Source organism: Orcinus orca, chromosome 2, assembly GCF_937001465.1.
Source record: "Orcinus orca chromosome 2, mOrcOrc1.1, whole genome shotgun sequence".
Lineage (NCBI taxonomy): Eukaryota > Metazoa > Chordata > Mammalia > Artiodactyla > Delphinidae > Orcinus > Orcinus orca.
In genome coordinates, this window is record NC_064560.1 from 96,547,499 (window position 1) to 96,835,856 (window position 288,358).

The 288,358-nt window shown below is 37.8% G+C and overlaps 2 protein-coding genes and 1 pseudogene across 5 annotated transcripts; 1 reads left to right on the plus strand and 2 right to left on the minus strand.

The window, feature by feature from the left end:
• Positions 1-12,216: 12,216 nt before the first annotated feature.
• Positions 12,217-19,029, minus strand: LOC101282483 (C2 calcium-dependent domain-containing protein 4A). Its single transcript, XM_049705300.1, has 2 exons — positions 16,844-19,029; positions 12,217-13,432 (listed from the first exon to the last, which is right to left on the minus strand). Exon 2 carries the CDS (start codon positions 13,383-13,385, stop codon positions 12,291-12,293), a length of 1,095 nt encoding a protein of 364 aa, XP_049561257.1. The 5' UTR covers positions 13,386-13,432; positions 16,844-19,029; the 3' UTR covers positions 12,217-12,290.
• Positions 19,030-20,826: 1,797 nt separating this feature from the next.
• Positions 20,827-197,409, plus strand: VPS13C (vacuolar protein sorting 13 homolog C). 4 transcript variants are annotated; one of them, XM_004274700.4, is made up of 83 exons: positions 20,839-21,338; positions 37,578-37,621; positions 40,096-40,138; positions 43,435-43,530; positions 44,937-45,038; positions 58,180-58,289; positions 60,596-60,655; positions 63,095-63,154; positions 64,512-64,592; positions 65,538-65,595; positions 68,232-68,359; positions 69,766-69,872; positions 70,446-70,617; positions 71,777-71,839; positions 75,530-75,659; positions 76,228-76,322; positions 86,910-87,052; positions 87,894-88,086; positions 89,293-89,407; positions 89,988-90,124; positions 91,322-91,445; positions 92,791-92,908; positions 95,568-95,697; positions 96,507-96,594; positions 97,252-97,391; positions 101,212-101,365; positions 103,011-103,090; positions 104,689-104,748; positions 107,363-107,525; positions 108,290-108,406; positions 109,279-109,382; positions 109,578-109,745; positions 110,250-110,554; positions 112,311-112,458; positions 113,518-113,626; positions 120,327-120,463; positions 122,161-122,317; positions 123,269-123,348; positions 123,844-123,903; positions 124,602-124,758; positions 126,546-126,662; positions 128,127-128,230; positions 128,607-128,774; positions 129,989-130,293; positions 131,258-131,405; positions 133,791-133,941; positions 136,200-136,312; positions 140,670-140,839; positions 142,195-142,442; positions 143,794-144,023; positions 145,520-145,612; positions 148,217-148,582; positions 148,964-149,050; positions 150,355-150,510; positions 150,712-150,976; positions 151,832-151,992; positions 152,997-153,118; positions 153,842-154,136; positions 155,408-155,797; positions 157,312-157,416; positions 158,192-158,356; positions 159,879-160,007; positions 160,295-160,428; positions 162,141-162,267; positions 165,568-165,803; positions 171,813-171,954; positions 172,988-173,128; positions 173,923-174,004; positions 174,116-174,185; positions 174,798-174,909; positions 175,028-175,141; positions 177,100-177,239; positions 178,859-178,940; positions 179,911-180,024; positions 180,817-180,892; positions 181,296-181,459; positions 182,679-182,724; positions 184,329-184,452; positions 185,283-185,397; positions 190,206-190,294; positions 193,659-193,782; positions 195,131-195,214; positions 195,526-197,409. In XM_004274700.4, the coding sequence occupies exons 1-83, from the start codon at positions 21,239-21,241 to the stop codon at positions 195,625-195,627; spliced, it is 11,142 nt and encodes a 3,713-aa protein (XP_004274748.2). In that variant the 5' UTR covers positions 20,839-21,238; the 3' UTR covers positions 195,628-197,409. The 4 variants fall into 4 exon arrangements, 3 of the variants coding, with proteins under 3 accessions (XP_049561256.1, XP_049561255.1, XP_004274748.2); XM_049705298.1 differs by lacking the exons at positions 190,206-190,294; positions 193,659-193,782; positions 195,131-195,214; positions 195,526-197,409 and adding an exon at positions 186,128-186,265 and having other exon boundaries at positions 20,832-21,338; XR_007475254.1 differs by lacking the exons at positions 185,283-185,397; positions 190,206-190,294; positions 193,659-193,782; positions 195,131-195,214; positions 195,526-197,409 and having other exon boundaries at positions 20,827-21,338; positions 182,652-182,724; positions 184,329-184,396.
• Positions 115,352-118,529, minus strand: LOC101282236 (intraflagellar transport protein 88 homolog; annotated as a pseudogene).
• Positions 197,410-288,358: the final 90,949 nt, after the last annotated feature.

Sequence of the window (288,358 nt, forward strand, 5' to 3'; positions counted from 1 at the left end):
CCCTTCTCTTCTCCTTTATGGTATCTTATGGGAAAAACAGTTGGCTAATCAGCCAGACAGACACTTTCCAGGCTTTGTCCTGTGTCCAACTTTAAAGAAAAAGAAAATCCACAAAGGAATTGTTAATGCTTATCTCAGTGAGATTTTGACGTTTTGGAGTGAATAATTTGACCCAGAGGGACAACATTATGCTGCTGGTGGCACAGCATTATAATGGTAGTAGGGTTGGCCTAAGCTACCTCAGCCTCTGTATTATCACCTTCATCTGAGACAGGGCTTCCCTGACCCCAATCTATCACATCACTCTGTTGCGTCATTTCATGTTACTTCCCGTACCTTGTTTAGCTATTTTTAAAAACTCATTCACTGTTCATTCTCAATCCCATGGGAGCTGGGATCTCTCTTCTTTGCTCCTTTCTGTATTCCAGTGCCTGGAAGAAGGGTTGGCATGAGTTACATTCATGTAACCAATCTTTTAGAAGCTTGTACCTCTTATTCATCTCTGGGTCATCTCAACATCCCTTTTTGCAGACACAATCCTTCCCACCCCGTGGAAGCAATCCGCTGTATTTTCTTACCTTTGTTTGAAATATCCAAAGCGGCTTTGTTTTGAATGGACCTCGTCAACAAGTGATGAGACCACCACTCAGTATCTGAAATAAAGAACAAAGCTGAGGGCTTCCCTGGTGGCACAGTGGTTAAGAATCTGCCTGCCAATGCAGGAGACAGGTTCGAGCCCTGGTCCGGGAAGATCCCACATGCCGTGGAGCAACTAAGCCCGTGCGCCACAACTACTGAGCCTGCGCTCTAGAGCCTGTGAGCCACAACAAGAGAAGCCGCCGCAATGAGAAGCCTGCGTGCCGCAACGAAGAGTGGCCCCCCACTCGCCACAACTAGAGAAAGCCCACATGCAGCAACAAAGATCCAACACTGCTATAAATAAATAAACAAACCAAAGCTGAGATTATTGCTTACTATAGTAAGGGAGGGATACGCTGGTCAGGCACATTCATTTTGAGCTGAGAAGTCTGCTGATATCTTTTAGGGGTTTGGGGAAGCACGGAGCTCAGGAATTGGAGGAATTTTAGAGCCAAAACTGATGACGTTCTCCGCAGCAGCTTGGTTACTCAGCTGAGACTGTTGTTGATTGGCTGTCGCTCAGAGGTAGGCTTAGGTGAGTCCATCTCTCATTGGCTGGCTTCCAGAAGTGAAGGTTGTCACTGATTGGTTGGCTTGTAGAAGCATGTTCAGTGAGGCATGTTGCTTCCAAAAAAGAAGTTTTTGCGACTTCTCATTACCGTAGTTACATACCAGTCTTTTCCTAAGTTAAGGGGGACTTTTTTTTTTTAATGCTCAACCCTAATCCGTACACCTCCCTTAGCCTAGTTCTAAACTGTGGGTAAGGTAGGTTTGTTTCCCACTATACCCCTTATTAACTTTGTGACATTTCTTGAAAAGTCACTTAACTTTACTAAATGTCAGACTCCTCATTTGCAAGATGGCTAATGATACCTACTTCTAGGATTATTGTGAAGATTAAATGTTACAATGGTTGTGAAAACTCTGTAAATTATCAAGCATCCTGAAAATATGAAACACACTTGAAATCTTCTCAAAATTTGATAATATATGCCAAGGTGATGTGTAAATTCTAAAGTGCTATAATCATAAATATATGATCTTTTTTAATATTTATGTTAGTATTATCTTTCCCTGTTCAGGACCCAATTCAAGTGTTCTTTCCTCCAAGAAAATATCCATAACTACCCAAGTCTGAATTGATAAACTGATCTTTGTTGTCTCTGAATTTTGACCTTTATCATCTGTGCCACACAAATTAGCCCTCATAATTATTCCACCTCGATTTATTCAATTTATTTAATTTCTGGTTGCTGGTCTTACTTCTGCAAACAGATTTTAAGTTACTTAGGGCAAGAATCTTACCTTCATTAACATCAAAGAATATCAGAGTTGGAGAGCTCATGAGCCCAGGGTCAATAAGTAGTAGCACATGTATCCGTACTTCAGTATGAACCTATACAGACATAGCTAATCAGTGAACCTATACAGACATAGCTAATCAATCACAGAGCTCTCTCCCCCTAAGCCCAGATGTTGTCTTAGCATTCTTTTCACTATAGCACTCCAGGCCACCACTATAAGTTCAGTGGAGCTTACACCTGAGATAAAATCTACTTGCTATTCTGGATCTACTCCAAGCCTCTCACTTTCCAAATGAGGAAATTAGGGCCCAAAGAGGGAGTGACTTACTCATGGTGTGCAGAGCCAGAACTAGAACCAGTGTCTCCTATTTCTTGTCATATTCTTTCTTCAGCATCACTAAGCATGCTGTGTTGTTAATATCCCCAAGGGTGCCCGACACAGTTGCTGGGTTCATACTGGGTGCTCAGCAAACACTATGACCATCTTTCTTAGGGCTGAGTTTACTCAGGTATTTGGAAAGCAGAGTATTTCACAATGCTATTGACATTGTAATTTAATATCATTGGGTCTGCCTGGGGTGGCAGCTTAATTCATGACTGTGAATTATCTGACATTTCAGTTCAAATTTGTAGTTTTCAAACTCTTTTCCTTCTGTAATGAGATCCACAGAGGATATCCCAAACCTATTAAAGTATATGCCCCTCTCACCACTTGCCATAGTCTATACCAGTCATACACATGGAAAGAGTCTGTAGTTGTACAAAACCTTCCTGGTTAAATATGGCAGGTTAGATATAAAAAAAAATACATCAATCACATTCATAATGAAAATTAGATTTAAAAAGCGTAAGTCTAAAAACATATTTGCATGAAATCAGTTTACTCTCCTCCAAGTTATTTAAGATGGATGCATCTGAGCAAATTGTTCTTCTCGGTTCTTTCTCCAGGCACTTAGAAGGGCTCTTAACAAAACAGTAATTAAAGAGAGTAGGGTTTTTAAAATCCCAACAGAAATAACATTTTTGTGCTTTGGAGGCTCTTGCTGCAAACTAGACCCTGATACAGGAAAAAGGAGACTGGAGAGGAAGGGGACCCTTGCTCAGAAGCAGCCCAGGCCAGCAAATCCTTTGAGAAAGAGTCTTTAATATCAATAATTAATATGTAACAATAGTGTTACTTACCATAGCAACCAAGCCATACTCATTCCTTTTCACTTGCTATTTCATCTCTGGAAACACTGTGCCTTCTACAAACATGTTCAGTTCTTTAGTTACAAACCTATTAAATTTCGGGTTTTTTCTCTCCCTTCCTCACAGTACTTCTCTTCCCCATTTCACTTTGTAAAAGAAAATATTAACAAACTGGAAAAGGCAGTTTATTAAGGTGTATTAGGAGATATAACCTTGTTCATAGCCTTTGATCCTGAAATCACATCACTTAGAATTTATTCAAGAAAAAAAATCAAAAGAAGAAAAAAATTGGGAAGTGTGAATAGTGTTCAACAATAGGGACATAGTGATATTTATTATTATATATCTACTTCAAGGGCTATGATACCAAAGGCCAATGGCAACATGAACAACTCAAATTATAATCATAAATAAAAAATAGAAAAAAATGCTATGTGTGTATACACTATTCTTGAAGTTGTATAAGTACAGGTATACTTATGAACAAAGACTGGAAAGTAGTGAATAAAGACAAAAATAATTTACATCAGAGTGGCAGGGGAATGTTTGTGTTTTGATGGTGATCATTTTTCAAAGTGTTCTTTAATAATACAAAAAATTGAGAGTTCACCAGTGTAGTTAGTATTATGGCAGATGAAGGAAGAAGGGGCTCTAATTTGGCAGTCAGGATATGTCACTAACTGGCAATATGACCCTGCAAAATCCTTTCACTGTTTGATCTCACTTTTGTCATCTATAAAATGAAGACACTGGGGCTTCCCTGGTGGCGCAGTGGTTGGGGGTCCGCCTGCCGATGCAGGGGACACGGGTTCGTGCCCCGGTCCGGGAAGATCCCATATGCCGCGTGAGCGGCTGGGCCCGTGAGCCATGGCCGCTGAGCCTGCGCATCCGGAGCCTGTGCTCCACAACGGGAGAGGCCACAGCAGCGAGAGCCCCGCGTACCAGAAAAAAAAATAAAGAAAATGAAGACACTGAGCAACTTTTTTCTTAGTTGATCTAAATTCTATTATCTTCATGGACTTACCTTCTTCTTTATTTAAATTGAAATTTGAAAGGTTTTACTACTATGTATAAAATAGATAACTAATAAGGACCTACTGTATAGCACAGGGACTCTACTCAATACTCTGTAATGACCTATATGGGAAAAGAATCTTACAAAAAAGTGGATATATGCATATGTATAAATGATTCACTTCGCTGTACAGCTGAGAGTAACATAACATTGTAAATCAACTATACTCCAATAAAATTTTTTTTAATTTAAAAATAAAGTGTTTTAAAATGTTTAAGGATGGTAGATACATGTCAAATTTTACGGCCTTGGTCCAAAAAAGAAACTTTCAAGCCTCACTCAAGCTTAGAGAACTGGGTTACCTAAAATAAAAAGTAATATATCTGTCTTGGCTCAAAACCAGTCATTTTTTCTTAAGCAAAAAGCTGTGACTTATCCATTTTTCAGAAAAGCTCATACTTAGAACCTACTGCTGAATACATAGTTAATCATGCAGTAAAATACCTTTAAAAGATGGAAAAATAGTGTTGTCCAAGGGTGATGTGATATTATGAGTGAATAAATCATGACTGCTAACATAGGATGAGCTGTTCTCTTCTAACTGTTGCAAGGCACAGTGATATCTATACTTTACTTTTATGTGCCAGCAAGTCGGCAAGTCAAAGTTCTCCACAGGTGGGACAGGATCACCAAAGATGATCCCAGGGGCTGCTGGGGATCTAAGAAGCCGTGTTTCCACAACACAGTTTATTAATTCTTATCTTGATCCAAAACTTCGTTCCTTTTCTAAGGCTGCTCTTCTCCCTTTTCTCTTTAAACCTAAATCCAGCCCACCTTGAGCAAAGGCTGTGTGGTCATATGTATCCCAGCCGTTCCAAATCCATGTCTTCCCCTTTACCAGCCATATGACCATGCATCATCTCTGAGCATCAAAATCTACTTTTAAACTCTTTCCTCACTCGGCAGTGGCACAAAGATGTCTAATACTGAATGTGTGTCTAGTATAATGTCTGGAACATCAATATTAAATAAATGGCAGAGCCTTTCTCATTTCCCAATACCCTTTTTAAAGAATCCTTGTCTGCTTGCTTTGACACTTTGTATTGTTCCTGAAATGACTCATATGTGTATAACTTATCTCCTAAATCCCTTAGATGTAGGGTCCCACCTATAGGATAAGCACCTATTGAACATGCTAAAAGCTTGGCGGGTAAGTCCAGAAACATCATCCATTATGAAGAAGCCAAAAATAGAACTAGGATTTATTGAGTGATTCTACATACCAGGCCCTGTGTGGAAGACACTGAATTCATTACCTCCTTTAATCCTTACACAAATCCCATGTGGTAGGTAATATTACTACCTCTTTACTTAGGAAGAAGTGACATTTAGAAAGGCTAATTGACATGACTGAGAGACACGGATAGAAAACAGCAGCTGAGATCTGGAACCTACATTCCTCTGATTTTGAATATAAACTCCTCTTTGAAAAAATGAATTTGCTATCAGCAACCAACACTTGGAGAGTTGCTGCAGAATATCCAGGCCCAGATTTGAATGTGGAGTGGCACCTTGGAATAATGAGTGTCAGAAACCGGCTCTGCAGCAGTATTCTAGCTCTGATGTCACCAGATAGCTCCTATTTCTGCTCCCCAAGCTTCAGGGTGATACAGATAGGAAAGAAGAGATTGTCAATTCTTCGACAAAGGTGATTTCTATTAACCTACCTAGAAGAAAAGCAAGAGTGTCTCTAATCCCCATCTCGATTCAGACTTTTCTCTAGTGGTATAATTGTTATTTCCTTCAACTGACTCTCACAAAATTTGATCCTGATCTATGATAGATCTCTTTTATCCAAATTGATTTTAAATGACTAAATTAATCGCTTTGGGAAAGAAACTCAATGAAACTTGAAAACTATTGAATTGGCACTGAATATTTTTAAAATTCTGATGTTCTAGGATTTTTTTAATGAACCCAGATATTTTATAGATATCTTATACCGAGATAATAATGGTTACATTACTTTGAAATTCTGCCCTAAATGGGGATTTTGCCTAATTGTTATTGCTACTTTTTAATTATTAAAGTAAAACTGTCATCAATATTCTCGAGAGGACTGAGGTACATGGTTGTAGTAACACATAGGTAACAGAATTGAAACTTTGTAAAAGGTAAAAAAAGAAAAAAAAATAGAAACTTTGAGTATATGTTTCCTTCAAAAGGTCCTCCTATGTGCAAGTTTTGGCAAGGTGTAGGGCAAACAGAACTCTCACATGTTGGTGGTGGGAAAGTTAAATGATATGACCATTTTGTCAGTTTCTTAAAAAGTTATCACATGATGATTCACCCATCTACTCTAGGTATTTACCCAAGAGAAATGGAAGCATATGCTCACACAAAGTCTTGTACATGAATAGTCACAGCAGCTTTATTCAGAATAGTAAAAGACTGGAAACCATCTAAATCTCCATCTGTAGGAGAATGGATGCTGATTCTGGAAGTCTAGCTTCCTAAATGGGGTCAGATTTTCTTTTTTTTAAATGTATTTTATTGAAGCATAGTTGGTTTACAAAGTTGTGTTAATTTCTGCTGTACAGTAAAGTGATTTAGTTATATATATATATATATATATATAAATGAAGAAAGCAGATGGTTCCCTGGGGACCAGAGAGGGGACGTGAAGGGGACAGGAGAGAGGGATTACAAAGGAACATGAAGAAACTATTAGGAATCATGACTGTGTTCATTATCTTGATTGAGGTATTGGTTTCATGGGTGCATGTGTATGTCAAAATTCATGAAATTGTATACTCGAAATAAGTGCAATTTATTGTATGTCAGCTGTACATCAGTGAATTCGGTAAAGTAGCAGGATACAAAATTAATGCACAGAAATCTCTGGCATTGCTATACACTAAGGATGAAAAATCTGAAAGTGAAATTAAGAAAACACTCCCATTTACCATTGCAACAAAAAGAATAAAATATCTAGGAATAAACCTACCTAAGGAGACAAAAGACCTGTATGCAGAAAATTATAAGACACTGACGAAAGAAATTAAAGATGATACAAATAGATGGAGAGATATACCATGTTCTTGGATTGGAAGAATCAACATTGTGAAAATGACTCTACTACCCAAAGCAATCTACAGATTCAATGTACTTCAAATTTTTTTTTTTTTTTTTTGTGGTACGCGGGCCTCTCACTGTTGTGGCCTCTCCCATTGCAGAGCACAGGCTCTGGACGCGCAGGCTCAGCGGCCATGGCTCACGGGCCCTGGCTCACGGGCCCAGCCGCTCCGCGGCATGTGGGATCTTCCCGGACCGGGGCACAAACCTGTGTACCCTGCATCGGCAGGCGGACTCTCAACCACTGCGCCACCACCACGGAAGCCCCAAAAAAGTTTTTTTAAAATAGCTTACATGAGGAAAGATGGTGAGGTGAAAAAAGCAGTGAGCATGGAGTTTTGAGAGGTCTGTAATTAAATTCATGATTTACTTGCATGATCTCAGGCAACTTATTTAATTCTTCTGAATAGAAGTGTCCTTCTCTGTAAAATCGACACTGTCTCTGTCAGTTAAGATTGTGTTCATATATATCTGAAAACTTAGCAATGGCTGAAACAAGTAAAGGATGTATTTGTCTCATGGACATGAACTTTGGGTGTAGGCTGTCCAGCGCTGGCATGGAGGATCAGTGATGTTACTGGTGAACCAAGATCATTTTACTGTCCTTAGTGCTGGCTGCCATTCCTCAGGCAACTTGTGTATCCCAGCAGGGAGAGGGAGGAAGGGGAAGAGGCACCATCAAGTGACTTCTCCCCATCTTTCATTGGCCATAGATGAGTCGCATGGCTATCCTTAGCTGGAAAAGGGGCCTGGGGAAGGCAAGTATTTGTTCTCTAGCCTCTATAGCACAGAAAAGAAAGCAATAAGGGGTTGGATTGTGCGTTGAAGGAGCCAACCTACAGCATCTACCCCAGGTACAATAAGAGTAACTAGCCCACACTGTCGTTGAGAAGATTTAAGCATATACAGAATTAAAAATTTGCTTGAAAACTACAACATTGCAAACAAAACAAAACAAAACAAAAAACATGTTGCTATTTGCTTCCTAATGTCCTGAAGGCCTAATCTGACCAGAGTTTGTAATCCTCTCAAATTAATGCCAGAGCCATCATGGCACCATAATAAAATTCTTAGCTATGGGATGCACGGTAGTGAAAACTGGGTTTGTAAACCCCATGGGCTGTCTCAGGTCAATTCCATCTGTTGAACTAGTAAACTTGGAGGCAGAAAATCTTCTACATAGCAGGGCTGAACCCCACAGGAAGTATTTCTCACTAGTGATAACATACTAGCAGAATTCCTAGGAAAACCGTTGTCAGGTTCCCCTGGGAGGTCAGAAGTCCCCAGATCAGCACACTGGATTAAAATATGATAGCAGTATGTACATGACCATAGAAAAGAGGCTCAGTGTTGGGTCCTCATACAGGTCTTTCTTAACCATCCAATCTAAGGTGCCCCTTCACCCTAGTCACACTCTTTCCCATTAGCACATTTAATTTTCTGAAGCACTACTAAAATTATTTGTTTGTTGTCTATCTGCTCCCCTGTCTTTGAAAACTTAATTCCATATGAGCAAGGACCTTTTGTGTCTTATTTACAGCTATAAATCTAGAACCTTGAATATGATAGGTGTTCTAAATTAACCTTTTGGATACCTTTCTATCCACTTATATATTTTTATTGCTTTAATGTTATAGAGATCACATAGTACCCACGTTTTGCTCTGTCTTTCAAATATCTTTGACCAAAAGAGTATTTTTACCTAGGTCTTGGGGATGGATATGGGGAAAATGTTTAGAATTGTTGAGTGTGGGTAAAAGAAAATTAGATTCTAAAGAAACAATCTTCTAGGCAGATTTCAGTCATATTAACGCTAGTATTTTAGGTATAGAATGAATTATCTTTGTAAGACTAAGTGACAAAAATGATTTGATTTTAAATTTGTACTTAACACTATTTAAACTGACATATTTCCCGTTGTTGTATAGGGTTTTTCTTTGAATATGTTCAGATATTTAAACCTCAAAGAGACAAGATTGGGCTGTGTCATTTGTGGAAAAGATATGGGTACCTAAAGCCCAATGGGAAACATGAGAACTCTTAAAGCAGTTTTCTGCAACCAACATGCTGTTTGCCACACACTCCCAGCTTCATTATTACTGGGAAAAGTTGTTTTTTTTTTTAAATCTAAAGTATTTTGGCACCTTCTTTGCTCAGATAGCTATATTTAGTTATTTTTAGAAGCAGTTTAGTTAGTTTACAAGTATTTTTATATTTAGTTATATTTAGAAGTAGTTATTACTACTTCTTCCTGTAATCTGATATTAGCACACATCTTCAAGGTCCTTGGGTCCTGGCATTAGATTGGTTGAGATGGTCTAATAGGAAGAAGATAGACCCACTGACAAAACACATGAGGGATCCACTAGAGGGCAGCAAAATGCAAATCAAATTTAAATTTGCCCCCAGAAAGGCTGCTACTGTATTATCACAAAAATTTGTACTGCAAGTAAGATTTCTTAAATGCAAAAAATTCAGATTAGATCAGTGATGTAAAATAATTGATGCACAAGTATTTCTCCTTTCTTGGAAGTAGTGGTCCAAGAGCAAAATGAAAATAGAATTGGTTTCAGTCCCAGCTCTTTCACTAACTGCATGATACGGGGCAATCTACAGTTTGCCTCTCTGGTCCCCTTCTATGATATGTGGATTTGTACAAAATGATTCTTAGCATTCTTTTCAACTCTGAAGTTCCATGGTTTTATGATTAATGATTCTATTTAAGTCATTTAAAATCTTGTAGATTAGGCTATTGCATTAGTCAATCAACCATAACTTGACATTAGTGGAGATTCTGTTTGGAAATACCCACTGTTATTTCATGGAAAACTTAGGTCCCTGATATGCATTGATTTTCCTTCTTAGTAAAATGCCACTTCTGCCCCCAAACTTTAAGAGCTCTCATGTTTAAGAGCTTTAGGAGTTCTCATGTTTCCCATTACTTGTATATAATCTAGTGACAATAGTGGTTGCAGTGTTTTCTGCAATAAATTTTATGGTTTAAGCTATCAATACAATCTGTTTTTATTAAAACAAACAAACAAACAAAAAACCCCACAATGATCTTGTGCATACCCAGGTTGTTCTCACTCTCCATTTATTTTCCTTTTAAAGCACTACACATGTGAACTCAGTATTAGTTACTCTACCAAACTTCTAAAATCATTAAGAAGGTTATATGTATGTATGTGTGTGTGTGTATATATATATATATATATATGTATATTTTTAAAAATCGTTGGCTTGAAGACCAAGGAAACTGTGACTGAGCGTAGATAAAAGAGCATCTTAAAGATCTGAACTACTGTGATGTCATCATTCATTTGGTCAACCATTTTGAGCTTCTGGATGTGATTGATTTTGACAGTCAGTTAATTCAGTTACTCTTCGCATTTGTTCAATGAATGTCATTATAAATATCTACCACAATAACCCACTTTCAGTTTATGCTTGAGCTGTTATTAAAACTGAAACTCTTTTCTAAGTAGCATTTTTCACGAGCACCAATGGATAAAACTGTCAGCAGTTTAGTGAAAGCAGAAACCATTTCTGAACCCAGACTGATGAAGTAGTCATATTTAACAGTGCACCACATATTTAAATATTTTCAACCCTCATTTAGGACACATTTCCCTCCTATATGCCTAAGAAAGGAAGAAATATGCCTGGCTGGCAATGAATTTGAGGGATGAAGGAAAATCATCCTTTAAAACATAGTAAACCTATTATTACTATCAGAAGCCAGAGGAGGTAGAACAATGTTACAGGTACTCTTGACTCTGCCCTGGTACATTAGCTCATCTGGTGCCGATAAGGCTGGTACCCGTTTTTCTAGGACTCTGAAGTCTTTAGCTTCTGCCTCAGTCAGTCGTAGACCCAGCTTATCTCAATGCCTGAAGTCAGTAGCTTGAGATGATAAATCACTCATTTTAATCTATTTGCTTTTCTATTAGAGGGTGAGAAATGTTTAGAGACCTCAACCCCAGAGTCAGCAATTTCAGATATAAGTTGCAGTTTCACGACTCTAGTAAGATGAGCCTTTCCGACATTGCAGTGTTACTAATACAGAGTAAAGAGTAAAATACTGATCACCTAGGTGCAAATCCTGCATCTGCCTTTATTCTGTGCCTCCATATCCTCATCTGTTAAATGGGGATAGCTGTACCAATTTTGTGGGTTGTTTTAAGAAATAAGTTGATAATGGGCTTCCCTGGTGGTGCAGTGGTTGAGAGTCCGCTTGCCGATGCAGGGGACAGAGGTTCGTGCCCCAGTCCGGGAAGATCCCACATGCTGCGGAGCGGCTGGGCCTGTGAGCCATGGCCACTGAGCCTGCGCATCCGGAGCCTGTGCTCCGCAATGGGAGAGGCCACAACAGTGAGAGGCCCGCGTACTGCAAAAAAAAAAAAAAAAGAAATAAGTTGACACTGGTAAAACTATTATAATAATTATTTAAGCTTATAAATATTAAAATGGTTTCACTTCTTCCTGTGCTCTTCCAACAAGATGTAGCGAAGAGTATCAGATTGGAGCTCCTACTCATAATTCACTGTTGACCTTGAACAAGTCACTTCCTCTCGGCCTCATTTTTCTTATTCAGGATCTAAAACAATGTTTCAAAAGTAATACATGTTCTAAGATTGTCTCAATGGATGTTGTGGAATGAACAAACTTCAAAATGAGGATATTGGAGCAAATAGATCACCAAGAAACCCTCTAATTTTAATACTTCATGTGATTCATTATCTCTCAAGAGTACCGTGGGGAACACCTGCAATGCCATTGGCTATCAACATTGGGAAACACCACTGCAAAACAGCATACCGTTTACTTAAAAAGAATATTGACAGTATGTACACAAAATATAACACCCTTTACAGTGGTAATTAATACAGTATTATCTCTGCCAACACTAGACTGAAACAAAGGCCAGAGTAGAATAATAAAAACACGTTTATTTTGTACAAATCGGCTGTGTCCGAGGGACAGAGCTGGGGCAGGGCGCGCCCTCACAGGAGCTGGACGGGGCCCAGCAGCAGCTCGCCCTGGCCCAGCAGGCGACCCCGCTCCAGCCCGCGGCCCCGGTTCTCGGCCTTGACGCGCACGGCCAGGCGGCGCACCTCGTCTTCCGAGAGCCCGTCCAAGCACAAGTCCTGCTCCAAGACCGCCCGGCGTCTCCGCCGGAACACGGCGCCCCGCAGCCGGCGCGTCTGGCCCGGCGGCTGCAGGACGAAGCTGACGTGGCAGCCGACGGGGGCGCGGGGCTCGGCGGCCCCACCGGCCGGGCCCTCGGCGTGGAGCAGCCGGACGCGGAGGCGCCCGCTGTCCCGACTGTACTCGGCGCCGTCCAGAGTCACGGTGCCCTCGGCCTCCAGGCGCTCGGGCCGCGGGTCGGGGGGCGGCGGAGGGGACGTGGCGGGGGCCTGAGCCGGGGACAGGGAGCCGGCGCCGCGCTCGTCGTCGTCGTCGTCCCCGTCCCCGCTGGCGACGGAGCGGGCACTGGCCAGGCCGCTGCTCCTCTGCGCGCAGCGCAGCAGCCCCTCGGGAGCGCGCAGGAGGCGGCTGCCGCGGGGTCGGAGAGTGAGCGTGTCCAGGTGCGGGCGGGAGCCGCCGAGGGCCGCCGGGGGCACAGCAGGGACTCTTCCCGGGGGCACGAGGGGGGCGTCTCCGACGCCGCCTCCGAAGGTGCGCGCCCGGGGGCGGAGCGCGGGCAGGAGCGGGGCGGCCCCCGGGCCCCGGAGGAAGAGCGACTCCCTGCGGCGGGTGTGCGGGCTCTCGAGCAGCGCGCAGAAGCCATAGGCTGTACGTGCCCGGGGCAGGTGAGGCAGCGAGAGCGCAGCCTGCGATCGTGGGTCCCAGTCCGTGCGCCCCGCGCCGTCGCCTGTCCCTGCTTTTTCGCCCCTGTTGTCTTGGATTGCAGCCAGGGTCGGGCAGGGCGCGAGTCGCGGGGGGATGCAGAACTCGGGGATGCGGTCCGGGGTGAGCACGTTTGCGCACCGGGAGGGCCTGAGAGCAGTGGCTCGGCCGGCCTGATCCTGGAAAAGCCGGTTTCTGCCCCGCAGGAGGTGCTCGGGTCCCAAGCGGAGCCGCTCCAGGCACCACATCAGGCAGCAGGTGCCGGTTGCAGGAACCTCTGCTGGAGCTGGTCAGCCTGCAATGCACAAGCACACACGGATCGTCATAGTGAGCCCTGCTGGGCGCAGCAATGCCCGTCTCTTCTACTCATTGGGTGCTTCCTCCTGCCTCCCCCAGACCAGGCAAATTGCCCCTCACGCTGCTGTTGCAAATCTTTCAGTGTTTCCCCGACGGTAAAACAATCGTTCTTCTCTCTTCTGTAGTAGTGTACACTTTGGGTTTGTTGCCTTAATCTAGACCTGTCCTCGCTGGCCTCAGGAGGAGATTCTCAAAATGTTTGCCTCGTGCTGTCCTCGGTGCCAAGTGGCACTATGCTTGTGCAATAGTTTCCTGAATCCTTGGATTATTGCACTCAAATCCTCAGAGAGAATTAAAATAATTATTATCCTTTCCAGGATATTCGGCTTGCTCCCCGCTTAAAGTGCAAAGAGCCTCAAACGAGTCCCTGAGGGAGTTAAGCAAGGCTATAGGTCTCTATAATAATGTACCTGGGGTCCAGCGTCATATAGGTCTCCGCACCGATCCGCCTGTGGCACCAACCTCTACAGGCATACAGCCTCTGGGAAGATCAAAGCTCGTGTGGCGGAGTTCTGTACAGCTTAAAGGCAGTCGGCTTGAGCCTTTATACCTGGGGCCTGGGACGCCCGCCAGTGGGCTGGCCGGATTGGCACTGATAGGTAACCTGACGACAGGCCTTCCAACTTTCCCTCTGCCACGTGGCTGGATCCGCTTTCTCTCCTGCTTCAGGTAGGGATGTTTCTGTTTACTCACGTGCAAAAAGTCTTTACTATACGGCAGAGTCATTGTGAGGATCGATGGACATAATGAGTGTGAATCACAGAAGCACTCTACACCCACCACTAAGAGGAGATAGAAGTCGAATCTGTCTTATTCTTACTTAATATCCTCCCCCAAATCCAGCCCTTAGTTTGCCCAGCTTTCGAAGTTCCTTACCTACCTTCTGGTTTTCTGTTCTGATTTTAAATCGTTTTTGTTTGTTGATTACAAACCACTCTGGATACAGGGAACCTTATGGGCTGCTGTAAATATTCTGTATCTTGATCTGGGTGGGGTTACTGGGGTGTATCCATATGTAAAAAAAATGATCTAGCATACACTTAAGATTAGATATAAGATTGTGTCTTATACCTCAATTTAAAAAATAACAACCCACTTCTTAAACCTTGTGCGCTGATGTTTTAATTGGGAAAATATACTCCTGCATACAACTGGGCTGTTGGAACCATCCTTTGACGGCACGTTTGTAGGCTGTGCCCACCTGAGACATCCTTTTCCTCTCTTTTGAAAACTGACCTGTGTTCACTTTGTAAGAGACCTGCTTCCAACTAGCTTAGGTTGAAAGAGATCTGAGGCATTTTGTTCAGCGTTTGGGTGTACACTATTTCTGCCTAAGATACCGCCTTGCAAATTAATTGCTTATCCAAATGATGTTCAGTAAATTAAACTGAACTCATGCAAAGGTGATTTTAGGATGGAGCATGTGCATTTTGTTTCCAGGATATATACGTACACAGCCACTGTACTTGATGATTTACATATAGTCTCTGGAATAGTCACATAAACCCTGCAAATTATGATTATTCCTAGTAAGGTATCCAAGTTCACATAATGATGGGAAATGGAAGAAAAATACATACTGATGGGCATAAATGAGTTGTTTTGGGGATTAAACAACTCTAATAAGGTAAAATACTTAGCGCTGTGCTTGGAACATGGTAAGTGCTAAATACATATAAACTGTGATTATTATTATCATTAATAAAAATAGAAGGGAGGGACTTCTCTGGTGGTGCAGTGGTTAAAACTCTGCACTCCCAATGCAGAGGACACGGGTTCGTGCCCTGGTCCAAGAAGATCCCACATGCTGCGGAGCAACTAAGCCCGTGCACCACAACTACTGAGCCTGCGCTCTAGACCCCGCAAGCCACAACTACTGAGCCCACGTGCTTCAACTACTGAAGCCTGCGCACCTAGAGCCCGTGCTCCGCAACAAGAGAAGCCACCGCAATGAGACGCGCACCGCAACGAAGAGAAGCCCCCGCTCCACACAACTAAAGAAAGCCCACGTGCAGCAACGAAGACCCAACACAGCCTAAATAAATAAATAAATAAAATAAATAGGAAAAAGAAAAGGAAAGAAAAGAAAATTAAGTCCGAAATCAGTGGTTTTGACTCTAGAATGGCCGCTCACTATGTGACCATGAGCAAGTTACTTAACCTTTCCAAGCCACAGTATCAAATGTAAAATTAGGAGGTGGGGACTTTGGGAGGTAATGAGATTAATGACCTTATAAAAGAGACCCAGGAGAGCTCCCTTGCCCCTTCTGATAATAATAGTATCTATCTATCTATAAAATAAGATAATGCAGGTGAAAACTTTAGCATAGAGCCTGATATACACAATGTCAGATATTTATTGTTACTACAGAAGAGAGCAAATGTTCGTTAGTCCATTTATTCATTCAAAGCAATATTTACTGAATGCCTCCTGGGTTTCAGCCACTGTGCTAGGCAGGTAGGTCCAGGCTGTACAAGATCATATCAACTATGTACATCTGTCAGAGGAGAAATGAAATGATGAGGATGACATATTTGAACTCCATCTGGCTGAGGCAGAAATGAGAAGAGACTATTGCACACTATTTATATATTTAGTCTGGGGGCAGGGTTGATGTGTCCCTGGGTTTGCCATGCCCTTGACTAGCTACTTGTTTGTCTTTATATGAGCTCCACTCCTGGCCAAAATTCTTGGTCCATTGCCAAATCTGTTGCAGAATGATTACCAAATTATATACTTGAGGGTCACGTGAATGTGTTTTGACTCATCTTTTCTCAGGAGACAAGATGCTGTTAGCTCAGCAAATGAGAGCCCAGAAACCCCTAGGTTAAAATGGTGAGGCTCACAATCTGAGAAGTTGTCTGAGAAGTTGTTAAGCAGAGCTGTGTCGTGAAGGGAGAGATGATTTAGGGGTAAAGAAACATAAACTTTGGAGTTGATCTATCCTAGGTTCAAATGTTATGCAACTTTTTAACTATGGAACTGTGAGCAAGTTAATTAATTTCTTTGAGCTGAAGTTGTATAATGGGGGTTATAATACCTACCACACAAGATTGTTGTGAGGGTTAAAAATGCATGAAATGCCTGGCATACAGTAAGTGTGGCTATCACTTAGCTGTTATTATTATACAGGTCTGCGTGGCTAGGAATTAGGTGATTCACACATGGATTCCCTTAAAAACATTTCTCTTTCTGGCCAAGCCAAGCAGCATTGCTTTGTTTTTATTAATCATTCACCTTCTTTAATAACACTTTGGAAGCATTTTCTATATAAGGTTTCTTGAAACAGCAGAGACATGCCCTCGCATGGCTGGTCCCCTGTGACATTAAGCCTTATGTTTTACTTACCTTGGAAGCGTGGGCCATGCAGTACTTGGGCGGATGGTGTAACAGGATGAGGCCCTGAGCCTGGAACACCCAAATCTACTCAGAGGGAGACTGTTATCATAGCTTCATCACAGCTATGGGAACATTCACTGATGGAGCTGAAAAAATTCTGCAAAGTAAGCATAAATAGATCACACACCATCGAGGTCAGAGGTGCTCTTGGAGTAGAAGGATATGGAACCACTTAAAGGAGAACTGCAAAATAATATATAGGAGGTTGGGTGTCAAGGAAAGCAAGAAGAAGAGAGTTTATAACCCAATAAAATACCGGTGTTCTGACTCATCCATCTCATTCAACAGAATTGGAGGGTGGAGTAATGGAAAGTAAACAGATAACGGAGTTGGGACACCTGGAGTTTAGCACTGATAGTCACTAACTTCTTGTGGGACCCTGGCAAGTCACTTAATTCTCTCTCGCAGTCAGTGTCCCCTCCATCAAAGAAGAAGGTTGGATTAACCAAATGATATTTGATTGCCTCTGTCTCTGACATTCTGCAATCCACTCCTGTGCTTTCTCCCAGTTAAACTTCCTAACTTTTCTGAAAACCCATGCTGTCATGCTTATTCTCTAGCTTTCCCCTCCATTTCCTTTTCCCCCCAAATCCCTTTTGCTTTTCTCAGCAAACTCCAGGGCTGGGGAATGGGGTGTGGGTATGAGGTAGTAGTGTGACATTGGAATTTCTTATTTTTCAATTTTTAAGCAAGAGTGTTAATTTTTAAAAAGTGTCCCTAATTTTGACTTTTGTTTTTAACAGGAAGAATATTTTGCTCATTTGTTTTTATTGCTCAGTCCCTCCTTGCAGTTTAGCTTTGCAAACCTTCTCATTGTTCTGAAGCAAGAGCCATAATTACTAGAATGTTCATTTCCTTTAGTTAACCTTTGTATCCAAATTCCTTTTGGTATCTGTGCGTTAGAGTGCTAATGGTGTTTCTTTTTAATTTTATTTTATTTTAGGCTGCGTTGGGTCTTTGTTGCTGAGCACAGGCTTTCTCTAGTTGTGGCGAGGGCGACTACTCTTCATTGTGGTGCGCAGGCTTCTCAATGCGGTGGCGTCTTGTTGCGGAGTACGGGCTCTAGGCGCGCAGGCTTCGGTAGTTGTGGCTCGTGGGCGCTAGAGTGCAGGCTCAGTAGTTGTGGCACACGGGCTTAGTTGCTCCGCAGCATGTGCGATCTTCCTGGATGAGGGCTCGAACCTCTGTCCCCTGCATTGGCAGGCGAATTCTTAACCACTGAGCCACCAGGGAAGCCCTAATGGTGTTTCTTAACATTGGTTATGGTTTGTTTTGGATTAGGAGTTTTTCAAGAAGTATGGGATATTTGGGGCATTACTCTGTGTACATAATAACCAATCCCTCAAAACATACTTAAAAAGTAAAATATTAAAACTTAAAAGCTTTTTATCTTCTATGGTAATAGCATTATTTGTACTGACAATTTTGAGCTGAATTTTTCCACCATGAGAGTTTCCATTCTGTCATCAACCTTTCAGAGCAAGAAATCACCTAGTGGTGATTTAACTCTACTTATTAAAAGAGAAAAAGTGTCAGGGCTCAGGGAACTGAAGGAAAGAAACACTTGCTGTGTAGTTTTATGTAAATCATTTAATTTTATGTAAATCACTGACTTTAATTTTCCTATAAATGAAGACAATACGACGACCTGCATTACTTGTCTCACAGATCTTTCATGAGGCTTATTTGAAAATGCATGCCTTGGCATAATAATGGCATGATAGCTCATGAGGTATAACTGGAGAAGTATTAATAAGATGGAATAATGCTTATAAAGGCAGGCACATGCATTATTCTTTCAAAAGTGTAAAGTACCATAGAAGTACAAGAGATTAGGGCTTCCCTGGTGGCGCAGTGGTTGAGAGTCCACCTGCCGATGCAGAGGACACGGGTTCGTGCCCCGGTCCGCGAAGATCCCACATGCCGTGGAGCAGCTGGGCCCGTGAGCCACGGCGGCTGAGCCTGCGCATCCGGAGCCTGTGCTCCGCAATGGGAGAGGCCACGACAGTGAGAGGCCCGCGTACTGCAAAAAAAAAAAAAAGAAGTACAAGAAATTATTACACAAGGATCAGTACTGCCCACTTTTCCCCAGCAGATTACTCCTCTGTGCCATTTGCTTGACTATACTCTTCTGCCCGTGGCATCTTTCATATCATCTTGCTGTGTTATTCATACATCTTTGCATTGTTTACTTTTTATCTTTTTCTGGTACATGCCTATCCCAACAAGAATATATATATATATATATATATTTACAAATACACATATATACACATATACATATATATATATATTTCTGCATTCTCCTCAGTACATAGTTGGTGTGCATGTACAAGGAGAGAGGGGTTGTTGTGGGTAGATTAGAAACAAGTTTGGTACAGGTTGAAGAGGGCTTTCTGAACACTGGAAAGTTATTGGGTCTTTTTGAGCAGGGGACTAACCTGAGCTCACCTGTGCTTTGGGAAATTAGCTGTGGTGACAATGTGAAGATGGATGGAGAAGGGAAAAACTGGAGGCCAGGAGGCCAGTTAGAGGGTGATTGCATGGTTCGGATGAGATATAAAGAGAATTTAGGAAATATGGCCAAAGCAGAGTAGCCAGGTTTGGCTGTTAATTGTTTGTGGATGGTGGAGGGAAGTATGACGTGCTTCAAAATACATCCTAGGTATTTTGTCAGGGTGACTAAGCTCGGAAAAACAAACGGTTAAGGTTTTATATTCTGTGTGCTGGAGCGAAGGATGCAAGTGGTTACTGATAGCACCAGTACTGGTTAGTATTGGTTTTTTCTTTTACATCCATTTTACATAATACCAATTGTAGACATTTTGACTTTTTTTCTTCTCCAATGGATTTTGTATTTAAGGAATGATTTTTCTTTTTGAGCCTCTTCGTCCATTCAGGCTGCTATTACAAAATACCATAGAGTGGGTGGTTTAAAAACAATAATTTATTTTTCACAGTTCTGGAGGCTAGGAAGTCCAAGATCAAGGTGTCAGTTGATTCAGTGTCTGGTGAGGGCCCACTTCCTGGTTCATAGATATCTGTCTCCTTGCTGTATCTTCACACGGCCGAAGGGGTGAGGGTGCTCTCTGGGGTCTCTTTTATAAGGGTACGAATCCCATCCATGAGGGCTCTGCTTAATTACGTAATGATCTCCCAAAGGCCTCACCTCCTAATACCATGACAACAGGGGTTAGAATTTCAACATATGAATTTTGGGGGTACACAATGTCCATAGAAGGTTGTTTAAGAGCAATTCACACATAGTTTTTCAGACATTATGTGTAGCAAAGCATTTAATAAACTTGTGACTCCAAATGATCTTATTATTTCTTAGGTTCACGTCTGTTTACAGTATCTCAACAGTTTTTTGAAACAAATTTTAGAAAAAGAAGTCCTGTTCTCTAAAGAGGATTGGCTTGTCAATGAGCGGCTAAACTTTACTAACGTGAAAGTCCTTGCATTATAAAAGCCCCACTTTCAAAGCTTTGCCACACCAGAAACAGTTCAATGATTGCATGAAAGAGATAAATACACCTACACCTAAAGGAAAAAAAGGAAGTACTACGTCGTTTTGTTATTTCCCTATGGAGGTATGTAACTAAGAAGTGGCTTATGAGTTAACTAAGAGCCACTTAGCAACAGAAGGGAGTAAAAGAACGAGTTAACGAAATGCACATTCAGTTCCCATTCTGCCATCTTATGATGCGGCTCTGTTCCTCCTCCTCCCACTTGTGAATTATTAGTGTGTTTTCAGGAAGCAAAAGTAAGCGGAGAGATGGTGCTAGGCGGAGCTGATATGTAGCAGGAGGAGGGTGCAGCGTCTCCTTTTTTGCCCTCCTGAAGGGGTGGTTACTTAGGAGGCGCTCAGGGTGCACTGGAGGCCTGGGAAGCGCCGGGCACCCATAGGGTCGGCTCCGAGGCCGCAGAGCTGCTTCCCGCGGGAACGATTCAGCCCTGCGGACCCGAGGTCAACAGAAGGCGACAGCAGGGAAGCACAGCGGCCACAGAGATGTCTCCGTGCTCAGCAACTCCGGCTTCACCTTTTCTTTCTCTAACATCCCTTTCCTCTGGGGCAGGCCCCAAACCGGCTCCGCCGCCCACCCTCGGTTGCCTGGGAAGCGGCTACCACGAGGCCACGAGTCGGCAGCGAGTGCACGCACCTCCCGCTCCCGGCAGCAGCGGCGGCGGCGGTGCGCCTGCGCACAGGCCGAGTCACGCGCTGTGCGGCGAGCCGCGGGGGCGGGTCGGCGCCCGGGGGGGGCTGTCATTCGCTGCGCAGGTCGCCGCCCTCAGCTGCGCCGGGCGGTTCCGGGTTCTCCCTCTCCCGCGCCTCAGACCACCATGGTGCTGGAGTCGGTGGTCGCGGACTTGCTGAACCGCTTCCTGGGGGACTATGTGGAGAACCTGAACAAGTCCCAGCTGAAGCTGGGGATCTGGGGCGGTAAGCGAGAGGGCGTGGCCGCGGGCTGTCTGGGGTTGCCGGCGCTGGCCGAGGGGCCCACTCCGCGGGCTGCTCCTTTCCTGGCTCCAGCCCGGGCCGTACTCCCTTCGCCGCCCGCGACTCCGCCTCCGGGGAGGGCGCTGGGCTGGGCCCCCTCCCTGGGCCGCAGGTGCGGGGCGTGGGGAGGTCTGCGCTGGCCTCCGCCGCCACGGGGTGTCCGCCCGGGCTGCCAGGATTCCCAGGTTTCGCGACCCTGAGGTCGAAGCCCTTGCCCCGTCCCACCTGCTCACCCTGGGCGGCCTCTCCCTGCCCTCAGCCTGGCCCCTCTGGCCCCGAAGCATAAAGAACCCCTCCCTGCATCCCGCGTGGAGCGAGGATGGCTGCGTGGCCTCACACGTTCAAAGTGGCACCAAGAAGAAGAAAAAAGAAATTGTGTTTTGCAGTGATCTTTTTGGCAGTTGATAGCGAGCGGGAGCTGGCTTCTCTTTAAGATTGCAGGGTTTGGGAAAGGATCGGCAGGCAGGGGAGGATCATTACGAAAGGCTTGTCGGTAGGGATTCAAACTCATAATACTTCTGAGCTTCTGAGAAAGTGACAGCTTCCCTTAATATTGCTTATTCTCTCAATAGGAAGAGGAATTTCAATTTTGTTTTGGAGCGATAGAGAGAAATTCAGGCCACGACCAGCATCATCATTAGGTGCTGCTTGGTTGCACGCCGAAGAATTTACACCAATGCTTCTACCCTAGGGGTTGTGTATAGAAGTAGATTGTAGTGTGCTTCTCCATTCTTCAAGAAGATTAATTATTTGCGCCATTTACATGTTAAGCTTTGGGGACATTGGGGATACCTTTGCACTCTGCAGAAGACTTTTGGGCATTTTGTCAGCTTTGGAGGGAAATCTAAAGAACTACTCAAGTGGATGGAACTGCTTTTAATTCAGGCAACAAGTAGTCCTAGCCCCATCTGACCTATACAGTAGCCACTATAGGAGCACTTGCAGCGTAGTTAGTGCAAATTGAGGTGTGCTAGAAGTATAAAGTACACACCGAATTTTGAAAATACTTAGTAGAAGAAAGAGTGTAATATCTCAACAATTTTTATGTTGATTACATGGTGAAATAATAATATTTGAATACATTGGGTTAAATAAAATATATCATTAAAATTCATTCCCCCATTTCTTTTTACTTTTTAAAAAAATCTGGCTCCTAAAATTTATAATTACATATATGGACCATACATATATATAGAGAGAGAGAGAGAGAGGGAGAGAGAGAGAGAGCAATTGTGCTGCCCTAAATTACGGAGGAGCCTGCTTTTAGTAGTTTACTGATCTTTTTATTGGTTCTGTGTGGTTTGCCCAGCAATAACATACTTTATTTACATGCCCTCCCCTCACACTTAGTGCAAGAGAAAGAGAAGTAAAGGAGACATTTAAGGAATTAAAATGGCCAGTGCCTTCTGCAGGGATCAAGTGTTTCTTCAGGCTACTGTCTAATAATACAAATTATTTCTTGTAGTTTGTAAACACTATTTGAAATCTGAAAAGGCTCTGGGCTAGCATTTAGGAAAAACCTGGGTTTGAGGTTGGTGTGTTCGACAATCCATTTACCTCACTGGTCCTTAATTTCTTCATCTTAATTTCACCTTTAATAGAAAAAAAATACCAGAAAATATAATATTCCTATGTAATCACTAAGAATTGCTTACCCAAGTTAAAACGTTTTGCCCTATTTATCTCAGATTTTTAAAAATTAAATAAAGTTTATGGATACATTCGAAGATTCCTTCCCTCCCATATCTTATTTTCCTTTTTCTTTTTCTTTAAGACTTAGGGGTTGGACTAGGTAACACCTAAGGGTCCTTCCAGTGCCAATACTCTGTGATTCTAATTGTAAACATACTGTGAAATTGTGAAGTATACTGCCTGAGGATTTTGAATTTTTTCATGTTAGAAATTAAAATGCCATAATAATAATTTTACATCATTCTTCCCCTCTTTTTTGGTGAAGTGTAGGAAAGGAAACTTTCTTTTCTTACTATTTATTTTGTTTTTTTACAATAAGGTATTCTGCCCATGGCCAACATCAACTTTATAACAGGCCAGAGCAAATAAACCCATTTCTTTTCGGAAATGCCTCCAGTGGAAGTCCAATCAGGTTTATTAGCCCATAGCTGTGCGTCTGTAAAGTTTTGCTGCCTTTTATTTTTGTGATAGTCATAAAGGAAGGAATAAGTCATGAGCTTTTACAGTTATTGCTCAAATATTTTCTTTGTAACCCTAATTCCCTCATTAAAATAGAAAGGCAAAATGTGAGTTGACTATTTCTTTTTTTTTTTTTTTTTTTTTGGCGGTACGCGGGCCTCTCACCGTTGTGGCCTCTCCCGCCGCGGAGCACAGGCTCCGGACACGCAGGCTCAGCGGCCGTGGCTCACGGGCCCAGCCGCTCCGCGGCATGTGGGATCTTCCCGGACCACAGCATGAACCCGTGTCCCCCGCATCGGCAGGCGGACTCTCAACCACTGTGCCACCAGAGAAGCCCCGAGTTGACTATTTCTGTGTTTTGAAGAAATTTATCTTAAACTTTTTATAGTAAACAAGTGGGATTATTAAGTTATTTAAGAAAACAGCTGATATTTGTGACATCTATGACGGTGACAAGTTTTATAAAGAATTTAAAATTTTATATGACCTTACTTGAAAACTATTTGCTTTAGCAGATAAGGTTTATGAGTCATAGAGTTTGGCTTTTTCAGGTTTTTTTTCTTGTTAAATTTTCATATCTTGAGGAGGGGAATAATTCAACCTGCAAAAATTTCACACAGCTGATCTTACTATTCTTTCCAAACAAGGGATAAATGGATACTTTTTTGCCTAGCCTATGACAGTGGTTTTCAAGCAGGAATGAGTTTGCCCCTAAGAGGATATTTGGTTATGTCTGAGACACTTTTGATTGTCACGTAGTGGGGAGAGGTGTGCTTGTGGTATCTGGTGGGCGAACTCCTGAATGCTGTTACATTCTACAGTGCACAGGACAGCTCCCCACAGCAAGGAATTACCAGCCCAAAATGTTTGTTGAGAAACCCTAGTCGAAGGGGAATATTGAGATTGTATTCTGCATTTATAGGAGACCTTCTGGTGCTGAACAGGTTGTAGTAGGAAGTAAAAAAGGACTTAGAGGAATTATATGCTTCATGAAATTTATAACTTAAGAGAGAAACAGAAGTCTTAAGAAGTGACTTGGTATCATGTCAGTAAAAATGCATAGTCTTTGCTTGGATGATATCAGGAAGTAGTTTTAGAAGTCAAAATGTTGTGTTGACATAATTTGAAAAACGTGCTGTGCACATATTCATATATATGTATATAGGCATTCACAATGAAATCCACAATAAACAAAAAATTACAGAGTGAGAAGGATGGGGCAAATTATTGGAATGTCTAGAATCAGGAAGTATACTGTCGATATTGCCTTAAATTGGAGAAGAAAAATAAAGAAAACTTTATCATTTTTCTTGTTTTTATTCCTTTAAAGATTTTTTTTAATGCCAAGAAATTCCTATGTATTTTTATTTATTTATTTATTTTATTTGCGGTACGCGGGCCTCTCACTGTTGTGGCCTGTCCCATTGCAGAGCAAAGGCTGTGGACTCGCAGGCTCAGCGGCCATGGCTCACGGGCCCAGCCGCTCCGCGGCATGTGGGATATTCCCGGACCGGGGCACGAACCTGTGTCCCCTGCATTGGCAGGCGGACTCTCAACCTCTGTGCCACCAGGGAAGCCCTCCTATGTATTTTTAAAAGTGATTTAAGCATAATGATTTTTTAAAAATTCTTGCTGTTGTAGAAAAATGAAAAATTATTTACTAGCTGTGGGACATGGGAGAAAAATTTTAATTCTTTAAGCCTCAGTTTCCTTATCCCCCTTTTAAAATGGGGAAATAACATTCTGTGTTTGTAAAATAAGTCATGTGAAAATTCTTTGTAATTATAATTGTTAAATGGTTAATACTGACAGGAATAGTGACGATACACAAACCTAGCCAAGTGATGGAAACCAGCCTGCTTGTTTTATTTTACAGGCATACCTTGGAGATATTGTGGGTTTGGTTCCAGACCACTGCAATAAAGTGAATATCAAAATAAAGCAAGTCACATGAATTTTCTGGTTTCCTAGTGCATATTAAAGTTGTTTATACTGTACTATAGTCTCTTTAGTGTACAAGAGCATTATGTCTAAAAATATGTACATACCTAATTAAAAAATACTTTATTGCTAAAAAATGCTAACCATCATCTGAGGCTTTGGTAAGTCGTGATCTTTTTGCAATAGGAACATCAAAGATCACTGATCACCATAACAAATATAATAATAATGAAAAAGTTTGAAATATTGCAAGAATTACCAAAATGTGACACAGAGACATGAAGTGAGCAAATGCTGTTGGAAAAATGGCACCAATAGACTTGCTTGACAGGGTTGCCACAAACCTTTAATTTGTAAAAAACAGTACGTGTGAAGCTCAGTGAAGTGCAGTAAAATGAGGTATGCCTGTATTTTCCTAAGTATATTTCTTCCAGGGTTTTCACATTCTGCAGTGTGATAATTTTGTGTAGAGTTAACACCACGTGTCTAAACACCACATATCTAAAAATATCTTATTTTCCAAAATTTGTTCTTTAAAGAAAAAAAAACTATTTGCATACGAGTTTACACTTACAGTACTTATACTATCTGCCAGTTATTTTGTCAGTCAGATTTTCAGAGGTTCAGAAAAATGCCTGGTGGGCATGTTGCTGCCTATGCAGGTCAGAAGGTTTATCTAGATTTTTGTTCCCCACAGACTGGTACCAGGAGATAAATTGCACAGCTCTTAGCTATTTTTGAAGTGTCCAGGATTTAATTGTTTTAAGAGTAACATATATTTGAAAAGGTATGTTGAAACACCAGATCTTTTGCAATTCAGTTTAAGTAGGATTGTTGCAATGTAGAACCTTTGTCAGTTTGATTTTTCAAAGTCATTTACTGTGAAAAGTCATCAGAAGATGTCCGTTCAGAATTCTGCTGCTCTCACTTCCATTTGACAGGTAGAATACACATAGAGGCTGTGATGTGTTGGGTGCAAGAGTTGCCTATGGTGACCTGCTGCCCACCAGTAGGATTAGGAGCCAGGTGGAGTGCCTTCAGAGTTTGTAGCTCTGCAAACCAGGCTGAGCCCATGCTTATCACCCTATTGTCCTACACTCCACCCCTGACACTTCTCCATCAGCTGCCAGATGTTGTTGGAGCAGCAGGATAAGGAAGGAGGAAACCTGGGATCTAATTATGTATCCAGTACTGCCTGGTTCATTGGCTTTTGGCAGTCACTGACCAGTGACCACTAGCTTCTTATCTGTAAATGAGAAGGTGAGGCAAGGTCATTTCTTCTCGCTTTGAACTTCTGTGACTTGAATAAGGCCAGAGCAGCGTGAGCTCCTTCATTAGGTTGTAGTGCCACTTGCTCTGCATTCATGGTGAGAAATGGTAGTCAGATCATGTTTCTTTCCTTTCTGTTCTTCACTTGGTACCAGTGAGCAGAGAGCCACAGTCATGAAATACGACAAGAAAAATAAAGTTTCAGCCTCATGCTGATTATTTGCGAATCCAAATATATATATATAGTCTTAACAGGTAGTCAAAGGGCAGCTTGAGAATGCAAGAAAAAACAGGCCTCTTTGCTTCTTTTTACCTTGATCCATAAAACATAGCAGTATCTAAGTGTTTCTAAAGCTGTTGAGGAATTTTTTTTTATTCCTTTCCTCCCAGCCAACACTTGGTGTAGTGAAAGCCACATTTCTTATTAGCTTGTCCTATAGTATGTAAAATGAACAACAAAAAGTTCAATATTATAATGTACTTAGGCTTAGTTATCATTATTTAAAACAACACTTTAAAATTTTATTGAAAACAACTTTCCACATACTTGAATAGTATCATAAATGAAAACTTCACCTCTTTTCTACAAATAGAGCTGGAAGGTGGTACTTGGGTAACCATTCTGCTAGGAGGCTCTGCCATACTACTTATTCTTATGAAAGCCCTGAAATGTACTCGAAAAGGAGAAAGTTCAGTGGTGACATGGCAGCTTTCCACCTTTCTTTGCCAAAACTTCCTGTTTCAATAGGGAAATGGAAGAGTGAGAGTCAGTTGTTTCTTCTCCTTCCCTTAGCTTCCCCTCCCAAGATAAAGTTACTGTGAACTACTATTAAAATGAGTCTGGATGGGTTAATTTGGGTTAAATATTGAGTGATCCAAAAGGTTTGTTCGTTTTTTTCTGTAAGATGGCTCTAGTAGCACTTAGTTCTTTCACTTCATTCGAAAACATTTTGTTAGATTGTATGTGACAGCTCTCACATCAGCATGCATTTAAAAAAAGAGTTTTCAAAATTGGTGAATTTTTGTGGAGCTGTTTTAATATTGAAGATGGAAGAAAAAAAGCAGCATTTTCGGCATATTATGCTTTATTATTTCAAGAAAGGTAAAAATGAAACTGAAATGCACAAGAAGTTGTGCAGTGTATGGAGAAGGTGCTGTGACTGATCGAACGTGTCAAAAGTGGTGTGTGAAGTTTTGTTCTGGAGATTTCTCCCTGGACGATGCTCCATAGTCTGGTAGACCAGTTGAAGTTGACAGCGATCAAATCGAAACAATAATTGAGAACGTCCAACGTTATACTGCACAGGAGATAGCCAACATACTCAGAATATCCAGATCAAGCGTTGAAAATCATTTACACCAGCTTGGTTATGTGAATCACTTTGATATTTGGGTTCCACCTAAGTTAAATGAAAAAAACCTTCTTGACCATATTTCTGCGTGCGATTCTCTTCTGAAACATAATGAAAACGTTCCGTTTTTAAAACAAATTGTGACGGGCGATGAAAAGTGGATACTGTATAGTAATATGGAACTGAAGAGATCGTGGGGCAAGCGAAATGAACCACCACCAACCACACCAGAGGCCGGTCTTTGTCCAAAGAAGGTGATGTTGTGTAATGGTGGGATTGGAAGAAGTCCTCTATTATGAGCTCCTTCTGGAAAACCAAACGGTTAATTTCAACAAGTACTGCTCCCAATTAGACCAACTGAAAGCAGCACTCGACAAAAAGCGTCCAGAATTAGTTAACAGAAAAAGCATAATCTTCCATCAGGATAACCATTTACTACATTGACACAGTAGTCTTAGGCCAGTCACTTAAGCTCTCCAAGCCCCAGTTTCTTTCCGTGTCCTGCCTCCTTCACCAGGAGGCTGTGAGGATCAAGTAATGTAGTAGCTCTGAAAGTGTTTTCTAAAATAGAAAGGTTTATGTTCTTATTGTATTCATTCCTATTTCAGTACAATATGCATTCTAATTAATTGAGTCAAGACTTATTGAGTACCTACTATGAGGAGAATCAATAAGGAGTTTATGATCAGGTTGGGGATTTAAATAGTTAAGTGTTAAGTGCCATAAGACAGGTGTAGTGAAACTTCTGTGAAAGTTCAGATAGGTTATTTCTGACTGGAGGTATTTAACATCAGCACTATATTTCTTGCATTTATTTTGTAGGTCATTTTGTGTTTTAAAAGCCATTCTTCGACTGAGGTGGGCTTGTTCCAAATTATGCCAGTACCATTTGATTCTTATTCATAAATATACTAACCTTGTTATTTTCTGTAATTTAGCAACCATTTCTTTTTCTTTTGAACTTTTCTGAGATGGCTCCAACTCTGCTTGCCTTGGTTTTATTTGCTAATTTAATGGATTTACTTTCATTCCCCTCTTCTGGTTCATTTGTAAAGATTATTAGATAAATTTTGATCCAGGATTTACTTTTGTAAGATACTTCTTAAAATATCCTGCAAGATTAGCTTTGAAACTGTATATGTGACTCTAGTCAGATATGCTCATCCAAAATGTTTCTGTTTATTTATGAGTATCATACAGGGTTAAAAATTAGAAATTTTGTCTTCTGAAGCCAGACTACACTTATTGCTTGCTGTCATCCTTTAGGGTTGCCAATCCATCATAGAAGGAAATCATTTCACAGAATTTCTCTACTTGTCTCTCACCTTGGTTTCTTTAGAAATTCATGGGATTAGGGACACTTGATTGTGGGATTGGCGTTAGTGCCTTCCTTGCTGGCAGAGCTAAGTCTGTCCATCTCCAATTATTAGTCATTCTCCCCTCGCCTTTTTTGTTTTGGTTATTGTTAAAAGATTAGACACATATTTACCCTTCCTATGGCCTCTGTGTGTTCTTAGCCCAGGGTGATCTGATTATAGTTATTCAAGTTATTTGCATGTGTATAGAATTATGTTATCTTGAATAGAAATGGAAAGCTAAATCTTAACTTTTTCCTTAGTATTGAGTTAAATATAAGATGGTTGATATTTAGGAGGGAGTCTGCTTTCTGTATCTGCAGAAAAGCATGCATTTTAGTGGAAGAGTACTTCTTAGCACAGTGCCTTACTTAGATAAGGCATGCATCTACTGGTTGAATGAATGAATGCACTTTTACCCTGGTGCAGAAATACACTGCTGTTCCTCCCCTTTTCTTTGTGTTAGGACTAGTGGCTCCCCCTTCAGTGCAAATAATTCATAGACTGTATCATTCTTATTTCATTGTTATATTTACTTTTTGCTAGGTAACATTCACATTTTTCAGAGAGGAAGTATGCATTTGTTTGCTGGACTCTAAGTAGTAGAAATAGATCTTTTTTATGTGTCTGTAGAGAAGGTAAATAGTAAATATAGAAAGAATTTATATAAAATATATTGAGGTCATATTGACATTAGAATTTACCTTGTTTTGTTCCCCATTTCATATTACAATTTGTGTAATAGTTTTTAACATGAAAGTAATACATGTTTATTGTAAAAACTAGAAAATACTGAAGAACATTAATAAAAAATCCTTAATTCTACCTCCTAGCAATAATCGCCATTACCGTTTTTTATCTGCCTTTCTAAATATACTTGTTTAGCTCTGTTAGCCATATTGGTAGTTTTCAGTATTTCACATGTTAAATACCATCTATTACTTCATTAAAGAGTGAGAATGTCACTGCAGTAGAAAGTGTGCTTTTTATGAGGGCGCTTATTATGTTAGTGCCTTAATCATTATTAGAAAATGCCTCATATCTACTGCAGGTTACTTGTGAGCACTCCTGGTGACCCTTGACCCACTAGTTGAAAATTAGTGGGTAAGAAAATCAAAATTCATGAGCAAGTTTACAAGTCTCCATATGGTCTTAGATCGTGTTAAATTGGTTTGGATTCCTTCAAATATGCACTAGCTTCTGTGCAGATCAATTCTTTTGGCCTGAGTAGAATTCCCACTTGTAATTTTTTGTAATTCGCCATCTGACAGAATTAAACCCAGGAATATTTTTCCACTTTATATAATTTTTATACATATAATGCGTTTTAAGGATTTTTTCCCAATTCTCAAACATGTCCGTTTTCCATGACTACTGTATTATCCCTATATTTGATCAGTGATGACATCTTGTCGGTTCTGCCTCCAGAGTAACTTGTTGTTGGTGTTGTTGTATTGGTTTTTATTTTTACTTCTTTTTTTAAAAAATTTATTTATTTTTTTTATACCACAGGGTCTTATTAGTTATCTATTTTATACATACTAGTGTATATATGTCAATCCCAATCTCCCAGTTCCTCCCACCACCACCACCACCTTGGGGTCTGTACGTTTGTTCTCTACATCTGTGTCTCTATTTCTGCCTTATAAACCGGTTCATCTGTACCATTTTTCTAGATTCCACATATATGTGTTAGTATACGATATTTGTTTTTCTCTTTCTGACTTACTTCACTCTGTTTGACAGTCTCTAGATCCATCCACGTCTCAACAAATGACCCAGTTTCGTTCCTTTTAATGGCTCAGTAATATTCCTTTGTATATATGTACCACATTTTCTTTATCCATTCATCTGTCGATGGGCATTTAGGTTGCTTCCATGTCCTGGCTATTGTAAATAGTGCTGCAATGAACGTTGGGGTGCATGTATCCTTTCGAATTATGGTTTTCCCTGGTATATGCCCAGGAGGGGGATTGCTGGACCATATGGTAGCTCTGTTTTTAGTTTTTAAAGGAACCTCCATACTGTTCTCCGTAGTGGCTGTATCAATTTACATTCCCACCAACGGGATAAAAGGGTTCCCTTTTTTCCACTACCTCTCCAGCATTTGTTGTTTGTAGACTTTTTGATGATGGCCATTCTGACCGTGTGAGGTGATACCTCATTGTAGTTTTGATTTGCATTTCTCTAATAATTGGTGATGTTGAGCAGCTTTTCATATGCCTCTTGGCCATCTGTATGTCTTCTTTGGAGAAATGTCTGTTTAGGTCTTCTGCCCATTTTTTGATTGGGTTGTTTGTTTTTTTAATATTGAACTGCATGAGCTGTGTATATATTTTGGAGATTAATCCATTGTCGATTCATTTGCAAATATTTTTTCCCATTCTGAGGGTTGCTTTTTCTGTTGTTTATAGTTTCCTTTGCTGTGAAAAAGCTTTTAAGTTTCATTAGGTCCCATTTGTTTATTTTTATTTCCATTACTCTAGGGGGTGGATCAAAAAAGATCTTGCTGTGATTTATGTCAAAGAGTGTTCTTCCTATGTTTTCCTCTAAGGGTTTTATAGTGTCTGGTCTTACATTTGGGTCTGTAATCCATTTTGAGTTTATTTTTGTATATGGTTTTAGGGAGTGTTCCAATTTCATTCAATCACATGTAGCTGTCCAGTTTTCCCAGCACCACTTATTGAAGAGACTGTCTTTTCTCCATTGTATATCCTTGCTGCCTTTATCATAGATTAGTTGACCATAGGTGTGTGGGATTATCTCTGGGCTTTCTATCCTGTTCCATGGATCTATATTTCTGTTTTTGTGCCAGTACCATATTGTCTTGATTACTGTAGCTTTGTAGTATAGTCTGAAGTCAGGGAGTCTGAGTCCTCCAGCTCTGTTTTTTACCCTACAGATTGCTTTGGCTATTCAGGCTCTTTTGTGTCTCCATACAAATTTAAGATTTTTTATTCTAGTTCTATAGAAAATGCCATTGGTAATTTGATAGGGATTGCATTAAATCTGTAGATTGCTTTGGGTCGTATAGTCATTTTCACAATATTGATTCTTCCAATCCAAGAACATGGTATATCTCTCCATCTGTTTGTGTCATCTTTGATTTCTTTCATCAGTGTCTTAGTTTTCTGAGTATAGGTCTTTTACCTCCTTAGGTAGGTTTATTCCTAGGTATTTTATTCTTTTTGTTGCAGTGGTGAATAGGATTGTTTCCTTAATTTTTCTTTCTGATATTTTGTTGTTAGTGTATAGGCATGCAAGAGATTTCTATGCATTAATTTTTTATCCAGCAACTTTACCAAATTCATTGATTAGCTCTAGTAGTTTTCTGGTGGCATCTTTAGGATTATCCATGTATAGTATCATGTCATCTGCAAACAGTGACGGTTTTACTTCTTCTTTTCTGATTTGGATTCCTTTTATTTCTTTTTCTTCTCTGATTGCCGTGGCTAGGACTGCCAAAACTATGCTGAATAATAGTGGCGAGAGTGGACATCCTTGTCTTGTTCCTGATCTTAGAGGAAATGCTTTCAGTTTTTCACAATTGAGAATGATGTTTGCTGTGGGCTTGTCATATATGGCCTTTATTATGTTGAGGTAGGTTCTCTCTGTGCCCACTTTCTGGAGAGTTTTTATCATAAATGGGTGTTGAATTTTGTCAGAAGCTTTTTCTGCATCTATTGAGATGATCATATGGTTTTTCTCCTTCAGTTTGTTAATATGGTGTATCACATTGATTGATTTGCATATATTGAAGAATCCTTGCATCCCTGGGATAAATCCCACTTGATCATGGTCTATGATCCTTTTTTTTTGCGGTACGTGGGCCTCTCACTGTTGTGGCCTCTCCCGTTGCAGATCACAGGCTCCGGACACTCAGGCTCAGTGGCCATGGCTCACGGGCCCAGCTGCTCCACGGCATGTGGGATCTTCCCGGACTGGGGCACGAACCCGTGTCCCCTGCATCGGCAGGCGGACTCTCAACCACTGCGCCACCAGGGAAGCCCTATGATCCTTTTAATCTGTTGTTGGATTCTGTTTGCCAGTATTTTGTTGAGAATTTTTGTATCTGTATTCATCAGTGATATTGGTTTGTAGTTTTCTTTTTTTGTAGTATCTTTGTCTGGTTTTGGTATCAGGGTGATGGTGACCTCGTAGAATGAGTTTGGGAGTGTTCCTTCCTCTGCAATTTTTTGGAAGAGTTTGAGAAGGATGGGTGTTACTCCTCTCTAAATGTTTGATAGAATTCACCTGTGAAGCCATCTGGTCCTGGACTTTTGTTTGTTGGAAGATTTTTAATCACAGTTTCAATTTCCTTACTTGTGATTGGTCTGTTCATATTTTCTGTTTCTTCCTGGTTCAGTCTTGGAAGGTTATACCTTCCTAAGAATTTGTCCATTTCTTCCAGGTTGTCCATTTTATTGGCACAGAGTTGCTTGTAGTAGTCTCTTATGACATTGTATTTCTGCAGTGTTCTTTGTAACTTTTTCATTTCTAATTTTATTGATTTGATCCTCTCCCTCTTTTTCTTGATGAGTCTGGTAAAAGGTTTATCAATTTTGTTTATCTACTCACAGAACCAGCTTTTCGTTTTATTGATCTTTGTTATTGTTTTCTTTGTTTCTATTTCATTTATTTCTGCTCTGATCTTTATGATTTCTTTCCTTCTGCTAATTTTGGGTTTTTATTATTCTTCTTTCTCTAGTTCCTTTAGGTGTAAGATTAGATTGTTTGAGATTTTTGTTGTTTCTTGAGGTAGGATTTTATTACTATAAACTTCCCTCTTAGAATTTCTTTTGCTGCATTCCATATGTTTTGGATCGTCGTGTTTTCATTGTAATTTGTCTCTAGGTGTTTTTTGATTTCCTCTTTGATTTCTTCAGTGATCTCATGGTTACTTAGTAATGTATTGTTTAGCGTCCATGTGTTTGTGTTCTTCACGTTTTTTTCTGCTGTACTTGACTTTTAATCTCATAGTGTTGTGGTTGGAAAAGATGTTTGATGTGATTTCAATTTTCTTAAATTTACTGAGGCTTGATTTGTGACCCAAGATGTGATCTATCCAGGAGAATGTTCTGTGTGCATTTGAGAAGTAAGTGTAATCTGCTGTTTTTGGATGGAATGTCCTATAAATACCAGTTAAGTCTATCTGGTCTGTTGTGTCATTTAAGGATCGTGTGTCCTGATTACTTTTCTGTCTGGGTGATCTGTCCATTGACGTAAGTGAGGTGTTAAAGTCCCCCACTATTATTGTGTTACTATCGACTTCCTCTTTTATAGCTGTTAGCAGTTGCCTTATGTATTGAGGTGCTCCTATGTTGGGTGCATATATATTTATAACTGTTATATCTTCTTTTTGGATTGATCCCTTGATCATTATGTAGTGTCCTTCCTTGTCTCTTGTAACATTCTTTATTTTAAAGTCTATTTTATCTGATATGAGTATTGGTACTCCAGCTTTCTTTTGATTTACATTGGCATGGAAAATCTTTTTCCATCCCCTCACTTTCAGTCTGTATGTGTCTGTAGGTCTGAAATGGGTCTCTTGTAGACAGCATATATATGGGTCTTGTTTTTGTATCCATTCAGCCAGCTTGTGTCTTTTGGTAGGAGCATTTAACCTATTCACATTTAAGGTAATTATTGATACGTATGTTCCTGTTGTCATTTTCTTAATTGTTTTGGGTTTGTTTTTGTAGGTCCTTTTCTTCTCTTGGGTTTCCCACTTAGAGAAGTTCCATTAGCATTTGTTGTAGAGCCGCTTTGGTGGTGCTGAATTCTCTTAGCTTTTGCTTGTTTGTAAAGCTTTTGATTTCTCTGTCGAATCTGAATGAGATCCTTGCCAGGTAGAGTAATCTTGGTCGTAGGTTCTTCTCTTTCAACACTTTAAATATATAGTACCATTCCATTCTGGCTTGTAGAGTTTCTGCTGAGAAGTTAGCTGTTAACCTTATGGGAGTTCCCTTGTAAGTTATTTGTCATTTTTCCCTTGTTGCTTTTAATAATTTTTCTTTGTCTTTAATTTTTGTTAGTTTGATTAATATGTGTGTCAGCATGTTTCTCCTTGGGTTTATCCTGCCTGGGAGTCTCTGTGCTTCCTGGACTTGGGTTGCTTTTTCGTTTCCTATGTTAGGGAAGTTTTCGACTATAATCTTTTCAAATATTTTCTCACGTCCTTTCTCTCTTCTCCATCTGGGACCCCTATAATGTGAATGTTGCTGCGTTTAATGTTGTCCCAGAGGTCTCTTAGGCTGTCATCATTTCTTTTCATTCTTTTTCTTTATTCTCTTCTGTGGCAGTGAATTCCACCATTCTGTCTTCTAGGTCACTTATCTGTTCTTCTGCCTCAGTTATTCTGCTGTTGATTCCTTCTAGTGTGTTTTTCATTTCAGTTATTGTATTGTTTATCTCTGTTTGTTCTTTAATTCTTCTAAGTGTTTGTTCTTTAATTCTTCTAGGTCTTTGTTAAACATTTCTTGCATCTTCTCGATCTTTGCCTCCATTCTTTTTCTGAGATTCTGGATCATCTTCACTATCATTAATCTTAAATCTTTTCCTGGAAGGTTGCCTATCTCCATTTCATTTAGTTGTTTTTCTGGTTTTTTTTTCTTGTTCCTTCATCTGGTACACAGTCCTCTGTCTTTTCATTTTGTCTGTCTTTCTGTGAATGTGGTTTTCGTTCCACAGGCTGCAGGATTGTAGTTCTTTTTGGTTCTGCTGTCTGCCCTGTGGTGGATGTGGCTATCTCCAACATAACTTTTTTTTTTTTTTTTTTTTGGCGGTACGCGGGCCTCTCACTTCTGTGGCCTCTCCCACCGCGGAGCACAGGCTCCGGACGCGCAGGCCCAGCGGCCATGGCCCACGGGCCCAGCTGCTCCGCGGCACGTGGGATCCTCCCGGACCGGGGTACGAACCCGCGTCCCGTGCATCGGCAGGTGGACCCCCAACCACTGCGCCACCGGGGAAGTCCCAACATAACTTTTTAATCTATCTCTTTGACTCTGAAGTTACTGCCTACTTCAGGTTTTAATTTTTCTGCAGTATATTGTAGACGCTTTCTTCCTATTATCATGCTGTAGTATTTTCTTCACGTTTGTGAGGCTTCTTACCTCTAACTTTCCTTTTTAAGTTTTTAAGTTTATCTTAGGAATTTACAATATGCTTATACAAAGGAAATGAACTTTATTATATGGCAATAACAGCTGTGATTATTTTTGTATCTAGTCTTGTAGTTGTTATCTGTGCATAGGAAGCATAATATTTTTTAAAAAATAAATGTGTCATGAGTGATTAAGAAAATGCATAACTGCATAATTTATACTTGTATTTAGTGTTGAAACTTCAGTTTTAGTAATCTTTAGAGAATTTAAGTGAAATGAAAACCTTTTTCTTTTGCTTAAGTTTTTATGTAAGTAAGAATACTTACATATTGTTTATCAACATATAAGTGCAGTGTTTAAAATTTGAGTCATGTAATCGTGTCATTGTGGCTTTAGTTTTTTATAACTTAATATCTGAATAGACTTTTAAAAAATTGGACTAATAAAAGAATATTAGAACCATAAACAATAATTACTGGGAAAGTAGGATGTTTGAAGTTTTAAAAGATTAACACTGTGGTCTTGTAGAAAATATTCACTGACACCATGATTAAGGAAAGAATCCTGGGTTGCAGGATAATTGATCTGTTATAATAGTCACCTCTTTACTTCCTTCTTTTGAGATTTTGGCTTAATCATTAAAAATGATGGATACTTTCTTTGGTTCTAAAGTTCTTTAGTCTGAAAATCTTCAACTTCTTTCTTTTTTTTTTAACATCTTTATTAGAGTATAATTGCTTTACAATGGTGTGTTTCAACTTCTTTCTCATTAAATGTTAGCCTGATTAACTGGTTTGTAATTTGTTTTGCATTGGGCTAACCTAAAATATTTACAACTAATACTTCTTATCTATAAGTAGCAACTCTTTTGTGCCAGTAGCTTCTTAAGTTCTTGAAGTTTGCTTTGCTCACTTAGCATTTAGCATAGTGTCATAGTGTTTGGTTTTGCATTAAGACAGGGTATACTATTTGGTGTATTAACTTCATATTTTTGTCTTTTATTTTTTAAAGGTAATGTGGCTTTAGATGATCTACAAATAAAAGAAAATGCTCTGGTAAGTTGTTTTTTGTTGTTTTTTTTTTAACTATGTTGAGTACTCAGTTAATTCAGTAAGCTCTTAGAAACCCTGGTTACTAGGTATCTGGTACCAGGTGCCAGATGAAGTGATTGAGTCGCTCAGAGAAGGATTACTTTTTTAACTGTTTGCTCTAGGAAAATGTGAGATTAAAGATTTAGGAAAAAAATTTTTTACTGATGATAGAAATAGTATCTCTTGGAAAATAATAATGTTTTTCCCTTTTATATATTTGACTGTATAGCTTTGTAGTAGACATTTGTCTTAATGAAATAGTTTTCTTCAGAATTATCTTTAAATGTTTTACAGGTAAATAAGGGCTTTATTTTAACAATGTATCTAATAAATAATTGTATTTTTTTGAAATATATTGGCAGTCCAGCCTTATAATACTGTGGTAATGTTAAGAGGTAAAATAGATTTTTTTGGAATCTAGCTCTAGACAGTAATTTGGGTCATTTACTATTGAGCTAAAAACAAAACTCTCCCCATCTTCCAAGACCCCTACCCCCCTTTGTCTTTAGCCTCTTGGACTTAATTTGAGTTTATGAAATGTCTTAAGAATGAGTTTATTCTTTAATCAATAGGTCAGATTTATAATTAACGTACATTATGTTTTATAATCCTAGCTTTGACCTCTGGTTGAATTTCTACATGATGAACTGTGTAATTAAGGAGAGCCTTATACACAAAGTTCTCCCATAACTGGTCTCATGGAAGCCAATTTTGGATGTTGAAAATCTAGGAGTAGAACTCAAGAAGTAACAGTTTATTTTGTTACTGGCATAGTGGAAAGGTCATGGACCTTGTACTTTGGCCGACGTGGGTTTGAGTGGTAGCTCTGGCTTTGACCAGCTGTGTGACTTTTGGGAAGTTTCTCAATTTCTTTGAGCATCAGTTTAATCATCTTTAGAACGAAGTTAATAATACAAAACAGTATAATATTTGTGTACCTTTGTGGCTTGAATAAAATAAAAAGTAGAGCCTGGCAAGTAGTGGACTCTCAAAATATTTAAATTTTCTTTCCCTCGCTTTATATAGGATGCTATAATTTTAAAAATTTTATCCAAAATTTTAGAACTTAAGATTCCATTGCTAGAGATTGGAATAAGGCTATTTTTACTCTACTTACGAAAATATTTTAGAAGATAATAAGTCTAAATAGAATTGTGGTTGCAGGGTATAGGTATCTAATATACTTAGATGATAGATGGCACTCTGTTAGCCTAATTTGAATTTTGGTTATGATTAAATCAATAAATTATTTTGTAATTTATATTCTCCATTAATTCAAACTAGCCTCCTTTCCCTAGTTAATCCAGGTTGGTGAGGTTTTACTTTGATATGGGTTCTTTACATTTATTTTGTGTGAAAAATTATTTCAGGAGGATTAAAATGTGTGTGAGACCACACTCATAGAAGTGTATAGTTTTCCATTGGTATCCTGTATGATATGAAGACCCTTGAATTTATTTGTCCCCTTCCCCTGCCCAACCCCTGGAGGGTAGAGCTGCTCTCTCATTACCAGTGAGGATTTTTTGTTTGGGTCTAAAACAAGGTTTATTGTCAAAATCTGTTAGTGTTTTGTTCAGTTTCTGTTCACTTAGAATAGTTGAGTAATCAGATGAGTGGGTAAATTGATTCTTTAGTTAATTATTTATTTATTTATTTTTTAGTTAAATTTTAATTGATTGGTTAATTCTTACCTAAAGTATGTATTTAAGTTGCCAGATTTCCATAGTATTGGCATGTAAGGTACACCTAACAGAAAGGCTATTCTGACTGGTTGAATTTTAAATTATTTTAAAGACTCAAGCGAACATTGTGAATATCAGTTATTGTTTAGTACTCTGTGAATAAAAAAGTTATTTGAACTTTCTAGTGATTTGGAATCTAGATAAGTGAAAGTTCATCGTTATTGACTGGTACCTGTTAGTAACTTATCTAAAGTAAATGCTAATATGGTAGATAATATGTTGGGAATCTGCCTTTTAAGATTTGTTTATTCATTTACTGAATATTTTACTTGAAGAAGATTGTTTTCAACTTATTTAAGTGAAAAGAATCTTCCTTTTCCTTCCTTTTAGTATTTCACATAAGCAGTGTCCACCTGTTACTTTAAAAATTCATGGAATTTCCATCTGGCTTGGTTTGGTTTATTAAAACAACTAACCAGTTTACACAATTACTTTCTTTAACTACAAACTCTTTTTCTGTTGTTCTTATTTATAATTTTGCTTCTCTTATGAATTCTTTCTTTAAAGTCAAGTGTAAGTTAATAAAAACTTTTTTTTTCAGCTGAGAAACATATCCTTTATGAGTTACTCAAATATAGAAAATTTATTTTGTTTTTCCTTAGAGATGATTGTGTATTTAAATTATGATAGAAAGGTGATTTGGGTGGGAGCTTAATAATTTAAGATGTTCTTTAATCTTTTTTCTTTCTTCTGAAGAGTGAATTGGATGTTCCTTTTAAAGTCAGGGCTGGCCAAATTGGTAAGTACTTCACTCTTCATTTGAAGTTTTCTTCGTCCTTTTAGTTTTTTATTGTTCCTGTTATTTAATCTCAAACATCATTTTTAGCTTGAAAAAAATGTGAGAGGTTTTTGGTTTATGTTGATTAGAGCTTTCTGAGTTCTGAGCCTAATGTATACTATACCTAGTATATACATCAAAGTTTTTGACAAAAGTTTAGAAAATTACACTCTAAAGTGGAAGGACATTTGAACTGCAATGATGTTTTTCAGGCTTGGTTCCACCACACAAAAATATCTTCATTTTCAAAATTGAAATGCAAATTTTGTGTGATTTTTCTTCATATGTCAAAGTAGTCTAATTTGCAAACTCTAGTAAAGAGAATTTAAGTGTAGCTTATTTCCCTCATATTTTGTTCAGCCATTTCACTTGATACATTGTGCAGCAGTGTGGCATAGAGGATATGTTTTGTTAAGCAGAAAGTCTTCCTTTGCAGCTAAACTTTTACACTAAGATCAGCCATAACTAAGCATACATCTTTGTTCGAGAAATTTTTTAATAGGAAGTTTAATATATCAAGTCCTTTCAACTAGTCCATACTACTTGGTTTTTACTTTTTTAAAAAATATAAATTACCACCCTACATGACTTACCCTTACTTTAGAATTTTCACGTATGCCACCATCCGTCCTTCTATCCCCATCACCCTGCTACTTCACCACATCACTTTCCTTCTTCATTCATTATTTTGTATTCAAGGGAGGCTTTGTCTTTTACTGTTCTAGTATATCTTAGTAATTACTTGAATACTTCTGTGAATCTACATTATATATATGTGTTGGTTTTATAAAAATTTTTAAATTTTCTTTTTTTTTTTCCTTGAAAAAATTTCCCTTAGATCGAAAGTATCCCTAGGGCTCGCATTAGATTTTTTGTTCGTCTGTTACACAGAGCCTTGTGCTTTGTGAGGCAGTGATGTTTAGCAATGTTCTAGAAGTATTGTTGTAGCCCTACATGCTTAATCGAAATCCTTGAGTGAAGTTATAGCCATTCATTCATTCTTTTCCTTTTGAGATACATTGCTGTGGGAGAAGCAAGGCTAAATATATCTTTGTCCTTAAAGAAGTTATAGAGATCTAAAATTAGTACAAAATATTGCAGTGTCATTTCCAGGGTATTGGATGAGTTATATTTGACTAAAGAACTTATATGTTATTCATTATACTATTACAACTAGACATATTTTGGAAGAGGTTTTCTAATGGTTTAGAATTTTTTCTGTTTGCTTTTAAAGTATTATAAGAATTTAATGGCTTCCTTCAAGGTTGCTCACTGGATTATGAGAGACCCTTTACATGTAAGGATGCAAAGCATATTTTCTTTCTACTTATCCCTGTTTTTGGGTTTATGGGGCATTTATATTAGTTATTAATTTACTGTTAGGTTAAAATATTACACCTAACCTGTAGAGTTAGTGTGGCTAAGTGGGCTCAAGGATGTTTTGGTTTTCTAAGAGCTAGACATATTTGTGGGTACTCCTTTTACTTAAAAATTTAAAAAATTTTGTGATCTATAAAAGGAAGGCAGTAACATAATTTCAGTGGAATACAGAATAATTAAGGATGGGAGGATAACGAGTTAGGGTAAAAGGAGAGAAGAAAAGGTGTAGAGAACAGGTAATCTCTTTTTGGTATATTAAAGGGGCATTTCCCACTTTTTCAGTCTCATGCTCACCAAGAAGGCAATCAAATCAGTTTTTAGGAGTTGGTGAGATAACTACAAATAAAACACTATCCATTATAAATATATGTGGTACTCAGTATAAAATCAACAGACTTAGAAATGACTACCTCTAGGCATTACCTCTAGGTCCTCTGAAGTGGGAACCATTTAAGAAACTCATCAGTTTTATAAGCTGGAGAAAAATAAAAATTTAGATGGAGAAATAATTCGAGATTTTAACCTTGGTATGAGATTCCCAGCTAAAACTGGCTTGCATCCATAGCCATTCAGGTGAATCAAGATATCCTCCCTTTGTACTGCATTATTTTATTTCCTCTTCAGCTTCTTATCCTGTTTGACAATTTTTTGAGCTTTCAGCATCTTTATTTAAAAGTGCCAATGATTCTGGTGGTATAAGTAGCTTAGTCATTCACATATTAGCATGAGTTAGTTGAATCAGATTCTTTGTCCTAAGAGTCTGATTGGCAGCACTGAGAGAACTATAGCTCTCAGTATAATGACTGTAGGGTCATTGTTTTTTAAATTGTGATGAGAGAAGGTATTTAATTTTGGAACATGGAAAACTGTGGGGTAGAAAATGTTTGGATAGAATTGTTCTAATACAGTTGAGGGCAGATTGGGACATTGGCTACCTGGAGACCTGGAAAGAGGGCATACTGAAGATTGGGAAGAGAGTAAAGAAATAAATGTGGAAAGATACCAAAGACAGATTTTGCCCATTTCAGAATTTAGCTGAGAATATGCCCTTTTTGTCTTCTCTCCTGCTTTGCGTAGCTTTTTTCCATAAAACTCCAAACTTGGCTTAGTGACAGTTAGGGCCATAGTTCATCTATTATTATGGGTGAGAAAGTTTCTGTAGGTAAATTTCTGCAGAACCTGATATTAATCCCATTGTTTCTAACAGAGAAGATGCGTTCTGCCTTTCATGAGATTTATAAGTAGATATTTGGAATGTAACTGGTCTGAACTCCTGTAACTCATAATACTAGTAACCATAAAACAGTATACCTTGTCTTTAGGGTTGGCCTCTTCCAGTTGTAGCAATTTGGCATACTGTCAAAGTTCTATTCCTTTGGTACTCTTCTCTGTGTTGCCGCTTCAATTCCTGAGATCTTGAACTGATTTTTTTTTTTTTTATCCTAATGCTGTAGAGATGAAGTTGTAGGTATGGCTAGAACAGCATGTACAATATTCAGACCATCATTTCTGGTTCCATTGATGACTTGGGTGCACTTAAGCATATAATTTAACCTGTCTGGGACTGAGTTTCCTTTTTTTTTCCAAAACTTAAGTAATAGTTGCCTCATTTTTCTTACTGTTTGGGAATATTAAATGAATTAATAGTTATCAAAAAGTTTGAAAAATATAAAGCACAATGTGAATAGTCACCTTAATGGTAATATAATATGGAAAAGATGTTTTAAACTGTGTTGGGTTTTTTTTTCTTTTTTTTTCTGAGTGATGTACATACTGTATGTGTGAAGGGTTTTGTGTACTTTTTCTCTTAATGAAAAGTGAGAAATGTATATCTTCTTGAGCATCCAAATAAGAAGGTTGAAATTATGTTCCTTTAGATAAATTAACTTTGAAGATTCCTTGGAAGAACCTTTATGGAGAAGCTGTTGTTGCGACCCTAGAGGGATTATACCTGCTTGTTGTCCCTGGGGCAAGTATGTTATTTTAGGTTTATAAGCATTGTAGTAAACATCATAGTAAAATTATATAGCATCATAGTAAAATTAAATTGTTACCTACGTTAAGTATTTTAATATGTTTAGTAAAAAAGAAGATAATAGAAATAAACTAATCATATTCATATATGTACACATATACGATACATACATTTTACAGATACACATATATTGCCACATTTTATATAAAATATTTTTATGCTATTGTTGGAAAGAATAATTTCAACCATTTTTGAAATTTATTCTATTGTCAACGAATAATTATTCTACAACTAAGGCTTCCTATTAAGTTGAGATACATTAGACTTTTACTTTCGGGAATAAAAGTAAATAAGTTTTTAAAAATGTGTTAATCTACAGACTGGAAAATTTTTTTTCCCATTTTGTTGCTTCTGATTTTGAGTGAATGTTCTTTCAAAAACGTGTGAAAAGTAGATAATTTTTTTCATTATAAACTATAGTATTTTAATTTTTAAAGTACTGATTTTTTTAAAGTGATATCTTTCATTATTAATGTTTTTCCAGTTTGAGTACAATATAATGTTAAGAAAAGTTTGGGTATTTTAGGGGAAAATTACTTATATTTTCTTAACCATAAAAGAAACAATTTTTATTTTTACCTTTTGTTTTCCAGTCTTTACTGTGTACATGCTTGATTTGATGTAGCATTTATCATATATACAACATGGATCTGGCTTTTTTGGTTAATATATATATTTTTGATATGTTTCACAGTTTTCATGGTGATAGTGACAATTTTGAAAGGCTATATGATATTCCATTATGGTCTGCCAACTGTTTTTTGCTATTATAGTGAACATTATAAACTCCTCCTTCTTATAGATATCTTACTCATTTTGTGTTACTTCCTTAGGATACATGATCAGTAATGAGATTACTAGATTAAAAGGATATATATGTTTTATGATTTTTGATACATGTTCTTGAATTACTTTCTGAAAGTCTTTTTATCAATCTTACATTGATACCAGCGGGTATTGAATATTACGTGTTTTTTGTAGTTACTCAAAATTTTACCGCTCAGATATAATAACTGGAAATTTTTTGGTATACATTCAGCTTTCTCTTTGTTCCTCCCTTTCACCTTTCTACTCACCCTTTTCCCCGAATATCCTTTTTCCTATCTTCTTTCTCCCTTTAATTCCTTTCCTTCTGTCCTTTTCCTTTTGATGTAAGCTTTGTAAATAAATAAGAATCATTTATGTTTAAGCTTTTTGTAAAACCAATCTAAAGAATATAAATGTTTTTTGACTTACAAAAAATTACTTATTACACACACAATACAATATTATGATGAGCCTGAACTTTTCTTATTTATTTATTAATTGCCTTTCTTGATGTGTGAATTAACTATACATTTTTAGGTATTAAATATGATGCTGAAAAGGAAGAAAAATCCTTGCAAGATATTAAACAGAAAGAGTTATCCCGAATTGAAGAAGCCCTTCAAAAAGCAGCGGAGAAAGGTACAATAAGTTTATGTTTTAGATAAATGTACATATACCTATATTTTAGATATATTTAATGCTCTGTAAAGAGGGTTCTTTCATAGGCCTTCATAAGTTGTAGTTCCAAAGAAAGAATCTTCTTTTAAAATCATCTCTAACAATATTGATTGTAAAGATTTTAATGACACACACTTGGGAATCACTGCCTTTGTGATTATTTTATCTCACTGCCAGTTAAATTTTCTTACTTTTCTTACCAGTCATTTCTACTGTGCTACTTAATGGAGACTTCCCAAATTCTTTGAGTTCTTGCAAGCCTGTTTGTTTTTCCCAAAGGTTAATGGTTTCTTTGTCTGCATTTTCACACGTGTTGTTGAAAGATAATAAGGTTTGGTATATTAATATAGTGAAATAATGTTTAGAGGAAATGGTGCTGTAATTCTTTTCCTAGCTATCTGTTTATATTATACATGATAGTTTTAAAAACTTGATTTTTCAGATTTCAGCATTTTAACATCTTGTCTCAAGTTTCAATGTTTTGTTTTTATCTAAAAATAAATCTGGTGAGTATTTTAATTTGCTTTATGGAGCAACAATAAGGATAGGATGAAAAAGAGTAGTCTGTAGGATGGTGAGTTGAAGGAGTTTTCCAAGCCTTTCCAAGTTTGGTTTTCTCTTTCAAGTCAAATCATACCCCAATTGCAGATTGGGGTGTGAGAGTTATAGCATTTTACATCATTTTTGTGTCATTCGGTAGCATGTTTATATATTTCTGTGATGAAAGAAGATGGTACTAAAAATGTTAAGGCATTTCTCTTTGGTCTCTCTTAAAAAATATGGCAAATGTTGAGTTAGAAATGACAAAAATTATGTTTAGATATTATAATAAGTTATCTTTCCTAGCTTAAGCTGCTGATATTTATTTAAATCAATAAGATATCTCTCTTAAAAATAGCTTGCTGATTAAAATTCTTTATTAATGATTCTAATTCTTTTTGCCACAAGTGTTTTTCTCTTACTCAGAATTACTGATTCTTTTACAAAAAAGTACTAAATACTTAAAATACAGAGGCTTTCTTAATGGTAGAATTTTTTAAAAGCCTAAACATGTTTTTTCCTTTCGCTTTTCATATTTAACCATATTTTATGTTTCTGCTGAAACTTAAGGATCTATAGTTCCATGAAAACAGTTTTCTTCATTTCTAGTACTTTTATGTACCAGATAAAGCAAGGTGGTAGTGGTTTTGTTTTATGACAGTTCAGTGTGAGTATTTCTTTTTATTCAATTTTGGTTAATTAGAAGTAGTTTTATAAAAATGAGGAAAAAGGCTTGGAGAGCACTAAAATTTTATTTATTTCTTTCTTGAATCAATTCAGATTAAATCTGTTTTCTTAACACAAATATATATAATTATATGTAGTCATCAATAGGTGTATTTATATGTGCTTGGATATATTGCTATAAGATGTAGTTATACACTTATAATAATTTATAATATGTATAATTAAGTTATATTTTCCCTCTTGAGAAACAAACCCCAAACTCATTATTTTTTTTATTTGGAATGGAAATAGCTGTGATTGCTTAAAAAATATTTTAGTGTTTCCAGTGAACTATAAGAAAAAGCATGGTATATACTCTCTCCTGTTTTAGTAGTTGACAATCAGCAAAATGATAACCTGCTATACATTTTGTATTAAGTGCCTATGAAATTTTGACTCCTGGGTTTTCAATACTTAGGGAAACTTATATGTTTGTGTCTGGCAGAGAGGCTATTAAGGATGATCTGATAAATATATAGGGGATGAACATCTGTAGTATTAAGCTTGTGTAAATGGGGCTGTTAGGCTTATATAATATATAATCATTACATTGTAGCTTGTTGGATGATAAAATTTAGGTTTTTTTGGGTAGAACTAAAATTCAGAAAGTGAAACTCAGTTTTAACATTATTACATTAGATTTGTCAGAAAAATGTTTTTCTGAGTATAAAAGATGAATTCAGGAATTGGGAAATATGTTGATAGAGGTTTTTTCCTTTAATTGTCAAGAAATACATTTAATTATCTTGACTGCATATAAGTATTTTTTCTAGTTTGTGTGAATATGGATCCTACGTTCATGTAATGTTATTTGTACAAATGATAAGACAACCCTGGCCTTTAGGTGCTTTCTATTTCACCATTATTAATTAATAGTTTTGACTTGATTACCATACTTTATTTTTCATACTTATTATTTTTCCACTTATTTCTTGATTTTAAAAGCACTGTCGTGTATGTATAGAGACTAGGAGGTAAGGAGAGGAAGTGATTCAATTATAAGCACCAGATGATAAAAATGAAAATAGAGTCCTCAGGCTGATCTGCTTTAAAAAATTATTTTTACTTAATTTCTTTCATTTGTTAAAATAAAGTACTGCCCACTATTATGTGGGAAAAAAAGAAAATTGAAATATAAATTCATTTCTAGAGAGCTTGCTTAACTGTAAAAATAAACTTTCTTGATATTTTTCTTCTTTTATTTCATTGTAGTGAGCTTATTTTCCTGGAAAGGCTATTGTAAAGTAAAGGGAAATATTAAATTCCTAGTGAGGCCAAAAGATTTTTAAATACTATATAGATTCTGTATTTTAAAATGTTAATTTTATCAAAAACTCTAAAATTTTAGAGTTAACATTAACTCTAAAATCAAATAATTTTTCCAAAAAGACTTATGATGAAAAATGTCAGTTTCGTATTCCACCATTCTCTACCCTCTAGATCCACTCCTTAGAGGGAACCATCTATTTTAGAAATACTAACTTTCTTTGTTGTCTAATGTATTAATGTAAGGCACTATTTTGGATTTCCTGTTACAGTAGTTAAGGAGTTCACCTCTCCTACAATTTTTTCACCCTAAATTCCCCTTTCTGTCTTCTCACAATATGGTTATATCATAATTTTTGTCCAATTACGAGTCAAAATTTACATTACTATGACAATATAATTATTATTCACTGCATAGGTCAAATAATGTATTGTGATTATATTTCCTTTGCTATGTAGCCTTTTGTTTTTCTTGAATTTGTAAATGCTTCTTGCCTGGTCTTCTTTGTAAATTTATCTTCAATTCTTTTGTGTACTACATGAAATCTATTTATCATATGACTATCAGTGTTATTTTCCAATTGGCCAAACCCATTTGTTGGTCCTCTCCCTGTCCCCCTGTCCCTCTTGGAGATCTTTCTCTGAACTGGTTGTTTTTTTAGTTCTGCTGCATAATTGTCATCCTGGAACTGGTCTTCACTGCTCTTCTGTTTTAATTCATTGGGTCCCTTGCCTTTTGTTCTTTTTTAGTTTGTTCCTTTGTTTTGCTAGAACATTTCTAATAACTTTTAAGAAAGGATACACTGGATATAATTTTAAAAATCCTTTCAAGTCTGAAAGATTTGTAATTTACTTCCATACTTGTTTGATTTGGCTGGGGATAGAATGCTGGGTTTAAAATTAGAATTTTGAAGGCAAAATCTTCTAACTTCCAGGTACTTTTGAGAAGTCTGATGCTATTCTGTTCAACAGATTGTTGGAAACACAAAAATTAGAAAATTCCTGGAGCCTACTGTTGAAAGACTTCATGTATAGTGATAAATAGGAGAGAGTGTTGAGTCTTATCAAAGAGCTATAGCTAAGAGTGTTACGGGAGTTCATAATGGGCATATTACGTTCAGCCAGAGATCAGGGTGGACACTGAAGGTATATATTTCAGCTGAGTCTAAAGGATGAGTATGCAGAAAGGAGAGAGGGCATTCTAGGTAAAGGGGATAGTGATGGTAAAGGGGACAGTGAAAAGAAAAAATGTAGAGCATGTATGGGGAGCAGCTAAGAATTTGGAAGTTTGATAGCACAGCCGGACGTGAGTTGGAAAGCTAAGTTTAGGTCAGTTTTAAGAGATTTGAATGCCATGATGGTGATGACAATAATTATTGAGAATTTACTATTTGCGGGTCACTCTTCAAAATGCTTTATGTCAGCTTACTCATTTAATAGTCAAAATTCTATGATATAAAGGCTTTTATTGTTCCCATTATATAGTTGAGAAAGCTGGAAGTTAAATAACTTGTTCTAGGTTATGCTGCTGGAAAATGACAGAGCTAGAATTTGAACTCAGTCTGGTTCTTGACTCTGGTTTATAATGGACTTTAATTGGTAGTCAGTGAGAAAGTAAGTTTTACTTTTTTAAAAGAAATCCGGAGAGTGATGTGATCACAGCTGTGTTTTAGGAAGGTAAGCTTGTAGTGGTGTTTAGGCTGGATTTGAGGAGGGAAATGGAAGATGGTGCTACCTAGCCATCACTGACAAGAATGGATAGAAGGGATTCAGACAATGTGTCTGAAAGGGAACATACACTAAAGTAAGATGAATTCATTTCAGCTGACTCTAAAATTAGCGTAAATATCACAGCAATATTTCATTCTGAAAATGGGCAAAATGGTGGGGAAAAAGGGAACCAAAACAGATTTTTGCTTTCTTTGAAAATTTGGCAAATCAATGAGACATTAGCCATAATTGATATTTGTCTGTTTTGCTTAATTTGAAATTATTATTTTAATTATTAAGAATTTTTGTTTTAATGTTATGAAAACAAAGTTTATATGTTGAAAGAATGAAAATGGTGTCACTGAAAATATTTCCTTAGAAGTAAGTTGTTTTGGTGTCACTGGATTTTACTTGTTCTGTTACATGATTTCTAATTCTTTGAACTAAGTTTAGACATATTTTATGTGTAAAATTAAAGGTGTCTTTTAAACGCTTTGCATTTTGGTTATCGCTGCCATGCGGATGCAGGCGCACATTCAGGGGAGTTCATATATGGCTTGGAAAACTTTGTTTACAAGGACATCAAGCCTGGTGGGTATGCATGGTTAATTATATTCAGCTACATACAAAATTATATTCTTATCCATGCTTGTGCTTTTAATGGAGTTCATATGACGTGTCATCCTTTTAGAAAATATGGAAATGTAATTCATGTTTTTCCCCTTTACCATCATTTCCTTTTCTCTACCTTCAGCATTTTATTCATTCACCAAATACTTAATGTCTTCTAGTAGCAAGCACTATGCTGGATGCTGAATATTCATGAGGTGAAACAGACACAATCCACTGCCCTTATGAAGCTTACAGTTTGATCTATAGATAACTTTCAAATCTGGACTGCCTTTTTGACTTTAGTTCTGTAGAATAGTAGTTTCTCAATTAAGCAATTCCTCTCCTATAGCAGTGGTTTTCAGACTTTTAAAAAGCAATAAATTGGAACCTTTTATTTTTTGAGTGAGACTTTATTTAGAACCTTGATAAGAGATGTTTCTGTGACTTTCTTCTCATGTCCTCCCTGATTTGCTTCACCTCTGTAGTAGCTTTGGAGGCACCTTGTAGACTACTGTCCTGGACAGCCTCACAAAAGGCAAATTTGAAGGCTCACTGCTTTAAGATTTACAGTAGGATTCTTTTGTATCCTAGGAAGTTTACCAAGCGCATTAAAATAATAATTTCTAATATTTTACACAGTAATTTGATTTATTTAACTGTATTCCCTATAACTTTTCAGGAATTTGTTATATTAGCTCAGTCACACTTAAAATTTCTTTTGATTAAATGGCAAGTGGGGTCTCTATCTCAAAATGTAAACAATAATAAGCACTATGATATAATTACTTTTTTTTTTTTTTTTTGCGGTACGCGGGCCTCTCACTGTTGTGGCCTCTCCCGTTGTGGAGCACAGGCTCCGGACGCGCAGGCTCAGCGGCCGTGGCTCACGGGCTTAGCCGCTCCACGGCATGTGGGATCTTCCCGGACTGGGGCATGAACCCGTGTCCCCTGCATCGGCAGGCGGACTCTCAACCATTGCGCCACCAGGGAAGCCCTGATATAATTACTTTTGCTGTTAGAAACTTCTTTAATGTTTAGGTTCATTATGACAAATGGAAGAATAAGTTGCATGCAGATTTCACAGCATTGAATGAAATTACCCTGAAAGGAGTTTCTCTTTGTACAAATTTGCCCCTTGAGTAAGTGTGGCTGACTATGTTAATTTGTCTTTGAGTCACTTTGTTTAATATAAAAGATAGCATGGGGATACTCATGGGTCACTGTCCAGTTTTGTAGGTTGTAATTGAACCAGCTTTCTGTAGTCTGCCAGGGGCAGTGTTTTCTGATCCTACTAGGAGCAACCTGCCTCCAGGATACAAATGAATTCCACTGGCCCATTCAAACTTGTAACAAAATCATTGGGCAGCATTGCTAAAAACAAAACAAAACAGACAGAGGTCACTATAAAGTAAAACCTCATTGATTCAGAGTTTCCTTTTATTCCAAAAAGGTATATTAGCCTGGATAAAAAAACTAGGCCTAGAATTTGATGATTCTGAAATGAGAATAAGTTTGTTGATGATACCTTTAGTTGTCCAGGACTTTGTGTGTACTTTATAATCCTTTCGTTGTTTTCAGTTTGAGTGTATATTCCTTCCTCGTTAAACAAACAAACAAACAAACAACCCAAAACTTCTAGAGCAGTGGTTTTCAAAAAGTCAAAACTATTTTCATAATAATGCTAAGACATTATTTGATGTTTCACTATGTTGACATTGGTGCTGATGGTGCAAAAGTAATGTTGTGTAAAATTGCTGGCTGCCTTAGCATGAATCGAGGCAGTGGCACTGAACTATACTATTAGGAGCCATTGTATTGTTCCTTACCAATCACTCACAGTAAAAAACAAAATAAAATGGAAAAAGCACCAATTTTACTTAAGAATATCATTGATGAAATAGAAAAATTTTAATTTTAATAAATTACAGCTCTTGAGCATATGTGTCTTTGAAGTTTCGTGACAAAAGAGGAAGCATACACAAGGTACTTCTGCAGACTGAAGCAAGATAATTGTCTCAAGGAAAAATACTTGTGCAGTTGTTTGGGTTGTCAGTGAAACCAGTTGCTTTTTTCATGGAAAGCCATTTTATTTGGAAGAACGGCTGACAGACTATTATTACTCAGATTTGGGTGTTTGGTAGACATTTCAACAATACAACTTTAAGAAAAAACAACTGACAGTGTTTGTTGCCAGCAAAAAGATTTGAGTTTCTGAACAAAAATTAGAATTTTGGGGAATTTGTATTTGCCACTTTGAGCTTGATGGCTTCCCATACTTAAAAGACTTTTCTGATGAGAGTTGTGGTCGTGTTAACAATGTGATTTTTGATATTAAATAATAAAGTGACTCAGTGTTTGTAAGATCTGCATAATTCAGTGAAGCAATATTTCCATATTATCAGTGGGTGGTAAAAAATTATGAATGTATAAAAGAGCAAGGTAGACTGATTTTAATTCAGACGAAAGATACACTGACAGAGTTTCAGTTTCCAAGGTGCAACTTTAAGAAGCTATCACTAGTTGAGTTTGGTGTAGTATCCATAATTGCATGAAAAGACCGTGAAGATGTTCCTTCCTTTTCGTATTACATATCTGTAGTTAGGTCAGATTTTCTTCACATACTTCAATCTAAACAACATATACCAAAAGAGCAAAGGCAGAAGCAGATATTTGAATCCAGCAGTCTTCTACTAAGCCAGACATTAAATTCATTTGTAAGATTGTAAAACCATGCCACCCTTCTCACTACAACTTTTTGTTTGGAAAATATAGTTATTTTTCATAAATACATGTTAACTGTACTATCACATAATGGGTTTTTTAATGAGTTAATTTTAAAAAGATTTTCAGTGTTGATTTCCAATATGGTAAATACCAATAGCTGTAACCCACACTAATGAAAAGCTATTTAAGGTTCTTAAATTGTAAGTGTGTTAAAGGAACCCTGAGACCAAAACATTTGAGAACGGCTTTAGACAGTGACTGGGGATCATGAATTTATTGTCCATCTGATTAAACAGAAACTCTCTCTTAAGAAATATGTAGTACTCAGATTAGATTTTGCAACTATTTGAAGATGTTTAAACGTGGTGCATCTAACACTGAGATCAAAGACAGAACAAGGTGCTAGAACAAATGTGAAACCAGAAAGATAATAGGAGGTCAGGTGAGGAGAGTGAGTTATGGTAGATTCTAAACCCAGGCAGCTGAACTCCTGTCTCCAAAAGCTTTCTACTTAAGTGGGATGGTTTTCAGGGCTACTCTGGCTTTCTTAGCTGTTTCTTTTCAAATGGTATTTCGTTGAGAACTTAGTCTTTTTCTGAATGTTTAATTTATAAATGAAAAAGGCTTAGGGAACATCACTGTGACAAGAACTACTGGTAATAGCAAAGTCCAGATTTTGTTATACGTTTATTAAATATTTTCTTCTTGAAACTTAGGGTTTTATTCTTAAAACCCAGGATTTGATTCTTAGTTTTTTGTAGTGACAGGACCATTTGCTTTAAAATATCAAGGAAGAACGAATTTAAAATTTTAAGCTAAATATCATGTATATTCTCTCAAATATATGTAACATTAACTGAGCTTATATTTTTATTATAATGTTCAGATGTGGATTTTTTTGATTCATTTGAACAGATACGTATCATGTGCTTTGTGCCTGGATGTTAGGATAATTCCTGTCCTAATGAAGACTCCTGCCTGGTAGCAAGACAGTTGTGCAAACACTTCAAATACAGTGTAATCACTGCTTAATGGAAGTCTATATAAGGTGCAGGGGTAGATGGCCTTGGAGATGCTTGGAAGAGTCAAAGAAGGCTTCACACAGGCTGTAGTGCTGGACCTGAGATTTGGAAGCCTCCTAGGAATTTGCCTGGTAAAGAACTTCAGGGAGAGGAAACCAAGTTCAGGGAATGAAACATGTGAGAGGCATTAGGCATTAGAAAGTTACGGTTTGTTTTGGAAAGTGTAAGTAGTATTCCTGAAGTATCCAGTGCAAGGATGAGTGGCAGAAGATAGAACAGGACAGGGTGATAGGGGTCGGATCATGAAAGGACCTTTGTGTCATGCAAACACTTTCTCATTTTATCTGGCAGGCTGCAGAGAGCCTTTAAAAGAATTTTGAGCAGGGAATTAACAGGCCTGAATAGTATTTTAGAAGATGCAAGTCTGGTGGCGGTATAGAAGGATGTTAGGTTGGCGGTAACAGTGGAGACTGGAGGCAGGGGAGACCATACAGAGGCTGCCCCAAGAGCGTGGACTGGAGTTGATGTGTAATTCGCAGTTGAATGTAACGATTTGTAAGTTGGGTAAGATAGGTTTGGGTTAATGCCATGAAGTGAGGCAGTGCCAAATAAAAGTGGATGAGGTGTTAAAGGAATTATTAAGCTAATTTCAGTGTACAAGTCCATGTACTTTTTTTGCCCTTTTTGTATTCTTTATGTCCTCAAGTTATTAAAGTATTCTGCTTGTGAGGTGTATCATCCAGAGGAAGTCATCTGTCGGCAGCCTACCCATTCATTTCATTTGTGTTCCTGTGTTCCTACCACACACTTATCAAAACCTTTCTCTGAAAGTCTTTTTATCCTGTCATTATTACATTTCCAATATTTTGGTAATGCTGAAATTAAACTTCATACTGTAAGCAGTCATAAATATTATAAAGGGCATTCTGTATGGCTATTTTACCCAATTTTTGTATAATTGCACCTGCCAAGTTATTTTCTAGATTAAAGAAGGTTATTCTAGACTAAAGAAGGTTTGTGAATTTCTGCTTGTATTGAAATAACAGATCAGTTTAGAATAAAGTAAGGTGAGTTGTACCAAAATTTGCTGTCAGGAAGAAGTCTCTTGTTTTCTTTTCTGTCCTCTCATCTGCTAACTTGAATTTTATCCTTTTCTCACTAAAATGCTTCCACTGAGAAGGACGTAAACGTAAAAAGCACAAAAAACATTTTAAGAAACCTTTTAAAGGTCTTGATCGCTCAAAAGGTAGGTAAAAGTAGTTTTTATGCCACGTGTTATTTATACACATTGCCACTTAATTTCTGTCTTCAAAGGTCAAATGAATGTTAGATTACAATGTAACTTCAAAAATAAGTTTTAATTTGGAAATGCATATTAAAATCTAAAATCTAAAATAAAAGAAGGACACTGGAATAGGTTGTAATTTCCATTGAGTAATGCCTTAGCTATCGTTTGGTCATTGATTATGAACTATGTGAGAATTTCAACTTTTTTTTTTTGAATCTTATTTATTTTTTATACAGCAGGTTCTTATTAGTTATCTGTTTTATACAGATTAGTGTATATATGTCAATCCCAATCTCCCAATTTATCACACCACCACCAACCCCCGCCACTTCCCCGCCTTGGTGTCCATACGTTTGTTCTCTACACGTGTGTCTCTATTTCTGCCCCGCAGACCGGTTTATCTGTACCATTTTTCTAGGTTCCACATATATGCATTAATATACGATATTTGTTTTTCTCTTTCTGACTTACTTCACTCTGTATGACAATCTCTAGATCCATCCATGTCTCTGTAAATGACCCACTTTTGTTCCTTTTTATGGATGAGTAATATTCCCTCATATATATGTACCACATCTTCTTTATCCATTCGTCTGTCGATGGGCATTTAGGTTGCTTCCATGACCTGGCTATTGTAAATAGTACTGCAGTGAACATTGGGGTGCATGTGTCTTTTTGAATTATGGTTTTCTCTGGGTATATGCCCAGTAGTGGGATTGCTGGGTCATATGGTAATTCTATTTTTAGTTTTTTAAGGAACCTCCATACTGTTGTTCTCCATAGTGGCTGTATCAATTTACATTCCTACCAGCAGTGCAAGAGGGTTCCCTTTTCTCCACACCCTCTCCAGCATTTGTTGTTTGTAGATTTTCTGATGTTGCCTGTTGTAACTGGTGTGAGGTGATACCTCACTGTAGTTTTGATTTGCATTTCTATAATAATTAGTGATGTTGAGCAGCTTTTCTTGTGCTTCTTGGCCATCTGTATGTCTTCTTTGGGGAAATGTCTATTTAGGTCTTCTGTCCATTTTTTGATTGGTTTTCTGACCATTTTTTGTTTTGTTTTGTTTTGTTTTGTTTTGTTTTTGCGGTACGCACGCCTCTCACTGTTGTGGCCTCTCCCGTTGCGGAGCACAGGCTCCTGACGCGCAGGCTCAGCGGCCATGGGTCACAGGCCTAGCCGCTCCGCGACATGTGGGATCTTCTCAAACCGGGGCACGAACCCGTGAACCCTGCATCGGCAGGCGGACTGTCAACCACTGTGCCACCAGGGAAGGCCTTCTGACCATTTTTTGATTTGGTTTGTTTTTTTAATATTGAGCTGCTTGAGCAGTTTATATATTTTGGAGATTAATCGTTTGTCCGTTGATTTGTTTGCAAACATTTTCTCCCATTCTGAGTTTGTCTTTTCGTCTTGTTTGTAGTTTGCTTTGCTTTGCAAAAGCTTTTAAGTTTCACTAGGTCCCATTTGTTTATTTTTGTTTTTATTTCCATTACTGTAGGAGGTGGATCAAAAAAGATCTTGCTGTGATTTATGTCAAAGAGTGTTCTTCCTATGTTTTCCTCTAAGGGTTTTATAGTGTCCGGTCTTACATTTAGGTCTGTAATCCATTTTGAGTTTATTTTTGTGTGTGGTGTTACGGAGTGTTCTAATTTCATTCTATTACCTGTAGCTGTCCAGTTTTCCCAGCACCACTTATTGAAGAGACTGTCTTTTCTCCATTGTATATCCTTGCCTCCTTTGTCATAGATTAGTTGACCATAGGTGTGTGGGATTATCTCTGGGCTTTCTCTCCTGTTCCATGGATCTATATTTCTGTTTTTGTGCCAGTACCATATTGTCTTGATTACTGTAGCTTTGTAGTATAGTCTGAAGTCAGGGAGTCTCAGTCCTCCAGCTCCATTTTTTTTCCTCAAGATTGCTATCTGGGAGAATGTTCCTTGTGCACTTGAGAAGAAAGTGTAATCTGCTGTTTTTGGATGGAATGTCCTATAAATATTAATTAATCCTCTCTGGTCAATTGTGTCATTTAAAGCTTGTGTTTCCTGGTTAATTTTCTGTCTGGATGATCTGTCCGTTGGTGTAAGTGAGGTGTTAAAGTCCCCCACTATTACTATGTTACTGTTGATTTCCTCTTTTATAGCTGTTAGCAGTTGCCTTATGTATTGAAGTGCTCCTATTTTGGGTGCATATATATTTATATATAGAGCTGGTGTGGTGGTGGTGATTTCTCTTAGCTTTTGCTTGTCTGTAAAGCTTTTGATTTCTCTGTCGAATCTGAATGAGATCCTTTCTGGGTAGAGTAATCTGGGTGGTAGGTTCTTCCCTTTCATCACTTTAAATGTATCATGCCACTCCCTTCTGGCTTGTAGAGTTTCTGCTGAGAAATCAGCTGTTAACCGTATGAGAGTTCCCTTGTATGTTATTTGTCGTTTTTCCCTTGTGGCTTTCAATAATTTTTCTTTGATTTTTGTCAGTTTTATTACTATGTGTGTCAGCTTGTTTCTCCTTGGGTTTATCCTGCCTGGACTCTCTGTGCTTCCGGGACTTGGGTAGCTATTTCGTTTCCTATGTTAGGGAAGTTTTTGACTATAATGTCTTAAAGTATTTTCTCAAGTCTTTTCTGTCTCTCTTCTTCTGGGACCCCTATAATGTGAATGTTGTTGTGTTTAATGTTGTCCCAGAGATCTCTTAGGCTGTCTTGATTTCTTTTCATTCTTTTTTCTTTATTCTCTTCTGTGGCAGTGAATTCCACCATTGTCTTCCGGGTCACTTATCCATTCTTCTGCCTCAGTTATTCTGCTGTTGATTCCTTCTAGTGTATTTTTCATTTCAGTTATTATATTGTTCATCTCTGATTGTTTGTTCTTTAACTCTTCTAGGTGTCTGTTCTTTAATTCTTCTAGGTCTTTGTTAAACATTTCTTGCATCTTCTCGATCTTTGCCTCTATTCTTTTTCTGAGGTCGTGGATCATCTTCACTATTATTATTCTGAATTCTTGTCCTGGAAGGTTGCCTATCTCCACTTCATTTCTTGGGTTTTATCTTGTTCCTTCATGTGGTACAAAGTCTTTTGCCTTTTCATTTTGTCTATCTTTCTGTGAATGTGGTTTTCCTTCCACAGGCTGGAGAATTGTAGTTCTTCTTGCTTCTGCTCTCTGCCCTCTGTTGGAGAATTTCAAGTCTTGAACTTGTATTTTCCTGTTTTTTATAGATAAACCAAAAGAAGCCAAAAAGGATACATTGTTGGAAAAATTGGCAACTCAAGTAATTAAAAATGTACAAGTAAAAATCACAGACATTCACATTAAATATGAAGATGATGTAAGTAACTTAGTTTACTTGGTTTAAGTTAGTAATTAAGTGTGTATTTTATGACACTAATTCTTGATTTGCCCATAAATAGCAATTTTGAATCCAAGATAGATTTTTTTTCCTGATTAGTACACTACCATATCTCCTTCCTTGTGTTAGGCTTTTTTCATCCGGCATTAATGTGTGTACATATATCATAAAACTTCCATATGTTCCTTTCTAAAGCTAATTTAAGAGATTTTTGGATTTTTCTCTATCATTTATTTTGAATTTTGTTTAAAGACTTAGACTAATATAACTTTAAGGAACTAATTTTTTTTATTAATAACAAAAAATTAGTTTCCAGAGGTGATGAAGTAATCATTTATAATGGTAGTTGGTAGAGAGGGGACTAAAATTTGGGTCAGTTGGCTGCTAGTCTCATTCACTTTACTTTCCACCATGTTGGATTTTAACAACCCACAGCTACTCACACACATGTGTAGCAATATTTAGAAACCACACTTCACTTATAAGCAACAGTTTAACATTAGTTGATTAAGAACTATTTTACTGATTAATTTTAGTTAAAATGTAACAAATATTTTGAACTTAATAGGCACTGCTTTGTCTTAAAGTTCGAAACATACATGAGAAGCCTTGAATTTTTTTCATTTACCTAACAAATTGGAAATGCTTTTTCATCTTTTCCAAAAATGAGTTTGCTTTCTTTTTTGTTTTTAGTTTGCTTTAAGTTTGGATTGAATTAAAGTCATACTGCCATGTATAGAATTTATTTTACTTTCCTGATAAGTTCCTTTTGTAACTTAATATTCAGTAAGACACACCTGTGGTTTTTCAAGATACACCATCTCTATCTTACACTGACTTTTATGTTTTGGTTTTTTTGTAGTCATTACACTGAATTTTGCTAACAAATAATGTCTAAAAACCAAAATAATAAATCTCCTTGTTTAAAACAAACTTAGGAAAATAAAATTGACTCACCCCATCTTGGAAGTAAAAGAATTATTCTTAAAGCTAATGGCATGTTGGTGAATGATAATCTCAGTTTAAACTTAAACTAAGCTTTTTTATTGAGCAAATACAATTCAAAAGGTACATTATTTCTTTCTCTTTAATGAAGAAATACAGAGATGCATAGGAGTGGGACAAGTAGTATCAATTACATTTAAATTGGTGTCAGCGACAAAATATATTAAAATAACCTAAAGGAAAAAAATTAAAAGCACAAAGGGATCTTCCTTCTATTGCCTCTTTCAATGTGATTACCTTAATTATTGTGTCTAGAAGGATAGTGAAAAATATAGAAATGGGGGGAGAAAAAGTATGATTATCATAAAGATGTTCTTTGTATGATAGCAGTAATTTATGGGTAGTGCATTAGCAGCTGAGGAGTTGTGTTTTATTAAAGTTCCTTCTGAAATAACTGCAAGTTATTTTGAGCTTGATATCCATAGGTATAAAAAGATGAATATGGGAATGAGGGGAAATACATTTTGCCACAAATCATAATATATCTAATATTAAAAACAAAGCTCACAAAGCTCTTTGTGCTTTGCAGCTATACCAGAGCATGCATTTAGGTGACTAAACTCAAGTCTGTGGTGGATGATTTAGAACATGATTTTTCTCCTCTCTCTAGTTTCCTTATTTTCTTTCATGACCAAAAAACACTGACTTTTGGACATCTTTGAGATGTCGAAAACAATGACATCGTACACACCATGGCACAGTTTAAGCACTGTGTATAAATATAATTTAGGTATTGAAGATGAGAAATAGAAGTTTAACATTGGCATATTTTGAGTTAAGGGATTGAGGAAATTAAACGTTAAGAATCTTGAAGCATCTTCTAACAAACCATTTTTAAAGTGTCCGGGAAATTAAAGGCTTAAATAGACAGTTCACATTTCTAAATGTGAAAATCTTAAATGTTTTAAAAATAATTTAGTGGCATGGTTTTACCTGCAACTCCTTGTTTTATTTATCTATGGAGAACATCTTTAACGGTATATACATAAAGAGACTGTCTCTTTTAAACTATGTAGACAAGAGTCTGTTTAGTCCCAGTGAGTGAATCTTCTCACTTCTAGTAAGAAAATAGTTCCACTAGGAAAGTATCATGTTAGTGTCATGCCTACAAAATATGGAAAATCCCAGCCATGTTACTGTCTTCCTTCCCTTTCTTTTACACAAATCCGTTTGGTTGCGTTACTTTTAAACTCATTGTCCTATGTTGCCTATTGTAGAGTGGAGAATGGATTTACCCTCACTATCAGTATATTTTAATGTCACCTTTTTGTCTTTGATAGGTAACAGATCCAAAGCGGCCTCTTTCATTTGGTGTCACACTGGGAGAACTTAGTCTATTGGTAAAGTTACCTTATTTAAAATTTCTGTGGAACCTGTGAAATATCATTCTCAAGTCACGGGGTGAATTTCCTAAAATCAGCTATTACTACAAATAGCTGTTTTATTTTTACGTGTAATCTTTCTACAGCTTTTCTAGGAATTTACAACTTTTAGTGATACTTTTATTATAGTCTCTATTTTGATTTACCTTTGAATTTAACAGATTTCAAAATATCAAGAACAAGTGTTTTGAAAGTATTAAAAGCTGTATCTTAAATCTTTAGTAAATTAGGGGAAGATAGATTTCTATAGAGTCATGTTATTGTCCATAGTATAATTTCCAAATAGTTTATACATTGTATCTGTTTATTATATTGAAATGTACATAAGCTAATTTATTTTGATTAAGTATTTTATAATGCAGTTTGGTTTTCCTCTTAAAGGTCTTTAAGGATATAGAGTGTGTATATCCAGGTTGGACATTTTTTTACTATTATGGACAACTAAGTGGTAGGAAACATGTTTTAAAGTTAAGGACAGTGAGCAGTAGATCATACTGGGTACATTTTTGCCTTTTGATTAGTTATATGAAGAGGGCCTTAGTAGGGAAAGAAGACGAAGAAAAAAAGAAAGAGAAGTAGACTATTAAACAGAAAAAGGACATTGTTACATGGAGGCCTTAAGAAGATACATGCATGCAGAGAAGTAGAGGTATACATCAGTTGAAGATCAAAGCAGAAAAATGAAAGAAAAGGTACTGGAGAAACAAAGGAAAGGGAGTCAAGGAAGCTAGTGTTTAATACACTGTTTATCCTCTGCTTGTTTCCAAAATGAATTTGAAGTAGCTTTCAATAAAAAAGAAATAATACTATAACACTTCTAAAGAAGCCAGAATCTGTGTTCTGAAAGGCAGAGAGAGAATTGTTCCAGAAAAATGAGACCAGCAATATTAGTCATAAGTGAACTCACTGTTTAATGTTGAGATTCTAGAAGACCAAATGAAAAATACAAAATAGTCACACAGTTCCCATTGACTGATAACAGGCATTCTAAGGATGGTGTGTAGTTTCCTTAGTGTGTGCTGTTGTTTGATCCTCTGTATCTTTGCTCAGATTGTTCATATGGTTTTCTTTGCCTGCGTTATTCTTTTCCCTTAATCTGCCTGGTGATTCTATTCAGGCTTTAATAGTTCCTTCCGATACTACCGTCTTTCTCATTCTTTTTTTTTACTTCACTTTTAGAAGTTACCATTCCTTCTTTTATGTTCCCCATTATATTTTATCAAAGCACCTGTGACACATTACTGAACTGGTTATCATGTTGGTTTCCTTCTATCCAGCCTTCATTCATTGATACAATAGTACCTATATTTTAGTGTTTTTGTGATGATTAAATTAGATCGTTTGTGTAAAGCATTTGGTACATTGTCTGGCTCAGTTTCTGCTTCAACTACTACATTGACTGTTATAACAACAATAATAGCAAACTTAACTCTTTCTGTATCTATACCATTCCTTCTTTCCATCTTTCCACTTACAAACTAACTTTTATATCTAAGATAATCTTCCCACCTCTGATCTGGATCCCGTCATCCCCCATGTCCTTAGGAGACTTTTTCCCCCTTTTCTCTCACCCCCTCCTACCTTTTGCCTTTTCTTCCTTATTTCTGTCAATTTCCTTCTCTTTCCTAAATCTTCAACCCTTCTTCTTCCCTCTTCTCCCTTCCCTACCTCCTTCTTCTAAGCATTTAAATACATTCAAGCGTCTCTTTTATATTAAAATTAAAAAGCCTCTCCTTAACCTTCTCCCACTGCACCCAGGCCCCATCTAACTATTGCCTTCTCCTTCTCTTCTTTCTAAGTTTGTGAGAAAATTCTCTACCTTTGCTATCTTTATTTCCCCACCTCCTAATGACTCCCTACCCACTATACTCTTATTCTACTGCTCCACTGAAACTGCTCTTAACAAGTTCATTGGTAATGCCCTGGCCGCTTAAGTAAGTTTATTTTAGTTTATCTCACAGCAGCTTTTGGCATTGCTGACCATACTGACTTTGTAGAAACATGGTCATGCTGTGATTTCCATATTCTCCTGGTTTTCTTCCTACTTCGCAATAATTATTTATTTATTTAATTTTTACAAGAATGTGGACCTTCTTCAATAGTTTATAGGCTGGCTCTCTGTTTTTATTCATACCCAATTCCTTCCACACACAGACACAGAGTAGCTCAGTAATTATTTTCTGAATGAATGAACTCAGTTAAATTAGAACCTCCTCAATTCCATTTTCACTGTTCCTTTGATTTTGTAATACAAATATGTAAAGAAACAGGTAACTAACATTAGCAATCATTAGCTAAATGTCTTTTTATTCCCAATTTATTTTGTTACGGTTATTAGAGCACTGTTTTGTTGATACATATACTTCATTTGAAAGTTACTCTTTTTTTTTCTTTTAGACTGCAAATGAATACTGGACTCCATGCATATTAAATGAAGCAGAAAAAATTATATACAAGGTATTAGACTAGACTTTTTAATCCATTTATTTTCCTAAGTACAAACACTTAATGTATTTTCTTCAAGAAACCTTGATGGAGCAGAATATGCCATTGGAATATGAGTTAAAAGGTTTGGGTCCAGTTTTGGCTCTGCTACTTACTATGTGACCTTCTGTAATCACTTAACCTATTCTGAGGTTTAGATTCTTCACCTAGAATATAAAGAAACCGGATAAAATTAATGTTTCCCAAATTGTATTCATGGAGTATAATATACCATTGGAATGTGGGTTAAAAGTTTTGGGTCCAGTTTTGGCTCTGCTACTTACTATGTGACAACCTTCTGTAATAACTTACCTATTCTGAGGTTTAGATTCTTCACCTAGAATATAAAGAAACTGAATAAAATTAATGTTTCCCACTTTGTACTTCATGGAGCATTAGGTAATTAAGATATTATCAGATTTGTTGAAAAAGTATTCTCTGGTCAAGTAAGATTACTGACTAAAGTAGAAAGCTGTACATAGTTAAACAGGTACATTTTATTTTGTTTTAAACTCCAGGACTTCACAGTACTTTAAATATGCTAATAAACATTGTGAATCTTTAAGAAGGATATTTAGTATGTAGCTTTCCCCACCTTTGTTCATCATAGAATCCTTTCCCCTCACCCCTCCCTTGAAACAGCCATTTGTAACCACTGGAGGAATCATGTCTGTCTTTTTTTTTTTTTTTTTTTATAAATTTATTTATTTTTGGCTGCATTGGGTCTTTGTTGCTGCACGTGGGCTTTCTCTAGTTGCAGCAAGCGGGGGCTACTCTTCCTTGGGGTGCACGGGCTTCTTATTGCAGTGGCGTCTCTCATTGCAGAGCACAGGCTGTAGGCGCGCAGGCTTCAGTAGATGTGGCACACAGGCTCTAGAGCGCAGGCTCAGCAGTTGTGGCGCACAGGCTTAGTTGCTCCACGACATGTGGGATCTTCCTGGAGCAGGGCTTGAACCCATGTCCCCTGCATTGGCAGGCAGATTCTTAACCACTGCGCCACCAGGGAAGTCCTGAATTATGTATTTCTTATTCAGTGAAATATTTACAGTCTGTTAAATACTAAATTCTCAATAAATATTTGATCACTGAATGAATGAATCCCCTTGGGAATAGTGTTTCTGGAAGCACAATTTAGCAAATTCTAGATTAATAATAAAGTCTCTGTATAACATACATATATTTTCCTCCATTTTTGCAATATCTCCTTTCCTTTAAAAGTTCAAAATGGCAACTGGAGAATTTTGGGGTAGTGAACATGAGAATAATCTCTTAATATTGATTCATAATTTCAGTGTGTTAGTTACCTGACCTTTTCCATTTTCTTCTATAGCTTATACGGCTTGATAGTCTCAGTGCCTACTGGAATGTTAACTGCGTCATGTCTTACCCGGAGTCAAGGGAACACATCTTGGTAATTTCAGTTCGTACCTTGAAGAGCTAACCACACTCCGTAGATTTGTTTTACATAGCGGTCTTTAATGAGGACAGGATATCAGTCTTTTGTTTAAGTTGTATGTAACTAAGTCAGAAGTGTGCAACACAGTTTTTGGAATCACTCTATCTTTAAAAAAAAGCACTTTTGATTTTGAAGATCTTTGTGAAATCATTCTCTTGACAGTGAGATGAGAACCTATACTATCACGTTAAAACTGTGTTTATGGTTTTTCACACTCTCATTTTGATGGTATTCTGGTTGCGCTGTGGAGTTTCATATGAGAATGATTACTTGAAGAGTATTGTAAAGAAAGGTGATACCTTTCAGATCTAAAAAATGTGTTCTTAGCAAATGTTTTAAGCATTTGTGATGATGCATTCTTGAATAGTGAACGATTGCTTCAAAACTAAGCGTGCTAAGCCAGTCTTAGTCATGTTTATTTACTTAGAGAAAGGAAGAACAGTTGAATTTTCTGAATTGAATTAATTCCAAGATTCTATCTTTTATTTCTCAGAAAGATATTGTAACATTAGGTTAATTTGCCTTTGTCTAGAAAGTGTTTGAGATCCTAATTCATGGATGTGTGTGTGTGTGTGTGTATGTATATATATTTATGTGTATATATGTATGTACACATATACGCATTTTAAGTCAAAGGGGAACACAGTCTTAAAATCTTGTTTCCAGATATTTAGAATTTATAAAAATTATCTACTAAAGTAATATTCTAAAGAAATATATCTGTAAATAGTGCTCAGTGTGTTTTTCTTATAGACTAATAATTGTGAAGATGGGAATAAAGATATTGATTTAGGACCAAATTTGTGTGTGTGTGTGTTTGTGTGTGTTTGTGTTTGTGTGTGTGTCTGAATATGTATGCATTTTCTTTTTCATTCTCATATAATTCAAATTTTTATTTAGGGTCAGCTGAAAAGTGAAATTCTTACAAGTAACAATATACCCCCAAACCATCAATACAGTAAGTAATGGTAAAAGTTTATTTCATGTTATAAGAAGCATGGGATTAAATACTTTATTTTAAACTACTTTTTCTGATAAAGTTATTTTGACAAAGAGAAAGTATTAATTTTTTATGTTAGTTTTATGATACAGCATATTTGGTATATAATTTAGTATTTAGAAATAGATTATAACACACCACTGAAGAGTGCGAAGGGCACTGTGGCTGTAGTTCACTTCCAACAGTTAACCCCCTTGACCTCCATGTTTTCTTCCTACCTTGTTATTGTCTACTTTGTTTTAGGAATTAGGTTTTCTTTTCTTTGTTTAATAACGAAATCTCTGAGATCTTGATATTCAGGATCTGAGCATGTCACTATTGCAGTATTAAGACAGACTGACTACTCCAGAGATTTTTTTTTTTTAATGAAGTATAGTTGATTTACAATATTATGTTAGTTTCAGGTGTACAGCCTAGCGATTCTGTATTTTTACAGATTATACTTCATTATGGATTATTATAAGATAGTGGGTATAATTCCCTGTGCTATACAGTAAATCCTTATTGCTTATCTATTTTATGTATAGCAGTTTGTATCTGTTAATCCCATAACCCTAATTTGTCCCTTCTCCTTCCCTCTCCTCTTTGGTAATCACAAGTTTGTTTTCTACATCTGTGAGTTGTTTCTCTTTTGCATATACATTCATTTGTATTATTTTTTAGATTACACATATAAGTGATATCATATATTTGTCTTTCTCTGTTTTATTTTACTAAGCATAATATTCTCTAGGTTCATCCACATTGCTGTAAATGGCAGTATTTGATTCTTTTTTATGGCTGAGTAATATTCCATTGTATATATGTACCGCATCTTAATCCATTCGTCTGTTGATGGGCACTTGGGTTGCTTCCATGTCTTGGCTATTGTAAATAGTGCTGCTGTTAACATTGGGGTGCATGTATCTTTTCAAATTAGTGTTTTTATTTTTTCAGGATATATACCCAGAAGTGGAATTGCTGGGTCATATGGTAGTTCTATTTTTGTTTTTTTTGAGGAACCTTCATATTGTTTTCCATGGTGGCTGCACCAATTTACATTTCCCACCGACAGTGCACAAGGGTTCCCCTTTCTTCACATCCTCTCCAGCATTTGCTATTTGCAGACTTTTTGATGGTATCCATTCTGACAGGTGTGAGGGGGCACCTCATTGTTGTTTTGATTCATATTTCTCCAGAGATCTTTTTTCAGTAAGCTTTTCTATCTCTTGGCAGCCTCACCTTTACTTATTTTTAAATAGATCTCTAACAAAGCTGCCTCTGTATTTATCCCATTCATTTTCTCCATTTCAGTTTTGTTCTAAAGATGCTATTCTTTTGTTTTTATTTAGTGTACCACTTGATGTTTGTTCTCAGCTTTCATGCCAGTGTTCTTCTATACTCCATACTACTCTCATTCACTGTTGTTTTCTTCTTATTCTTTTATAGCTAATTGCCTTTATATGAGAGCTGGCTGGCACTTCCTCTTTATGTCCACAAACCTCTCTATTAAACGATGACAGAGTTTTTGGATACTGTTAGTTTGTGAGAGCATTTAGTTTCACTCATGAAAGAACTTGTTCAGAAAAATCTACAACTTTTTTCTGAGACATGTTTCATTTATAAATAACCTCTAAATAAGTTAAAATTTTTATACAGTCTTATGCAAATTGTAACTACTGTAAGATACCACAATTTATATAATTTTAATACTATTTGCAATTAAAATTTATTACATTACTTTGCTCTGTCATCTTCCCTAATATGCTTTTTCATACTACTTCTCAACTTCAAAAATATTGCCTTTAGTTGAGTCTAAGATTATGTATGTAATGATCATTTTGAAAATTATAAAGTAGTAGGCAATTTTTTTTCTGGGTAATATGAATTTCATTCATGATTCTGTTCCTAAATTCTGACTATGATTAAATAATATGGAAAGTAATCAAATTTTGTTTCCTACATTGTATTAGTATTTTTTGGGGGGGGGGCCATGTCAGGCAATACTTTGTAATTATTTTTTAAATTTTTATTGGAATGTAGTTGATTTACAATGTTGTGTTAGTTTTAGGTGTACAGCAAAGTGAATCAGCTATACATATACAGATATCCACTCTTTTTTAGATTCTTTTCCCATATAGGCCATTACAGAGTATTGAGTAGAGTTCCCTGTGCTATACAGTAGGTTCTTATTAGTGATCTGTTTTATATATAGTAGTGTGTATATGTCAATCCCAATCTCCCAATTTATCCCTCCCCCTGTATTATTATTTTTAATGAATACTAAAATCATTAAATGTCTTGTAGCAAGGAAGGGAAACATAATTTTACACAGACTGTGAATAACCAAGATTAGATTGTCTATATTTTGTACATTTCTTACTTAGAAGCATAAAGCGCCAGTTTCCTCTTTGGAGATTCCACTTTTACATTGAGTTTGACAGTTTGTATTATGCAGATAAGTAGATGCTTACATAGTTTTTGGTAGTGATTTTTTTTACATATTTTTGGTCATTTTTCTTTACTTTCAAAGTAACAGTGTTCTCATAATTATTTACAGTTGCTCATATGTAAGGGCATGTAAACATATCTTACGTCTTCCCATGTTATATAAGTTTTCCAGCCAATATCAGCCTCTGCAAAACTCTACATGAATCCTTATGCAGAAACAGAGCTCAAAACACCTAAACTTGATTGGAACATAGAAGTACAAAATATTGCCATTGAATTGACCAAACCTCAGGTAAGATTCATTTGGGTATTTATAGCTTTGATTAACCTTGAATTTCAGTGGCTTTTGTCCTCTGTGATTATTCCTTCTCCAGTGCTCTGGTGGTTCTTTTGGTTTGTTATGTTGAGATTTGATATATCTCCTAAAAATAGATTATATGTGTATTTTTAAAAGAAAATAAATACCATATATAAGAAATAGTTTTCCTTCATTTTATCTGATTTTTCCCTTCTTGGTGGAGAATCTTACCAAATTATAGTGAATGACATGATTCGCATTTAATTCCCAGTTCTTGATGGAGGGTTTTAATAGTTTTTTTCTTCCTCAGATTTTAATAGCAGACACTCTTACATTAAATATTGTTCACTTAATTTTTAGAATAGCTATGTTGGCAAGCTTCTTTTCCTTCACTTGTTTCTCAAGTTTGGTTATGTGCCTAAGGAGTTTGGATAAGACATCTGGAGAACTGGAAGTGAAAGGAGGATGGGAGATTTAGCTAACTGAGCTTTTAGCCCAGTGCAGTCCAGTACAAATATAATGCAAGTCATATGGGTAATTTTAAATTTTCTAGTAGCTGCATTAGCAAAATAAAGAAAAGAGGAAAACAATTACTAAAATGAATAACATTTTATTTAACATACCCAAAATATCATTTCAACATGTAATCAAAATTAAAAATTGTTACAATATTTTATATTTTAATTTTTTTCTTAAGTCTTCAAAATCTGGGGTTTATTTTATACTTACAAATACATTTAAATTCAGACTATCTGCATGTTAAGTACTGAATAGCCGTGTGGTAACTCTTAGGTAGAGTTGCGTTAAGAAAAAATGGAGAAGAAGCTGGACTTCCCTTCTTTATTTTGCCTATAGTTGTGTGTGTGTGTTTCCCTCCATTTGAGCTGTTTACCAGATACACACAGAGTTGTTGTATTGGTGGTTAAGATGGGTGGTTAAATAGCTTTATCTTGCTTTAGTTATGCAATAATTTTCTGGAGCAATTTGAAATTCAGCTTATAGATAACAACTGCTTGAAATGATGGTCCAGAGAAAAATATGTAGTTTTAGGAATCGGCATGTTTCATGTTAGTAGTTACAGATACCATATTTCATTGGTTCTAAGATTTACATTTATTTCACACTTTAATATATTTGAAAATAGGATGTATATTATTATTGGTGGTATGATAGTTTAATTGGCAGTACTGTTTTTTTTTTGTAGTAGAACTTAAAATTATCTTACAACTTATAATCATTGTTGTCTTAAATCTGATGAAATATATTATTGAATTACTAGACAACTATGATATTCATTGTTCAGAGAGTTTGAAGTCTCACTATACTGAAAATATAACAGAATTTGGTGTTTATTCATGTGTGTGATGTAACAAACGTTAACTTGGTTTTTGTTTTAATAGTACTTAAGTATGATTGACCTTTTGGAATCAGTGGATTATATGGTTAGAAATGCTCCTTACAGGAAATATAAGCCTTATTTACCACTTCATACCAATGGTCGACAATGGTAAGTTAGAATTTTTAAAAAAATATTTTATGAGAACCATGTAATCATATAGTTAGGGACTCTCAGAGCTAAGAGACCTTTAAAGCCATGTAATGAAGCCACTTAATTTTTTAGAGACATGAGAGGGATATCTTTTATATTATGTCCTTGTTACTCTTTTTTTTAAATAAACACGTTCTCTTGTACTCCTGCTCCTAGATTATTCCCAAATTCTTAACTCAGTATTCAAGACTTTCAACTTTTTTTTGATCTTATTGCCCTTCAGTAATGGATATGAACTCCAGTGTGGCAACCATATTGGGATACTGTTAATTTCACACAACATGTCATTTTGTGTCTTTATGATTTTGCTTTGGCATATCCTCTTCCTGGAGTGGTTTGTTCCATTCATAATCTATTTAAGTCAGAGAATTGAAGTACTGGGGAATAGAAATGTTATCGCTGAGCTTTTATAGGAATACAGTTAATAAGAACAAAAAGAGTAACAGTGTAGCTCTAAAACGTCAAAGCTATTTTCCTCCTGTTTCTTAAACCTTCGTATTCAAATGTGCATTAACAAAATTTGATTTGCAGGTGGAAATATGCAATTGATTCTGTTCTTGAAGTTCACATAAGAAGGTATACACGGATGTGGTCATGGAGTAACATAAAAAAACACAGGCAATTGCTCAAGAGTTATAAAAGTGCCTACAAAAATAAGCTAACCCAGACTAAAGTCCCAGAAGAAATACAGAAACAAATTCAGGTATATCTTGTATATATTGGTGAGAGCTATTATTTGTTAAATCATCCTTTAATGTTAATTTAATTTAACTTAAATTTAAATATAATTTTAGAAACAACAGAACTGAGCTCTTTTTGAGAGAATTGTATGGAAAATGCAGAGTATTTTTTCCCCTGTTATTTCCTTTGAAAAAAAGCTTCCTAATATCAGGGTACTTGTAAACTATTTGGAGAAATGTGTTTGGTTTTTATAATAATGTTTAGAAAATCAATATCAGAGCTGTTCACATATGTGTTTAATATTAGCTAGATGTGTATTGTTAGTTTTGTTAGTGGCTTTTTTTTTAAGAGTTCAAAGTATTATTTGTAAAAAATAGTTCTTATCCTCAAGATAGGAGTCTTATTTACCCCCTTCTGAAATATAGAAAAACACATAATTTGCTTAATATCATCTGATCTTGATTATATCACTGTTTTTGCTACAAATTCATAACATAAAGAGTTAATCAAATTGTTATTCTGAAATATATAACAATCACTAATATTATATATTAGAAAAAGCATCAAGTTTCTCAGTATCTTAGATCTGGTATACTCATGTATAAAATGGAAACAGTATCTGTCTTACAGAGTTGTGAGAATTGCATGAAATAACACATAGAGCATGTGACACACAGGTCACCCACTACATGTTAGATTCCTCTTACATAAATTCCCCAAGTTGGTTTCTGCTTTAGTGTACTTGATTTGAAGAATTTTACATTCTTAAATTTTGTGTTTTATTAAGGTGCCTTTGGTACGATGATTGTGAAATAACACAGAAAAGGGGGAGTCAGAAGTAACAACCATAAGGCTAATACCTAAAACAGGTCCCCGTCCTAAATATTTTTGTTTCCACTTGCATGTATGGCTATCTCTGTATTATAGTGGTCTCATTAAAATTCTTATTTTCATATTGTATTTAACAAGCATTTACTTTCTTGGAAAATTGTTTCTCACATTGCAAAAACGTAAAAATGTAAAAGCCAAGTGTACATTCAAATTTATATATATTAAACTTTCAATAGATCACAAATGCTGTTTGTTCACGGACTAGAATAATCCTAGAAATCATAGAAGAAAAAAATGTTTTTAATCTAATGACCATTTTCTTTGTTTACAAGTGTCTCTTTGTTTTTTAGGATTTGGAGAGGCCACTAGATGTTTTTAACATAATTTTAGCAAGGCAACAAGCACAAGTTGAGGTAATCTTTTTTTCTTTTTTTTTTCTTCATGATAATTTTTTTTTTTTTAAACTGGAGTATATTTGCTTTACAGTATTGGGTTAGTTTCTCCTGTACGACAAAATGAATCAGCTATATGTGTACATACATCCCCTCCCTCTTGGACCTCCCTCCTATCCCCCCATCCCACCCATCTAGGTCACCACAGAGCACTGAGCCGAGCTCCCTGTGCTATACAGCAGGTTCCCACTATCTATGTATTTCACCCATGGTAGTGTATATATGTCAATCATTTTTATTAGCTGATTTTATGTTTTAAACATGTTAATACTACTCCTTTAAACCTGGGATCAAGAAATTTAAGTTTCATAGGAAGTTGTTTAGATTTACTCACGTGAGAATAAAGGTTGAGTTTTCATGTCTTAATTTAGTCTCAGGAGAAAATTAATTGGAATATTGGAGGAGAAAACCCTACTAATATGAAGGGGCAAATTTTCTAATTTTATAACTAAAAATTTGCTAACCCCCCAAAAGAAAGTAAGTAAAAGTCATCCATAATCCTACTAACACAGAATGCTGGTGTTAACATTTTGATATGTAGGCTTCTAGTTTTTCTCTCATGCATATGTACCTAGTTATTTATGCTTTTGTATCCCCCATTTCTTTCCCTTTATTTTCTCTTCCCTCCCTTCCTTCCTCCTTTCTTTAACACATTTTCTTTTTTTCCCTCCTTCCCTCCTTCTCTCCCTCTTCTCTTCCTTTCTTTTTTTTCTAAAATTGGACTCAGTCTGTTTGTAATGTTTTGTAATTGCTGACTTATCACACTTGGTACCTTGTCCTCATTGTTCCATGTCATTTCTATTATTCTGTAACGTGACTTTTTTGGTAAATGAAAAAATAAATTATAAGTGCAATAAACTCATTGTAGAAAAGTTAGAAAATAAAGATCCACAAAAAAAGAAAATAGAAATACCCTTTATCTCACACACTAAAGATAACTACTGTTAATAACTTTTTGTGTATTCTTCCAGTCTTTTTTATAGTCATAGATCTTTATACACATACTCATTTTTTTAAATGGGATTAAAGCATATGCACTTGTTCATTCATATACTTAGTAAGTGCTCATTGAGTGCCTGTTGTACTAGCATAATAGTTAAGAGTGTAGACTTGGGAGTCAGATGGTCTGGATTCTAATCCCAGCTTTGCTATCCGCTACTTGTTTGACCTTGGGTTGACTATTTAACCTGCCAGTGCCTCAGTTTCCTCATTTGTAAAACGATATTAATTCACAGTACCTACATCATAGGGTTATTGTGTGGAGTACCTGATAAACCATATAAACCACTTAGACTGTTATGTGCCTGGCACAATGCTATGCACATAATTATGTACATCTCATCACCCTTGCCGTATTTTATTGGTTAGAAACGAGTCACAGGTCATGCCCACACTCAAGGGAAGGGGACTGTCCAAGGGTAAGAACACCAGGAGGGAGAAGTTTTAGGGCAGGTGGGGGATGAGTACAACATGTGAAAAAAAAAAGTGAGGAAACTCACTATTGAAAAGGTCACTTCTCCAAGTGTTGACTTCCCTCCACCATCTGCCTACTTTGCTAACTTTTCAGAGTCTGTGGTAGATACTTTTTATGTTTTGTCCAGAATTTGTTGTTGTAATAAGCAATGAAGGATGTGTTGTAGAGGGCTTAGGTAGGCCATCATGGAACTGAAAGTTCATCATTGGATTTAGCCTTAAAGAAATCATTTAAAGAGCAAGTTTTATAGAATAGTATGGGTAGAAATTTGATAGGAATGAGAGGGAGTGGAAGATGAGGAATTGGAGAGACTAAGTACAGACAGTCATGATACTTCACTGTAAGTGGAAAGCAAGATAAAGGGAGTGGCAACTTGTGGCGATTGTGGAGTCAAGAAAAGGTTTTGTAAGTTGCTTTTCTTTCTTTAAAAAAAAAGTTAGTGTTCTGTTTTATATAGTATTCCATAGAATTGTTTATCCAACATAATTTTAAATAACTGACTAGTATTCAATTCTGTTCGTATACCAGAATTTGCTTACTATTTCCCACTGGTTATATTTGATTATAAATGACACTACAATGAGGAGCCTTGTCTTTACATTTTCTCAAACGTCTCTTATTTTCTTAAGGACAAATTCCCCAAGGTGGGGCAGAGAGTGTGAATATTTTAAAAGGTATTTGCTGCTACTGTGGATTTGTTCCTATGAATTAGAGAAACATTTTGCCAGAAGAAACAGATAATTCTAATCCTCCCTAAATTAAGTTGCTTCAGTTTAATTGGGTGTTCTTAATACTACTTATCAGTTGCTTCAACATTGAGGGAAGAAGATAAATTATTGGATGCTGTGGCTAAAGAAGGATGGGATATAGATGAAGAGAAGGCAATTAGATTCATCCAAGATTGATGTTTTTTCATTATAGTGGAAAATCTGCAGGGCCAGAGAGTTTAAAATGTAGGTAGAGGATTGGATGAAGTTATTTACCTTGGCCTCTTAGCTGGACAGGGAAGGGAAGTGAAGGCAACAGAGGTGGTATTTAGGAAAAAGTGAAAGGGTTTTGCATACCTCTTCATATTAAATTTTATACACATTTAAAAATTTATGGTCTCATAGATATATTTTACTGTGAAAAATAAAAATGCATACTAATCTTCTATGCTAGGAGAATAAAGAAGTTAAATATTATTTCATATAAAATATAAACTAATCAGCTATATATTTTTTTACCCATTACATTTCTGACTGCTGAAAATAGATTAAGCTTGACAAAAGTTAGAGCTGAGATATAACTGGGACCATCAATGATTTTGTGGCCAGATATAGACCTATTCCCCTATTATTTGTTTAATGTCTACTTGTTAAAGATAACTTACTTAGTTTAAACTGAGTTGTTAATCAAACTTATTCTCTTTACTATAGAATTCAGCTCTTTAACTTGTCTTTTGGATTATTTCACTTTTTGGTACACACAGAAGCTTGCAGTATGTTACCAATTTACTACCAATTTAAAATATTTTAAAGTTAAAGTGGGAAAATTATTTACTTATTCAGGAAATGAGAAGATAGAGTCTAAATTATTTAAGCCCTATATTGTTTTCATCCTTTTGTTTTCCACTTTTGAGTTATTTGTCTGTGTTTTACTGAAAAGTGGGTAAAGACAAGAAGCAGCAGATAATCAAGCCAGGATTTGTTGAGAAACAGGATGAAATGAGATTTGAGGACTTTCTAATTTTATTTATATTCTGTCCCCCAAACATGTTCATAGTTAGCAAGTCAACAGTGTATGTGAATTATGAAATAGGATTCTTAAATTTTATTTTTGAGTGTGGAAGTGTCTTCCTTTCAGGGAACTTTTCATTTTAAAAATCTCCTGTCATAGTAGCTCCTTACCTTGTAAATTTGGAAGACACATTGCTCAGAAGAATTTTACTTGAAACCTTAACTTACTCACAAAATGCAACTTCGTCAGAAAGCTATCAGTAGGTGTGACAAGTATATAAATTAATAGACTGTATTAACCAAATAATGTTGAGAATCGTTTCAGAAGGAACTAGCTTTATTGACTGCTTTTAACTTAATTTAGTGTTAAAAAAATTAACCATTGTTCTTACCTGGCTACACCTGAAAGTGAAGAGGGCATTTATTCTTTAATTAAATTTTTTAATTTTTATTTTTTAGGTGATTCGATCTGGGCAAAAATTAAGGAAAAAGTCTACTGACAGAGGCGAGAAACGTGGAGGCTGGTTTAGTGGGTTTTGGGGTAAGAAGGAATCTAAGAAAAAAGATGAAGAATCTTTGATTCCTGAAAGTAAGTTCCAAGTCAGATAGTTTTTTGTACACTGATAAGGAAAAAATATATAAATTATGTTTTAACCAGTCAGTGGAATTTTATTTCATAATATTTTTGAAATAAAAGTAGCTTAGTATAGTAAACATATAAACAAATACATCAGGATGGAACATTCCCATGTTTATTTAACTAAAATAAAACTTCGAATTTTTGAGAAAAGTTATTTGTGTGAAATTTTAAAACTTGAAATTCAGAAATCTCACAGGTAGCATTCCTTATTGTTACTTTTTTACATGGATATTTAATTAGATGTTTCACTTAATTTTTAAAATACTTAGGGAATTATAAAATTGTTATGTGACATCTGAATTCCCTTAATGGTGTCTCTTTGCATTTTCTTCACCTAAATAAGCAAATACATGATGTTTAACAAGTCAAAATAGTATATTAGAGGAAATTACTTTGCTGCTTTTGCTTTAGCATTTGTGTCTATTGATTTTAGGCCACTCGTTAGTTTGGTTTGATTTTTTTTATTGTATCTGTAAGACTGAAGCAATTGATTTCTTAAAATATTATCTTTTTGTAGCTATTGATGACCTTATGACACCAGAGGAAAAAGATAAGCTCTTCACGGCTATTGGTTATAGTGAGAGCACCCACAACCTAACTTTACCCAAGCAGGTAATTGTTTAGGTGGTAATTATTTAGGTGGTTTCGTTTTTCTGTGTTATCTTTAATTGGGTTAAACAAGTTATTGATTTTTAAAGTAACTAATAAAAATACGTTACAGTTTGTTTCTGCTTTACTTTTTGTTAAATGTTTCAGTCAGACCTTACCAATTAAAACTGTCTCCAACTTTAGATTTAGTTGCTTTAATGAATGTGAGAATAACCTGATAAAAAGTACTTATTATAGAGGTAAATTGTCTTTTAAAAATTTTATCGTAAAAAATCTGTGTGTGTGAAATGTAACTCATGTATAAAAGAGTCATCAAAACCAAAATGTATTGCTCATTTGATGTGTCATAAAGAACAGCTGTGTAATTACTATCGGTTAAATTATAGACTGTGCAATAGATAGGGCATTACTGTGAGATCTATCTCTGTTCTTTCACTGTGTGTATTTTGCTCACTTTCATTGTTGTGTAGGTATTTTCATTTGAAAATACCACAACTTATTTATTCATACTTTTGTTTATGGGCATTTGGGTTGTTTTTGTTTTTTGGTTGTTATACTGCTGTTAACTTCTTGTAAATATCTTTTAGTGGGCATATGAGATTTTCTGCTCAGTATATCCTTAGGAGTAGAATTGGTGTATCATAGGATATGAGTATGTTTAACTTTAATAGATTCTGCTAAATACTTTTCCAATGTGAAAAACATTTCCATCATTGGTATATGAGGATTCTTATTGTTCCACATCTTTACCAACTCTTACCATCATCAGTCTTTTAAATTTATCCATTCTAAATGGTTAGTATGTAGTATTTCATTGTGGTTTTAATTTGTGTTTTCTGGATGACTGAAGAGGTTTTTCACTTTCTTGTACTGTTGTAGGCCTGATAGATATCCTCTTTTGTGAAGTAGCTTTTGAGTCTCTTGTTCATTATTGGGTTGTCTTTTTCTTATTGGTTTGTAGGAGTCTTTTATGTATTTGTTAAATTACATTACATCCCTAGAAATTAGTCATTTTATAACTGGAAGTTTGTACCTTTGACTACCTTCACCAATTTCCCCCATACCCTGCTCCCTGTTCCTGGAAACCACCAGTCTATTCTCTGGTCTTTTTAGATTCCACATATAAGTGAGACCGTACAGTATTTTGTCTTTCTCTGTTCGACTTACTTTACTTAGCGTAATGTCCTCAAGCTACATCCATGTTGTTGCAGGATTTCCTTCCTTTTTATGGTTAAATAATATTCCATTGTGTATATCCACACCACATTTTCTTTATTTTTTCATCAGTCAGTGGACACCTAGGTTGTTATAATGTCTTGGCTGTTGTGAATAATGCTTCAGTGAAAATGGGAGTGCATATATCTCTTTGAGGTATTGATTTCATTTCCTTCAGATAAATATCCAGAAGTGGAATTGCTGGATCATAAGGTACTTCTCTATTTAGTTTTTTGAGGAGCCTCCTCACTGGTTCTTATAGTGACTATACCAATTTACATTCCCACCCACAGTGCACAAGCATGGGAATATAAATTGGTACAGCATAATAGCCATTCTAACAGGTGTGAGGTGATATCTCATTGTGGTTTGTTATTTTTTTTTTCTAAAGAACATTGGCAAATGTTCTCCATATGAAGTTATTAATGTTTTTTAGTTGAAGTATAGTTGATTTACAATATTATATTAGTTTCAGGTTTACATCATGGTGATTCAGTTTTTTTATAGATTATGCTCCATTTAAAGTTCTTACAAAATAATGACTATATTTCCCTGTGATGTACAATATATCCTTGTTGCTTATTATTTTCTATATAATAGTTTGTACCTTTTAATTTCCAAACACCTTTTGTGCCCATCCCCCTTTCCCTTGCCCATCTGGTATAACCACTAGTTTGTTCTCTATATCTGTTGATGGACATTTAGGTTGCTTCCATATCCTAGCTGTTGTATGTATTGCTGCTGTGAACATTGGGGTGCATGTATCTTTTTGAATTAGTGTTCTCGTTTTCTTCAGATACACACCCAGGAGTGGAATTGCTGGATCATATGACAATTCTACTTTCAGTTTTCTGAGGAATGGCTATACTGTTTTCCATAGTGGCTGCACCAATTTACACTACCACCAATAGTGTAGGAGGGTTCCCTTTTCTCCACACCCTCTTCAACATTTGTTTGTTATTTGTGGACTTTTTGATAATAACCATTTTGACAGGCGTGAGGTGATATTTCAGTTTTGACTTGCATTTCTCTGATGATTAGCCATGTTGAAATTTTTTTCATGTGTCTTTTGGCCATCTCTATCTTCAGTGAAAAAAATGTTTACTCAGGTGTTCTTCCCATTTTTTTAATCAGGTTAGTTGTCTTTTGATATTGAGTTGTATAAGTTGTTTATATATTTTGGATATTAACCCCTTATTGGTAATATCACCTGAAAATATTTTCCCTTATATGGTAGGTTGCCTTTCCATGTTGTCAGTGGTTTCCTTTGCTCTGCAAAAGCTTTTAAGTTTAATAGGGCCTGTTTATTTATTTTTGCTTCTGTTTCTTTTGCCTTAGGAGACAGATCAAAAAAATATTGCTGCGATTTGTGTCAGAGAATATTCTGCCTGTGAATATTCTTCTGTGAGTTTTATGGTTTCAGATGCTTACATTTAGGTCTTCGGTCCATTTTGAGTTTATTTTTGTATGTGGGGTGAGGAAATGTTCTAATTTCATTCTTTTACATGTACTGCCCAGTTTTCCCAGCATCACTTATTGAAGAGATTGTCTTTTCTCTGTTGTTTATTCTTCCCTCTTTTGTCATAGATTAATTGACCGTAAGTGTGTGGGTTTATTTCTGGGCTCTCTATTGTGTTCTGTTGATCTCTGTATCTCTTTTTATGCAGGTACCATACCATTTTGATTACTGTAGCTTTGTAGTATACTCTGAAATCAGGTAGCGTGATACCTCTAGCTTTGTTCTTTTTTCTCAAAATTACTTTGGTAATTTGGAGTCATTTATGGTTCCATATAAATTTTAGAATTATTTGTTCTAGATCTGTGAAAAATATCATGGGTACTTTGATAGGGATGACATTAAATCGGTAGATTGCTTTGGGTAGTATGGCCATTTTAACAATATTAATTCTTCCAAGTTAAGAGCATGGGTTATCTTTTCATTTCTTTGTACCATCTTCAATTTCCATTATCGGCATTATATAATTTTCAGAGTATAGGTCTTTCACCTTCTTGGTTAAGTTTATTCCTAAGCTATTTTATTCTTTTTGATGTGATTTTAAATGCGATTGTTACCTTGCATTCTGTTCCTGATGATTCATTACTAGTGTATAAAAAAGCAATAGATTTCTGTTTATTAATCGTCTATCCTGCAACTTTACTGAATTCATTTATTAGTTCTAAGAGTTTTTAGGCAGAGGCTTTAGGCTTTTCTATACGTAGTGTAATGTCATCTGAAAACAGTGATAGTTTTACTTCTTCCCTTCCAATTTAGATACCTTTTATTTCTTTTTCTCGTCTGATGGCTGTGGTTAGGACTTCCAATGGTATGTTAAATAGAAGTGGTGAGAGTGGGCATTCCTGTCTTGTTCCTGATTTTAGAGGAAAAGCTTTTAGCTTTTTGGCATTGAGTATGATGTTAGCTGTGGGTTTGTCATAAATGCTCTTTATTATGTTAAGATATGTTCCGACTGTACCAACTGTGATGAGACTTTTGTCATGAATGGATGTTGAATTTTGTCAAATGCTTTTTCTGCATCTATTGAGATGATTATGTGATTCTTATCCTTCCTTTTGTTAATGTGGTGTATCATATTGATTGATTTGCGAATATTGAACCATCCTTACATCCTTGGAATAAATCCTACTTGATCATGGTGTATGACCCTTTTTATATATTGTTGAATTCAGTTTGCTAATATATTGTTGAGGACTTTTGCAACAATATTCATCAGAGATATTGGCCTGTAGTTTTCTTTTTTTGTAGTGTCTTGGTCTGGTTTTGGTATCAGGGTATTGGTGGCCTCAGAGAATGAATTTGGGAGTGTTCTTTCCTCTTCAGTTTTTTGGAATAGTTTGAGAAGGATAGGTGATAACTCTTCTTTATATGTTTAATAGAATTTCGCTATGAAGCTGTTTTGTTCTGTACTTTTGTTTGCTGGGAGATTTCTGATTACTAACTCAATTTTACTACTAATGGTCAGTCTGTTCAGATTGTCTGTTTCTTCTTGATTCAGTCTTGGAAGGTTGTATGTTTCTAGAAATTTGTCCATTTCTTCTAGAAAAGTTGTCCAATTTGTTGGCATATAACTGTTCATAGTATTCTCTTATGATTTTTTGCAGTTCTATGGTAATGGTTGTTATTTCTCCTCTTGCATTTCTTGTTTTGTTTGTGTGGGTTCTCTCTTTTCACCTTGGTGAGCCTAGTTATTGGTCTCTATTTTATTTATTTCCTCTCTGATCTTTATTGTGTTCTTCCTTCTGCTGACTTTGGTCTTTGTGTCTTCTTTTTCTTATTACTTTAGATGGTAAGTTTTGTAATTTGAGATTTTTCTTATTTCTTAAGGTAGGCCTGTATTGATATGAACCTCTCTCAGAACTGCTTTCACTGCATGCCATAGATTTTGGAGAGTTGTGTTTCCGTTTTCGTTTGTCTGGAGATATTTTATGATTTCCTCTTTGATTTCTTCATTGACTTTTTGGTTTTTTAATAGCATATTGTTTAGTCTCCATGTGTTCATGCTTGTCCCCCTTTGCTTCCTGTAGTTGATTTCTAGTTTCATACCACTGTGCTTGGAAGAATTGCTTGATATGATTTCTGTCCTCTTAAATTTGTTGAGACTTGTTTTGTGGGCTAGCATATGATATATCATGGAGAACATTCCATGTGCATTTGAAAACAATGTGTATTTTTCTGTTTTTGGATGGAATGTCCTATAGATATCTGTTAAGTCCATCTGGTCTGTTGTGTCATTTAAGACCACTGTTTCCTCATTGATTTTCTGTCTAGATGATCTGTCCATTTATGTAAGTGGAGTGTTAAAGTCCCCTACTATTATTTGTATTATTGTCAGTTTCTCCCTTTATGTCTGTTAATATTTGCTTTATGTATCTCGGTGCTCCTGTATTTGGTGTATATATGTTAATGAGTGTTATATTCTATTTTTGTATTGATCTCTTTTTCATTATATAATGCCTTTCTTTGTCTTTTTTAAATAGACTTTGTTTCAAAGTCTGTTTTTTCTGAAATGAGTATTGCTCCCCTCGATATCTTGTCATTTCCATTTGCGTGAAATATCTTTTACCATCCCCTCACTTTCAGTCTGTGTGTGTCTTTAGCTCTGAAGTGAGTTTCTTGTAAGCAGCATAAAGATGGGTCTTGTTCTCTTATCCAACCCACCATCCTTTGTCTTTGATTGGAGCATTTAGTCTGTTAACATTTAAAGTAATTATTGATAGGTGTGTACTTATTGCCTTTTTGTTACTTGTTTTCCAGTGTTTTTGTAGTTCTTCCCTGTTCTTCTTTTAGTTTCTTCCCTTTTGGTTTGATGATTTTCTTTAGTGCTGTGCTTGTGTTCTTACTCTGTATTTTTTGTATATCTATTGTAGGTTTTTGATTTTTGGTTACCGCAAGGTTCATGTTTGTTGACCTATAACTATATTTACTTGTTCTAAATAGGAAGTCATTTAAGCTCAAGCACATTCTAAGTGATACACATTTTTTTCTCCCCTCCTTCACATTTTGTGTTTTGATGTCGTATTTTACATCTTCATGTTTATCCCTTTACTGATTGTTGTAGTTATAGTTGATTTCATAATTTTTTTCTTTTCATCTCCATGATAGCTTAATTGATTGATCCTCAGCCTTTACTATGTATTTGCCTTTACTAGTGGACTTCCCTTACTACCTGATTCTATGTGGGTCTTTCTTAAAGCCTTAGTTTTGCAGGAGTCTTTTTGCCAGTCTGCAGTTAGTTTTCAATGAGAATTGTTCACATGTAGACATTTTTTTTTTTTTTTTTTGGCTGTACGTGGACCTCTCACCGTTGTGGCCTCTCCATTGCAGAGCACAGGCTCCGGACACGCAGGCTCAGCAGCCATGGCTCACGGGCCGAGCCGCTCCGCGGCATGTGGAATCTTACTGGACTGGGGAACGAACTTGGGTCCCCTGCATCGGCAGGCGGACTCTCAGCCACTGCGCCACCAGGGAAGCCCTGTAGACATATTTTGATATGTTCATGTTGGGTAATTGAGTTCATTTCACATCCTCCTACTCTGCCATCTTGATCTTCTCCCTTATTGCGGTTTTGAATTGCATTTCCCTGATGATTAGTGATGTTGAGCATCTTTTTATATACCTGTTGGCCATTTGAATATCCTCTTTGGAAAAATGTCTATTCAGGTCCTTCACCCATTTTTAATTGGATTATTATTTTTTTTGCTATTGAGTTGTATGAGTTCCTTTTATATTTTTCTTATTAACTCCTTATCAGATATGTGGTTTGCAAATATTTTCTCCCATTCTGTATGTTGCCTTTTCATTTTGTTGCTTCTTATTCTTTGCAGAAGCATTTTAGTTTGATGTTGTCCTGCTTATTTATTTTTGCTTTTCTTGCTTCTGCTTTCAGTGTCACATCCATAAAATCACTGCCAAGACTGCTGTCAAGGAGGTTTTTCATTTCCTTCTAGGAGTTATGGCTTCAGGTCTTACATTTAAGTTGTTAACCCATTTCTAGTTAATTTTTGTGAGTGGTGTAAGATAGGGGACCAGGGACTTCCCTGGTGGTGCAGTGGTTAAGAATCCACCTGCCAATGCAGGGGACACAGATTCGATCCCTGGTCCGGGAAGATCCCACATGCTGCGGAGCAACTAAACCCGTGCGCCAGTGCTATTGATCCTATGCTCTAGAGCCTGTGAGCCACAACTACTGAGCCCACGTGCCACAACTACTGAAGCCTGCGTGCCTAGAGTCCATGCTCTGCAACAGAGAGAAACCATCGCAATAAGAAACCTGCGCACTGCAAGGAAGAGTAGCCCCCACTTGCCACAACAAGTGAAAGCCTGTGTGCAGCAATGAAAACCCAACACAGCCATAAATAAATGAATTTAAAAAAATAGTTAGGGGACCAGTTTCATTCTTTTGCACGTGAATATCCAGTTTTTCTCGCACCATTTAACGAAGAGACTGTCTTTTCTCCATTGGGTATTCTTGGGTTTTTTTTCAAGTATTAGTTAACCATATGTGCATGGATTTATGTGTGTGCTCTCGATTATGTTCTGTTGGTCTGTGTGTCTGTTTTAATGCCAGGACTATATTGTTTTGATTTCTATAGCTTTGTAATATAGTTTGAAATTAGGAAGTGTTATGCCTAGTCTAGCTTTGTGGGTTTTTTTTTTCCTTTCAAGATTGCTTTTGCTATTCAGGGTCTTTTGTGGTTCCATGCAAAATGCCATTGGAGTTTGTAGGGATTGCATTGAATCTATAGATTACTTTGGGTAGTATGTACATTGTTAAAAGCATTAATTTTTCCAATCAATAAACAGAGCATAGCTTTTCTGTTTATGTTTTCTTCAGTTTCTTTCATGAGTGTCTTATAGTTTGAAGTGTAGAGATCTTTCACCTCCTTTGTTAAATTTATTCCTAATTATTGTTTTTTTGCTGTTGTAAATGGGATTGCTTAAAACTTTTCTTCAAATTAGCGTATAGAAACACAAATGATTTTTGTATGCTAATTTTGTATCCTGCAACTTTACTGAATTTTTTCATTAGTTCTAACTTTTTTTGGTGGAGCCTTTAGGATTTTCTCTACGTAAGACATATCATGTGCATAGAGAGGCAATTTTCCTTCTTCCTTTCCAATTTGGATGCATTTTGTTTCTTTTTTTTGCTTTATTTCTCTGGCTAGGACTTCAAATGCTATGTTTAATGGTAGTGGTGAGAGTGGGCACCCTTGTCTTGTTCGTGATCTTGGGGAAGAACATTTTACCTTTCAACATTGAGTATGGTGTTAGCTGTGGGCTTGTCATATATGGCCTTTATTATGTTGAGGTACATTCCTTCTATACCCAATTTATTGAGAGTTTTTATGGTGAATGGATGTAGAATTTTGTCAAATGCTTTTTCTGAATCTATTGAGATAGTCATGTGATTTTTATCTTTTTATTCATGTGATATATTACATTAATTTCTTTTCGTATGTTGAACGATCCTTACATCCCAGAGATAAATCCTAGTTGATGATGGTATATGATCTTTTTACTGTGCTGCTGAATTTGGTTTGATAGTATTTTGTTGAGAGTTTTTGTATCTGTGTTTATAAGTGATATTGGCCTGCAGTTTTTTTTTCTCATAGTGTCCTTTTCTGGCTTTGATATCAGGATAATACTGGACTTGTAAAATGAGTTTGGGAGTATTCCTACTCTTCTGTTTTTTTGAGGAGTTTGAGAGGATTGGTGTAGATTCTTTAAATGATAGAATTCACCAGTGAAAACATTTGGTCCTGGGCTTTTTTTCTTGGGATATTTTTAATTACTCATTCAATCTCCTTCATTATTGGTTTATTCAGATTTTCTGTTCATGATTCATTCTTGGTAGATTATGTTTCTCAGAATTTATCAATTTCTTCTAGGTTTTCCAATTTGTTGGTGGATAGCTGTCCATAGTAATCACTCTTATGGTCTTTGGTATTTTTGTGGTATCAGTTGTAATGTTTCTTCTTTTATTTATATGTGTTGTCTCTTTTTCTTTGTTAGTCTATCTAAAGGTTTGTCAGTTTTGCTTTTTGTTTCAAAGAACTGTTGGTTTTGTTACTCTCCATTGTGTTTCTGTTTTTCTGCTGTATTCTCTTTTTCATTTATTTCTGCTGTAATGTTTATTTCCTTTATTCTTCTAACTTTGGGCCTAGTTTGTTCTTTCATAGTTCTTTGAGGTGTAAATTTAGGTTGTTTACTTGAGATCTTTCTTTTTTCTTGATGTAGGCGTTCATCACTATAAACTTTCCTCTTAAAAATGTTTTTCCCGTATCCAGTAAGTTTGGTATGTTGTGTTCCCCCCTTTTTTTTTTTTTTTTTTTTTGCAATACGCGGGCCTCTCACTGTTGTGGCCTCTCCTGTTGTGGAGCACAGGCTCCGGACAGGCAGGCTCTGTGGCCATGGCTCACGGGCCCAGCTGCTCCACGGCATGTGGGATCTTCCCAGATCGGGGCACGAACCCGTGTCCCCTGCATCGGCAGGTGGACTCTCAACCACTGTGCCACCAGGGAAGCCCTGTTCCCATTTTTGTTTGTCTCATGATACTGTTTTCCCTTTTGATTTCTTCCTTGATCCAGGAGTGTGTTCAGGAGTATATTGTTTAATTTACGTGTATTTGTGAATTTTGTACTTTTATTATTATTACTGATTTCTAGTTTCATTTCATTGTGATTGGAAAGACACTTGATATAATGTGTATCTTCTTGAATATTTTGAGACTTTTTTGTGGTCTAATGTATGATCTATCCTAGAAAATATTCCATTTATTCCAGAAGAGTATTTATTCTGCTACTGTTTGGTGGAATTTCTCTCTATGTCTCTTAGGTCCATTTAGCATGTAGTGTTACTCAAATCCATTGTTTCCTTATTGATTCTGTCTGGATGATATCTCTTTTGTTGAGAATGGAGTCCCCAACTAATGTTTTATTGCTGTCTATTTCTTTTGGTTCTGTTAGTATTTGATATATGTTTAGGTGCTCCAGTGGGTACATAGCATATTTACAGTTGTTACCTCTTCTTGATGGATTGACCCCTTTATCATTATATAATGACCTTCTTTGTCTCTTCTGACTATTTTTAACTTAAAGTCTATTTTTTTTTTCTGATGTAAATATAGCTACTCTGTCTTTTTTGGTTAATGTTTGCTTGAAATATTTTTCCATCCCTTCACTCTCAGTCTGTGTGTGGCCTTAAAGCTATAGTGAGTCTCTTGTAGGTAGCAGATCATTGTATCTTTTTTTTAAAAAAAATCCATTCTTTCAGTCTCTGTCTTTTGATTGGAGAATTTAATTCATTTACATTTAAAGTAACTACTGAGATATAAGGGTTTACTATTTACATTTTGTTAATTGTTTTCTGACTCTTTCATAGATTCTTTGTTCCTTACTTCCTCTCTTCTGGTGTGGTTTGATGAGAGTCATCTCTTTAGTTATCTGTCCTACCTGTATTCTTGACCTATCAATTTTGGGGGCAGAATATTTTTTTCTCAGTGTCTTACTAACTCTCCAAAGTCATCAAGCAGATATTCTTTTTATTTTGTTCAGTTTTTGAGCTAGAGGATTGGTTTGAATTAATTTGCTTTAGTGAAAGCTGCTGAATTGAATCTTTAGGCCACAAAATATTTTATCACATTTCATTTTTATTACCTTTAAAACTAAGAGAAATTAATTTTGAATCTTTTGTAAATGTCCTATTTGAGCAAGCAATTTTGTATTGAGTTTTCTAATGTTCTTTTTTTACAATGAACATACGTTTTTTTAGATCATTTTATAATTTAGCAGATTTAAATATGAAGAAATGAAAGAATTACTTAAAATTTAACCATTTTCATTCATTCTTTCATTTAGTATGTTGCTTATATTGTGGCACTGAAGTTAGTAAGCACCTCTGTTACAATAAGAGAAAACAGAAATATTCCAGAAATACTGAAAATTCAGATAATTGGCCTTGGCACCCAAGTATCTCAGCGACCAGGAGCACAAGCACTTAAGTAAGTTTCAAAAACTTATTATTTTAATTTTTATTTCTATGTTTGACTTCAGGCCAAAAAAAATATAGTGTTACTTAGCATAAAAAAACCTGATTAATAGTAGTTTGTCTCTAATTTCTTTTCCTTTTGTGTGTGAAGATAGTCATTTTATATTACAGAACTATATGAGGAGCTCATCATTTGTTCTCCCCTTCCTTTTTTCCTTCACAAATATTTCTTGTATACTGTTTAATTCATAGATTTGTTACTATGAAGGCTATGCATAGAAACAGTAACTTTCTGTTTTCAAGGTGTTTATGCTGTAGTTGATAAGAGAGGAAATAAAAAATTAATTTAAGATCTGTATAATATTTGAGAGCTCATAAGTAAGAAGGTACTGTAATGTGAAATACCTTAGGGTTAATGCTACACAAGCTCAGTTGTAGAAGGGAATAACTTGGACTTGGAGATCTGGGGCTTAGGCTAACTGAATGGAAGGGACCAACAGATGCAGGGATGAGGGAGCAGAGTGTGCAGGGTGGCATGAAATAGGGAGATGAATTCCATGAGCATGTATTCCATATAGCATGTATTCGTGCGGCAGTTTGGCAGTGTTCTGAAGTTGGCCAAAGTGGATTTTTCATGAGGAAAAGGAAAATAAAAAAATAAACCAAATCAGAGAAAAAAGCCCCAGACTGTGTGGGTAATTAAATTCTAGGCTACGGAGTTTGGACTTCAACTCTGGGTGATGGGCATGGTCCTGGCTCTCAAAGGAGTTTTTTAAAAGGGAAATTTGTATTTTAACCTATTATATTAGAAGGATCTTATTTGTAATACTTCTTTTTTCTGCACTGGATTGTAGGGTGGAAGCAAAATTAGAACACTGGTATATAACAGGTCTGAGACAGCAAGATATTGTACCATCACTTGTGGCTTCAATTGGTGATACTGCATCATCCTTGCTTAAAATTGAATTTGAAACCAATCCAGAGAATAGTACTGCTGACCAGACTTTGGTTGTTCAGTCTCAGCCTGTGGAGGTCATCTACGATGCTGTGAGTACAAGGAGAAAGTGAATCCTTATTAAACACGTCTTATGCTTCTGACATATGGTTTTCTTCTTTTTTCCTTTTCATATTTAACCTTAATTTACTTAGTAGTTCAGTTTACTGACACTTTTTTCTTGATTAAAGAGCAGTACATGTTTAGCAGTTAATTTTGATTTTTCATATGCTACAGATTTTGTTGTACTGTATGCTTATGTTAAATTTTTTAAAAAAGTAATATACCCTTAAAGAAGTCTGTGTTTATTATACTGGCTAACTACTCACAAATAACTACACACCAGTTTCCTACCCCAGTTTCTTTTTGCTTATTTTCCCTTTCTCTTCAATGTTTGGAACCAATTTAAAAAGCTTTAGCAGCAAATGAAAGAATTTTAGATACTGTTCACGTGAGAAAAAATCATTGCCATTTCTTTGCTGTTGAAAATGCTGGCTCCAGTTCTGTATCTGTAGCTCCATCTTTATTCAGACTCTCTTAACTCATCTTGAGCATCACTCGTTCCATCACTTGTAGGTTGGCCCCACTCTGTCATTGAGATCCCTGACTTATTTTTACTGTACAGTTTAGAAGTAAATTCACAGTGTGGGTGGGTGGGAGGCAGAACTTACTGTATTCTGTGATTTTTTTTTTAAATTAAAAAAAATTTAAATTGTGGTAAAATACATAGAACATAATTTCCCATCTTAGCCATTTTTTAAGTGTATAGTTCAGTAGGGTTAAGTACATTCACACCATTTTACATCCAATGCCCAGAACTCATTCTTTCTTGCAAAATGTCTGAATTTAAGTTCAAGTTTTGGGTGTAAGTAAGGACTGAACAGCTTTCTTATTTTCTTTCTAAACGTCAAAGTGCAGGAGAATCCAGTTGCACTATAGAGAGGTGGAGTTTCACCTTCTAATCTGGAGGCTAAGTCTAGAAGTAATGCCCCATTGCTACATCAATGTGATACCGTAGAACATACTTAGGGTCACCTTAACGATATGCACACATTTGTTGCCTTTCCAATAAGGTGAAGTGAGCTATACCATTTTTCAGGTTCCCTTTCACTCCAGAGGGAGATGTAGTAGGGTAGATTGTCTTTGGAGGTACCACCTCAGTTCAGAGCCAGAGTTGATTAGAATTAAACTGAAACTTTAAATTTTGTAATATAGAAAGTACTCTGTATAACTTGTTTATATTTTAAATGATTTTACAGAAAACCATCAATGCAGTGGTTGAATTCTTTCAGTCAAATAGGGGATTAGATCTTGAGCAAATAACATCAGCTACATTGATGAAGCTGGAAGAAATTAAAGAGAGAACAGCTACAGGTAAAGAATTTGCATAAATGTCATCTAAACTCTCAAAGTTTTTTGCTGTTCTAATGTAAATACTATGTTTAAAATAGTGTAGGTAGTTTTTTTGTCAAATATAACTGCCAGACGGGGTGAGAAAGAGAATAATATGGGGCACAGGTGATTCTGTCTGCTGTTACCTTCAGGAACCTGTGCTGCAGAGTGAACTTGAGCTGGAAAACATCCCTGTCTCAGTTCTTAAGCGACTGTTCACCGTACTGTGTGTGAATCGAGTTTTAAAGATACATACTTTTGTGCATTATGGCCTCTAATCTTAAGCCACCTACTGTATATGGTTACTTAACTAAAGAAATAATGAATTTTTCTATCTCTGGCTAAAATACTAGCTGTGTTGGGTTTATTATATTATGCAATATGATTGTTTCTCATTGACCATATGCAATTTCACCTTACATGCTGAATGGAGAATCTAATCTGTGAAAAGAACTTCTCCAACATACTTTTCAAGTGATCTTCTTATTCTCGTTGTTAATAATATGATTACATATTTCAAATTGACTGCATAATCTTTCATCATTTCTTTTTCTTCTTTTAGGACTTACACATATTATTGAAACCCGAAAAGTTCTTGATTTAAGGATAAATCTGAAGCCCTCGTATCTAATAGTTCCACAGACAGGTTTCCACCATGAAAAGTCAGATCTTCTCATCTTAGATTTTGGTACATTTCAGGTAGGTGTATATGCATTTCTGTCTGCTCATTTTTGCTCAGTTTAGCAGCTAGCTGTCTGACAGTATGCTGTTTTTCCCTCAGAGTTCACTTAAACTAAACCTAGACTTATTTCTTGTTAGCATTTTGTCAAGCCTAGCTTAGATTGTGTAGTTTGTATGTATCTTACCGCTATTAAAAAAACAACAGCTAACATTTTCTGAAATGGTGGATGATTTGACATTGAGGACTGGCTTACTGCTGTCTTTTCCTAATTAGAGAGAAGCACTCCTAGTTTTCAAGCACTCCTAGGTTTCCAGAATCTAATTACATAGTTTTCTTTGTTAATTTATATGTCTTGAGAATAGAAAATTATACAGATATGAATATATGTTTGTTAAATCACTGACATCAACTAAGAGTTGATGAATACGAGAGCATGAGAACTGTAAGGGTTTGGTGTTGAACCTCCTAGAAATCCAATCTTCTGAGAAAAACTGAAGATTTCAAAAAATGTAGTCCTGAATTGATCCTTGTTTCCTTTAGGAAGAGGGAAAAGCAAATCGAGATTGGAGCTGAATTCTAATGGCCTAATTATTCTAGTTATATAGTGGGGAGAGGAAGGAATAAAACCTTCTGTTTCATGGTGAAGAGTTTAGGATAGCTGGTAGGGAAGCTTGAGCCACAAGTGGTGACAACTCCTGAGAGCCAGGAAGAGTCGCATGTCTAGACGGGTTATTTGAGATAGACAGCTGTGTAACTCATCTTGTCATTAATTTGAATGTGCTGAGGGGCTTCCCTGGTGGCGCAGTGGTTGAGAGTCCGCCTGCCGATGCAGGGGGCGCGGGTTCGTGCCCCGGTCCGGGAGTATCCCGCGTGCCACAGAGCGGCTGGGCCCGTGAGCCATGGCCGCTGGGCCTGCGCGTCCGGAGCCTGTGCTCCACAGCGGGAGAGGCCACAACAGTGAGAGGCCCATGTACCGCAGAAAATAAAATAAAATAAATGTGCTGCGCACCTGTTACCCAAATGTAATAGAGATGTATGCTGAAATGGTATATTCCTAATAAAATATTTGCTAATAATTATTAGAAAATTAAGCAAAATATGAATTCATTAAGGGCAATGTTTTAATTTTATGTAGGCTTTAAGAAAACACAACTAAAGTATGTTGATATAAAGATTTTTCTGTTAAAAAAATTGAAGGTTTTTCTCCATTTCAGCTTAACAGTAAAGATCAGGGTTTGCAGAAGACTAGTAATTCATCTCTGGAAGAAATAATGGATAAGGCATATGACAAGTTTGATGTGGAAATAAAAAGTGTGCAACTACTCTTTGCAAGAGCAGGTAAACTGTTGCTCAGTTTTCAGAATCTTGAAATTATGTTGAGTAGCATTGGTAAATAGATACGCATGTTTACGTGTATATCAACCCTGATAACATTTTGAACACATATACTGTTGGTCACTTAAGGGAACCAAATAGGAGCCCATCAGTGAAAATCTTTGTCACAATTACAGAGATGTGGCTGTTCATCTTAGGGTACTTAGTACCATTTGAATCTAAGTCCAGTCATTGCCTGTTTTTTTTTAAAGTGACATAAAACTGCCCAGAATATGGAATAGAAGTTGCAGTTGGCTTATGTTCCTCTGTCCCAGTGTGTTTGGGATGTCTCAATGTTGTTTTCCCTTGCTGCCTTTATTTTTAAATATTTTACTATTAGCCTAGTCTTTATTTGAGTGGTAGTATGTTTTTTACTTTTGTAGATACCTGAGAAGTATGGATATAGTCTTTAAACCTGAAAAGTAGTGAATTTAATTATTTTCCAAAAGCTTTGGTGGTTTCTACTGCTTAAATGAAGATTGTTGGTTCTCTGTATTTCTTTAGTTTCTAGAAGCAATAATAAGTATTTGCAAAGTATCCTTGAGTATATCACTCTGTGGTAGGTCACTGAAGGAAAGGACATAGTTTCTGTGTGCAGAGTGTATACTATAGTGGGAGTAATGAGATTTATTAAAACGTAAATATATAATGCTCTACTTAGTTTTATAGATTGAGCCTATTAATTCCTTGAAGAGAAGTACCTATACAGACCATTAAAGCTGCCTTTTCTTTTGTATGTACTTAATAATAATTGTTTGAATTATAAGCAATAAAAGATGTTCATTCATTGCCATCAGTTAAGATCTGTGTAGAGTTCTTTCAGTTATTGGAAGTCTGTCTTTGGAACCTTCTTATTTGGAAGATTTTGTCATAAAATCTTGCTTGATAAAACTCATTTTTGCTTTAGAATTATTGCACTTAGGACCCCCAGAAACCTCTATTTTTCTTGTCTTTCTTTCCCTGTTTTTTCCTTTTTTCATGGCAACTCCCCAACCTTGATCTCTAATTCTGGAATCAAGGCAGTAAATTCTTAGGTTTTTTCCCCTGTTTGCTTTAAAATGTAAGATGTTATTAGAAAACATTCTTCAAATAAATGTTTAAAATTATTTTTATATCATAGTCTTTGACTTTTGTCAATCTGTGTTAAAAAATATAGGTCATTTAGCTTGTATGTTGAAAGAAGTAAAAGTCATCATTGAATATATTTGTTAATTATTTTCTAATAGGTTACTTTTCCATAGAAAACCTGATAATCTAAAACTAATTAATAAATAAAAACTAGTCATTTAATTAAAAAAATTTTTTTAAGATGAAAACTGGAAAAAGTGTCGATTTCAGCATCCATCAACTATGCATATATTGCAACCCATGGATATTCACGTTGAGTTGGCCAAGGCAATGGTGGAAAAAGACATTAGAATGGCTAGGTAATGTATGAGTTTCCTTTATATTATAAAATCAACAAGGTGAAATATATCTGCATCAGTTACTGAATTTTAAGAAAGCAAAGCTAGATTTCTGAAGGACAGAAAAAAATAATGATTATCTTACAGCAGAAATACATTTTTAAGGAAATGTTTATTTGAATTATGTATCACCTCTCTTATTTCAGAAGTACTTGGGCTTTTACATTTTGTGAAAGTTGGTCATCCCTGTTTTTGAATGGATCGAATTCAAGGTTCAATATTGAAATATAAAATCTTCAAAAATTATAGGCTCTTTTGATTATGGAACCATATAAAATCTTGAGAATAATCTAAGGGAATGGAAAGTAGAAACTGAATTTTGAATTTAAGTAGATAATTATGAAATTATCTGCTGCCTTCTTAAAAACAGCTTTGTTGAAGTATTACTGACGTTTAATACACTATGTTTGTTTAAAGTGTACATTTTGATAAGTTTTGACGTAAGTATTTATCTATGAAACCATCACCATCGTCAAGATAATGAACACATCCATCATCCTCAAAAGTCCTTGTGTCCCATTGTATTTTCTCCCTCATATCCTTACCTGCTAACTCCTCTCCCCTCAATCCCCAGGCAACACTGATCTTTCTGACACTAAAGGTTTGTTAGAGTTTTCTAGAATTTTATATAAATAAAATCATAGAGTTGTAATTCTTTTTTTTTTGACTTACTTCATTCAGTATAATTGATTAGAGATTTATTCGTATGTGTATCTTTAGTTCATTGATACTCTTTATCAGTTGGAGGTTAAACCAACTGTGCATTACTAGATAAAGCTCTTTTAGTAGTAATGTATTATTCTTTTAAAACGTTGGACTTGGCTTGCTAAAATTTTGTTATGAAGTTTTAAAACCTTACATTTCTGTTTATGAGGGATATTGATCTGCGCTTTTATTTTCTTGTTTTGGCATCAATGTATCAGGCTTCATAGAGGGAAGTTGTGTAGAATTGGTATTTTTTCCTTCTTATATGTTTGGTAGAATTCACCCGTGAAGCCACCTGGGCCTGGAGTTTTCTTTTTTGGGGGAGGGTTTTTAACTACTAATTAAGTTTCTTTAACTTAAATTCAATTTCTTTAATAGATATACGGCTGTTCAGATTATCTGTTTTTTTGAGTGATCTTTGATAGCTTGCATTGCAATGAAAAAGTTTGTCTTTCATGTCTTAGTTGTTGAGTTTATTGTTTTAAAATTGTTTATAATATTTCCATCTTACATTTTTAATACCTGGAGAATTTGTAGTGTTGCTGTTTCTCTCACTCTTGATATTAGTAACTTGTACCTTTTCTCTTTTTTTTCTGATCAGTCTGGTTAGAGGTTTATCAATTTTGTTGATCTTCTGAAAGAATCAGCTTTTGGTTTCAAATATTTTCTCTACTGTATTTGTTTTTTATTTCATTGATTTCCACTCTCACATACAGTATTGCTTTTTTGTTTTGCTTACTTTGGGTTTCATTTGTTTTACTCTCATAGTTTCTTAAGATGGAAGCTGAGACCATTCAATTGAGACCTTTCTTCTTTTCTAATACAGGCATTTAGTGCTTCAAATTTTCCTTGAAATGCTGCTTAACTGTACCCTACACATTTTGAAACTCTTCAGTCAGTAAACTGGGTATTTGTACAACTTTAGTCATTTGTTTCCCATCTTTCAACTTTCCTTTGTTGACTGATGTCCAGTGTCTTTGAAACAGTTGTTTCACATATTTTGTCCATTTTTTTAGTTATTTTAGTAGGGAGGGTTTATCTAGTCCCTCTATTTGGGATGATATTAGTTTTATGCAATGTTTCAGAAATAATAAAGAAGCATCTCACATTTTTACAGTGCTTTTCAATTTACAGAGTACTTTCACAGAAAGTTCAATCCTTTGAGGTAGGAACAGCTAACTGGCCTCTCTTGAACATTAGTGGTTGCATTATACAGAAAAATCATTCTTCGTTTAGTAGTTAGGCATCTGTCAGCTTGAGCTGTTCAAGCTTAGTTAGGAAGTCAAAGATAAACAACCTGAAAGAGCTTTATGAGCAGCAGATAGCTGCCACAAAGTTATTAGGACAAGCAAACCCAGGCAGTTAGGTGTAATAGGGAAGCAGAAGAGAAGCACGTGCTGAAAAGTAAGCACCTGATGAAAGCACAACAGTGATTCAGCAGTAAGTAAAACAGATAGCCTTCTCATGGAGCTTATATTTTAACCAGAGGAGACATAAACAAGTATACATATGCTATGTCAGGTGCTGATAAATGCTATGAAAGGAAATAATGGGAGGTGAAGGGATAGAGAATGATGGGGTAGATACTCTTTGATGTTCAGAATGAGAAATTTTTGATACCAGGAAATGTTATGTACAGTGTTTTAGGTTTTAAAACATAGATAATTTGTATTTGAAAATGTCTTCCTAAAAATTAGTTAACTTAAGGTTTGGCTGCTTAAGAAGGATACAAAACTTGGCTTACATAGAGCTTCCCATTCCCTGGCAATGTTGAGGCATTAATATAATTAGATTAAAACATATCCAAAGTAACTTTGACCCCAGAATGTAGTCTCTTCTCCATTCCCTTCCCCACCTCCATAGTATAGAGAAGCTGGACCTTGATACCTTATAGTTGAATTAATTATGTTTTTAGATTTAAAGTATCTGGAGGGCTTCCTCTGATGCACGTGAGAATTTCTGATCAGAAGATGAAAGACATGCTACATTTGATTAACAGTATACCCTTGCCACAGAAATCATCTGCACAGTCTCCAGAGAGACAGGTAAATGGAGATAATAAAAATGCTAAATATCTTTATATTTGTATATATGGTGATTTTTTTCCATCTTTTTGTGAGCTGTTTTGTTTTTCAGTATTGTTTAGGGCCAGTTTCCTTTATTTGATACATTTTTGAGGTTTAATGTGGTTGATTCTGTACAGAACTGCATATGGCATTGAATAAATAAAGACTGTAGCCTATTTTCATTTTGGAGTGGTGGTAGAAAGTCTGTTATAGGGAATAACGGAAAGAAAGATACATAAATGAAAGGAAAAATGTTTTTCAAATTTAGGAAATGTGTTTTAAATAAAGCTAAATATAGAAATCTTCTTTAAAATGTTGCAAAATAAAATGATCATTATAAAATTTTCTTATATGTTAGACTGAAAAGTTCTAGATCACTTTACTTGGAATTGATCTTTACAACATAAATGTTGGACTTCCATTTACTTTGAAATGAAATTTGAGAGCCAACTAATGTCGATACCATTTTCGAGGGACCTGTCAAAAAGACGTATAATTAATATTGTAATAGACAGCAACTGAATGCCACACAATGATAGGTAGACTTATCTACTAGAGTTATACATGGTTCTGCCCTTGTAAATGCAGGTGGTGGTCTTAATAATAAGTAAACTCCAGCCAGCCATTAGTTGATTGCATAACGTTCTTTGTTGGAAGATTTGTGTGCTGTGTATGTGTCTTTCCATCTCTCTCTATTCTCTTATTACTTTTTCAGTATTTCTCTCATTTATGTACATTTAATCCTGCTAAATTAGTATGTTTAGAAAACTTTTTGTATTATTTTCTAGGTATCCTCAATTCCTGTAACAACAGCTAGTACAAAAGGCCTACTTGGTACGCCACTGTTGCTAGATGGAGTGGAATCAGGGGAGGAAGGTAAAATGTTCTTTATTAAACCAAACCTAGAGATAAACTTTTCAGAAAATAAAGGAATTGTGAAAGTGTTATAGTAGTTTACTGGCTTTATTTCCAGTTGTGCTACTAACCAACAGTGAGACTTCGAGTCATTTATTTTTATTTAAGGCCAAGTTTCTTTGTTTGAATAAAAGTATTTTTGTGATTGACAGTGTTTAAGATTCTAAATAAGCTGCTTTTTTTTGCCCTGATCTCTACTTGATTCTTTTCTCTATCTCTGGTCTAACTGATCTTTTTTCATTTTGAACTAGAATGTAAACTTTATGAGGACAAGGATAATGTCTGTCTTGGTCACCCTGGTGTCCTTAGTGGCTGGTACAGATGGATATGTGATAGATGATACCCAGTAAATATTTTATTGAAAATTGAATAAATAAACTAAAGTGAAAAACAATCAGAAGTGTTGAAGAAGAAAATAGAAGGGCTGTTTGATTTTATATATGATTATCCCATGCCAGGTTGAGTCACTCTGTGGGACTTAGAAAGAAGCTATATTCTGATTCTGAATATGAAGGTTATGTCTAATAAATGAATTTTACTTTTGAGAGATTTCAGTTTTGAGTGTTTTATGCAGTTTTCGATGGACATTCTCTCAAGTCAATTGTCTTCTTCCTTTAGAGTCTGATGATGAGTATTTTGATGCTGAGGATGGAGACACACAGACTGGTAAAAGTATGAAAGGGTCAGACATAAAAAAGGTTGCTGAGGCCCCAAATGAGGAGCTCATTAATCTTCTACTGAAGTTTGAAGTTAAAGAAGTATGTATATTTGTTTTGTCCATAAACAAATATATTCTTGTTACTGCTGTCCTTATAAACTGTCTAATGCTAGACCCAAACATTAAGTATATTTAAAATGTGGTACTCTATCTTCCCTACTGCCACCGCCCCCCACACACACATATACTTCTAAGAAAATGAAATGTTATTTTGTAAAAACTGATACAAGTATGATCTGTGGTACATCTGATCTATTCTGGAAAAGCTCGAGACTCTTAGTTAGGATTTTCTTTTCTGTAGAAAATTTCTGTGACATGTTTACTTTAATATTTTTCAACTTTTAAGCCAAATAATATAGTTTATTGTCATGTTTATAATTTAGAAAAATGTAAACAACCTAAATTTGCAACACGGCTTTTACAGCCATTGAAAGTCTGGTAGTAATAAAAGAAAACATCGACATCGAGAGATGGTCAACGCATATCTTTATTTGGGGAAAAAAAAAGCGATTACAATTCCAAGGATATTATGATTCCATTTAGAAAATAAACACACACATACACACACACTTTTTTTTAAAATAAATGACAGTGTTCATCTCTGTGTGGTGGGATTATAGTTTTTCATTCCTGCCTGTTTGCTTTTATATATATTAAAAAATTTTTAAATGAATATGCATTGCTTTGAAATAAAACACAAAAGGTATAAAAAGGAGGTATTTCTTACTGACTGCTTTATATCTAAGTATTATTGGTATTTGTTTAAAGAAAGATATGTTCTCCATGTTTAGACTTCTTTGACTTCTGTCTTTCTCTCATACTCCCATCTAACATATCAGAAAACCCCTTGACTTTACCTTCAAAATGTATTCAAATGATTGCTCTTCCCTTCCACAGCTATTGCACTGTCCATGTCACCATCATATCTTGATTGGACTATTGCAGTAGCCTCTTGTCTCTCTGCTTCCATCATGTACTCTGTTCTGTAGCTAGAGTGATACTATTTTTAATCTTTTCTTAAAAAAATATTTATCTTTTTGACTGCATTGGGTCTTAGTTGTGTTATGCCGGATCTTTTGTTGTGACACGCAGGCTTCTCTCTAGTGGTGTGCAGGTTTTCTCTTTCTAGTTGAGGCATGTGGTCTTAGTTGCCCCATGCCATGTGGGATTTCAGTTCCCCGACCAGGGATCGAGCTGTGTGCCTTGCATTGGAAGGTGGACTCTTCACCACTGGACCACCAGGGAAGTCCCTAGAGTGATTGTTTTAGAGGCAAAGTCAGTTCATGCCATTGCTTTGCTCATAACCCTACACAGGCTTCCCATCTCACTCACAGTAAAGGACTAAATTCTTCCCATGGCCTACAAGTCACACCATGTGACTTCTTTGGCTTCATCTGCTGTTCTCTTCTTCCTTGCTCATTTTGCTTCAGCCATATTTCATTTATTCCTTCCATAAATGTTTATCAAGTGTTGTCATGTACCAGGCATTGTTTTAGATACTAGAGCTACAGCAGTAAGCAGAGTTCTTCCACATGGAGCTTACACTTGCCTTTTGTACTTTCTTGTATACCAAAGCATATTCTTTGTGCTTGCTGTTTCCTTTGCCTGGAAAACTTTTCTTGCATGACTTGCTTCTTTACTTCCTTTAGAAATGCCATCTTATTGGAAAGGCCTGACCACACAACACAAAATAGCAACCTTTGCTTTTCCCCATCCTCCCTAGAATGTAAGCTTCTTGAAGACAAGGACTTTGTCTGTCCTGGTCATTTTGATGTTCTTAGTGGCTGGCACACCCTCATACATGGAAGATGATGCTCAATAAATATTTTATTGAATGAATGAACTAAAGTCATAAACAATCAAAATCATCTAAGGAAAAATAGTGCTGTTTGAAATATTTTTCCCAATTTGACCTTTTTTTGCCATTCCGAAGTTTTAAATATTTCTGTGGTGAAATCTAATTTTTTCTTTATATTCTAGTTTTAGTGTGTGTTTAGAAAATTATCCTTCATTACAAAAATATTTACCCATGATTTTATTTATTATTTTATGATTTTAATGCTTTCATTTAAATCATTGATTTATTTGAAATTTATTTTTGTATATCAATTCAGTACTGAATATCTTACTGTGCTGTTTTATTGTTTCTGTTTTTCAGTTGACGCTCCTGATTTTTCTTAGGTATATGATTATATCACTGCTAATAATATTAGTTTTTGCTTTTTTTTTTAGCATTTATATTTTTCCAGTTATTGTGGCTGGCTTATAGGTTTCCCCAAAATCTGATAGTTCAAAACAACTATTTTTATCAAAACAGCTATTTTATCTTGCTAATAGTTTTGTGGGTTAGGAATTCTGGAAGGGCCCAGCTTAGTCATTTTTGCATGTAGTCTTTCACATGCCTTCAGTCACATTTGACTAGAGTAGCAGTGACCTGAGCTCTCAGTGGGCCTCGTGGCTCACTCAGGAGGCTGGCAGTTGATGCTGGATGTTGGCTGGGACCTCGGCTGGGACTTTTGACCACAGTACCAACTCATGGCCTCCTGACCATGGCAGCTTCAGGGTAGTTGAACTTTTTACATGGCAACTAGCTTCCCCCAGAATGAGAAATCCCAGGTGGAAGTTTCATGGCCTTTTTTTGCGGTATGCGGGCCTCTCACTGCTATGGCCTGTCCCATTGCGGGGCACAGGCTCCGGACGTGCAGGCCCAACGGCCATGGCTCACAGGCCCAGCCGCTCCACGGCATGCGGGATCCTCCCAGACCAGGCCAGGAACCCGTATCCCCTGCCTAGGCAGGCGGACTCTCAACCACTGCGCCACCAGGGAAGCCCTGTACTCTGTTGATTGAAGCAGTCACAACCCTGCCCAAATTCTGTGGGGGTGGGGCAAAGACCTCCATCTCTTGACGGAGATCAAAGAACTTGGATGTTTTAAAAATGGCAACATATATGTTTTATTTTTCATTGTTTAAATATACTGGCTATCATTTCTACAATAAATTTGAATAGTAGTGTAATAGTAAATGTCGTCATACTTTTTGACATTAATGGAGATGATTCTTATATCACCAGACATGACTTTTAGTTTTGAGATAAAGATTTTAAAAAATCATATTCAGGGGCTTACCTGGTGGCACAGTGGTTGAGAGTTCGCCTGACGATGCAGGGGACACGGGTTCGTGCCCTGGTCTGGGAGGATCCTGCATGCCGTGGAGCAGCTGGGCCCGTGAGCCATGGCCGCTGGGCCTGTGTGTCGGGAGTCTGTGCCCCGCAACGGGAGAGGCCACCACGGTGAGAGGCCCACGTACCGCAAAAAAAAAAAAAAAAAAAAAAATCATATTCAGGAAGAATTCATACATGCCTATTTTTACTAAATTAAAAAGGTAAATCAATAAGGATATAAAATTTCATCATGATTTTTAGATAGATGTAGTTATATTCTTAATAATAGAATTTAAGATGATAACTTCCGGGCTTCCCTGGTGGCGCAGTGGTTGAGAGTCCGCCTGCCGATGCAGGGTACGCGGGTTCGTACCCCGGTCCGGGAAGATCCCACATGCCGCGGAGCGGCTGGGCCCGTGGGCCATGGCCGCTGAGGCTGTGCGTCCGGAGCCTATGCTCCGCAGCGGGAGAGGCCACAACAGTGAGAGCCCCGCATATCACAAAAAAAAAAAAAAAAAAAAAAAAAAAACCCAAAAAGATGATAACTTTCAATCATGGTAAATAACTTGATGGTAATAGAAGAGTATGAGCAAAATTTCTACTATGGTCATGACTGTATATATGAAGAAGGATTTTGTATTTTTAAGTATGATTCAAAGTACTTATCTGCCTTTCATTGGCTGTCCTGATTGTTTTAGGTGATTTTGGAATTTACCAAACAACAGAAGGAAGAGGATACAATTCTAGTGTTTAATGTTACTCAGTTAGGAACAGAGTCTACAATGAGAACATTTGATTTAACTGCGATAACTTACTTAAAGAAAATCAGCTTGGATTACTATGAAATTCAAGGTAATAGCCATAAAATTAGAAATAATAGACAGTAACAGATTTAGTATTACTTTTGAGTATCTGAAACACATTCATTTATATAGTAATAATTATAATAAATAATAGCAGTGTTCTAAGCATTTTATAAATAATAACTCATTTAATCCTTGTAACAATGCTATAAGATAGGCAATGCTATTATCTCCAACTTACTACACAAGAGGAAACAAAGTCATAAATTGGTTACATAATTTACCCAGGGTCACACTGCTAGTTAGTTAGTGGCTGAACCATGATTAAAACCCTAGAAATCTGCCCCTAGCGTCTGTATTCTTAACTACTATGATCTACTCAGAGAGTCCATATAAATCCCCTTTATATAGGGAGTATTATTGCCATTTTACAAACAAAGGAAGGTTAAATAAAGAGAGATTAAGTGAGTTACTCAAGATCATGCATCTTACTAATAGCAAAACCTAGAATTTATCTCTGGTCTTATAATATTGAAGTTCTTATTCTTTTGATTCAGTAGTGTTCATATATCAGAAGCAGCATCAGGTTATGAAAATGGTGGGACGTAAAATTAATTCTTTCAGAAGCTTTTATGGTTTATGCATTTCAGTGTACATCTTGTATACTCATTGGATGAGGAATGAAGGAATGGATGAATCTACAGTAATTAAGGTTACCTAATATTTGCCAAGTATTTTAATCAAATATAAAGACCTATTTTTTTGTTATTTTTTAAACAGTTCTAACTAAAATTAACCTCAGCTTAGAAGAAAAATGTTTTATGTATTAGTAAGCTCCTATAAGCACTGTGGAGAGATGGAGTTTACATTATTGTCTTAAGGGGAAAAATACAAATAGTAAATTTTCTAGGCTATTTTTTCCTTTAGAGAAGGTTATTTCAGTGGAAAATTCTGAGATATCTCAGAAACAGGAGTTATAAAACTGCAAATAATAAAAGATGGATAAAAGAGTGGATAAATCACTTATCCCTCCATGGCTTCTGGAGGTAGTTCCTTGGGACATGTACATGAGGATATAGAGGACATCTGGTGGTACCTGTTGTTTTTAAATTTAAAGAAATTTAACAATTCCCCTCCCTTTAAAAAACTATTTCCTCTTCTGTGTAAGCCTTCTCTTAGTCTAAACAAAGGAAAATTATTTAAATTTCTTTAATATGAATGAAATTTTAGAGCTCAACAGAATACTACATGTTTTTCTAGTTCAACCTCATTGTTATGTAGTTGAGAAAGCTGAAGTTAAATAGCTTTTGGTAAAGGTAGAGATGAATTAGAATTCATATTTCCTGATTCTTAACACCCGTAGTCTTCTACTGCCTTACGAATGCACGTATGGTCTTAAAAATATCTAGAGAAGTTTTGATTACTTTTGAACACAGATGTACGATCAGAGAAAATAAATACAGTATGCATGTTTTTAAGTAAGTTGGATGTCAGAGGTAAGGTAAGGATTTGGATTGGCTTATTTCTTTACCAGTGATGACCTTAATATTTAATAACCATGAAAATATGTGCAGGTAGTTTTTTAAAGCTTAATTAATAAAATTTTTTAAGAAGAAAAGGACATGTTGGAAATTCCAAATGTAAAAAAGAGCAATTTATTTGAAACACTTTTTTTTTCTTTTTCTTTAATCTAGGGTCCAAAAAGAAGCCCCTTCACTTGATTAGCTCTTCTGACAAACCTGGATTAGATCTCTTAAAAGCGGAGTACATTAAGGTAAGGGTCACAGAATGTTTATATATTTATTATATACTCTAAACTATCCTCTGGAAGGAAAAAGATGACAGTAGATTATTAAAGGCTCTTGTGTATCATAGGTTTGAATCCTAGGGATATCTACTGTTTCTCTTTTCATTCGCACACCTCTTTCTCTTTCACTCAAGTAAGGACTAGGATTTTACAAAGTCACACTTCTTGTCCACAAAGATGGAAGCCTGGGGTAAAGTAGGTCCTACTACTGTCTTCTGGGGCACATTCACCTACCTACATTCATTGTATGTGTAGGTGATATTTGGCTAAGTATCCTACATCAAAAGGGATAAAGTCAAATTGAATTTGGTTCAGAAGAGAATTGCCTGGATCCGGAAGGACTCAAAAATATGTTATATGAAGAATGTTGAAGAATGTTATATGAACTGATGGTATTCAGCTTCATTCAAGATTAGTTGATTTATTTAATTATTCAATAACTGTTGAACGTCTTTTGTGTCAGGTTGTGTTAGGATACAGAGATGAAAAACATTCTTTGTTCTCAAGGAATTTGTAGACCAGTAGGGAGATAGGTAAACAACAATTAAAATATAATGTGTTTCATGGATGCCAAGGGGGGAAAGTGGCAGGGGGTGGGTGGTGTGATGAATTGGGAGATTATGATTGGAATGTATACACTGATGTGTATAAAATGGATAACTAATAAGAACCTGCTGTATAAAAAAATAAAATAAAATTCAAAAAATATATAATGTGTTTATTCTTTAATAAAGAAGAACACAAAACATTATGGGAGCAGGGAGGCAGGGATATTGATCTAGCCAGAAGGCTTCTCACAGGAGGTAAAACTTTGAATTTACTGTGTATGTTCCCAAGGGACATAACTTGAACCAATTGGTTATTATGATAGGAGATAGATTTTTAAAAATATGTATTTATTTATCGATTGATTATTTATTTTATTTTTTTTGGCTGCACCGGGTCTTAGTTGTGGCACGGAGGATCTTCATTTCGGCATGTGGGATCTTTAGTTGCGGCATGCATGTGGGATCTAGTTCCCCGACCAGGCATTGAACCCGGGCCCCCTGCATTGGGAGCACGGAGTCTTACCCACTGGACCACCAGGGAAGTCCCAGGAGACAGATTTTTGATTCAGTGTGAAGACCTCATTAAATCAAACTTCTCTAAAGTTTGGATTTCTAAGAAAATGAGGTTTTTTTCACTGGAGATATCCTAAAATAGACTTGCTGAAGACTTTCTAAAGGTATTTAAACATTAGGTGATAGATGGGCTAGACTACCTTTAAACCTTCTAACCCTCAGAGTTTATCATTCTGATCCCTAGCTGCAGTTTCCCAAAAGTGAATGATGCCATGCTCTCCTCTGTTTGAAGAGGAGGACAAGTTTTTACTCTTATGATAAATAAATAGATTTGGATGTAACTTTATAATAATGATAATAAAATTAAATATATAATGTATTTTAAAATATTTATAACTAAATATAAATAAATTAAGTACAGATTATAAGTAAATGATTCATTTACTTTGGTCTTAATTCCTTCTTTAGAACTTTTTCTTTCTTTCTTTTTTTTGTTTTTTTTAGGCTGATAAGAATGGACCCAGTTTTCAAACTAGTTTTGAAAAAACTGAACAAACACTTAAGGTAAGAAATTCTGTTAAAAGAATAGATCCTGTTTGAAAATAACCTCCTCTGTAAGTCTTCAGTATCCTTTGAGGAACCATTAAAAGTTATAAATTAGCCTCATAAATGTCTACCATGCTCTGTGTTTATGATTCAGGATAATAATACTGTTATTTAACTCATTGTATCACATCCTAATTATTTCTAAAGGAGGGAATGCTGTAGATGAGGGAACTTTGATTTACAAAGAACCAACAGGATTCTGAACAAACCAAACTAGATACTGTCTTTTAATGCAGGGCTCAGAAAGTGTGTGAAATATAAGGAGAGATGTTGAGTACTTCTGGAGCTATACTAAGGTACTCAAGTAGAGGAAGAAGAGGGAAAATGTAATTTTAGGATACAGTAAAAAGAAAATGAGAGAAATGAGTTTCAGATTATACTTTTTTTTTTTTTTTTTTTTTTTTTCGCTCTACGCGGGCCTCTCACTGTTGTGGCCTCCCCCGTTGTGGAGCACAGGCTCCGGATGCGCAGGCTCAGCGGCCATGGCTCACGGGCCCAGCCGCTCCGCGGCATGTGGGATCTTCCCGGACCGGGGCACGAACCCGTGTCCCCTGCATCGGCAGGCGGACTCTCAACCACTGCGCCACCAGGGAAGCCCCAGATTATACTTTTGAGAGATGGGAAAATCTGTTGAATATTGAATCTTCCTTTTAATAATTTTTGTATCCACTTAGTGTCTTGAAGCAATGAAAAGAAGTCCTTTTGTATAAAAAGTGATTATTAAAAAATTTCAGTTCACTATTAGAAAATCATATATTCTTTAAAGCAATTTGTGTTGCTATTTTAGGTTTCTGGAGTTACTGTTTTTAAAAATATATTTTCTCCTATAAGCTATATATTCTTTATTTTTAAATGATAGGACCATAATTGTGGTTTTAGAAGATTATTTAGTGACTGAGAACTCACTCTTAATTGCATATTTTATATTTAAATCTCATGAATGTCACATTTGAAATCTTTGTTTTTTTAACATCTTTATTAGAGTATAATTGCTTTACAGTGTTGTGTTAGTTTCTGCTGTATAACAGAGGGAATCAGCTGTATGCATACGTATATCCCCATATCCCCATACCTTATGGGGATTCCCTTGTATGTTATTTGTTGCTTTTCCCTTGCTGCTTTTAATATTTTTTCTTTGTATTTAATTTTTGATAGTTGGATTAGTATGTGTCTCAGTGTGTTTCTTTGGGTTTATCCTGTATGGTACTCAATGTGCTTCCTGGACTTGATTGACTAATTCCTCTCCCACGTTAAGGAAGTTTTCGACTATAATCTCTTCAAATATTTTCTTAGACCCTTTCTTTTTCTCCTCTTCTTCTGGGACCCCTATAATTAGAATGTTGGTGCATTTAATGTTGTCCCAGAGGTCTCTGAGACTGTCCTCAGTTCTTTTCATTCTTTTTTCTTTATTCTGCTCCCTGGCAGTTATTTCCACTATTTTATCTTCCAGCTCACTTATCTGTTCTTCTGCCTCAGTTATTCTGTTCTTGATTCCTTCTAGAGTATTTTTAATTTCAGTAATTGTGTTGTTCATCATTGTTTGTTTGCTCTTTAGTTCTTCTAGATCCTTGTTAAATGTTTCTTGTATTTCTCCATTCTGTTTCCGAGATTTTGGATCATCTTTACTATCGTTATTACTCTGAATTTTTTCTCAGGTTAAGTTGCCTATTTCGTCTTCATTTATTTGGTCTTGTCGGTTTTTACCTTGCTCCTTCGTCTGTAACATATTTTTTTGTCGTTTCTTTTTTTTTTTTTTGATGTGTGGTGCTCTGTTCCTGTCTTACTGGTTGTTTGGCCTGAGACGTCCAGCACTGGAGTTTGCAGGCAGTTGGGTAGAGCTGGGTCTCGGTGCTGAGACGAGGACCTCTGGGAGGCCTCCCTCTGATTGATATTCCCTGGGGTCTGAGGTTCTCTGTTAGTCCAGCAGTTTGGACTCGGTGCTCCCACCACAGGAGCTCAGGCCTGACCTCCAGCCTGGGAACCAAGGTCCCACAAGCTTTTTCTTTTTCCTTTGTGCTTAGTGTAGATGCACTTGCTCATAGGGTGCTGCATGCAGAGGCCTCACGCCCAGCCCTTCACACCAGAGTTCCTAGTGCGAACCGGCTTCTGCTGACACTGTAGCTTCAATGGCCATGTGCAGAGCCATTTGCAGAGCCTGAAATCATTTCTTAACATGGTGGTAATACATGGTGATTCTGGAGTTTCATGTTCTAACTTATATGTTTTATATAATCATAATAATTGTCATTGAAGATTCAAAAAAGTGATATATATATTCAATCTTGGAATGGCCATGACAGGCAGATTGTAGGCTCTATGGTAATTAGGATTGGGAAATGGAGTAATTAGGTTACCTTGATACTCAAATGAACCCCCAAAATGTGTAAGTATAATTTACTCTCCATATATTGCCTGTTTAAGGACTGTGAGTTGTGAGTCTTCCTCTCTTCTCTCTTCCTTTTAAGTGGTGTACAGCAGTGATGCAAGCCTAGTTAGGAGCCTTTTGTATACATCATGCAGACTACTGGTATAATTGGCCTGGGAACTAATTTTCTTTTTAAAATATTTCTAGGTGGCTTTTTCATCTTTAAACCTGTTGCTGCATACACAAGCTCTTCTCTCTTCTCTTAATTACCTGACAACCATAATTCCATCAGATGGCCAAAACATGGGTGATACCAAGGAAGTACAAGTTTCTACTGAAAAGCAACAAAAAAATTCAGCTCTGCAGAAAAGTATGAAAAACACTGTTTTGTTTCTTGTTAGTAAGAGTTTTAGAATTGTAGAGCTAAATGGGGAATCTTATGAGAGGCCATCTGGTTAGTCATGTACATGCCATTTTGCCTACCTTTGTTCTTTCCTTCAAACTGAGTCATACATGGGTGCCTGATATGTAAGATAAATGTAGTTAATACTGTTGTTTAAAAAAAAATGTTTTTGTTCTTATTCTGGTGGTGATGGGGGATGCCTTTATATGAGTATTAGGGGAAGAAGACCTGTACTTGTTCTGAGCTCTTCCTCCTCTCAGAGGCTCCTGAAAGGACTCCATAGAGGGTTAGTCTTCCCTAACATTTTACAGATAAGGAAATCAAGACCCAGAGACATGAGGGCCAGGGTTCAGGGATAGCATCGAATTGGATAAGAGCCCAGCTTTTGGATCAGAAAGAACTCAGTTCAAATCCTGACTCTGCTACTTAAACTATGGGACCATAGGCATGTTATTTAATATTCAGTAACTTCCTTGAGTTTCAGTGTTGTTATCTTTATGTATTTTAAGTTTTTTCTTTTACAGTATCAAAGTAGTACATCTCACTATTAAAAATGCAAACTATATATAAAGAATATATAAAGCAAAAAAAAGTATTTGAAATACTTAAGAATTTGAGAATTTTAAAATTATTTTAAGCAGAACCATGGTTCACTTAATATAGGGAAGAAACCTTAATAGAGTGTATATTACCAGAATCCACTGTGATAGAATTGCTTTGTTTATATGCAGTGATTGTATCCTCTAAGGAGAGTGACATTATTCACTTCAGGCTGTTTGCCAAGTTGAATGCTTTCTGTGTTATTGTTTGTGATGAGAAGAACAATATTGCTGAAATCAAGATTCAAGGTAAAAGTTCTCATGATATTAAAAATTGTTCAAAAGATAAGCTTTTTTGTTTTTTGCAATGCTAAAGTATATATAAAATGGAAGGCTCTGAGCTGTGAAAACTGGATTATTTTATTTTATGACATAATTGGATTGCATGTTTTCTTAACTCTTTGAGAGTTGAACCACACATACTGGTGTTTTGGACCCTTTTGAGAGTTGTCTCAGAGGTGAAAGGAATACTAATGTCAATGTAGGGATGCTGTTGATGAGCTAAGTGTCAACCCAGAATTCGGTTTAAGGTCTGTGAATACACTTTATCTTGGTACAAATGCAAAGCAACCTTATCATGAAGAACAAATCCTGTGAGCCCATTATGTTCTTTTAGGCAAAATCTGCTAAAATGAATGTAGTTTTTTTCTCTGACTCTGTCTTTACCAGCTCATTGTGATCTGGTAAAGGTAAAGAATATGTTTAAGACAATTCTTGAAGAACTTAAAACCCAGAAAACTAGGGTTTTTCTTTGTTCTTTCTAAACTGGCAGTGCATCTACTAGTCTGAATTTGATTCATGAAACTCTTATAGTCTCCATGTAAATGACTGGATATAAGGTGTAAAGAATTTACTAAAATCCTAAGATAATCTATTTGCACTAGATGTAGTTTTTTCACAGGGTTGAAAATTCAAATAATTATTTTTTAATGAGTTTATAGGTTTCATTGTTCATAAAACTAAAAATATCTAATATTGCACTTATTTATCAATTGTGAGTTCAAACATTGCTAAATTTATAAAGAATATCACCTACAGAATAAAGTTATGCAATGGAAGAAAAATCTTCAGATCTTATTATGGTATCTATAGAAATTATAATAATATAATTTCTTTTCCAGGACTTGATTCTTTCCTTTCTCTTCAGTCAAGAAAACAGTCACTATTTGCCAGATTGGAAAATATTATTGTCACAGATGTTGATCCTAAGACAGTTCATAAAAAAGTAGGTGATAGTAAATCATTAATATTTTTTGATGATTGAATGTGAGATTTTATTTTAAAATATTTTTTTTTAAAATACTAATAAAATATATTTTGATAGAAAAATGTTTCTATAATGATTATAAACCCTTTTAAATTGGGATTTTATTTTGTCATTGTCGATTGGATGGAGTGCATTCAAATCTCTGCTTTTCAGGCTGTGTCAATAATGGGAAATGAAGTCTTTCATTTTAACTTGGATTTGTATCCAGATGCTACTGAGGGGGATTCCTATACTGACATGTCCAAAGTGGATAGTGTGGTGTCACTGAACGTTGGCTGTATTCAGATTGTCTATCTCCATAAATTCCTCATGTCACTTCTGGTAAAATCACTATTTATATATAGATTTTTTGGCTTAGAAATACTTAAAATAAGTCTGATAATTATGATTATTGCAAATCTTAAAACTTTGAATGTCAGGTTGTGCTTTGATTTGATTATTGATGGTATTTATGGATTAATGTAGAGGTCAAAACCTTTCTTTAACAGTTGAAATCTGAATCATATAATGATTTTTGTCTAGCATTGTCTAGAACTGGAATTATTTTTGCTGGAATATAATGAATCCAAATTCTCAAGTGCAAAAACTATTAAAACTGTTTTTTTCTCTGTTCCTCAGCCATATAAGTCTAATTATAATTAGCCCTTGTCAGGTAGCTCATAAATATGGATGGATAATCAGTAATTCTTTCCTAACTAGAAAGATAGGACTAAACTGAAAGTTATTTATTTGAAAAAAATTAGCACATAAATAAAAAGAAGATGGTGTTAGAAATGATGTGCTTGTCCTCCTGTTTGAATTACTCCTTTTATTTTGTGTCCCCAGAACTTCCTGAACAATTTCCAGACAGCCAAAGAGGCTCTGAGTGCTGCCACTGCTCAGGCTGCAGAAAAGGCTGCCACAAGTGTGAAAGATTTTGCCCAGAGGAGCTTTCGTGTTTCTATCAATATTGATTTGAAAGCACCAGTTATAGTCATCCCACAGTCTTCCATTTCCACCAATGCAGTAGTGGTAGATCTTGGGTTAATCAGAGTTCACAATCAGTTCAGTCTGATATCTGGTGAAGACTACTCAGACCCTCCAGTAATTGATAGAATGGATGTGCAGCTAACAAAGCTTAAGCTTTCTAGGTATGCTCTTTCAATAATTATGTATTGATATTTAAGTATTATTTAACATTGTCTATGAAATTTTATGACTATTGAAATCCATGCTCAACATACTTCTGTTGCACAGAACTGTCTTTTAATCAGCTTTTTATTTTGAAAAATCTCAAGCCTACAGACAAATTGCAAAAATAGTACCTATAATTTTTCAAATAGATTCACCAATTATTTACATTTGCTTTAACTCTGTATATACATATTATCATTTAAAATATTTAAAAATTTAAAATTTTATTTTTATTCAGGTATGAATGACATATTAGTTTCAGGTATACAACATAATGATTTGATAGTCGTATGTATTGCTAAATGGTCACCATAGTAAGTCTAGTTAACATCCATCACCACACATATTTACAGAAAATTTTTTTCTTGTTATGAGAACTTTTAAGATATATGCTCTTAGCAACTTTCAAATATACAGTACAGTCTTATTAACTATAGTCACCATCCCATATGTTACATCCCCAATATTTATTTTATAATTGGAAATTAAAACATTTTTTGCTAAACCATTTGAGAATAGATATCTTAACGCTTTGCCCCAGAGTGCTTTAGCATGTGTCTCCTAAGAACAAGGACATTAATCCTCTTACATAATAACCACAATTATCAAATTCTGGAATTTAACATTGATATAATCTATTATCTAATATGCATTCAATATTCAGATTTTACCAGTTATTCCAAGAATTTTCCCCTCAATCCAGGATAACATGTGGCATTTAATTGTATTCTATATTAGTGAGGGGGATTTCTGTACTGATAGACATTTATTCTGGGATAGTTCTTCAGCCTTTCTTTGTTTTTCATGATGATGACAGTTTTTAAGAGTTCAGTCTAGTTGTTTCATAGAATGACTCTCAATTTAGTTTTGTCTGAGTGATTTCTCATGATTTAATCGAGCTTATACATTTTTGGCAGGAATGCTGTGTAAGTAATGATGTATCTCTAGGGCTCACACCAGAGGACATTTGAAAGTGTGTATGTTCATTTTGAAATCATTTTCTACCCCGTCCAAGGAGATTTAATTATCTTAAATACAAAAGGAATGATTATAAGACAAGTCCAGAAAAGAATCCTGGTTGAAGAGCTTTATAAACTTAGAAATAGCTTACTTTTCATCTTGCCATTTTTTTCTCTAATCTCTGTACCAGCACACATACCAGTCCTTGAACAACTGTATTGATGATTTCCCCCATAGCTTCAAAAATATCAGTTTCTTTTAAAAATTTACTCAGGTTGTCATCTATCTTCTGTTTAAAGAAAAAAGTTTTCTTAAAGGCTAATTGTATGTCATATACAGTTGACCCTTGAACAGCACGGGTTTGAACTGCATGGTTCTGCTTACGCGCAGGTGTTTTTTTGTAGTGGTAAATAACACAATATTATACAACCTGTGGTTGTTTAGAACTGTGGTTATGGAGGAACGACATATACAGAGGAACCGAAATATGAAGGGCAAACTGTAAGTTACATGATTGCATGGAGGGGTTGTCATCCTAGTCCCCCGTGTTGTTCAAGGGACAGCTGTGTTTTAATCTGTCCATGCTAGTATATTGTAGATTAAATTAATTATAGACCAAGTTTAGAAAACACTAAAACAGCGTTGTTTCAAATCAATGTTTAGAGCAGCAACTTTGGGCTTTGTGTTTTTTTTAATGATATGTTGCATTTACCCCTATGTTTATGCATATATATCAATTATATTTTTCATTAGGACAGTGATCCAGCCAGGCATCTCCCATCCTGATATTCAGCTGTTGCATCCAATTAATTTGGAGTTTTATGTTAATCGGAATCTAGCTGCATCTTGGTACCACAAGGTGCCTGTTGTGGAAATTAAAGGTCATCTTGAGTCAATGAATGTGAGTATATGAGTGAAAAAAACTTTTTTTTAAAATTATTTTTAAAATTTATTTATTTTTGGCTGCACTGGGTCTTCATTGCTGCGTGCGGGCTTTCTCTAGTTGCGGCGCGTGGGCTTCTCATTGTGGTGGCTTCTCTTGTAGTGGAGCACAGGCTCTAGGCACGCGGGCTTCGGTAGTTGTGGCTCACAGGCTCTAGAGTGCAGGCTCAGTAGTTGTGGCTCACAGGCTTAGTTGCTCCGCGGCATGTGGGATCTTCCCGGACCAGGGCTCGAACCCGTGTCCCCTGCATTGGCACGCGGATTCTTAACCGCTGCGCCACCAGGGAAGTCCCAGAAAAAAACTTTCTTATTGAAAGTTCAGACTCTGAAGACTTTCTCATTATAAATCTGAATGAAATGTGGAATTTTTACTGATTGTTGTAAGGAAAATTTCAGTGTGATACTGTCCAACAGGATCTTTATTAATTTTAGTAGAATTTAATCTTCAGTTAAATGTTACTTAGCTTTTAAATTTGTTATGTGTACACGTTAGCAGTGATCTGTTTGTAAGTTATTTATTAGTGTATTATAATTATAGCTCATTCTATATATTATATACATACTCTTTTATTTTAGGGATATCTGAATACCCCTCAGATAATTATAGCATTGAGTGAAATGCCAATTTTTCATATTGAAGGTGGCGTTTTTATTACGTTGAAATTGTTATTGTTTAAAAAGTAGAATTTATGTGTGTTCTGAAAGTCACTTATTAAAAAAAGTGATCTGATTTCTTTAATAATTATTAACTTTCACTAAGGGTCATATTGGTTAAGTAGATGAAACTAATATTGACTTGTAAATCACATTGTTTTTCTCCAAACACTGTCTTATATTTGAAAATGAAATTTTTAACATAAGTAGTGGAATACTTGAGTGTACAGTGATTATATAATTTTTTAGTCAATGTTAAGAGTATCCTGTCCTTAGTGTTTTGTTACTAAGGATTTGTTTTCCATATTAAAATTGTTTCATTTTAAAATGAAATATCTTTATCTTGGAACATCATATTTCACAGGTTAATCTAAATCAAGAAGATCTTAATCTTTTATTTCGAATACTAGCAGAAAATCTTGGTGAGGCTACTGAAGACTTGAATAAAGTGAAACCAAGAGTGCAAGACACAGGTAAGAGGTTGACAGTAGGTGGTGTAATAAATGTCTCTTTACAATTTTGTAGGGGAGACAAACAATAAAAATGAAGTAAACAAACATATATTTACAAATTGCGATTTGTATTACCAAGAAAACAAATAAGATGCTATTGAATAAAACCATAGTTTGCTTTTAAGTTGAGTAAAGTCAGTTATTTCTAAGTTGCATGAGTTAGGCGGAGGCCATAAAGAAGAGTTTCAGATCAATGGTGAATTCTGGAAAAATTTTTGAACTTGCATGTATAGAGAAAAAAACATTTTAAGTTGGCACTAGGCTATGTAGCATACTTGATCTGACTTTTATTTTTTATTTTTTTTATTTTTTGCGGTACACGGGCCTGTCACTGCCGTGGCCTCTCCCGTCGCGGAGTACAGGCTCCGACGCACAGGCCCAGTGGCCACGGCTCACGGGCCCAGCCGCCCCGCAGCACGTGGGATCCTCCCGGACCGGGGCACGAACCTGCGCCCCCTGCATCAGCAGGCGGACTCCCAACCACTGCGCCACCAGGGAAGCCCTGACTTTTATTTTTTAATTTTTTTAAAAATTAAAAAAAAAAAATTGTTTTGGCCGTGCTGTGTGGCATGCAGGATCTTAGTTCCTTGACCAGGGATCGAACCCATGCCCCCTGCAGTGGAAGTGCAGACTCCTAACCACTGGACTACCAGGGAAGTCCCTTGATCTGATTTTTAGCTGTATAAAGTGAAGTGGTTGATAAATTACCAGTGAACAAAGATACTGAAAAAATTGTACAGCAATAAAAATGCAAATAGTATTTAAATTATTAGATACAGTGGCCCTTAAAGGCAAAGTAACTACCAGACTTATTTTTTAAGCTGTTTTATATGTACACATATACATACACAGTGTCTTGGTGTTCATTCCATATCTATATATATGCTGTGTATAGATATAACTCATTCTTTCTAATGGCTGCTTGGTATTAAATTCTGTTGAAGTATCATAATTTAGTTAGCAAATCCCTATCAATGGACATTTCAGGTGGTTTTCAGTCTTTCACTCTTACTATGTTGCATTAAATATCCTTGTACATACACTTTTTTACAAGTGCATGTTTATCTGTAGGGGAAATACCAGGACTGCTGGGTTAAAGGGTATTTAGTTTTTGTTAAATTAAAATAATAATTGAATTCAATCAATACCTTTAATAAAATTAATTTTATTAACATTTTGACAGATTTGCCAGTTGACCCCCATAGAACTTATACTCATTTTGTACTCCCATCAGGTGGTTTTTCTGTGCTTTTTCTAACAGTGTATTACCAGATTTAAAAATTTTTGCCAGTTTGCTGCTGAGTGAAAAATGGTATCTCACTGTATTTTTTCAATTTAAAAAAACTTTTTTTACCTGAAACTAATGTAATATTTATTACATGTCAATCGTGTCTCAGAAAAAGCCCAAAATACTAGGGGGGAAAAACCTTTTTTACAGTATGTTAATACATGTAGTAAAGTGTGCAAATCTTCAGTGTACAATTCAGTGGATTTTTATATATGGCTACACCAGTGTAATCACCATGATTAAGATATAGAACATTTCCAGCACTGCACCCTAGAGCTCTCCCTATGCCTTTACCTATCAATACCAAACACCCACCCTGACCCTGAATCCACCCAGAATTAAGTACCATTCTGATTTGTAATATCATGCATTAGTTTTGCCTCTTTTTGAATTTCATATAAATGGAATCAGAGAATTTACTTCATTTTTGGCTTCTTTCTTTTTTTTTAATTTTCACATGTTTTTATTCCATTAAAAGCGAAACAAAATCTAAATCCATACTCATAGAACAGAATACACTTATTTAAAGTTTTGACAGTGTGCAAAATTAAAGTTTGGATAATTAATCCAAACTTTAACATGAGTATTCTCTTGTAAGGTGATTTTTTTCCTTTAATAAATAATATATTAAAATATATATTATTCTGGAAGCAAATCATCTCCTAACTGTTCATCAGCAGAATCATCCTTGTTGACTCTCTTTTTGGCTGCGGTTTTGGGTCTTTCTGTTTGCGGGCCAAGCGGATCCACATAGGAGGCATCTAGCTCCTTGTTACTGCTGCTCTCATTATGAGGCTCGTCTGTCCCAGGCAGGGCTCAGAGCTGGGCGTTGAGCCGCTTGCCTCTGCTACCGGAGCCACAGTTCTGGCCACTGTCACTGCCAGCGCTCTTGTCTCTCCTGCCATGGGGACCCCCGCTGCCATCCCTGCCAGACTTGATGCGCTGTTCCCTGATTTCTTTCATTTTTTCCAATCTCTTGAGTATTGTTGCATATTCTTGAACTTCTTTTAATCGAGTATCTGTGCAGAGATGTACCAAGAAACATAGACATTCAACATTTTCTGGAAAATTTCTGTGAATATCTTTGTAAGTATCTAATGCTTTTTGGTAGTTACCACTTCTTCTAAAACAACTAGCTACCATCAGCTGCCATTTCACCTGTGTAGGCTGTATAAGAGAAGCTCTTTCAAAGTACTGAATGGCTTTTTCACAAAACTGGGTTTCAGTGTAATAGGCTGCGAACCACCTGTTGACTTCAGTGTTGGACGGGAAATACCTATATGACTCATAGTAATATTGGGATGCTTGGGATTTATCCCCCTCAGTGTCATATAATCCTCCCAGTTTAGACAAAGCTCTGGAGTCAGTTGGAACAACACTGATCAGCTGCATTAACCATTCCATAGCTTGATTGGGATCTTCCATTAATTCGTATACACTTGCTATCTGGTAAAGGCCTTGGGTGCTGTCTCTTAGGATTGCGTGAAGTTTCAGGAGGCAGTCCAAAGCTTCATCAAGCTGGTTTAGCTTCTTATAGGTAAGGCCAATATTATAAAGTGCTTTAGTACAAGAAGAATCATTTCTTAGAGCCTCATTTTAGAATTCAGCTGCCTTCTCATAATCACCGTTTGCAAAAACTGTATTCCCTTTATGAGTAAGAGCTGACGGATTATATCTGTCAGAGTTCACAGCTAAATCTGCATAGCTACCGGCTTCTGCAAATTCATTTTCCAAATAATACAGGAATGAGAGGTTGGGTGCAGCTGCACTCTTCACTCTACTGTCCTTTTTTTCAAACATTTTAAAGGTCTCTACAGCTTGATTAAAATGCTTTTGTCTCAGGTATGTAATTGCGTTATTTCCAGATCATTTGCCAGCTCTACATACTGAGAAGCTTTCACAACTTCAACACACCAATCATAACCTACAGCAAAAGATGTTTCAATTACAGGAGCAATGAGTTTTGCAACTGTCATGATGTATTTTTCTGCCATGTCTTTCCTTTCACATTCCATTTGCCTTAGATGATCATTTTTTATAGATTCAATCACTAAATTAGTATGTGGGTCATCACTTGGTGAAATGTATTTATCATCATCATCAGTTTCTAATGGAACAGCAATCAAGTTTTGGAATGCCTTCTTTTTTTCTCGATCTCCAACAGCAAGGTAACTAAGAATTAGGTTGAAGCCTGCCTTCAGATTTGGTGCCATACTCATTATGTGCTCAAATAAATTAATGGCATCTGAATACTGCCCAGGTTTTTGTGTGTGTGGTTTTTTTTGCGGTACACGAGCCTCTCACTGCCGTGGCCTCTCCCGCTGCAGAGCACAGGCTCCGGATGCGCAGGCTCAGCGGCCATGGCCCATAGGCCCAGCCGCTCTGTGGCACGTGGGATCCTCCCGGACTGGGACACGAACCCGTGTCCCCTGCATCGGCAGGTGGACTCTCAACCACTGCGCCACCAGGGAAGCCCTGCCCAGTTTTAATAAATGTTAACTCCAATGTTCTGCATAATTTTAATCCTCATTTCTTTATGGACACTTGGAATTTGATCTAAGGCTATTTGGTAGAATTTAATGGCTTTGGAATAATTTCTTTGCTTTAAATAAATATTTCCCATATTCACTTTCAACCGTCCTGCATTGCTAAACATCTTATTTTTCACTATAACTTGATAGGTGTTTGGTGCTTCAGCATACATTTCATTAGCTGAATATTGACTGGCCAAGTTGAAAAGAACTGATTAAGTTAAATCCAAATTGATGTTTTCTGGACTTGTAACTTGTTCTCCTTGTTTCACCAGGACTCTCTCTTTTCTTCCTGCATCTTTTGCCTTTTCTAAGGCCAATTTTAAGTCTCCACGACAGTTAGCAATACAGCTTTCTTCTACTGACTCATTTACTTTCTTCTCCACTTGTCTCATCTTTTCTTCTCGGCTGTCTTCGTTCCTGGCCTCCAGGGGCGGTGCAGGGCCCCACGACTGACCGAGGGGGTCGAACGCAGAGCCTCTCAAAGCTGCTTTGGTAAAACTAGCTGCCCTCACTGCTGTCATGGGTCTAGTAACTCCATCCTGAAGAGCCCCTGCATTGGTCTTCCCACTGCTGATGCCAGGGATGTCTTGGACCCATACCCAGTAGCTACAGGTCTAGCAACCGCTGTGCTTGGTATTTTAGCAGTTACGGGAGGTCTTCTGCCATGACTAGTTCTCACAGCTTGCTGAAAAGCTGTGTCATTCTCCAGTTCCTCGGTATCATAGGTTGGATTGTAGTCATTATAGCCAGACTAAAGATCATCTTCATCTGTCTCTGGGGCGAGGTATCCATTTTGCATCATTTGTACCTCTGTGAGAGCGGGCCCGAGCTCGTGCCTCCGCAGAGCCTTGCCGGGGATTTCGGAGCTTCGCGTGACGAACTCAGGGTCCGGGGCTTGAGGGCCGCGCGCGGCTTCCGGCGGGCTGGGGGTGTGGGCACGGGCCGGGGGCAGAGCCCCTGCGCCCCGTCCCCACGGCCCCCTCGGAGGGCGGTAGGCACCCACGCCGCCCCGAGCCCTCTCCCCCATCGCGGCGAGGGGAGCAGCGTGACCACGAGCGCGGCGGGGCCGGCGCGGCCTTTCTGGGGCTCAGCAGAGAGCTGTGCGGCTGCAGCGCTGCCACGCGCGGATCCCTTGGCTTCTTTCAACGTTTTGTGGGATTCATCCATGTTGATGTCTATAGCGCTAGTTTGTTCTTTTTATTCCTGTTTCCAGTATTTGACTGTCATGAGTAAAATTGCTATGAATGTCATTGTAGTCTTTCGGCACACTTATATACTGTTTTCTTTTGGACATATAGCTAGGAGTAGAATTACCGGGTCATATGTTAGCTTACATTTCGCTTCAGTAACTTACGCCAGGCTATACTGAACAGTTTTCCAAGTGGTTGAACCAGTTTACTTTCCTACTAGCAATGTATGAGAGTTCCAGTTGTTTCACATTCTCACCAGTACTTGCTATCCTCAGTCTTGTAAAATTTAGCCATCCTGGTGGTTATATAGTAGTATCTCTGTTTTTTATTTGTTCCCTGGTAACTAATGAAGTTAAAAACCTTTTCAAATGCCATTTGGATGTCCTCTTTTATGACATGATCATTCAAGTCTGTTGACCATTATTTTTACTGAGGTATGGTCTTTTTTCTAATTGGTGTATAGGAGTTGTTTATTCATTCTGGCTAGGAGCCCTTTGCTGGTTATATGTATACATGTTAGTGTATGTGTAGAAATATCTTCTCCCTATCTGTGCTTTACCTTTTCACTCTCTTAATAGGTTTTCTTTTAATAGAATTAGTTAATTTTAATGAATTCTAATACACAATTTTAAAAAATGATCAGTTCTTTTTATTTCCTATTTAAGAAATCTTTGCCTGTTCCAGGAATTGTTTTCTAGAAGCAAAATATTTGGTAGAATTATTTTCGCTCAATCACATTATGTTTGGAACAGTGCTGAAATAAGGTGATAGTTAAGAAACCTTGCCCTATGCATTGCTTTCTCAAAGGTAATAATTACCAGCAGTGGTTTTCCATATGGAAAACACTAGACAAGGTACTGAATCTGTCTGGACCACAATTTGCTCATATGTGAAATAAGGACAATGTAAAGGTTTTACCTTAAAGTGTTGTTATAAGAGTTAAATGAGATAGTCTGTGAACGTCTGTTAGCACAACATCCAACACAGAGATTAAGTACTTTGCAAGTGATAGCTATTATTAGTGTTGTGTATTACAGTTTAGAAAGCAATTTTACTGCATTTCAGGATGCGTGAATTTCAGGACAACAGGGTCATATTCATATGGTTTTACTTATGATTCTTGGTATGGCGTAAGAGGCTTTAACTCCCCCTCCCCCCGCTTCTTTCATATCAAGCCTTAGCTCTTATTATCCTCCTTATGATGTAACCATATCAAACTCCATTCTGTTTGCAAAACCTATCCTGATATGTTATCTCTGTGTGGTTTTCTACTACCTCTTATTTTATTCTTCTCTGTGTGAGGAGCTCCTTCAGTTCTACTTGAATTATAACTCTCCTATTAAGACTTTCTTGACCTTCTCATGACAGTGTCATGCTTAGTTCTGTGCTTTCTACGTACTTTATCTAGAGACTATTAACATTTGTCCATTTAATGTGACTAGGTGGGGCCTTCTTATTTTGTTTGTATTTTAAGTATATATGTTTCTTCTACTAAGCCATGAGCTTTCTAAGGGCTAGAGCTGTGTATGACTGATTTGTGGATTTTCAATGCCTGAACCAAGTCCAGAGTACTTGTATAAGTCCTTGTTGAGTATTCATGTAAGAAATGTGTGAATAGAAGTGAATGAATTTCTTTTAAACATCTTCAGGTGAAACTAAAGAGCCACTTGAAATCTCTACATTAAAACAAGATATGCATGTTTCACAAGATAGTTTAACAGCTGGAGTGGAAGAAATTAGATCTGTAGACATCATTAATATGCTGCTGAAATTTGAAATCAAAGAGGTATGTAATTTTCATCTGTTTTTATAAAATGAGGTGGATAAATAATGGATATTTGGAATTACCTCTAATAAAGTAAACTTGTAGATTATTGATATGGATAGAAAAAGCTTACAAAGGCTGTTTGTAATTTGTATGTAGAAATGTTTAAAAATTTGAGAGTTTGCTAAAGATGAGTTATATTTGGGGGATATAATATTTACAGAGAAAATGGTAATATGCCCTGTAACAGGCTTTTCAAATGATTTTAGGACAGTTGGAATGTGGCCTGCTTTGGATTTTATATAGGGAAGGCAGGAAAGGAAAAAATGACAGAGAAATTCTTTGCAAATTTTAGAAACCATTAATAGAATAAAACACAATATGCCTACATTTAAAAAATGTTATATTACCATTACCTGCTTTCCATCTGCAGATTCTTAAGGTAAGGTTAAATGAATTTTCCTCTTCTGTGTTCACACACATAACAGATATTCATTGCATGTACTAAGTGCTAAGGATACAGAAGTAAAAGACATAAACTCTGAACTCAAACAAGAAAACAATTAAAATTTTTGTTAAGTACTTCCATTAAAAATGTGCCCAGGGAGCTTGTGACAGTGATGGTAGGAAGAGGGCATCTAAGCAGTCTGAAAGAGTCAGGGAAGATAACCTGGAAGAAGTGAGATTTAGTTGAATTTTTAAAGAAGAAGAAGGTACAGTCTGAGGAAAGGAGTTTAGGAAAGGGGCTGGGACAGGGTAGAAAGAGGGACAGGCACACACGTGTGTATGTGGGAAAGCATCGCGGATACAGGGACTTAGAAGAACTTTCTCCAAAATCCCTTCATTGTTAAATAGCTACGCAGAGGTTATGTTCTATCTTTGAGTCAAAAATAATAAACTTTTAAACAAATGAGTGCTACTTTTTTGATCTGAAATACATGTTTTGAAACTAACTTCCTTCATGCTAAACCTCTGCTGTTTTTCTGGTTAATGTTACAGTTATTGAAGATTTTTAGGCTTTGATAATTGAAACATTGATAAATGAATAATTCTATTTGCAAATGGGTTTCATTAACATATGTACATATAAAACCTGTAAGTCCTTTTTAATATTATTTGTAATACATATAATTACAGTTCCCTTCCCTTAGGGCAGTGATTAGGGTGGGGGGAAGCAATTTGCATCCTCCCCTCAAGCTGATAATTAGCATTGTCTGAAGACATTTTTGGTTGTCACTATCCAGAGAGAGAGTGGGCTACTGGCAACCAGTGGGTAGAGGCCAGTGATGCCACTAAACAGCCTACAGCGCATGGGACTACTCCCCACTGGAAAGAATTATCCAGCCCCAGATGTCAGTGGTGCCAAGGTTGAGAAACCTTGCCTTAGGAGTAGTTTAAAAATTGACTGTTTATGTCAGACTTTCAGATCTAGTCTGACACCATCCATCAGACTAGGACTTCCGGGAATTAGGCAGAACAACTTTTTTTTTTCATAACTATCTTGAAATCCATTAAAATACAGTGACAGTGCTTTAAAAGTCTGAACAAGTAAGTGGGCCTTCCAAAGTAAATAACCCTAGGTAATTTCCAGGCACAAATAGAAGTGAACATCTTTACGCTGTGTGAATATTTTGATAATATCATTCCGGATGATTATTAAATTAACTTCAGTGTATATTAGTGAAATAGTTTGTGGTAATAATGGTACCTTTTTCTAGGTCGTGATTACTTTGATGGAAAAAGCAGAAAAGAAAGGAAGGCCTTTATGTGAACTAAATGTCCTGCAGCTTGGACTGGAAGCTAGAGTTAAAGCCTACGACCTGACTGCTGAAGCTTATCTAAAAAAAATTAGTATGCAATGCTTTGAGTTCACTGGTAAGTGTGAAGTATAGTCTCTGTAAATTGTGCATGTAATAGGCAGATGGTCACTACCTTTTTATCAACATGAAGCATATTTATTAGTGTCACCATAATTATTTAGTTTAAATTTATTACATTAATATGAAGTAATTTGATAGTTAAAATTCATTATGTAGTTATTTATCATAAAGTAAGTCTATATCTAAATATTTAGCAGAAAGTAGAATATATCTAAAAGAAAAATGAGGCATATGTCTTCAGTACATAACACTTCAGTACTTATGAAAAGCAACATAACATTATAACTGTGCTCTGAGAACAATACCCAGGTATAGAGCCCAGGGACCCTTTTTGAAAGGTGAGTTAATTTACTAGGAAGTAACTTTTTTTCTTTGGTTTTTTATTTATTTTAAAATTACATAAGTTTTTTATTTGTGTTTAATGACATTAATATATACTTGTGAAAAATAAAAATTAAACAACCCAGAAATATATAGAGGAAAAATTTAACATCACCTTGTAGTCTCTTCAGCCTTTCAGATTCACTTTCTAAATTGCACCAAGCCAACTTTTAAAGTTGGTATGGGTGTTTAAAGTTATAGGAACTCTATGGGGTAACTTTAAGTAAAGCAAACTTGTATTGAGAATAATCACTAGTTTAAGTATTTTATAGCTTTGTCCTTTATTATGATTTGTTCAAATAAGTAATACCAGTAGTACCAAATGTTATAGCGTTTATAATTGGCCAGTGCTGTTTTTTGTGTGTTTTTTGGAGTTTCTTTAATTTTTTTTTCAAAGCCAGCTTTATTGAGATACGATTTATATACAGTAAATTCACCCTTTTTAGCGTACAACTCTGAGTTTTGACAAACGTATATTTGTGTAACTGGCTGGTCTATTTTTAAATACATTTGAAATGTCTAAACGACTTAATAATGAATCTACCCTCTCTTTTTTCTCTTTTAGACTCTAAAGGAGAACCTCTTCACATTATTAACTCTTCTAATGTAACAGATGAACCCCTTCTGAAAATGTTATTGAAAAAGGTAGTTTCATTTCTAGGATTCTTTAATATTTGCATATATGAAATTATGTCATCCCCCTGTATATAATATCTTGGTTTTCTCCCCTAAAATTTTTCATCCTAAAACTGGTTAATTATAGTGATTTATGCAAGCATCTGACAATCCTGGATAATTTCAGTAAACTTCTGAGTTAATCCTATGTTTTTGAATAAGTAGATGTATACAAAGTTCCATTGTAATTTGAAGCAAAATCTATTATAATCTAGATACACTGACAGTTTCCCCTACCTTTAGCATTTCCTCCCAGGTAGGATAAGGAGTTCGGGTTTTTGCTTCTGTAGAATATAAGAAATGCTTATGTGGTCATGTTTTTGGCATGTTCTTCTTTGCCTTTAAGAAATATGTTTATAGTGTTTTCATAGCATACTTTGAAAAGTAAAGAATATATATATATTTTTTCAGTGTGTGAATTTTTAGTGTTTGCAACCCAGTGGCTTTATCCTCCATTATTTGTAGGCGGACAGTGATGGACCAGAATTTAAAACCATCCATGATAGTACCAAACAAAGACTTCAGGTAAATCTTTTCTAATTCACTATAAGGTTAGATTATAGTAATGATTAAATCTAGCTTCAAAGCCATCTTCAGTTGTGAGATTGTGAGCCCTAAAATTAGAATAAGCGTGGTAATAATAATAGGTTTAATTTTGTAGATAAAAGAAATGGATGGAGAGTTGAAATAAAGTTATTACAAAAGTTGATTTGATTTCCTAAAAGACTCCTCGTTTCCCAGATATAAATTAATGATTCCTTGTTGTACACAAATGAAATATTTTTTAAGGAAATTTTGTTCACTATGGTTATTTGGCGTAGTGTTGATGGAAGCATTAAACATTTGAATGAATTGGCTTTAGGATTAGGAAAAAATTAAGGGTAAGGCTAAAAGTATGGCTCAGTACAGACATTGGTCACCATCCATTTGAGCATGCATAGTCTGTCTTGGGACCATCTGTAAGGGGACCGACCAACCTAAGGCTGATAATACTTCTTGTATCTTTACTTAAAGCCTATCAAGTTCCTTTGAGGTTAGAATTGTTGTTAGGTGTGGGAGTGGGCAGTGTTGGTTTATTGTCTGGTTAACAAAGTAATAGTGAGTTCTTTCTCAAAAAAGAAGTCCTTAGTTGAACTATTCTTGTGCTACTTGTATATGTTGAGGTTTGACATAAAAATGTTTCCATATCTGAAATCTGCCTCTCTAATTGTTCATTATCTTAGGTTTCATTTTCATCCTTAAACTTAGTTCTTCATTTGGAAGCTTTACTGTCCTTCATGGATTTTTTATCATCTGCTTTTCCATCCTCTGAACCTTCTAAGAAGGAATCGGAGCTGAAGCCACTTATGGGGGAGTCCAGAAGTATCATTGCCAAAACTGGTATTAACTTTTGAGTCATGGTTTAATACTTTCTGTCTGAACTTTAATAATCATATAATAACATGTATTTTCAAGCTAAGATAACTGTTTATCACCTTAATGTTTTAGCTGCTTTGACAGATGAGGTTGGTTTCAAAAGAAAGCAGATTTTATCCCTATGGTATAATAGAGTAATTTAGTGAGAGATTTTAAATAAGTGTTTAATATTTATCACGTATTTATATTTGATTTCACTGCCTAGCTTTTATGTAAAATAAAGTTGTATATACTTTGCATTGATGTCTCCGTAACCTTCACTCCAGTGAAAGTGAGGAAGGAAGTAATTAAAATATGAACACAATCATGCATAGTAACAAAGGCCCATTTCAGTCACTCAGTTAAAACTACCTGGTGCTCAACAGTTTTCAGCTTTGCAAAACACAAAAGGAACAATCTCATGGAAGAGACAGACTCACTTTGGTTTCTAACCAAAACTGTATTTAAGTCACATAGAGATATGGGCACGTGCCACAATTTGTGCCGTGAAATATTAGACGTGGTATAGCGTGAGTGAACATGTGCCTGTTTTTAAGCCAAATATCATTTTAATTATTTTTCTTTCATGTCATATGATGTGAGTATCTAACATTTGGTAATTTAATTTTCAGACCATTACCTAGTTGTATTATATCTATATTACTGGCATCTTTAAAGTGAAAACTGTTAGTAATATTAGATCTGATACAAGGATGAGATTTTTTTTTTTTAACCAGGGAGCAGAGCAGTATTTTTGCATTAAACTAGAGTAAAAGAGTTTTACCTTCTTCATCTTTAATGTACTTGTTACATTAATATCCACGGAAATACTTACATAACATATACATACATACACACGCACATGCACACAGTTGAATAAATGAAAAAGCAATGTTTAAGCTCACAATAAACTACAAAAAATAGTAATCCAAAGAAACAATCTTCTAGTTATGCCAAATAGCTATTTTTTATGGTTTGATTTTGCTACTTTAAATCTTAAAGGGAAAAAAAAAAACCCTTTTATCATCTCGGTGATTAAGGACTGATGTCCCCATACTTTTACAGTTTTATAGGAAAAAGTGTTTCCTCCAGTCAAGACAAATCTCTAGGAAATTATATCTTAAATTTATCAATCAGGACCTAGACTAAAATAGATTAAGAGAATCCATTTGATTGTGATTTTTATACACGTGCACAGACACAAATACACATTATAAAATAATTTTTTGTTTTTCCTTAACTTTAGCCCTTTATGTTCATCTCTTATAGAACTTTTTTTAGGATTCTTCATGGAGAAACATAATATAATCTAGGGAAGTTGTCTCTATAGTTAATAACATGTATGTGTCATAGTTAATAATACATATTTTACTGTGATCACTATTTCAATTTTTCATGAAATATTTTTCTTTGATCTAATATATGATATGAAAAGGAGTTCCAAATCAAAATTTAGCTCTAATGGAATCTTAGAATTCTAATATAGGGGGTTTCCTTTTTGCCCACAAGAAAAATTATAGTAAAGTTTCCATCTAGCAAAATTATACTTATAAGGTGCTAGTAAACGTTGCCTTTATTTTTAATTTGGATGGAAATATGCTACTTGCTGTCTGATTGACATTTAAAAATAATATTAATTATATGTAATCTTAATGGAGACCTTTTTGGTTCTTCATAGTTCATAATGTACTTTTATTTTAGTGATTTTGGGATTATTTTATGTTATATCATCTTTGCACTTTGCTAATCACTAGGATTCTATTACTTTTCAGTATCCAGCAACACTTCTCAAGATGATGTGTTTGATTTAAAGGTCATAGCTGAATTAAATGCATTTAATGTCTTTGTCTGTGATCAGAAGTATAATATTGCAGATATTAGAATACATGGTAAGTAACTTTTTCCTGGTGTAGGTATTTCTGTTTCTTTACATAGACCTTCAGGAAGAATGAGCTTGTTGCACGGTAGATTTCTCATGAGTCGTCTTTTGGTTTACTTATATTGAAGATTCTTGCAAACTTCTCAAAGATGTGCTTTGAAGTGTTAGAAGTAAATTTGGTATGATTCATGACTGATGTGAGACATTCCTTATGTTTAAAAAATTTTTCAGAATAAGTCTAAGGCTTAATCTCATGTTCTGTTTGCATTTTCAGAATAATATAACTTTAAACTGAGAAATGAATATTATAACATCTCACTGAGTAAAGAAAATGTCATTATCCTGTTTCCCTTGTCTTTTGTGCTTATATAGCATCAGGAAGAGAAGTTTCTAAAAGAAATTTTGTAAGCTTTACTCATCATCAGCCTCATATAAAGATGAGTTCATATTATACCATGGGTTCTGGAGCCAGCCTGCCAAGGTTCAAATTTTGGCTCTAACACTTACTGGCTGACCTTGAGCAAATTAATTAATGTTTCCGTGCCTGAGTTCCCTCTTCTGTAAAATGGAGATAGTTATAGTAATTATTCATGGGATTGTTATGAGGGTTAAGTTTACAAATTTACATGTATTAAGAAAAGTGCCTGGTATGTACATAATAAGCAGTTAACAAGGGGTTAGAAAATCAGTTCCATTCAACAAATGTTACTGAGTATCTGTTTGTGCATAGCATGGTAATGATTTAGGTTCATTCTTGGGGCTTAGCTGTAGGCATTCTCTCATTCACTCTGAGGAGTGGTTTTAGAAATCATTCCTTTAGAAATTATGAGAATGACAAATATTTTTTTGGAGAGAAATGTTGAAAGATTGTGTTTTAGGTACAGTTTACTGTAGAAAGAATAGTATTTATTCATCAAATTATATTTAATTATAATTCCAATTCTTTAGTTTTCAGAGTAATAGTTTCATTATATAATGTTTGTAAAATAACTGTTTAACAAATGTTAGGTGTCACCATAAATGACCGATTCTGATCTTACTAATAATGCACAGGATACTTGTGTTTGGAGATCTGTGATTAATTTTCTTTGACATTTGATTTGTTTTGTTTTAAAATTTCCACAAAGTTTATGTATGAGATGCTTCTAGAACTTAAAGATATTATAATCTTTCTTAGGTATCTCATACATAGAAGTAGTTACCTTTGGGACTTCCCTGGTGGTCCAGTGGTTAAGACTTTGCACTTCCAGTGCAAGGGGCATGGGTTGTATCCCTAGTTGGGGAACTAAGATCCCACATTCCCACATGCCACTTGGTGTGGCCCAAAAAAAAAAAAAAAAAAAAAGTTATTATCTTTAATATGTCTAATAGTGAGTAATTTTTATCTGTTCTCTATCTTGGTAGTATATTATTGAATTAAAAACCACTAAATTAGTTCACTTGGATTAGGTGAAAAGTGTTGTGTTTCCCACAGGAATGGATGCCTCTATTTCTGTGAGGCCAAAGCAGACCGACATGTTTGCCAGACTTAAGGATATCATAGTTATGAATGTTGATTCGACTTCCATTCACAAAAAGGTAATTAAAAGATACGTTTCTATATTGAAATTTATTTTTGTTTTTTGGGGCTTGAGTTGCCTTTAATCATTTGTTCAGGCATTTTGTTAGGGAGTAAGCATGAATATGGTCATCATCTGCTTTCACAGTATATATAGACTAGGTGATTTGTAAGTTATTTCTAACCAATTAAGTGATTGATATCTCCATTGATAAAACTTTTTTTATAGATATAGGAAAAAGTTATTGTCAAGTTAAATGTTTTTAACTAATTTGTTGAAGGTTGAATTTAAGTGATGCTTCTTTATATATCAAGGATTCTGTAATAAGGAAACTTATTTATAATACAGTGATACAGCTCTTTTGATATAATAACCAGTTAATTTAATACTTTTAGGCTGTCTCTATTTTGGGAGATGAAGTCTTTAGGTTCCAAATGACTCTTTATCCAGACGCCACAGAAGGAAAGGCCTATGCTGATATGTCTAAAGTAGATGGCAAACTTACTCTCAAAGTGGGTTGTATTCAAATTGTTTATGTTCATAAATTCTTCATGTCTCTTCTGGTAAGTTTATTTTTAAAATATATTTATTTCTCATTGACACCTAAGTATCTTTGCCTATACATCTGAACCTAGGTAGTCAAAATCTTTACTAATGGGGCTGTGTGATAAAGTCCCAATTGCTGAATAGAATATTACAATTAAGGAAATCCTTTACATCATGGATAACTAAATGAATTTTTATTATCATTGTTTTGAACCTGTGAATGATCATTCTTTAACATTTCCATAGTTATATATTTTGAAAGTACTTTCTGATGTTTTAATTAGGCTTTTCAGTGTTATTTGTTTTATGAGAGACCCTTAAAAGGTACTTAGCGAAAAGAATCTTTTAAGGAGGTCATCAGGCATTTGAAGGACTAATACTGGAGCTTACAGCTTTTGATTATAATTATGATCAAGGCCATAAAATTCTTTTAATTATTTATTTCCATGTAAGTGTCATGGGCTGAAGAGTTTAATTTGCCTATGCCTCTTAGCAGGGCTGTTAATCAAAGCTTTTAAGTTATGGATTTCTACCTAAACCATCATGTTTTATTTTTCTGGAAAGTAATTTATTTGGAGGGGTGTTAGTTTAATAAACTAAATAAACCATTTACATTATTAATGGAAGAATATTGCTTCCAGTTCTTTTCTCCATTGGGAAAAATCTTTCTGCTTTTAGTTGAAATTGAGGTGAAAGATCTCACTCTAAATAAAGAATTTTTGACTCTTATTAATGATTGCAAGATTGTAAACACTTCAGCACCTTTGCTCATGTTAGAGTACACTTAAGAAAATAACCTTTAGAAATAAGCGGGCAAAACCTTAGTTTCTAAAACTAAGGACTAAAACTAATAGACTTTATTCCTATGACCTAGAGGTACAGAATTAAAGCAACTTTGGGAGATGTAAAGAGTTCTCCTTCGTCTTTTTATTTAAATTTGAATTAAGATGACAACATTCATGAGTAAAAGGGATATTTTAAAAAGTATTGTTACCAAAATTTGTCAAAAAACAAATAATTCTGAAATACATAAAGTGAAAGTTAAAGGATTCTTTCTTCTACTTGTTAATTATCACAGAGTGTATCTTTCTAGACTTTACTCCATGTACACAGTCATAAATAACGTTTCTTTTATATCACCTCTTTTATTCAGTTTTTCTTTCTTAAAGTTTTTCCTTTTAAAAATAAATCCTGTTTTGGGGGAACTCTAAATATCAGTATTTTCCAACAGAACTTCCTCAACAATTTTCAAACTGCCAAAGAAGCTTTGAGCACAGCTACAGTCCAGGCTGCAGAAAGAGCTGCTTCCAGCATGAAAGACTTGGCTGAAAAGAGCTTCCGCCTTTTGATGGATATCAATTTGAAAGCACCAGTTATTATCATTCCTCAGTCTTCAGTATCGCCTAATGCTGTTATAGCAGATCTGGGTTTAATCAAAGTTGAAAACCAATTTAGTGTAGTTTCTGTGGAACAGTATTCTCTTCCCCCAGTCATTGATAAAATGAACATCCAACTCACTCAGCTGAAGCTGTCCAGGTATAAATATATAATCCAACGGCAAATTACTTACTAGAAATAGAATTTTCATAAAATCTTTGCCAGGGGTAAAACACTCTAGTGATTTATGGTTCTTATTCCTTATTTCTTCTAATTATGAAACTTGACTGTTGGTTTTTGGTTAGTGGTTTATAATGGTGGATCTCATAGAATCTACATTTTGTCTTACTAAATTTATAACTTATTTTTTCACTTTATAAAAATTTCCTATTATAAAATTATAGTTTACTCAATAATACTTAATTTAGATTTATTTTTATTTATTTTCTCTGCACATAGCTATTTTCATTTCTGTACAGAGACAAAGACTTCTTAAAATGTAATAAAATTTAAGATTTATTTCTCATTTCCAAACCTTGTCACATTTAGGAATTCTCAGTAAGATATCTAATGGATTATCAAATCCAAATGGGAAAGTGTTCCCTCTGTTGAATGCCAAGAGTAACTTATTTGGTGGTTCAAATGTTTGTTGGCAGGCAGGCTAGATATGACTGTTATAATATGCTTGTTTAACTTCTAGGTTTGGTGAGTTTTTGCCTTTGAGTTTGGAGAAGTATTAATAACATAAACCTAAGGGCTAAGTAGAGTATCACTTTCTTTGTCCTCCAGTTTTAGGAGGATGTAACATTTGTTTGTATGACGTTGGACTAGTTGCTATTAAATATCCTTGTGAAAGATAGTAAATAGTGCAATAGTCATACTTCATGAAATTTGTCTCTTTGAAATCAACATTACGTAGGGTTTGTTTTACATAGCTCTGCATATAAACTTGAATTATTCTGATGCAGATTGATTTGTGAAAAGAAACATGTTCTAAAAGAACTCTGATAGCAGCCTTTAGTGTTTCGAAAAATGCTCCGTGGAAACTGTTGCACAGTATGATAGTCTTCATTTTAAAATGTAGATTTTAGAAATGTAAAATAAATTCTTATTTATCTTTCAGAACAATTTTGCAGGCTGGCTTACCACAGCATGACATTGAAATTTTAAAACCAGTCAACATGCTTTTATCCATACAGCGAAATTTAGCAGCATCATGGTATGTGAAAATTCCAGGGATGGAGATAAAAGGAAAACTAAAACCTATGCAGGTAAGTATATGTATAAAATACATGAAAATTGCTAGATAGGCTTTTATCATTGATCACAGTGTAGTTCAAGTGGACATCAGAAGTGATAATACATTTAAAGGGAATGCTTTGTTAACTGGAAATGAAGTTATCCTAGTTTCCCACACTTTTCTTTATTTCACATTAATTGGATGTTTGGTAAAACCAAGCAAGAAGTCTGAGGTTAAAAGCTATGGAGTCTACAGAAAATATTACTAATATTATTAGTAATTTTAGAAAATTCTATTAAAGTTTTAAGGCAGTTAAATTATAAGACATGGTAAAGTGATATTTAGATACCACATTCAAAGCACCTTAGTAGTATTTTTAATGTATAGAAGCACTCTTTTATAGAAAAGTGGACATTTTCAATAGGTGAATATGTTTATTTGGTAAGCATATAAACAGCAATACTTTTTTTAACATCTTTATTGGAGTATAATTGCTTTACAATGCTGTATTAGTTTCTGCTTTATAACAAAGTGAATCAGCTATACATATACATACATCCCCCTATCTCCTCCCTCTTGTGTCTCCCTCCTACCTTCCCTATCCCCCCCAAGGTGGTCACAAAGCACCAAGTAAACAGCAATATTTTTAATACTGTAGTTAGAAGGTCATATGTAGGCTCACAGGAAGAGATGATACTGGTCGAAGATGGTCATGGAAGTGTAGGAATCTTACGGTTCTAGTGTGCCTGTGGGTGAAACTGTTGAAGCCAAACAGTAGGGGATAGGGAAAGGGAGGGAGTGGCTAAACAGAATGTGTGAAAGACAAATAAAAATTTAGTAGTTTAGTGGTTTTTGATGTCTGTGATTATTTCAGAGTTAGTTCTAAGCTTAAACAAGAAGGGTCAAAGGAGCAGAGTCCTACTAGGGAAGATGTTAAAATTGAAGTTTGTTGTAGGAATGAAAGATCCCTATCTGTAGTATGAGTAGATATGATATATGAAGAAGAACATCTGTTCAGGATATTGATAGAGACTTTTCTATTCTGGAATATGAGACTGTTCTCTTAAATTCTCCCTTGCTAAGATTAGCTCTCAGAGCTAATATTTGATCCTTTTCAAATATTAGGAGGTGGTGAAGTTAGCTGTTCTTCAGGCAGCTGTGATATCTTGGTTGGTGTCACAGGTGGGAATGAATATACAAAGAAGTCCTAGGGAGTTAAAGTGACATCTGTTATCTAAGGACTAGGGCTTGGAGCAAATAAGAAATCCCTGGTCATTGTCTCTTGCTAAAATATCTCCCCAGTTTCATTTAGGCTGGGAATCAGGCAATTTCCTTGGTGATAGGGACCTAATTTGGGGGACATAGGGTACTCTGATGTTCAGAAGAAAAGGTGCTATGAATGTGTCTGTGTGAATTTGTGTTTAGGTACTTGAAAAAGGCCTTTTGGACCACTCTATGTGTAGGGGAAGTGTACAAGAGATGGAAGGATTAAAAGGTTTAATGGATCTTAGCAGCCAGTAGCATCTTTGTTTGTTCTAGCAGCTTCATGTTGTTATGCAGCCACCCATGAGGTAGATGATATTATTCCTATTTTAAAGATTAAGAAACTTGAGTTAGGGACTTCCCTGGTGGCACAGTGGTTAAGAGTCTGCCTGCCAATACAGGGGACACGGGTTCAAGCCCTGGTCCGGGAAGATCCCACATGCCGCGGAGCAACTAAGCCCGTGTGCCACAACTACTGAGCCTGCACTCTAGAGCCTGTGAGCTGCAACCACTGAAGCCTGTGCGCCTGGAGCTGGTGCTCTGCAACAAGAGAAGCCACCGCAATGAGAAGCCCACGCACCGCGATGAAGAGTAGCCTCCGCTCACCCCAACTAGGGAAGGCCCGTGTGCAGCAAAGAAGACCCAATGCAGCCAAAAATAAATAAATCTAAAAAAAAAAGCTGCATTGCAGGAGAGCATCTTTTTTCTTCTTGGTAGAGACTGGAAACTGAACAGCATTCTTCCGGTATTGAGTTTGGAGGAGAGTAAATAATGTGGAGGAAAAATCCAGTAGTGGATGTAAAGAGAGAGAAGCAGAATGGAGATGAGGAACTAGGGAGAGGGGAGAGGGACACAGGTCCAGGAACAGGACAAGATAGATAGTAGCAGTTAAGGCAGGAAGAAGGGAGTACCGGAAGTAGGGGCTTGGATATGAGTGGAGGCAGATGCGTGTTTACACACAGGAGTAATGTCTAATACTGTACAAGATGAAATACTTTTATCCTGGTATTCATGGCCACAACTTGCTTTTTTTTTTTTTTTTTTAGTTAGATGTACAATTAGTTAATTTGAGGGACCATAAATTAAGACATAGATATTATATTTTGCATTTTTTATTACTTTGTATTAACAACAGCCTGTTGTTGCTTTCTAGGTTGCTCTCAGTAAAGATGACTTAACAGTTTTAATGAAAATTTTGGTAGAGAATCTTGGAGAAGCTTCTTCACAGCCAAGCCCTACACAGTCTACCCAGGAGGCTATAAGAGTAAGAAAAGACGTTTCCAGTAGACCTGACCACCTCAAAGGTATAAATTGATGGAGATTTTTGCTTTGATTATAGAGAAAAATCAGTATTAATGCCATATTTAGTGTTGTTTTTAGTTGTCCAGCATAATGTGGTGTGAATGATCCAGCATTGTATTATTTACTGTGGAAAATCAGCTGGGGCTGCCTTGAAGCTCCCAGGGGAAGGAGATAGGCTCATTGCTCTAAATGGAGGGCCCACCTCTTATCGCCTGCATGGTACATATTTGCCCTGTATTTGTGAAAGGTGAATTTGTCCAATTCAAGGGACACTGAGGGGGTGTACTTTGAGAAAAAGCAAAGTAGGCATGTAGCATAGTAAGGTCCCAAATTAATTGAGAGAAAAGGACCTTGGTGTCATACTCAGATGACTCGTCCATAAAAAAGGAAGGTATTCTTGTTTAGTAACAGCATTACTTATCTGGCTTCACTGGGGAGTGTGATAGTCAGATACATAAGGGAGTTTCCCAGATTATTAAAATTGAATCTTTCAAAAGCTCTGAACCTTTCAAATTCAGCCATTTTTAAAAGATAATTTTTCTAAAATATAAGGTTTCCTTTTGCTTTCTTGAACAATTATATAGAATAATTTTATAATTGCACTCTTTTCATCATTTAAAATCGTTATGTGAATATCATATGTTTTATTTTAGACTGTGAATAGGTTAATATTTCCATGGCTAAAAAGAGATGAAGTGTTCCTTTTCCATATAATAAATGGCCCCAGACTGCTGTGCTTTTATAATGCTCAGGTCATCAGCTGTTACTTATGACAACAGTCGGTAAAACCGCCAGTTAATAACACTGTACCAGCACTGCTTCACCTATAGTTAGGTCTGGTGTGTTTTGAAATCACAAAACAAATGACTAGAGCAGTGTGAAAAATAAGGTTTTTCGTTCAGGATAGTTATGAGTACTACATGAGTTTAGTGAGGTCAGCATCTTCTCCCAGGTTACGTTCATGCCACTGTATAGACAAATGCTAGATAAGTAGGCTGTAGCTCCCGTTAGACAGGAACTATGTACACATGAATAAACTGTAGCAGGCAAGCTTTATGTGATTAAGGATCTCGTTATGTTCAGCTGTGGTCAATTCGTGTCTCTGGTTCAGGCTATACAGTTAATGTGGTACTTGGGAAAACTTGTGAGTTCAGATGGAAAAGCTACAAAGATGATGAAGATTGGAATGTAAATTATTTTCAGGAAAGGTAAAGGAAAAAACCCTAGAGCTTTCCAACTTGGAGAAGCCTTTATCTGGTTAAAGTTTTGCGGTGTTTGCTTTTCCAGTAACTTGTACAGTAAGAATAGACTTTCCTATAAGTGACCAAAAGAATAGAATCAATCTCCAAAAGAGATTGCAGAATCACTTTGTAAGAGTGATTGAAAGCAATATGTATTGTTCTTTGTCTAAAAAGTTTCTGCCTAAAGATGAGGGGAGAGACTGAATTATTTGTCGAAGTCTCTTTCACCTCAGAATTCTGAAGGCTCTCTGTCCCAAATTATATTTGAGCTCTCCTCGACTCTGCTTTTGAATTACATTCTGTTCTTCTTGTAAAGGTAATGGATTGGGTGATATAGGTAATTAAAGATAGTGAGAGTGAACTACACTAGCAGAAGATCTTTTACTGACTGGCTGTCTGTTGTAGGACAAAGTATTTTACTTTTCTCTACCTCCAATTTCATAATCTCTTGAGAATGGCTTGTAACCAGTTATGTGAAATGCTTTGATAATTATAAACTATAATGAAGTAGTCTTGCTCTGGATGGGCTTTTTAAAAAAAGTTGTCTCGATACTCTTTGCAAGGCCCTCTCTCTTTATTTTAATTTTTTTATTTATATATATATTTTTTGCGGTACGCGGGCCTCTCACTGCTGTGGCCTCTCCCGTTGCGGAGCACAGGCTCCGGACGCGCAGGCTCAGCGGCCATGGCTCACGGGCCCAGCCGCTCCGCGGCATGTGGGATCTTCCCGGACCGGGGCACGAACCCGTGTCCCCTGCATCGGCAGGCAGACTCTCAACCACTGCACCACCAGGGAAGCCCCTCTCTTTTTATTTTTAATGTAGATAGTCTGGCTCTATCACTTTGCCTTGTATTAAATATATATGGAATACATGCCATTTTTGTTAATTGTCTCATAATGATTTAAAGAATCCTTGAAAATATGATATAAATTTAGAATCTTAGCTTTTAAAATATGTATAAAATCATATACATACTTAAAAGCTTTTTAATTTTCATATTTATGTTTGAACCCTCAGAACAAGAAGATGGGACAGACTCAAAGCTTTCTTTGGACCAGAATGTCACTCTCCAGTTTGACTTTCACTTTGAATCTCTTTCTATTATACTTTATAACAGTGATCCCCACCAGGTATGTAGTTAATGTCTGCATCTAGGAATATGTCTTTAGCTCTTGATATTCAATTTTAGAATGTTGTCATTTTTTTCTTTCTTTTTTTTTTTTTGTGGTATGCGGGCCTCTCACTGTTGTGGCCTCTCCCGTTGCGAAGCACAGGCTCTGGACGCACAGGCTCAGTGGCCGTGGCTCACGGTCCCAGCCGCTTCGCGGCACGTGGGATCTTCCCAGACCGGGGCACGAACCCGCGTCCCCTGCATCGGCAGGCGGACTCTCAACCACTGCGCCACCAGGGAAGCCCGCATTTTTTTATGTGACTTTTCTTCTCAAAATTTATGTCTATTAAATTCTATTTGGCTTAGAGAATATGTATTTGATCTTGCTCTCTGCTTTCATTTTGTAGTGTTTTATTTTTTTAAATATTTATTTTATTTGTTTATTTTTATTTTTGGCTGTGTCGGGTCTTCGTTGTGGCATGCAGGATCTTTTTGTTGCAGCACACGGGCTCTTGCAGCGCGTAGGCTTCTCTCTAGTTGTGGTATGGGGGTTTTCTCTTCTCTAGTTGTGGCGCACAGGCTCCAGGGAACGTGGGCTCTGTAGTTGTGGCACACGGGGTCCAGAGCGCATGGGCTCTGTAGTTTGCGGCATGCGGGCTCGCTCTTTTTTTTTTTTTTTGCGGTACACGGGCCTCTCACTTTTGTGGCTTCTCCCATTGTGGAGCACAGGCTCCGGACGTGCAGGCTCAGCGGCCATGGCTCACGGGCCCAGCCACTCCGCAGCATGTGGCATCTTCCCGGACCGGGGCACGAACCCATATCCCCTGCATCGGCAGGCGGACTCTCAACCACTGCGCCACCAGGGAAGCCCTGCATGCGGGCTCTTTCGTTGAGGCGTGTGGGCTCAGTAGTTGAGGCGCGTGGGCTTAGGTGCCCCGTGGCATGTGGGATCTTAGTTCCCCGACCAGGGATCGAACCTGCCTCCCCTGCATTGGAAGGCAGATTCTTTACCACTGGACCACCAGGGAAGTCCCAGTGTTTTTAATCTTACTAGGCCAAGGAAAAGTTCTTACTTTTTTCCAAGTAATCAGCACTAAAACACAACCTATCTCTAGGAGAAGAATTTTATATATGAGTAATTAATTATATGTACAGTTTTATTACATAGCTAGATATATATGCATATTTAACTAAGGAAAATAATTTAGTAGTGGCTTTGGAACCTTAGAGGATTATTTTTAAATTCGTGATTATCCATGATATATAAGCATTAATTATATTTCTCTTGAATAAATTTTATATGTAGTAGATACATATTAAGGATACTGATGAGTGAATTGAGGAACCAGGGTCTAGTGCCATTATGATTTGAACCACATAATGTGTAATTGATATTTTAGAAAGCTATTTTTTTTATTATATAGGTAGTATCTTCTAATAAATGTTTTTGATTATATCAATTAATATCTCATAATACTCATACATATGGTACCCATAATATGCACTGATTGTAAGTATTATATCTGTTGTTTATGTCCATTTATATGTTTTCTTATGTTTCATATTTTCTAAACATTATACAATATTCATACATTGTTATTGTTGGGCCTTGGGCTAGTGTCTGTCATTTGTGCAATGGACTGCCTTAATTTCATTTTTTTTTCCAAATTTTATTGAAGTATAGATGATTTACAGTATTGTGTTAATTTCTGCTGTGTATCAAAGTGATTCAGTTATACATATATATATTCTTTTTTATATTCTTTTCCATTATAGTATATCACAGGATATTGAATATAGTTCCTTGTGCTATACAGTAGGACCTTGTTGTTTATCCATCCTGTATATAATAGTTTGCATCTGCTAATCCCAAACTCCCAATCCTTCCCTCCCCCTTGACAACCAGAAGTGTGTTCTCTTTATCTATGAGTCTGTTTGTGTTTCATAGATATGTTCATTTGTGTCATACTTTAGATTCCACATATAAGTGATATCGTATGGTATTTGTCTTTCTCTTCCTGACTTACTTTGCTTAATATGATAATCTGCAGGTCTATCCATGTTGCTGCAAATGGCATTATTTCCTTCTTTTTATGGCTGAGGAGTATTCCATTGTATACATGTACTACATCTTCTTTATCCATTCATCTGTTGATGGACATTGAGGTTGTTTCCTTGTCTTGGCTATTGTGAATAGTGTTGCTGTGAACATAGGGGTGCATGTATCTTTTCGAATTATATTTTTGTCTGAATATATGCCCAGGAGTGGGATTGCTGGATCATATGGCAACTCTATTTTTAGTTTTTTGAGGAACATCTATACTGTTTTCCATAGTGGCTGCGCCAATTTCTATTCCCACTAACAGTGTAGGAGGGTTCCCTTTTCTCCACACCCCCTCCAGCATTTGTTATTTGTAGACATTTTAACGTTGGCCATTCTGGCTGGTGTGAGTTGACTGCCTTAATTTCTAATGTTTAATGTTAAGAAAAAGATCAGAAAATGACGTAATGGAAAATGAACAGTTAAATGGATTCTTCATTTCAGTTAAGGTACTATCGTTCTACTGGTTTCTCAGCCTTAGAATCTTTGTGTCTTCTTTTACTTCCTTCTTTGTAGACCTTCTTTATTCATTTAGATAGAGTACTGTCATTTTTTTCTTTGAGTGAACATTTGTTCTTTCCTGGCAGTTTTCACTGCTGCTTTATTTGAAACTTCTTAGCTTCCACAGTACTGCAGTGGCTTCCTTGTTCGTTGCTCCTTTTCCTTTCATGCATCCTAGACATTGGCACAAGTCAGTTTCCTCAATTAATCTTATGTAGCCGTTTACAACTTCCCATTCTACTTAGAAAGCATTCAGTGTTATGTTATGTGAATTTTAACTTATTAGAAAAATTCATTGGCTCCAAATTGTCTACATCAGTAACCATATCACAAACACTATTATATTGTGATCAGTAGACGTGTCACTGGTCATTTCTATTAATAGTTACAGATCACAAGTTTGTGAACTATTTACATTTTTATAAATTAAAGGCATTCCAAGTTTTCCAATAATAATTTCATTCTGACCCACTTACATGCATTGTACTCTTTTGAGTGAGAGAAGATAGGGAGTTATAACCAGTGTGCCAAGAATTGTGCATCACCAGTACCCTTTTATCAATGCCATGGTCTGTAGTGAGCAATTATGACTGAACTGATCATCTTCCCCGAATTTTTGGTTTTTTTTTTTGGTTGGTTATAAAGATTGAGGTCCTTTTTCCTTAAAGTTTAAATATTTGGCTTAGGATCTGGGACCACGATTAGACCTCCACATTTCTTTCCAGACATCATTCCCTACCTTTCTTTTATTGGAATATTTAAGCCTAAGATGCCAGTGTGTACCTTGTGCCCTCAGAGCATCTTGAATTGTTTGCTCATGTTTTTTCCCCATCTAGAATGTCTTCTACCCTTCATAGCCTATCTCATTCCACTCAGTCTTTCAAGCTCAGTTAGTTCTCAACCTTCTTCATGAATTTTTCCCAGCCCACAATGATCTCTTTGACCCTATGAGCTTTTGCTGTTTATATTCTTTACCTAATCACTTAATATCCTTTGTGGAATATGGGAAGATATAAGTATGAATAAATAAGTGACGATATATCATTTTTTAATTATTTACAACTTACAGCATCTCCTTGGGATGTTCCTTGTAATGTATTTCTATTGTATTTTTTCAATTAGAGTATAAGCTCACTGAGATCACCTACCATGCCTTATCCTTTCTCATAAAGCCTTTAGTTCCTCTCACAGAGTGTTTTACAGAAGAGCTCATTAAATATTGGGTTGGCCAAAAAGTTCATTTGGTTTTAAGTAAAAATAAAAGACCTTTTTCATTTTCACCAAGAAGTTTATTGAGCAATGTATTCATTAACCAAACGAACATTTTGGCCAACCCAATATTTGTAAGTTAGCATAATTGACAGTTTCCTGGGTTCTTTTTTTATTTGCATTGAATTGTAAATTAGAAATTTTTATGTATTAACCCTTGTTGAAGATCAGCACACACACTTATATATTTATTTGTATATGCACATACAGTCACAAACATGCATATTATTCTTTGTTCCAGTTTTAACATCCATACTTTAAAAATTTGTGGTATGGATTTGCTTTTTTTTTTTCTTACATCTTTATTGGAGTATAATTGCTTTACAATGGTGTGTTAGTTTCTGCTTTATAACAAAGTGAATCAGTTATACATATACATATGTTCCCATATCTCTTCCCTCTTGCGTTGGATTTGCTTTTAACCTCTGAGTTAAGAAATATGTTTAAAAGTAATTACATAACACCTGAAGATAATTGATTCTTTTGCTTGAAAAATATACCACAGGAATCCAAACTTTCATTTCATAATGACAGTTTCCGGCTTGGTGAACTCAGACTACATCTTATGGCCTCTTCAGGGAAGATGTTTAAGGATGGCTCAATGAATGTCAATATTAAACTTAAGACATGCACCCTTGATGATCTCAGAGAAGGAATTGAGAGAGCAACATCAAGGTTTGTCATCTCTGAATTTGCCGCACATTATATAAGGTTGACATTGCACTTGGCATTGCTACCAGGCATTGATTGCTCAGCTTAGGATTGTCAGAAGGGGTCTTTTGATCATCTTTTTTAGGATTCTGTTCCTTGGGATTATCAAAAGACGTCTTTGGTCATATTTCAGTTTGAAGTGCATCAAGAAGTAGTGCTAATTTCAGGCTCAGTTGCTTTAAAGTTTGGATGAAAGGAAGTTTAATAATAGAGTATTGTCTTAAATGTGGGAACTAAGAAACTGTAAGAATTTTAATAGTTAAATCCACATGGGGTGGTTGATTGGTGATATATTTTTCTAAATTGTTCACAGTAGGCAGAATCTTTTTTTCAAAAAAGCCTTAAAGTTATGGATCTTTCTTTTGTTTTATTTTGTCTATATATTTTAAAACAGTTTCGTGAAATTTCTTTAAAAGTTTTAGTAGATCAACTATACTTAAAAAAAGACCCTACGGGATTAAAAAAAAAAATGGAATCCCTAATTTTCACATTATCAACTCATTTTTGAAAGATTAATTTATATCACCCTACTATAAAGTGAGGAACATGCAACTTCAATAGCCTAATTATATTTTTATTCCTTTCCCAAATAATGAGATGCATAATATTTTTGTCCTTGTTTTTTGGAGAAAAACTATTCTGCTACTTGAAGTTGGACCCGTTGAATATGTATTGAATACTTCTGAGCCCTTTGTTTTTCTAACAGATGAATAAATGAGGAAAGAGTGCTATCATGCAACCAGCTTTTCTGATTTGCAAATTTCATGTCTTGGGGTAGCATCTAGGCAAGGGTGATAAAGGCCATCCTTCTGTTTCATAGCCTGCTCTTTGCAGTGCACATGAGGATGTGTGGGAATTATTATATCATTGCAGACGCTTGATGAACACTGCCTGATTTGAATTACATTGAATAATTTGGGAGTCAGTTGTATAGGATGATCTTTGGAGACAAATTCTTTCAGGGAGGTTTTATTTTGTAAAATAATATAAAGAGGTTGTCTTTTAAATTTTGTGGGACCACATTAATGTGTTTTGTTAATTGCCAAACTTCCTTTCAGCAGTCATTGTTTTTCTAGTATTGCATTATAATTATAAAATATTCTATAATTACTTATTATCATGAACCTTGCTGTGGAGATTAGGAGACCGTGTCTTGGTTGCTGATTAGCTAATTAGACTCGAGTTAACACTGATCTGTTTTCTATTCACAGATTGGAAACTGAAAGGTGAAAGAAAAATTACTAAAATGTATAGGAAATTTTTAATCTTTTTAATTCTTTTAGCAGAAATAAAATAATGAATGTATATATTTTTTTCAGAATGATTGATAAGAAGAATGGCCAAGATAACAACAGTTCTATGATTGACATAAGTTACACACAAGACAAGAATGGAAGTCATATTGATGCTGTTCTTGACAAGCTGTATGTTTGTGCCAGCGTGGAATTTCTGATGACTGTGGCAGATTTCTTTATCAAAGCTGTACCTCAGAGTCCAGAAAATATGGCTAAAGAATCACAGATTCCACTGCGACAGACTGCCTTAGCAAAAATCAAGATGGAGAAAGGTTAGCAGAATTTATCTGTCACCTTGTATATTTTACCAAAATTACAAACTGGAAAAAAGAGAAATGGAGAACTTAAGAATGTAAAATTACTCTTTCAAATTTAAATGTATTCAGCAGAAAAACCTTAGTAAGCATAGTTGTTTTTTTTTTTTGCGGTATGCGGGCCTCTCACTGTTGTGGCCTCTCCCGTTGGCGGGTGCGCAGGCTCAGCGGCCATGGCTCATGGGCCCAGCCGCTCCGCGGCATGTGGGATCTTCCCAGACTGGGGCATGAACCCATGTCCCCTGCATCGGCAGGCGGACTCTCAACCACTGCGCCACCAGGGAAGCCCAAGTATAGATTTTTTTAAGAGAGAGGTGGAGTAAAAATATGTATCGGATCAGGCACCAGGAAACCTCTGCTCTGGTTCCAACTCTGCCATTAACATTTCTTTACCCATCCAGAAATACAGCCTGTTTTATAAAAAGGGAATCTTTTATTCAAAGAAAATATTTGGAAGAATTAAATCATATTGAAGAGCAATTAAACAGCTGAAAGCAGAGGGTGGGAGTATTGGAGGACCCAACATGACACCGCTGGACATCACCTTAGATTCCTTAAAGTTAGCAGAGGGTTTGCACAGGTCTGGTCTCCGTGTATGCTGGTGCCACTCCCTGACCCATAAACTGTTTATTCCAGCATTGCCAAGTAGATCAGTGATTTTCTCTGTTAAATTGTGATTGTCTAAGGTCAGGCATTTTTCTCTCTAATGTGCAACTCAGGAAGATTGGAAAACTGCTGTTTACTGGCAAGGTCAGAATATTATTTTTCCATTTACCTTTCTTAAACAGTAATCATGTGATATCTCTGTATTCATATATGCATGTCATGTAGTTATATTATAGATTGTATGACACTAACTGTAGACTTAAGGGTGAAATCAAGGCAGACAAGTAATAATGGCCTGTGTACTTATCAGGGTCTCCTGTCCTCTTCCTGATACTCCCCTCGCCTGTTTTCCCTTCCTTGCTCCTGCAGCATAACATAGGACACTCAGACGTGTACACACATGCATCGCATATATGCGTTAATTCTGACAAAAAGAACTTCAAAACAAGATGATTTTTGCTAGGTCAAAGTGAGAATGATCTTCTTAACAACAGGGATCAAGATTGCATTATCCCACGTAATCAGCATTTGTTAATAATCATTTATCATTTGTCTTTACCGATCAGTTATTAATATTGTTACTTTCACCATATCTATAATAGCAGGATATTACAAGCAACTTAGCAACTTACAGATAACATGTACCCGAGTGACAAGATTTACTTTACTAGAACTTTTATGGTTCCTATTTTTGTTTCTTTAGATGACTCTGTAAGACCAAATATGACTTTAAACGCCAAGATCACAGATCCAGAAGTGGTGTTTGTTGCCAACCTGACAAAGGCTGATGCTCCCGCTCTGACAGCCTCATTCCGGTGTAACCTCTGTCTATCGACATCCAAACTCGAACAGATAATGAAAGCTTCTGTGAGAGATCTTAAAGTGCTTGCTTGCCCTTTTCTCAGAGAAAAGAGAGGAGAAAACATTACCACAGTAAGAATTACCTTATATTCTAAACTTGGATTGAAGGATGGCAGATGTGGTTGATTCATAGAATCCCAGAATGTGAGAGCTCTGTAGGACTTCAGAGAGTATTTACTCCAGCTTGAGATTTTACAAATAAGGATGTTGAATTCCAAAGATGTTAAATGATTTAGCCATGTCTGTAGTGACAGAACTGTAGACTGTCTCCAGACTCATTTTCATTATACTGTCTTTTGCTGAACAGTGTTTGAATTTTAGTATAAATCAACATTCCTTTTCAGCTGTTGCTTTTGTTCACCACAGTATATCCAATGAGTGAGTGGATGAATGAACCAAAAAATTCATTAGTCATGTGCCCAAAAGAGATTATGTTTTGCTTTATTACAAATTAACTTCAGTTGTGCTTTCACATTATAGTTGAAAAATATGGTTTTAGTTAGTTAAATTTATTACTGTACCAAATGTTTTTTAATGTTAAATTGATAATTTTATGTTAAAGAGCATCATTATATAATGTGACTCATTTGCAGTGTTATTTTAAATTTAAAAAAATTCATGGACAGAGTGACTTGAATAAAGAAGTGCAGTGCTAAGCTTAATCTATACTGTATCATGAAACATTCTTTTTAGCAGGATCATCTTCTATTTTTTTTTTGGTTGCACCGGGTCTTAGTTGTGGCATGCATGTGGGATCTAGTTCCCTGACCGGGGGCCCCCTGCGTTGGGAGTGCAGAGTCCTATCCACTGCGCCACAGGGGAAGTCCCAGGATCATCTTCTTTTGACATGTCACAGAAAGCTTATATTAATCATTCTATTTAAAGCTCATCCTACTTTTTTAAAAATGAAAGTTATGCATACTAGTTCCCCCATTCAGTTCAGGTGCATTTTATTTGTTTCTTTAATGATATTTAATAACATAGCCTTCATGGTTTTAATAAATTGTCGAGTTTGAAGATTTGAAATCTATTCTAATAAGGACCTTACAGGAAATTCAAGACTGACCTGTTGTTAATCATCTGGAAGCTGTTCATTTACCTACCTTACTATAGTCTTTTTTTAAAAGGAGTTAACAGAACTATTTGTTTAGAATAACATTTTTAAGTGATTTAGTGACCATAAAAATTATAATGAAATACTATTTCCATTTCCTCATTTACCTCTTTGCAAATGTAAGACCTTACCATAGTCCTTAGCTCATTTTTGTAGATATCTTAAAAGTGTATTTTACATAGGGCATCATCTAAAAGACATTTTAGCAAAAGGAAACATTTTAAACTTCTAATAGTAAATGTGCATTACTACTTAAGAATTGGCATAAAGGAATTCATCAGAACCACTTAAAGTCCTTTCCAGTGGCCATAGACTTGTTATAGTTTGGAGGAGCCCTCACAAGAGATTCTCAGCTAATTTAATTTGCCTTTTTGCTTTTAGTTGTAGACTATAGTTAAAGATCTCAAATTAAGTAAGACATGTTCATAAGTAAATTTCATTTATTTGTTTCTAGATCTTACAGCCCTGTTCTCTATTTATGAAAAAATGTACATGGGCTTCAGGAAAAGAAGATATAAATATTGAAGTTGAAGAATTTATAATTAAGGTTAGTGCCTATCATATTATTTGGGTGAAGATCAATCCTTTTTTTTAATTAATTAATTAATTTATTTTTGGCTGCGTTGGGTCTTCGTTGCTGCACATGGGCTTTCTCTAGTTGCAGCGAGTGGGGGCTACTCTTCGTTGAGGTGCGCGGGCTTCTCATTGCAGTGGCTTCTCTTGTTGCAGAGCATGGGCTCTAGGCGTGTGGGCTTCAGTAGTTGTGGCACACGGGCTCAGTAGTGGCTCAGGGGCTCTAGAGCACCGGCTCAGCAGTTGTGGCACATGGGCTTAGTTGCTCTGCAGCATGTGGGATCTTCCTGGACCAGGGCTCGAACCCGTGTCCCTTGCATTGGCAGGCGGGTTCTTAATCACTGTGCCACCAGGGAAGTCCCACAATCAATTCTTATTTTTCTTATCTTTTGATGACTCTCACATCTAGAGCATTATGCTAGTCACATATTTAGTAATCAATAAAAACCTCTAATATTAAAATACACTTTTCTTTAATGCAAATGTTTGTTTCTGTTTTCTTTGAAAGAGTGCAGGTGAGTCTTGAGCAACGCGGGGATTAGCAGTGCTTTAACTTTATAGTCAGACCTCGGTATAGGCGGTTCCTCAGAATCTGCATTCCTCCATGTCTGAGGTTCTACATCTGCGGATTCAACAGCTGTGGCTTGTGTAGTACCATAGTGTTTACTACTGAAAAAAAATCCACATATAAGTGAACCCCCGCAGTTCAAATCCATGTTGCTCAGGGTGAACTGCACTTTTAAATGATCAGCATAGTTTTTATCTAGTATATTTGTGTGTGTGTTGGAGATTGGGTTTCGGTGGGGAGAGCAGAGATGAAGTGGGAAGAGAAGGAAAGGAAGGATGGAAAAATGAGGTTGCTCTTATTTTATTTGCAATGTTATTTTTAAGCTTTTATTTGAGGTGTAGTTTGGTTGAATTTAATAATTATGTGATTAAATGTTTTATTTCTCTTATAAAATATTTATAATGACAGATGTATGCCAGAAATAAATCATTAGAATTTTTTTTGTCTCTTACATTGGTAGTATTGAAAAAGCAATCTGCTCTCTAAAGTACTTTTCTCTCAATATTTTAAATTACTGGTTTGTCTTAGATGGTGTTCTACAGACTTAAAATGCAAAATGGGGAGAAAACTTGGATTTGCATGCATTTTGTCTGCGACACTGGGTTAAGGTGCTGAGGGATTGTTTTTCCATGTCTTTCTTTGTATATCACTCTACTTATTTATTGAGCACACGTTTTTTGAGGCTTTACTGTTTATGAAGAATGTCCTGTACAAGGCACTGAGGGTACCTGGTCCCTACATTCAAAAAACTTAGTGATATATGTGAGAGAAAGAAGTAAATGAGTGATTACTTTCAGCTTTCAGTGCTAGAGGCATGCATGAGGGGCTCTTGGGGGTGCAGGCAGGAGCCTCCAGCTCAGACTAGGACATCGGGGGAAGCTGTCTGGAAGTGGGGCTACTTGAACTGAGCTTTGAACATCTGAGGGCAGTTAGATGGAGAGAGAGGGAAAGGGTTACCTAGACAGAACCAACAATATGCATAAAGGCAAAGGCTTGAAAAATTCTTTAAGGACTTGGAGGGGTGATCCCATGTGGATGGGGAGAATGGTGTGGTGGAGCCATAGGACTGAGAACAGTAATTATAGGTGACATTAATAAGGCAACGAAGAAAAGGATTCATTTGACAGATAAGTTTGGGAAGTACTGCATACTCGCTCCTTCTTTTGGTGATGTAATCATATCTCCTTAGCATATTAAACAAGTAAGGGTCGTGAGAAGTGAACAGTAGAGGAATCCACTTAATTTCTTTAACCCAGTATTGCTGAAACTTTGGGAAACCATGGGTAGCTTAACTGATTAGGCATCAGGTCACAAAGAAGTTCATGTCCTACGCTAAAGAGAGTTTTAATCTTACCCTGAAAGTTATGGGGAATTGTTGAAGATTTTAAACATAGGAATGACATGCTCAGATTTGGGTTTTAGAAAAATCATGTGGTGGGTGGCCTGAGATGGTGCTGACAGGACATGGAAGACATCATCGTTGCTAAGAACTAAGGCACAGTGATTGGAATGAAGAGATGAGCAAAGATACTCTCCAAAGATAATAGGAGGTGGAATTTTCAGATCTTAGGGTGAAAGGGGGTCCATGGTGATTCTCAAGTTTCCTATGTCGGTAAGACAAATGAAAACCATGTGTGTATATCTTGATGAGGATCACATACTTTGGTTTAGTTAATGCAGCTGGTTGAAAAATGAAAAATTCAGTTACACTTCTACATTTTTCTGTTCGCATAACACTGTTTCACTCTGAATTAACTGATTTAACTGTAGGTTTCGATAATTGACATGCACATTAGTCACTTAATTCCAGAATAACCTGGGCAGAAATCACTGTTTTGAGGTTAGTTGACTTGGCACATGATTTTGTGTGTTCTCTTTTGTTTTCCACAGTTATTAATTTAATATATATAAAATTTTAATTAGTTACTTTAAATTTTGTGTGTTATATATTAATTCTTCTCATCTGGGAAATAATTTATTCTAATTCTTCTTCTCCTTTCTTTTTTAAAGATTTCACCCATAATTCTTAATACTGTGATGACAATAATGGCTGCTCTGTCTCCAAAGACAAAAGAAGATGGATCCAAAGATATATCTAAGGAAACGGAACATCTTTGGGGTGTCAAATCTATTAGTGATTTTAACTCTTGGTTTCTTGGTGTTGACATGGCCACAGAAATAACAGAAAATTTCAGAGACATTGAAACTCCACTGATAGAGGAAAATTGTGCTGTTGTTGTCCAGTCAGTTCAAGTTACCTTAGAATGTGGTCTTGGGCATCGAACTGTACCTCTATTACTGGCGGAGTCTAAGTTTTCAGGAAGCATTAAAAATTGGACTTCCCTAATGGCTGCTTCTGCTGACATGACACTAGAGGTATGACCACATGAATTATTACCCACCTTCAGAGGCAACTTCCTTAAAAGTACAATGGAGGAATTAAACAGTGAGCTTTTTTGTGTGCATGACCATAGCAAGTATATATATGAATAGATACTACATTCTAACATTTAATTTATTCATGTATAGTATTATTTATTTGGTCATTACTTTTTAAGGGTTCTTTTGCTAAATAATTGGTTTATGGAGCAAAGTAAGAGTAAAATAAAATGCACCCTCTTTATAAATATCCTTTGTGTCCTTAGGTATGTTGTTAAAATGGTTACTGGCATATAACGTTACTTAATATTTTTTCCTACTGGTTATAGAAATATGTAGTTAATGTTTAAAGACTCTCATAATTCTGTGCCTTTCCAGGTTCATTATTACAATGAGACCCATGCTGTATGGGAGCCACTGATTGAGAGAGTGGAGGGGAAGAGACCATGGAATTTAAGGCTTGCTGTAAGGAAATCATAATAAAATAATATCATTGTGTATATTCATTTATATATATATATTTTAGTTCAGAGATTCTCAAGATGTAGTCCAGGATCCTTGAGGCCCTTTTAGAGGATCATGGGATCAAAATTCTTTTCATAATAATATTCAGACATAATATATCATTTTCATTCTCATTCTCTCATGGGCATACAGTGGAATTTTCCAGAGACTATGCAATTTTGCAGCAGATTGAATACAAAATTAGAAATGAGTCCACCTGTCTTCTCTTAAGGCTTGCACTAAAGAGATTTGTAAATACTCGTCTTCTCACTATGTATTTTTAATGGTTATTTTTCATTAAAATATTATTTATGTTAACGTGTAACTGTTGGTTTTAAGTGAATATTTTAAATTTTCTCAGTTTTAGTTTCTCATAGAGTACATACTGATAGATAATAAACCACATAAGTGAAGCTCTTTGGGATCCTCAGTCATTTTAAGAGACCAAAAAATCCAAGAACTGCTATTCTGGTTCATGAATTCTTTGTGTCATCTCTTCATGGTACTTCCTGAGAACACTGCAGAGTCCTACATACTGAAACACATCTTCCTAGATTAACAGGAACACAAGTTTTATGCCCTTCACAAATTATCACAGCACACTTCTCTGGGGCAACTTGACTCAGGTGTGAGGCATTGAAATTGACTTAGCAGATTCTTATTTTAAAGATGAGCTGTCACTTAACCTGTGTCCTCGTTTCCTCTCAGTAAAGTAGAAGTAATATTTCTGACCTACCTCTCTTTGGAGTAGGCAGGCTAACAAAGAATGTTTTACAAGACTTTTGAAATGCCTTTAGAATGAAAACTATGATGGAATCTGATGGCTGGTTGAAAGCTTATCATATTACTTATTTATAGGTGTTACTGGTAAAAAGTAGAAGGAATTCCAGATGTTACTTCCAATAAGGATCAGTTTAGACTTCAGGGTCCTCTTAGAGTGCTCATCAAAGTAAAATGACCAATTAGGTGACACTGGGTAAATAGCTTTCTCTGGTGAATGCACAAAAGACAAATATTGTAACTCACTTGGAGTCCTTCCATGGCACAATTCTAAACATTTCCCTATGCGTGGACTACACACTGAAAGAAAGAATGCTGATTTGTGCTAAGTCAGGGTGAAGCACTGAATATTTTTGAAAATGAGACTTTTGAGGAGCCTTAATACAAAGTGACAAGGTTAGGAGAATTTAACCTTGACTCTATCGAGAGTATTTTAATTTTATTATTCATTGGCTAATAAATTTGCTATGTATTTATCCTCGTAGGTAAAGAAGAATCCAGTCCAGGATAAAAGTTTGATGCCAGGAGATTATTTTATTCTACTTCCTGAGCCAGAAACAGAAGTTGATATTTCTTCAGGAGATACAATGAATATAACAATATCCAAAAGCTGTCTTAATGTTTTCAACAATTTAGCAAAAGTATGTTTGGTTCTTGCTTGGACTGTTTCATAGTTTGGTTCTTGCCTGGACTATTTCAAATGGAATTTTAAATTGAAACGTATGCATTATTTTTGTTTGTCATCAACATTCGTTTCTAAAAAATGTGTAGTTGAAATTTAGTTTTTGAAAAAAAATTTGAATTTTGCAAAAATTTTATTGTGCTGTTGTGTTCCTTTTCAGGGTTTTTCAGAGGGCACTGCTTCTACTTTTGACTACTCTTTAAAAGACAGGGCACCTTTTACAGTAACAAATTCTGTAGGTGTTCCCATTAAGGTGCAGCCCAATCATAATCTCAGAGTGATGGGCTCCCTTGAGAAAAGTGATGTGTGTGATATTGATGCCGGTCAGAAATTGGAATTGGAATATGCCAGCATGGAACTTTCATGTCAAGGGAAGCTATCTACACTGAGCCGTCAGGAGAGCTCCCTCTTCTCTCTGACCTTTGGTATGCTATATTTATGCTATTTTTAAGGGTATCTTTGGAATTACTGGTGTCAGCTTATTTTTGATAAAATATGGAAAAATACTTGCTGTAGATAACCTTGAGAGACAACATTTTTAAAGGCTTGAAACAAATACTTGATAAACTTTTGTTTTCTTCCTCTAAACTTGAGAAAATTAAACTTGATTAATTTAAGAATCACCTTAGAAAACTAGATTATTTCTTTTTTTTTTTTTTTTCTGTACGTGGGCCTCTCACTGTTGTGGCCTCTCCGGTTGCGGAGCACAGGCTCCGGATGCACAGGCTCAGCGGCCATGGCTCATGGGCCCAGCCGCTCCACGGCATGTGGGATCTTCCTGGACCGGGGCAGGAACCCGTGTCCCCTGCATCGGCAGGTGGACTCTCAACCACTGCGCCACCAGGGAAGCCGTAGATTATTTCTATGTGCTTAAATAGTACAGTATGTAGTATGCTTCAAAAGGACTGGAGTTCAGTGAGGAGAGAAAATAACTATATTCAGAAGTCTTAAAATGTTGACAGTAGTTATCACCATTTCAAAAAAAAAAAGCGATTTTTATTGTTACATGGTTGAGAAAATAAGGAACAAGTTGGATTTTTTTTGTTTTAATACATTTAAAACCCCAAGAGAAGTTGTTTGGGGTCAAAAAAAATTTTATAATAACTAGTTTCCTTTCTTTGTTAGCTCCTGTGTCTTAGAAAAGAATTTTGTGTAGTCTGCATTTCTAGTCATGAGGAAAAATACTCTTGTCATTATTTTGAGGTGCTGCTCCTGATCTGTCTTATAAAAATTTAGGTAAATTAGTATTTGGAATGTTTCTCACTTATGCTCTGACTTAGCACCTCATGGATATACAGAAGTTACAAAAGTCCCTGTTGCCAGACCTGGACGGCGATTGTATAATGTATGGAATCCCAATGCCAGTCATTTTGACTCACTTGTGGTACAAATTGATGCAACTGAAGGGAACAAAGTAATTACCCTTCGTTCTCCTCTGCAGGTAATGCATTAAAGTGAATTGTGTTCCTTTAAGTATATCAAGAAATATTAAATCATTTGGCTGAATATAGAAATATAATAAAACTTCATTAGGTCAGTACTGATTGTTCAGAAATAAATAATAGTTTGAACTGGGTATTTCCTGTCCAACTTACTTTTGTAATATTCTTCATTTTAAATGTCTCATGAAATGCTGTTGTTAATTTAAAGCCCATTTTTGTTGTCTCCTGGGTTACTTATGATTTTAATGAAACTTTTTGTCTATTCCTTTAAAGATTCAGAACTGAGGAATATTGCAGTAATAGCTGGTTGTCAAATAGGATAACATTCCATTCTCTTTGTATTGTATTTTTCAAGTATGTATGAAGGAATATTGAAATGGTCTCCCCAGAAAAAAATTTTAGCATATTAATCTGTATAAATATTTTTTTCCACCTTTAAGGCTTTATCGATTTTTCTTTTTCTCTGCATTATTACAGATTTCAGCATATGGTCAGCAGAAGAATATTTCTTCCTACCTATAACATCAGATAAAAATGAAAGGATTTCCAATTTTGGTCATTGTCTCTCCGTTTACTATTAGCTCCAACCTATATTACACTGTAGTTAAGGAAGGATTGTACTGTATTTATTTACCTTATGTTTCCTTTACTATCCTTTTCTGTTGAGTTGTATGGTGCATTGAGAAAAGGTTGTAATGAGGAAAATATTATGACTGAAATCCTCAAAGTTAATACGTATTTGAAAGATAATAATACACACTAAAAAATTCAGTCTGTAATATATGAACATGTGAATATCCTAATAATTTTTGACTTCTGTTTAACCATCAAGTTTCATATATATAGCTCCTTAAATATCTTAAAACTTTTTAATTACTATAAAAATATGTTCCAATATTGGGCTTGAAATTTTTTAGATCCAAAAGTGATTGTGTGTGGCTCACATTTTTCTTTTGAACGTCTACATCTTTTTAAACAACTTGTATGTTTTTTTGTCCAACAGATTAAAAACCATTTCTCTATTGCTTTCATCATCTATAAATATGTTAAGAATGTGAAGTTATTGGAGCGCATTGGAGTAGCCAGACCTGAAGAGGAGTTCCATGTTCCTTTAGATTCATATAGGTAGATACTTCCTTGAATATGTTGGTATAAAAGGTTCATAATATATATTTTTAATTCTGTGAATTAGGATCTTTATTCTAGAAAAGAGTAAAATATCTATATTCTACGTAATAATAATTCTTATTATCTAAAGATCTGTAAAAGCCAGTTTTGAGACATATAGAGAAATACATTTATATTGTTGAATTTACCAGATGAAATTTCCTGTTGTATACTTGATGTTTTAGAATTTTCTGAGGCTTTTTTTTTTTTTTTTTTTTTTTGCTGTACGTGGGCCTCTCACTGCTGTGACCTCTCCTGCTGCAGAGCACAGGCTCTGGACGCGCAGGCCCAGTGGCCATGGCTCACGGGCCCAGCTGCTCCGAGGCATGTGGGATCCTCCCAGACCAGGGCATGAACCCGTGGCAGGCGGACTCTCAACCACTGTGCCACCAGAGAAGCCCTCTGAGACTTATTTTTATTAGATTGCCTTTGTATTTGAAATGACTTTTTTTTTTTTAAGTTGTCATTTTTTACAGAGTATTTTTTCCCAGAAGGTGCCTCCATGAGTCAGCTGTGTGACTTTGGGCAAGTTTCTTAAACTTTCTTAGCCTTGTTTTTCTCATCTGTAAAAATAGGAATAATAGTACTTATCTTGTAGAGTTATCAAGAAGAATTAATGAGATTCTTTTTCTTACGTTCTCAATAAAAACGTTTTTCCCACTCTGTTTTCTTCTTCTGTAGATGTCAGTTGTTCATTCAGCCAGCTGGTATTTTAGAGAATCAGTACAAAGAATCCACCACATATATTTCCTGGAAGGAAGAACTTCATCGGAGCAGGGAAGTCAGATGCATGCTGCAGTGTCCGTCAACAGAAGTCAACTTCTTACCTCTTATAGTCAATACAATTGCTGTGCCTGATGAATTAACCTATATATGTACACACAGGGAAGACTGGGATCCAGCTTACATCATTCATCTTTACCCTACTGTCACTTTGCGGAATTTTCTCCCATATTCTCTAAGATATTTACTTGAGGTATGCCTCTTGCATTTTGTTTGACTTTTATTATTACATGGAATGAATTCTAGTTTGTTTTTTTTTAATGGTATTTTTAGTTGAGGTCAGTGTTTTACATTCATCTACTTGTAATGCTTTAATAATAGCAAAAACTGGTATAACATCTACTTTGTGCCAGCCACTATGTCATGTATTTTACATGTATTAACATATTTAGTCCTTACAATAACTTCCTGAAGAAGGTACTGTTATTAGACCCATTTTACAGATGAGGAAACTGAGTCACAGACGGGTTAAGTGACAGGTCCAGGATCCCACAGCTAATGAATAGTAGAGCTGGAATTTGAACCTAGGGAATTTGGTTCCTTGTTCTCCACCACTGAACTCTGCTGCATCTGCTCTAAATTAATAATTATAATAGTCTCTTTATTATCTGAGTATAATTCTCTTAGCTAAAGTATGGGAAAATGCCAGTGAGAAAATACTTCATCTTAATTTATTATGAAGTTAATTTTAAAGTTTTTTGTTTTAAAGTGATGATTATTTGGTTCAAGTTTCTGTTGGACTGAAAAATAATTACTGTCTTAAAAAATATTGGGGAACATTTTCTAGTAATGAAGTATGATAAATATTTTTAAATTTGTACATGCCACAACGTATCAAAATACAAAAATCTGGAAAGTATTTGGAACCTAAATTTATTTTCTTTTTCTGACAATGAGCCATCCCTGAGTTGCGGAGAATAAAATTAATTAGATGAACTAAGTAGTGTTTAGACAAGAGATGTTTTCAGTAAGGAAGCCAAATTTATTATGTTGCTGTTACTCATTTTTAAAGTAGTTCCACCTTAGATAGCTTGTCAGCATAGCTTGATATCACTTTTCTTATTCTATTTGTATGAGAACCATTAGGTGTAGTATGTGAATAAAGGATGAAGCTGAAGTCCAGGCAATTAAGTGGCTCATTTAATGACATAGCTGTTAATGGAAAACAGCCAGTGTTCTGGAATCCAGCCTTTGATTCTTGGCACAGGTCTTTTTCTCAAAATTTATAACCATTGGCCTGCTGATGACCAAAAGACAGTTTCTGACTTTGGCTATGATATAGTGTTTTATTTTTAATCATTAGTAATTGTTGGATATTCATAATATGTAAAGATGGTACCTTGAAGACTTGTCAGTTAATGTGAATCTGGTAGGTTACTTAGTATTTGTATAAAATATGGACGTTATTGCAGAGGTTTTTAAAAAATTGGTAAGCAAATTTAGTTTTTGTTTGTTTGTTTTTAGGGAACAGCAGAAACTCATGAGCTAGCAGAAGGCAGTGCTGCCAATGTTCTACATTCGAGAATCAGTGGAGAAATAATGGAATTAGTTCTGGTGAAATATCAGGGCAAAAACTGGAACGGACATTTCCGTATATGTGATACACTTCCCGAATTCTTTCTTGTGTATTTTTCTTCTGACTCCACAGAAGCGATGACAGTTGACCTGTCAATACATGTCAAGCGAATTGGCAGCCAGATGGAGCTATCCATCTTTAGTCCCTATTGGCTAATCAATAAGACTTCTCGAGTTCTCCAGTATCGTTCAGAAGAAATTCATGTGAAACATCCAGCTGATTTTAGGGATATTATTTTATTCTCTTTCAAGAAGAAGAACATTTTTAGTAAAAATAAGGTGTGTTTTTGTTGATAAAACAAATTACCTGTTTATTGTTTATCTAATGCCATGCTTACCTCTTTGCTCAGTGTCACAGGTATGAATTAGGTCCAAGAGGACTTTTAAGGAATACACGGTTAAGTGGCATATTAGGGACTAACGACAATAGTGTCCCAAGGCTGAGTTACCTTTTTCTCTGGTGCCCCTAGAATTACTTCTGTTTTTGACATAGTGTCAAGTAGAAACCTTGATTTTATGTAGGTTACCAGTGATGCAATGGCATTTCAAAAGATAGAACAGTTGAATTTGGTTTATTTTAACTGAACCCTCCTATGTGTGAAGCACTAAAGCAGGCCTTCGTGAGAGAAACCTAATGCGTAAGGCCTGATCCTTTATGCTCTGGTCCCTTCTTTCCTTTTCAGAGTCACATCTTGGTATAGTTTACCTATGCCTTTGTATGGCTGCAGTCTCTGCCTAGAATGCCTCTTGCCCTGTGCTTTGCCTGTCTGCCTCATGTTTTCTGGTTATCCGCTGTTCATCCTTTGGCAGTCTGCTCCAGGCTGACATGTGTGAAGGATTTTCTGACCATCTAAAGTGGGGCTAGATATTCCATCCATGTTCTCTTAGAGAAGTGCTTCTCAGATCTCAGTGTGCGTTAGAATCACCTGGAGGGCTTTGAAAACAATTTGCTGGGTCAGACCCCCATAGTTTGATTCAGTAGGTCTGAGTAGGGTCTGAGAATTTGCACTTTCCACAGATTGCCAGGTGTTGCTGATGGTGCTGGTCCAGGGACCACACTTTGAGAACCCCTGTCTTAGAGTTTTGATTAATACTTGATATTGTACCTGTTTATGTGTCTGACCTCTGGTTGTACTCAGGTATTTTATAATCTATTGGATAGGTGGAGGTTAATACAGGAGCAGAATTAGATCTCTTCTGTACAACTTTATCTGAATCCCATAGCCAGGAGTAAACTTTTTACCCTCTCACCCTGATCGCATATTATCCCTTTTATATAGTTGTTATCACATTGAGTCTCGCATCATAATTATTAGTATGTATTTCCTATCTCTTTGTTTAGTTGGAAACTCATTGAAGACAGGAATTGTGTCTTCCATTCTGCTTATCACAACACTTTTCCTTTATTGTTTGCTGAATAATGTTAAAAGCATAAATTCTCTGTGTGCTAAAACTTTAAGAATTCGTTAGCTCTGTATCAAAAGTCTGACACTGGAAAATATCATTTTACATTATAATTCCTTTTCAAATAACAGAAGGTCGCATTGGTATACATCTTTAAATTCACTGTACTCATTGCATAGGTGAATGGGAAGGTCAGAGCTCTGCTTTTAAATATTACATTGTCCCCTAGAGTTTCTGTGGTTCTGTTACCCATTTGCAGCATGCCTTTGGTTATATTTTTCTGTCTCATGTTACTAAATAGATTTCTAGTGGTCTAGCAGCATTCCATCAAATAAAATTAATATAGTGTTTTAGATTTCTTATATGATTGTTTGTGTTCTCTGGTGTAGGTACAGTTAAAAATTTCAACTAGTTCATGGTCCAGTGGTTTTTCATTGGATACAGTGGGAAATTATGGATGTGTGAAGTGTCCTGCCAACAATATGGAATACCTGGTAAGATTTTGCTTGCTTATTTACTTTTGATATCATTCACATTTTCATCAGTAAATGAGCTGGATCCTAAGGGGTACAGAAATGTGAATTCAGAGTATTACGTGGAGGACTGTTATATCTCTCTACTAATTTCTAGGGCCACTAGTATCAAAGCAAAACCTAAATTTGTCAAAGTTTAAGGCAGTGAGTTGAATCCATACAAGTAAGCAACTTGGTAAATATTCAGAATATACTAGAATCTGCATTCCATACCACTCCCTGCCAAATGTTTCTTAAATCTTAAGTTTGACTGCGAAAATTTGAATAATCTGATACAAGTTGACTTGTTTTATTACCACTTTGAAATTTTTATTTTATTTTATTGATAGCAGAGTTACTAAAGCAGCAAAAATTGAGCCTGTACACTAATTTTAAAACAATTTATTTTGGAATGTTAAAAAGTAAAGGATTTTTTAAAATTAAGTTTGTTATTATAAGTCATCGTTAGTTAAATTCCTGAGTGATATTTCTTCAATTTGTTTCTGATGGAGCCAAACTAAGGAACCAAAATTTTTCTTCTTAGTGAGAAGATAATCAGTCATGGAATATGGCTCTTAGCAGTTACTTTAGTTAAGAAATCTTATTTTAAAATATTTTAAGAAGCCTGTATGTGAATAGGGTGTGTGTGTGTGTGTGTGTGTGTGTGTGTGTGTGTGTGTGTGTGTGTGTGTGTGTGTGTGTGTATTTCAAGCTATGTAAAGTACTGGGAAATGATAAGCTTGTTTGCTTTTTACAGGTTGGTGTTAGCATCAAAATGAGCAGTTTTAATCTTACACGAATAGTTACTTTGACTCCCTTTTATACTATTGTGAACAAGTCATCACTAGAACTAGAAGTTGGTGAAATTGCACCTGATGGCTCAATGCCAACTAATAAATGGAACTATATTGCTTCTTCAGAGGTAATATTTTCCTTTAATACAACTGGCTCCTAAAATGTACAAATAAATATAGACATATAAATAAGAATTATGTATATCTCTTTGTCATACTCACTTTGCTACCATATTTGTGGGTTAAAATATGACAGCCAGCTTTGAAAGACTTTTATTTCATACTATAAGCATATGTTAAAAAAGAAGAAAAAAATTGTGGATAATATTTACCACTAGCTCAGTCTAGACTGTTAACACTCATTCTCTAGTTCTTCCTATATGTATAAACATGGGTATGTACTGTAAAATGTACATAAAGTACTATGTATTGTGTCAATAGCAAGGTAACGTCTTTGTATTCAAGAAGCATCTAATCTTGTTGGAGGGCTTAAGACTCATATAAATTAATACATGGAGAAGAAGATAGTGTATGGTAAGTTATAGGTGGTTATAGGATCTCTGAATAGATGAGCTGGAAGTTTCCTTGAAAAATTCCAAAAATTCAACCACCTTGCTTTACAGAGAAAGAAATTGAATCTTACTTTTTTAGGTCAGTAAAGTTATTGGAGGTTGAGATCATTATGGTCTAGATCAAAAGGAAAAGTTTCATAGAAGAGCTGGCATTTGAACTAAACTTTTGCAGACTCAATAAGATGAAACGTGAAGAGAATAAGGAAAGAGTGGGGAGAGGACAGATGCAAAGACAAGTGTTAGTTGCTTGAATTTGCCCGAGTTTTCAACCAAGCCACCTGACTTAAGGATAGGACTGTTCTTCTGTACATCTCAAAAGAATTCTAAAATTATTAAAAAAATATTTAGCAAAAGGTTAAGAGAAGGATTCCAATTACACTACAAACACAGACCTCTAAGAGGCATGGCCTTTCCAAGGCACTTGGAATGATCTCCATAGACTTGGTAGCAAATAAATGCTCCTTATCTTTTTATCTTTGATGTGAGTTTGATAGCAGTAGTATTTTTTTTTAGAAATAGAATTTACCCAGTATTCTATAACAGAGGGAACTTTCTTTTTAGGAACTAAGATCTCAGTTTTACAGATAAGGAAACAGGCTCAAAAAGGTGCATGATTTGATTAAGATCAGACAGCCTGGAGGATAGTGTCAGGACTTCCAGCAAGGTCCTCTGCCTTCAGTTGTCTTCTGGTTTATCTAGGATAAGATACTCTGTGAAAGAATTCATGGTGATTAAGGAATTAAAATGGGTTATACATAAAAGCAAATGTTATTAAGATTATAATTTTTAAATATTCAAGATACTTGAGATGTTCTTAATAGCACTTCAGTTTCTCACATTGTAATTATTCTGTAAGTATGAAAAGACTAATATAACTATTCTTCTGATGGAGTTTCTTTGGCTTCATAAATAATCATTATATTGTCAGTAATCTTAATATTAGATGGAGAGGGGCTATTTTAAGAAAGTTAGTAATAATTGGATCATGATCTGAATTAGAATTGGAAACTTTATTAGCCACTGTTTTATTTATACTGTAGTATTGTTTTAAGACTGATATTAACTTTTATATTTTCAGTACCTTCCATTTTGGCCTGAAAAATTTTCAGGCAAACTTTGTGTGAGAGTGGTGGGCTATGAAGGATCCTCCAAGCCATTCTTTTATAACCAACAGGATAATGGCACTTTATTGAGCTTAGAAGATCTGGTAAGTTTTCCTGTTTTAAAATAAAATGTCTTTGATTTTTAAAGTTTGCTTTAAAACATTTTATTAAGACATGCTATAAAATATACTGATAATTAATTGAAGGTATACTAAAATATCAATATATAATGCTGTACATATATTTGTAAGAGATCAGAGCCAGTGTGCTTTTCAGTAAGAACTTAGGAAAACCAACTTTGTAATATCTATATAAGTGATTGAAATTCTAAATGTACCATGTGCAGTTTAAACCAATACCTCAAACATACTCTTTTTTTTTTCTACAATAGAATGGGGGTATCTTGGTGGATGTAGATACCGCTCCACATTCAACTGTCATAAGCTTTTCTGATTACCACGAGGGATCCGCACCTGCCCTAATAGTAAACCACACACCATGGAACATCCTCACATATAAACAGAGGTATGAAAAAAAAGGGTTCTTGGAAAATCTGATTTGCTTTTACTGGTCCATAGTCCCTTCTAGGAAATACTTGGAGCTAGGTGTGTTTCACATTCTACATGTTTTCAGATTTTAGAAAGGTAATAGGGATACATGATGTTTATTGCTAATACCCATAGCAGGTTTTGAGACAGTACTCTATAACCAAACACATTAGTATTCCTGTAGCAAAAGTTGTGAACCTTCACAGTAAGTGGGAAAAATGAAACCGTTAACAGTTTCACATCAGTTCAGATCAAGTTTTGCTGCCACATGACGTTTGACACCAAACTTAGAGAAAAATATTTGGAGTTTTGGAGCTTTTTAAACTTCAGAATTGCACATAAGGAATTGTGAACCTGTTTAAGTATTATCATTCTTTTGTAGTCTGGTGATGCTCAGTGAACCTCTCCCTGTAAATTTGTATCTAGTTTTTTGGTAGGAATAGTAGAAGATTAAATAAGAGGGCAGAAGATTAAAGAAAGATTAAAGTAGAAGATTAAGTAGTGGTGTTGAATGTATTATAGTACAGGCTGATAGGAATTTTGTTGTTCTTGTCTGTGCTATCATTTGGCTTGGGTAATGCCAGTAAATAATGATATAACAGATAGCTTTAAATCCTTAAAATATGTAATATATATTTGCAAAGAATTATTATTATAAATCTTCAAGGCATTATTTTATATGTATATATAAAATATAAAATAGTAATATACATTATATATGTATATATATAAAATAATGCCTTGCAGATTTAACGTATTCATAACTCTCATGGCTTGAATCTGCTGAGAGATTTAAAAGCATACATTGGGATTAAACCCTAATTGGGTTACTTTTTATTTTAGTTCTCTGGAAAGTCTTTTGTATTATCCAGACCAATACTTCTAAACTTAAGTATCAATATTAAGATCCCTTAGAAATCTTGTTAAAATGTAGGTTCTGATTTAGTAGGTTTTAAGTGGGGCCCAGAATTTTGCACTTTCCAGCAAGCCTCCAGGTAATATTAATGCTGCTGGTCCACAGACCGCGCTTTGAGTAGCAGTGGTACATGGACCCAATTTTTTTTCCTCTGAGCTTATTTCTTATGCGTTGCATTTGATTAAAATCTTAAATTTGAGCACCAAGTAAAGTTCTTCTGCTACTCAAAAATTTACTATTGGGACTTCCCTTGTGGTCCAGTGGTTAAGACTCTGTGCTCCCAATGCAGGGGTCCCGGGTTTGATCCCTGGTCAGGGAACTAGATCCCACATGCCGCAACTAAAGATTCCAGATGCCGCAACTAAAGATTCCACATGCCCTAATGAAGATCCTACACACGGCAGTGAAGATCCTGCATGCTACAACTAAGACCAGCACAGCCAAATAAATTTTCTTTTTAATTAAAAAAATTTTTTTTACTATTTACAGCCTTTTCTATAGATGAACTCTGATGAATTTCATTAGTGTGATCTTGCCTAAATCAGTTCAGAGTATACTGCAACTTCAGAAAGGGCAGTATTCTGTTCCCTCAAGCTTCAAAATCGTTAGTTAATTGGACATTTTAGGGTACTTATTTTTAGGCAGAGTTGTGTTTTATTAACAAAGGCAATTTTATAAGATGCTTGTGCCAGTCCTTTCCTCAATAAACCACGGGTCTAGGTTTCTCAAGGCCCCAGGATGTTTTAATCTTCCCTCTGTTGCTTGCATTTCAGTGGGTCACAGGAAGAAATGGTATTGCTGCCAAGACAAGTTCGACTCTTTGCCTGGGCAGATCCCACTGGTACCAGAAAACTTATATGGAGTTATGCAGCAAATGCTGGGGAACATGATCTGTTAAAGGTACCATTTGATGTGAATGAGTGCTGTATGAAGTACCTGATAACAAAAGAAGTAGACAAGTTAGCTTCACGCAGTCATCTTTGTCTTTACTGAACTAAAAATGAATTGAAAGTATTTTCAAAATAAGTTACTTTTTGGCTTTAGATTGCAAAGAGTTCATACCAATATTTTGTCCTAGATCAGTCCAATACTTTATTTACAGTTTTTAAACATAGGCCTGTTTCAGCTTGCCTAAGACCAGGAAAGTACTTTTTTATTTACTTTTTTTTAAAGAAAGGAATTTTGAGCCTAAGTGAAAAACAACTTTATCTTGAACATGTGCGTACCACTGTTAGCTGTGAGAATTTTTAGGCATGTTTTCCCTATCAAAGCCGTATGTTTTGTTAATTAAAGGAGTCTGACAGTATGCAAATTATCCCATATATGATATTTATTGAAACAATATTTAGGTAGCTAAATTAATTAAATATGTTATTTCCTAGACTCTTAGACTTTGGGAAGGGCTTAAGAATTCATCTGCCAGCCTCCCTCTAATATAGCCATTGCTCTTCCATGAGCACCTAGTTTCTGTAGGAATGTGTTCTATCCTGAAAATTCATACAGTGTCATATTCCATTGTCTGATAATGCCAGTTGTTAGAAAAGCTTTCTTGGTTATTTAAAATATTAATTGGCCAACAGTGACTGAATTATCCTCTCCTATATTCCCTCTGAAATACCCATAAAAGAGATAGACTTACCCACCTTTGAAAAATCAGACTGATAGTTATGAGATTCTTGGAGTGATTTTTGCCATGACAATTTGATGGAGCTCTATTGCCTGCTTATTATGCTTTACTTTCTACAATAGAAAAACCTTCAAGGTTTATAAGTGGTAGAGAGGAGCTTAAATTCCCTGTTACTCTTAGGTCTCTGGCTCAGAGACATGGTAGCTCAACCAGGGGTCCCTGTACTATGCTGGTGTTATTTTCCTTCTCCTCACGTTTCATGCTCCTCAGCAACCACAACTCCCAGAAAGTGGTATACAGGCCCTGGAGAGCAAGTGGTAATGCCATCCTGAAGGAGGATATCCAGGTCTGTAAATTAAGGCAAAATCGTGAAGAATCCTGGTAATAGTGTATTCACGGGATTGTGGTTTTAAATGTCTCTATTCTGTTTGGTGTTAGAGAGCCAGGAAGTAAGAAAAGTAGATAAGTGTGCCTCAGTCAGCAGGTAATCTGCCAGATTATGAAACTTGAGCTAGAAGCAAGGCAGTTACCCATTTCCTTGTCCCCTGGGTTGATCTGAGAGGGGAATTCTGCTCAGGCCCAGGTGGGAATTCAGAGAAAATCCTTACAGTATTGGAAAGCACTTTCCTCATTAAGTGTGAATAAACAGATTAAAAAAAACATGGAGTTTATGAAAAAAATAGTTCAGGAGAAAAATGTAACATTATCCTAAAGAGTCAGAGGCTGATTATACTTCTGAAAATTTTTTTACTACAGGAGAACCAGAGAAAAATTTCAGAATGTATGCCTGAGATCCCCAAAGTTATAAAGATATGACAACTATGAAAAAGGAGAAAGATGGTGAAATAAAAGACAAAGACAACAAAATAAAGTGAAAGGGGAGCAGGGAAACAGTATATTCTGAACATACTGTATTAACACCATTTTAATCCTAAATTTTAGGAGATATAGATCAAAGATGATGGGGTTTTTTTTAAAGATACCAATTAGTAGAACCAAAATCAGTGATAAAAGAATTCTAAAACAATTAATTGAGAAAATGAAAATAAAGAAAAATTTGCCCTTATAGTAAAAGAAGGAAACCTAAGGAAGTATATAGAAAGTGGTAAATACCTTTTATTGAGTGTATATCGTGTGTTATAATGCTTGTCATATAGTATCATTAATTCTTATGATTGGAACTTAGAACTGCTGGTTAGAATTCAAAACCAGGTCTGTCTGACTTCACAGTTCATGGACTTTCCCCACTAAACCATGCTTCCCATCAGTTATGCCAGTAAATGAAAATGGTTTAAATTCTCCTATTAAAAGACCACATTCAGATTAAGTTAAAAATTAGTTTCTAACCAAATGCTACTTACATGAGATCTGTTTTAACTGAACTAATACAAAAAGTTGAAAGCAGAAGACATGGTAAAGATTTAACAAACAAAAATTGTTGATTTTAATTTCTGAGCAACTATAATTCAAAGCATTCAAAGTCATTAAATAGAATATGATAATGTGACAAAGAAGGCATGATAGCCATAAACCTTCATGCAGTGAATATTGAATCAAAATGTGAAACTTAAAGTGTTGGAAGTGAACTGAAACACAGTTGCCTGAGGATGTTTTAACACACCTCATTTAATTTTTAACAGATCAAATAGATGAAAAACAAATGGGATTAGAGAGTATTTAAATGATAACTAAGACTGAACCAAGCTATGTATCAAATTTTGTATTTTACAAGGAGAGAATTCACCTTCTTAGTAGGTATCTCTGGAACATTTACAAAATTTGATCATGTTAGAGTAAAAAAATTACACAGCCTACTTTGACATATGTTAAAAGCAATAGGTAAATTGTAGACAACAACAAATACCAACCATTCCTATGCTTTTGGTAACATCCTTTATTTATTTGGTTTTGGTTTTTGTTTTCCAAGAAAGCATGAAATGAACAGCACATATTAGGAACTTATACTGCCTGCTGAAACAAACTGTTGTTATATTTATGTTAAGTCCAGAATGAGAGAAAAATTGTTATCTAAATCTCTGAAGACACTCACCAAATCAAGCCTCATATTTTTAAATGCTATGTGAGACTGTCAGCCAAGAAGGCTCTTCTTATTGAAACTTAGTACAAACTGATCACCATAGTTTGACTATTTAACAATGTGATTTATATACGTATTTGCAGTGTTATACATTATTAAAACCTAAAAATAAACCAGGTTAGTTTTACCTGAGGTTACTTTTCCAATACATTTCTAAACCATTCTGTTTTCCATCTGGGAGACAAGTAAGCATCTTACGGCATTGGTGCCATTGAAGGATACTCTTGTCCCTGCTAAGTGACCTTTGAGCACTAACGAGGTAACTCAAACTAAGGTTTAAAAAAATTAAGCACTATTAATCTTCGTTACTGTTTGAAAAAATTGGTGAGTATGTTTTAAAACAGATTATAACTTTAATTTGTTTTTTTGATAATTTTCTGATTTATAGTCATGCTTTCTCAGCTACTACAGTTCAACTTTATGTAATAAAAGCTTACTGTTTGTGGTTTTAATATGAAGTCTCTCTTTCCCACAGGATGAATGTGGACAGTTTCCATATGATGCAAACATCCAGATACACTGGGTATCATTTCTAGATGGGCGCCAGAGAGTTTTGCTTTTCACTGATGATGTTGCCTTGGTTTCCAAAGCACTGCAGGCAGAAGAAATGGAGCAGGCCAATCATGAAATAACTTTTTCTCTCCATAGTCTTGGGCTTTCACTGGTTAACAATGAAAACAAGCAGGAAGTTTCATATATTGGGATAACCAGGTATGAAAGAAGGGTAAGGTATCAGAAATCTTGAAAAGGCATTGAGTTCGTAATATCAGGTTTGATGAGTATGGACAGATACCTGTTCTGAATTTGCTTACTATGCAATTCTTTCAGCAAAACTTACTGAACAAGTGTTTTCACTGCTAATTGAAAAGCCCCTAGGATAGAAAGATGACTAAGATCATGTCTTTGCCCTTATAATACTCATCAGTTGGTGGGGGAAGAAAGAGGTTTGCTTCTTTCTTTGTTGTTTGTACATTTTTGGAACGAATTATAAAAACACCAGGAAAAGCTACAAAAAAGTATGTGCACGTGCAGTGGTGCTGTAGAGGCTGGAGAAACTGGTGTGGGTGGGGGATGCCAACGACAAGTTGTGTACACCGGTAGAAAGGGTTATTTATAGAGCAGGCAGGCAGTAGTGGACGTGGGTACATAATCTTTGTTGGCTACTCATTTAGAACTTTTTAATGATGGAGCCAGGTATTTCCTCTGATTGTGCTTATACCTATCTAAGAAAAATATTTGAATTTAACTGTTTTGGTGTTTCAATCACAGTAACTTTAGTAAAAGACTCATTCTTCTTTGGAGACTCTTGGGGGGAATGGTTACCAAGTAAAACAAGCATAGGGTCTATCGATAATCATGTGTTTGTTCAGTGAAGTATAAAATTAAGGAAATAAAGAGATCATGTATGTAATGCTCTTTGTGCAACACCTGACAGATTAAGGGTTCAATAAATGGTATTATACATACCATTAATGTAATATTAGTACATTTATGTATGTATGACTGATATATTCTCTTGGCTATACGTTTCATTATTGTATAGTATTTTTAACTAAATATGAAAATCTTTTTTATTTTTAGAATTTTATTTTTTTATACAGCAGGTTCTTATTAGTTATGCATTTTATACATGTTAGTGTATACATGTCAATCCCAATCTTCCAGTTCATCACACCACTACTGCAGCCCCGTGCCGCTTTCCCCCCTTGGTGTCCATATGTTTGTTCTCTACATCTGTGTCTCTATTTCTGCCCTGCAAACCGGTTCATCTGTACCATTTTTCTAGGTTCCACATATATGTGTTAATATATGATATTTGTTTTTCTCTTTCTGACTTACTTCACTCTTTATGACACTCTCTAGATCCATCCACATTTCAGCAAATGACCCAATTTCGTTCCTTTTTATGATGAGTAATATTCCATTGTGTATATGTACCACATCTTCTTTATCCATTCGTCTGTCGATGGGAATTTAGGTTGCTTCCATGACCTGGTTATTGTAAATAGTGCTGCAATGAACGTTGGGGTACGTGTGTCTTTTTGAATTACGGTTTTCTCTGGGTATATGCCCAGTAGTGGGATTGCTGGGTCATATGGTAATTCTATTTTTGTTTTTTTAAGGAACCTCCATACTGTTCTCCATAGTGGCTGTATCAATTTACATTCCCACCAACAGTGCAAGAGGGTTCCCTTTTCTCCACACCCTCTCTAGCATTTGTTGTTTGTAGATTTTCTGATGTTGCCCATTCTAACTAGTGTGAGGTGATACCTCATTGTAGTTTTGATTTGCATTTCTGTAATAATTAGTGATGTTGAGCAGCTTTTCATGTGCCTCTTGGCCATCTGTTTGTCTTTTTTGGAAAAATGTCTGTTTAGGTCTTCTGCCCATTTTTTGATTGGGTTGTTTGTTTTTTTAATATTGAGCTGCATGAGCTGTTTATATATTTTGGAGATTAATCCTTTGTTGATTCGTTTGCAAATATTTTCTCCCATTCTGAGGGTTGTCTTTTCGTCTTGTTTGTAGTTTCCTTTGCTTTGCAAAAGCTTTTAAGTTTCACTAGGTCCCATTTGTTTATTTTTGTTTTTATTTCCATTACTCTAGGAGGTGGATCAAAAAAGATCTTGCTGTGATTTATGTCAAAGAGTGTTCTTCCTCTGTTTTCCTCTAAGAGTTTTATAGTGTCCGGTCTTACATTTAGGTCTGTAATCCATTTTGAGTTTATTTTTGTGTATGGTGTTAGGGAGTGTTCTAATTTCATTCTTTTACATGTAGCTGTCCAGTTTCCCCAGCACCACGTATTGAAGAGGCTGTCTTTTCTCCATTGTATATTCTTGCCTCCTTTGTCATAGATTAGTTGACCATAGGTGCATGGGTTTATCTCTGGGCTTTCCTGTTCCATAGGTCTGTGTTTCTGTTTTTGTGCCAGTACCATATTGTCTTGATTACTGTAGCTTTGTACTGTAGCTTTGCAGTATAGTCTGAAGTCAGGGAGTCTGATTCCTCCAGCTCTGTTTTTTTCCCTCAAGACTTCTTTGGCTATTTGGGGTCTTTTGTGTCTCCATACAGATTTTAAGATTTTTTGTTCTAGTTCTGTAAAAAATGCCATTGGTAATTTGATAGGGACTACATTGAATCTGTAGATTGCTTTGGGTAATATAGTCATTTTCACAATATTGATTCTTCCAATCCAAGAACACGGTATATCTCTCCATCTGTTTGTATCATCTTTAATTTCTTTCATCAGTGTCTTATAGATTCTGAATACAGATCAGATCTTTTGTCTCCCTAGGTAGGTTTATTCCTAGGTATTTTAATCTTTTTGTTGCAGTAGTAAATGGGAGTATTTCCTTAATTTCTCTTTCAGATTTGTCATTGTTAGTGTATAGGAATGCAAGAGATTTCTGTGCATTAATTTTGTATCCTGCAACTTTACCAGATTCATTGATTAGTTCTAGTAGTTTTCTGGTGGCATCGTTAGGATTCTCTATACAGTATCATGTCATCTGCAAACAGTGACAGCCTTACTTCTTCTTTTCCAATTTGTATTCCTTTTATTTCTTTTTCTTCTCTGATTGCCATGGCTAGGACTTCCAAAACTATGTTGAATAATAGTGGCGAGAGTGGACATCCTTTTCTTGTTCCTGGTCTTAGAGGAAGTGCTTTCAGTTTTTCACCATTGAGAATAATGTTTGCTGTGGGTTTGTTGTATATGGCCTTTGTTATGTTGACGTAGGTTCCCTCTATGCCCACTTTCTGGAGAGTTTTTATCATAAATGGGTGTTGAATATTGTCAAAAGCTTTTTCTGCATCTATTGAGATGATCATATGGTTTTTATTCCTCAATTTGTTAATATGGTGTATCACATTGATTGATTTGCCTATATTGAAGAATCCTTGCATCCCTGGGACAAATCCAACTTGATCATGGTGTATGATCCTTTAAATGTGTTGTTGGATTCTGTTTGCCAGTATTTTGTTGAGAATTTTTGCATCTATATTCGTCAGTGATATTGGTCTGTAATTTTCTTTTTTTGTAGTATCTTTGTCCGGTTTAGGTATCAGGATGATGGTGGCCTCATAGAATGAATTTGGTAGTGTTCCTTCCACTGCAATTTTTTGGAAGAGTTCCTTCCTCTGCAGTTTTTTGGTTCAGTCTTGGAAGGTTATACCTTTCTAAAACTTTGTCCATTTCTTCCAGGTTGTCCATTTTATTGGCATAGATTTGCTTGTAGTAGTCTCTTAGGATGCTTTGTATTTCTGTGGTATCTGTTGTAACTTCTCCTTTTTCATTTCTAGTTTTATTGATTTGAGTCCTCTTCGTCTTTTTTTGATGAGTCTGGCTAATGGTTTATCAATTTTGTTTATCTTCTCACAGAACCAGCTTTTAGTTTTATTGATCTTTGCTGTTGTTTTCTTTGTTTCTATTTCATTTATTTCTGCTCTGATCTTTATGATTTCTTTCCTTCTACTAACTTTGGGTTTTGTTTGTTCTTCTTTCTCTAGTTCGTTTAGGTGTAAGATTAGATTGTTTATTTGAGATGTTTGTTGTTTCTTGAGGTAGGCTTGTATTGCTATAAACTTCCCTCTTAGAACTTCTTTTGCTGCATCCTGTAGGTTTTGGGTTGTCGTGTTTTCATTGTCATTTGTCTCTAGGTATTTTTTGATTTCTTCAGTGATCTCTTGGTTATTAGTAACATATTGTTTAGCCTCCATGTGTTTGTGTTTTTTACGTTTTTTTCCCTCTAATTGATTTCTAATCTCATAGCATTGTGGTCAGAAAAGATGCTTGATATGATTTCAGTTTTCTTAAATTTACCAAGGCTTGATTTGTGACCCAAGATGTGATCTATCTGGGAGAATGTTCCGTGTGCACTTGAGAAGTAAGTGTAGTCTGCTGTTTTTGGATGGAATGTCCTATAAATATCAGTTAAGTCTGTCTGGTCTATTGTGTCATTTAAGGCTCGTGTGTCCTGATTACTTTTCTGTCTGGGTGATCTGTCCATTGGTGTAAGTGAGGTGTTAAAATCCCCCACTATTATTGTGTTACTGTCGATTTCCTTTTTTATAGCTGTTAGCAGTTGCCTTATGTATTGAAGTGCTCCTATGTTGGGTGCATATATATTTATAATTGTTATATCTTCTTTTTGGATTGCTCCCTTGATCATTATGTAGTGTCCTTCCTTGTCTCTTGTAACATTCTTTATTTTAAAGTCTGTTTTATCTGATATGAGTATTGCTACTCCAGCTTTCTTTTTTGTTTTTTGCGGTACGCGGGCCTCTCACTGTTGTGGCCTCTCCGGTTGTGGAGGACAGGCTCCGGACGCGCAGGCTCAGCGGGCATGGCTCACGGGCCCAGCTGCTCCATGGCATTTGGGATCTTCCCAGACTGGGGCATGAACCCGTGTCCCCTGCATCGGCAGGCGGACTCTCAACCACTGCACCACCAGGGAAGCCCTCAGCCACTATTACTGAACACTGAATGGCTTTGGAAGTTAGCTTTTGCTGCGGAATTGATAGTAAATTCACCCTAAAAGCAGAAAGTAAAACAGCAAAGTCATTTTGATGACAACTAACATTTGAATCGCAAATAATGTTAGTCTATTTTATATATTTCCTCTGCTGTCCAAAGTTAAAACAAGAAGTGATCTCCAACCCCACACAAGTGTGGAGCTGGTGGATATATTCTATGACCTACAACTACAGTTCCAACAACATGTTTTCCAACCTCAGGGCAAGTACAAAGAAAATTTCCACATTTCAAAATTCATTTAACTATTAATGAAAGAGCTTCTACCTAACCTTCAATCGTAAGTGATTGATTTATAATGTATTGACATGCTAAAAGGCAACAATCAAGAGAAGAATCTAATAGAGTAGGAAACAGAATTTAAAATTAGATCTAGAATTTTTCTAATATAGAATAGAATTTTACAAATGTATTACAAGCGATACATATGCTTAGTTAAACTAATATTGTCTTAGATTGAGATCAGTATTTGACAGTATCTCTGCATGAAAGGACAGTTTTAAAGATGCTCATTACAGATCAGCATTAACAGATGAACATTTGCAATAGATTTTGAAAATAGGGAACACTAACTTTGAGCCCTAATTAAGTGAAAAGTTGTCACCCCCACAAAAGAAGTGTAAAAAAATTTTTTTGTAACTATGTATGGTAATGGAAGTTAACTGTTACTTTGGTGATAGTTTTACAGTATATACAAATATCAAATCATTATGTTGTACATCTGAAACTAAGTAATGTTATATGTCAACTATACCTCAATAAAAAGGAAGGGAGGAAGGTTTTTCTCATTAATAGACTTGTTTTTAAAAATTGTACCCAATTGTTATTTTTACATTTTGAATTTCATCAATTAAAAAATGTATGGAAGTGTTTTATCTCTCTTGTTATTTAAGTACCTACATAATAACTTCGATTTTGTCTCAGCTCACAAAGCCTAAAATATCCCAATATGAAAAAAGTTTGCTGGTCCCTTAGCTCATTGATGCCAACGTGTGACAAAAAGATTTTCCCCTGCCTCTTTTCCTTGTGCACTTTTATAACACAGATATATTTTGGTATTTAAAAAAAATCTCATGTATAAATGTGATTTTCATAGGTGGTTGACAGTTGCAACAATTTGGAGTTGAATGACAGTTCCACAACGTAAATATGTATTTAATTTAATTAATTTTCTTTGTGAATTGTTTTAGTTCTGGTGTTGTTTGGGAGATGAAACCAAAACAGAAATGGAAGCCATTTAGTCAAAAGCAGATAATTTTATTGGAAAAGTCCTATAAGAAATATCTAGAATCAAGAGACCTTGGCTGGATTAAACTAGATGATAATTTTGAGGTATACCAAAATCGTTTTGTTTCTTACATGTGTATTTTGTCGCTTCTGGTGGTGGTAAATAAAACTTCACTATCCAAGTAAAAATGTGTATGCAGAAACTAATTAATTTGTAGGATTGGCATAACTAGTAAAATTTATTAGTACATTTTAAATTAAAGTACATTGTTGAATCATATAGTATGAAACATTATCTAAATACGTTTCTTATCTGCATTTTTATAATTTCTTCTATTTGTAAAGCAGATAGTTTCATGTAACTTGTTTTTAGGAAGATTATGGAGAAATTAAGATTGCTTATTGAAACTTTTCCTATTCTGAATGATACCAATATATATTGCTAAATAAAGGCTGTGCAGAATTGCATATATCAGTGATGAAAACTCTATAGAAAACTTGCTCAATTAAATTCATTAAATGTGAATGATTGTAGGACATGAGTAGATTGTACACATGTAAATGTGTACTCTACATAGGCCCCTACACTGTTGAAACTGAAAGTCACTTTTGCTCCGAGAAGACCCCAGAAGCTTGACTGCAGGTTCAGTCATGCAATTTGGGCTGCTCTTTGTCTTTAATGGTTGAGTCTGCATTGTCACCAGATGTGCTCCCCAGCCCCACGCCCATCCCTGTAAGTGTTGGTCATGCTCAAATGAAAAAACACTCTACAATTAGTGCCAGACGTAAATAAGCTATTAACTATTCCTTGTTTAACTTTGTTAAAACAAAGTTTAAGTGTTATCTAGAATTATCCATTACAATTGAGGTTTTTAAAATGTGAAAAGCATGGCTTTTTTTTTTAAGTATAATTTATATAGTTGAAAAGTTCTCCAATTGTTTTCTTGTTTTCCTTATAACCTTGGTAGAAAAGTGATGATTCTGCTTCCAGTATCTCAACTGTAGATCATCTTAAGGTAGATCTTTTGATGAGACCAAGAGATTAAGATACTTTTCCTTTTCAGTTTGTAAGTGGATATGTAAAATGGGCTTCACTGCTCATTACCAGTTTATCACAAACACGTGTACTTTTTTCCAGGTAAATTTTGGCAAAGACCCAATGGAAATGCGCCTCCCTGTTCGGTGCCCTATAAAGCGAGATTTTTTATCAGGAATTCAGGTTGAATTTAAGCAGTCTCCTCACCAAAGAAGTTTAAGGGCCAGATTGTATTGGCTTCAGGTAACATTATCATCCTATTCAGTAGATACATCTAATCAGTTTGGGAATCTTGGGTCTGAATTTTTTTTTTTTTTAACAAGATTCTATCATGCATCATAGTTGGTTATCTTTCTTTTTGTTTATACATTTATTCTCCTTCTTCCACATATTCCTGTAGATTCACCATCCAAGGCTAATGACCGTTGAGACTTTAATTTGACCAGTTAGCCTGCCAGAGTGTTTTCTTACACTGAAATTGTTATTTTTAATATTCCTTTGTATTTGTCATGGGATCCCAAAATAGGATTTTCTTTTGTCCTTCTCTGTGGGAATGAGTGGGGCTTTATTGGAGGCTGTTTTTGTCTGCTTGTTTGCTTGCTCCTTTCCTCTGTCTCTCCATCTCTTGCTTTTAACTACCGATTGCTGCTATTTAGGACATTTTAATTTTTTTCTTAATACCTAACCTCTAATTTCATATCTGGTCTCTACTTAAATTTTTATTTAAATAATAGATAGATGAAATCTCACATGGTCCATAGGTACAAATATTTCCATTAATGGTGTTCATGCTGCACAATTTTAATGCAATTATGAGGATGTTTATATATTCCTTTATGTAAAAGCTTGCCCTTGGTGAGATTTATAAGAATTTTAGATTTAAAGTGAAACTTTTAATAGCAGCACATATACATACAGATACTTATTTATGATGCAATTAGTGGCATCATCTATAATATTGTCTCTGAAACAAAAGTTTAAATTTAAATTATTTCAAGTCCTGCCGAATCAGTTTTCTTTTTTTTTTTTTTTGTCAGGTTGATAGTCAGTTACCAGGTACAGTGTTCCCTGTTGTATTTCATCCTGTGGCCCCTCCAAAATCTATTGCTTTGGATTCAGGTAAAAAGAGATTAAATTGAGATATACCCTGTATATAAAAGTTGAGTAGACATTATTTTGACCTATTATAAAGCTTGATTGTCTTTTTCCTGTTTTCTTTCTTCCTTTTAGAGCCCAAGCCTTTCATTGATGTGAGTGTCATCACAAGATTTAATGAGTACAGTAAAGTCTTACAGTTCAAGTAAGTAAAGATTCCCTTATTTATCTAAAGGAATTTAAAATGAGAATCTACTTTGAAAATAAATTTTACTCTTTTGAAAGTGACTTCTGTATAAAAATTATTATCCACCTGAACATATCAGTCTACTTTTGGTCAAGTAATTTTCTATATTGAAACTTATTTTAATAATATATATTTTAAAGTAAAATTCCTTCAACCACTTTCTCTCCTTTGTAACTTCCATTAGGATATAAAATAGTTAGTGAAATACAAATGATAAGTGTGTTTGTGAGGTGTGTTCTTTAAAGTAATTCCTGTGGACTTTAAAAATTAAGTAATACATGCTACATCATCTTTGCTTTTGTCCCTTAAATATGGAATTCGGAACTTTAAATGCTAAGTGTTAATACAGCAGTATTACCTCTAGTGAAACCTTCACTATAATGAAAAAAAAAATCTCAGTCTAAGTAGACTTTGATCTTGTTAACATAACACTTTTTTTTAGAGATCAAGGAACAAGATGTGGTTTTTGGCCAAAATCAAAGTTTTAACATGGAAAATTACAAGATTTGATAGAAAGCCTTTTTCATCTTAAAAAAAACCTTTTCCACTTAAAATTTTTTTTTTCCTTAGGTATTTTATGGTTCTCATTCAGGAAATGGCCTTAAAAGTTGATCAGGGGTTTCTAGGAGCTATTACTGCACTGTTTACCCCAACAGCTGACCCTGAAGCCGAAAGAAAATGGGTAATAATTTTTATTTCTTGGGAAAATTATAAAGTAAAAAAATTAAATCAACCATTCTTTGCACTAATTGTAGTAGGAAAAAAAATTAAAATAGAAATTCTTGATTAATTTTTTTCAGACAGAGTTAATCCAGGAAGACTCTGATGCTATAAACACAGAATTAGTGGAGACCTCAGTGACTGATACGTCCATTCTTAGTTTCTTTGAACATTTCCATATTTCTCCTATTAAGGTTTGTTATAATTACTATTTCGAAAATTTGACAGTATTGTAGAATTTTTAAAGGATCTGTGTACAAATATGGGTTTTAATTTGTTGCATCAAGTATTTGGTGGGAATTCTGTTTGATTAATTGAAATAATTAAGACAGTTCTCTGACATATGTACAACCATAATTCCCACAGAGAAACCACCAGAGCGTGCTTTCTAGTCTTGAATTAATAGCCCCTTTCTTCAAGGAAAAAGCTGACAAAAGCATTTCTTAATTAAGCAAAGAAGTGCTCACCAGTGTTTAATGTTTTGGTTGCACTTTGTAACTGCTGTCACTGTCTGAATAGAAAGCTATAATGGGTTTCCTAACCAGAATGTGAAAATGCTGAAGTAGGTATTATACTGTTGATGCGGTGTTTTTCACCCTTCCAAAATTTGATTGTAACTAAGAGAGTGGAAAATTGGATACCTTTCACTTGCCTGATTTTGTACTTTATGAACCCATTTCCTTATCTCCTTTTGTTATTCTTTTTAGCTTTTATAGGGGAAGGTGACTGCTTAGAGAATTCACAAATGCTGTCAACCATGAAGCTCTAAACTTGTGTAATGGGCCAGATTTACAATTAAGTAACTCTTTTAAAATATTGATGATCCTTTACAGTCTCCAAAACTGTTTATAGCACATTATTTTTAGTTGCATTCACCAATCCATTCAGCTAAATGAATAGATTTATAAAATGCAATTATTATTTTAAATTGATACATTAGTTTGGTGTTATCAGACATATCCATAGTGTTAGGTTTAAAATTGATATTGTTTTATGTGGTATTATGCACAACTTCTTTTTCATTATTAAATGAAAATCAGTTCTTTATGAGATTGAGCAGTACCTTCAACAGATTATTTACTGAAGGCCTGCTATCAGAGTTGCTGTGGAAGGTGTAAAATGACTTTATGGAGTTTATAATCTCGGGGGTATTAAAGATTGATGATTTACATATACGTATTTTTAGGCGCACTGGGAATTGTGCCATGAAGTTGAATAATTAAGATCATGAACCATGGTCATTTTCTTATTCCATGGTGACTTTGCCCTAGGAAAAAGCTGGATCTCTTTTCACCTAAGATTACCTTTCCTGGATCACAGCAGTCTGTGACTCTGAAGATGGGCAAAAGTCCACATCAGAGAAAAAATCTCAACAACCAGGCTTTCTTGGCTTTACCTCAAGTCCCCTCTATTGAGCTCTCTGTTAATGAGGGAAAATGCCTAGAGAATGGCAGAATGAGAAGGGAGAGTTATCTGCTTTACTTACACATGTTGAATTACCTTACGCCTGTGTCTTCTGGTACTGTTGCCTTCTGGCACTGTTGCACTAATGATGATGCAGCACAAAGTAGAAGAAGCTAAATGGGAATGTGAAAATCTCATGGCTGAGTACTGAGTTGAAGGGTCCGTGGAAGCTGAAAAACTTATTACTCTTTTAAAAATTTGTTTAGAACTTGCCAATTGTTGCCATAATTGTCATGTTCTTGTTACTTGTTATTATGGTATGATTATACCACAGTTGTTATTGTTAGTTGTTACCATAAGTTGTTTATCTTATTGGATTAAAATAAATGATTGTCCATTATTTCAAGTGTTAGATTACTTGTGGGCCAGTTGACACATTTTTCTCCTTAAAATGATGATGCTATTTTTGCAAAGGGTTTTGGTCTCCTCCATATAAACACAATGGTATTTATAGGCTTTGAATAAAATTATAGTTCAATTTTTGGGACAGACTTGATTTGTATTTTATCAAAAGGTAAATATGAGAATCAGAGCTGTTCAGTGTAATTTACTGAGTAATAAATAGTAGTTTTCTTTAGGACTCTAATTGAAAGATACACCATTTGTTTGTATCTGGACGATCTGGCTTCTATGTATGTAAATATTTTTGTTTTTAGTTTTCATTTATTGAACATTATTTTTCTTTTAGTTGCACTTGAGTTTGTCTTTGGGTTCTGGCGATGAAGAGTCAGACCAAGAAAACAAGGAAATGATTCCAATTCATTCTGTCAATCTGCTATTGAAAAGCATAGGTGCTACTCTGACTGATGTGGATGACCTTATATTCAAGTAAGAGTTATGTTAAAGTGTATTGGGGAGGTTTTTATATCAGGATGATGTTTCTGGATATTAATTCTCTCCATTTGTGCTAGAATGTTAGCTTCGAAAAATGATAATTCTTACTACTTATTCTTGAATAATTTGGTCCCTTTCTAATTATGCCCTTTAGGTATACTTATTTTACTCATAAAGATAAGTAAAGAGTCTGATATCTTCTGCAGTTATCAGTATCTAGATAATACATGAATATAGTATAAACATTGAATTAGTTTAGTAGTATATTATAAATTGACCATGTTTTAAAAGGAATTATATTTAGAAATATATAGCAACAGGATTAGATTTCAGTATAATTATATGGCAAAGTATAGATAATAGCTCCTTGCTGCATTTAAAATAAGAATATTTGTGTGTGCCAGAGACATATAAATTCAATGAATGTTTATTGAATTGAATATTCAACAGTGGTACTGGAGAAAAAAATTCATTAATATTATTTTCACCTCACTTGCACACTATCAAATTTCATAGGAATTGAAGGCTTAAACATAAAATGCAAATAGAAAAACAAAGACTAAGGAAAAATAGAAGTTAATCGCTATCAAATCTCTGAATAAAAGGAAACCTTTCTGTGTTTAAAAGCCATGAAAAAATCCCAATGGAAAAATACAAAATTGATTTGACTACATAAAAATTAAACTCTTACAATAAAATCAATGAAAACACTTAAAAAACAAAGGACTGGAAAAATATGATGACAAGTATAACAAAAGATAATAATCTTAATTTTTAACCTAAAAGTTCCAATGCCATAGGTGCCAGAGGGCACTAATTCACAAAAGGGAAGATACAGTGGCTAATAGATATTAGAAATGGTTAGCTTTATTATTTATCAAAGAATATATGCAAATTAAAACAAGTTATCAAAGCTTTCAAAATATGAGAAATCCTAATACTAGAGAGGGGTGGATCTAAGAAATGGGCACTTTCTTTCTTTTTTTTTTTTTTTACTATTTGTATCAGTGGAAAGGGATCAATATTCAAGAGCCTTAAATGTTTTTGTAGTCTTTCACTCCTTAATTATTTTGGGTGGGAATTCGGTCCAAAAAATAATCTTGAAACACAACCAAAGTTATATTCAAGATACGCATAGCAGCATTATTATGTCAAAATTTAAAAATGTCTGACTGTGGAAGAATCGTTTGTTATGACATGTTCACATGATGGAATGCTATGCATTATTTAAAATGGTTACATAGAATTTTGAAAACACAGAAGAATATCCACAATGCTGAGTGTAAAAATGCATACAAAATGTTTTAATATTTTGCAGTTGCACAGAAAAGAAAGAATTCAAAGTGGAAAATGAGAAGAAGAAAAAACTTTTTAAAAAATCCACTGTGTGGTGGGATTATGGTCAACTTTTTTAAACCTTTTTACTCTTTATGTGTTTATGAAAGATTTGCATGAGAATGCACTATTTTTATAGTTTTGTTATCCTAATATTTAAGATCTGAAATTATGTGTACAAACCTAATTGTGAATTAGCAATGATTATCATTGAAATTTTAAGTCTCTTTTTTTTTTCAAAAAATAATCTTAGTACTTTTGGCACTTTCTCCTCCCAGACTTGCTTATTATGAAATTCGATATCAGTTTTACAACAGAGATCAGCTCATGTGGAGTGTTGTTAGACATTACAGTGAACAGGTAATTTCCTATCATAGTAACTCATAAGGAATATATTTCATAAAATAGCAAAACAAAACATTTGTATGTGATTGTACAGTGTGTGACGTTTACCTAATTTACTGCAGTTCTCAATCTCATTACTTAGTTTTCTTGAATGATTAATTTCTGTTTCTTTAGTTTTTCCCCAGCCCCGTATAAACTTTTTTAAAAAGTTTCCCTTAGTGTTTTTTCCCTTTGCAATTGTACATTTACCACTTTGGGAAAGAATAGTAACTTAGGAGTCAATACATTTTATTCCTTCAATGACTATAGTTTCTAAGCATAGTCTAGCAGAATTGTGAGGAAGCCAGGTTCCTCCCTTTGCCTGTTACTCCATGTTTCGAGTTCTATGCACAGAGACATAGTAGTTGTTTTGGGGCACTAGGGTTCCATTGCTATACTGTGGAACTCCAGGGTGACATTCCTCTTTCCTTCCTCTGCTGGCAGGTCCTTTCTCTTATGGTGTATAGACATTATGTTTTTTACATGTTCAAATAAGGATATTTTTTCTTTTTTTTTTGTTTTTGTTTTTAACCCATCTAGTTCATAGAAATAGTGATAATAACAAAAGTAAGTACCAGTTATTGAAATATATATTCATTTAATATGCATACTCAGCCATGCTAGGTCAGTATAATAGACCTCCCATTTTATAGATGAAAAGAGGAAGGCCTACAGAGACTAAGTGACTTGTCCAAGGTTACGTAACTGCCAAATGGCAGACTTTGCCTCAAACCTTAGTTCTGTCCAATTTGAAAGACCCACGTAAAAGTACTAACATAATGCCTGGCACATAGTGAAAGATCAATTAATGGTCGTAGTGGTGGTTATTCTGCAGCGCTTTCCTTTAACAAACCTAATTTAGTCAGTATCCCACTTTCTTACTGCATCATGATGTTGTTCCTTACAGTAGTTGCAAAGGACTTCATTTATTTTTTTTCCCTTGTAGTTCTTGAAACAGATGTATGTCCTTGTATTGGGCTTAGATGTGCTTGGAAACCCATTTGGATTAATTAGAGGTCTGTCAGAAGGATTTGAAGCTTTATTCTACGAACCCTTCCAGGTATTGATCTTTCATTTATTTTAAGTGTAGTACAGAAAAATGGATGTTCTATTTTTTATGACAAGTAATTTGTATTTTAATTGTATCTGGAGACTGAATAATGTTCATATAACATATATCAATTTTATATATTTTTTTAAATGACTAGAAATGACATTAAAAGATTGTTTTAGAATTAACTGAGCACTTCTAGTGTCTGGGTAATAAAACATCCCCACGTTTTCTAGGATTTAATGTAGTTGTAAGGAAGAGTGCTAGGTAGTTTGAGACCCATTTCAAGGCTGTTTCACCACTATGGAAAGGACTAATGGGGCACTAAAAGCTGACTTTGTTTCATAGTCAAGCTTTCCTCTAACCTGTTCTCCTCCATTTAAAGGATCCAGGAGCCTAGTGTGGTGAGGGTTTTAGAAGGACAAAGCAAAGAGAATAAATGGGGAGAACAAGAGAGCTGAAACTGTGGGCTCTTAGTCTCGTTGTCACTGTGGCTTGCTTTAGCAGTCAGATGGCACTTGGTCCTGGGAGGCCAACTTCAGATTGTGACTGAAGCCAGTGATTTACTCCTCTCCAATTTTTGTCATCTTAAAGGGCTTGCTGAGATCATGTGGGTTGAAGGTATCTTCAAACACAATAGGTATTCCATCAGTATTTGGGTTAGAAGGTGAAAACTGTCACCACAATGTTTATGTATCTTTACAGATTCTGTATCTTCATGGAAACTCTGAAATATTAGATTCAAAGTCTTAAACTTATTTAAATTTTAAGTAGCAAACTTTTTTTTTTTTTTTCCGCCAGGGTGCTGTTCAAGGCCCTGAAGAATTTGCTGAGGGGTTAGTAATTGGAGTAAGAAGTCTCTTTGGACACACAGTAGGTATGTATCACATATTTGTGTGTGTGTGTGTGTGTGTGTGTGTATTTTTAATTATAGTTATTATAAAATGCATTGTTTATGAAAAACAAATGATTATGTTTAATAAAAGAGGGATTATTTTTATAATAATCCTTTTAAAAGATGTGTTCCCTTGTTCTTAAGTGGAAAATAATTTAACACTGACCTGCTGAGTTTTTTAAATATGTCTTTGTTGTGTTGAATCAACGTACTTTAAATAGTTTTATTCCTCTTCTTGCTAAGTGGGAAATGGAAGAAATAAATGCATTTTTGTATATGAGACAGAATTTTAAGCACCTGTTAGTTTAAAGCAGCCGCATGCTGTATGTTGTGGTAATGCCCTTTAAAGAAACAGTGTGACTTACTTCTCTTGACCTTCTGATAGGTGGTGCAGCAGGAGTGGTATCTCGAATCACCGGTTCCGTTGGAAAAGGTTTGGCAGCAATTACAATGGACAAAGAATATCAGCAAAAAAGAAGAGAAGAGATGGGTCGGCAGCCTAAAGATTTTGGTGACAGCCTGGCCAAAGGGGGAAAGGGCTTCTTGCGTGTAAGTCTCCTGCCAAATCTTCAAGAAATGCTTACTTTTATATACACTTTAGAATATGTACTGGTTGTTTGGCACTTGGAATACTGCTTGTGAGTAAACGTCTGTCAGAGTATCAGTAGTGATAAATTGTGGCCTTTGTTTCCTTTTTTATTCTCCTTCCCTTTATCACCATCAGATCTACCCCCCAATTCCTGGACTTAGTTTGGCGCTCAGCTGGAGTGAAAACTGTAATGATGGCAGGTTAGCATTAGTGGGGAGGGGGCAGGTAGAGCAGAGGAATGTGGAGGTAACGAGTGGGGAGGAATTCTTCAGGTCATTGTCAGTCGACCGTTTCTATGGAAGGGAGGCATACAAGCTACAGGTTATAAACCAGGAACTACCTTTCACTACTTTTTAGGTACAGGTATTATAAATTATATACGAATATTGTTTAATTATACAGGTAATATATGACTGTCCTCCTTATAGGTAATAATAGGAACTTATAAGTTCTTTTTTTAAACGAGTAATGGAAACATAGGTAAGGCTGTAAAGTACTCTTTGATTACCCCTCACCTCTTCTGAGAGGTGTCTAATCTTTTCAATATAGTATATATCCTTCAGTTCCTTTTCTGTGTGTTTATGTAATATGCAGGTATTTTTAGTTACTACCGTTACTTGACAGTTACTTAAAGAATGTACAAATATTATTTTTTAAATTTTGGAGATAATTCAGGAGACTGTAACTGCTGTGTTTGTGCCAGTGATTTGTAATGTTTTGTGTATTCTCTAAAGTGCTGTACTTGTCGGGATATTTGCTATCCTTCAGAGGTCCCTTCATTTTCAGTTTTCCACACTTTCACTAGATTATAGAGTAACCTTATTAGAACTTATAATTAGATGTATAATTTTCTCAGTTTACTCATATACTGATATGGATGGAAACTGAAACTTAAAGAGGTTGTATCAACTGCTAATTGGTGTCAGTCAGATGTAGAAAATTTTCACCTTTACTGCTTTACTCCTTTGTCTATTATTAAATTCTACAAAGTGCTCCGTTTAAAATTTGCTATGATGTAATATTTTAAAAATCATAGTGCTCACTTACATGTGCATGTTGTTCTCTGTCAAGTCCTCATTTAAAAAAAGTTATTTCTAGTATGTCTGTAGAGACCTCTAGTGGTTGGTTTAAAATTAAGCACCTTCCTTTCGGGCTTGACTTGATTGGTTTCTCTCTCAGGGAGTCGTTGGTGGAGTGACTGGAATAATAACAAAGCCAGTGGAAGGTAGGTTGAGAACGTTTCCTTCCTGTACAGAGTCTGAGGAGTTGATACATGGTAAATTGTTTAATGAGCATAACTTTCCTCAGGATGTGAAGAGGTTAAGTAGTAGACTATGTCTCAGACTTTGGATGCTATTTTTAGCAGGGCCATAGTTAGACTAGAGTCCCTTGGACCATCAATAGCAATTGACTCTTTTTTTTTATCCTATTAAAAAAAAGGACATTACTTTATTCAGTACAGTCCCTATCAAAATCGCAGTTAGGTTTTTTGCAGAAATTGACAAGCAGATTCTAAAATTTGTATAGGAATTCTGGGGAACCCCGAATAGCCAAAACAATCTGGAAGAAAAGAAGGAAGTTGGAGGACTTACACTGTCCAATTTTAAAACTTACTATAAAGTTAAAGTAGCCAAGACAGGTGGTGCTGGCATACAGGTACACATATAGATCAATGGAATAGAATTCAGATTCCAGAAATACATCCTTACTTTTATGGTAGATTGATTTTTGACAGGGGTGCCAAGATAATTCCATAGAGAAAAATAGCCTTTTCAACAAATGGTGCTGGGACAACTGAATATAAACATAGAGTTTATATATGTGACCCAGCAATGCCACTGTTAGGTATATACCCAAGGGAATTAAAAAGCTATGTTTGCTTTAAAAACTTGTACATAAGTGTTTATAGAAGCATTATTCATAACAGCCAGAATGTAATAGCAACCCAAATGTCCATCATCTAATGCATGGATAAACAAAATGTGGTATATCCTTACAAATAAGTTATTATGCAGTTATAAAAAGAAATCAAGTATTGATATAAGTACAAGATGGGTGAACCTTGAAAGCATGATTCTAAGTGAAAAAAGCCAGTCACAAAAGACCGCATATTGTATGATTCCATTTGTAGGAAATGACCAGAATAGGCCCGTCCATACAGATAGAAAGTACAGATAGAAAGTACGTTAGTGGTTGCCTAGGTCTGCAGGAGGTAAATTGCATAGGATTGAGAAGAGGGTTTAGGGGGAAATGATGGGGAATGATTGCTGATAGGTGTGGGGTTTCTTTTTGAGATAATAACAGATTTTCTAAAATTGATTATGGTGATAGTTGCACAACTCTGAATATACTATAAAAAACATTTAACTTGTATACTTTAATGGGTGAATTATATAGTATTTGAATTATATTTTAATAAAGTTCTTATATTTTTTTAAAAAGTGCACTGCTTGAAAAAATCTCCTGATTGTTGGCCAAAAAAAAAAAAACCCACAATATTTTCTGGTCAGTTCTTAGATCTTCCAGTTATAGGTACTGACTAGACTCCTGGATCAGTAGTTGTAAAATTTGAGTGTGCCTTGGGGTTACCTTGGGGACTTGTTAAAGCACAGATTACTGGCTGGGAGTGGGGGCTAATAATTTGCATTTTTAACACACTTTGAAAACTGCTGTTGTATCACACGTTAGGATTAAATTCAACTTCTTTAGAAAGTCAAATTCTAGGAACTTCCTGGGTAAAACAGTTCAGTATTTGACTTAGGCTTTTGTTGAGTTCAAAGTTGCTTATTTTAAAATCTCTATTCTTTCATTGTCTTTGGTTTTATGAAGGTGCCAAAAAGGAAGGAGCTGCTGGATTCTTTAAAGGAATTGGAAAAGGGCTTGTGGGTGCGGTGGCTCGTCCAACTGGTGGAATAATAGATATGGCCAGCAGCACCTTCCAAGGAATCCAGAGGTAATTAAGTGCGCACTGTATGCAAGCTATGTGTCTGTGTGCTAATTGTTGCCAGGAATACATAAGTAGGTTAAATACTCTGCCTGTGCGTGAGGACCTTAAAGTCTAATTGAAAGCTCTGACAGGTTCACAAGGTAGAGTGCCCCCAGAAAGGAGTAAGAAGAGATTTTTTTTATTAGCCAGTTTCTCTTTTATTCAGCAAGTGTTTATTGGTCCCTACTATATGCCACAGATACAAAGAGTGGATGGCCTACTCCCTGCCTTTATTATTTTGACATTTTCTTTTCTTTAAGAAAAGGGGGGGAACTTGGAGTCAAACCTACTTGTTTTTTTTGTTTGTTTGTTTTCTTTGTTTTCTATTTGTTTGTTTTCTATTTATTTTTGGCTGTGTTGGGTCTTCGTTTCTGTGCGCGGGCTTTCTCTAGTTGCGGCAAGCGGGGGCCACTCTTTATCGCGGTGCGTGGGCCTCTCACTATCACGGCCTCTCTTGTTGCGGAGCATAATCTCCAGACGTGCAGGCTCAGTAGTTGTGGCTCATGGGCCTAGGTGCTCCGTGGCATGTGGGATCCTCCCAGACCAGGGCTCGAACCCGTGTCCCCTGCATTGGCAGGCAGATTCTCAACCACTGTGCCACCAGGGAAGCCCTAAACCTACTTGGTTTTAATACTTGTCACATTATTTTGTGCAAGTTATTTAAAATTACTCTGTTTATTAAATATTGATATACTGTGTTATGTAGTACAGTGTTGAATCAACACATATATATTTGTATTATTTTGAAAGTTTCTCACATGTTTTCTTATATGTACTTACTCTGCTGCCTTACACAGAGTGGCAGAATCAACTGAAGAAGTGACCAGGCTCCGTTCCCCTCGCCTGATCCATGAGGACGGCATCATTCGCCCTTATGACAGACAGGAATCTGAGGGCTATGATTTATTTGAGGTATAAATTCTATTCTTCATGGTCATGAGTGAAATTTAATTTTAAAGATTTCTAGGATCAGGATTTCATGGGTGGTTTCTAAAGTTCGTGATTCATGAACTTCTTTAAAGATGACACAGGGAATGATGGTAGGGTAGAATTTGATTATTTATTTGTTTTATTATATTAGCATAATGTATTAAATGGGAGTAACTCATCATTTTTTTTCTGCACAGGATCAAAGCTTTTTAGTGCAGAAAGGATAACCTTAAAAGAAGTCATAGGCTTTATTACTATTTGTATGTTAGCTCCTTTAGTTTGCGTTGTTAACTTTGGTCTCCTACTTTGTAGCTAATTATTGGAATTTCACTGCTTCCTTTTCTCCCAACCAAATTAATTTATTTAGACTATATTGTAAATCTAGATTTATTCAGGTAAACAGAAGCTGGAGGAGAGAAAAAAAGATTATGTACAATTTAATCTTTTTAAACCTTAAAAACTTTTTTAAGGATTTTTTTGGCTTTTATTTTAGTTTTAATTTTACTGTATTTAAATAATACACACATATGTAAATTGCTATTCTCCCATGACTAGCTTTCCTCCAAAATAAAATTAGTAATATTTTCCTACTTTGACTTTAAAATAAAATGACTCTTCATTTTTCTTAGACTTTGATTTTTATAGTATGTGATTATATTTTATCTTTCTGCATGCTTCTAACTTTATTTTCTTTCTTTTTCTGCCTACACAGCAAGAACTGGAAATACAGGAGTAAATGTTTTCTATACTACTACTTGATTTCATCCTTAAAAATCAAAACAAACTGTGGTATTAATTGACTGTCCTGATTTATTTAGAGTGAGAGTCCATTAAAATGAAGTTTTCTTTACATTTCTCACCTCTATCTGAACTTTTTATTGTAGTGGCTTGACTACAGATAAAAATTATGATATTCCTGGTAATACTGTACAGGAATAAGAGGTCAATATAAAAGATGAAAGGACATAGGAAGTCAACTCTCTTTTACATTTAGTTGGAGGAACACTTTATTGAATTCACAAGTGGATACTTTTACTATCATTTTGAGAATTTCATCTTTTCTTACGGTATTCATTTGCATTTCTGGTAAAGTTGTGGAAAAAAAACAATTCTTATGTTCAGTCTATTATGTGTTCTTTATGTATGTGAGTCCTGCTGATAAGAGTTACATAACTATTATATGTTTCACATATCACCTAAATTTACAGAACTATTGACTGGGGCATATATTTTAAGAAATGAAGTATCAGTTGCTCTGGGTCTGTCCTTAGACCTCAAATAAGAGTTGGCACATGAATTTTGAGAATATGTTTCCTTAATCTCTTTTTCTTTTTTTAACTCCTTGGTACTCTTGCTAGATAAGTGGCAATCATTTTCTAATTATGTTATATATATTCCTAACCTTTAGTATTTATACCTTTTAAAAATTAAGTCCCTTTAGTATTTATACCTTTTAAAAATTAAGTCTCCTTATTGGTTATGCTTATTTCACAATTATTAGTTTTAATTAATGTAAATAGAAGTTGAACAAGTAATTAAGCAGATTACTTATGTGGCTTTTGGATTTATAGATGTCTTTATTTTAAAAAACCAACCATGTTTGCTTTTAAATCCTGCAAGAGGATTCATTATCCTAATGAGAACAAAAATAATTATAAACTATCATTTTGAAATTAGTGGCCCCATAGTTAATTTCAACATATGTTATATTTTGATTTTTCTTTTTTATAAATGATAGAAATGCTTGATTTAGCAGTGTCTTATCTAGCAACTTTCATGCTTCCTCCCAAAAGTGAAACCAAACTATAAACTTAGATTTAATGTGTTGTAACATTTAAAGAGAATGAAGCTGTTAACACACAACTGTTCAGTTAGATTATATATTTTTTAAACTATAGTTATCAAAAGAATAAATTGAATCCTTCATATTTAAAACAAGGACTCTTTCAAGAAGAAAGAATGACCTTCAAAGACTAGCCTAAAACTATAGCTGACAGACTTTTCTTGTGCCTGAATAATTGAGGGTTGGCAAAAATGTTGCCTCATGTACAGTTTCTGTGAGAATCAAGCACAGTAACTAATTCAAGATTCTGTCTTAAATCATCACTAATAATTATTCTTCCTTCTTAGGTAAAAGTAATGATTTTTAATTTTCCTGGATATATTACAGTCTTAATGAGACTTATGGAAAATCTTATAACTTGTTAAAATTTTTTTCTTTATTGTTTACTTTTTGATTGTTTAGCTCTTTATGTTATTCTTTTCCTCATGATGTCCCTTTTTACAACTGCATGTCAGTAAGCACAAAACTTCAAGAAACTATTATTTTAGCTAAATATAGTCATCTGATTTAGTAGTTTTTGTTAAGATATGAGAACTGGAAGAAATAGAATGATTGTACATTAAGAACAGGACTTGGTAATTTTCTTCCATGGGTAGCAAGGGTAGGCATGGATAATTAAGAAATTTAGGCTGTTTCATGCCTTGCCCACTTTGCTGTAATCAGTTAGTTGGGTACAAAGTATTTGATAATCTAGACTGTGTTTGATATAGAGAAGAAAGGAGACTTCTGTCCTTAAGGGACCTAGTATAACAAAATGTGTAAATATTAAAGAGCACTTGAGGGTAAAATTATGTCCTCCTAGTGCTTAGTGTAATGTGGGTACATTCTAAATAATTTATTTGGGAATCTTTTGATTTATCCCATTTTCTTTTTCTCCTGAGTATTGCTCTGTATTCTTTAATTTAATACTGAGCTTTGAAAGTTACTGAATTATATACTATGTTTTCACAGGATATACTCTTTTACTTATCCTCTGTTCTCCTAGGATAATTATCATGACACACACACACACATACATATATATTTACACACAGACATATATATTTATATATGTAGCCAATTTTTATTTAATATTCATCTTGATTCACATAGTTATGATTATATATTTTAAATGGTGTTCCTTGATTTTTTGTTTTAATTATATTTTTCCATGTTCTTAGAAATGCTTCATTCTTAATTCTTGCATTACCGTCTGTTGAGGTAGATTTACCTCGTATATTTGACCATTCCCAGTTCTTGACATTAAAGTTGTTTCTGTTATTTTACTAACAGTAAGAATGCTGTGATAAACATCATTAAACATAAGGCTTTTTCATATCTTATATTATTTCCTTAGAATTTACTTGAAAAAATTGAATGGTTTTGCTAAATATTGTAAATTCTTCAAGTTGCATTTTGGGAAGGGAGAGTAAATATTTTATAAACTAATCTGCCACAAAGACTGAATCTCAGAGTGCAGTGGGTTTTAGAAGTGCTGGAAACCAAGTTTCTATAATGTATTATGGTGATAAATATACTTTAAAAGCTTCAGTTTTTTTAAAGTGCAAAGCCTGATAACTAATGAAAATGCATACAAGATGGAAAGTGGGTAGTATTTCTTGTACATTTCATCTCAAATCTAAATATTTTAACATTTAAATTTCAAAGCTGAAAGTAAAAGCACTAAATAGTTATATTCATTTCCCATATTCTCTTTAAAGGAATTAAGGTATAAATGTTAAAAGATTTTAGCTAATTCACACAGGGAAGATGTGAAACAAGTGACTATTAAACTCCACTTCTCTCTGAGACTCATTCCAAGGTTGAGACCCCATTCTCTGGGGATTCATCTTCCTTGTTCATGGCTTTTTGTGATTGTCAAGGAATGACTGGGAACCAAGGATCTTTAAAACAATATGTATTTGAAATAATAACAAGTGTGCTTTCTCTGCTTGTGATTATTATTGATCATATTCTCCTTTTGATAATATTGATATTGTATTCTTGGTTATAAAATGTTAATATCTTATAGGTATGTTTATGTTTTATATTTTCATATATATTATCTCATCTGATTTTTAATTATTATATATAATGTCAATAATATTTCATTAGCATTAATTATAAAAATAACGTCATTAATTTTAATGTGTGTTGACTAAAGTCACAATAGTTTTGAGATAGTTAAAAAATACATGTATTTTAATGCGCTACTATTTATACTTGAATTATTTTATGCTTTTAATTGTCTTTAGTAATAAATTGTGCCGGCTATTTGAAATCTTAGAAATTCTTCATGTTTGTATTAAGATTGTAATTAAATTTTCTTTTCTACCAGGAATATAATTCAATACACGCTTGTACTTCTCATGCATGTTTAATGTATAAGACCAAATATTCAAAAATATTAAATATCAGTTATCTTGGAATTTTATTATGTGTATATCTACCTCTCTGTAAATCAGTGGTTCTTAACCTTTGAGAAGGATCACAGACCCCTTTTAAAAATCTGATGAAAAGTATGAACTGTCCTTTGAAAAAAGTTCAGAAATATTTTCAAAATTTTATATTCTGTTATGGTAGTTCATAGACCTCCCAAAGTCCTTCCGTGGATCCCAGGGTAAAGACCCCTGTAATGTTCATGTCCAGTTTTAGTGTAGGTTCATATTAATGAAAATGTCTGATTATTTCTGGTAAATATTTAAAAGCTTCTGAGTTATGCAACAAGATGTATTTTATTAGAAGATCACTTAGTGTTTAATACTTATTTGTCTTTTAAGGCACAGTGAAAGTTAATTTATACTATGAATATTTTTCTAGCTTCACGTGCCAATCTATAGAATTGTGCTTTTGGTTTTAATAATTTTTTCCTAACTGGTACTGTTATTATGATTAGCTAATATAGAGTATTGGAAATACTATTTGGATGCATGTACAACCCAAATCTTGAGTCTTCTTTTCTTTTCAGAATCATATCAAAAAGTTAGAAGGAGAGACTTACCGATACCACTGTGTTATTCTGGGAAGGAAGAAGACAAACCTTATGGTTACAAATAGGTATTGACTTCAAGTGACATTTTTTAAAATGCTGACTATATAGATGATAAGAATTTTGGAGATTAAAATGGCAGAGAATTTAGATAACTATGCTTCAACTGCAAAATGTTCATTGTCATAGAATCACAGAAATACAGATCTGGATAGGTCCTTTGAGATCATCGACTCTGACCCTCTCATTTTGGAGATGCTGAAACTGAGACTTAGCATGGTTTAGGGGCTTAACCAAGTTACACAACTTCTGAGAGACGGAGTCTAGAATAGACTTTATAAGTGCAGCAGTGATACCTTTATATGTGAATTATAAATCCAGTTATGGAGGGTGAATTCATGAATCACTTCTTCTCACTAGGTTTTATTTTGGATGATTAGCATACCTTTTAAAAGGCTGGTATTATTTCTTTGTGTTCCAGTTTTTTCTAAGTATTTTGGGAGTGGTAGATAATTTTTCCCAATAAAAGAACTTGGACTAAACTACTAAGTTTATTTTCCTGAGATTTACCTTACATCACTTATTCTAATTATAGATTAATAATTTTCAAAACATTCTAAGTTATGTATTTTGTAGGACTAAGGCAAAGCACTTACAGTAGGTAACATCTGCATTAGATTCCTTACTATTGCATTTAAATATATTTAGGTGGCAAGGAGAGAAAGGAAAGCATTAGGGTTCAGGCTTAAACCTACAAGCTGTTTCTAAGAGAGAGTTAACTAGTCTTCTGATTTGCCCATTAATTAAGAAGTGAAATATTCACAAAACAATCTAAAAAGTAGTTTTTATGCTTTTTATGTAATTCAGCACTAAGCAGTGGAAATCAGTGGGGGGTTTTTTGTTTTCTTTTTTTTTTGGTAATATATAATACTTTAGTACTTGTTTGATTTAGGCATTTGGTAGGAATATTAATGTGTACATTATACATCTGTTTTTTCTTCAGATAAATTGAAAAATCATAGTAATTTGAAATCTAATCCCTTATAGAGCTTTTCAGGAGGCAATTAGAAAAATAATATTCCTGACCAATGCAATGACAGTCTCCCTTAGATATGAGTGGGTAGCCTTAAGAGACCAGGGTTGGATGACTGAATGTGGAAGAGAAGGGAATACAAGATGACTTTGCTGTTTTGGCCTGAGTACCATTTACAGTAATTTGAGGGAAACGATGATGATTTTGTTTCTGTTTTGAGCTTAATGAGTTTGACATAGCTTTGAGATATCAAAGTAGAGGTGCCTCAGTAGTCAGGGAGACATATAGATGCAGGTTATACCTGGAATAGGTATACAGATAATTGGAGTTTAGGTAAAGATCTGGAGTTGAGATCTAAGAAACCATCCTGAGAGAATATGTTAAACAGAAGAAGACCAAGACTTGCACTCTGGCAAACATGGTGCAGGAGGAAGAAAGTGAAGGAGATTGAAGGTGGCAGGAGAACAATAATATTGTTCAAGAGTACAATGGTCAAGAGTAGAGTTTTAAGACAATCAGAATGGTGAATTGTGTTTGATGCAGTGATTTGTAATAGCTATCTTTAACTCTTAGCTCCATCATCTGATTCTCTACTAGGCAGGAGGTGGGGGGTGGAGTCCACTTCCTAGAGACTGTTTGGAATGTGTAGGGGTGTTGGAAATTGTTGCAATGATTAGAGGCCCTGCAGGTGCTTAGTAGCCTGGGGCCAGGGATGCTGTACTTCCTACAGTGCACAACACAGTCCCACAATTTCAGTAGCACCTGTGCTGAAAAATACAGTGCCAGGGGTCTGTATCAGTCCTCACCCCATTGGTCACCAAGTTCATTCAACTCTACCTTATAAACATCTAGAATCTAGCTCTTCTTCTCACAGCCAAAGTCAAAATTTCTTGAAAGCCTCCCCCACCCCCCGACCCCTGCAGAAAAAACCAAAAAACAAAAATCCTTCAAGATCTGGCTCTAAGCTAATTTTCTCACCTCTGTATATATCCAGTAGTCCAGCTACAGACCTCCACATTCCTCAGATAAATCTTCCCTATTTTTTTTTAGAAATATATTTTAAACATTTTTTAAATTAATTAATTTTATTTATTTGTTTTTGGCTGCATTGGATCTTCGTTGCTGCACGCAGGCTTTCTCTACTTGTGGCGAGCAGGGGCTACTTTTCATTGTGATGCGTGGGCTTCTTATTGCGGTGGCTTCTCTTGTTGTGGAGCGCGGACTCTAAGCACGCAGGTTCAGTAGTTGTGGCTCACGCACTCTGGAGTGCAGGCTCAGTAGTTGTGGTGCATGGGCCTAGATGCTCCACGGCATGTGGGATCTTCCCAGACCAGGACTCAAACCCATGTCCCCTGCATTGGCAGGTGGATTCTTAACCACTGTGCCACAAAGGAAGTCCCAGATCTTCCCTGTTTTGTACTCCTATATATGTTAATGCACTGTTTCCTTTGTCTAGAGTATAATTTCCCTTTCCTACCTAGAGAACTTCTTCCTTTCAAGAATCAGCTCTTAACACTACCTACTTTATCACCACGGTCAGTCCCTCTCTCCCGTGTGCCAAAAGAATTTTCTACACACTCTGCTATTGTTCTTATCTAACTGTGCTGTAGCATTTATTTGCAGGTTTATTTCCCCTTACAGCCTATGGGTACCTCTCAAGCAGAAACCTTGTCTTCGTTGTTTCTCCAGCACCATACACATTTGTAGAATGAACAGTTCTACTTTCCTAGTTTTGCTTTCTGTAATAGAAACTTTAGAATCAAGTATAGTTATATCAGTAACAAATCTGAATCACACACTGGGAAATCAATGTGGATGCCCTTTAAGGATTCTGTGAATTTTTTTTTAATTGCTTTTGAGTAAAATGGGATACTCACTCTGTGATATAGTACATCAGTATTAAAGTGTTCAAACCTGATATTTATTAGTAGGCCTAACGTGAATCTTTGCTGACATTTGAGGTTTGTGACATTTCTTTCTTGATTAAAAGGCATATGTGATTGACAGTAAAAAGCAATTAATAATTTTCCAAGTAAAACATTTTCAGGGGCTTCTGCCTTTATTGCTTCCCAGATGAGAGTATAGTCTGTTCCTTATGTGTTTTAAAGAGCATGATTTCAGTTTTCTGTTCAGTTAAAAAAAAATTAAAAAAAGACACTTTTCTGAATTTTGCAAGATTGGCAGAAGGGGAATTTTTGAAGGTCTGCTTTGTTACTTGTGCCATGTTTGCTCTTTATTTGACAGTTACCTTTTTTTTTTTTAATGTGAAGCATACGTTTTTTAGTGTGCCAGGTTATAATGCTTACTGAGCAAGTAATACCGTCCAGCAGAGTGAAATATTAGAGTAATTAACTGTCTTTATCACTACCTATGTGTTTTTGTTTCCTTTTGCAAAATAGACGAGTGTTGTGTATAAAGGAAGTTGAAATCCTAGGCCATGTGTCTGTAGACTGGCAATACCCATTTGAAGATTTTGTACAGTCTCCTATTGTTGATGGAAATCTGCTCAAAATTTCAGTTGAGGTAAGAAAACATGAATCACACCTTTAGAACCAGGAGTTTGTTAAATGAATGGAAACCAGTGCTTTCTGACTCTGTTTTATAGTTAACTGAATAAAATGTTTGAAGTATTATTATTATTATATGCTGAAAAGTAAGGAAAGCTGTATTTGTGTTCTGTACTTTAGTTTCTGACAGTCCTTGATTGCATTGAGTGAAATATTAAATTTGTTCACTGAAAGAATTAGGTTTCTTTTTGGTAGAATAAAGCATTATTGAGTAGAAGGGTTTTTTTTTAACTTCATATGGATACTATTGTGCTATAATCTTAAATACTTCTGGAAAGATTCCCCATTTTAGGCTTTTAGGAGATTATTATAAATATTATGTCTAAAACACTCACATTTAATAATATCTGACATTTATAGAAGGCTAATGCATTTTAATTATGTAATAATGCTTTCATGTCTTTCCTCTACATTTTCTATGGAAAAACTTTTTAATTATATAGCAAGTAATTACCAAAAATGATACCCCATCTTTTGCTTAGTTCGTAAACTCACTTTACTTTGAAATGTATAATTTTTATTATATATGATATAAACTTATTTTCACCTCTTTAAAAAAAACTAGAAATTACTATTCCAAAGATGGTAATTTCTATATTTTTTCCTAAACAATAATTTTTTATTGTTTAGGATATTTCCTAAACAATATCTCTATTCCTGAAACTATCTGAAAAATGTTTATCATAAAATTCAGTAGTTAGAGATATAAGTACTATTATCCTTTAATTAACTTTCTTTTCATACAAGTTTACAAGTAAAAGAAACTACCATGAAACCATTCCATTTTGTATTTCAGCCTTACCTCATTGTAGAGTTTCAAAATTGAAATGCCTTGGTATATGAAACATAGTTTTTAGACTAGGAAAGATTGTGTCACTATGCATGTATATTACAGTTTCCTCAGTTATCACTTTTCTTTCACATCAGTGGTGAGAATTGACTCAGTGTGTTTTACATTATATAAGAATTTTATCTATCAGCCAAGGAAATGAAGGGTTTTTTGATTTGTCAGATGTGATGAGTTACCAAGTGGTATTTCTGTAGGCTATTTATCATTGCCTGCAGAAAGCCATCATTTTATGCAGATAGATATATACTCATCCAATTTCATAAATTCTAACAACTCACATACGGAACCACTATCCTTGTACCAAAATGATTTATTTCTTATCATACCGAATATGTGTATTTGGTTAGTCTAGTGATTATAAAATAGAGTTGACATTTAAGCACTCAGTTAAAGGTTATGATTTTTTTTCTTCCCCATAATAATTTCTTTCCTGTCATTGTTTGTTTTGAAACAGAAACAAGGTCTGTTCCAAAAAAGAGACAGTGCCAATCAAGGCTGTGTCCAGAAAATTTACCTGCAGGATGTCACCACAGCAGAGGTAAATGATTTATTTTAAAGAATGCCCTCTCAGTGTTTTCACTGCAAGTTGAAATAAAATGTTATAATTAACAATACTTATTACTTTTCCCAAAAGATCTACTAGTTATAGCTTTGGATGGATATATATGCTTAAAATAATATGTTGTGGGCTTAACAGGGCAGAAGGGTCTTAGCATGACGTGTATTAACTGTGTATTCTTGTCTTTGGACCTGTGTGGAGAGCTCATACCCTTGGTTTTGTCCCTTTCTCCTCCACCATGTGAGCCTGTACTTGTCTTTACCATTCATGGTAAATATTTTGTTTTCCAGAGAGCATGTCGTGCCATTGAGGATGCATGGTCAATGAGACAACAGCAAAAATTGATGAAGCAATCATCACTGAAACTTCTCAGGCCCCAAATACCATCTTAATCACAGATCCCAGGGGGCTGCAGCTGGGAGAAAAACCAATCACAGTCTTGTCTGTAAACCACTCTTCTTCAAGGAAGCCTTTAGTTTTGGAATTTTTTTCTAGAGTAGTTAGTTTTGGATTTTCCATTTTTCCCCCTTAGTTTTGGCTCTAATTTTGTAGCTGTGTGTATGATAGCAGTCCACTTCTACACTGCCACCTGGATGGGTCAGACCCTTAAAGAAATATCACTTTAAACTCAGAGTGAAATTTCCATTAAAATTGTGAAACAAAGGGTAATAGCTTGTTTTTAATTAAAGTCCATACTGAAAAATAAGAAAGGAGCTTAGAATGACTAGTGTTCTGTGAGAGCTTTTATGGACAAGTCTTTGAACAAATGTTGTATATTTTGTTCAATAATTGAACTGATACAACATTTTTGGTAAACCAGGTGATTGACTTAAGAAAAACCACTAAAGGGAGACATGACATGTTTCCTATTTTCTTTTCATGAAAGCATTATTTTCTCCTAATAAAAACACGTTTTGATTTGGCGCTTATTTTTCCTCCTTGCACTGTAATATAAAGACAAATGGAAAATCAAACCTTAAAATATCTATACTCTGTTCTCTGGAAGTTTTGGAGATTATTTACATGCTGTTTCGAGATGAACTTATATGGCATGATCAATGTGCTGATGCATGAAAATATTGCACTTTAAGTTTTTCAAGAGTCAGAAACATGAAAAAAATGAATATTTTTATATTTCTAGAACTTGTATTTTATAAGTTGAAAGATTTTTAAGGGCATCATAATTAACACTTAATTTTAATGCATACGTAGAAATGTATTTTAAATACTTAGTAGGAATAATGAAAGAGCTCTAGCTGCTTTATATATAAATAAAGTAAGGCATCTAACAACACTGAGGAAAATCATTGGTAGTATCCTTTGAGCGAGCAGGCCTGTAAGAATCAGCTCCATACACTCTCATTTTTGTTCTTTCTGCATCCCATTTGTGCTGGTCAGAGATGCACTGCCTATTAAAGCTTTTTAAAAAATGCTCAAAAGTACTTAATTTCCTTGGATGAATCTTTAAATTTGCTCATGGTTTTTAACATGGCATTTACTTCAAATCACTGAATTAATGATGAAATGAAGTTGTGCACAAACTTGATTTGCTCTGTTTTTGTTGATATGTGTGGTAATGTTTCTACTATCCTTATTCTTGTTTTTTAAGACTGGCCTTACAACTTTAAAAAATTTTCCTAGTTATAAATTTACAGTAGACTCCAAAACAAAGGGTATAATAACTAATGCCCTAAATATTTGATATGTTATGGTGGTCTTTGCCTTTTTCACCATCACTTTTTTTTTCTGTCAAGGAAAATATTACATTCAAAACTTCTAGCTTTAAGCAGAATTTCTGTTAATTGCACTTTATTCAAGTGTACTAATATTTTGTGCCTTTTAAAACTGACAATCAGGAATTTGAGGTATCTGATTATATTTTTCATATGAATCACAGCTATTGACAATATCCTAAATATTTAAGTAATTATATTGTACTGATGGCATGTACAAAACACTGAACTAAGAAAAAGTAATTTATAGAAACCCATAAATTCATCATCTCAGTTGGCTCAGAAATAAAATTCCAATATTTGTACCATTTTTATTTGATTTAATCCCCTGGGACAGAAGTAATTGATTAATAAAGTGTAATAATGTCTATTGTGTTTTTTTAAATGCTTTGAGAGTCAACTGCTTGCATATGAGAGAAATAAAACATTTGGTACGTTGTTTACAGGTGTGAAAACTTTGTGGGTTTATGTTACATACTCAATAATACTTGCTTTTACTTTTTGTGAGAACTTAGTTTAATAGTTACGGAGAGCTTTTTAAAAAAATTTTTATTGAAGTATAGTTGATTTACAATGTTGTGTTAATTTCTGCTGTACATCAGAGTGACTCTGTTATACATATATATGTATGTATGTATATATATTCTTTTTCGTATTCTTTCCCACTATGGTTTGTCACAGGATATCGAATTTAGTTCCCAAGAGCTTTAAAAGATACTAGGCAGGGGCTTCCCTGGTGGCGCAGTGGCTAAGAAATCCTCCTGCCAATGCAGGGGACACTGGTTCAATCCCTGGTCCAGGAAGATTCCACATGCCACAGAGCAACTAAGCCCGTGTGCCACAGCTACTGAGCCTGCGCTCTAGAGCCCGCGAGCCACAACTACTGAGCCCGCGTGCCACAACTAATGAAGCCTGTGTGCCTAGAGCCCGTGCTCTGCAACAAGAGAAGCCACCACAATGAGAAGCCTGTGCACCATAGTGAAGAGTAGCCCCTGCTCACGCACAACTAGAGAAAGCCTGCGCACAGCAATGAAGACCCAACGCAGCCAAAAATAAATTAAAAAAAAAAAAAAAGATGCTAGGCAGGAAAAGGTTTTTCCTGGGGGTGTGGAGCCCCTTTACCACACTGGAGACCAGTGGCACAGATCTTCAATACTGAGAGAATACAGAGAACAGATGTGACCAGCTGCCACACTTTGAATTTGTGGCCCCACTTGCCATGTCTTCCATGCTTTCTGTCAGTCGCTGACTGTGGGTGGCAAGGATGCTGGGCAGGCCCACCCCTGGGAGACAGGGAGCTCCTCTGACAGCCGACTTCGGCTTGAAGACTCCTCAGTGGCCTTGCAGAACCTTTCTTAGACTGCACGGCAGTTTGGGGGGCATCCACCCCATCTGTCTCTGTCTCTCCGTTTTTTTGTCTCCCGTCCTCCACCTCCTCCCACTGGGAACTCAGACTACAAGTCTGAAGGCTTTCCCGGTACTGGGTTATTCACTAGGAAGAATAGCCTGAGGAATATAGCAAAACAGGGGCATCAAAATGTAAAAAAGCACAAAAGATTCAAAGACTCATAAGAAAAATCTGATCTAGGATGGATTTCTTTACACGTGTTTCATGATTTAGTATTGTTTTTATTTTGAATTATGTATAAGGGAGATGACTATCACCCTTTTGGTGCTGTGGGCCTCTAAATGTATTGATGTGGTGTTGTCTAGACATCTGTATTTTTCACAGTGGTTTCTGTGTATTTCTAAGGTACACCTGGGACCAAAAAGTTAATGCTCTGGATTTAAAGTAATCAAACTCTTGAAGAGCGCTGCAGTTAAATTACAGAATTGCAATTACTGCCAGAGCTGGAAGAACCATCTTTTTACTGGGGAGAAAACCAAAGATTTTTAAGGGATAGGAGATTACTCATATCAAAATCATCTATCCTTGAGGCACAAGCCCTTTTGTTTGAGAATCCCTGTGAGAATGACGATTAATACTGATGAAAGAGGATTCTATGCTATGTGTGTATTGACTCTGAAAAGAAATTGAGACTCCCTGGAACAGAGGGAGCCCATTTTTCTCAGTAATTGTGCCTATAGTAGAAATTTAGGCTTATCGTTCTTGAATTTATGCTTCCATTACAAGGCTGTATCATTCAAATACTCAACATTGAGCATCTCTTTGCACTGAAAAAGCCTTCGGAAAAACTTTTTGTTTGTTTTGTTTTTGTATACTGCAGACCCTCTGTCCCTAACAAAATTCAAAAATTGAAAAAGCCCTGAAAGCCAAAAGGTTTTTTGTAAGTTTGCGACAGCAACATTTGACAGCAAAATCTGAACTGAACTGACATGAGGCTATTTGTGGTCTTTATTCTATTTGTGTAAATGAGTTTGGCTGTAGCAAAATTAATGTATTTGATTATGAGGTGCTGCTCCAGACTTCACTGGAGGGGTACAAGCTATGTGGTATATGAACCGTATTGCCTTTCTAAAATTTGAAAAATTCTGTATTGTGAAACACATCTGGTCCCAGGAGTTAGATAAGAAATTGTAAATCTGTATAACCTTAAAATTATCAGTTTATTAAAGCTGCTTCTCGAATTTTGGAAATGTCATAAACTGTAGGAGAAGCCATGAGGAACAACAGGATTTTCTTCCCTCTTCAGATCGTATCAATGTTTCATTTTAGTTATGCTGGCAAATTGTTTTGATAAAGCATTCAAAGTAATTGGCATCGACATGTAGGAGACTGAAATGTTGCCATATGATGGTGCTTCATAAAGATTCATGACAACTCTGGAGAAAAAAAGACAGAAGAACATAGTCATGATTTCTGTCCCCTAGTGTATTAATTAAGTAAATATCTGGTGGATGAAAAGTTTTTAGAATTGACCTCTAGTGTGAAAATAATTAGAATGGTAATGAAATAGGCCATAATATGATCCTCTAGGTTGATAGTATCCACTAAGATAATAGTGAACACTTTACAAAGAAGATTTAATTCTTTAGTAGTAGTTTTATCTGGAAGAATGACCAAGTGACTTCTCCAGAGATTGACCATAATGCTTAAATTTCCCCAGTTGTGGTTTAAGTTCCATGATAAATAATATTCATCAAAAAAAGACTTCAGATCTTGGTCTTTGGGTTTTATTATTTGTTTTTGTAGAAAACATTTACCTTATAATGTTAGTTTTTCTGTCACACAAACTGCTTTCCTCTTTTGTCATCTTCTAAGCCTTCCTTCTTTATACATTATTTTATCTTTATAATGGCACCTTTCTGGATATTATTGAATTCTCTTTATTAAGTATCAATAGATGTTATACCAGTGACTGGGACACTGCAGCCCATGGACCAAATAATCTGGTGTTTTTTTTGTTTTTTGTTTTTTTTGTTTTGGCCGTGCCCTGCGCGTCGTGTGGGATCTTAGTTCTTCGACCAGGAATTGAACCTGTGCCCCCTAGAGTGGAAGCATGGAGTCTTAACCACTGGACTGCCAGGGAAGTCCCCAAATAATCTGTTCTTGTAAGTAAAGTTTTATTGGAACACATTAGTAATGCTGTTGCATTGGTAATTCATTTGCATTGGTAATGCTGTTCCCACACTACAATGGCAGAAATGGGTAGTTGTGACAGAGACAATATGACCAGCAAAACTTAAAATATTTACTCTCTGAACCTTTACAGAAGAACATCAACCTCTACATTATACTATCAATATAAAATTAATCTTAGAGATGGGACAGAAACAAGACACTAAATAATTTACCCAAAATCCTGTGGTGAGATAGAAGCAGAAATTAGGATTCATCACCTACCAGCTTCTCTTTCTTACCTCCACCTCTTCCCCTTCTTTCTTAGAAATGAGGATACTTGTGTCAATATTGAATGAACATGACTGATGTTGGCTTCTTGGATTTCTTTTAGAACCTTATACCCTTATCCCAAAATTATCTATGTATTTTCGCCTACTCTATGTTTTAGGTCTAACAGTGACACAAGCACTTCCCATAGTAGCCCTTGAAATCTAAACTGGCCCTTTGTCTGAATTTTTTTTTTCTTTAGAGAATTCTTACATATGATCTAATTTTTTTTTTTTTTTTTTGGCTGTGTTGGGTCTTCATTGCTGCGTGTGGGCTTTCTCTAGTTGCGGCGAGCGGGGGCTACTCTTTGTTGCGGTGCGCAGGCTTCTCATTGCAGTGGCTTCTCTTGCTGTGGAGCACGGGCTTTAGGTGCGCAGGCTTCAGTAGTTGTGGCACATGGGCTCGGTAGTTGTGGCTCACAGGCTCTAGAGCGCAGGCTCAGTAGTTGTGGTGCACGGGCTTAGTTGCTCCGCGGCATGTGGGATCTTCCCGGACCAGGGCTCAAACCTGTGTCCCCTGCATTGGCAGGTGGATTCTAACCACTGTGCCACCAGGGAACCCCTGATCTGATATTACTGTGACAGTTTACTAGAAAATAGAGCTTTTGAGGTGTAAACATCAAGAAATAATTTTGGCTAGGACCTAAAACTTGTCTCTATTTCTAATGCATGGTCAGAACGAAGAATCAAATACGTGATTATGATGTTACACCGTAATCAAGCCATTAGAAAATTCTGTTGTTAGAGGCATGAAAAAAATGCCCAAGATGCATACTGTATCCCAACTAGCTAGGGGCTCACTGGAGGAAGTTACATGTTTTTAAGCATAGTAGGTCATATGAAAGAGTAATAATGTAACATGAGCAGGTGTTCAAAGATTGCAATTTGAGTGGAAACTGTAACATTTTAGATTCACCAGAGGATGGTGCTGCAAATGAGATAAGCAAGCACTTACTGATGGTTTAGATTAAGAAGCACACCTGAACAGGACATATCTCCCTTCCCTGCAGAGCTCTTTTGGAGATTCTTAACCTACTTTGATACTTCTGATCAAATCTTCCTTACTTCATTCAATTCACAGTGATTCACACTTACAGAAGTAGTGGGGCAGGGGGAGGAGGGCATGAATTAGAGTATTAACAGAGTTAACTTTTTCATTAAAGATTTCCTGGACTCTGCAGTGATTGGAATATCAGTAGCTATGTAATGGAAGTAGTAGATTTTTTTTTTTTTCTTTAAGCCAAGATAAGGGAGTCATACTCCTGAGAGATTCTGGAATAGTTAAAGGTCTGTGTGACATTTTAATATATCTGGAATTATTGACCGGAAATACATTGCAGGAAATAACTGCTTGCCCATGTAAAAGATTCCTTTGGTTAAAGTTTAGAGACCTAGAAAATGCTCCTTCAGAGCTGACCTCAAACGAACAGAGTGGAAATTTTGCATGACTATTATGACAATCTAGGTGGTGAATGGATACTGTTGAAAACATTGTTTTGTAAGGGCCATAAAGACTGATTACCCATGACTTAGACTGGTGAATAAGAATATATTGCCTGTTCTATTTAAAACTAATGAATCAATTAATGTTAAATTATAATGTAGCTCTTTTAGAAACACCAATAATGCTTTTATGTCAAGTGGATTCATTTTTAATTAGTACTATCACTCTTTTTGGAGAAAATAATTCCCTTGGGGGCCTTTGTTTTAGTTGTACTTCAGTTCATAGACTGATAATAGTCCATGGTTGGAAGGTCCTTATATTAAGCATAGATCTGTTTTCCTGTGGCTGCCATCCTTTGAACTCAGTCCCAATCCTTGGGGCCATTAGAGTAAGAATGACTTTTTATACAGGTGAAGTCCAGTTATAACTGCTCTTTCCTCTGCTGGCTGATGTCCTTCTCATGGGATGAATTCCCCCCAGCATTACACATGTATTCCTAGTTCAGAGAGAAGAAATACAGGTTTTGTTTTACATGACGGAATGTTTTATTAAACTCTGAGAACTTTTATTTTTACAGCTGAAGACGTGAAAACCATTTACTCCCTTTAGTCCCACATAATAGGTGAAAACCTTCAACTATGTAAATTACAAATTAAAGACCTAATTCCAGCTGTAAATCCAATGGCTTTAAATTCTGGATACTGAGCCTACCTAGTAACTCTGTTTATATTGTAAGAGTAGTTGGAAGTCCCTTTAGTCACAGATATTTTAAGCCTTTCATGATGGAATCATAGAATCTTTACGAAATTATATATTACCATCTTCTTGACCTTGGATAAAACCACCCATCCTTTAGTGAATGATTCTTTAAAACAACGACCTTATATAAATGGAAGCCTGTATATGGAAGGACTGAGTAATAGAATTGAAGGCTGACCTCATGTCCTGCCAGTCATTCAGTAAAGCATGTAAGTCTTCAAGTTCTCATCTCTTTCTACCTAAACCATCCCTGATTAGACATAAGTTCAGGTCATCCCATAATCTTGATGGCACTTCCCTAAATACAACAGTTCATCCATGTCCCTCTCAGATGTGGTACCTGATCTGAGTGAGTGTTGCCAGAGACAACTTAGGCAGACTGGTACCTGGGCAATCCCATATTTTCTACTACCTTTCTAATAGTAATAGTATAAGTATCCCAACTGATTAATTACTTACATGAAGTAAAATGTCCTCACTATTGTACTACTTTTCCTCTTGATTATAATTTATTAGTCTTGTAACTTCTATTTATATAAGAATGTTATTATCCCTTTTATCTCTTACTAAAAGTAAGAGTGAATTTGTGTGCTACTACAAATTTAAAAATCAAAAGACCCTGAAAGAAATCCCTTTACCTCTCTCAGTCTCAGTTTCTTCATTTGAAAAATAAGACCTCTGGACCAGATCTGCCTTTTTGTGCTCTGCATGGATTATACAGTTATGGACAAAGTGATGGGTTTTAACATTGTTAGTTCCAAGTGTGAGATGTGTTACTTCAAGGAGGGCTTATTCCCTCTTTCCCACAATATCCCCATAGACATATGTATGTTTTAATGACCAGTGAGGTGTATGTGTGTGTGGTTTTTTTTTTTTAAACCACAAAGCCTTTATTTTTTTTTGCATTTTGAAAGTTCTCATTTTTTATGGTAAATGTGTTCCAGAAAAGTTGGATGACAGTAATACAGTATCTTAATAAACAAGAACGTTTTGGTATGCTATGGGAAATCTGTTTTTTTTTTTAAAAACATCTTTATTGGAGTATAGCTGCTTTACAATGTTGTGTTAGTTTCTGCTGTATAACAAAGTGAATCAGCTGTATGTATACATATAGCCCCATATCCCCTCCCTCTTTGCATCTCCTTCCCACCCTCCCTATCCCACCCTTCTAGGTGGTCACAAAGCACCGAACTGATCTCCCTGTGCGATGCAGCTTCTTCCCACTAGCTATCTGTTTTACATTTGGTAGTGTATATATGTCAGTGCTACTCTCTCACTTCGCTCCAGCTTCCCCTCCACAAAGCCTTTAATAGAAAAATAAGAGGAAGTGTGAGGTAGTGTGGCTAGTCATCGTGTGTGAGAATGGTCTGTTGTGGAAGGGGCAGAGTGCTAATAGAGAGCCCCCTGGATGGCCTGTGAAGAGGAATGGCGTAGTCTAGGGCCAGCTTATTGCTCTGAAAATGGAATCCTGATCTTATTTCTCAGAGCTTTACCCTTAGCAGTGCCCTATAATTGTCTTGGGATCCAGGCTGTGTAATGCAGTCATCACGCAACACCAGGCCAACCTAGGTTCTCCATGAGATAACACTACAATGGACTGAATTCAGTCCCCAAAATTCAGTTGTTGAAATTGCAAGCCACAAGGTGATGGCATTAAGGAGTTGGGGCCTTTGGAAGGTAATTAGATTATGAGATTGCGGCTCTTATGAATGAGATTAGTGCCCTTATGAAAGAGACCTCAAGAGATCCCTTGCCTCCTTCCTGTATGTGAGGACACAGCAAGAAGACACCACCATCTTGTCTATGAAGAAGTGGGCTCTCACCAGACAGCATATCTGCTAGCACCATTATCTTGGACTTCCAGACTACAGAACTATGAGAAATAGTTTATTGCTTATAAGGCACCCAGTTTATGGTATTTTTGTTATAGCAATCCAAATGGACTGAGACACTCACCCCCTCAGAAGGCTCCCCTGCTGCCCAGCCCTGTCATCTGAAACTTTGTTGGAGTCCTTGCTTTGGAAAAAGGATTACAGATATTACCCATGTGGATTAATTTGCACAGGTTAATTTACCAAATCAGCAAAAGGGTTGGATTAAATTATCAAGAAATTAGAAAAAGAAATATCCAATAAAAAATATTAAGTGGATGTGCTTTAAAAGAAGGATTAAAAACAAGATACTGTTAAAGAAAAAAGAAAGAGGCAAATTAGAATGAGAACCAGATAGATCTTCTAGAAATGAAAAATATCATTGAAATAAAAAAAATCAATGGACAGCTGAAACAGGAGGGAAGGGGGCAGGGCACAACCTTTAAAAGAATGACGTAGCCCAAGGACATGACATAAACTGATTAGGACCAAATAGGTCCAAGATAGCAGACCACTAGACCTTGAGCCTCAGCATGCACTCACTGTAACACATCCGTAAGCTAAATGACACACCCACAGGTGCCATGACAGTTCCAAGGCCAAACCATCAGAGACCAAAAAGTGGGTGGTGGCCCAATTCTTAGAAATCCCCTCCCCTTCCACAAAATAACTGGAATACTCCTCCCACTCATTAGCGTATGAAATTACCCTGCCCATAAAAACTGACAACCGCATTCCCTGGGGCTGCTCTTGCCTTCTGAGATGGCCCACACTCTGTGGAGTGTGTTTCTCTCTAAATAAACCCACTTCTTACCTATCACCTTGTCTCTCACTGAATTCTTTCTGCCACGAGACATCAAGAACCTGAGCTTAAGTCCTGAGACCAGGTGTGTGATCTCAGTTAAAAGACTGTGGGTTCAAGTCCCAATCTGAGGGCCACAGTTTCAGAGCGACCATAGTAAATTAAACATAGCTAAAGTAAGAATTAGTGAATTGGAAGATAGAACTGACTCATTATATTTCCTGGAATGCAGTAGAGAAAAAGAGATGGAAAATATAAAACAGAAGTTAAGCAACATAGAGGACAGACTGAGAATATCCAACGTATTTCTAATCTAAGTCCTAGAAGGAGAGAATAGAGAAATGGTTGATATATTCCAGAAGAGTTTAAGAAAGATTTGATTTGACAAATGCAGGAAAAAAGGTGAGCCCAGAGCAGGATAAATAAAAATAAATCCAAACCTAACACACATTGGATTGAGACTATACCAGTGCAAATACAAAGAGAAAAATTGAAAACCAGATAAAAACATATGACTGACAAAGGATCAATGATTAGCAGAATTCTCAACAATAGGGCCCTGGAGGCAGTGGCATATCTACAGATTGTTGAGAGAAAACCAACTGTGCGCCTACTTGTCTTTAATCAGCTAAATTATCATTCAAGAATGAGGGTTAAATAACTCCATTTTCAGGAAAAAAAAAAAGTTTTCCACTTTCAGATCCTTTTTTTTAAAAATTACTAAAAGATGACCTTCAAGAAACAGGAAGTTGAACCCAAAAAGTGATATCTGCCATGATTTGTTCTTCACAAGTAAAAGAGAGATCGTTAGCGAAACGGCAAAATGTCAGTATCTGTTCAATCCAGGTGATAAGGACATGAATGTTTATAAGATTATTTTTCACACTTTATGTACACAAAACATGTCACATTTAAAACAAAGGAAGGGAGGGAGGGAGGGAGAGAGGGAGGAAGAAAAGAGAGAGGGAGAGAAGAAAAGCATGGCCTGATGGCCAGGATAATATTTGGACTGAAGAACTGTTAGCAGAGCCGGGGAAGTTGGACGCCCTCATCCTTGGATGAAGGGAGCCCAGAATGTGGAAGGGCTTTCTCTCCGCAGAGCTCCACGCACTCTCTAAAGAAAGGACTGACCTGCAAGGGGGTGGCTCCTGGTGAGAGGGGAGGCTGGGAGGGAGACAGCGAATGTTGAAGTGACTCTGGGTCTTGGCAAATGTCAAGGAGGGAAAGCAGGGGAGAGGGGGAGGACCAAATACATGATGGATCTCCGCTGGGGATGTCTGCTGAAACAAAGCAAGATGGAACCATGCATGGAGCTGCTCTCCCTCCCCCCATGCAGACAACGCAAAGCAAAGAAAAAGGAACAGAACAGACCTACAAGGGGAGGACGGGGATGGAGATGTGACAGATTTGACCGTAACAGGTTTAGCAGACTGGATAGAGCTGACACTTAGATGGTTCTGTGGGGATTGGGAGGATACCAAAGAGTCGTGAGCGGCTGAGTACACTGAGAAGCATTTGGGAAGCCTTATAGCGTAAAGAGGGCTGTATTTCGGGTGGAGGTGAACAGAGGGGGATGCGCTGAAAGTCTTGAAAAGAGTAATTAGGTCCCCATCTCTCTAGCCTCTCACAGCCAGCTAATCTCCCTTCTCTGGACTTCGAAGGCGACAGGTGTGCAGAGGTGTGATGGGTGGGGCAGTTAGTGCCCCAGAGAGATCGACCTCAGTTTGTGGTGCTACACTGAAGATGGAGAGCACCTCAGGAAGAATGAACATGTTTATGAAGCAGACCCCCGCCTGCTTCCCCTTCTTTCCTCACGCTCCCCAGACACTGGCCGTCAGGACGGATATTCTTCTCCTCTGGAGAAACTGATTTTCCCAGGAGATTTCTGACATTTGGGGATGTTGACATTAGAGATTTCTGACATTTGAGGGTCTCCCAGCCAAAGGGGCTGGGTCTGATTCTGACCCGGGGATGGCAGCTGCAACAAAGGGGACCCATGAACTTGGGAGACGAGGCCCCCTCGTTTTACAGAGCGAGGAACTCGGTCCCAGGGAAGGCGGGCCTGCCCACGAGAACAAGGAAAAGAAGTCAGACATCTGCTACTACACATAGTGCAGGTACTTGTTTCCTGGAAGAGAGAAGTGCTGTAAAATGGAACAAAAAAACAGACGATGCAGAAGGCAATATTTAAAGAAAGTCAATTCTTTTGCTTTCAGGTACAAATGGTTCAGTCACTTAAACTAGGCTATCAAAGTATGGTCTGGCCAGGGCTCTGGGGGACCTGCTTTAATGAATCAGATAAAGTTGATTCATATCTCATATAGCGAGTGATTGTCAATTGCTGCTTCTAAGGTAATTGAGAATGCTTGAAAGGTAAGTTAAGTGATAGTTTACACTCTTAATTAGCTCTACCTAACTTTTAAATTTCACTGATAGAGCAGAGGCTGGCTTGAATCACTTTGGCAATCCACACTAAGGAGGTTTTCTGCGTAAGAAAATATTTCTGGATCTACTATGCCTGACAGGAACCTAGTTCGAATTCAGAAAGCTTCTGACCTTCTGCGGGCCCCCGTTAGCATTTACATTGGCAGCCCAGCCCCAAGTGTATCTCAGTTTAGCCACCGATTAATCATTTCCATTGGAAATCTCCCCCTTCTAAAGCAGAACGCACATATTTGAAACAGACATGTCTTTGGGCTGAGCTGATGAATTAATTAAGAAACCAGGCCTTTGGCCAGTTAGCTTGTTGCTTCTAGAAACGTTTGTTTTTGATTCAACCTCTTTGTCAAAACAGCGATAAACACGGTTAATGTGGCCCCCTGTAGAAAGATAATCTTCCCCTCCTTTGCTCTTTGAGGAAGCTTGCCATGTCTTTTATTCTTCCTGGGACAGAATATGTGGAGTGCCTTTGCGTAAAGAAATGCTGCACGTCTCCTTCCAGGATGGTTCTTGTCTTTGTGGGGCTGGTCATCCAAATGGGAGACCCAATCCAACACAGACCGTAGTGGAGGGTATGATTAGGGGCAGCTCCGGCAACTCTGTTACCTGCATTTGATTGCACCTTTTGATTTTCCCTTCTGTTCCCTCAAATTCCCTTTTGTAATCTGCCCCCTTTTCCAGTTACCAGGCGCCGAGCGGAAGAGACTCTGCACTCACCTACCTCGGCATGAAGCGAGGCCCATCACACCGCTTGTTGTGTTGGCCTGGACTACCCCACTCAGAGAATGTGGCAGCTGGTTAGCCATTGTGGAAGAGAAGAGCTCTTGGGATTTATCTTGAAGATGCTGCTTTGCTGGGATGTGGGCATGCCTTGAGGCCCCAGCTGCACAGGCATAAGAAAGGAGCACTGGGGCTTCCCCGGTGGCGCAGTGGTTGAGAGTCTGCCTGCCGATGCAGGGGACACGGGTTCATGCCCCAGTCTGGGAAGATCCCACATGCCGCGGAGCAGCTTGGGCCCGTGAGCCATGGCCGCTGAGCCTGCGCGTCTGGAGCCTGTGCTCCGCAACAGGAGAGGCTACAACAGTGAGAGGCCCGCGTACAGCAAAAAAAAAAAAAAGAAAGGAGCACCGGTTTGCAATGGGAAGGCCTGGGTAGGGGTCTCAGGGCTGCCCTCACCTCTCTGAGCCTGTCTACCTGATGGGCACCTAACAGATTGGTTCTGAAAGCCCCGCCAACCCTTTAGTGCAGTGAGTGGTTTGACCCAAGAGTAAAAAGCCCTGGTTGCAGTGAGCTTGGAGTTCTTCTAAAGAATGGCAGGTATGTTTGTCCTTGGTGACATTTAGAGACTTTGCTAGGGATCAAAACTGCAACCCAGAAGTTGTTAGTACAGGTCAATTAAAGAAACAGTCAGTGAGCACCAACCATGTGTCAAACCCTGCACTGGCTGGGGACCCAGGAGTAACCAGTCTCTGCTTATCTGGGCCATTTGGCCTAGGGAGGCACCAAGGTAAGGAAGAAACAATCAGGTCTAAGGAAACTTCCTCACTTTCACTGCTCTTGAAGTTTTGAGATTAAAATTTCCCTATTTTAATTCTATTGCCATAAAGTAAACATATATTAATATGTGCATAATTATCATTAATCTAAACACACTTGAATTGTACACTTCAGAATTAAATTAGGAAGCACAGTCTTACAAATGCAAAAAGAAAATGGATGGGTATGCTGACAGATTTAGTTACCTTTTATAAACGCTGAATTGGCTTCTTGAATTAAAATAATCATATGTGTCTCTTGAAGAGATATTTACACTAACAGTTTATAAATGCTAATGAAATTCCTCCTAGATCAAGCAGCCAAACCTTTAGACTGGAGGCATTTAATTTTAGGAAAGGTGAAGTTTAAGATTAATTAATCATTTTAAGTTATTTTTTACATTATTTATAACGTTTTAGAAAATGTTCCAAAGAAAAGCCGAAGTCTTCTTTTTGCAAAGAGCATCTCTAAATGTGTTTTCAAATCTGTTACTCAAAAGCTGTGCTTTTGATAAATTTGGATGTTGTGTCCTCCTGGGAATATTCACCACTGTTTTGTGTACAGTTTGATTTTGGTCTTCAGAGTTCCAAGTCTATTTGTGTAATTTGGATTGGAGACACTATTTAGGACATTTCTAAAGACATCTTTGTATGAAAACTTTCTGCTGAATGTTACTACTACAGTCTTTTCCTTTTAAGCATTTACTTTATATTACTGCAACATTGGTGGTTATTTCTCCTTTTTCATTTCTTATTTTGTTTATTTGGGTCCTCTCTCTTTTCTTCTTGGTAAGCTTGGCCCAAGGTTTCTCAATTTTGTTTATCCTTTCAAAGAACCATCTCTTGGTTTTATTGATTGTTTCTATTGTTTTTTTAATCTCTATTTTATTTATTTTCTCTCTGATCTTTATTATTTCCTTCCTTCTGCTGACTTTAGGTTTTGTTTGTTCTTCTTTTTCTAATTCTTTTAGGTGGTAGGTGAGGTTGTTTATTTGAGATTTTTCTTGTTCTTTGAGGAAAGCCTGTGTTGCTATGAACTTCCCTCTAAGAACTGTTTTGCTGCGTCCCATAGATTTTGTATGATTGTGTTTTCATTGTCATTTGTCTCAAGGTTTTTTTTTTTGTGTGTGGTATGCAGGCCTCTCACTGTTGTGGCCTCTCCCGTTGCAGAGCACAGGCTCCAGACGCGCAGGCTCAGCGGCCATGGCTCACGGGCCCAGCCGCTCCACGGTATGTGGGATCTTCCCGGACCGGGACACGAATCGGCGTCCCCTGCATCGGCAGGTGGACTCTCAACCGCTGCACCACCAGGGAAGCCCTGTCTCAAGGTATTTTTTAATTTCCTCTTTGATTTCATTGTTGACCCATTAGCTTTTTAGTAGCATGTTGTTTAGTGTCATGTAATCATATTTTTCTCATTTCTTTTTCTGTGGTTGATTTCTAGTTTCATGCCATTGTGGTCAGATTAAGCATTTACTTTAATTTGACTTTTCTGATTTGAAATTCTGTTTGTCTTAAAAAATATTTTTTCTTCAGTCAGCATCCTCTGGTTTAGGGTACTTTGGAAATAGGCTGTCCTTGCCAGCATTGATAGCATTTACACAGGAGGCAGTAAAGCAGAGTGGGGAGATCCTAGGCTTTTCCACAAGATGGGTGTGGTGTGAATCCCTGAATGATCATTTACTGGCTCTGTTTAGTGTCCTTAACAATCAAATGGAGATAATAATACCTGCTTCATGGGGGTGTTGGGAAGATGAAACGAGATTGTGTATGCAGTGTGTTTGGCAAGGTGCTCAATGCTCAGAGGAACCAAGTACAAGATGTCTAATAATTAAATCCTAGTGGTCTTTGGTCTTATAATTTGACCCAATATTCCTATTAAATATCCATATTCAAATACCGTTATTACATTTAGGTTGTATCAGTATCAAAAACCATGCAAAAATATATCATAAACAAAGATTAATAACCCTTATATACTGCTTAAATAATTCCATTTTGATGACAATTTTTAAACTTACATGAAAATGTAGGCCCACCTCCGTGCATGCCCACAAAATAGGAAGAGTGTGTCTGCTTGAAGCATTACTGGAATCTAGTTCACAGGAATGGGTGTGCGCTGCAGAGTGGATTTTATGCTTTAAAAGGACTAATAAAAAGACCAAAACGCTTTGCAAATGAAATGATCCGTTTTAAAAAGAACAGCCACTATTTGTCTCGGTTTTCAGACCTCCTATTTGAAACAGCTGTGTCTGGATTTGATGCCCAGACTTGAAAGTTCCCTGAACCAGGAGAACCATGTGAGAAACACATCACGGGAGCCAGGTTTCCCAAAACCCAACTTCATTGTTTTTCTTGGAGGTGGAGAGAGCTGCTGTTCAGAAAAATTTCCAAGGTTTCTGTGATTTGTTATGAATCGAAGGTCGTTCCCTGGACTGGATCGTAAGAGGCACCAGGGTCTACTCTCCGGTCAACGTGGAAGCGGATTTGTGCTGGCAATTATGTAGCAGAGGAAAGAAAATCTGGGAGAAAAACTCACTTGGCTTGCCGGGGTTAGGTTTCATTTTGCATCTGTCTTTCCCTCATCTTCCACTAGAGGGCGCCCAGCTACCAGCTGTGCAAGTGCTCCAAGTAGGGGTCTTTTCCCATCCTGGTCCAAGGAGACAGCTGAGGCCAGCTACAGACTTGGGAGGATTCTGGGTCCAGCCTGGGGTTCAGGGCTCCCTCAAGAGGTCACCCTCCAACTCCCTGGGGAGGGCGGGGACTGTGAGAGCCCTTCACTTCAGGACTGGGATCCCAGAAACCCCAGTGAGGGTTTCTCATTTTCGATCATCCTTCTTTGTTTCAAAGGGACACTGCAGGGATGACTTATGACAGATCTCATGGCTTTGGGGACTGTATTTCCTGAACCCCAATTGCCAGACCCCTGCAAACACAGATGTCCTTATGGGAGCAATAGACTGGAATATTTGAAACCAGAACTCAGGAAAATCCAGAATAGATGTTTTCCCTGATCAGGGCAAGCTCTCTGTCACAGAGCCCCTGGGTCTCCCTGCCCCCTGCCAGTGTTGCTTCCACATTGGCATTTTATGGGTGAGCGTGATCACTCCTGACTTAGAATTCTAATTAACAGGTCACTGGTTCATAGGTGGGCTCCCTCTCAGCATGCTCTGTAAGCAGGAGGACGTGATGAAGGTCTCCCCCATTCTTTGTTTCTCCTGGCTCTGTGTTGGAGGACCTAATTTTGAGCCACCTACCCCTGTATGAATTACTTCTGTCACCTTGAAACATTTGATGAGAATGACCAGGAGCCTAGTTTCCACTGCACTTTGTGCCTTACTGCATACTTTTGCACACATGTCATTTGATACAACCATCAGGCATGACTTTTACCCCTCCCACTTCACAGATGAGAAAAACAAGGCTCAGAGCAAGTAAGTGCTGACATTCCGACTTGAACTCACATAATCTGATTCGAAAGGGATTGCTCATGTTTGGGTTTGACTTCAGAGAAAACCTCTGACTCCCTGACCTTCACATGTGTGTGTGTTAGCAGGAGATTGTGACATTTCCTCCAGATACTCTTCAGAAAATGTCAGTGATGTCTTTTTCCTGGAAAGGTTGAAGGGCATCCTTCCTTGAGGCAGGAGGATTAACTGGACAAAACCCTGGAGGTGGCTTCTAACCATACTGTTCTGTAGAACAAAGCACTCAGAAATAGACGAATCTGTCCCTTTTAACGCAGGAACATTTATGGGTAATTGTACGAAAACAGGCAATTTCCAGTCCAATTAATAACTACCGTGGAGGCTTTTAGGAGGTGCTCATCTCTATGATAGATTAAAAAATTGTTTTCGGCTTTGCGACTTCATTGTTCTGGAGCCGGCTTCTGACCCGTGTGGAAGGTGCAGTTCTCCCAGTGGCCACAGGGTGGCGGACTGACTTAAGCTTCTTACTCGCCTTTCAGTGTCAGGACAGGAAGCTGGGCTTGAGGCAAAGGGAGCAAAGTGGAGCAACTAGGAGTTTGTTCAGAGTGACATGGACTTCACGTTTATAAACCTCTTAAAAAGGGAGCAGAAAGATCTCTGTTTCCAGAACATCAGTGTTGGAAGGGAGCGAGGAGACGGGGTGCTCGATTCTGAAGCAGTGGAAGAGGTCCTTGGAAGGAGCTCTGAATGGCCAAGTCAGACCCACCCGATGGCCCTCGACCATCAGAGGATGCTGAGCGACCTCTGTCCTGGAGAATTCCAGAGCTGCCACCTCCCCCTCTGTCTGAACTTTCTTTCCTGGGACTCTGCTTTTATAGATTGCTTTTCCCCATTTTAAAACTCATTATTTATTAAAGGTTTAAGTGTGTATAAAGTGAGGGGGGAGGATAATGCAGAGTTCAATGGAACAACAATCCATTTCTGAACCCCACATTTGGACATACGTTTCTGATATGCATGGCTGTATTTAAGGGAATAGTGAGAGAATATTTAAATGTGGGACTAATTTGGACTCCCTGGGACATGCAGGCACTGCACACACACACACACACACACACACACACACACACACACACATACACACACACACCCCACGATGGGAGCATAGAGGACCCTCTACCTGAAGGGGCCTGCTGTGAGCATCACAGTGCAGGTGTGAGCCACAGTCCCCGGATGCTGTGGGCCTTACTGGGCTCCCACAGGTAGACAGAGAGGGCCGGAGCCCGGCAGGTCCCACGGAGGCCGGCGAAGAAGCCCTGGGCTTTTACCTCCTGCAGTTCTGCCAAGCCCTGGATGCCACTGTATAAAGACAGCAGAGGTTTAGTGCCATGAGCTCTGGTCCTCTTAGCAAGATTATCAGAGGCAATGTTGAATTTCACCGTGAGAACATTTTTCAAGCCCAACTTGAAGGATGGAGGAGTCTCTAACATTTTTTGTAGAAGTGATTAATATTCATCTTCTCATATTTGAGATCATAGACTTGTGTGTGTGACTGTGTTTGTGTATGAGACACACACACGTATATAACACACACACAGAGCACAAAATGGGGGAGGCGTTGCTGCTAAAGCTTCAGAACAGAGGCTGCATATATTTAGCTTCTTTCCTCCTCCAGTGTTTGCTTTTGTGTCCATGTTTATGTCATTCATTTACTAATCTTTTGTAGATGTTCAAAGAACACCTACTGTGTGCCAGGCAAATTAAAACGAATCAGAGTCATGCTTATTTTTAGAAAAAGACAGACCCCTGGGAATCTGTCCTTTGTTTGGCAGAAAAGCAAGGCCATGCCGTGTGGCTGAGCATGTGAGCTGGGGCTAGGCTGCCTGGCTGTGAATCCCGGCCCAGGCTCTTCCTATCTGTGTGTCTTTCCCTTGGTTCTCTCATCCCAATACGTGGATAAGAGCAGTCCCCACTATTGAGGAGCAGTCCTCAATAAATTGTTGTCAGGACAAATGAACGAGGATAAAGGGCTTTTCGTCGTGTACGTAGAAAGAACTCAATGAATACATAGCTTTACTAGTCTTCCCTTCTCTTTGTCGTCTCAAGTCTCCCAGGATCCTCTTTAACAGGCATCCTCATGTTCTTATGGACCAGCTAAGGTGGGGACCAGAGATGAACTGGACAGTGTCTCCTGGGAGCTGGGAGTGCTGAGGTGACATCTCATCGTGGCCACCAGGGAGGGGTAGGTGGTGAAAGAGTGAGCTTAGGGATGATGCCGTCCCTCTGGCCAACTGGGCAAGGAGTGAGGGTGAGGGACACGGGCTGTGGCCCCGGCCTGTGACTGGGTGGCCTGGCTGGGAACCTGGCCACCCAATGAGGCATTGCTTCTGTGTCAGATACTGCAGTCCCTTAAGGAGAGTGTGACCTTCAGAAACACAGAAGGACCCTTCTCCTGCCAACAGGATTATAGGGCATCAGGGGATGCCCTTGAGAGCTGGTCTGAGCTCCCATTTCTGGGAGAGCCCCAGGTCGGGCAGCCCCATGTGGCCTTTCAGGGCCTGGTAATCAGGACACAGGTCCATGCCCACGGGGGCAAAGGCGCCCCTGATAGGGCGCTGTGTGCACATCTGAGCTAGGGTTTCCTGGGGCCACACCCAGGAAATGTGGGGTATGTGGGGAGGAGCCATGTCCCGAGTTCCCTGGGTTGAGAATGAGGGACCCCAAGCTCTGGGCAGAGGGTGGGACAGCTCCCATCAGGGCGGCTCCAACGGGCTGTGAACTGAGGTCCACTGAGACTTCCTGCTGCTCTAAGCCCAGGCCTGCGGTGGCTGATGGGCAGTAGTTGACCCATCCACTGGGTAGGGGGTGCCAGGCACCAGGGGGGCACCCTGGAAGTGTCTGCTGGAGAGAGGTGGGGAGGGGGTATGGCGAGTGAGGCCCAGAGGACAGGGAGACCCTGCAGGAGGACCAGTACCAGGGACCCCAGGCCTGAGTTCCTGGTTACTCTTTGTTGGCCAGGCGGCCTTCAGCAGATTGTCTCACCCTTCGGGGCCTCAGTTTTCAAATCTGGAAAACAGGGAGAAAAACTGTCCTGCAGCCTCCCTCACTGGGCCTAGTCAGTGTCAGTGAGTCCAGCTGGTATGTCCAGGCTGCCGTGATCCTTGAAGAGAGGTTTCTCCCGTGGGGCTGGCTCGTTGGCAGGGTCCAGCCGGGCCTTCCCGCTATGTCCTCTGTCTGCCTCCGACTCTTGGTCTCCCCGAGTGAGAACACCTGGCCATGTCCCCAGGTTGTCCTCATCACACAGCCAAGGCGTGACTTTCAGCAGTCAAGTCCGGGTGAGTTTTGAACTTGCCTGACTCTGATCTCAGCAAACTTCTCAGGCTATCTCCCCTCCCTCCCCCGCTGCCCCTCGCCGTGTCCTGCTGCCTCACATGGGGGTCCTTCTGGGACCTCGCCTTCCCCGACACCCTTCCCTTCAGCCAAACTCGTAGACTCCTCGGGTTTCCCGTGCTGGCCGTCTCGCTGACTGGGAAGCGTTGGCATCCTGGGTAGAAGCCCCTGAGCCTGGGGCCTCTCTCACCCACAACCGGCCCAAAGCTCGTTTTCTACAGAGCCCGAAGCTTAAGGTCTGCAGAAAGGGAGACATGCGGGGCTTGTGGCAAGGGCCACGGGGGCCAGAAATTCCTCTGACCCCTTGGACTCTTCTGAGGGCTCTTCCCCTGGCCTTGGCCATGCTGCCCAAGGTTCCATCAGTCACCTCCATCCGCATCCCTCTCCCCAGATTCCTTCCCCGATCCCCACGTCCTACAGGTCCTGCTGACACAGGCAGATGCCAGGTCCTGGGTGGGTTTAGGGGATGCAACTGTGACTAAGACGTGTCACCATCTACAAGGTGCTCATTGGCTGGTTGGTGGGGCAGAGACTGCTGTACATCTGGCCTTCTTCTCGCATCTATGAAATGGACTTCTCTGGGTTCCTCAGCTGAGCAACACCAACCATTCTCGTGTTCCTCAGATCTGCCGATGCCAAACCACTGTTCATCTCCACTGATGAGTATTTACTTAGCTCTTCCTATGTTCCCTGTGCTGGGCTGGGTGCTGGGGGAATTCGCAGGGAGCAAGGCCATTTCCTCATGGAGCTTCTAGTCTAAAGGAGGCCAGAGGAAACCTGAAATGGTTTTATAATGATTATATTCATTAGCGTGGTGACAGTTCCATAACTGTTATCTTGGCTTCTGTCCTGTGGCCCCATGGCTTCTTGGGAAGGTCTGGGTTTGTCCTGTGTGGATGAACCCCGTTTGCTTATTTGGATGTTCTCATGCAGCCCCTCTCCCCTGGGGTTCCTCACGGGCAGCACAGAACACAGAAAATGATCTGAGTGACAGTTTTATCAACTCTGCCCAGGACGGTTCATAACTAGGACCATTCCGGGTGCAGAGGCAAGAAGTGAGTTTACTACATGCGGCCAATGCCTTAAGGCACTGGGCTTTTTTTGTTTTTGTTTTGCTCCTTTGTGACATATTCTAAACTCTGAACATTGGTTTCCCTTGCTTCCTGCCTCTTCTGAACCTTTTAGTTTTTAAGCTCCCTGCTTGGATTATTTCTGCTATCATTTATTCTCCTGAGCAAGGAGGGAGAAACAGAAACACAGGGCACAGGTGGGTGCTTTCATTACTTATCCACGGTGATAGGTGACAGTTCTGCTTGGTTTGAAAGTCTGCTCATGGAGGGGGTGGGATCGAAGATAAAACACATGTTATCATCTGTAACTCAACCAGGATTTTTTTTCAGGTTAACCGTTACCAAGAACATAAAATTCAGTGAATCTCTGCACTCATGCCCCTCCCCCGACAATGGCTGACTTCGTAATAGAACACAGTTCTCTGTCCCATCTCTCTTAAAGGTAACTTTTCCATCCTTCCTTTAAAGTGTTTAAATTTTAGCTTCTTTGATAGATAATACAGGCATATAACCCAAACCTCAAGAAGATGCAAAAGGGCATGGTGGGAAGAGGGTCTTCTGGCATCCTTGAAGCCGAATCTGGCCTCTGTACCCCATCACTGAATTAAATCTCAGAGTTTTGGGTGAAGTAGAAAAAATAGCTTTATTGCTTTGCCAGGCAAAGGGGGCCACAGTGGGCTAATGCCCTCAAAACTGTCCCCACCTGGAGGGAGTAGTGAGAAGTGTTACAGTTTTGGTTCAAAGAGGGTGTGATCAGCTTGTGGACATTCTTCTGATGGGTTGGTGGTGAGGTAAGTAGGAGTCAGCATCATCAACCTTCAGGTCTAACTAGTCTGGGGTCTACGTGCTTGTGGGCAGCACACCATTGTTAATCGTTAACTTCTCCCACCTGGAGGGGGTTTCAGTGTCTTCAAAACAGCTCAGAGGTATTGTTGTGTGTATCCCTTGTTGGGGAACCAGGACCCTGCCCCAAGGCTGCACTGTTGTTTCTCTTGACTGTTGCTTTCTCCCTGGTGGCTGCATCCCCTCCCTTCCCTAATTAACAACTGCTTGAACTGCCCATTGGAACTCAGGGAAGGTCATGGAGGCTGAATGAAGGCTGTTTCCTGTAATCAAAGAAATGGGGGACACAGAAAGGCTTTGTGCCCAGGAGCCCCACAGGGTCCTGCTCGGTATCATCCTGGCTTCCCAAGCCATCTTGCTCCCCTCTCCCCCAAAATCACCACCAACAGCTTCTTCCAAAGTCTTTCTTGATTCGGTTCTCCAGGCAACCATGAGTGATGGATTGGAATTGACAGGTGAGATGAAATGAACTGGCTGCCCTGGGTGGTGGGGAAGCCAGGGCCAAAAGGCAGCTGGGCAGATGAAGGCGTTCTGGCTGATGGTGGTGGGGTTCGCAGAATGACAGCAGGAATAAGAGGCTCCAGTGGTGGGTAGCAGCCCTTGGGGCCATTGCTGCACTTCTTTCTCCTTCCTCCCTGGGTGCCTGCCCACTTCTGCAGGGGCTGGACCCTGTCTAGTGTGGGCCAAGGCTGTGGTCCGTAATCACTGTAGCCTGGGAGCTCTCTGCCCCTGGGTGGCGTGCTGGGAGGACACGGAGATAAGCAGGATTTCCTTCCAAAAACGCTGGACCGAGCTCTGGTGCTGAGAGGGGGCTCTGCAGGTGGAAGGCAATGATTTATTATTGTTATTGTTTAACATTCATCAAGTGCCTGTAATGTGTTGGACAACATTGAAAAAGATTCGTGGCTGGTCGAATTAAACTGAGCTCAGAACTGGCCTGGTGCCTCTAGGTTTCTGGCAGAGGCCAAGTTCTGGTTTCTTGTTTCTGTCCATAAGAATGACCTCACAAACCAGAAATGAGAAGCCCCCACCAATGCAGCCCTGCTGATAATTCTCCTTAGAAAAGACATTGGTTCTCGTCATTTTCTCTACCTCAGGGATAACTGTTACCCTCCAGAATGAGAGGACAAGAGAGGCAAGGTCACCCAAAAAGGTGACAAAGCAAATCAGTGCAAATGACATCCGTGAGCCAAACCTATGACATCAGCAAAGCTGGACTTCAGTCCTTCCTTCGCCCTTTCCCTGGTTGGGATGCTCCCTCCCTGAGACACACAGGCTTCTCATTCTCCCTCCCTTTTCAAGACTACCTGCCAGGAAAGGGTTCCACACTCACTCATAGCAGAGTGAAGGACTGAGAGCTAACATCGTAGTGCTGATCGTGTGCCAGGCACTGTGCTAGGCATTTTTACCTCCATTATTTTCTTTAATACTCCCGACCACCCTTCTATTTGAAAAATAGAGAAAAACACCAAAAATTAAAATGTCCTACAATCCCCTGCTATTCTGGGGTAGTGGGCATGATTCTGTGAAGTTAGATAGGAGAGCCCCCTGCCTTCACCTGGACCATCCTGTCTCATGGTCCAAAGGGATCTCAGGCAGCAGTCTGGACTCGTCCTTCCTGACTTTCAGGTGACGCAGATGTATTTATGTCGGTAACAGACATGTCTTTGCAAACGCATTTGGTCTGCAACTGTTTTTGTCTTGTTTTGTTTTCTTTTTAGCATATATAGACATCCTTCTTTCCAGATCATTGAATATTGATCTTGATTCTTTTAACTTCTGCTTAGCATTCCAGTGTGTGAATGCAACATAATTTTTCTACCTCTCCATTATTAATTTGCTTGTTTCAGGTATTATTATTATCATTTTGCTATTACAATGCCTCATTAAACATTTTTTACATATTTTTACATATGTAAAAAATCTTTACATATCTTTCTGTTGAGTACATTCTTATAAGTGGGTGTGTCTGGACCAGAATTCATCTCCATTTTGATTTTCATAAATACTGCAGAATTAGCACCCAAAAGGATGGCACAAATTTCTATTTGCAATTCTATTTCTCCATGACCGTGACATTATTGGATGTTATCATTTTCAAAAAGAAGATCTGCTGGACTTATGAGTGAGAAGTGGTATTTTGTTAAATATACGTTTCACTGATCATCTTTTTAGAAATTGAAATATAGTTGATTTACAATATTGTGTTAGTTTCAGGTGTACAGCAAAGTGATTCATATATATATTCTTTCAGACTGTTTTCCATTATAGGTTATTACAAGATATTGAATATAGTTCCCTGTGCTATATAGTCTTTGTTGCTTGTCTGTTTTATGTGTAGTAGTTTGTATCTGTTAATCCCAAACTCCTAATTTATCCCTCCTCCCCCTCCCTCCTTGGTAACCATAAGTTTGTTTTCTATGTCTGTGAGTCTGTTTCTGTTTTGTATATAGATTCATTCATATTATTTTTTAGATTAACATATAAGTGACGTCATAAAATATTTGTCTTTCTCTGACTTCACTTAGTATGATAATCTCTAGGTCCATCCATGTTGCTACAAATGGCAATTTTTTTTTTTATGGTTGAGTAATATGACATATGATATAATATGACAGTAATATAATATATATATCTCACACATTCTTAAGGCAAACATCCATTGATGGCCACTTGGGTTGCTTCCATGTCTTGGCTATTGTAAATAGTGCTGCTATGAACATTGGGGTGCATATATCTTTTTTTTTTTCTTCTTGTGGTACGCGGGCCTCTCACTGTTGTGGCTTCTCCCGTTGCGGAGCACAGGCTCCAGACGTGCAGGCCCAGCGGCCATGGCTCACGGGCCCAGCCGCTCCGTGGCATGTGGGATCTTCCCGGACCGGGGCACGAACCCGTGTCCCATGCATCAGCAGGCGGACTCTCAACCACTGCGCCAGCAGGGAAGCCCTGCATATATCTTTTTGAATTAGAGTTTTCATCTTTTCCAGATATATACCCAATAATGGGATTGCTGGATCATGTGGCAGCTCTATTTTTAGTTTTTTAAGGAACCTCCATATTATTTTTGGTTACCTTTTTGATATGAATTAGAGAATCTGCTCATTTGTCTATTGGCCATTTAAATTTCCTCTTCTGTTCATATCCTCTACCTAGTTTTTCCATAAATTACTTTTATTATATATTTATTACAGATCTTTTTGTATAAGACATAGAAGCACTTTGAGCATTATAATCTATTTTACTATATTTTTTACTTTTCAAATAAGGTTTTCATTTTGATTCAGTAAACTCTGTTAATTCATTCCAGTTTTCTCTGTTCCTGAGTTTTTATACAATGTACCACCCTTGCTGAATTCTTTGCCCATATTCTTACATTTAAATTAATGCTACAGAAAGCTAGGAAGAATCTGTAGGACCTCAGAGATACCAGTAAATAGAGATTGAGTGACAAAGTGAAAAAGAATGTAACAAAGGAGGAACAAATTTCACAGGTGTTGCCACATGGAAGTCTGGCCAGATTTTGTTAGGGGGGAACTTAATGCAAAAAGCCCTCCAGTATTTTCTTACCTTCTCCATTCATCTTTGGGTTTGAAAAGACTGATTTTGGAAAGTGTGGCTCGACTGTTCTAACTGTGAACACCCTGTCTGCCCTCCTCTAGGCTGTGCCACTGTTGTCAAGTCCCGGTGAGAAAAACCCATAAAAAATGGGTGGCAGAAGGTGAGTTTCTAGTCACTGAAGGTGCTCAAACCTCTTGATGGGATTTTGATAGAGGAGATGGGGTCCCAGGGTCTGATGACTGTAAGCCCTCTTCTAACCCTGGCGTTCTCTGATTCTGGGACTCAGTAGTCGAATATATTAATGGGAAAGACATCATAAAATATGTTTAACAGTAATAGAACCGGAATCATAGAAGGGGAGTGGGAATCTAGCAAATTTTCACTGGACTGCAAACCCCAACCTGAAGGGAGGGCACTGGTGGAGAGAGCAACGGGAGTCCTATTTCTGGAGCTTATGGATAATACTTTTTAAAGGCCTAACACAAAGCTGGCATGGAGGCAAGATCCAGGAGTGAAGGAAGACTTCAACCATCTGGGCATCAGCCGGAGTCTCAGGCAGCTAAAAACAGATAACGTCTTGTCTCGTCTTGCTGACAATTTCATCTCCCAAGGGAGAGAAAGCAAAGAGGAAAACTGGTAATTGGGACCAGAAGGAGTCTATTTGGGGTGGGAGAAAACAAGAACCCAACGGACTGTGGCCCCAGCCTTGGCATCCACCTAGGAGGGAAGAGAAGCTGAGAATGGAGTTGGGTATGTCATGCACATGTGAGCAGGACCCAGTGCAAAGGGGTCGGAGAGAAGAGGGGTGATTCCCCCCAAAGTGTTAAAAGATGATCCTGGTTAACAAGGGCAGGAGCCTCTACGTGGCCATTCTGCTTGTGCAGTCGTAAGCGACCCAGAAAAAAAGAGGTGGAGAAGGCTCGCAAAGAAACCAGTACAGCTACACGGAAGAGGGGGGGGAGGAGTGTCTTGGAGTTCTCCAAATAGGACAGACGTGTGTGCACGCAAACTCTCTCACCTACCTCCATACATACACACACGTAATTCTCTTAAGGAATTGCCTCACGTGATTGCGGAGTGGGAAAGTCCAAAATCCATAGGTCAAGCCGGCAGATTGGAAGTTCAGGTGAGAGTTGATTCTGCAGTCTTGAGTCCAGATTCTGCAGGGCAGCAGGTTAGAAACTCAGGCAAGGTTCCTACGTTGCAGTCTGGAGGAGAATTCCCTTCTGCTTTGGGGAACCTCAGTCTTTGCCCTTAAAGCCTTCAACCGACTGGATGAGGCCCACATACATTATGGAGGGGAATCTCCTTTTCTCAAAGTGTACTGACTTAAATGTTAATCTCATCTAAAACTACTTTCCCAGTGACATCGAGACTGGTGTTTGACCAAACAATGGGGTACCATAGCTTAGCCCCGTTGACACATAAGTAACCGTAGCAAGGAGCATGTAGCCAAGGGCCAATTGAACAGCACCGCCCGGCCACAGGATGAATCCCAGGAAGGCTAACTTGGAAATGGCTGAAGGGCCATTTAGACGCCATGGTGGGGACACTGAGAATTAGTGGGCGGCCAGTGGAGGGGGCCCCGTGTATAGCAGGGTGCAGATTGCTTGTCTTCTGTCTTTGCTGAGAAGTATCTCTAACCTGGATAGGGAAAACTTAAGTGTGTAAGAGAGATCTGACACCACATAAGATGATGAAAGTTACTGATCTATTTCCGATGCACTGTTGAGTTGAGAACCCTCAGCTTCAGCTTGTGTGTAAGGATAACTGAAGATCTGGGAAACAGGACCTTTTTTGTTTGTTTGTTTAAGTTATGTTTCACTAATATTACACAGTCATGAATTTATCCTAAGGGAGTAATCATGGATATGTCCGAAGATTTCGCTGCAAAGCATTGTGTATAATAGTAAGACAGGTAGAGAACCTAAATATCTCAATAAAAGGATATTAAGTGAATAATTATGGGATATTGTCACAAGGGAATACTATACTATGCAACCATTAAAAATGATATGAAGATTTCTTAATGAATGGATGTTGTTTGCAACATTTGGTCAAATAAAAAAGCAGGTTATTAAAAAAAAAGAGAGAGAGAGATATCTGAGGCTGAAGATAAGAAGAGAGACCTGAGCACCTTGAAATCTACCAGCTTCTAGGCTGAGACCTCCTACAACTCAGGGTGCTGGAATGTTCTGGAGATGTGTTTGATGAACTCCTGTTGAGAATTTAGAGAGATCACAGAAAGCCAGAGGGCATGAGAGGGATGCAGGCTAGCATTCGGCTTTTCATGCAGGGAACTTACTGGATATAAACTGTTAGCCAAATTCTAAAATAAATTACAACGCAAATTGCTCAGAACCGAAATTCTGAGTGTTTAGAAATAAAGGTCGCGGAGGGTGGAGCCAGCCTGGGGTAATAGGTTTGAGATGTATCACCTGCTGTGCATAGGGACTCCTCACCACAGCCCTGGGCATGGGGCTGCCTTCCTTTATTCCCCTTGGTATCCCTTCTGGGAGCTGAGCACAGTCAGAGGGCAAGGGCACAGTCAGAGCTCAGGATCCCACAGCTGGAAATACAGGATCCAGGACATCAGTGGAGCTTGTGTTCTTTCTCTTACTCTATAGCAGGGCTGGCAAACTATGGCCATGGGCTGAATCCAGCCCCCTGGCTATTTCTGTATGTTCTGTGAGCTAAGAATGGATTTTTTAAATGGTTGGGAAAAAGAAATATTTTGCGACATGTGAAAATGATATGAAATTCAAATTTTGGTGCCCATAAATAAAGTTTTGTTGGAACACAGCCATGCCCTTTGTGTATACACTGTCTATGGCTGCTTTGGGGTGAGAAGAGTGGAGTTGAGTAGTCATGACAGAGACCGCCTGACCTGCAAAGCCTAAAATATTTACTCTCTGGTCCTTTACAGAAAAAGTGTGCTGACACCCATTCTCCATCTCTCGGTCAGTCCTTCTAGGGCTCCTATGTTAACAGTTACTGTCCCACCGGAGAATATCTATGAAAACATGTCGGGGGACTTCCCTGGTGGTCCAGTGGTTAAGACTCCAAACTTCCACTGGAGGAGGCACGGGTTCGATCCCTGATCGGGAAACTAAGATCCTGCATGCTGAGAGGCATGGCCAAAATAAAATAAAATAAAATAAAATAAAGCATATGCATTGAAAAAAATGTCAGAACCTGGGAACAAAAATATAAAAAGCATTTTTGATATTAGAGTAGCTTGAGGGAGGTGACACCATGGAGCACAGGAAGACAAGACAGGTGGCATGAGGGAACATTCTGGGATTTATTCTAGTCTTTTAGACTATGGGCCTGGCTTTCAGTAAGGCCTTTGCAAAGTCTCTCATGATATCCTATGAATCTAATAGCGAAAATGTGGATTTGATGATAAAAATTAGATATATGTGTCCTGGCTGATCAACTGCTTTGGAAGGATTTGGTTAATGAGTTGCCATCATCCTAAGGTCTCTAGTACCGTGCCGGGGGGTCATGTCTTTGAGCCTAGCTAGCATTTACATCAAATTGGATAAAGACACAGAGAGCATGGCCGTCTAGTCCAAAGTAAAGTAAGACTGGGCCTGTTAGCAGTTCAAGTCAGAAGTCTGGGAGTTTCACACCAACAAGGAGGAGATTATAAACCACGAGTGTGATATCATGCAAGACTAAGAAGAGAAGTGTGTGCTCAGAGCATGAGACATCCCAGAACTTGCACTGCATTAGATAGATGTGCTGGGAGCTTCATGTCCCGTCCCAGCTCCACATTGTAGGAGAGAAATTTGCAAGTGAAATAACTGGGGAGAAGCTTGGCCAGGCTTATAGGTTATAGGTCTCGGAACAATATCACATGAGGAATAGGAGAAGGCATGAGGGCTGTTTGGCTTGAGGAAGAGAACTTAAATAGAGCATCATCTTAGTTGGGTTCTCCTGGAATAGACTGAGACAAGGATTGGGTGTACGTGCTTTATTTGGGAAGTACAGAAAACCCTGGAAGGAGAGTGGAGAAGGGAGACAGTGAAGGGAAGGCAACCAGTAATGGGTGTTATCCAGCCAGCTCCCACTGTGGGTATCTAGGGGCTTAATTCTGCAGAGAAACTGGGAAATGGCATAGAACATACATCTCAGTGATCCCATCTAAGCGCTGGGGGCTCTGGGGCATCTGTCTTTGACTGAGGACTGTGTCCAGGGGTTTCTCCACAACTTCAGAGACAGCCCCAGACTCAGAGGTGGGACACTGATAGTAGGAAGGCTCTATGGGCATGGTACCAACACATGTGCTACAGGCATCAGAACTGTCCTCAGATGTTTGAAGGGCTGTGATGTGGGTGAGAATTACAGGAAGCAAATGTGTGGTGAAGGGAAAGAGGTCTTTTCTAACAGTTGGAGCTCCATGAATTGGTGACATCACAAGGCAGTGCAGCCCCCAGCAGCAGGGCCTGAGGGGCCAGATCTGGGAAACAATGTGGAGACATTCTGGCTTTGAGTTGAGTGTTGAGAAGAATGACACACTGTCCCTTTCTGGGTCCAAGATGCTCTCATTTTATGAATGAAATTCTAATGGACATTGGAGCAATGGGTAGTGGGTGATGAGCCTGGTGGTGATGGAGAAGGGTTGGAGGTCTGTGAGATCACGCTGTGCACACTGTCCCCTGGGCTGGGCACAGCCCTGGATAAGAGGCGGGGGAACTGCAGGCTAATTCCCATCCAGGGCTTTGATCCTCTGATTCCCAGCATCAGCCCTGGTGAGCAAAATTGAAGCACAATGAAAGAGTTCAAAATCAGCCCCTCGGGCAAAAAAATTAACGCAGGAGACAGTGTGGGATCCTGCATGCCCGCCAGCCCAGTGGCCCCTCAGCTTTGTTTCTGAGGCCTTGGGGCCCTGGGGCTCGGTACCCCTTCATGCCTTCCCTCCCAGGTCCTCTGAGCTGGAGCTCAGCCGCTCACGACAGAGGCAGCTCATTATTTTGCTGCAGTTGACTTGAAACCTGAAATCAATTGGGTATCAAATATGCAGGCCTCAGTTTGATACCGTTTTTTCAAAGGTGCAATAACGTTCAGAAATGACATTGCATTTCCTAATTATGAAATTCTGTCGTTGCCGCTCAGTCTAGGATGACTTGGCTGCAGGGTTTTCTCTTTCTTTCTTCTTCTTCTTTTTTTTTTTTTTTTTTTTTTTTAGGGTTTAGCACACACTACGATTATTTTAAAATTGCTTTGGAAGAATATGTTTCATCAGTGAACTACGTGCGTGCTTATTACTGAAGTTTGGAGGCAATTTGAGAGGAAGGATAAATTAGCACAGACTCTGGAGGCCTTGGAAAGCATGCCCTCCCTGGTCCCCACCGCTGGCTTCTTATCACATCTAGTAAGACCTTTCCCTGTCAGCACCTGCCCTCCTCACTCACGGGGCACGGGTCAAGATCATGAACTATTTGGGGATTGGAAGGGGATACTGGGGAAACCCCTGCTCCACATCAGAACTGGGGAACAGCTGTGGGGAAGGATGGAGAAGAGGCAGGAAGTTAAGGGCTCCCTGAAAGCTGGGATCCCTCTCACCCCATGAGCTCCGCAACCAGAAGAGCTGCTGCTACAGATCCTGGAGCTCCTGGGAAGCCGAGGCTTTGTTTGCTTGGGGACATGGATGCCTCTGTGGGCAGTGGGACTGTGGAGTCCCACTACAATATTTAAAAAGTAGTCCAGAGCCAATCACTGACACATGCCATGGCACAGTGAATCTGCAGAATGTCATGTTGAATGAGAGAAGCAGACGCAAAGGGCACAGGCTACATCATTCCACTGACATCACTTCCAGAACAGGCATAATGCATCCACGGGGATAGATGTCAGAACAGTGGTGCCTCTGGAGAGGAAGAGATTGACCGAAAAGTGGCATGAGAGAACATTCCGGGCTGATGGGAATGTTCTCTATCCTGATTGGGGTGTTGGTAAATGAACGTATAGATCTGCTCAAATTCACCGAACTGTATGCTTAAAAAAAAAAAATCTTGCGGTGACTTAATACTACTTAGGTGATGTACAATCGATAGAGACTTCCAGGCAGTTGTAGCCCACCCCAGATGCCCACTGATGACTCCACTCTCAGGACAGCATGGCCTCACGGGTTTACACTTTCTGTTAAGAAATAGAGTCACAGTGGCTATCCATCCCAGCTTGGGGCTCTGCCCTGTTATCCTAGCCACGAGCTAAATACTCAAATACTGCCCCACTCTCTGGGGAAGCAGCCTTGCTTTCTGAGAAATATATGCCGCCTGCAGCCCACACCATCCCTGTCCTGGCAAGGACGGGACTGGCAGGGGGCAGGGGTAGCACAGAGTCAAATGCTAGAGGACAGATGCTGATAACACGTGGTAGCCTCTGGGCCTGGGGTGAAGGGGACCACCTCATTCGTACGAGATGCTGCTTTCCAAGGAATTTTTTTCCTTTCCTTTCCTTTCTTTCTTTTCATTTATTTATTTATTTATTGGTAACAAAGACCTCTTCACATTGGCGAATTATGAACATGCAGAAAAGGTGGTGTGAGACCACTCCATGTCTCTGAACTGAGGCCCGTTTAATTCCTAGGGCTCTAGTCCCTGGTACTTTTCCTGCATTTTCAGCAGCACCTGAAATAGATTTCACTTCATATGAAATGCAAAACACTGCAGAGTAGAAAGCTCACCCTGGTCTGTGATCCAGGCGAGTGTTCTCAAGCCTGGTGTTGATAGTTTTTTCACCCTGTCTTCAAAATACCACCTTGCTAAGCCCACAGATGGGGATCATAGGATAAGTAGATGCATAATATATTACCCAAAATATTCCACCAGGCATCTTCTCTTACAGGTCAGGAGGACTTGCAAATGGAGTCTTCTAGGTCACCGCATTTCCAGCCGGGAGACATTCTCTCTCATAATTAAGATTATGTCAGCATTTCCATTACAGAACCTGGTGGTGAAATCCACTCTGAAGTGGGGCTTGGTTTGAAAGCTCTTGGTCTTGGAGAAAACGCTCTTTCTCTCTCTCTCTCTCTCTCACTCTCTCCGACAGTGGCCGTATAACACTTTTCCCTTTAGAAACTAGAGAAAGAAAAATGCACAGTGAGTCAGGAGCAGTGGGGCCGGCTGTTGGTCAAGGGGTTGGGTGGAGGAGGTTGGCCTCAGTCCCACTGTCTCCTGGACGGTGGCATGTGCGGTGGAAGAGGTCTCTGAGTCCCAGCCGGTGTTCCCCAGACTGTCCTCTGCTGAGCCTCTCTATCAGAACCACCTGGGCACTACCTGTCTTAAGGAAGTGCAGATTCTTGCCCTCCTATGGCATAGCATACCTGCTCCACCAGCCCATCTGCCCCGCCCACACAGATGGTCCAGCATGTGGCCTGGGAATATGCATTCACAACTAGGTTCCCAGATGATTCTTCTTCCAGGAAAGGTGAAGCCTCCTAATCTAGGTTTTGCTGCTTTGTTGCTGGTGGCCTTGGCCAACTATCTCCACCTGGTGATGGCTTGTATCCTCATTTATAAGTAATAGCTAACGTTTATTGAGTGCTTACCATGTGTCAAGCATGTTCTAAGAGTGTCTCATGACTTAGCTCATCTAATTTTCACAGCAGCCCTGTAAGATTGGCAGTATAATTATCTCCATTTTTAGGGTAAGGAGTAGGAGACACAGAGAGGCTAAGTAAGTTTCCCAAATAACACAGCTAGTTGAGTGGCAGAGCTGGGCCTTGAGATCCAGTCTGGGTCTGCCATGTTGTGCTGCTCCTTGGAGGATAATTATCATTCTCACCATCCTGGAGTGTGAGGGGCAAATGAAGTAGAGAATGTCAAACTGCTCTGTGGCCTGTGTGATTATTTTTAGGGTACTTTGACCTCAGGTTCTCTGAACCCTGGGTCCATGCCTCCTCCTGGTTTCCTGTTTGGGATTGTCCTGGCTCTTCACAGTCTCCAATCATCCTCCCTCTCCCTTCCTGGTGCTACTTGAATCTTTGATTTGTGAACAGCTAATCTCACCAGCTAATTTACACTCAAATGTTAATAAATGATGATAGCCTAATGCGTTTGCTTTTCTCAGATAACACACTTTCATTTTAGCTGAAGTTTTAACTCAGAATTTCCTAATCTGCTGACACTAGGGATCCCCTTCACTATCTTTCTCCTTACCAGCCCCACGTTCTATGAGATGTTTCTGAAAGAAGCAAACTTTGTGGGAATTGGATCCACACATGCGTGCATCTTTATACTTTATGAAACAAAAGAGAATTTGTGGGCGTTATTTCTGTGCCTTATTTGAAATCTTGAAAATTTCATAATAAATCCTCCTCATTGCCATCTGAATGGCTCACCAGATGTCTGGAGACCCCTTGTAAGAACGTATGCCTCTCCCCAAGGACCACGCAGCCCAGCAAAGTGGGATCTGTCAGGGTGGGGCGGGGAGGGTACAAGTGTGTGACAGGCGACGTCCTGCTCTGTCTCTGGGTCAGGCTGGCCCTGCTGCTCAGGACCCTTCCCCCAAGGAGCTGATGAGAAGGTGAACAGTAGTCTCACTAAGACGGCAGAACTGTGCGTGGAGCCCATGGGGATGGGATGGGGTTGCTGCCCGGGGTGGGGGTGGGGGGATGCGGGCGACACACTTGGAAGTTGCTGGGAAAGGTGAGTGTATTTGCCTGAGGGTCATCACAGCCCCTCACCCTTGTGTGTGAAGCTTGTATTTCCTCTGTTTTATTAATAGATGTATTCTCTGGGCTCAGTATACATACCGGACACGCACAGGGGCTTAATTGCTCTGGCACGTGAATGACTCCAGGGGGTCTGGAGCATCTGTGCTGCCTCTCCCTCTGCCCTCCCCCCTCCCCCCCATTCACTCTCCTCCAGTCACACTGGCCTTGGACTCATCAGCCATACTCCTGCCTTGGCCCTGTAGCTGGTCTCTCTCTTAGGCTTTTGGTATTGAAAGTCTTACGTCTTAGGCTTTTTGTACTGAAACCTCTTGGTCCTGGGTAAATTGAGGCCGTTGATCATCCTACATCTCTCTGGAACATGCCTCTCCAACATTCCTACCAGCCAAACCCCTTCATTCCCATCAGGCTTTTGCTTAACTCTTGCTTTCTCAGTGAGGCCCACTGCTTCCTACCCTCACCACCCCATTTCCCTAGAATTAAGCACCCTAAGGGCAGTCTATCTTGTTTCTGACTCAGCCCAAGTGCCTAGAACTATATGCCTGGCATATAGTTGATGCTTAATAAATATTGAATGAATGAATGAGCGCTCACATTTTCTCTGCAGATGCTACTAGGTACCATGGGGGGATTTAAAAAAAGCATTAACTACAATCCTTGCTTTTAAAGAATAGATAATCTAGCGAGAGAAATACAGCAAGAAGTTAAGTCTTTCTCATCTGAAGAAGGTTCATCCTTTATCCTGAAGCCCACTCTTGATATAATCTAATTCCCTCCACCTTTGGTCTATATATAAACTTTGTGAAAGGATGGGCTCCTTGAATTGTAGCCATTTCTTCACCACCCATCTAATCCCACACCATTTGACTTTCATTTCTGCTCCATTGAAATCCTTCTCCTTAAAGCCCCTGATGACCTCTTTATTGGCAGATCAGTGTCTAGCTCTTAACCTTAGGCTGCTGAACCCTCAGCCACATCTGCCTGAATTGGATTCTTCCTCCTTCATCAAGTGCTTCCGTCTCTTGATTTCATTGTATCTCCCGTGGAAACTGTTTCTTTTGTAGGTCCCTGATCCTCTCCACACTTCCCAAATGCTGGTTCTTTCTGAGGGTTCTGTCCTTGGGCTGTTCCCTATTCCTTTTACACTCTCCCTAGGTGACCTCACTCACCCTCAGGGTTTCAACGGTTTTATATTCCTGATCCCCACACCTCTGTCTCCAGCTCCAAATCTCACCTCCAAAACTTCAGCCTCAAGGACACTGTCTACTTTATCTCCCCTTGGATGTCGTCCAGGCGCCCCCTGCTGGCCACATCCCAGCAGAACCAAACACCAACCACTCCTAACATGCTCCGTTTCCTATTTCTCTGATTTGATGACACCACCATTTAGCTAGTCTGTCAAGCTGGAAAAGTGGGAGTCATCCTTGACTTCTCTGTTTCCCTCACCCCACCCCCCCGCCATATTCAGTAAATCAGCAAGTCCCATAAATTTTACTTCCAAAACAGTTTTGAAATATGTCATTTTTACTCTATACCGACAACCATCCTCTCCCCCTTTTCCCATTGAGGTTTACTTCGGCAGTGTCCTGACAGGTCCCTTGCCTCTGCTCCTGTACCCTCAAGTCCATTCTCCGCAGTGCTGTCAGTCTTTCCCTATCGAACACCTATCATGTGCCAAGCATGGTGATATGTGCTAGGGATACAACAGTGAAAAAGGCAAAGACCCTATTTTCATACGTCAGCAGGATCCACATAACTAATAAATCTCACACTGGCCCTCTCTGGCTTACAACCTTCTGACATGTTTCAATCCTTATCCCAATTATTCTTTGCATGCTTTCAGTCATGAATCCCTTTCAAAATCTGATAAAAGCTGAATTCATACAGAAAACTTTGCTGACAGCTTCAGGGAAGAGGACGCTGGACCCTGAAGGCCAGGCTTCAAGAATCCTTGACCTTTGGGATTAGCAGATGCAACCTATTATATATAGGATGGATAAACAACAGGGTCCTACTGTATAACATGGGGAACTATATTCAATATCCTGTGATAATCCATAATGGAAAAGAGTATGAAAAAGAATATACATATATATAACTGACTCACTTTGCTGTGCAGCAGAAATTAACACAACATTGTAAATCAACTCTACTTCAATAAAAAAAAAAAAATCCTTGACCTGCACGGTCAAGTGTAAGCCTTTTTGAATAATATACATAGCCCTCCATGGCCTGGCCTTGCCTGTAATCATGTCCACCTGGCTCAGTCTTTGGTGTCACAATGACATGGACCTTCCTGAAGCTCCTCACATGAGTCATCTATTCACCTGGTGACCATTTATGAAGAACCAAACTCCTTAGATTGAGTCACCAAAAGCACAGAGGTGAAAAAGAATGTGATGTGGGCTTTACGTTCTCTGTGCCTTTCTCTTACTTCAGCTATGCCCTCTCATGGTGCCCCTCTGTTCCTTCCCTGCAAACTCACCATTGCTCACTTTAAAATTCAACTCAGGCATCTTTCTTCCTGTAAGACTCTCCTAAATGTAACCTCTGTCTTCAGATTGGATTCCTTCTCTGGGTTCATGTATCTGCAAATATGTCTGTTTCCCTGCCCTAACACATTATATGGTAATTTTTTGTTTCTGTGGCTGTTTCTGGAACTAAATTAGCTTTTAAAGGACAGGAACAGTTTTGTTCTTGAATACTTTATCCTTCGGTGCCTGCTTCAATTTGGTACTCAATAAATACTTGTGGAATGAGTGAATGAATGAATGAATAAGGCTAGAAACGCAGTATCAAGCCCACCAAGGTAGACCCCTGAATGCTGGCCTAGGCATTTTGTTCTTTACTGAGTAGCTCATGGGAGAGCCACTGAAAATGTTGGGCAGAGGATGATAAGGTAAGAGTGAGTCTTTGTGATAGCAAATCTGGCAATGGCTTCTGCCAAGAGCAGGATCTAAGTACCAAAGAGGCAACGTGGAGAAGGGGAGGAGGCCTGCTGGAAGGGCTGGGCTGGGCGCTCTGGTACCAGCTGTGCCACTTTTTAAGCTGTGCTTTACTTACTAGGTACCTCCCTCTCCCGGTCCTAGTTTCTTCACCTGTTAATTTAGGAGGTTTAATTGGATGTGCTCTGGGCGCCTGTTTTATGTTTCTGGGTCTTTCCTGCTTGATGGCGCCTCTCTGTTGCAGACCCAAACCTGCGGCTTCTTTAGGAGCCCGCGATCCGCAACGCTTGCACTAGAACTGGCCCCTGGAGGCCACCGTAGCCACCTCGTGCCGCGTTCATTTGGATGCCTGAAGAGAGAACTCAAACTAGGAAGGCAGCAGAGGGTGTTTCAGGGTTGATAGGGCTCTCAGATGTCACCAGGGCTTTGACTGCTGGATAATTAGGCCCCAAGCGACGGCTGGCTACATCCCCAGCCCCGAGGTGTCTCGCGTCAACGTGGCTCTGGCTCCCTCGTTTTCTCTCCTTGGTTAGAGAGACGGCTGCTGGCTGGGATCTTCCTGCGAGGACCGGCCCCGTATCAGACCTGGACAAGGTCCCTCAGAAGGAACCCAGTGCAGGTGAGAAGGGCCAGTGTGTGCCCACTTGCTGCCTCTGACGGGTTGAGGCTCCGCGGCTGCTGCACACACCCCACGTCCCGGCAGGAGGCGGGGACCTGAGGGGGATGGCGTGAGCACCCCTCCCCCTGCGCCCGTGCATGGCCTTGCTGGGGTGTCACGGGTGTCGTCCGAGGGCTTCACAACAACCCTGGCGGCTGGTGTTACCGCCTCCCTTGAGAAATGAGGGACTCAGGCCCAGAGAGGATGAGGAACTTGCTCAGGCCTCAGAGCAGCATTCATTCGCCTCAGGGCTTGTAACTCCACAGCCTGTAGTCAGTCGGTCTAACCACACAGGTGTAGAGAATTGGCCCTTCCAGCCCGTAAGTCGCCCACACTGGGACTTTTTATATACTATTGCGGAAAAATGGGGGAAGCTTGAAATCCAAGGTGTGGGTTTGAGTCCTGGCTCTGCCTGCCATTTGCTGTGTGACGTTGGGAAGTGACTCCACACCTGTGAGCTTCGTTTGCGTTATCTACCAAATAGGGGTGATACCACTTACTGTACAGCCTTGTCGTGAGGAAGAACTGGGGTGACACGCATGGGTCCCAGGCTTCCTTGGAAGTGGCAGGACCACCGCCGAAGGAAGAGGCTAGGGGCTCTCCAGAATGCCCTGGCTCTGTGGGGCACCTCTAGTGTTCCCTCAAGTGGGGCTGAAAGGCGTCAGGGGCTGGGGTGCAGGTGGAAGTGAGGATGGTGGGAGTCACGTGCTTGGAGACAGCGGCTGGGGATTGAAGCCCAGGGCCAGCACTTGCTGGCCGTGAGTCTTTGTGCAATTAACTCAACACCTCTGCACCCCCGTACCTGCATTTGTGATTCTCCGTGTACCCCACAGGTTGTCATACAGATTTTAAAAGGAGGGGAGAATAAAAGGGTGAATAAAAAGACTGAGGCCATATAGTTTTTTAAAAACTGGCTTAGGATTTTTTTTTTTCTGATTTGTGAATATATTGCTGTGAAAAGTCTTAGGGACAGAATTAAACTGTATTTTGGTATAATTTAATGAATAATCTTTGTTTCAGAGACTCACAGCACTTTGGAATTCTGCAAAAAAAAAAAACTACGCTGTTTGATCACTGTTGATAAGGAATCCTCTTAATTCTTTTCTGCTAGTGTCAGTTGCAAAAGGCTGTAGGTAGAGATCATGACAAAAGCAACCAGGAAAAACAGAACCTTCTCTGTCCCTTATAAGTATTTTGAACACGTCCATAGAAAATATCTTTACCTGTTGACTCTCATTCCCCAACAAGGACAAACACTCTTCCTCCCATGAATGACTTTTTCTTTCCTTTTCAATATTAATTCTCTCCGTGATGCCCTTTTCTAGAGACCAAAGTAAGGGTTTGCTTGATATAAATAATGACACAGTACATGGTCCTGGATGAACACAGAACACCAATTCAGGCCTGATGTTTTCCTATTATTTATTGTGCTGTCAGCACAGCTTCTCAATTGGATCCTGGTCTTAAATCAGGGATCCCATCAGAGAACCTAATGTGAGAGAAAACCAGATGCACTAGGAGCCTGCTTTATTTATCCTCTCTGGCTTGTCAAGCAATCAGAAAACGGAGACTTGACATTAAAAGGTATGCACTGAATAACTCTGGTGGTCAATGATACTGTGACGTGGTGAAATACCAGCTTTTGCCAATGCTCCTCCGAGCAGGTCTGTACTCTAAAGGAGTCAGACCCACACTCCTGTGTCTAATAAGACATTTAGCATTTAGAACATACAGCTAGAGCGTTCTCAAGGCATTTAAAGTTTCATTTGAGCCTTACGGGAAATGCAAAAGGGTCAAGGAATTAAGAGAGTTGTTTGAGCTTCGAAGTGGACTCAGTGGGTTAAATTTCACTGGGGCATTGCTTGGAATACCTGGGTTTGATATGGGACAGTCCCCTGATGAGCTGCGTCTGGGTCAGGTGGGTGTTATTCAACACACGCAGGTACTGAGTGCTAACTATATGCCAGGGACTGGGCTGCATTCTAGAGATGGATGCAGAGGTCAAAAACCCTTGGTCCTTGCCCTAAAGGACCTGTGCTCTCAAGAGAGATGGGCAGAATAAATGATTGTAGGTTGTAGGTGAGGCTTCTGCAGGGCTCCCTGTGAGGGTAACTGGAAGACCTGTTGGACTTCGGCTTTGGGGCATCAATTATGGAGCAGGGTTCTGAAACTCTCTCCTCTGACCTCTGCCTCCTAGAAAGCGGTGGTGACCCCAAGTTTTCAAAAGGGCAGTTTTCAAGGGTCTTCTTTGATTATTTCCTCACAATAATTAACTAAAGGGCAAGGAAAGGCATTTCAATGAAAGACAAGTGGTATCAGGTGAGATCCTGGATGAAGTCTTATGATGCAAAGATGGACATCTCCCTTTGACCACTCCCCCTCAACTGGGAGGCAGGCAGCATGGTACAATGGAAAAACTCTGTACTTTCTCCTGGCAGCCGCTTGCCAGACATGGAAGCAGTGATAAGCTGGTAAACTGGCTCTCAGAGGGGAAAGAGAAAGCCTTGATTTGTAATGTTTGCCAATTTCCATGGTATAAATACTCTCATCATGGCTGATTTCAAGCTGTCAATGATTTAAAACCTGGCCTGAAAAGTTTTTGAAAATTTAGTAGGCTCTGGTGAGCCACAGGGACTGGTTTCAGTACACTTCTGCCTGGAACGCTGTTTAATCTTTATTTCCCCAGAGGTAATAATTTCTGCCCTGGAATCTCCAGGGCTGTGGTAAATATGGGCATGTGGTAGGATGGGCCATGGATTATCATGGTGCCTAGCACACCCAAGGGTCTTAGTATATGTTGGTTCCCTTAACTCTGCCTTTCTCTACCTTGAGAATAACAAAGTGAGATATGTATTGTCAGTCACTCGTTAATTCATCTATTCAACATTTATTGAGCAGCTACTATGCAGGGTACCTTCCTAGGCCCTAAAGGTTTAAAATAGACTAAGGCAAGAGTCTTGTCTGAGTGCATCCTCCAGCCTAGTATGGGAGACGAAGCCATGGGTCAGAGTCATGGTTGGGTGCGCAGAGATTAGTGCTGTGAACTAGCTGTGTAGAGGTCATCAGTGGAGCAAAGAGGAGGGCCAAAGAGGAATGGGGGATTGATCATGGAAAGTTTCTTGGAGGTGGAGACATTTATTGAGTTCTGATGCATGAGGTAGATGAGGGGGAGAGAAAGCCACTCTAAGCCAGTGTAGACAAGTGACTTTCTTTTCATTATTGCTCCTCTAAGGAACCTTTTCGGACATCTTTATCCTAATCATTCTGACCTTTCTTCATGAAATGTAAAAATAGGTTGCATATCTGTTTATGTACTGCATGCATATTTGGACTTCATACATAAAAAGAGTATGATTTTTTTCTGCTCCCCAGAGCCAAAGGGGCAATATTGCCCCTTGTTGAAACTTTTCTTGCTAACCATTGAGCCCGTAATAAAGCTGTTGATCATTATTTGCAAAATGAATGAATACGTAAATAAATGTCACCACCAGTAGAAAGAACTACTGCAAGAAGTGGGGCAAAAGAATAGAATAGCATAGGTGAATGAGGCAATGCAGGGCTTTGCTCTCATTTACAAATAAGGAAACCCAGGCTTAGAGATAGGGTTGGAGGGGTAAGTTGGGTCCAGTAATTAGGTCCTCAAATGCCAGCCTGAGATGTCCAATTCCAGGTGACATATGAGATTCTGAACCTCCCAGCTCACAGGAGGAGATATTCCCTGTGGCTCTCAGGGCTCCTCATTGTTGCCTCTTAGCAATGAGCCAAGATGGGGTCCACGGAGGCCAACACGGAGATGCACAGCCACTGACTAACTTATTACGCTCCAGAGTTTTAATGAAAGAGCTACAATTACCAAGCTCCCTGCCTTTGGCACTTGAGAATCCATCTCAATTTCCCCTTTCTTTCTGAAGCGACAGTGATTAAGGATTCATTCTGCACATAAAACAAGTGATCAATGGCTCCTGGCAGTTGCCATTGTCTGTCCCCCTCTCCCCCCCCATCAGTAGACAATGTATCTTGGGGAGCTGCCGGGGCCTGAGAAAAATGAGTTTGCCAGACACAGTTCTATTTTGATTTAGATCACAAATAGCTCAGCTCAGTTTTTACATTGATAACAAGGAGATGGGCTCCATTTCCTGAGTTCTGCGATGTAAGTGTAAGTCCATCTCTGTTGAGAGAGAAGGGGAGACTGATCTTCTTGTGTTAGTTGTAATACACTGGATCCAGATTTTTGTGGTCAAGCAGACGCACGAGGGACTCAGTCTGACTGACCTGGCCCCTTTCCTGGAACCTGAGGGGTTGGTGGGGTCAGCAGGCGTGCGGCCTGGCTTCTTCCTAGGCCCCCCAAACCAGTCCTCACTGGGGGTCAGTGGTGGACATCCATCTGCTTTAGAGAGAGGGTGGAGGCAAGGGGGAGGCCAGCCTGGGAGGAGGGCCTGCCAGCCACTGGCTGCAACGCCCAGGTGGGGCGGGGCAGGAAATCCAGGAAGAGCTAGAGGGTGAGGAGGGGGCGCTTAGGCTAAGGCTGCAGGGCCCTCACCTGCCTTTGTGTGCATGGAGGGACATCAGTCACAAGGAAGGAGGAGCTCTTGAGGAGAGGAGGGTCAGACTCCCCACGCCATATCCTCCCACAAATGCTCTCTTTCCCTTCGGCCCCTCTCTCCTAAAGGGGAGTAAATCCTGAATTTGCACCCAAGGAGCCCAGTTTAGGAGCAGAAGCCAGTCATAGGAACAAAGGGTGGATAGGTGACAGACCTATCAATAGCAGCAAATGCTGAGCACTCTGGGAAGGCTTCACTGAGGAGGCGTCGGGGCAGACGATGAGGGGAAAAGTAGGGAGTTTCCAGCCAGGCGATCAGGGGAAGGGCCTTCCAGGCAGAGGACACCATCTGGGTGAGAGCACGTTCCCTGGGAACTGGCTGGGTGGAGGTGGGGACAAAGGTTGGACCCTGTGTGTAGAGACTGTATCACCAGGGGTTATTCTGAGACAAGAAGTGAATTCAGGTAAAATAGTGTCCACGTGTATCTTCAACCATAAAAATAACCATTGAAGATAAATTTGGGAAGGAAGGAAACCAAAATGTGGGCAACACTTAGCTCTGGTGGTCTTGAGTGACTTCTCTGTCCTTTGTTATATTTTTCCATATACTCCAACTGTTAGTGAGCATGTGCTCCTTTTTAATTTTTTGGTCTATGTATTTTATTTTTCTGATTATCACCTCTATTTTTTATTATTATTTTTTAAACATCTTTATTGGTGTATAATTGCTTTACAATGGCCTATTTATTTTTAAACAGCTTTTTTGAGCTATAACTCACATGCCATATAATTCATCCATTTAAAGTGTACAAATCAGTTTTTTTTAGTATATTCATAAAGTCGTGCAGTTATCACCACAATCAATTTTAGAACACTTGCATTACCCCAAAAAAGAGGTCCTGTACCCATTAGCAGTCATTCCCCACTTTCCCCATCCACCTCCATCCTACTTTGTATCTCTAAATTTGTCTATTCTGGACATTTCATAAAAGTGGAATCATGATATGTGGTCTTTTGTGACTGGCTTTTCTTTCTTGAAATCATGTTTTCAAGGTTCATCATTTTGTACATGTATTGGTACGTCATTCCTTTTTATGGCTAAATAATATTCCTTTGTGTGGATATACCACATTTTGTCTATCCATCATTAGTTGATAGACATTTGGGTTGTTTCTAAATTCTGGCTGTTATGAATAATGCTTCTGTGAACATTGATGTATAAGTTTCTGTGTGAACGTATGTTTTCAATTGTCTTGGGTATATATACCTATGTATGGAATTGCTGGATTGTATGGTAACTCTAAATTTAACTTTATGAGGAACTGCCAGACTGCTTTCCACAGCAACTCCACCATTTTACATTCCCACCAGAAATGCATGAGGGTTCCAGTTTCTCCCCATCTTCTCAACACTTGTTGTAATGTTTCTTTTTTATTCTAGCCATCCTACTGGGTATGAAGTGGTATCTCCTTGTGGTTCCAGGTTGCATTTCCCTAATGACTAATGATATTGAGTACTTTTTCATGTAATTATTAGCTATTTGTATATCTTCTTTGAAGAAATGTCTATTCAAATCCTTTGTCCATTTTAAAATTGGGTTATTTGTCTTTCTATTGTTGCATTATAAGAGTTCTTTACATATTCTGGAGACTATACCCTTATCAGATATATGATTTGCAAATATTTTCTCAGATTCTATAGGTTGTCTTTTTCACTTTCTTGACAATTTCTTTTGAAGCACAAAAGTTTTTGATTTTTTATCAGAAGTTCAATTTATCTATTTTTGTTTTTCTTTGGTTGCTTGTTCTTTAGGTAGTAAGAAACCATGGCCTAATCCAGGGTCACAGAGATTTACCCCTATGTTTTCTTTTAAGAGTTTTATAATAAGTTTCTGCTCTTACATTTATATCTTTGATTTGTTTTGAGTCAACTTTTTATATGATGTAGGGTAAGGTTCCAACTTCATTCTTTTGCATGTGGGTATTGGTTGGCCCATCACCATTTGTTCAAAAGTCTATTTTTTTCTCCCATTGAATTGTCTTGGCATCTTTGTCAAAAATCAGTTGCCCTTTAAAGGTATGGATTTATTTCTGGATTCTTAATTCTATTCCACTGGTCTTTATTTCTATCCTTATGTCAGCACTTTATGCCACATGGTTTTGATTACTGTAGCTTTGTAGTAAGTTTTGAAGTTGTGAAGTGTGAGTTCTTCAACTTTGTTCTTTTAAAGGATTATTTTGGCTCTTCTGGGTCCCTTGAATTAATATATGAATTTTAGGATCAACTTTTCACTTTGACCAAAAAAGCCTACTGGGATTTGATCAAGATTGCATCAAATTTATAGATCAGTTTGGGGGCTTTACCTTTAAAAAAGAAAGTGATCTTGAAGTGAGGCTGTATGGTATAGAATAAAGAATGGATGGAGGTTTCAAAGTCAGGTGGACGTCAGTTCATGTCTGACCTCCCAGCACTGACTAGCTCTGTGATCTTGGGCAATCAAATCTTCTTTATGCCTCAGATTCCTCATTTGTAAAACAGGCCTAAGGATACTTACTCTAAAGGTTTTTTGAGAATTAAACAAGCGTATCTGTATAGTGTATAAGGACAGTGCCTGGCATATAACTTCAGCGTCCATCCATTTTCTGGGGTCATTGGAACTCACCCAACTAACAGGAGAGGAAGTGTCAGATTATAAAAATGTAAAGGCTGGAAAGGACCGCCGTGATTAAATTAATGCATATTGAAATGTCTTTGACTGTGACCTTAATCTTTCCTTTGCCCCTAGAATACTTTTCACCCTATACCTTTGACAAAATTCATTTCCACCCTGATGGCCTAGTTGGAAATAATCTCCTCTTTTCTGAACGCACCCAGCACTTCTTCTCTGACAGCATCTAATTCTGTTTGCCTGTTTTCTACAGATTTGGGTATGAGTCTTCACTGCACTTTTAAATTGTAAGCCTATAAAGGCAGAATTGGTCATGCCCTCCTTAACAGACCAGTGTGGCAGGGTGGGGTGCAGTATGGCCCCGTTCATGGTCTGACAGTGTGGATGTGTCGGTGTGTGCGTGTGCGTGTGTGTGTGCGTGTGTGTGTGTGTGTGTGTGTGTGTGTGTGTGTGTGGTCATTCCCTGCCCTCCTCTCTCCACCCTCCCCATTCACGCACATAAGCCACCTCATGTTCAGCGAGGCTCTGCTAACGGTGAAATGTTTAAGGACACTGATGAGTTAACTCTTGAAGACTGTTGAGGGACTGCCGAGGTTTCTTTTGCCCTGGGGTGTGGGTGCTCCTTGAGGCCACCAGCATCCTCTCTAGCAGGGAGGAATTTTATCATTGTTTTTAAGTTTGCCAATTTTATAGATAAAAATAATATCATGTCTTAATTTGTATTTCTTTCTTTACTCCTACGGTTGAATTTTTTTATATGTTTATTCGCCATTTGTATTTCTTTTTTCGTTGCCTTTTCCACCTGAAGTATTTCAACATTTGGATTTGAACTGATAAGGAATAGACTGGGGATTAGCAGGAGATGCAGTTTAACAACCTGTTGGGGGGCAATCAGTCAAAAGTTTGGAACTGACTCAGTGTGGGGTGTGTGGAGGGTTGTGTGTTTGTAGGTGGGGACACAGCCTTAGGGAACTGGGGACTCACCACTGATGTCATTCTGTGGCACTCTAAGTCATGATGTAACGTTTCTGCCATGTGGTCCCTATTAAATGCAAATTTTAGCATCATAGCCTTCTGCATAGAGCTCCAGCTGAGATCTGTTTCTCTCAATTCTTTCATTTAAGCCTCCTTGCTGACTTCAGATGTCGGCGACTCTATCAAAGCATCTCTTCTGTGTGCACAGGCTTCTGATCACTGCCCTTAGAAAAATAGAATTGAACATTACACTCCCCTGTTGGGGTGAGAAATTGCTTTTTTGTATCTGTTGCCAGTTGTTGGTTAATTACCTGAATGTTGGATGAAGGCTAGAAGTGGGGCGGGGCTGGAGGCAGAAAGGAAGAGGGGGATCCCTGTGCTCCCTCCCCTCGTGGAGAGGTCCTGATGCCTGGCATGGGCTGTTGGAGCAGCATGGTCAGAAGAAAGTCCAACTAGGCCACACTGGTGAGTCCCCGGAGAGCTGAGGGCAGAGACAGCAGTGCCCTGTCCTTGCTCAGAACCCAAGAGAAAGGCTTTTGGGCAGAAAAGTGGAAAGTGGCAGGTGATTGGAGGCAGCTAGGGCTCCAGGGCTCTAGGCGTGGATGCTGGGAGTAAATGATGAGGATGGAGAAGTGGGCCCTGGGCGCCTGGTGGGGGCTTGGGGCTCTCCTCTGTAGGCTCTGGGAATGTCAGGTGGAATGACTCAGGGTGCTCAGGAGGGAGAGTCTGCTGCCGCATCTATTGATGGGCTGTGAGATTAAGTGACAGGGCTGTATAGGGCTGACTCTGGCTTCTGGTTTGGGGGCCTGGGTGGATGGTGTTGCCAGGAACTGAGATGGGGATGTAAGTAATGAATTCAGAATTGAACATGTTGAATGTGGAAATTGAGGAGTCTGTGTCTAAGAAGGTGGGAGTTTGGGGAACACCAGGATTCATGGGCAAAACAAGGAGCATCTATGAAAGATCGGGGTGAGAGGAAACTCTGTCCAGGTCAGTAACCTGGAAGCCTGTAAAGGAGGAGGCACTTCCTAGGAGGAAGACATTGGTGATAGTGTCAAATGCCACAAAGAGTTCTGGCAAGATCAATGCCAGGATGGATTTGGCAGTGAAGCATTTGGCTAAGGGCATGGGCTTTGGGGTGAGGTGAACCTGGGTTCAAATTCTGGTTCCAGCACCTAGTATCTCTAGGGTCTTAGAGATACTAAGCCTGAGCCTCAGCTTCTGCATCCATAAAATGGAAAGTTGATAAAAGTAGCCACTTCATAGGACTGTTGCAAGGATTGAGTGAATTATTGCCAGTGAGGTACTAGGCACAGATCCTGCAACATTGTGAGCAGAGAATAAATATCACTATTGAAGTTATGATAGATAAAAATGGTAACAATATCTACTTAAGAATTACGTGAGAGCATGCAAGAACACTGTCTCTTGTCCAGCCCCAGATGGGTGAGTGTGATATTGTGAGTTGTAATAAGAAATATATATATTTGGTCTCTGTGGCCTTTTCTGGCACATATCTCCCAAAACCCTTGGAATTTCTTGTGATGAGACCCATAAAGGTATCTTTTGTTATGTTTATGAGGCAACTTTTGGAAAGCACCTAAGGATGGGAGCTGGTTGCCAGGGGAACCAACCAGGTGATTAGAGGGCTGGAATTTTCACTTCCATCCCCCAAACCTCTGGGGAGGGAAGAAGGGCTGGAAATTGAGTTCAATTGCCAAGGCCAATGATTTAATCAATTGTGCCTATGTAATGAAGCCTCCATAAAAACCCCAAAAGATGGAGTTCAGAGTGGTGCGCCTAGAGAGGGCATGGAAGCTCTGTGAAGCTTCCTGATACCGTGCCCTACGCATCTCTTCTATCTGGTTGTTCCTGAGTTATATCCTTTTATAACAAACTGGTAATCTAGTAGGTAAAATATTTCTCTGGGTTCTGTGAGCTGCTTTCGTAAGTTAATCAAACCCAAGGAGGGGGTCGTTGGAACCCTTGATTAGTCTGTCAGAAAGTCGGCCAGAAGCACAGGTGACAAGCTGCTCTTGAGATTGGCTTCTGGAGTAGGAGTGGGGGCAGTCTGGTTGGGACTGAGCCCTTAACCTGTGGGATCTGATCCCATCTCCAGGGAGACAGCGTCAGAATTGACTTGAATTGTAGGGCACCCAGCTGGTGGGGAGCACTGTTTGTGGGAACTTCCACCCCTCCACACACACACACATTGTAATTGGGCGTAGAATGCTTAGTGGGGATGAGAGCTGCCAGGGGGAAGGCATCAGCTGGGACCAGGTCAGGAGGAGTGTGGTGTGGGCCTGAGAGAGGTCTGAAGTCTGGACCAAGTCTGGGAATATTTGATTCAAGTTCAGTGCTCTGGGGGTCTGGTCTGAGAGGTCGGAGAAGTGATAGCCTTAGGTGGGACTTTAGGTTTTTTTCAGTGAGAGTTTGACAAAATCCAGACAAGGCTAGGTAAGAGGACAAAGGGAGTGAGCCTTCGAGGCAGACTTGGGCAATGTGGGCTCGCTCAGATGCTGGGTGCTGGCTTTATGGGAGCTGCAGCTTAGTTCTGCGCGGGGACTCGAGCTGGCTCCACCCTGAGGTGCACAGGCAGGAGAGCTAGAGACTATTTGCAGACTATGCTAGCTCATGTGCAGGGCTCTGCATGTTCCCACATCTGGCTTTCATTGGCCCAGGACCAAGGCCTGGAGAGCTGGGCCTGCAGGTGACAGCGTACATTCTGGGCATCTGGGGATCATTGCTCATGAAGTCACTGATGGTGTGAAAATGTCTAGACTGGGACTTGAAGCCAAGACGGTGTTGGGAGTTCATGCCTTGAAGTTCCCTTGATGTCAAATGCATTACAATGTGAGATGAAATATTTCAAAAAGAACTCAAACATAGCCACACTCAACAAGATGAACACCTCTGTGGGCCAGAAACAACAGAGTAGACTTGCTGGGCTCTTGGACTTGGGATAGGCAGAGGGGACTTGAAATACAGCTGCTGTGAGATGACAGGGACCAGAAGTTTTGGACTCATGACTGGGGACTGGACCCAAGCTCATGGGTGAAACTGAAGGGCTCACTGCCAGGTCTTCAGAAAGGGCTAGAAGAAACTTCAGTCACTGCTTGGAGATGCAGCATGTTGCAGAGCTGAATGCCTAGGTGGAGGAAAGAAGCAGAGGAAGCCACACTGCCAGGACCTCAAGTAGCCACTGCTGGCCCAGTGACTAGATCTGTGCTACCCCCAAGATCACCTTGGAAAAGGAAACCTGAGCCGTTATCAGAGCTGACTCTGGACTAGGAGTCCTAACAGGGGGAGACTGATCAACTTCCAGACAGGGAAGGATTAGAGGAGAGAGGTGGTGGGAGGGAAACATTCCAAATGAACTTGCTAACGAAAGTCCCAAAGCACATGAAGAAAACTAATACCGAGAAAGACAGTCAACAAGCTCAAAAATCAGTAGCATTCACTCCCATTGAAAGTGAATAATAGAGCAATCTGAAAATTACTTTAAAATGAGTACGTTTGAGATTCTTAAAGATATAAAGGAAGGAATAACACCTAAACAGCGTGAAATCATGAAACAAAAACAGGCAGGTAGAAATCAAGAACAGGTGTATGTGAAAACGAACTAATTAGGCACTGGAAATGAAAAATCAAGCAATTGGAATAAAAATAGGTTCAGGAGACAAGATCGACTCTGGACTTGATGTGCCCAGGAGAGCATCAGTGATTTGGGAATTAACACTGGGGAGGTCACCTGAATGTGGCATAGAGATAAAGAGATGGAAACAGGAAAGAGACGTGGAGGACAGACCGAGAGTCTCCACAGATGGACTTCCAGAAATAGGGACTTGAAGGAATAGGAGAAAAGCAGTTTTCAAAAAGATAATAGCTGAGAAAATTCTGAAATTGAAAAAAGATACAAGTTCTCAGATGAGAAGCACACACTAAATGCTGAACAAATATATGTCTAGCACAGGGCCTGGCAAACAAATAGCTGTGCAGTAGATACTAGTTCCTTTTCCTTCCCTCCTGTCCTTCCTTCCTTCTTTCTTTCCTGAAACAATTACTGCACATCTGGTATGAGCTTCGTTGGACATACAAAGATAACTGTAATACATTCCCCTGACAAAGAGCTGAGAATTTGGTAGGGAATACAGATATGTAAACAAGTATATGCAGTAGAGTTACAGGGCCCTTGACAGAGATCTGTACAGAATCTGGAAGGTACAGAAAGGAAGGAAAGATGTGTGTGTGTGTGTGTGTGTATGTGGTTTGATAGTGTAGGTGATGCTTCCATAGTATCATGGAGGGGGACAAGCAAAGGAGAGGAAACAGCATAAACAAAGGCACAGAAGCCCATGCTTTTGCATGTGGGGAAACTGAAGGGAGCTTCCTGTGGCTTTAGTGTGGGTTTTGAAGGGATTGTGTGTATCTTCCCTTAATTGATTCCATGTATTATGAACTCCCCAATGGTAGGCTCTGTGGGACCAGTGCCTTCCCAGAGCATATCCAGCAAGGTCTGTGAATAGCTGACCTTTAAAAAGAGTCTTGCTGATCCAGCTGCAGAGATGCAGAGCTATCTTGGTGGATGCATTTTATTGACAAATTTCTGGAGAACGCAGGTTCGATGCCTTCCACAGATGCTCTGTGTAGCTCTTGTTCCAGCACTCCTTAAACCCAAATTCCTCAGAGCAAGTGCTCCATCAGCCCAGGGAGGTGTTGTTGATACCTCAGAGAGAGGCTGATCTGCCCCCGCAGGTCCCTGGCTGATTCACTGGGGGAGAGTTTCTTAGCTTCTCTGTTCTTTCATCTGTCACTGGGGAATGACAGTGCCTGCCACTTCTGTGTTTCACAGACATGTTGTTATCAGGAACACTGGCAACACCCTTTGATATATGGAGATGAAAGATGCTGGATTAATTCAAGGCTTTATTTGTTGTTTTTCACTATTATTACTAGTTAAATTGCTGAACACACTTTTGACAGTCTTGTCAGAAGCTCTCCCATATGTCCTCTCCCTGGAAGAGTAAACATTGCCATCAGAAGCATGACTACTGTGTTTTTTTTTTCTTTCTTTCTTTCTTGGCAGTGAAAAATGACTTCAAATCACAGCGTTTAGGATGATGATATTTTTGATGTATTTTATCCTCTTTCAAGCTCTTACTCTACCCCACACTCCTGTGTAAAAAAGAAAGGGCAAAGGAAAACTCAGGAGTCAGCCTTGCCTTGGCCTCCAGAGCCACCTAGGGGTCAGTGTGAGAAGGCCATCACTTGGGGAGTGATGAGGATGGGTGGACACGCAGAAACAAAGATCTCACAGGTGTTTAGTTTCACGGGGTGTGTGAGAAGGGCTGTACGAGGTTCTGGTCTAAATGTCTGGCTGTTCCTGTCTCCTGAGGCACCTCTGAACACAGATCTGCCTTCTTTCCTAAACCACAAGGTCCTTGAGAGCCTGGATTTTTTGTAACCATCTCCATCTTCTGGGTGGAAAAGAATTATTTGAAACTAATAGAGTGTAAGCTTTGAAGGTCCTTCATCTCCGATCTCATCCAAGGCCCTAGGAGAATCCCTAGCAACATGTTCACATATTTTTGTAAAATTCACAAAAGTAAGACATTTTAACAACATTTGGTTAAAACCACAGTCTCTTTCCATCCAGCTTCTCCTCCATCACACTTCCCTTTGTGTCCAGGTAGCCTGAGGTGGCCATGAACACTTTTGGGATTCTGCTAAAGGAAAGTTGTCTGGAAATATGCTAGTTTGACTGCAGTTTGCAAAGATCATTTGGAACATATCAATACATAAGTAAGAATTTACAGATTCCTGATTTGGGCCTATAAGAAGATTATATTCTTTCATTGTCTTCATTTATTAAAGAACTATGAGAAAATTCAGATGTAGATTAAGACTGTGAAATGAAAGCAATGATATATGATTAAATCAACAAAAATTCTTTACTTCCTTATGTTGGAATACTGAACAAAAAAAATTCACATTCTATTAGAAGGAGAATATCTTTAAGAAAAAAAAGATATATTTTTGAATTTAACGACACTTAAGGCCAGATAATTCTTACCTGTAGGTCCCCTGGGCATTGTAGAGTGTTTAACAGCATCCTTGGCCTCTACTCAGTAGATATTAGTGTTACCTCCCCAGTTGTGATAACCTAAAATATCTCCAGACATTGTCACATGTGCCCTGGGGGCAAAATAGCTCTTTTTGAGAACCACTGACATAACTACGCTGAAGGGGGGTTGAGAAGAAAGGAGCTGACTTAAGTGCTTTTGGAAATCTGTGTTTTTGACTTGATACCATAAAACTAAAGACAGAAAGTACTGTGCACACACACACTTTTCCTATGGGGATTTGGGTTAGCAATCCTGAAACTGCTCTCTGTGTATATTAGGGTTGAACAAATAAGTAAATGTATTGTCAGTAATGAGAGCCAGCTTTCTTACTGTAAGATGAAGAAGTTATAAGTACGGAAACAGGAAAGTGTAGAATGAATATTGTGGTGCTGGATTGGATTCAGAAAATTATTAGGAACTCTTAGTGTGTATATAATATACACATACACACGTAAATACGCAAATACACAGATACAGAAATTAGATGTGCACGCATGTGAGGGTTAATGTACATGCATATACTTTCTTCCTCAGTCCACGGAGAGGGCCTGGAAGCAGTGATGTCTTAGGAGCAACGAGCAAGTCTACTATCCACATCTTGGTTTCTAAATACTGTTCTCCATGGAAAGGAACCAGAGTTCCTTGGATAAGTGGCAGATTTCCAGGGCAGGGATGGGGAACAGACAAGTTGAGCGTCTAACAAAAATTACGGAAGTCCTAAAAAAACAAACAAAAAAAGTGGGAGCATGTTGAAGAGCACAGGAATCAATCTCAAAGAACTCCCTGTGGTCAAAGCTAGAAGAATTTGAGCAAAAAGTAATTAGGATAGCATTGGATTATAACCCAAAGAATAAAATAAATAGCCATGAGTCCATACGCATATGAAAAGTAACTGATAAATGAATGTGGGAGAAGGGACAACTCTTTCATAGGGAAGAATGCCACTTAATAAATAAAGATGGAATGAGAGAAATAGAAAATCACCATTAAAACCACAGTACTACCACAATAATAATTGCTGTAAGCAAGTTCCACCAGTGGATAATAAAATTTGAGATGAAAGCTTAAGGAGAACCAGGAATTCTGCATAGTCTCAAAGTATCTTCTCCCCAATGTTTATTAAATACAAATGGAGAAATAGTAACTTTCCAGTGGAGAAATTGGGCATGTGCCACCTTAACCAAGGATCAAGGTTAACATCACCTTGATAAGGCAGAGCAACTCATGTCCTCCTGAAATGATGCACTGGGGATGTCACCTCTATGGAAATATTTCCAGTAATGCATACGCTCAATTTAATCATGAGAAAACCCCAGAAATTCAAATTGAGGGACCTTCTCCAAGGTACCTGACCATTGCCCTTCGAAAAGGTCAAGGTCATGAAAGACAAGGAAAAGCTGAGCAACTGCCACAGATAGAAGACTAAAGAACTGCAATTAAATGTAATGTGGATTGAATCCTGGGACAGAGAAAGGACGTAAGTGGAAAAACTAGTGAAATCCAAGTGAAGTCCATAGTTTTGTTCATAGCATTGTACCAATGTTAATTTCTTAAGTTTTATAATTGTCCTAGAGCTACATAAAATGTTTACATTAGGGGAAGCCGGGTGAGCTCTTTGTGCTATCTTTGCCACTCTTTTGTAAGTCTAAAATTATCTCAAAATAGAAATTATTTTAAGGTTTCAATTAACCACACCAGAGGAAAGACTGAATTACCTTTAAAATTTTTAGTTAGGAAATATTATAAAATAATTGCCACATGAAGTGGTAATAATGAAGTATACAGTCAAAATTGTAGGAGGAACAATACTATAGAGATGTTTAGGGCAGGTAAGTAAGCAAAACGTTATTTTTATGGATTTTGTGGTGCTTTGTATTTGTCAACTTTTTTTTTTTAAAGGCTTATCCACCTGCATTTTTTTTTTTAAAGAATTTATTTATTTATTTTTGGCTGCGTTGGATCTTTGTTGCTGCACTCGGGCTTTCTCTAGTTGCAGCGAGCAGGAGCTACTATTCACTGTGGTGCACGGGCTTCTCATTGCGGTGGCTTCTTTTGTTGCAGAGTACGGGCTCTACTCTAGGCGCACGGGCTTCAGTAGTTGTGGCTCTTGGGCTCTAGGGCGCAGGCTCAGTAGTTGTGGCGCATGGGCTTCGTTGCTCCGCGGCATGGGGGATCTTTCTGGACCAGGGCTCGAACGCATGTACCCTGCATTGGCAGGCAGATTCTTAACCAGTGCGCCACTGTCAACTTCTTTTACTTGTAATTTGTGGTGATTTCTCTGACTTTAAATGAATACTCATTTGTGTAATACTTAAATTTGTATTCTTAATCTAGTAGTCAGAATGGTGGTGTCTGTTATCTATGTTAGTTTCCGTCGCATTCTTTCCATCTCCCCTGGCCTGGTGGCTATGAAAGGGACTGTTTTCTCCATAGCTTCACCCCCATTCTCCTCTACATAATGGTGAGGTCAGCAACCTCCCAGCTCCCTCCACTGATAGTTTTAACACAGTCGTGGTGTGTCTGCAAGAGACAGACCTAGTGGTTAAATAAAGTTCTTGGAATCCTCCTGATTCGAAGACACTGCTCTTAAATTTTCTGGCTATCTGTCCAGTGGTCCCAGTTTACATCTCTTTCTGTGTTTTATCCTCTACATCCGTTGACCTTAATTATTTGGGAATCTCCAATGATGAGAAAATATATTTGCTTATTCTCTTTTATTTTTTAGGTTATTATTTTCTGTCCTAAAAATAAATATTCTCTCTTTGAAATGAAAGAAAAAAAAAGAATTCTTTCCAAGAAATTCTATTCCCAACCCAACCATTGTAAATATTTTGGTATATCTCCTTCCTGTCTTTTTCTTAGCCATGGGGATGTAAATATGTATGTATATTTTAAAACATAATGGTGATAATGTTGTATGTCGCATTTTGTTTCCTGCTAACAGCACAACGTGAATATTTTTTCATAGTATTTTATGTAATCTTTATATACATCATATTAGTAACTGCACACTCTTCTACTGAATGAGTATCATAGTATACTTAACCATTCCTGGGTCATTGGATGCAGCAGTGGACTTTATTCACAGAGTACGTGTGTTTGCATGCATATGCATGCGTGTGTGTGTCTGTGTAAGTGTGACTTTACGAGGTTCACTAATGAAGGGCAACCAGAAAACCTCAGGTAAGTGTAAGCACATAAGGCAAGGACAGAGTCTCTGCTAGGTCCCTGGAGTTGTCCCTCGGAGGATGTGAGAGATAGGGGGACAGTACCAATAGAGAGACAAGTTTTGGTTCTAGGAAGTCTGGAGCTTTTTGGTTGAACTAGACAGTTTCCTACTTTCAGGATGAGTGCCCAAGAGGATGTTTATTAAGCACCAGGAGAAATGAAAATTAATGCAAATGTCTGTTAGCCACTAAAGCCCAAGGAAGGACAAGAATGAGACATTGCGGCAGAGAGGAAATGCAATCCATAATAACGGAGCAAACAGCATGTGTGGAGACTTCCAATGAAGACAGAGACTTGCAGTATAATTAAGTCAAGTCCTTGGACAGCTAAGAAACAGGGCCGTTAATGGGCCGAAGCCCACTCTGCAGCAGAGGAGGCCAAGGACGCATTAGAGATGAGAGCCTTGGCTTCCAGTGTCTGGACGCCACACTGATCCTGTCGTCCAGCATCTCAAAGAGAGTAACTGTGCTAATTAGTAATGTGAGTGATAAGGAGGGCCCTGAATCTGCAGATTTGCCTAAGGTAATGGAATGCAGATGGTCATTTAGGTATTTGGAAAAACAAACACTTTTTTACCAAGAGAGGGGATTAGTCAGTTAATAAAATCTTGGTACACTTTGCCTCCTCAACAGTCCACATACTTTGAAGGATATTCAAAAAGTCCAGAAATGCTTGGCGTGGAAAGCACAGTGGGAACTTAAGAACATCAGACCAGGAACTCTGTAAAAGCCAGCTAAGTGCTTTGAAACAAGCTGGTGTTGGAGATAGTCAGCAATCTACCAGAGGAATCCCGAGGATTATAGGGGCTGCCACTCAGGCCAAAGAAATGGCTTTGTATCAGAAGCCCGAACTCTTGCCATATATGCCATATTGATGCCCATGATTTCCCACAGATGTTTCTAAACAAAGCAAAAATGCTATTCTGCACACATCCACAGACCCTGCCAAGTCAAGAGAGTCAGGATTCTCTCAGGGGCCTGCTCAGCTGCTCAGTGGAGAAGGGAAGATGAAAGAGGGGAAATTGTTCCTTTGGTGCAGACCGGAGAGGGCTGTGATGATTCCATGTAACATGTTGCCATCTGACGGGGTAAGAGTTATTTCTGAGCCAAATGTACAGGGGATGTCATTGCACTTTTTAAAGTGACTATCTTTTTTACTCACTGGAGGCAAAATCATTACGTGGATTTAATTCCAGTAAGGCAGTGGCTTTCAGAAAGGAAAGATAATACAGTTTAATGACAAACATAAGTAAACAATTTTGGATTCTGTTTCCTGCCCCTCCTGGGATGATATCTTATGCTTTGGCGCTGAGGCTGTTTGTGATCTATGCATTTTCCAGTTTCATCTTCCATCATGTTTCTGCCAAGATCATGCCCCAGCAAACCTTGTGGTTTCTAGAACATATTCGGCTCTCTCAGTCCTGTAGGTACTGAAATCCTGGTGAAATAGATGCTTTTCTCTGTCATACATGCCTTGCCCTGGTGATCTTCCACGTGTCCGGAAAGATCCAGCTTGACATTCACCTCCTCAGGGAATCTCTATATCAGACAAGACTCAAGAGGAAACAAAGGATGTACTCACATTAGGGTAATTCCAGGAGGGTTTATTAAAGTTACCAATAGAAAAAATAGAGGTACTATTCAAAGAAGAATGGACACTGTGTAGACACATCAGCATCCCTAAATCCAAAAGGATGACAAAAGGAAGGAGTTTGAATGACTCAAACCCGTATGCATAGAGTTATGCATAAAAGGCTATCTGGAGAGAAATCAGGCCTAGCTAATCAAATACTCTGGATGTTCTCTCTTCCCTTCTGATCTCCTGCTAAAGCTCCTCATTAGCCAACACCCAAACAGATGCCAGAGGGCATGGGAGTCTTTTTGTTGAGATCCAAGTGGATCAGCCTAGGGGCAGAGAGCAGGGCAGGTAGAGGAGGAATGAGAGTAGATCTGGAGGAGAAATGGAAAATCCTAAGTGCAGTCCACCCCTTTTGTCATGCAGAATCCATTCATTCTTTGTGTGTATGAAAAGTTCATATTCTCCAAGCAGCAAATGCAAAAGTTCCATCAGTTGTTTTACTTATATGGGAATCTTAACCCACTAACCACTACTGATATTCTTTGTATAAGGTAGTTGTGGGTGGGGGCAGAGGGAGAAACTAAATATTAAGTAACCTGGGGCTTCCCTGGTGGCGCAGTGGTTAAGAATCTGCCTGCCAATGCAGGGTACACGGCTTCGAGCCCTGCTCCGGGAAGATCCCACATGCCGCAGAGCAACTAACCCTGTGCGCCACAACTACTGAGCCTGCCCCCTCAAACCTGCGTGCCGCAACGACTGAGCCCGTGTGCCACAACTACTGAAGCCCGTGCACCTAGAGCCTATGCTCTGCAACAAGAGAAGCCACTGCAATGAGAAGCGCGCGCATCGTAAGGAAGAGTAGCCCCTGCTCCCCTCAACTAGATAAAGCCTGTGCACAGCAGTGAAGATCCAAGGCAGCCAAAAATTCATTAATTAAAAAAAGAACTTCTGAAACAAAGAAAAATATATAAAAAAATAAAATAAATATTAAGTAACCTAAAACACAGATGTTCCAGTCCTTACTTCTGAACTAGTCTTGAGGTCCACATTGATAATCATAGCTATTTTCTCTCACCACAATTCCATGTTGCCTTTACCCTTTTCCAGACCTATAGGTTAGATGGGATTCTTTAACTTACTTTATTGCTGAGGTTACCAAAAACCTTTTTCCTGTAAGATTAGAAAGCCTTGGCAGTCTTGGTTTTACTGTGTTCCATTGATCAAGGCCACTGGGCAAGGGATTACTAAAAGGCACTCCAGTGAATATTTTGGATTTCAAACCTAATCCTTTTTGTTTCTATTGGGTATCAGCAGTCTGTTTTCTACCCAGCAGTTGGGATCATGGACATGAATACCAGCTATTAGAATAACCCCTTTAAACTGCTTTTTGTTCAATGGTATGAGGAGCTCAAAATGGTCAGGGGAATCGCAGCTTCCAATTCATTGGGGCCATGACTTCCAAACTCACTGAGCCCAAAGCTGTAGGAATGGGAAGCAGAAATTCTTTAAGTGAGTTATTAGAAATAGGATAACGGGGCTTCCCTCGTGGCACAGTAGTTAAGAATCTGCCTGCCAATGCAGGGGACACGGGTTTGAGCCCTGGTCCAGGAAGATCCCACATGCCGCAGTGCAGCTAAGCCCGTGTGCCACAACTACTGAGCCTGCGCTCTAGAGCCCACGTGCCACAACTACTGAAGCCCACACGCCTAGAGCCCGTGCTCCACAACAAGAGAAGCCACTGCAATGAGAAGCCTGCACACTGCAACGAAGAGTAGCTCCCACTTACCACAACTAGAGAAAGCCCACATGCAGCAATGAAGACCCAATGCAGCCAAAAATAAATAAATTTAAAAAAAAAAAGAAATAGGAGAACTACTCCCAACTCTGCTCCTAGTTTCTTGAACCCAAGTTTCCTGACTATAGTAAAGATGAAACCATATAGAGGCTGCTGGTCCAAGGTATGCTCTGCACCATGCAGGAGGGTAGCCTAACCTCACAGGGTGTTTCTCCAGCTGGTATTTAACTAGACCCTTAGCAGGCTATTCAACGTCTATCCAGCTAGCTGCGTCTGAGTTTAAGTCCGATTAACTCCTCAGTGTGAGCCCATGTCTGGCCCTCCTTTGTTATAAAATATGTCCCCTGGTTGGAGGCAATATCGTATGGCATACTACAGTCTTGGATAAGATATTCTGTAAGTCCATCAATAGTGGCTTTAGCAGGACCAGTTTGGGTAAGAATGGCAAATATATACGTAAAATGTGTGTCTAATCCTATGGTGACAAATCACTGGTCACTCCATGATCAGGAGGATCTAATGTAATCAGCTTGCCACCTGGTAGCTGGCTGGTCACCTGGGGATGAGTGTCACTCATCATTGGTCTTTGCTGATGGCATGTTGGACACTCAATACTGGCAGTAACGAGATCAGCCTTGATGAGGATATGACTGTGGTGTTCAGAATATCCATAGTCTTCATCCCTGCAAATAAAGCCACTTTGTACATGAGCAGGCATATTGAGAAAGTATCAAATACCTGGGGAAAGGGGCTGCCTGACATCCACAGGATTGGTCATCTTGTCTACCTTATTATTGAAGGCTGCCTTCACTGTGGATGCCTCTGGTGGGCATTTAAAGTTACATGTATCTTTCTATTATTTACCCATTCTGAGGGGTTTGTCCCCATACTTCTCTTTCAGACTTCCTGTTCTCACTTTCCTAAGTTGGTTCTGACCAGCCATCCTGTCTACTTTCCATGAGACAGAGTAGAACCTCAGGCCGTTTCTCCTTCTACAGGTTACTTAATCTTGGCATATGGATATATTTCAGGGAGTTCATGAACATGGTTGGGGAAAAAATTAAACCTCCATTTTCACTAACATCTAACTGAATTTTAGAATTTCTTTTGATCATGAATGTAGTTAATAACCCATGTTAGTGTTAGTAGTACCTGTGATTTTGTAATGAATGAAAATCACACAATCTTTGATAACACAATACAGTTTGTGGATATCTTAAAATATCATCTATGCATCAGTACTTTGAAAATATAACAGTACTTAGACGTGTTGCTGGAAGAAACATGATCGTAATCTTCCTATATCCGTGTGTTTATGTGATGGTGCCGGTCAAGGTAGACTTGTTCTCATTTTGGTGTTCCGGATACCTATGATGCTTTTCAGTATTTCCTGTCTACAGTTGTTTGATAAATTTGTGAAAATAGTCATTTTCAGAGTTGCTAAGAGTTCGAAAAACTGGATGGTTCAAGTGAGAATTCTTAATTCTGTGTAGGATACTTCCACATTTGGCTTTGCCAAATAAAGAAGCCCCATGCCATTGGAGAGATGGTGGTAAAGCACTGTACACTAGACAAACATGGGCTGGTTTGTGGACCGGAGCAGAAGAGAGAAGCTGATAGTAACACCCTTGTTAAATGGCGAGATCTGGTCTGGAATAGTTGATTTTGTTAAAAAAACATTCTGAAGCCTGTCACTGAGAATTGGCAACTTTGCTGTTTGCACTCAGTACCTGGCCAGATGCAAACAGGCATTTAGCACAGTATCCAGCTCCCCAGTTTTGCTCCCTATGTGCACACTGAAATATTTAAAGAATTCTTATTTTGTGAGTCCCTTTCGGAAACTACAAAGCCCTTTAGTATTTTGGAAACGGTAAAAACAAAACTTTGCCTAGAAATAAAAGCTTCAGATTCTGCCCAGATGGTGCTTCTATAATACCTGATGGTGCATCTGCTTTTGGTGTATAGTGAAGCTGCAAGCTCCTTACATTTGTGTCACTAACTCCATTTCCCACAGGCGTGTGTTTATGTCATGTCTAGATTCTGACAGCAATCCTGAAAGAAGTTTGGTAAACAGCCATAAAGGCATCAACTTTATCAGGAGCGGTTTCTGAATCATAGTGCTTAAGAAAGATTTTGTCCAGAAATGGGAGCAGGCTATGAGGAACTTTTCTCCTACACAGAGGTCTCTGGCAGGAGAGCCTTCTGGCCATGGCTAGCAAACTAAAGCCAGAATTTTACCTTTTCTCAGAGAAAAAGAAAACCCATGCTTGAACCTTTCTGAAAGAATTTTATCCATGAACTGGCTTACCTTGCAGATATGTTTAACTATATAAATAAGAGAAATACTTGAATTTGGGGTCTTAAAGTTATCATTGTGGATGCTGCTGAAAAATTGGAAAAAACTTTCTTGCTTTAGCTCCTTATACAGAGGAAAAAAGCGAAGGCCAGTGTCCTTGCAAACTTTCAACTGCTGGAGGAGTTGCTTTTTAAAGATGAAGTTGGGATACAAAATTCTCTGTCAGTTTCTTTGAAAAATCAGAAGATGCCTGGAAACTCTTCAGAAGTTTTGCAAAACGTATCTCTATCTTGATGGCACTGCAGCTGATTTAGGGATTCACAGTCCTTCTTTTTCTGATATAAATATATCGAAGGTGTGGATTAAACCAAAGAGAGACATGTTGATCATAGGACCAAAGACTCACTACAGGTGAAGTTTCAAACAGCCTTGACAAATTTTGGAGCTTCTTGGGAGAAGTTCACCTTGATCTTGTGAAGTGAGCTATGAAAACTTTAATTCTACTTGTAATATTGTATCTTTCTGAAGAATTTTAAACATCTGTAATCATTAAAACAAAAAGTCAAAGTTAGTTGCATGAAAAAAAACCAAAAAAAATTAGTAGCACGTCCAACTTCTTGTGCATGTCTTCAGTCAATGGTCACCCCAGAGTTTAGTGTGATTTTACATGCTCAACGAGAGACTGCATTGCCATGCCTCTTAAAAAATAAATATAACCTCAACTTGCCTATATATATTGTCTTGGTATTTAATGTGTTAATAAGTAAGTATATATGTTGTATTGTATATTCCAAATACATAACTATATATGTGTGCCTCTGTAACTTCACACTGTATATAACTAAATATATATATTAAACTATATTCCAACATCATTGGCTTTCTGTGTAGTCTTATGTGTTTTATTTTATGAATTTAAAATTATTAATCTGGAAAGATGTCTATATACTTCACTAGATTGCCAAAGAGAATGAAGGGAAATGAAAAAGTTAAGAAGCCTTGTTCTAAATACAACACCAGCCAAAGGTGCCCCCACGGGGAGGGAGCCAGTCAGGGAATACTTAGCTACTGAACTCTTTCTCCCTTGATCCTTTGCTCAAGTGCCTTATTCTCTGAACCCTCCAGAAGCCAGGCTCAAGGGAGACTTTTGGTACATTCATAGAGGTCACGCTGCAAGGACAGGCAACCAAGTGGAGGAGAGTGAAAGGTGAATCTGGAATGGGCGATGGAAGATACTCAGAGGCTTTCTCTTCCTCTCTGTGCTGTATTACACCACCAAATACTTTATACCTTTGTCGCAGCAACAGTACTTTAATCATTTCAATTCAGTTCTGCTCAGGAGACATTTTTGAGCACTTACTAGAATCCCAGCTTTCTTCATATATTATCTTGCTTAATACTTAAAAAGTGGACAGTAGCATCTCCATTTTACAGAGAAAGCAGGCTTGGTCACACAGTTATCAAATGATAGATTTGACTCAGTGCAGGACTTTCCAGCACTTTGCCTACACCATCCTTCTTTCTTTATCCTCACATCATACAGGTAAGGAGACAAAGATTCTGAACAATAGGAGAGAGGTAAAAGAGGTCTGGGAACATTTGTACACAAGTGTGTTCGCTGTTGTTAGATGCACCAGGTGGGTGATAACTTTATTTTTGTACTATAGGCTATTACAGAGAATAGAAGTTCAAGTTTAAACATTTATTGTGAATGCTGTAGGCCTGTAAATAACATAAAACCTATATATAGGAAAATTTACCAGTCTAAGCTTACCAGATTTTCTTCTTTATTAAGCCTTAACATTTTCTTGTACATCTATATTGCCCTGTGTGTACCTATCAAAGTTACATTCACATCCAATGTGTATTATTTACTTTTTTTCCCCAAACATGACCACTACCCTAATTTAGAACCTCACAGTTGTCCATGGTTATTACCCTGTCTCTCATTTCTTCTTCTCCAATAGAAGGTATGGATAGTAGGATTTAGATGCTGAAATCCTGTTCCAAATCTTTAGTGTGCGGTTGACCGTGTTTTGATCAAAGAAGTTCTATCCTGTTCCTCCATGCTGCATCTCTAGTTTCTCTCTTGGCCAGATCCATTTTAATTGGAGGACTGATTAAATCCCGTGGGTTCAAATACCACAAAGACTATATTCCTAAATCGTTATATACATCTCTTCCTTAGTTTCAGACTCACTGCCTACAGTATATAACCACGTGGATAGATGGACAAGAACATCTCAAACACAGCATGACCAAAAATAACTCATCTTGTTCCCCTTGAAACTGGCTTCTTAACTTGCCAAGAAATGGTGCTGGAACAACTAGGCATACATAGGTAAATAAATGGACCCACATATCTCACACCATATGCAAAAATGAACTCAAAATGGAACATACACCTAAAATATAAAATCTAAATCTTTAAAACTTCTATAGTAAAACATTGGATTAAAAAATTTAAAACCGTGGACAAGGCAATGATTTCCTTGAGAAGACACATAAAAGAAAAGTTTGATAAATTAGACTTAGTCAAACCTAAGTACTTCTACTCTTTGAAAGCATCATTAGAAATATAAAAAGACAAGCCACAGAATGGAAGAAAATATTTGCAAATAACATATGTGATAAAGGACTTGTATTCAGAATATATAAACAACTCTTAAAATTCATCACTAAAACAAACAACAATAAAGAATGGGCCAATAACTTGAATAGACCCTTATCAGAGATATGATCTTATAAGCACATGAAAAGTTATTCAACACCATTATTCATTAGAGAAATGCAAATCAGAACCACAATGAGACACCACTATATACCTATTAGAATGGCTAACATGAAATACCAGTAGTACCAAATTCTGATAAAGATGCAATGCAACTGGAACTCTTTTTCATGGCTAGTGAGAATGCAGGGCCACAGGCACAATGGAAAGGTTTGGCAACATCTTATCGTGCTAAATCCTAACCTATACAACCAAGAAATCCCACTTCTTGGTCTTTACTCATGAGAAATGGAAACAAGTGTTCATATAGACTTGTACTTGAGTATTCACAGCAAATTTATTTATAAAAGCCCCAAACTGGAAACAACCCAAATGTCCATCAACTGGTGAACAGATAAACAACGTATGATATATACAATGGGATGCTACCTAGTAATACAAAAGGACAAACTACGGATACAAGCAACAACATGGATGAATCTCAAAAGCATTAAGTGGAAAAGTCAAACAAAAGACTACATACTGTATGATTTCACTTAACGTGAAATTCTGGAAAGGCAAATATCTGTCAGGACAGAAATCAGATCAGTGGTTGCGAGATCTGGGGTAAAGGAAAGTGAGTGACTTCAGAGAAAGGTGATGGGAATATTCTATATCCTGACAGCTGAGGAAGTTACATCACTGTATATGTTTGTCAAACCTCAGAACTGAACACCTAAAATGGGTGAATTTACTACATGTAAATTATACCTCAATAAATCTCACATTAAAATTAAAAAAAATTTTTTTAAAGTCTCCCCCACCCCCCAAAATGGCTTCTCCTCCCATGCGCTCTTACTTCAGGAACTAGTTCCACCTTCCAACCAGGACCCCAACCCTGATATCTGTGTTGTAATTGATTCCTTTCTTACAACGCCAATAACAAGCAGTTACAAAGTCACACAAATTGTTCCTTCATTAAAACTCCTAAACCTCTCTTTGCCTCTGCATTCCCACTGTTTCTCTTTTGTCCCCACCATTATCTCCACTTGGCTGGATTATTGTGACAGCCCTGATCGGCCTCTCTGCTGGAATGGCCTGTTCCACTGCTGCTGGGTGGATGTATCAGAAATGCACACTTCCTCACGGCATTCTCCTGCTTAGAGCTGTCCTGTATTCCCCATTCATTGCCTATAGGATTAACACCACCCTCTCCTCATGCTCTGACCCTTGCTTACTTTTTCATTCTCATTTACCATCACCCTCCCATAAATACCCTGTGCACTGTAACCTCACAATACTTCTTCAGCTTGCATGAAGAAGGTGCGGTTCTTGGCATGAGTTATGCAAAACTCTCCACTGTATCAGGTATTCTCTTGTTCCACTCTTCACTTAGCCAGCAGAGTCACCCTTACAGACTCTATGCAAGCACACCATCACTCTGGAAAAGGTTTCCTGAAATCTCTGTCTGGGCAGCACTTCCTTCTGTGTATCCTCATGGTACCCCATGCCTTGAACACAGAACTTGCTTAATATTAAATTGTAAATCTAACCTTAGGAATGCAGGTCCCATGTCTTTTTCAGTCACTTTTACCAAGAACTCAGCATAGTTCCTGTTTCATAGTTGAACCAAATTTTTTTTTGGGCAAGTGTTCAATAGAAATCTCCACTAGACAGAATTCCTGGACACACAGCATGAAGGAACCCTCCTGAAATGGGGTTGTTAGGATGATGGAGTGGGAATATTTGAAGTTGTAGATTTCCTGGTGTTGGTACTCTCTGTAATCACAGGCTCCCAGGACCTCACTCACTCACTGCTTCTGCCACCAGTGGGTGCTGTTCTACCAAGCAACTCCTAAGCCATTCCCCATATCCAGGCCCACATGGATTTTTCTCTGACCCAGGTTATTTCATGGCCAAGGGTTCGTAAATCACGGCATGAAACTTGCATTTGTGCAGAGTTCCTTGAAGAGGATTGTTAGAGAAATAATCCAATAAGCAGGATGTTTTAATAGGGAAGAGTAGGAATTTGATTCTACTCCAACTATAGAGGAGTTTTTGCTATCTGCCAGGCTGACCAACACCAAATTTTAATGTGAAGTGTAGCATATAAATGGGTCTACTTTTAAGCACTTATTGCCTGTGAAAAACTTCCGTTAATGCAACTAGGGGTTGTGTGCCCTTGTGAAGGAGAGAAGTGAAGCCCAGAAGTGTCCGCGTATGGCTTCGGGAAATGCTAACAGAGTCCCCTGCAAGTCAGCTTCCTGGTTTTTTCTTCCAGAGCCAACTCACTTCTCCCCTATTAAGCAAAAGACTCTGACTCCCGAGGAAATGTGTGTGTAAGTAGGTGACTTTGAAGCAAGGCAAGAACAGGGAGTCATCCTAGATAAAGGTCGATTGGGAAGATAAATGTTCCCTCTGTGTCCATACTTCACACAGGTGAATAGAGTGATAGTCAACCTGTTTATTTTCCAGCAAAGGGGATGTGGCCATGTGACACATGAAAAAAGAGCCTGCATTTACCTCCCAGATATTTGACCCTGTCCTTTTGAGAGCTGCTGGGCATATTTCAAGTCTAAATCCACAGGAGAGTGTTTCCAGAGCTCATGGCCCCAACATTTAAACAGAGATGCATTAAGGAAATCCAATTCCATGACCTTCCTCTGAGTCAAGTACAAAACACGCATCTCATGTCGTTTTTTGGTAATGTGACTTGACTGTCATTTTTCTTCCCACCATACTGCCTGGTAGTTTCTATCAAGTTCCTACCTTAGGAGCTCCTGTAGGAAGCACATGATTAATCTTTTATAGACCTATTCACCTAGGTTTAAAAGTAGTTTGTTTACAGCATTGTCCTTCCGTGAACTCTGAGTCCCCCCGGGTCTGTGTTTGTTGAGCCGAGGTCCTGGCTGAAAGGAATGATGGGTTCAGTTCAGTCCGAGAAAACATTTATAGCTACTTGTTTTCAGCTCAGAGGGGGTGATTTTTAGCAACAGAGTTAGTGACTGATAAAAGTGTATTTTGTTTATAGGCATCTTGACCCTCGTGTGTCTATCTGCATTTGTGTGAGGGACCATGTGCCCTTGTGAGGTGGGGGAGGGGCACTCTCAGCCTGAACAAAATTGTGTCCCATTCTAGCGTCATGGCTTTCCAAGGTTTTTTGTTTTTTTCCTTAAGTAGCAGAAACCTGTTGTCAAAATCTCCTAAGAAACTAACGTATTGAACAGATAAATTGGGAGGTATTTTAGTAGCAGAATGTATTTTTTTAAGGTCAGTACTTGATATACTTTTAATCAATGAAAGCAGGGAAGTGTTTGAAGAACGCAGAAATTTGAAACTGCTAGTGATTGATGACAATTGCCATCTTTTATCAGTTTCAGCATCTGCTTTATTTCTGTTTTTTCATATTTAGGTTGTACTGTATCAAGAAAAGCCAGATTTACATAGGTCCATAATTGTAAGTTGTAAGTTTTCTAACGGTTTGCCTTACAATCTCAGAATACTCTTCCATTAAAAGAAAAGGTCAGGGAAGCTTTATTCTGAGAGCTCAATAAACATGAAGTTACCTGGAAGCTCCAGTGAACACGTTGGTATTTTCCTTTAAGTTAAAATTTGAGATATAACATATTTGCACGTCAACATCACAACAGTTTGATAAATACAAACATTAAAAAAAATGAGATTTGTGAGTTCTGGTGCTATGGCATATAGAGTAAACACACTCTACCCTGTCTTTGCCACTAAAAGAAATAAGAAATCCTGGGCAGAATGCATGAAGCAGCTGTTGGAAATTCTGAAAAGTAAATGGTAGCAGGCAGATTGTGAAAGAAGACCAGAATTTGAAGTTCAACCAAACCGGTGGTGAGGACGTTTCTCTCTTTATTCTCCTCTGATAGCAACAGGTTTGGACTCAAAAGGAGCCTCGAACATGGAGAGGCACACTGGGTGTGGAAACAAAAACTGAAGAGACTCCTGTCTTCTGGTCTGAGGAGCAGGAAAAGGGTACCTTCAGGTTAGAGAAAGTGGGAGAAGTCTTTGGGATTTCCCCCCTTTTTCCTTGCCCTATCTCCAGGCAGAACAATGAAAACAGCAGTAACCAGACAGGTACCTAAAATTCTAAGAGAGGAAACCCTTCTTTCTGACCAGAATACCTATGGCCCCAAGAGTGTGGAGTGACTTTCCACAGTTTTGGGTTTTTTTGTTTCTCTCTCTCTGTGTGTGCTCCCTCTGCTTGCCCTCGGGCAGACACAATTGCGGGAGGTCATGGCAGAGCAGTGAAATTTAAGTCCCAGCTTTCTGGCTGGAGGACTGGGAAGAAGGGCCCAGAGAGCCTGGAAGTGTTGAGGAGATCATGAAGAGAAGAGAGGTCAAGAAGAGATGTTAAGAGTATAATCTCATAAAGTTATATATGAATTTTCTGGTTTCCCTTCTGAACTACACATGCATGAATCTGACCCTAAGCAGCATACCACGGGCTTTGAGAACTAAGCTACAGGGTAGTTCATCACTGAGTTCCCACACTGGCTACTCTGGCCCAGATGCAGGACAGACCTAAATAACACAAGAAACAGTTTGAAACCTGAACTGATAACGTAACTATAGCCCAGAGAAGGCAGGTTAGAACTTAAAGCCTGGACCTCTAACCTAGGTGATTGCCTACTAAAGCAAATGGAAGTCAACCTTCTTAGGATTCAAAATGCCCAGGATACAACCCAAACTTACTCAGCATTGGAAAAACCAGGAAAAATTCAACATTGAAGAGAAAAACGAACAGACTCCAACCTTCAGAAAGCAGAGATGTTGGAATTATCAGACAGAGACTTTAAAGCAGTCAATATAATCATGCTTTGAGAAATAAGGTAAAACGTTCTTGAAATTAATAGAAAGAAATTCTCAACAAAGAGATAAAAGATATAAAGAACCAAAAGGAAATTAAGAACTGAAAAATACAATATCCCTTCCCGCCCCCAATTCACTAGATGGGCTAAATAGCAGAATGGCTGTGACAGAGAAAAAAGCCAGTGAGTTTGATGATAGATCAATAGAAATTATCCAATTTGAACAACAGAAAGAAAAAAGATTGAAAAAAATAAACAGTCTTAGGAACCTATAGAACAATACGAAAAATGAGATTTGGAAAACATATTTGTGGATCAAAGACATTTATAAACATTAAGTCAAACTACTGGTTATATGCAAGGGAAAAGTTTCCCTTTCTTTGAGTAATTGGTATGTTACTGTTTAAAGACAGTGAGAGAAATGTAACATATCACTGCATATTTCCCTTGTCATTTTGGTTACCAGAAAACTGTGAGTTAAATTTAAGGCCCAACTATAACTGTTAGTTTACAACCTTCCAGACAGCTTTTTCTTTATTTATTTTCCAGTATGAAAGGCAAGGAAAAAAAATAAAAGGGACGAAATTGGAAAAGAATAAGCAAAACTGTTGCTATTAGCAGATGACATGATTGTCTTCATAGAAAACTTACAGAATCTAAAAAAATGCTAGAACCGATAAGTGAATTTAGCAATACCAGTGGCTACAAAGTCAATATACAAAAATCAATTGTATTTCTAAATGTTAGCAATGACCAATGAAAATTTAAAAGAATCATATTTTATAAGAACATCAAAACAACAGATACCTAGGAATAACTTTAAGGAAAGATGTGAAAGACTTGCACAGTAAACACTACAAAATATTGCTGAGGATGATTAAAGCAAATTGAAAAATGCAGTTATACCATGTTCATTTTGATTTTCAAATGTTGAACCAACCTTGCATTCCTTGTATGAAACCCTCATAGCCGTGAAGTATTAACCCTTTATTTATTTCTGGATTAGATTTCTTTAAATTTTATTAAATATTTTTGTTTTTATGTCCATGGTTTGTGCTTTGCTTATAAAACTCATTTTTTGATATCAGGGTTATGCTAATCTCATAAAATAGTTTGGGAAAATTTCAGTCCTTCTCTGTTTGCCAAAAGAAATTCTGTATGATTGGTACTATTTTATTTGTTCTTTAAATGTTTGTTAAAATTAAACTGAGAAGCTATTTGGAACTGGACTTCTCATTGTGGGAAGAGTTCTAATTATTAATTTAATTCCTTAAATTAAGGGCTATTCAGATTATCTGCATCTTCTTGCATCAGTTACACTAATTTACATCTTTCAAGGAATTTGTCCATTTCATCTGATTTATCAACTTTATTGGTATGAAGTTTTTCATAATATTCCTTTACTATTTTGTTTTTTTAATGTGGTATCTCTAGTGATGTCATCTTTCATTCTAGGTACTGGTAATTTATGCTTTGTCCTTTTATTTTTGATCAATCTAGTTAAAGGGGTTATAACATTTTTGTTATTTTCAGACAACTAATATTTGTTTACATTTATTATAGTTTTGGTCTATTTCATATTTCATTGGCTTCTACTCTACTCTTTTTTGTTTTTTCATCATTTTACTTATGTTGGTTTAAAATTGCTTTTCTTTGCTTAGCTTCCTAAGGAGAAGTTCAGATACGTGGTTTTATACTTTCCCCCATTCCTGATAAAAGCATTTAGAGCAATAAGGTTACCTCTAAGCACTGCTTTATTTATATCCCACAAATTTTCAAGTGATATATTTTCATTATCATTCCGTTTTAAATATCTTAAAATTTCCTTTAAAATTAACATTTTAAGGGAATTTCCTGGCGGTCCAGTGGTTAGGATGCTGTGCTTCCACTGCAGGGGGCCTGGTTTCAATCCCTGGTCAGGGAACTAAGATCCCATAGCCAAGCAGCGCAGCCAAAAAAAAAAAAAAAAAAATTAACATTTTAAGTCAGCATTTAACACAAGATTAAATTTCCACTAAGTGCAGAAATTTGTGTCCTCAGCCCAACCTTTCTAGCTTTAGGAACTATTACATGGGTATGTAAATTGCAACAACCCTAATGGAATGTAATTTTTCCATATCTATTTCTAGAGCCTTAAAAATATTTAGGTCCTTTCAACTAGTTACCCTACTACCATAATATGAAAGAGAGAAAAAGCCTTATGCATAAATCCATTCATGCAGTGTTACATACATTATAGAAAACCTGAAACAGTATATCCAAAAAGGACATGATTTTTTGAATTACAAACTCGAAAAAAGATATATTTGCTCTGCTAATTGAATATTTATCAAGAGTTTATAGTAAGAGAGGAAGATGCATATGTTGTAATATCTAGGGAAAAATCAGGGTATAGAAATATATGTATAGTCTTAACAGCTGAAGAAAGATGTCTACTAAAATGAATTCTTTGACCTATAAGTTACTCAGGAGTGTTTGGCTTAATTTCCAAATATTTGAGGAATTTCTATATATCTTACTACTATTTTCTAGTTTAAGTCCATTGTGGTCAGAGGCCATACTCTGTATGATTTCACTTTTCTAAATTTATAAAGCCATGTTTTATGGCTCAACATACAGTCTACTTCAGTTACACATTAACTTGTAAAGAATGTGTGTTCTGCTGTTGTGTGGGTGCGGCGTTGTGTAAATATCAGTTAGGCTAAGTTAATTGATAATGTTGCTCAGATTTCATTTTTTTACTGATTTTTGTCTATTTTTATTGATTACTGAGAGAGTTGTGTTAAAACATAAATTGGAATCGGTATATTCAATTCTGTCAGTTTTTGCTTCATATATCTTGAAACTCTATTATTGGATATATACATATTCAAAACTGTTATGTCTTTTCCCTGAATTGGCCTCTTTATCATTATAAAATGTCCCTTTTTATCTCTGGTCCTTGTTTTGAGGACTACTTTGTTATCTACAAAGCCACATGATTAGGTTTGTATGTGTAATATTTACTATCTTTTACTTTGAACTTTTATGTATCCTTATATTTGAAGATATAAGCAACATATAGCTTGATCTTTATTTTTTTATCTAGTCTGATATCCTGTAACTTTGAATTAGAGTCTTAATCCACTTTATTAATGAGTTATTGACATGATTGGCTTTAAGTCTACCATTTTGCTATTTGTTTTTATTACTTGACTACATTTTAGTATTACATTTTGCTTCTTCAATTAGCTTTTTATCTATACCACTTTGTTTTACTTTTTTTTATGTTTGCTCGAGGGATTACAATATATATTCTTAACACATTACAATCTACCATGAATTAATATTATACCATTTCATCTATATTATAATTAACTTATGATCATATGCTCCCATTTACCCCATTCCATTCTATGTGCTATTATTGTCACATTTTACTTATATATTATAAATGCATAATACCTTTTTATTATTTTTTCTAAAGTTACTTATAGTTTAAATAAATTAAATTAAAAAGTCTTATATTTTACCCACATATTTACATTTCTGTTGCTTTTCATTTCTTTATGTAGATCCGTGTTTCCATCTGGTATAGTTTTCTATTAATTTATTAATAGAACTTAATTAATCATTAAAGGACTTCTTTAATATTTATTACAGTATAGGTTTGCTTGTGATAATTCTTTCACTTTTTTTTGAAGGGTACTTTTATTGGATATACTATTCTAGGTTGACAGGTTGTCTGATTTTAACATTTTATTTTTTAATATTTATTTATTTTATTTATTTGGCTGTGCCAGGTCTTAGTTGTAGCATATGGGATCTTCATTGCTGTGTGTGGGATATGTAGTTGTGGCATGTGGGCTCTTAGTTGCGGCCTGCAGGATCTAGTTCCCTGACCAGGGATTGAACCTGGGCCCCCTGCATTGGGAGTGCCGAGTCTTAACCACTGGACCACCAGGGAAGTCCCTTATTTTAGCGTTTTAAATGTATCATTCCATTGTCTTCTGGTTTGCACCATTTCTCTTGGGAAGACAGTAGTTGCTTTTATCATTGTTCCTTGTAGACAATGTGTGCTTTTCTTTGGCTGCTTTTAGGATTTTCTCTTCATCTCTGGTTTTTACCTAATTTATCCTAATATATGTAGGTGTGGGTTAAAAAAAATTTTTTTTTGACATGGACCTTTTTTTTTTTAAGTCTTTATTGAATATTGCTTCTGTTTTATGTTTTGGTTTTTTGGCTGCGAGGCATGTGGGATCTTAGGTCTCTGACCAGGGATTGAACCCACACCTCCTGTATTGGAAGGCAAAGTCTTAACCACTGGACCGCCAGGGAAGTCCCTAGGTGTGGTTTTCTTTGTCTTTCTTACTTGGTTTTGTTGAACTTCTTGTATCGGTTGGTTGATACTTTTCATCAAATTTAGGTAAATTTTAGCCATTATTTCTCCAAATACTTTTGTTTTGCCCTAATTTTTTTCTTCTTTACTTGTGGGACACAAATTATGTGTATACTGGCTTGATGTTTTCCCACATGTCACTGAGAGTCTGTTCATTATTTTTCAACCTTCTTTTTCTCTATTTCAGTTATGATTTCTACTACCCTATCTTCAAGTTCACTTTCTTCTGCAGTGGCAAATTACTTGTAAGCTCATCCAGTGAATTTTTTCTTTCAGTTATTAGATTGTTCAACTCTAGAACTTCAGTTGTTTTTTTTTAATAGTGTCCCTTTGTTTACGGTGAGGTATGTTCGCTCATTATGTCCATCTTCTAAAGAAGTCCTTAAACGTAATAGCTATTTTGAATTGTCTGCTAATTTTAAAATATGTATCATCTCTGGGTCTATTTCTGTTGATTTTTCTCCCCTAGTTGTGGGTTAAATTTTCCTTCTTTATGCATCTAATGTTTTTAGATTATGTGTTGCATATTGTGATTAACAAACCTGTGTTATTTGGGTACCTAAGCTAACTTTGTATTAAGGGCAGGGAAACAGATATTTGCAGATGCATGAACCTAGAGAAGGAATCCAATCTGAAGACGGAGGTTACATTTAGGAGAGTCTTCCAGGAAGAAAGATGCCTGAGTTGAATTTTAAAGTGGGCAATGGCCAGTCGCAGGGAAGGACCAGAGGGGCACCAGAAGACGGCATAGCCGAAGCAAGAGAAAGGCACAGAGAATAGAAAGTCCACATCATATTCTTTTTCACCTCTGTGCTTTTGGTGACTCGGAATCTAAGGAATTTGGTGCTTCATACCTTTGGGTTTTAGCAATAAGTTTTGTTAGAGCAAGTCTAGGTGAGATCTTACTACAGTTGGCTAGAGGCCCAGTTGAATGACGGAGTATTTAGAAAGGTCTCTAAACTCTGGCTGTTCAAAATTCTTATGTTTTGCAGCACTGTGTGACTACTGGACTCTCCATTTAGGTCATATTGCCTGAGCATGTGCACCTTAGTACATGTTCTGAGAATATACAACTTATTATTTTGCCAAAGACTTAGGGGATCCCTACATACATTTCTGGAACCCCTTCTCTGAGCAGCTTCGTCTTCTATGGTGCCCTGTTCTACCAATCAGCCTACTTCATCAGCCCTGATTTCCTATCTATAACTCTTCAGCTTATCAAGGCCTCAGAGTTCTGCTTGGGAACCACCTCCCTACTTCGTTGTCCAGAAACTAACTTCAAGCAGAAATGTGGGGTGCTGATGGCCATCATCACATATATATTTTTTCTCTCAGGGATGACAAGTCATGTGTCTACTGTTTTCCAACAAGTGAAAATAACTTATTCATATATTTTGTCTAGTTTGAGAGTTGTTTACAACAGCAGGGCTAGTCTGGTACCAAAGTACTCCCTCATGATTACAAACAGAAGTCTCACTTACTTGTTTTTGATTAACTTAAACCTATTATTTAAAGTAGCTGGAGATTAACTAAATCCAAGTGCTATTTCTTCTCACAGTCCTTAAAACAAGTCAAAATCATATGTAAGCAACTAAAATTTCAAGGGCTAATAAGATCATTGAATATATGTAATTAATGTTACTATACTAATAAATTCTACTGTGAAAACATATATTGGTATTTAAGCTTGAATTTTGACTTAGGCATGATAATATTTAAAACTCTTTCAAGGAAGAATTTTAAAAAGGTGACCCAACAGCTTTCTATAGATTGAATGTTGGAAGTTGTGGGTTTTTTTTTTTTCCCATTTGGAAGCATTGATTTCTTCCCTGCATGGGTTTTTATGTGATGCACTGATTGACGTGGCTGCCTTAGGATGGCAAGTCCATTGCATTTCATATTTTATCATCTCCGAACATCTTGATTCAAGCCTTAGAGTCATTGATTGATTATAGTGTTGTCGTGAACATTGTGATGGGTTGTTTTGTTTTAAAATTTAACCTCTGTGGGTAAGGTGAAGGAGAGAGGTCTATTATTTTTTAGACCCTGCTTCACGTGGTTACTTTGTGACAATTTATTTAGATTCCTAGAATTTGTGATTTGTGGTTCTTTAGGCAAGTGCCAGAAGTTAATCTTTCTTCTTAGTAGAGGCAAAAAGTTTTCAGGAAGCAGAGAACTCTCTCATTTTCCCCAGGTCACACTGGCATGCAGAGTCATTCAGGGTGCAGTATGTCACAGAACATGGCTCTGAAGAGTTAACCACATTGTTTGGCTCCCAACCTACCAACCAATGGAACAAGAGCTGAGCTGAGGATTGCCTGAGCTCAAAGATTATAGAAACAGAAAACTTGTAGGTATCCCCATTCATACTTTCCATAGTTCTACTTGGTCTCTGCCAAAGAGTACTTTCCTTTGTCCAGAGGCGAGGACTATTTCCTCAGCCTCTCACTAGCCACTCATCTAAAACTGGGTATTTCTTAGGTCTAACATATAGAGCAACTCATATAATCTCAGTTTTTATTCTCTTGTAAAAGGAACTAGGGAGAAACGTGGAAATATACACGTTATGATGATAATATTTATTATACTTTTAAAATAGTTCCTAAAATCATTGACTTGCCATACTTGGTCAGGTTTGCTGTTTTCTCTATCTTTCTGAGGCTACTAAAGCTGCATTTCTTTAAAGAATAGTTCGCAATTCAGACTTTCTCCCTAGTTGATCTGCGTGAATTACTGATATTTTGGTGTATTTTAATATTGGGACTCAAAATGGGCATTTTTTTCTTTTCAGTTTTCAATGCAATTTAGATTTGTTAAATGGTTGTACCAAGAAATTGTATTATTCATTTAATGTTAAGAATGCTCTTAGATAGTGCTCAGAATCTATTGATGTAATATGTTTATTTTATTTGCTTATAGAATTCATTGTTTTCTAATCCCACATACGAATAATCCACAAATATGAGAAGCTCATGCCTCCATCTATTTTGTAGTGCCCTTAACTCACTGTCCTGGAATACACTCTTGGGAACAGCTTTGTATGGAAAACAGTGGAATGGGTGGACTAAAGAATTCCTCTAATTTTCCACACCTACGAATATATGGTCTATCAGACCCACTTGCCCTTTGGAGATCTCATAATGACCCGGCATCAGAAGGGGCGTTGAGATTTCCCTGAATTCTCCTGTCCTCATACATTTTCCCTGCTTTCTACTGTGAAGGTTTGTTAGGACTCTTGCTTCAGACCAAAGGTTATCTAGTCTTTTAAAAAACGTTTCTAACTTGGAATTAGTAGCAATCTTTTTCTTCCCACCTGCAAAGAAAGAGAGAAGGAGACTCTTTAATAACAAAATAATAATAACTAAATTTAGTACAAGTCAGAATTTACAGTGGAGCTTCTCATAACATCCTCACAGCAACCCTGGGAGGCAAGCGTCTTTTTTATTAACACCACTGTACAGAGGAGGGGATGGCGGATTGTACCCATATTATACAATGATGTGACGGAATGTAAAAATGAGGGTAGCTTGATAAATGGGTAGAGAGTTTTGAAATTTTGAACATTAAGTTTTGTTTTTGATTGAACTAAGGAACCAGAAAGGATCTGTGAAGTCCAGCTCAGTAGGCTTATTTTTCATGCATAGAGACTTAGACCCAGGGAGCCAGGAACCTGCCACAGGTCGAAGGACTCCCTGGTCTCAGAGTTGGAACTGGGCACACTGGCTAAAAGAGCAGCCTCCAGGGCAGAGCCGAATATCTTCGTTCCCATCAAGTTGCTTCCTCTTAATCATTTCTCAGCACTTCTGTCCAGACTCAGCATAGGAAGAAAGCCTCGCTTGCTGAGGACACAGTAAGGGCAAGTATATCCTGCCCTGAAGTCACCTTTTCTCTGAGGCATAGGGTCTCTGAAGACCCTCATTAAAATGAAACTCCGTGGGGTAGGAGGGGAAAGACATCTAGGCAATAGGCTCCATGATCCCACTAGCATGAATTAGCTGGTCCAATAGGTTTGCTTTCACCTTGCAGTCTGACTTCCAAGGTGACAGCTGGCTGGGCTGGCACCTTTTTATTGGGTAAGAAAGGAAACAAAAGGCTAAAGGGCCCAGAATTGGGGAAGGTGAACCTAAGTGGGTCACCATGATGGACAGTCCTGGGGAGTTCGCTGGGCATTGGGCAACTGGTTTTGTCAGGTTGGGAGGCTTCACTCAGTTCTGCACAGGGCCAATTCTATCCGAATCTTTTAATGTGACTCCAGGGATTGATTGGTCATTCATTCATTTATCAAACATTCTGGATTTACTTTTTTTTCAAGGAATTTTTGCTGAGCTTATTATAGTTATAGGAGATTAATTAATTAAGCCAATGTCACATTATTGTGTCCCAAATATAGAAAGGCATAGTGCTAGACACTGAGAGAACACAAAGTTGAAAGTGACATAATTCTTGTCTTCAAAGAGTCTACAGTCTAGTACACAAGTAATGAGATAAAAGGGAGGCAGAGGTAGGTACTCAAGGAAGTATACAGAAAGCATTGTAAAATCCAAGGATGGAGAACTTTTGTGTAGCTGAGGGGGATTAGAGAAGGGTCCATAGGAGAGGTGGCATTTGAACTGGCCCTTGAAGCTTGAGAAGAATGTCACTCCCAAATTCATATCTTTATGCCACATGTCTCCCCTGAGCCCTGACTCATCGCTACAACTGCCCTGTCTACATCCTCATGCAGATATCAAATAGGCATCTCATACCTGACATGTCTATAATTAGGCTTTTGATTGTACCACCCCAAACTGGCTTGTCTCCCAGTTTTACTCATCTCCATTCTTCCAATTGGTCAGGGCTTTTCTCTTCTCCGAAATCTACCCCTTTCATTTTTTGCCAAAGCCACACTTTATGCCTTCAGTAGATGATTGCTGTGTGAGACTTACATTTTTGATGTGTTAATGAGACTTGATAAATAGCTAAAAAAGACTCAATAGTATTTAAATTAAAGATCTGATGAAAGATGATGTTTTCTATTTGTAAGACAGTCCACCCAGAGTCTGTCTGATCTGTACCTATGACTTTAAATGTACCTGTATTTTATAGGAATTAATATATTCAAAAGATTTTTGTCACACTTAACCATTACCAAGTGTGATCTCACTGTGCATTATCGTCTGATTTAACAGCAAGAACATTGACACAGATGTCTTTATTTTTCTTATTCTACAGATGAGGAAACTGAAGGAGAATGAGTGACTTACCTGTCATCTAACAGGTAGTTCATGGAAGAGCCTAGACTCACATAGCCTGGCCCCAAAGCCTACAGGGTGGCTTGGAGCCTCCAGGCAATCAGTGGTTCAGTCTGAGTGAAGGGGCAGTAGTAGATTACGCTAGAGAAGAAGTTTGGGAATTACTTATGGAGAGCCTTAAATACCACTCAACAGTTAGGACTCTTCTAAAACTGAGATTTCCACGATAGGACCAACTCCTTCCAGGAGTATGCTAGGCAGTCCATTCAGGCACAGTAAAATATTAAAACCTGTATTCAGATTTGTAAACCTCGTCTTTCATATTAATATTTTTGTTAATGTCTTATAATATGGTAGTGTATTTTCAGACAGGAATACACACAAACACATACCTATATCTCAAAATTGTTTTTATTGGTAAGAATGAAATGATACTTTTTGAGCAAGACAGTATCATGATGACTGCAGTTGCTTTGGAAAATTTATTGTGTCTCCAGAGCTGGGGACTCAAAGCGAGCCCCATGCCCAAGGGCTCTCGAGCGCCTCAGTCAGTCTGGTTTGTATGGGAAGCCAAAGTGAGACAATACAAGTGAAAGTACCCTAAGGATGTAAAATAAATCAAAAGCATGCCAAAAGATGCAAACAGAATTTGTCTTTAAAACTGCCCAACAGCTGATGCTAGATTCTTGGAAATCAAGGTCTGTGTTAAAGGCTTAGAGGAGAAACTTAAAAAGTAAGATGAGCAACTTGGCACTGATGCTATGGAAACTCTTTTCAGATCTGACTGAGGAAATTTTGAATTGTTTATTTACTTGGCATTCCTACTGTCTGTTCTAGAATCCTTAGAGCCTTATCTGTGGAAAAATAAAAACACTTTAGAAAGTGGAGCTGTGTTTTGAAACACCCGAACTAGTTTTCAAGGCATCTTTACCTTTTTATACAGGATAGCATGTATTATTCTGTGGTCCAGCGCTGATAAAACATTAGCAGGAAGGCACGTGGTGAAGGAATTAGAGGGGTGAAGAAATTGACTACCCAAGCATTAATAAGTAGGAGGTTCCATTTGTTCTAACCCCTCTGCAGCTCCAACGTTTTTTTGTGCCCAGCCATGAAGGCGACATTTTCCTGTTTCTCAGAACTGAGCTGAACCCGTGTTTCAGGAGCTCTGGCTCTGGCTCCTATTCTATGAGGAACAAAGTGGCAAACTTTCTAATTTAGTTAAAATTCCTGTAACTTAAGAACCAGCTCAAAAGGATCTTGATGCAGAACAGTCTCTTTGCCAGAGTGAGGACTCCACTGGCGTGACAACTACTTTTAGGGAGAATGCTGGCAGGCAGCATCCTAATGAAAGGCACAACAGAAGTAGCCTAAATGCCTTCCTGCTCTGTCCAATCTCGACTGGAGAGAAGACTGCTTTTACAATCACATTTTTCCTGAGTTCAAAGATGTTATGTGTCTCTGCGTATTGCGTCTGCTTCAACCCCTGCTGAGTTCCATGGAGGGAAAAACAAAGATGCCGTTTGTAAACCCATGGCTTAATGGTGGTTGTTGGTTGGTCAGGAATGATCAGTTTTGGGCTCAAGGAAAGTCGTATTGAGAGACATCAAATCTGAAGTGTAACTGAAGAAAATACTCGGTAAACCTGTGTCCCTGTAAAGCAGTGAAATTGAACCTTTTCTTGGAGGAAATAATGCATTTATTGTTATGAATGCCTTTGTTGAAGGCAAGAGTTTTTTTGTCAGAACAAAGGAGTCTACTTAAACAACAGGAATATAAACAGGACCTTCTTTGCTGACTACTGCTGGCTTTAGGATTCTTGTGGTTTTGCTTCTTGTAGGAGAATTTTAGCTGGAAGAGCAGAGGACAGCAGGAGCCCTGAACAGGGTGGAGGTCAGGAGACCTGGTCTGGTTTGTCTCTGTCAAGAACTGACTCCTGAGTTTGAGTTTGAGCCAGAGCTTCTGCTCTCAGGCCTCAGTTTCTGCTCCTATACGTGGTACTTCTCATGTAAAGTGGTGCTTCCCGAGGCACCCCCAGCTCTAAGAGTATGACTCTGTACCTATCATTTTCCATGCTCCTTTTTCACAAGACATCAGAGTAGCTTCTTTCCTCCAACAATGGAGCCCTGCTCTGGTCCGGCCCTGTGTTTTCCCAGTGGGGTAGGCAGATCAGCACCAAGTACCATCTTCCACCAAGTCTACCTCACCTTCGTTTGTATGCTGCACCATTATATTACCTACCACTTAGAAAAAACTGCATAACAACTCCACCTATTACACTTTGGCTAACAATTGCAGGATGCATCCTGAGTTCAGAAATGTCAAAAAAAAATCATAGTGTGCACCTGAGTTTGATGCAATGTAGTGTAGCGATTAGTAGAACAGGTACTGGGGAAAGCCCCAGACAGAGGGCCTGGGAAGGGTGTGGTTCAAAGTTTTTCCAAAGGCTTCTGGGTCTGTTGAGGGGCAGGATGGCCTTAGAAGCCAGACTGCCTGCCAGAGTTTCATTCCCAGCTCTGTTGCTTACTGGCTACATGACCTAAGGCAAGTTTCTTCATATCTTTGTTAACTCAGTTTGCTCATCTGTAAAATGGGGGATAAGGATAGTAATTGCTTCATAGGACTGTGGTAAGGATTATGTTAATGAGTAGATGTAAAGTATGTGGAACAGAGCCAGGCACTTAGTAAGCAGTCCCTGAACGTTCTGATTGATGTGACCCGGTGGTTGATGCCTGGCTCCCCCTCCAGGATATGAGCTCTAGGAAAGCTGGGGACAGGCTTGTTTGCCCCCTCATTGTAGTTCCTAGTGCCTGCCAGTGCCTGCCATATAGTAAGTGCTCAATAAATATTTGCCAAAATGAATTTGCTGTTTGTTATCTCCTGTTGGACATTAGCCAGTATTCACTGACCTCACAAGGCCCTTTCATGAAATGAGCATGACAGAAACCCATTACAATTAGTTTTGGTGCAGTTAACTCTTCGGTCCTTTCAAATGATGGGTGTCTTTGTCTTATCAGCCTGTAGACTCTGGCCTACTAATCAGGACAAAAGTAAATGGTAGAAATAAACAAGTAAGAAGACCTGCTGTACCCAGAGCTCAACTTTCTCAAGGCTCTGTTAATTGGAAGGCAGATGATGTCCTTGAGCGACTTCACAACCCAGATAAGGCTGTCTAAGACAAAGGGACTGTCCCTGCTTTGACAAATGGGACTGACCTTCCAGTCCTGGTAAAACATTTCTGGTTTCAACAAAGTCTGTATCAGGTGGGAGATGATATATGGCTGGAAGTATGTAAATCCACAGGCAGGTGTTAACTGGCTGCCCTGCTATGCTGTTAACCCACAATTCACAAGCACCTCCAAGAAAGTAGGGAAGTTGTATCTGCCATCTCTCCTGGCTTTTTAGTGAAGTGTCTGTATTAAGAAACACTTCTGAAAAAGAAAGATTCATTAGTCAAAGATTCTGAGAGTCTCTATCTGACTTAAGACTCTAATTTAGTTTCAAATAACACTTGTCTAAATACAAGATGAGTCAATTAGTAGAATTGGAGGGATATCAAGTTTTTTGGTATGTTTGCATTGGTACTAACCCCAGCAGTCAAGGAAGATAACTGCAGAAATATCCTTATGCTATCAGGCTGGAAGTTAAATGGCAAACAAGGAATGAGAATTTCACAGTTAATGTGAGTCCAAGGAAGAAAAGATATCTTCTATTATTTGCTTCTCTGTTTGCAGTTTCAGGTAGGAACTTGCTTTCTCATCCATTATCTTTTCCTCTGATCCAACACATCAGCTTGGTTCTCTTTCTCTGAAGTTAATCCAAATTCCTGTATTTTTTCCAAACTTGCAATTCAATGTCACTCTATTTTCAGATACTTGAACTTTTGAATTCCTAATTGAAATTTTGATTCAATTTTTAAAAATGAGGACCTGGGAGGGCATGATAATTATCTTCAAATAGTTGAAGGTCTGTCATGGGAAAGATGAAAAACATTGTTCTATAAGTATGTAGAACAAGGGACAGATGCTGTAGAGGGAGTTTTTAATTCATTATAAGGATGGATTGTTTGTCAGTCAAGGACGAGCAGAAATGAAATGGGTTATCCCAGGAGATAGTAGTTTCCCACACCAGGACGTTCTCTGGATTTGCTAGGGATTGCAGATTTGGTAGACATTAGTGTTGCTTGCTTTCCAATATCTGACTCTCCTCTCATTCCAGTCACCTAGAAGACTGAAACTCCTGGCCCACTTGTGGTCGGAGTGTGGCCATGTGACTACTGGCTGTTAGGTGCAGACCATAATGTTTAAGTGCCAGTATGAGACTTTAAGAGTTCTCCTCCCCTGCCAGTGTAATCTAGAAATCACCGACCTAGATGGAGCTTCCCATCAACCTGACTCCAAGGGGGGTAACCATGAACAGAGACCCCTTATCATCCTGCCCTGGACCTATAGCAAGAAGGAGAGATAAACATTGTGGTTTTAAGCCACCGTGGCATAACTGAACTCATTCTGAACACGGCTATTGTTCACTTATCCCTGGGCAGCAGTAAGCTCAGGAAGGCAGATTCCTCCCCCAGCCTCAGGGTTGAACTGTGATTGGTCACAGCTAATCATGGCAATTTCATTTCTCTTTTTCAGTGGAATAAACCATCCATGGCTGGCCACATGACCAAGTTCTGTCTGATGAAACTTAAGGGTGGAATTCGGTGGGAGAGCCTTTGAAAAAGATTTTCCTTCCTTACAAAAATAGGGGAAAGAACAAGGAGAGGAATTATTTTCTTCCTGCTTTTGATTGTTTTATGTGAGACTGTGATGGTTGAGGGGGGAAAGTCTTATTTCAGACAGAGAGCATGGTAACTTGTGGAATTCATTATCCCAGGAGGTAGCACAGGCTGTTCTCTGTGATGTGGAATTCCCACTTCCTAAGTCCACGTCTAGCTGATTGATACTTCCACTTGCATGTCTCATGGGCTTCTCAAACTCAGGTTCAAAACCTGTTTCTCCTCTTGAGGTCCCTGTCCCAGCTAAAAGAACCACAGTCTTCCCTGTTGGCCAAATCAGAAACCTGGGAGTGACTCATTTCTTCCTGTCCCTCATCAAGTCCTTCATATTTCCTGAATCTATCCATTCCTGTCCCTCTCCATTGCTTCTGCAGTAGCTCAGGCCATCAGCACTTCTGCAAATGGCTATTTACCTAACTTGCTTGCCTCAAACTTAGCTCCCCTCTAGTGTAGGTCCATATGGTAGTCAGAGGGACCCTTCTAAAACAAGTTGATCACATAAACTTAAAACAACTTGAGTGACTTCCTAATGTCCCCTGGATAAAGTCTCAAATTTGTGGCCAAGACTTTTCATGGTCTAGCTCAGGCTATATCTATAGCCTCAATTTAGACCACTCCCACTTGTCATTTTTGCTCCATTCTTAACTGCATTATCTACAGGTCACAGATTCCTGCTCCCTTTCTTCCCTGCCCCTTACACATGCTAACTCCTTTCTTAGAACAACCCCTTTTTCTTTTCTCCCCTTACCCTCACCCAGCTAACTCTCCATCCTCCTTAAGGCCTTCCTTCCTTCCTTCTCAGAGAAGCCTTCCTCACTGTCTCAATGCTGGCTTAGCTACCCTTCTCTGTGCAAACATCACACTCTATTTCTACCACCATCTTAGCATTTTTCAGCACTGAGTTCTAAGTTTCTATTAATCCTCTATCTCTCCCACTGGATTGTAGCCCCTTGAGGGTGATGATTGCCCTTTCCATCTTTGGAAAACTGCCTGACCCGTGTTAGGTTCTCCATGAAGGATTGTATGTGCCATCATGATGTGCCTCTTTGCTAGACAGAAGAAATAGTCCAGGCATGTGGGTTTTTGAGAATACTGTTGTGGTGATGAGCCAGGGATGGGTGGCAGGAGATGGGATTGATGGTGCAAGAGACAACTTGGGTTGGACAAGGCTCTGGGTCTGAACCAGGCAAACAGCATGTACAGGATGGAGCTGGAAGTCAAAACAAGAGCAGGGATAGAAGCTCAAAAGGCATGATCTGAGCCTGGGAAACCATCCAGCTGGATAGATTCTGGGCAAAAGCCCTGGATGGAGAGAACACCCAGCTTGAGGTAGCAAAGGCCTAAAACAGGGACCATCCCTGAGCACAGAGCCAGGGGGAAGCTCGCTTTCTTTATTACGGAGAGAACTTAGTTGAGCTGAGGGAGATGCAAGGTGGAGCAAAAAAAAAAAAAGGCAACCTGTGTTAAACTGGAGAAAGCTGGCTCTGTAACCATGCACATAGCTGTGAACACCCTGACTGTAGAATGTGTTCCCCAAGACCCTTCATGTTGCAGGAGATTAGACCTTGGGTTCTAAGCAGGAGCAGAGCGGTGGTCCTCGGCTCAGCTGCCCTCTGGGAGAAGCAGCACTGAGAATCCTCAGCACACACAGGATCCTTTGGTGTGAGGGTGTCCCTGGTATCTGCCACAGATGGACAGAAATTGTTAAAATTGGTGGCGAATCCATAAAGAACCACAGATCTGAGTGAAGAGTTGATAAAGTAGAAGAATCAAAACTGAACTTTGTTGAAAGAGGAATTTATCAAGTAGTAAGTGTGGAGCAAAAAACCAGAAAGGACCCTTTACCCAAGTCAAAGTTTTCTACAGTCTCACCTTGGAACTTCACGTGAACATCTAGCTGTCACCAGAACTTACTCAGAATTCATCCAAGAGATCCTGCAGGCTTATTTACTGGTCTTTCCTAAGAGTTAAGGTGGCCCAAAGGTTAAGAATCCATGTCTTCCTGCTGAATTCAAGTACCTGGCACCCAAATGAAGAGTTAGAATCTTCTAAGAATTAGAAGGAAAACAGAGACATCTGTCTCTTCACTCCCCTGTGTCTCAGTGGGGCCATGGAGACCTTCACAGCTGTGTTTCCAGACTCCTCTATGGCCAGGTCTTTGCCCTCTTCCCTCCAAATGCCAATCACACCAGCCACTCTATGGTCCCATTCCTTTATCTTTGTTTTCCTTTTATGGAATGAGAGTTCCCTTGGGTGACCCCCACCCCATTTCCTGGTCCCTTGTCGGTGCTTTCAGGGCATTTGTACTCAGCCCTGCTTTTTCTTTTCAGTAACAGTGAGCCCCTTCACAGGGGCATGAAGATTAAGCAAAACACCATGGTGGGTGTGCACAGATGGGGTATATGCTCTACAAATGCTTTTTGGACATTCGAGCAAGGCAGACTTGCTAACACCACTGAATTTAGAATTAAACCTCATATTCTTTGAGTCTTCCTGTCCCCAGGAGAATTTCTTTACAAATATTACCTAATATTTGTTTCCCCTTGTTTCTGATTTTTTAAAAAGACCTAATATTGATACTTCGTTACTCAGGTAACACACGTAGCTCATATTATTTTCACTTGTCCTTAAGAATAGCATGGAATCTATCATATCCCACACAAAGACTTTATGACAAGTGAGGAAATGGTTACCAATCCATCATTAACAGTGACATGGTCTAGGCTGAGAGGAGCCTGCTTGTGAAAACAGAACGGCCAACCTCAATTCACCTGGCCTTCATTGTGTGCCTGCTGGGCCCAGAGCTGCATTTGCAGGAAAGGCTACATTTTCTGGAGAAATGAGCACTAGTCAAAAGACAGTAAGAGGGACTAAATCTGCAAAACAGAAGTTGTTTTGTTCTAACACATCACTCAGATCGAAAGAGATCCAAGCGGGAGTATCAGGGCAAAGGCCAGGGAACAACCTCAGGGCAAGAGTGGAAGGGGTCACTGCGCTGGGTCAGTGGGCTGCGAGGACTCTAGCTCTTTAATAGGAGCACTAATGAAGGGCCATGGCCCCAATAATAATAACAGATATAGCATCAATACTGGATGCTCTGTACTGTTCTGAGAACATTACACATTTCATCTCTTGTAATCCCTACAATAACCCAATGAGGTTAAGTATTATTATCACACCCATTTTATACATGAAGGGAGCTGAGACACAGAGAAGTCAAAAGTGCATGAAAGTGGCCGAGCTGGGACTTGAACCCAGGCAGTCTAGCTGTAAAGCCTGCTGTGCCCTATTGCCTCTCCACACAGAGGATGAGACTGAAGCCTTTAACACTTAACTTGGTAGTTACTTTTCTGTCCCCATCTCAAGCAGCGCTTTCTCTCCACTTGTAAATATCTGTAGTGACACTCATGTTGTTTGAGCACTCATTGGTCTGGTATTTGGGGGGAAATCCCTAGAGGATGTGTGCTAGATGTGGCAAGTTGGTCTGGGAATGAGCTGAGCATAATGGAACTAATTTTCTGAAGTCAGTACAGCCCACAGGGCAAAACAAAATTGGGACCCAGTGAGTGACGGGCGCTTAGGCTCTCCTCACCTCAGGAGTTTCTCTCCTACCCAGGCCTGTCCAGCTGGTGACTTTTGGAGCTCTGTGTTTGGTGAAGCATATATGTGAAAAGACCAGTGTTTTCTTTATCTTTTGTTCAGAGGGAAGTGCAAGGAAGAGATTGGAAATTGACAAGAGCATTGGTCCTCTTGCTGGGGTAGATCAGCCAAAAGAGAGGCCAGACTCCCCTCTGCTCACATCCCTCTCACACAGTCCTTACTGAGCCTTGGCATTATTGGGGGTACCCTCTCCCTGGGTTTCAGCCTTTCAAAATCCCACCATTTCCCAAGGCCCAACTCCAGGCCGTGCTCCCTTATGATGCCCTGCTGGGCCCCCAGCCCTCCCTGGACCCCCTTAGCATATGTTCTTATTCAAACAGCTCCCAGGAGTAGTTTTACTCATGGTTGTTGCACAAGTCTTCTGCTCTCTACTGGTATGGAAAATTCTAGAAGGTGGAGGCTCTCCTGACTTTAACATGCTCCTTCAGACCCCCCACTATACTGGCCCACTGTCTACTTGTGCATATGTCATTGTAACCCACACATTTCAGCACAGGGTTTGTAATCTCTGGATTTGGGAGAAAAAAAAAAAAGACAAAAGGGAAGCTTGAGAGAAAAAAGTAGTCTGCTTTGGGAGAAGAGAGGTGCTTCCCTAATAAAAGATAAAATGGCCAAATGGGGGTAGGCTTGTGCCCCTGAGATAAGAGGAAAGGTCATTTATTTAAACGGTAAATGGCTAGAAATGCAGAATGGATTTATAGGGCCCCTACAAATCCATAAAAAAGCTTGTACATAGATGCATGCATATGAATCCTGAATTGCCTATGAAATTTATCTTTATGAGTAAAGAGAAGAGGGATTGTTGATCCTGTTATGATTTTTACCCCATCTTTCCAAAGAAGACAGGATTAATACCAGGAGAGATAAATCATGATGTGATTTTTTGTATACATGCACAAAGCAAACACAATGAATATTTGATTTTCTCCAACTTCTGCAGAGCTAAATCAATTTGAAGAGATAATGGTAGAGGATTAAGTTATTGGAACGTGTGTAACTATAAAGTTTTGAATACAGTTAACTCACAAGTTATTACAATTTCAGTATAACATCTGTTATCATTGAAATAACAGATGTGTTGTGTATTGTGAAACTAAGGGAAAATTGGATATGCACACATTTTTCAAAAGAAACCAGGCTCCTATTAAATTGTTTTTGAAATGCAGCACTGTAAAAATTATTGCAAAGGGTAGAAGGGGTGTCCTCAAAAGGAGGCTATATCACAAATAATGCTATTAATAGAAAGTTGTCTGAAAATATGAGGCAAGCGAAATGTTATATGAACTCCTGCATTTTGCCAAATTACAAAGAAGGGAAGTTGTCGTATTTAAGGATTTAGAAAAATGTAAAGCTACAAAACAGAAAATAGCAATCCGTAAAAGTGAGCTTGGTGTAAGGAATGATGATCTCCCAGCTCTGCCATCCACACTCAGTGCCTTTACTGCAGTAACTATAGTACTAACTCCTCATGTACAGTGAGTTATATCCACTATCCTTTCAGCAATCATATTTTCTGAACCCAGAGTTGGGACATGTGCTTTAATGAGACCATGTGGATGTGCAGGAATGAGGGAAGAGGAGATTTGACATTGAGATTTTTCTCATAAAATCCGGAATATATGGTCAGTTTTCCTGTGTTGCCCAGCCAGTGCTGGCCTTAAAGCAGAGACTCAGAAACTATTTACTCACGGATCTGAATTGCTCCTTGCCCAGTGCCACCCTTGAGGCACCTCTGTGAGTTTTCTGATCACATTATTGTGATTACATTATTAGTAGCATTCAGCTAATATTTTGTCTAGAGTCTTGAAATCTGCCACTACATTTTTATTTTCTTTCTCCACCTGTCCACAATTGCACTTTTCTTTTTGAAAGGTTAGGGGGAGCAAATCCCAATGTATTATTATTTATCAAGTTTCATGGTCAGCAAAGAATATACCAGAAATATGAGGTTGGAGGTGGGGGGAGATCTAATTAAGCTTGACTTGGTCTGGATTTCAATTCTCCTACCGTTGACAGCTCGCTCCTTGGAGAAAGAGCTCCCAGTTGGTCTCCACCACAAAAAGGTTTCTAATAAAATATTCAAGATAGCTGAGGACCTTTAGAATGGGTAATTTTTTCAACATACACTATGATCTTTCTGCTGGTTGTGGGCTCTGGACCAATACCCAGGAGCTTCTCTTGGAGTGCCTGACTATTCATTATGTTAGAGTATTCTGTGAAAAGTCAATTTACTCAGAGACACCATGTTTTAACTTGGAGACTAAAATTGTCCCTGAGGTTTAGTTTGCTGCCATGATTAAGTTCTTATTGTTCTGCAAATCCTAGCTTTATTTTTAACTGCTTCAATGCTGCATTTTTTAAAGACTAACGAATGGTTAAAAAAGACAGGAAAAGAAAAAAAACATGCAAAAAAATCTAGGACTCAGGAAGAATGCTCTGATAAAGTGCAGACTTTCATTAAATAATGCCTGTAGTGAGTTTACCTGCCGTTGGCTTTGCCTCTGGTTTCGAGAGCCTGCCTAACCAGGCCTAGGACTTAATGAGGTGGCTCCCTTCAGTGTCTTAGACACTTAGCTCTCAAAAATCTCTGTCTACAAACCAATTTTTCCCATCCATTATAACACGAGCAGGAGAAATTGAATGCGTGGTTTGAAATCCCTGTTAATCAATTGGACTATTCCCCTTGGATTGTGGTTGAAGAGCAAGTTTTCATTATGTCTAATAATTAGCATCATCTTTTTTGAAATTAGCTGAATGGACTGACAGTAATCTGTGGTGGATATGTCGTGTGTCTTTCCATTATTAACTTTCTTGGGAGGAGGGAAGAGTGAGTGGGGAAAGAAATGGACTATGGGAATTTTTTTTTCTTATCTTGGTGGCATTTAACATGAGCAGGTGCCGGGTGGGGTCTATTTTAGATGATATAAAAGTGTAATGAGCGTGAGCTTTGGAGACATTATCAACAGCTTGAATCCTATTCCTCTAATTTACTTGGTGAGTGAAACTGGGCAAGTTACTTACCTCCCTAAGTCCACACCTCTGCCTCTGTAAAATGGAGATAATAATAATGCTTTCCTTACAAGGTTACTGTAAAGATTAAATGAGAGACTGCACATCAAGTACTGAAGAATTTACTGGCACTTAGTAAATACCCAATACATTGTAGCTACTGTTATTGCAGCTTTATTACTTTAGGCAGCTGTCATATTAAATGGAAATTCTTTTTATTCATTAGATATTGATGCATTCACTTAACCACTAGGCTGAAGACTCCTGATGAGGCCGTGAGAGGCATAGAGAGACAGATCTACTACTGTTCTTGTAGGGGGATCAGATGTGGTCAGAAATGATCCTGGCAGAAGGTGGGAGGTGACAAGTGCCACAGAAGACGAACAGGGCAGTGCCTGGCACACTGGTGCTAATGGGACAAGTCCCTCCACTGAGTGGTGGAAGGCAGAGGATTATGGGACATAACTAGAGAGTGATTTTGGCTGTGGTTCCTGGCAGCAGAACCCCCAAGCCTAGCTCTGTTTTCGAGGCTGTTATGGAATGAATGTTTATGTAGATTCATATGTTGAAGCCATATACCCCAATGACAGTATTTGGAGGTGAGGCCTTTGGGAGGTGATTAGGTTTCGATGAAGTCATGAGAGTGTGGTCCCTCTGATGGCATTAGTGCCCTTATAAGAGGAAGAGACAAGAGAGCTCCCTCGACCCTGCCATGGAAAGGCACAGCAAGAAGGTGGCTGTCTGCAAGTCAGGATCGGGTTCTCCCCAGGAACCAAATCTGCTGGCACCTCGGTCTTGGACTTTCCAGTCTCTAGAGTCATGAGAAATGAATGCCTCTTGTTTAAGCCACCCAGTCTATGGAATGTAATAGCAGTCCAGGCTAAGACAGAGGGCTTCTGTGAGCTCTCTGTTACCCTTTTAACAAATCCCTTTTCTGCTTCAATCAGCCAGAGTCCGTCTGCTGCTTGCCACTAAGCAGCTGACCAACGTGCCCCTCAGTGGTGGGATCTGCATTCTCATTCCTCCTCAGCTGACAGTGAGATTACAGCCGGCAGTGAGATTACAGGCTGTGAACACACAGCCTGTGTTCCAGTCTTCTCTGCCTGCCTTCTTCTTTTTCATCCTGCTCCAATAGGCTAATTCCTTCGAGGTTCCCTCATTCATCTTCCAGAGTGGGAGAATCTGAATGGCCTAGTTAATTACCACTGGGCACAGTGTGACATCAGACCACCCCAGTGGACTGAAGTCAACCTGGAGATTGGGCCACCCTTGGTCTAATTAGGGGCACAGACATGCTTAAGGCAGAGCTTGAGGCATATTCCCTTCGTTTGGGGCACAAAGGGGGCATGTCCCTTGAACAGAGCTGGTGGGCATGATAGGCACCAGAATTGGCTTTTCTAGGACAGTTTTCACCATATAACATAAAGTGAGGCCCAGGATCCTCACTGGGATGGAATGAATGGGCTGGGTTTATCAGGGAGAGATGCTAACTCCACCTCTTCCTCTACTGTCACTGTATTTCTAATGGCTTTTCCTGACTTCATGCTTTTAGCAGTATTCCCACAAAATATTAGACATTCTGTTATTGCAACATTTTTATATTCTATTTATGTTATTTATCTCTTTTCCCTCTTTTCTGTGATTCTTTTGTTTTTTGAAAACTTAAAAAAATTTATTTATTTTATTTATTTATTTTTGGCTGCATTGGGTCTTCGTTGCTGCGCACGGGCTTTCTCTAGTTGCGGTGAGCGGGGGCTACTCTTTGTTGCGGTGCGCGGGCTTCTCATTGCGGTGGCTTCTCTTGTTGCGGAGCACGGGCTCTAGGCGCGTGGGGTTCAGTAGTTGTGGCACGTGGGCTCAGTAGTTATGGCTTGCGGGCTGTAGAGCACAGGCTCACTAGTTGTGGCACACGGCCTTAGTTGCTCCACTGTATGTGGGATCTTCCCAGACCAGGGCTTGAACCCGTGTCCCCTGCATTGACAGGTGGATTGTTAACCACTGCGCCACCAGGGAAGCCCTTTTCTGTGGATTCTTCAAGGTCAGGAACCAGCTTACAAACACAGAGCCTAGTGTAGAGGTGGATCCATCAAAGTTCATATTAGTTAGAGTGATGATGGCTGTTACAGTAAACAAACTCCTAGTTGTGATGATTCCAACATGATGGCTGGAAGTCTATTTCCCACTTACATGAGGACCCACGTGGGAGTTCCTGATTAGTGGGTGGCCCTCCTCTAAGCAGGGATCAGGGATCAGGACCGTCTATCAAATGGTGTCACTGGCTTCAGCATGTGGCTTCCCAGGGCTCCAT

Coding starts and splice junctions, on each gene's coding strand:
- LOC101282483 (XM_049705300.1), bottom strand. CDS start 13,385: ATGTGGTGCCTGGAGCGGCTCCGCTTGGGACCCGAGCACCTCCTGCGG.
- VPS13C (XM_004274700.4), top strand. CDS start 21,239: ATGGTGCTGGAGTCGGTGGTCGCGGACTTGCTGAACCGCTTCCTGGGG. Junction 70,618..71,776: donor AAATACAGAAACAAATTCAG/GTATATCTTGTA, acceptor TTTGTTTTTTAG/GATTTGGAGAGGCCACTAGA. Junction 128,231..128,606: donor CGACTTCCATTCACAAAAAG/GTAATTAAAAGA, acceptor TAATACTTTTAG/GCTGTCTCTATTTTGGGAGA.